Below are 288,358 nucleotides of genomic sequence, written 5' to 3'. Positions count from 1 at the left end.
GGTTCCAAGTTGTTTGAGTACCAAGGTGTTTGAGAACCAAGGTACCACTGTATCTCTGAATTTTTCACAATTATTTTTGCTACTTAGAGATCCCATGTTAAAATGTTGTCCGTACAGAGGCCTTAAGCCCTACATCATCATCATCATCATCATCATCATCATCATCATTACAATTTATATATCCTCATCCAATGATTCCAGGGTGGTGTACAACATTAAATTAATTTATTATTACATAGCATAATAGTAAAAAGAATAAAACAATCACAAAAAATCCTAATAACAGTCTCGCACTTTTAAAAGGCCATAGATTGTTTAATGGCCAAAGTCCTGGCTTTAATCATTGGTAGGTTTGATAGGCCCGCTAATTGCAAAAACGAATCTGTCGACCTCTGTTGTGAGACAGTGAAATTAACTTTTTGAAATAAAAACCTGTAAGGAATGACTAGCCCTTACAAACATTGGCAGGTGAGTTTTCTTTCAAATGGGAAAGAATCACCAGACAGTTCTTTTCTTTAGCTGATGATTAGGGAAACCTTTCAATTCTGAGGGCCGCATTCTCTTTTGGGCAATTTTCCAGGGGCCACTTGCCGCTGGTGGGGATAAAGGGAAGAGGGAGCAGAGTAATTAATGCAAATTATAGCTTTGTACAGTAGGGTAGTTTCTATGTAGACTTATGCCCCCTTCTCTTCCCTCCAGAGAAGGTATATTCAGAATTTGAGGGCAAATTCTAGCTAGGCAAAAACTACCAAGGAGGGTGCAAAGCAAAGCCCTGGGGTGTGTGGCCTGAGGAGCAACCCAAGGGCCAAACAGAGAAGCATGGAGGGCCACATTTGCCCCATAGACTTGAGCTTCCCCTCCCATGTTTTTATCCTGCAACACCAGGGTCTACCTACAGTTATTTTTTCTTTAATGGGAACAGAAACAGAAATAAAGCTAAGCAATATTTTAAAGCTGCTTTTTCATCGTAAATGAAAGCAGCGTTCTTGGTTTCATAGCTTCTTTGACAATTGACCACAGCCAAATAATTGCTAGACGGCTGGCCGCATTTGATCAGTGCACCAATCCTTATGTTTCAAACATGTCATTATTTTCACCGGTGAAAATGGTTGCGGTGTGTGTGTGTGTGTGTGTGTGTGTGGTGTTAAGAGGAGTCAAACCCAGCTCTTTCCATTCTGGAGACTCGACCGTGGCCTTCCAGATTGTTTTTGGCAAAGCAGGGGCTTTCATGGCAACTCTCGGTACGTTCCAAAATTTGGCATGCCAGCTTGGAGGGTTCCGCTGCTGCATGCTAAGCAGGCGTACGACGGCTGGGCAGATCGCATCTGCAGAATTTCCTCCCAAGTGGCTATTTAGAGAGCTTTCGTTTCCTCCACATGCCCCAGCTAGCAGGGAAGAGAGGCCCGGGTTCCACTTTCATTGATACCAAGGCTGTTGCACCTGACCATGCAACAGAACACGCCAATCATGTTTATTCATCGATACTGCCACTGTTGCTGGTGTGCCCTTCAGCGCAACATCATTCCCTCCAACATTTCTCCACTGGAAATTTTGTTGTTGTTTAGTCGTTTAGTCGTGTCTAAACTAAGATCATGGCCACTGGTCCCATCACCTCCTGGCAAATAGAAGGGGAAGAAATTGAGGCAGTGAGAGATTTTACTTTCTTGGGGTCCTTGATCACTGCAGATGGTGACGGCAGTCACGAAATTAAAAGACGCCTGCTTCTTGGGAGAAAAGCAAGGACAAACCTAGACAGCATTTTTAAAAAGCAGAGACACCACCTTGCCAAAGGCCTGTTTAGTTAAAGCTATGGTTTTCTCAGTAATGATGTATGGAAGTGAGAGCGGGACCATAAAGAAGGTTGATCGCCGAAAAACTGATGCTTTTGAATCCTGGTGCTGGAGGAGACTTTTGAGAGTCCCATGGACTGCAAGAAGATCAAACCTATCCATTCTGAAGGAAATCAGCCCTGACTGCTCACTGGAAGGACAGATCCTGAAGCTGAGGCTCCAATATTTTGGCCACCTCATGAGAAGAGAAGACTCCCTGGAAAAGACCCTGATGTTGGGAAAGATGGAGGGCACTAGGAGAAGGGGACGACAGAGGGCAAGATGGTTGGACAGTGTTCTCGAAGCTACCAAAATGAGTCTGACCAAACTGCGGGAGGCAGTGGAAGACAGGAGTGACTGGCGTGCTCTGGTCCATGGGGTCGCAAAGAGTCGGACACGATTAAATGACTAAATAAAGGAAAAGCAGGAAAATCCAGGATCAAATCAGAAACCGGGATGGCTACTGTAAATCTGGGATTGTCCCTGTTGAAGTTATTCTTCATTTTGAATATAACTCAGCAACCCTTGTTTCATGCCTGTAACTATTTTATTTGTTCTATCATTGTATATTCTGTTGCTGAAACCTGCCTAGGGAAGATAGCTAAGAAAATGAATGAATGAATGAATGAATTCACAGCTGCGTAACTCTACAATTTTGTGGAGCAAACAGCTTTGTGTGGAGCAAACAGCTCCATAATCACTGCTTTATGAAAGGTCAGAGGTTAATGTTAGTTGCAGCCTCAAGAGGGAAACTGTGCCACGAAGAAGCCAGCACAACCACAACAAATATGCCAGTGGTTCCAGTTTTGCATGCTTTGTGGAAGTGGGGACACCTGCCCTGGGGGCCACTTCTGAAAACAGACTGCTGGGCAAGACAAGCCCCACATCACAATCTGTCCCTGAATGGCTCATTTTTCATTCTTAAGCCACGTGGGAAAAGTCTGAAGCCATTCGTCCTTGTGACATAACCATTTTTGCTGCTACCAACAAAAACATAATTAAGACCCTTACTGGCTAAATCGACGTTATCGTTTTATGTTCCTGTGTCCTCGTTGTTTATCTCTTCCTCCCAGAGGAATTTGGGCTTCCTCGGAACAAGATGTGCTGAAGGGCTTGTGATTCTAGGTAACTTTTCCAGAGAAACTTGTCCGAGAAGGGCTGCTTCTCTTTGCAGAAATGAATGATTACTTTACATCTCGCTTACTGCCGCCTACACACGAAAAAACACCCTGGTGTACTGACAATGACCTGAGTCACATGCAATGATTCCTCTCCCGACTTATCCAGCAGGCGTTCCCACCCAACCAACACCTTTCTCTTTTCCTTTGATGACGTGCCGCTGACGTGGAAATTCGCTACGGTCCAAAGTCAACACAAAACCTCGTTTTCAAGATTTCTTGCAAAACACTTTCTCCAGACAGCTTCCCAGCAGGGCCGAGATTGATCATACACAGAATCATAGAATTGTACAGTTAGAAGGGACCCCCAAGGGTCATCTAGGCCAACCCTCTGCAATACAGGAATTTCCCCTCCCAACGTGGGTCTTTTTTTCCTTTTTCCTTTTTATTGGCTTTTCACAATTTTATGCATTGTAACTTTAACCATTTCAGACATTAAAATAAAAGGTTCTTTTGAGCCTTTGGGCCTCCTTCCCTCCCTCTGTGGGTTCCATATTTAAGATTAAATTTACTGCATCTTTAACCATTGTCCACCTGTTATATATCCATAATTACCGTAGTAGTTTTAATGTTTTGTTGGAAGCTGCCCAGAGTGGCTGGGGGAACCTGGCCAGATGGGCAGGGTATAAATAATAAATAATAAATTGTTATTGTTATTGTTATTGTTATTGTTATTATTATTATTATTATTATTATTATTATTATTATATGTTATAGTTGATTCCACATTACAAGCGCCATTACATCCCCACCAGTGATTTTTAACTATTTACAGTGGTCTTTTAAATAAATAAAAATTTTACTCCAGTCTTTAAGAAATACTCGATCTTCCTGGTTTCAGATCTTCCCCGTCAGTTTTGCCATCTCTGCCTACTCCATCAGTTTCGTCTTTTGTTGGTGCTTGCCCTTCCTTCCATCTCTGGGCTAGTAGCATTCTTGCTGCCGTCGTTGCGTACATAAAAAGTCTTTTATCTCTCTTGATATCTCTTCACTGATTATACCTAACAAAAAGACTTCTGGTTTTTTTTTAAACAAATGTGTTTTTAAATATTTTCTTTAGTTCATTACATATCATTTCCCAGAAAGCTTTCACCAGTGTACATGTGGTAGAAAGTGCCCTCCTTCCCTTTACTTTTCCAACATAAATTTGAGCTCATTTTGTTGTTGTTGTTTAGCCGTTTAGCTTCAGGATCTGTCCTTCCAGTGAGCAGTCAGGACTTATTTCCTTCAGAATGGAGAGGTTTGATCTTCTTGCAGTCCATGCAAGAACCCACAACCCTGAGGTTAACAGTTACCTGTTCTACCAACTGGGTTATCTGAAATGAAGCTGCTTTACTTACTTATGCTTTACTGGGTCCAAGGAAGGAAGGCATCAGATGGGCGTTAATGCCCCCTGTGTCCTGTCTCTGCAGAGGGGACAGCTCTGTCATTGGAGAGGGCAGACAAAGAGTCCTGGGCTTTGGAGAAACAGAAGGCTGCAAGGTTGGATTGTGAAAGGAGGCAATGTAGGGATAGGTGAACCCACCAATTTCACTTTCTCTTTTTTCCGATCTTAAATCCACTTCTTTACATTTCCACATCAGCTCGTGATTTTTTTTCTTTTTATCCTCATGAAAATATGTCAACACTGTAGTGCAAATTCCTCCTAATACACACAATCTTGAATGCTTTTTTGCCTAACATATCCATTTTTCAAAAGCATTCCCTCCCCCCCCCAATATAATGCATTTTTGTGATTTTCACTAATATATCTCCTTTTTATATTTACATTTTCGATCATCTAACGTGTATGCATGCGGTTTTCCTAAAAGATGGGTATTGACATATTAAGAACGGGAGTGTTTGTTGTTCTGCTAGAAAGCTTTTACTGAAAGGAGCCGATCTTAGTCTCCCAAATTTGCTTTGAATGTGAGGAACAAACTGCTCTGCTCTTCCTACCTTGTAGCAATCTTTAAATATGTAATTGATTTTGAATTGATTTTCAATTTCCTTGAAGACGGACTAGGAGCGTTCAGAACATGTTGGATCAATAACACCTTTTTCATCTTCTCTAGTGCTTTTTGCTTTTGTTTTCCCACTTTTATAGGACTTTTCTCACTGCTGATGGGCAACTTGCAGTCTCCCTGCTCCCTATTCCTGGGCTTAGAATCATAGAATCATAGAGTTGGAAGAGACCACAAGGGCCATCCAGTCCAACCCCCTGCCAAGCAGGAAACACCATCAAAGCATTCTTGACATATGCCTGTCAAGCCTATGCTTAAAGACCTCCAAAGAAGGAGACTCCACCACACTCCTTGGTAGCAAATTCCACTGCCAAACAGCTCTTACTGTCAGGAAGTTCTTCCTAATGTTTAGGTGGAATCTTCTTTCTTGCAGTTTGAATCCATTGCTCCGTGTCCGCTTCTCTGGAGCAGCAGAAAACAACCTTTCTCCCTCCTCTATATGACCTCCTTTTATATATTTGAACATGGCTATCATATCACCCCTTAACCTTCTCTTCTCCAGGCTAAACATACCCAGCTCCCTAAGCCGTTCCTCATAAGGCATCGTTTCCATGCCTTTGACCATTTTGGTTGCCCTCTTCTGGACACGTTCCAGCTTGTCAGTATCCTTCTTGAACTGTGGTGCCCAGAACTGGACACAGTACTCCAGGTGAGGTCTGACCAGAGCAGAATACAGTGGTACTATTACTTCCCTTGATCCAGATGCTATACTTGATTTAGATGCTATATTTTCTGAATGTTTTCAAGATCTGTTTTCGTGGTTTTTTACTGATGTCATCGACTTATTATTTCCGTAAACCACACTGAGGTTTGTTAACAATCAAGCAGCATATACATTATCTGAAATATATAACAAAGACCTACATCGTCTCCTGGTACGTTTCCGAGACCATTTCAAAGTCTTGCCACCCTCCAGACTTCTCAAGGAGGTGGCACATGAAGGAGGGCCTCAGAAGATGATTTCTGGGTCCAGGTTGGTTCATATGGAAAGAGGCGGTCCTTGAGGTATTGCAGTCCTGAGCCGTTTAAGGGCTTATAGGTCAAAACCAGCACTTTGAATTGGGCCTGGAAATTAATTGGTAGCCAAGGCAGGTGGCGCTGTGGGTTAAATCACAGAGCCTAGGGTGGTTCGAATCCCCGAGACGGGGTGAGCTCCCGTTGCTCGGTCCCTGCTCCTGCCAACCTAGAACTTCGAAAGCACGACAAAGTGCAAGTAGATAAATAGGTACCGCTCCGGCGGGAAGGTAAACGGCGTTTCCGTGAGCTGCTCTGGTTTGCCAGAAGCAGCTTAGTCATGCTGGCCACATGACCCGGAAGCTGTACGCTAGCTCTCTTGGCCAATAAAGCGAGATGAGCGGCACAACCCCAGAGTCGTCCGCGATTGGACCTAACGGTCAGGGGTCCCTTTACCTTTTACAGTTGGACCAGGATTGGTGTAATCTGCTCAAAACCATCTTGCTCAACTTGACCTCTGAATTCTTCAGAGGCAGCCCTATGTAGAACGCATTGTAGTAATCTAACCTTGAAGTTAACAGAGAATAGACAACAGTAGCTAGGCCATCCTTGTCCAGATAGGGGCGTAGCTGGGCCACCAGCCGAAGCTGATGAAAGGCACTCCCTAAATAGCCTTGGCCCTTCTGAAATTGCCAAAGATGATTAGAAATGAAATTCAGATGGAGGGGACTGAGGGAAGTCACATAATGATGTTAATGGAAGTTATGATATTGTAAGAAATATTTTTGTGTTGTTTGTTGGTTTGTTTTGTTGGTTTGTATTTTCCTTTTCTATAAAATGAATAAAAATTATTATTAAAAAAATTAAATAAATAGCCTCGGCCCTGTATACTTGAAGGAGTGTCTCCACCTCCCTCCTTCAGCCCGGACCCTGAAGTCCAGCTCCGAGGGCCTTCTGGCGGTTCCCTCCCAGCGAGGAGGGAGCTTACATGGGAACCAGGCAGAGGGCCTTCCCGGCAGTGGAGTCCTTCCTGTTGAATGCCTTCCCTTCAGAAATCAAGGAAATAAACAACTCTCTGACTTTTAGAAGGCAGCCTTGTTTCGGGAAACTCTTCGTGTTTGATGTTTTGTTTTGTCCCTTTGTATTTTGTTGGAAGCTGCCCAGATTGGCCGGGGCGACAGAATCAGATGGATGGGGTATCAGAAATATTCTATTATTGTTATTACAGTGGTACCTCGGTTTATGAACACAATTGGTTCCGGAAGTCTGTTCATAAACTGAAGCGTTCATAAACGTTTCCGAGCACAATTCAAAGTGTTGGTGTTGACCTTTAAAGCCCTAAACGGCCTCGGTCCAGTATACCTGAAGGAGCGTCTCCACCCCCATCGTTCTGCCCGGACACTGAGGTCCAGCACCGAGGGCCTTCTGGCGGTTCCCTCGCTGCGAGAAGCCAAGTTACAGGGAACCAGGCAGAGGGCCTTCTCGGTAGTGGCACCCACCCTGTGAAATGCCCTCCCACCAGAGGTCAAAGAAAAAACAATTACCAGACCTTTAGAAGGCATCTCAAGGCAGCCCTGTTTAGGGAAGCTTTTAATGTTTGATTTCTGTATTTTAATGTTTTGTTGGAAGCCGCCCAGAGTGGCTGGGGGAACCCGGCCAGATGGGCGGGGTATAAATAATAAATTATTATTATTATTATTATTATTATTATTATTATTATTATTATTATTATTAACTGAAGCGAACTTTCCCATTGAAAGTAATGGAAAGTGGATTAATCTGTTCCAGACGGTCCGCGGAGTACTTAAACTGAAGCGTTCATAAACTGAAGCGAACTTTCCCATTGAAACAAAATAAAAAAAATCCTTCAGTAGCACCTTAAAGACCAACTAAGTTTTTATTTTGGTATGAGCTTTAATGTGCATGCACACTTCTTCAGATACACTTGAAACAGAAGAGTCAGACCCTTATGTATATACAGAGCGTGGGGGTGGGTGGGAATGGGTGATGGGCTGATGGGAGTGGTAAACCTGTAGATGGCTGTTAACGACTGCTGATGACTGCAATAGATCCTGCGGGGGGGGGGGAGCAAGGGCTGAGGCGCTGAAGAAAGCTTGATCATGCATAATGAGATAAGAATCCAATATCTTTATTCATCCCAGGTGGCTCCATGGTTTTAAGCTTGGTAATGAGTTCCAATTCAGCAACTTCTCTTTCCAGTCTGTTCCTGAAATTTTTCTGTAATAAAACAGCTGCTTTGAGATCTTGTATAGAATGTCCTGGGAGATTGAAGTGTTCTCCTACTGGGTTTTTCTGTCTTGTGGTTCCTGATGTCAGATTTATGTCCATTTATCCTTTGGCGTAAATGGAATTATTATTAATAATAATGGGATTCAGAAGCTTTTACTGCCTCTGACCTAGGGCTGGGCAGTTGGGGGAGATTATTTTTTCATCTTGTGCTGGGGTGTCTTCAGAGCAATCCAGCCTAACAGGGCGGCCCCTCATACAAGCACATGAACTTGTAAAACTGTCCATACTTGGCTACCCTAACTTGTCAGACAGACAGACAGACAGACAGACAGACAGACAGACAGACAGACAGACAGACAGACAGACAGAAGACTCAAACTGAAAACTGCATGCAAAACTATGCTTACTGGGATAAATTTGCACAATTCTCCCTCCCTCCCTCCCTCCCTCCCTCTCTCTCTCTCTCTCTCTCTCTCTCTCTCTCTCTCTCTCTCTCTCTCTCTCTCTCTCACACACACACACACACACACACAAATATTAGTTTATTTTTTAAAAAATATAGACATTTCTGCAAAATTTTAACAAACAAGACCTGGTGACAATATACATAGTCCACATACAATTATAGACCACTATCAAACAAATACAGATATAAAACAAGACCGAAATAAATAAACGAAAGGTACGTGAGTGCATGGAAGGTAGCAACTAGAACTATTTATAACATAATGGTTAAACAACACAAAGTTGCAAAACATCAACCCTATTATATTATACATATTCATTGGTAGGCTGAGGGGATCCTTAGACACGCCTCCCCCTGCACAAACGTATGAATGAATTTTCACGAGCAATTTCACCACTTCATAGCTGCCAAGTTTTCCCTTTTCTCGCGAGGAAGCCTATTCAGCATAAGGGAAAATCCCTTAAAAAAAGGGATAACTTGGCAGCCATGCACCACTTGCTGCAGAAACTGGAAGGACAAAACTGGATGGCATGATCATCCTTCTCTGGAAAAGTCTTTGCTAAAACTGAAATTGCCCTGAACAAGGTGGAGGCAAGAGTTGGCAGCCAGGGGTTTTTTCATCACCCCCTGCACAGCTGTCCATCAGTCAGGACAAATGCCCCATTTGTTCATTTTTGAAGCCGGCCTTGGCCAGAAAGAGGGTCCGCCGTGTTCTCTTTGGAAACAGGGCTTTCTGTTCCTTACAAATGCCCAGGGAATTCTGGAGTGGGGGGGGGAGAGAGAGAGAGAACAAAGTGCCTTTTGTGGCACTTAAAAAAAAACACCAAACGAGCGATTTTATTGTGGCAAGAGCTTTGCTAGGCTCCCTTCTTCGGCTGCGTGAAAGCTTGTGCCATAATAAATCCATTCCACAAGACTCTCTGTGTTTGTTTTCCTTGCTGCAAGAGACTAAAATGGCAACAGGATTCCAGAGGAAGGTCTTTTCCCGTGTGCGGGTCACACAAATCTACGGACAATGCTGGAGTCCTCTGCCTCTGACCGCTGCACATTTGTGTGAAGTGACTCTTGCCGTCCTTTCCCCTTGAACACTGGGAATATACGGTAGACACACACACACAAAATCTACCTGGAGAAAAGAAGACTGAGAGGTGATATGATTTGTTGTTGTTTAGTCGTTTAGTCGTGTCCGACTCTTCGTGACCCCCATGGACCAGAGCACGCCAGGCACTCCTTCCCGCACTTTGGTCAGACTCATTGTTATGTACTGAGCTGAATCATAGAACAATAGGATCCGCAGTAGCCACCCAATCCAACTCCAGGTGGAAGTGGAAGTGAATCCGCAACCTGATTGGCCTGCAGGAGCAGCCAATCAGGCGGCTGGCAGAAGTGAATCCGCAACCTGATTGGCCTGCAGGAGCAGCCAATCAGGCTGCTGGCAGAAGTCAATCCACAAACTGATTGGCCCACAGGTGTAGCCCTGAAGTAGCCAATCACGCAAAGCCCATTGTTACTGAAGGAATTTTTTTAAAGCCCATTGTGTAAATAATGTATATAAGCAGATGGTTTTGGGGAAAAGGGCATTCTTCTTCACTTCTTCTCCTTGATGACTACGAGCTGAATAAAGAGCATGAAATTCACTCTCGACTCCGAGTATATTTCACTCATGTTGGTAGCTTCGAGAACACTGTCCAACCATCTTGTCCTCTGTTGTCCCCTTCTCCTTGTGCCCTCCATCTTTCCCAACATCAGGGTCTTTTCCAGGGAGTCTTCTCTTCTCATGAGGTGGCCAAAGTATTGGAGCCTCAGCTTCATGGATCAATGCCTTCATGGATCAATGCCTTGTGGTGGCGAAGGGGCTTGAATAACTCAGAGAAGCTATGAGCTATGCCATGCAGGGCCACCCAAGATGGACAGGTCATAGTGGAGAGTTTTGACTAAACATGATCCCCCTGGAGAAGGAACGGGCAAGCCACTCCAGTATCCCTGCCAAGAAAACTCCATGGACAAAGACATTTATGGACCTAATAGGTATTTAAAGCCATTTGCACATGCAGAATGTAGGCACCCTATATGTAGAAATGAGCAACCCAGTGATATTTTAGGGAGCAGGCGAGCAGGCAGGGCCCGTTCCTTACATCATAGTAGCCTACACAACATAAAACACTGTTGCTGTATGATAGGTTTTATTTTATTTGTTTTTTATCTTATATTTTGGAAATGTACATCCAGGTGTTTTTTTCCTTTAATTTTCTGGGGGGGCCGCCAAGAGAGTGGGGTCCTAAGCTATAGCTTGTTTATCTTATATGCTAAATCCGCCACTGCACATCCCTATAGACATTTTTGTAACAATAGTATCCCTGATGTTGTGCACTTTTGTATGTTTTCTTCACAATAGATGCTGTTATTGTCATTAATATCCTGTCCATTTGCTCCAAGAAGCCCATTTCTAAGCACCCTCGTATGCATTTCTAGAAGCATTAATAAAGAATGTGGAAAATTTATAATTTGTCTTAAAAACTGTTGCAAACAGTTAAAATTGTTAGTAGGATTGGAATAGCACTTGTAGTTTAATGGTGAATTTTGGATATAAGGGCATAGCTGCCAAGTTTTCCCATTTCTCACGAGGAAGCCTATTCAGCATAAGGGAATTTCCTTTAAAAAAAGGGAGAACTTGGCAGCTATGTATAAGGGAGATGTGAAAAATCTGGATTATTATAAAAGATGCAGGAGGAAGTGACTAACAATAAGACCCACAAAGGGGAGAAGTCCAGGAGATTCTACAGAATCTTGTCTTTATGTTGTATATCGGATACGTGATTGTAAAACTGCAGTTTCACTTGAGGAGACCAAGATGATCAGCAAGCTCTGCTCTATAGGCTTGCCTCGGGGAGAGTCAAAGTTAAATTTCAGAGAGAGAGAGAGAGAGAGAGAGAGAGAGAGAGAGAGAGAGAGAGAGAGAGAGAGAGAGAGAGAGAGAGAGAGAATATTTTAAGAACATTTCTTGTGGTTCCTTTGGAATAACCACGTAATAACTAGATGCATCCAAAGTTCCTTCACTAGCTGTAATTGTCTCAAGGACGACAGATGTTAGGGCCATTCTATCTCAGAGCTCCCAGCATAGTTTTCTTTTTGCAAAAGCAGCCTAACTTGGATGTGCAGAGGAGATGTGATGCTCTGTTTTCCTCTGCTGCTGGTCCTGATCTCTTCCCCCTTGTCCAGTGTACTGGGTCCAGAATTGGCCTCCACAGTCACTTATGGGCTCATTGTTAAAACCGTGTTTATGGAAGACAATCTTACTTGGCTACGAGGGATCGCCAAAGAAGAAGAAGCAAGGTTGAGAAACCCGAAGCTTTGCCACAGCCCAGCCCCCGTTCCCTTTGCCTTTGGAGAGAGGCACCTGCCAGGGATGATGGGAGTTGTAGTCCAGCAACATTTGACGTGTCAGAGGTTCCCCATCGCTGATCTAAAGGTAGAATCATAATATCGTGGAAATGTAGAATTGGAAGGGGTTCCCGAGGGTCATCTAGCCCAACCCCTTTGCAAAGCAAGGACCACAGCTGAAGAATCCTTGACCACCCAAACTCTATTTAAAAACCTCCAATGAAGGAGAGCCCAACACCTTCCAAGGTAATCTATTCCACTGTGGAACAGCTATTCCAGGCATCCCCAAACTTCGGCCCTCCAGATGTTTTGGACTACAATTCCCATCTTCCCCGACCACTGGTCCTGTTAACTAGGGATCATGGGAGTTGTAGGCCAAAACATCTGGAGGGCCGCAGTTTGGGGATGCCTGAGCTATTCCCATCAGAAGGTTCTTCCAAATCAGGCACCCCCAAACTTCGGCCCTCCAGATGTTTTGGACTACAGTTCCCATCTTCCCCGACCACTGGTCCTGTTAGCTAGGGATCATGGGAGTTGTAGGCTAAAACATCTGGAGGGCCGCAGTTTGGGGGTGCCTGTTCCAAATGTTTAGCCGGAAGCTTCTTTTTTGCAATCTGAACCCATTGATTTGGGTCTTCCCTGCAGCAGAAAACAAGCTCACTCCATCTTCCATGGGACAGCCCTTCGGATATTTAAATACGGTTATCATATCACCTGTTGTCTTTGTCCATGGACTAAACGACTAAACAACAACAGGTCCATAAATTACCATATACAGTGGCGCCTCGACTTACAAAGGCGATCCATTCCGCGGCGCTCTTCGTAAGTTGAAGTCTACAGTTGTCGAAGCGCCCATTTTGCGCATGTGCCAAATGCAATTTTGCACTTCTGCGCATGCGCGGACTGCGCGACAAGAACGCGCCACACGGCGAAAAGACTTCCGGGGTTGTCGTAAATCGAAACCTTTGGAAGTCGAGGGATTCGGATGTTGAGGTACCATTGTATTCAGCACAAAAAACAGTGGCCATTTCTTGTTGACAAAGGACAGCTGGACATATAAAGGGCCCCATTAGCTTCAGTAGCTTAGGGCCTCATCAAACCTAAATCCGACCCTGCCCACCCCCTGCAAGCCAGGAATCTTCCTTCTACAGAGATTCAGAACTTCGGTTCACTTAGCGCAGCGTTCTCTGTCTGCATCAGTGGCGCTCACCCCCCCCCCCTCGGCCACCATTTCAGAATAAACAAATTGCATGTTTAATCAGAGAAAAGTCATTGTGAACATGTGTCAAAGACTTTTTGCGTTACAAAAGAAAATGAAACATTTGTATTTGAGGACTGTGTGAGTGTCTGGAGGCGGTTGGAGGATGGATGGCGGCTAACAGATTGAGGTTGAATCCTGAAAAGACAGAAGTACTGTTTGTGGGGGACAGGAGGCGGGCAGGTGTGGAGGACTCCCTGGTCCTGAATGGGGTCACTGTGTCAGGTGCGCAGCCTGGGAGTCATTTTGGACTCACAGCTGTCCATGGAGGCGCAGGTTAATTCTGTATCCAGGGCAGCTGTTTATCAGCTCCATCTGGTACACAGGCTGAGTCCCCACCTGCTTGCAGACTGTCTCGCCGGAGTGGTGCATGCTCTAGTTATCTCTCACTTGGACTACTGCAATGCGTTCTATGTGGGGCTACCTTTGAAGGTGACCCGGAAACTACAACTAATCCAGAATGCAGCAGCTAGACTGGTGATTGGGAGTGGCCACTGAGACCACATAACACTGGTCTTGAAAGATCTACATTGGCTCCCAGTACATTTCCGAGCACAATTCAAAGTGTTGGTGCTGACCTTTAAAGCCCTAAACGGCCTCGGCCCACTATACCTGAAGGAGCGTCTCCACTCCCATCGTTCTGCCTGGACACTGAGGTCCAGTGCCGAGGGCCTTCTGGCGGTTCCCTTGTTGCGAGAAGCCAAGTTACAGGGAACCAGGCAGAGGGCCTTCTCAGTAGTGGCACCTGCCCTGTGGAACGCCCTCCCACCAGATGTCAAAAAGAAAAATAACTACCAGACTGAAGGCAGCCCTGTTTAGGGAGGCTTTTAATGTTTAATTGATTGTTTTATTTTTCTGTTGGAAGCCGCCCAGAGTGGCTGGGGAAACCCAGCCAGATGGGCGGGGTATAAATAATAATAATAATAATAATAATAATAATAATAATAATATTAAGATCTTTTGTAAATTGTGTTTCTAAAGGAACTTTTGTTATTGCCAAATGCCAATGTGTTTGCATTTTTAAGATATGAATAAAAAATCATTTTAAGTTTGAGCTTAATAATTATTTCACCATTAATATGCTTCTTAATTGTATTTCACTATTAATATACTTCTTCTTAATTGTATTTCAGTTCAACAATTCCTTTGATAAAATACATATTTTGTTATGTGCAAATGGTATTAGATACCTAGTAGGTCCATAAATTACCATATAGCATATATCCAACACAAAAAACAGCGACCGTTTGTTGTTGACAAAGGACAGCTGGACATATAAAGGGCCCCATTACCTTCAGTAGCTGAGGGCCTCATCAGACCTAAATCCGGCCCTGGGGATGTATATATTAGGAGGCATGTTCTCTAAAATGCTGATGAATTTCCTGGTGGGTTTTCAAAAATAATTTACAGTCTGATGTGGTAATGCATCGAATGGAACTTAAGACTGAAAAAATGAGAAATCCAAGACTGAATCATTCGCCCAAAATAAAAAAAAATTCCTTCCAGTAGCACCTTAGAGACCAACTAAGTTTGTCATTGGTCTGAGCTTTCGCGTGCATGCACACTTCTTCAGATTCTTCAGATTCGCCCAGCGCTCACTCCCATGGAGTAATCTACCAGCCATTACAGTTAGAGGAAGCAATGCTTCTGAAAGCCAGTTGCTGGAGACCACGAGAGGTCTTGTGTTCGAATCCCGCTTGCAGGTTTTCCCACTGCAACATCTGCCTGGCCACTGTGGGAACAGCATGCTGGACTATATGAGTCGCCGGCCTGATCCAGCATCTTGGTGAAGCATCTTGCTGCTCTCTGCTGGCGACAGAATCCTGCAAGCCCCTCCCGTCTGATCCAGAGAGGTGATTCTTGCATCCTTATGATCTTCAGAACGGGATCAGATATCACAGAGCTGAGCCCAAACATGCCACCAAGTGACACATCGCTGCGGCAGGAGGTCAAATGCAGGGCGCGCCAAGGCTCTTCCCACCCCCCACCCCAGGGCCTTTCCCCGGGGGACAAGGCTTGTGGCGAACGGCAACAGGACCACACATCTTCTCCACTCTAATTTCTGAGCAGCGCAGTTGAGCCTGTCATTCTTCAGCCACCGCAAGGAGGGAGAGAGAGCTTTTGATACAGCCACGGCCATGCTGCCAAGGCTGTGGTTATCTGACAAGATGTGGCTGCACTCCTTGCTCAAGCAGAATCAGGCTCTGTTTCTGGAGAGGCTCAATTTTTTCTCTTTTTTCCCCCTGCCCAGAAAGGGATGGATTGAGAGGGCTAACTTCAAAGAATCAGGGTTTTTTCTTGGAGCTAGGAAGTTTGGGAACTGTTTCTGTTTCTGCAGAGACTAAGGGCTGGTTGACGCAATCTGGGTTTTCTTTCTTTCTTTCTTTCTTTCTTTCTTTCTTTCTTTCTTTCTTTCTTTCTTTCTTTCTTTCTTTCTTTCTTTCTTTCTTTCTTTCTTTCTTTCTTTCTTTCTTTTCTTTCTCCAGAAAAAAGCACAGCCTATTTTCCTAGGGCAAACGCTTGTGCAAACAAGCATTGTGCCTGGAAATGTGCAGTTGCGGGTATGTTATGTACTGAGCTGAATCCTAGAACAATAGGATCCAGAATCAGAAGTCTGATTGGTCCGCAGGAGCCACCCAATCCAGCTCCAGGTGGAAGTGAATCAGCAACCTGATTGGCCTGCAGGAGCAGCCAATCAGGCTGCTGGCAGAAGTCAATCCACAACCTGATTGGCCTGCAGGAGCAGCCAATCAGGCTGCTGGCAGAAGTCAATCCACAACCTGATTGGCACACAGGTGTAGCCCTGAAGTAGCCAATCATGCAAGGCCCATTGTGTAAATAATGTATATAAGCAGATGTTTTGGGGGAAAGAGCCATTCTTCTCTTCTTCTTCTCCTTTGACGACTACGAGCTGAATAAAGAGCATGAAATTCACTCTCGACTCCGAGTATATTTCAGGGTACAACCCACAGCACTTCCTGTGGCTGCCTGTACAGGCCAGGAAATATATTGGCACTTGGTTATATGCAGGCAAACAGAAGCAGTTCTTCAATAGCCAATTTGTGCGATTCATTATCACAAGATCTGGTGACGTCCCGAAGCTCATGTCCACCCTAGATGTTATGCGACAGCAAACATAGGAACAGAGAAAGCTGCCTTCTACTGACTCAGAACCTTAGTCCATCTACTTCAATAATGTCTACACGGACTGGCAGTAGATCTCCAGGATTTTTCGGGGCAGGGATCTCTCCCAGCCCTACCTGGGGTAGCTGGGGAATAAAGTTAGGACCTTCCGCATGCCGCTAGCGATGGGTGAGTCATTTGATTCAGTTCACTTCTCAAGGCGAACCTCCCTAACTCTCAGGTTTTTAAACAATAATACATGAATCGAACCATGGCCATTCTTCGAAATTCACACATCTCTGAATTTTGCAATGCAGTTCTCCAGCCCAGTGAAGTATACAAAATTGCATATAGCAGGTTAAGGAGGTGCAGGTAAACACCCCAAAGCACATTATATTAGGGGGAGGTGCTTTGCAAAAAAATAAAAATGTGTAGATTAGCCACAAGTTGCATACAAAAATATGTAAAATAGGATAAATCCGCATTAAAATGCTGATTCGCCACTGTGTCCGGTTAGCCACTGTGAGAACAAGATGATGGATTATATGTGGCAGGGGCCTGATCCTGCAGGGCTATTCTCATGGCTTTGTTTGTTCTGAGTTGGTGTAGCTGCCTTGATATATTATATACCATAAACCTACCTACAATGATCTCCTCCCCCCCCCATCACAATCTGCCATAAACCAGCCTGGTTCAAAGGCTGTGCTGGTACCATGCACTGAAAGGGTGACATCGTGACCCAGTGCCAGATTTACGTACAGTGGTACCTCTACTTACGAATTTAATGCATTCCGAACACACATTTGTAAGTCGAAAAAAATTGTAAGTCGAATCCCATAGGAATGCATTGGGAGAAAAAATTCGTAAGTCGAAGCAACCCTATCTAAAAATTCGTAAGTAGAAAAAATCCTATCTAAACCGCATCCAAGATGGCGGATGGAGCTCCATTCGTAAGTAGAAACATTTGTAAGTAGAGTTATTCGTAAGTAGAGGTACCACTGTATAAGATAAACAAGCTATTGCTTAGAGCCCCACTCTCTTGGCAGCCCCGAAAAAATTTAAAGGGAAAAAAAAATACCTGGATGTACATTTCCAAAATATAAAATAAAAAACAAATAAAATAAAACCTACAGACAGCAACAGTGTTTTGTGTTGTGTAGGCCCCTATGATGTAAGTCATGGGCCCCTCCTGCTAGCCTGCTCCCTAAAATCAGTGATATTTGCTCCTTTCTATATATAGGGGCCCTACATTCTGCATGTGCAAATGGCTTTAGATAGCTATTAGGTCCATAAATGACCATATAGCATATATTTCACACAAAAAACAGTGACCATTTGTTGTTGACAAAGGACAGCTGGAAATATAAAGGGCCCCAATACCTTCATGACAAACTCCAGAGAAGCGGACACGGAGCAATGGATTCAAACTACAGTGGTGCCTCGCTTAACAAACGCCCCGTAAGACAAAATTTTCGCTTAAAGAAAGGATTTTTCTAGCGGAGGTTGCCTCGCTAGACAAATTCGTTTTACGAAAAATTTGTCTAGCGAATCGTGGTTTCCCATAGGAATGCATTGAAATTCAATTAATGCGTTCCTATGGGCAATTTTTTTTAAAAAAAAAAATTCAATGCATTCCTATGGGATTCGCTAGACAAATTTTTCGTTATAAGAATAGACCCGTGGAACGAATTAAATTCGTCTAGTGAGGCACCACTGTACAAGAAAGAAGATTCCACCTAAACATTAGGAAGAACTTCCTGACAGTAAGAGCTGTTCGGCAGTGGAATTTGCTACCAAGGAGTGTGGTGGAGTCTCCTCCTTTGGAGGTCTTTAAGCAGAGGCTTGACAGGCATATGTCAAGAATGCTTTGGTGGTGTTTCCTGCTCGGCAGGGGGTTGGACTGGATGGCCCTTGTGGTCTCTTCCAACTCTATGATTCTAGATGGGCCGTTGGTCTGACCCTGCAGGCTGACTTAAGCTAAAGGGCTCGCATGTTTTCATGTGGCCTGCAGTTCCAGTGTCTCTACCACGAGGGCCGTAGTATCAGAGCGTTGGTTGCTGCAACCACAATTCAAGGACCACTCTAGCAGATACATACTCATCACTGTTGGGAAATAATAAGCTGGTTCAGACAAGCAGATCTTGACTCATATCAGCAAACCTCAAACAGCCTTCATAGCCAGGATCAGTAGATCACCAAACCATCCTCCCTTTCCTGTGTGGTCGGTTTGTTCCCTGAGTTTGCAGGCTGTTCTCTGAGCAACTTGACCTTCTGGGAAAGGCGGAAAGGGAAAAGGAGAAAGTTCTTCTTGCAGAACAAACCACTTCTCTTTTTGTCATCATCCAGGCCCAGGACTTCGAAATCTGCCGTGGGTTTTGCTGCCAACCAGCGCTGTCTTTAGCATATGCACCGCCGGGGTGCAAAGATCCGCCCAGCGCCCCCAAATTTAGTTTAGCCCCCAAATTAACTTTTATTACAGATGCCACACTTAATAATATCTTTATTACGGTCATAGACCAGCAAAAGAAAAGAAAAAACAAAAACCAATAATACATAAAATAGATAGTTCTTAAGTATCATCTTTGAGCCATACTGTTTCATAATCCTATTTTAAATTAAAATTAGGTTAAAATTTAATGAGGGATAGTTCCCTTTAACTGTTATCCGCTATGAATTAATAGGCGGCTTTATCGCTGTTATTGATTGATGTTACGGCGTCTCTTAGTCTTGACGCGTAGTAACAAAATTTAGCTACATTCTTAGTGCACTCTGCATTAAAATCCGCTAGTAGGTATCTGGACCCAGGTGGCGCTGTGGTTAAACCACTGAGCCTAGGGCTTGCTAATCAGAAGGTCGGCGGTTCGAATCCCTGTGACGGGGTGAGCTCCCGTTGCTTGGTCCCAGCTCCTGCCAACCTAGCAGTTCGAAAGCACGTCAAAATGCAAGTAGATAAATAGGAACCGCTACAGCGGGAAGGTAAACGGCATTTCCATGTGCTGCTCTGGTTTGCCAGAAGCGGCTTTGTCATGCTGGCCACATGACCTAGAAGCTATACGCCGGCTCCCTCGGCCAATAATGCGAGATGAGCGCGCAACCCCAGAGTCGGTCACGACTGGACCTAATGTTCAGGGGTCCCTTTACCTTTTTAGTAGGTATCTAGTAAGCGTTTCAGTTGAGCGGCCTGCTAAGTTTTTTAACAAGGGATCAATTAACTCCTTCCTCGTGTCTCGATACAATGTGCAATGGAGGAGGACATGACTTATAGATTCGATCTCCTTGTTATCACAAGGACATAGTCTCTGTTCTACCGGGATCTGGAGATATCTACCAGTTAACAACGCCGAGGGTAGAGCATTGAAACGAGCCCTGGTGAAGGCCCACCAATATATTGGATTTTCTAATGTTTTTAAATAATTAGCTAGATTATTTAATCGATGCTCGTACAGTTGTCTATGTATTAAGGAAAGTCGGGTTAAGTTGTTTTGTCGATCAATATCCGAGATTCTTTCCTTAATTAGCTTTTTCGCCCTTTCCCATCCCATGGACAGAGTGGGCCCCACCGGCAGTCCATACGAGACTAATTTCTTTTGGATGGTCTGCTCCCATGTAGATCGGAATCTAACAGTGAAGATTAGGGGGAGAAGGCCGTTTGGAGTCTTATTCACTTTTAGCCAGTACTGTAGAGCTGATTGCCATACTTTAGATTCTAATTCCTGTAGTCCAGCTTCCAATCGTAAGGCTGCATTAGGAACGCATTTGGGCATTAGGAATATAGATCTTAAAAAACCCGATGGGTTTTCTCATACGAGATGCCACGCTTACACCTTATCTCTTACCACTGTACTGTGCTCTGGTCAGACCTCACCTGGAGTACTGTGTCCAGTTCTGGGCACCACAGTTCAAGAAGGATACTGACAAGCTGGAACGTGTCCAGAAGAGGGCAACCAAAATGGTCAAAGGCCTGGAAACGATGCCTTATGAGGAATGGCTTAGGGAGCTGGGTATGTTTAGCCTGGAGAAGAGAAGGTTAAGGGGTGATATGATAGCCATGTTCAAATATATAAAAGGATGTCATATAGAGGAGGGAGAAAGGTTGTTTTCTGCTGCTCCAGAGAAGCGGACACGGAGCAATGGATTCAAGCTACAAGAAAGAAGATTCCACCTAAACATTAGGAAGAACTTCCTGACAGTAAGAGCTGTTCGGCAGTGGAATTTGCTACCAAGGAGTGTGGTGGAGTCTCCTCCTTTGGAGGTCTTTAAGCAGAGGCTTGACAGGCATATGTCAAGAATGCTTTGGTGGTGTTTCCTGCTCGGCAGGGGGTTGGACTGGATGGCCCTTGTGGTCTCTTCCAACTCTACGATTCTATGATTCTATGATTCTTGTTTATGAAAGAAGGGAGGGAAAAGACCCAAACTTTTTTATTTGCTCATTTATTCACAATACACTCCTCCTCCTCCATGAATTTTCCCTGGATCTTCCAAGATTCAGATTCATTGTCCATGGATATTATGAAAGAGGGAGGAAAAACTGCTGGCTGGAGCTGATGGCAGCTGTAGTCCAAAGCAGTTGGAGGGCACCGGGTTGGGGAAGCCTGCTTTAAGATTTTTAGGCAATGGCTGAGACCCCCTGAGGCTCTAGCTGGCGATGCCAAGGACCGAAGTTGGGACTTTGCTGGGCATCCATTCTGCCGCTAAGATACTCCCGCGCCTTCCAGTCGAAACTCCCCGCATGCTCCTTCAACATCTGGACTGCATGTGGGATCTCGGTTTCACACCCCAGGGACTCGCTGTGAGCTAACAAACGAGGCCATCCAAAACCAACATTAGGGAACAGCCGCAAGCGACTCAGAGAGACTTCATTCACAAAAGCACGCACCGCGTCTTGCTCAACTTCCTCTCGGCTTCCTTACAAAGCTTGGATTTTGGCATCATTGCAAACTCAGACCTTGATTAAGATCACGCTGGCTTGGAGGTGCCACTCGGCTCTGCCCCACTGCCAAGTTCCTCCTCCCCATACATTCTTCTGCTGTTGGAGGCCAATAATCCTGGACAAGCCCTGGAGATAAAATAGGACGTTAACTCCAAGGGCGCTGCTATTCTGCCAAGCTTTCGCCAAAACTCGGGGAAAAGGGGGGGGGCTTTCTGGCCATGGTGGAAGCAGGGTCCGTTATGGTTTCAAATTGTATAGGGGTTTGCGTGGTCAGATTCCTCCACTGGGGTTGGACTAGATGAACTTTGGGAGTCCCACCAGCTCTTTGATCCTATGGTTCTATGATAGAATTCTCCATAAAATCAGTTCTATGGAACCTTGTGCTGGCTGTGATTTGAGGCGATTTGGTGCACTCATAAAACAGTTTCTTGCAGAATAATAATAATAACAAATTGCTTTGTACGGAAGATGTGTCCATGTTCGTCTTTGAACATCGAAAAAGAAACTCAATACCATGAGACTCTTTCTGTTATTTACTTCTCATTTTCCGCCGGAATGGTTTTAGCACTTTTTGGTGCTGCCACCAAGTGGGGAGCCTGTGTTTCAACACCCTAAATTTAAGAATATACCGAAATATACACATTAGCATTCTGAGTTGGATGAATAGGTCTCTGCCCAAGCGCATAGCTGCCAAGTACCCCGTTTCCCCCGGGAAACCCCCGTATTTTCTTACCATTTCCCACAGTTGTCCCGAATGGCAAAATACCCCGTATTCTCCCGGATTACAGAGCTCCTGCTGGCGGCCATGTTCTTCTGGTGCTGCGCTGGCACCGGAAGTCGCTTCTACGCACTTCTGGACATGCATAGAAGCGACTTCCAATACCGCTGTGCCCATTTCCATAATGTCCGCAGTGCCAGAAGTCGCTTCTACGCACTTCCGGACATGCATAGAAGCGGCTTCTGGCGCTGCTGACATTTTGGAAATGGGCAGAGCGGCACCAGAAGTTGCTTCTATGCACTTCCGGAAGTGCGTAGAAGTGACTTCAAGTGCCGCGGCGCTGCTGATCCCGGATTTTTCAATCCGGAACTTGGCACCTATGGCCGAAGCAGCCCATTTTGTTTTGCTTCAAAACTCATTTTACTTTTGCAACTGTTTTAGCTTTTTAAAGTTCTATTTTGCACATCGCTTTGGGACCTAGGCGATGAATGAATAACAACAACAATGAACTGCGAACAATAGTATTTTAAACAAAATAAAAAAAATTCCTTCCAGTAGCACCTTAGAGACCAACTCAGTTTGTTATTGGTATGAGCTTGAAGGTATCTGAAGAAGTGTGCATGCACACGAAAGCTCATACCAATGACAGTTGGTCTCTAAGGTGCTTCTGGAAGGAATTTTTTTATTTTGTTTCGACTACAGCAGACCAACATGGCTACCTACCTGTAAATAGTATTTTACACCATTTTGAATTTGATTGCGTCTGCGGCAGGGTCTTTTTGACATTTCTAACAAACGTCAGCTTGCTGTGTGCTTGTGTGTGTGTGAATGGGAGGTTTGGAACATCGTCGAGGCAAACAGTACATGGGTGTGGATGGATGGATGAATGAATGAATGAATGGAGACTGGTGGATATTTGTGAATGGATGGAACTCGTGGAAGTTGCTAGGCTGAAGTTGGAGAATGAAATCACCAGGCTGAAACCAATGAAGGTGCTTGGGTGGTACTGCCAGATGGTAAACCCCCTTCTCACTGTCTCTGACCCCTGCCCCCCACCGCTGCCCCCATCCAAGGGTTTCTGAAGTTGGTGGGGTTAATCCATTCCGGAAGTCCGTTCTTAAACCGAAACTGTTCTTAAACTGAGGCATGCTTTCCCTAATGAGGCCTCCTGCCGCCGGGGCCCTTCCACCGTTCAGCTTCCGCTCTTAGACCAAGGTAAAGTTCGCAAACCGGGACACTATTTCCGGAGTTCGTAAACCGAATCGTTCATAAACAGGACTGTTCTTAAACCGAGGTACCACTGTACATCTAGCTATAGTGTCTAAACTATCTGTCACAGTGGCCTGGGTGGGCTACTTCAGAGTAACGACTCCACACTGCTCTGCATTTTATCTTTTTATTGGTGCTGCGTATTTACAGTGCTAAAGGCAATACTATTTACAGAGACACATCTTATCCGCTTGAGTCAGAACCTCCGAATGGCGTTTAGCGCGTTTTTCTCCAACATAACAACTTGGGGAGACCCAGCCTCTTCCCCCTACGTTTTCTGCGCAATTCCGGAGTTGGGGGGATAGGTCTGCCCCCCTTGCTTTCCCCTTCCTGTCTCACCTGGGGCGCTGGCTCCTCTACCCTGCCTGTGCCTCGGACACCACTTCCTGCTTCCCCACTTGCGTCGGAACTCTCCCTGCTTTCCCCTGCACTCGGGGATGGGCTGGAACTCAGGAGGGGAGGGACTTCGCGATATCCCCTGTCCCTCACATCCCCTCCCCTCCCAGGCCCTCCTTCTCCCCTCCCGAGGGGCTCCAAGGGTGTCGGTGACGACTGAAAGCCTAAAAACTCTGTGCTGTCCGAGCCGGTTGGTGTGAACACCTCCCCCCAATCCCGCGAGCTCCCTCCTTCCGCCTGAGAAGACTGAAATCCCAAAAAGTCCGTGGCATCGGAGCTGGTGGGGGTAAAAATACGCTGCCAGTCCGCCTCTTCCTCTGACAGGGTGGACCTCGGAGACGCCCATACCTCTTCCTCCCGGTCCTCAAACTCCGCTTCCCATCTCCACGGTGAACTGCTCTCTGCAACCTGTTGCCCCTCTCCCTCTCCCTCCCTTTCCATGTGCCAGGGCTTGGGCCTGTGTGGGAAGAGGGCGTGGAATTCTTCCACCAAGAATTCCTCCTGTATCTGAGTGGCTGGGACCCATTCATTCTGGGACGGCGGGGCATCCTCCCATGCCATGAGGTACTCCAGGCCCCCCACCCCTCTCCGTGAATCAAGGATGGCCGTGGCTTCATTGAGTTGCTCCCTGCCTCCCCTCTCCCCCCTCCCTCGGGGGTCTGTTCGCTGCCTCGGAGCCTGCTGCTTTCCCTGTACGGCGACAGCAGCGATCTATGAAAGACTGGGTGCACCCTCATGTCTTCTGGCAGTGCCAGCCTAAAGGCAACCGGGTTGACCTGTTGCGTGACCGTGAAGGGGCCCAACCTTCTGGGTGCCAGCTTTTTGCACCGCCCTCTTGTGGGAAGGCCCTCCGAGGACAACCAGACCTTGTCCCCCACCCTGATGACCTCCCCCGGTCACCTGTGGCGATCTGCCCCCTTCTTGTACGCTTCCTTGGCCCTCTCCAAGTGTTCTCTGAGCTGCTGGTGCACCGTCTCCAGTTCCTCTGCCCAATCCTCTGCCTGTGGGCCCTCCTCCTCCTCCCCCTCCCTCTCTGGGAAAGATCTGAGGTCGCGCCCGTAGTTGGCCTTAAAGGGCGACACCCCTGTGGAGACGTGCACCGCATTGTTGTAGGCAAATTCTGCCAGTGGCAGGCGATCCACCCAGTCCGTTTGCCTCTGGCTGACGTAGCATCTCAGGTACTGCTGCAAAATGGCGTTGACCCTCTCCGCCTGTCCATTGGTCTGCGGGTGCCGGGCCGTCGACAAGCTGACCTCCACCTGCAGGAGGTTCATGAGCCGCCGCCAGAACCTGGAAACAAATTGGCGGCCTCGATCCGAAATAACCCTTAAGGGTAATCCATGCAGTCTGAATATGTGGTCAACAAACAGTTTGGCTGTCTCTTCTGCCGAGACTGCCCTGGCACACGGTATAAAATGGCACATTTTGGACATAAGGTCCACCACCACCAACACTGCGGTCTTGCCCCTGGACGAAGGCAGGTCTGTGATGAAGTCCATGGACACTACTTCCCATGGCCTGTGCGGTGTGGCTAATGGCTCCAGCAAACCTGCTGGTGCTGCTCTGACCACCTTTGCTCGCTGGCAGGTGTCACAGCCCCTTACATAGTCCCGAACATCCTCCCGCACCCCTGGCCACCAGAAGTGTCTCATGACTAAGTGCGTGGTTTTGTCCCTTCCAAAATGACCTGCCGTTGGGTTGTCGTGCATCTGCTTGAGGACCTTACCTCTGAGCTGGTTGGTGGGCAGGTACAGCGCTCCCCTGTAAAAAAGCAGCCCCCTCCTTTCCTCAAAGTCTTTTGCCTGCTCCCTCCCCCCTTGCAGCTCCCTGAAGATGCGGGTGGCAAACTCATCTGCTGCCGTCAGTGCTGTGAGTTCTGCCTCGCTCACCACTGCTGCTCCGCAGGACCATGCCGACGGGGGAAACACGTGTCGGGGTGCTGGTGGCAACTCCTCCTCCATGTACTCTGGTTTGCGGGAGAGGGCATCCGCCCTGACATTCTGCTCCCCCGGTATGTAGTGGATGGAGAAGTTGAAGTGCGAGAAGAACTCTGCCCACCGTATCTGCCGCTGGTTGAGCACCCTAGCCGTCCTCCAGAACTCCAGGTTCTTGTGGTCCGTGCACACCTGAATGGGGTGCTTGGCGCCCACCAGGAAGTGTCTCCAGTGCCGGAACGCAGAATGGATCGCCAGAAGCTCCTTATCAAACACCGTGTAGTTGCGTTCTGGTTGGGTCAGCTTTCTGGAGAAAAAGGCACAGGGTCTCCACTCTCTGTTGGCATCCAGTTGCAGCAGGATCGCTCCCACATCTCTGTCTGAAGCGTCGGTCTCAACGCGTAGGGGCGCATCCTGCACCACGTGGAACAGGTTCTGGTCTGAGGCGAACACTCTCTTGAGTCCTTCGAACGCTGCTTGCGCCTCCGGTGTCCACCTGAACTTCTGCTTGCCTCTCAGGCAGTCAGTGATGGGAGCCGTAACACGCGAGAAGTTCTTGATGAACTTCCTGTAGAAGTTGGCGAAGCCTAGTAGGCGTTGGGCATCTTTGCGCGTCCTGGGGCTGTGCCAGTCCAGGATGGCCTGCACCTTGTCCTTGTCCATCGCTAGCCCCTTGTCTGACAGCTTGTAGCCCAGGAAGTCCACCTCCTTGGTGTGAAACTTGCACTTCTCCAGTTTCACATACAGGTGGTGCTCTTTCAGGCGCTGCAACACCTCCCTGACATCCTTCACATGCTGCACTGGGTCATTGGAGTAAATAAGGATGTCATCTAGGAAAACCAAGCAGTTCTTGAAGAGGAGGGACCCCAGGACGTGGTGCATGAAGGCCTGGAAGCATGCTGAGCCCCCTTGCAAACCGAAGGGCATCACCAGATATTCAAAAGAGCCCAGCGGTGTGAACATCGTGGTCTTCCACTCATCGCCTTCCCGGATCCTGATCAAGTTGTACGCCCCCCTCAGGTCGAGCTTGGTGAAGATCTTGCCCCTGCGTGCCGCTGTCAGCAGATCGTCCACTCTGGGCATTGGGAAAGCCACCGGTTCCGTCATGCTGTTGAGCCGTCTGAAATCCACCACCAGGCGGCGCTGTTGCGTGTCTTTCTTGTCCACCCAGAAGACCGGGCTCCCCCCTGCTGCCTTGCTTTCTCTGATGAACCCCCTCTTGAGGTTCTTGTCGATGAAGGCCCGCAGATCCTCCAGTTCCTGATCTGACATGGAGTACAGCTTGGCTGGGGGTAGAGTGGCCCCCGGCACCAGGTTGATCTGACAGTCAAAGGACCTGTGGGGAGGTAGGTGGTCGGATTCCGCTTCGCTGAAGACCTCCTGCAGGTCCCAGTACGGTTTGGGTATCGCCTCACCCCCCTTGACGTGCATGGTGGCCACCGTGGCTATCGGAGGCCCCTCCCCTGGTTGGTGCTGCATGCAATGTTCCAGACAAAAGTCCGATCCAAACGTGATGCATCTCTGGTGCCAACTGATGGAGGGGTCATGGCGCGCCAGCCAGCTCATGCCCAAGATGATGGGGGGGGTCTGAGATGGTGGTGACATTGAATGCCAGTGTCTCTGAGTGTCGTCCCACCGTCATTCTCATGGGGGGGGTCTGGTGGGTGATGGCCCCTCCCAGCAACTCCCTGCCGTCAATGGTGGAGACGTGCAGGGGAAAATCCAGCTGCAGAAGTTGGATCTGGTGCGCTTCTGCAAAGTTTCTCGAGAAGAAGTTTGCTGACGCCCCCGAGTCGATTAAAGCTAAGACCGTCAGGGGATACCCATTAGGGAGTGTTAGAGTCACTTCTAGAACCACCCCTGCTCTGGGGGGTGTGGGCTGGCGCTGCCCCTCCGTGGAAGGGAGGGTGGGAGGGGGCTGGATTCCGTCGATTGCACCTGGCTGCTGCCCCTTGTCTCCTGCAGCCAGGCTGTCTCGTTTCCCTGCTGTTGCGTTGAGTCTGTGGGGGCGGGCATAACAGTTCCCGCCCTCCCCTGCCATTCCCTGCAATGCGGGCAATTCTTGACGAGGTGACTGGGGGAGTGGCACAAAAAGCAGTTTCCTCCCCTCCCCTCCTTGCGTTTCTGTGGCGCCGGGGTTTGAAAAGCCCGCGCGCGCGCTCCTCCGATCTCCATCGGTTCCGGCTCTGGGCTTGGTCTGGGCGGGGCTTGGGGTGGGCCCTGGGGTGGGGTTTGGTGATGAGGTCTCTCCTGGGAGTGTGGGAACCAAGGTTTTACAGCGCGCGCCGTTTGTTTGTCGTTCCATCTGGATTCCTGTCTCACCCCCACCGCTAGCGCTGCTTTGCTCAACTCATCCATAGTCCGCGGTTTCGGACCTCTCGCAAGCTCATCCTTAACGTCTGGGTGCAAGCCCAGATAGAAAGCTGGGATCACTGTGCAGATCCCACCCCAGTTTGTGCACCAGCATGGTGAATCTCGCCCAGGATTCCCTGACTGTCAATTTCCCTTGTGTTAAGTTATGAAGTTCCTCTTTTGTGGCTTCCATTTCACTGTCACTAGCGTACATTATTTTTAAAGCTTCTAGAAATAGTTTTACATTCTTCATGCAATCATTTTTTTGCGCGATTAGCGGTCTGACCCATTCGCGGGCAGCCCCCGTCAAATGCTCTATAATAAAGGTGACTCTGTGCGCGTCATCTGAGAATTCCGCCTCATGCAATTCCAGTGCATAGTTTATCTCCGTCTCAAATCCCAGGTACTCTCTAGGATCGCCGCTAAACTTGGTGACTAGGGTCTGTCCCCTTCTCACTTGGACTAGCTGTTGTTGGGGCGCCCCCCCACCTTTTGTGGCTCTTTCCTCATCCAGCTTTTTCTGTAGCTCCAACACCATCACCCTTAGCTGCTTCTCAGTCTCATCTTTCGTCCTCACCTGCTCCACCAGCTTGTTCAGCTCCTCCCGCGTTCCGCGCGCTTCCTCCTGAGCGGCATGCAATTGCTGCTGGGCCTGCGCTGTCAGGTTCCGTAACTCCTGTTTCGCTGCTTCGGCCTCCAGCCTCCAATGCTCAGCCTCTTGCGCGGCAACTCCAAAGTAGCCAGAAAGATTCGGAGGTTGCTGTCACAGTGGCCTGGGTGGGCTACTTCAGAGTAACGACTCCACACTGCTCTGCATTTTATCTTTTTATTGGTGCTGCGTATTTACAGTGCTAAAGGCAATACTATTTACAGAGACACATCTTGTCCGCTTGAGTCAGAACCTCCGAATGGCGTTTGGCGCGTTTTTCTCCAACATAACAACTTGGGGAGACCCAGCCTCTTCCCCCTACGTTTTCTGCGCAATTCCGGAGTTGGGGGGATAGGTCTGCCCCCTTGCTTTCCCCTTCCTGTCCCACCTGCGATGATGGCTCCTCTACCCTGCCTGAGCCTCGGACACCACTTCCTGCTACCCCACTTGCGTCGGAACTCTCCCTGCTTTCCCCTGCGCTCGGGGATGGGCTGGAACTCAGGAGGGGAGGGACTTCGCGATATCCCCTGTCCCTCACACTATCTCTTTCTTCAAAGACAGATAATGGAAAATCTCTTTCCATATGAACCTACCCAGACCTTGGGATCATCTTCTGAGGCCCTCCTTTGTGTGCCTCCGCCTCAAGAGGTTCGGAGGGTGGCAACATGAGAACAGGGCCTTCCCTGCATTGGCTCCCTGTCTGTGGAATGCTCTCCCCAGGGAAGTTTGCCTGGCACCTTTATTATACACCTTTAGGTGCCCGGCAAAAATGTTCCTTTTCAATCAGGCCTTTGGTTGAAAAGATTTAAAAATCTGAGCCTTATGGTGATTTAAAAATCTGAGCCTTATGGTGTCCTCCCTGCCCCATATCAGGACACATGAAGGGTGGGGCTGGCTGAGAAATAATCAATTCATTAATCACTGCGGAGGTGTCCCACAATTGTCAGTCCTCGGAAGATGGTGCTGATGGCTCTCCAGCTGTTGCCATTCATAGCTGCCAAGTCTCCCATTTTTCGCGGGAAACCCCCGGATTTTAATCCATTTCCTGCTGTTCTCCCGAATGGAAAAAAAATCCTGCCAGAGGCTCCATTTTGGGTGCTGCTCTGCCCATGTATGGGCACCAGAAATCGGGCATCGCCAGCACCGGAGGTTGCTTCTACGCATGTCCAGACATGCGTAGAAGTGACTTCCGCTGCCGCGCTGCTGATGATCCTGCATTTTTCAGCGGGAGACTTGGCAGCTATGTTCCCATTGGCCATGGACCACCTTGTGATGTCACAAAATGACATGGCGGCTGAGGGCAAAGAAGCCCTACCCCTGTGACACCACTGCCTCAGGCTTGAGCCCTGAAATCTCCTGACCTGACAATGCTAACTATATTCCCAGGGCTGGACTTAGGTTTGATGAGGCCCTAAGCTACTGAAGGGAATGGGGACCTTTATATGTCCAGCTGTCCAGCTTTGACAACAACAAATGGTTGCTGGTTTTTTGTGTTGAATACATGCTTTATGGTAATTTATGGACCTCATAGGTATCTCAAGCCATTTGCACATGCAGAATGTAGGCACCCTATATATAGAAAGGAGCAAACCAGTGATATTTTAGGGAGCAGGCTAGCAGGCAGGGACAATGACTTACATCATAGGAGCCTACGCAACACAAAACACTGTTGCTGTATGTAGGTTTTATTTTATTTGTTTTTTATCTTATATTTTGGAAATGTACATCCAGGTTTTTTTTTCCTTTAATTTTTTTGGGGGCCCCCAAGAGAGTGGGGCCCTAAGCTATAGCTTGTTCAGCTTATACATAAATCTATCTGGTATAATACCAGCTGTCTGCCTGCTCAGATGCAGAATGGACAACTGGGTCCGAAGGCAGCGGAAGGTTAGAATGGGCTGACATTCAATGTAACCAGAGGTCCCCGGAGGCAGAGTTGCAATGGAACTAGGTCTCGTCCAGACATTGTGACATGGTGTCTGGCCCTTCCCTATGGGCAGAGATGAATCTGCGCCAGCTCCAGAGAGGTGCGCCTGGGAGCTTTGCCAAGTGAGGACAGCAGTAAGCAGAGAAACATCTGCACGTTCTAGATGAGTGACATTCTTAGAGGCGTATCGTCTTGACCGGACGGCAGAACAGGCCGGCCTCTTTCTCACATTGTTATGTGATATGGCCCGACACTAGGGAGGCGTGAATTTGTCTTTTTGGTCTCTCACTTTTCCTATCTTATCTTCCGTTCTCCACATATCCACATCAGTTTACGGCTTGCTTGTTTTTTTATATCCCTCGTGAAAATTCACCAGCATTTCAGTGTGAATTTCTCGTAACGGACTAATTTCTGTATGCGATTTCGCCTCGTGTACATTTTTGCAAAGCAATGTCCCCCAGCGAGGTGCGTTCTTTCCTACTATTAGATATTTTGCAAGTTATTTTCATTAACGCATGACTTTTTATGCACACTCTGTCCTAGTACACGCATTCTTGTGCACATTTCCTTGGCTGCAGAAGTGCATTGCGAAATTCAGGAATGTGTGAATTTCAAAGGTCAGCTGTGGTTTGCGTTGCGTTTAATGCGTATACTAGTGAGAATGACCTACAGGAATTTGTTATTGGGAGGGAAATCGCGTAGCAAAATTGTGTATATTAGGCAAACTTGCATTGAAACAAATGCCTGTTTGGAGAAATTTACATTAAAATGAGGTGTTTTCAAGGGGACTTTTAAAAGAAAAAAAGCTAACTGCTGTGGAAATAGGAAGAAATGAACTTAGAGGCTGGGGGGGGGGGAGTGAAACTGAAAATTTCCCATATTAGGTCAACAATCAATGCCTCTTCTTCACAGGGAACTCTGAAAACTGTAGCTCTCTGAGACGGATAGGAAGGTTTCCTAGGCACACCTCAGCACCCTTAACAAACTACAGTTCCCGGGATTCTTTGGGGGAAGCCATGACTGTTTAAAGTGGTATTCAGTGCTTTAAATTTCTGGCATGAATGTGGCCTTGCTTGCATAGCACCCTTTATATTGCCTCTATTAAAATACACTCTCCAAAGGCATATAAAATCCTGGACATTGAGGCGCCCAGTATATAGTTCATTTCTTCTTCTCCTCCTCTGAACAGCACAGCATCGTTGCCGAGCTGTCGAGACAGAGCAATGCAGGACAGCCAATCTTTTTAAAAGACAGGGGGAAGATTACCGAGGGAAATCTGCAAACTCCGGCTCAGCAAGTTGTATCCATCACGCCTCGGGTGACAGTTGCCTTGGAGAGAAACCCAACTGCACAAACAGCAACACAACCTCTGAAATATATACCGGCATCGACCCAATGAGGAGGCAGCAGGTTGGCAGGCTAGCCAATCAGCAGTGGAGGACGGGAGAAGCGGAAACTTGATGGACACAGGCCGGGGGGCTCCAGTTACGATCTGCTGTGGTTGCTATGGCGTATTTGAGGCCCTGTGCCATCGGTCTTAGTAACAAAAGGAGCATCTGTCGTTTTGCTTAAGAAGAGGCCTGTGTTCTCCTGTAAGAGAGGTCTTTAAGGTTCAAAACATCCTCGGGGGGGGGTCGTCTTTGAGGGACTTAGGTTCCTACGCAGAGATTCACAACTCGGCCGAGTTTTCTCCTCGCGATGGATCGGAATAGCCAGCCGCGCTTCCGGTTTGAAATGCACCCCCCCCAAAAAAAGATCGGGATTATTTTGGACTTTGAGTGACGATTTGGAGTTTAGAAAAAGACGGCAGTGGACAGTTGCGAGGAATCCCCAAATTTTTGAAGCATGGGAACTCCAGAAAATATCATATGATTTGGCATAATATTCGGTTTAATTGATATGTATTTGTATAATTTGAAATAATGAAATAATGGAAGTGATATAATTGTGGTTACAGGTAGGTAGCCGTGTTGGTCTGGATCGAAGTAAAATAAAAAAATTCCTTCAGTAGCACCTTAAAGACCAACTAAGTTTTTATTTTGGTATCCTATATAATAATGTCCATGTTGTCCCTGCGTCCAGATGTCCCGTGTGTCCCTGGGGTACTGCGCATGTCCCCCAGAGACACAGGGATTGGACGGAGGGACAACCAGGGACACAGGGATTGGACCCGTGCTCTCGGGACACAGGGAACAGCCAACTGCCGCTCCGCCAACCGCCGCTCCGAAGCCCAGTCTCATGCTGGAGGTGCGCGGTGAGGCGGCGGGGGAGAGAAGCGCTCCCCCCCCGGCAGCCTTGCTGCACACCTCCGGCATGGGACGGTGCTTCCTCGGGGAACCCGAGGAAGCCGAAGCGGCAGCGGGCGCGGAGGGAGGCCCGCTTTGGCTTGGCAGCGGCGGGAAGAAGGGGAGGAATTCCTCCCCTTTTTCCCGCCGCCGCCAAGCCAGTCCCGGAGCCGAATTGCGGCGCGGCGGGGTTTTTCGCCGTTTGCCTCCCCCTCGAGGGAAGGCAAACGGCGAAAACCCCCCGCTGCGGACTGGCTTGGCGGTGGCGGGAAGACCCGCCACCGCCAAGCCAGTCCCGGAGCCGATTTGCGGCGCGGCGGGGTTTTTCGCCGTTTGCCTCCCCCAGGGGAAGGCAAACGGCGAAAAAACCCCACTGCGGACTGGCTTGGCGGTGGCGGGAAGACCCGCCACCGCCAAGCCAGTCCCGGAGCCGAATTGCGGCGCGGCGGGGTTTTTCGCCGTTTGCCTCCCCCTCGAGGGAAGGCAAACGGCGAAAAGCCCCCGCTGCGGACTGGCTTGGCGGTGGCGGGAAGACCCGCCACCGCCAAGCCAGTCCCGGAGCCGAATTGCGGCGCGGCGGGGTTTTTCGCCGTTTGCCTCCCCCAGGGGAAGGCAAACGGCGAAAAGCCCCCGCTGCGGACTGGCTTGGCGGTGGCGGGAACATCCCGCCACCGCCAAGCCAGTCCCGGAGCCGAATTGCGGCGCGGCGGGGTTTTTCGCTGTTTGCCTCCCCCAGGGGAAGGCAAACGGCGAAAACCCCCCGCTGCGGACTGGCTTGGCGGTGGCGGGAAGACCCGCCACCGCCAAGCCAGTCCCGGAGCCGAATTGCGGCGCGGCGAGGTTTTTCGCCGTTTGCCTCCCCCAGGGGAAGGCAAACGGCGAAAAGCCCCCGCTGCGGACTGGCTTGGCGGTGGCGGGAAGACCCGCCACCGCCAAGCCAGTCCCGGAGCCGAATTGCGGCGCGGCGGGGTTTTTCGCCGTTTGCCTCCCCCTCAGGGGAAGGCAAACGGCGAAAAGCCCCCGCTGCGAACTGGCTTGGTGGTGGCGGGAAGACCCGCCACCGCCAAGCCAGTCCCGGCAGGCCGCTTCCTCTAGCGCCCGTTTTTAAACGGGCTAAAATCCACTAGTACCAAAATAAAATACCAAAAATAAAAACTTAGTTGGTCTTTAAGGTGCTACTGAAGGAATTTTGATATAATTGTGTTTTAATTGGAAAATTAATAAAAACAGATTATAAAAAAAGAAAGAAATGCACCCCCCCTAAAATTTATCTTTTAATCGATTGCACTGGTTTTGTTTCTGTGACGTTCTTTAAGCCCCCCCCCCGAAAGATGGCAGAGGCTGCAATCCTGACCCCAGTTACCTGGGAATAGATTTGATGCTCTGGAATGCCCCTCCCCCCCCAAAAAAAGGAAAGAAAGGTGACGGTGAAATGCAGTGGAGAAAAGTGTGGAATAAACATCACTTGGCACGATTTTGTACTACCTCCGTACAATAAACGGCATATAACGTCCACACAAAATTTGTGAAGACAAATCGGGATGGATGCTCTCAGTAAATGGGCTGTCTAGGATTCAGGATGTTGCCCAGTTATCGCATTGTGTTTCCTGTGATGTCCTGCCGTGTCTTTTCAGACCTGATCTGTGTGGTGGTTTCTCCTCCCTCCCCCCCCCCCCGTCAAAAAACACAACTGCAGCGAAAGCCTGTTGAGTGAGAAAAGGCACAGCGGTATTCCCCCCCCCCCTTTTCACATACACATTGCAGAGCTTTGGAGCAGTTAGAGGGCTACAGGAAGGAATCACAGAGCTGGAGAGTCAGGAGGTACACCAAGGGTCATCTAGTCCAACCCCCTGATCCTAATGGTTCCATTTAAAAGGGGGGGCTACACACGAGGCTTCCCAAACACTCACTGCAAGGGGTGCCGTTTTGCGAGGGCTCCAAGAAGCTTCAGCCTGAATCCTAGGGACCCTTCAGAGTACTGCAGTCCCATGGGGCTCTTGGGATGACAGCCAATACAGTTAAATTTGTGGGGTGTGATACATAGGTAGCAGTCAAATACAACATTCCTTGTTTTCCTAGAGTGGACATGCAAGGGGATGTTTGGTCCAGCCAATCGGAACTTCCTGTTTCGGACATACTTCCTCTTCCATGTGACCAGAGGTGGGTGTGACCTTACCTGTTCAGGTAACAAAAGTGCAAGGTACGCAACCCTCCTCTCTCTTTTTCCATCTTCCTTTCGTCATGTGAACTGCAGTGCCAGTCTGCAGTCACTGGGATTAACCCCCCCCTATGATCTATGGGGTAGATCAACATGTATATACTCTGTAACTAAGACTGCCTTCAGCGATCCAACTGTGAACTGACGATGTGACTAAACCTTCTTTTATATACTTTAAACAAGATTCTGGCATGTTTATTCTTAAAAAAGGATATAAGGGAACGTATCAGGAATCTAATATTGAGAGGCTTAAACAAGCCTGCAACCAGCTATCCGCAGTACATTTAAAAGGGGAATGTAAAACTCTGCTAATTAAAGGAACTGGCTTGCGCAAGTTAGGAAGGATATTAATAAACAATATATCTTCTCCTGCCTCCCTGAACATTCTCACAAAATTGGTTGAAATGTGTAGAAGACATTCCCCCCCAAAGACCCAGAGACTACACATCTCTAGCTATGAGGTACCCCCTGGGACGCCAACTCTTCTCCATGCAGGTGAATAGCTGAGATTATTTTATTTTTTTTGCAAAAAAAAGAAAGAAAAAAGCGTCAGTCACATTTTCAGTCAACTAAATTGTCCAGGGCTTTTAGGGCACAGTTCCATCCTTCTTGCCACCCTGCTGCTGCCAAAAGAAGATGGATTCCAAATAAATCTTCACAAGGTTTTATTGATGTGATGCGGAGTTTAAATGGGAATCAATCCCAATGTTGAAGGCAAATAAAGGTAAATTCCAGTAAAAATCAGGACAAGGCCCTGTTTCGACTATTCTTCATCAGCAAAGATGCACAGGTCAAAGTGTACCAAATATGTTTGCTATCTTTGCTGATGAAGAATGAGCCTGAGTTCTTGCTATTTATCGTTTATTTCTGGATTTTCCCAAGAACTCCAATTTCTACTACCCTGCTGCTGCCGCCAACTTTGTTTCTTGCCTATGCCATTTTAGCAGCTGCACATCCCACAGGAATTTAGAAGGCGATGTTTTTCTCCACCTGCATGCCAGGAGGAGAGTCCCTGCCAGTCGTGAAGGTGCGAAGGGCACAGGAGCAGGGCCAGTAGAAAAAAATATGGCAACCCAGAACCTCCCCGCCTGGCTTAGTCTAAAACTCAGTGCTGCAAAATGGCCAGCTATCCGTCTTCCTTGGGCGCTCTCCCCACCCCGCCTGTACAACCTTCCCCCACTATATAATATTTGTTAATGCTAATAATAATAAATTTATTTAACCTCGCTATAGCCACTTTTCCTTTCCAAGCAGCATACAATATTTTTTGGGGGGTGGGGACACAGTAGGATCATAAAATCACGAGACAAAAAGACCTCAACAACAGCAAAACAGACTGAAACTACTGATTCAATTAAATGCCTGATGAAATACAGTGGTGCCTCGCTAGACGAATTTAATTCGTTCTACGGGTCTTTTCTTATAACGAAAAATTTGTCTAGCGAATCCCATAGGAATGCACTGAATTTTTTTTTTAAAAAATTGCCCATAGGAACGCATTAATTGAATTTCAATGCATTCCTTTGGGAAACCACGATTCGTTAGATGAATTTTTCATAAAACGAATTCGTCTAGCGAGGCAACCTCCACTCGAAAAATCCTTTCGTTAAGCGGAAATTTCGTTAAGCAGGGCATTCGTTAAGCGAGGCACCACTGTAGGTCTTGCAGCCTTTGTGGAGTTTTAGGCGGATGCAGAGGGAGTGTGTTATGCAGAAAGACAGCCGGGGTGGACACTTTCTCGTGTCAACGAGTCAGGTCCAATATCTTGGAGCCACTGCAGTATGAAGGCACGGGAACTAGGGTTCGCACACTCGCCTGCTGCTGATTCGGCGAAGGGTGTTTCTTCAGGCCCACGAAGGGCTTTGTAGGTTAAAAAATAGCACCTTCGCTCGGGCCCGGGAGACGGAGCAATTTGCAAAGGAACAGCCAGCAGCAACCTGCACCAGCGGCGGATCCCAAATTACCTCCAAGAGCAGCCCCACGTAAAGTGCATCGCAGTAGTCAAGCCTGGAGGTTATGGGGAGGGGGGAAGCATGGGTGAGCATGGGAAGGTTTCAGCCAGAAAGGCAGGCAGCATCTAGACATTGGGTTTAAATGAGAGAAAGCACCACCAGCCAGGGCAGAAAGCACGGGGCTCATTTTATCCTCACGGCAACCCTGCGAGGTGGGACGGGAGGAGAGGCGAAAGCTCGCTCAAGGATACTGAGCGGGGCGTCTCACCAAATGGTTCCCTGTATTATGAGGGTTGCCACTGGCTGGGACTGGCCTGGAGTAAGTGGGGCTCATGGGACGCTGGTCTGAGGTTACTCTTGCCTCTATGATATTAATAACAACAATAATAATATAGCCATCATGAGCCACCTGCTGGGAGGTTAGTGTAGCAGCTCTGCCTCACCTGGTTCACCCTTTCTTGGAAACAAGGAAGTGGGCAGCTGTGGTCTCACCGAACGGTAGATGAAATGTTGAAACCATTTCTGGACTGTATGGCTTCGAGCTGCAGATGTGTGTGTGTGTGCATGTGTGTGCGTGTGTGTGTGAAATGCTGAATGTTCACCTAAATAAAAGATTTCCCCATGTATTGAAAACTAGATGCCAGAGGTTCTTTCTGGGACCATAGAACCCATGGTTTGCATGTGAAACGTTCCAATTTCAAGCCTTGGCATCTCCAAGTAGGCTTGGGGAAAGCTCTCTGCCTTAAAATCCCCGGGTGGATCTAAACACGTTGTTTATAACGTTAAAATACGTTATTAAAATTTGATCCCAGAGGGCGCTGCAGAGCAGATAGCCATCAGCAAAGGAAAACTGCTATCCAGCGTTATAGAACATTATTTTTAAAAAACGGTTAGCAGCTCAATGTAGATCCAGCCCCAGTAAAACTTGCTGATACTGGGTTAGATACTCCAGTGGTCTGACTCTGTATACGGCAGCTTGGTAGGTTCCATTGGTTGTGGAAAAGTAATGTTTTAGCATTCAGACTTGTGACCCCACTCCCCCGCCCCCCGCCAATGCAAACTGAAGTGGTGCAGTGTAGAAACAATTTTTCCACGAGATACGCTGCTTGTATTCAGTGGGTCTAAACAAAATCCTTCGTCCATTACGCTACATTGCCTCTCACTACACACCTTGTGTAGGATTCCCTATTCACACAACTCAGTGTCTATAGTGCCGTTGTCAGATTAGACGACGCACTTAATATAGTACCTAGCTTCCAAAACAACACCAAGTGTTGGGGAAAGAAAAAAGCGACGTGTCCATCACTTTTCAAACCATTTCTTGCAGATACAGGTTGAAAATACACTTCCGGTGTCTCACTGGTCGAGAACAAAACCCTTCTCCCTGCAACATGGAACTTTTCCCAACCAACACAGACAGGTAAGTAACACTTTGCAGATGGGCGAAGGCAGAAATGTCGAGTGCCTAAGACACAATGCTTTTCGCTTTCATCGCTAACTGGTCTCTGGCCCGCAGGCGGCAATTGACGGTGGTGTTCGAGGTCGTCTGGTTCTCACCCGGCGCCGGCGTTTTGGGGCAGGCAAATTTCACAAACTTCTGCCCTGCCAAAAAGTACAAGATAGGGTCCAGGCAGCTGTTGGTGCTAGCCAGGGGCCGGGTGAGCTTGTACGCCAAGTTGATGGCGTCCAGAGTGGCGCAGCTGAGGTCCCAGTCGCGGAAGTAATAGTACAAGGTCCGAGTGATGTGGAAGGGCAAGAAGCAGATGATGAAGACCGCCAGGACGACGGCAATCATCTTGAGCGACTTCTTCTTGGAGCTGGACATCCGGGTGGTACCGCGCGTTGGCTGGAGCAACCGGCGGGCCATCAGGGAGTAGCAGACGATGATAACGAGGAACGGGATGCAGAAGAGGAGGACCAGCATCACGGTGCTGTAGACGATGAAGTCCCCGAAGAGGTCCTTTGCCGACGTGTCGTGGCAGGTGATCTTGTCGCACCGGGGGCTGGTGGTGACGAAGTAGAGCACGGGCGACTGGCAGGCGATGACGACCGCCCAGACGGTGGCCGAGACCCAGCGGGCGTAGCGGACTTGTCCCCACTCCAGGGACCTCAGCGGGAGGCAGATGCCCATGAAGCGCTGGATGCTGATACAGAGCAGGAAGAGGATGCTGCAGTAGAGGTTGGTGTAGAAGAGGAAGCGCACGATCTTGCACAAGCCCACGCTGAAGGGCCAGTGGTTCCTCTTGGCGTAGTAGTAGACCAGGAGCGGCAGCGAGATCACGTACAAGGTGTCCGACACGGCCAGGTTGAACATGTAGGTGGTGGAGGCATTCCAGGTCTTGATGCGGAAGAGGAAGATGTAAAGGGCCAGCAGGTTGAGGAAGAGGCCCACCACGAACACGAGGCTGTAGGAGACGGGCAGGAGGATGTACTTGAACTCCTCGTTGAAGGTGCACTTGTAGGGGTCTTCTTCCTCGCAGTCGGCGTCGGAGGAGTTGGCGCTCGAGTTCAAGGAGCGCAGCAGGAGCAGGAGGGATGCATTCGCCATAGCCCTGGGGGGGGAACCAAAAGAGGGAAGGTCAGAAAGGGAGCAGCATTGGGAATTCTAATTGCCAAGAACTGGAAATCACATATACTACCAACGATTGACGACTGGCAGGTGAAGATGATGGAGTTTATGGAACTGGCTGAGATGACCGGAAGAATCCGCAACCGGGGAGAGGAAGCGATTGAAGAAGAATGGAAAGACTTTAAGTTATATTTTAAAAAATATGCAAAAGTGACATATCAAGATCAGAATTAGGTTGTAAACAAACTGTGGAAATTATGAATATGCTAAATGAAAGGAGTAAAATAAGATTATATAAGGTGATTAAAATGGGGTAGAATTTGCTAAAGTATAAACGTGCTAAAGAACCACAGGGGAAGGGAACCCAAGGGGGTCCCGATATACAATGTGAACAAATTTTTAATTGTGTGTTTTCTTTTGTATTTTTCTTTCTTATTTTATCCTTTTTGTATTGTGTTATTATTATAGTTTTTTCTTTTTGTGTTTATCTATTTTTGTAATTTGGAAAACTCTAATAAAATATTATAAAAAGAAAAAAGAAAGGAGCAGCATTGGCGGTTGAGGGTGGGCCAGTCATTGCTGGACTCCTATTATTATTCTGAACTTACTGCTTCTGGCTGTGAGAAGGGTCTTTGGATTTTTGGACGGACTTGGCAAGAGACCAGCGTGCAAAGAGACAGTGCTAATTTATAGAGGAATCATGGGCATAAATTCACTCCGAAACATATTGGTTTGGTTAAACTTGTTTGCCCGAAAAAACTCAGGGGCTTGAAAAGAAGATAGAAGGATTTTAACAGATTATTGGATAAGTTCTGGATTTTATTGATTAGAAAGCAGCAACTGTAAGAGGACTAGGCTTTCTGAGTCTGAAGCATGGGAAGGCAAATTTAAACTAGTATAATTTGGCAGAAGATATGGATTAATTGTTGAATGGATATGTGTATAATTCGAAAATGGATTAGATGTTTAAATGGGAAAAACTAATAAAAATGTTTCTTGGAAAAAAATATTATTCTGAACTTAAAACTGGAAAGCGTAATGCTGGTGGTCAACAAAACAGGTTCAAAGACTCTCTCAAGGCAAATCTTAAAAAATGTAGTACAAACACCGACAACTGAGAAACACTGGCCTGTGAGCGCTCCAGTTGGAGAACAGCCTTTACTAAAGGTGTCATGGGCTTTGAAGAAACTCGAACTCAGGACAAAAGGGAGAAACGTGCTAAGAGGAAGCACGTTTGGGATGGGGAGAAATGTGATTCTCTTTGCTTCTTGAACCAGAACACGAATGGAAGCGCAGCTCTCTTTCAAAACTCGCACATCTCTGGAACTTCTTCTGCCGTTCTCCAGCCGTACAATGTGTTCAAAAATGTATGTGTTAGGTAACAGCATCCATCGAAAAGCATATGTTAGTGAAAACAACATACAAAGATGCATTGCCTTAGGCGAAATTGTTTTGCCAAAAATGTGTCTTTGTTAGAAGGAAATTCGAAGCAAAATGCTAACAGGTTTTCACGAGGATTTTAAAAAGCAAATTGCATTGTGAAATGTTGTGGGAATGTGAAGATTGCCAATGCGATCTGTGTAGCTCCCGTATTGGGGTTTGCAAAGCATAAGGAATCTCTGGGTTTAGGGGACATCCGGAGATTTATGGGAAGGGGTAATTAACGGAGTTCACAATCATAGAATCATAGAGTTGGAAGAGACCACAAGGGCCATCCAGTCCAACCCCCTGCCAAGCAGGAAACACCATCAAAGCATTCTTGACAGATGGCTGTCAAGCCTCTGCTTAAAGACCTCCAAAGAAGGAGACTCCACCACACTTCTTGGCAGCAAATTCCACTGTCAAACAGCTCTTACTGCCAGGAAGTTCTTCCTAATGTTCTTCCTAATGTTTAATCCACATTAAGATGAGGTACGGATGCGCTCAGGTAACCAAGGCCAAAAGCAAAGGGGTGGGGAATTCCCCTGTCGTCACCCTTTTAACCCAGATTGCCAGTCCAATAAATGCTTGATGGCAGTTTATGGCCCCCGCACCCCTCATGACACTTCAAATAATAATAAAACAATCTCTTTCCGTTCTGGGAGTTGCACAAACAACATTCTTTCATTGTGCAAGAAAAAATTCTTTCATTGCTCCTCATCCTTCCTATTAAATGACTCTTTCCGGGTTCAGGAGGAAAGTTTGCACTTTAATTATTAACTCCCAGAAGGTGCCGACCAGCTGTCATTCTGAGTAGGAAGATGAAAAAGCAAACAGGCTGGTTTTGCTGCATAAGCGGAAAGCTGTGCTCTGATTTCCAGAAGCAGCCGGCTAACCAGTTAGGGAGCCTCTGACTAGGCCAAAATGGACCAGGGTGGCCATTCATGGACGACACTCCACGCCCGAGAACCCCCCCCAAAAAACCAGAGAGATAAAAAAGACGGGTTCTTTTTGTGCATAGATACTATCTATAATTTAGATAGAAATGTATTTAATCTCAGTAGAGAGGCAACAGCAGACCCTCCAAGTGTCCCTATTTTCCAGGGACAGTTGCGGATTTACAGAAGACGTCCCGGTTTTTTATTTGACCCCGCTTTTCCTTAGGACATCCCTATTTTCATCAGAGAAATGTTGGAGGGTATGGTAGGATGCCCCTATTTTCGTCGGCGACCCCCAAGCCAAGAAGATAAGTAACTATACAACCTTTAGAAGACATCTGAAGGTAGCCCTGGATAGGGAAGTTTTTAATGTTTAATTTTTTAAAAATGTATTTACCGATATATATATATTGGAAGCCTCCCACAGTGGCTGGGGCAACCCAGTCAGATGAGTGGGTAATAATAATAATAATAATAATAATAATAATAATAATAATAATAAATAGGGCACCCCTATTTTCATTGCAGAAATATTGGAGGTTATGCAACAATTAAACATTAAAAACTTCCCTAAACAGGGCTGCCTTCAGATGTCTTCTAAAAGTCAGACAGTTGTTTATTTCCTTGACATCTGATGGGCGGGAGTTCCACAGGGCGGGTGCCACCACCGAGAAGGCCCTCTGCTTAATTCCCTGTAATTTCTCTTCTTGCAGGGAGGGAACCGCCAGAAGGCCCTCGGAGGAGGCCCTCAGAGTCTGGGCTGAATGATGGGGGTGGAGACGCCCCTTCAGGTATACAGAGGCCATTTTGGAATTTAAAGATCAGCTGGAAACCGCAGGAGGGGAGGGTGGATTTGCACTCAGATCCCACTTGTGGGTTTCCTGCGGGCACCTATGAGAACAGGATGGCGCAGAAGATGGGCCAAGGGGTTCTTCTCATGTTGTTCTAACAGAGCGCACTTCCCCTTTGAGCCCTTCCACTGTGCATCATTTCCAGACATTCAGAGCGAGCTAAATATACAAGAATGGAGCCTCGAAGAGCATGCAAAGAAGTGAGGCCAGCCCACTCCCAATGAGTTGCTCAACCGCAGGCAGGCAACTGGCAAGCCGCGCTGCTCTTCTGCTGGCCCTCCAAGCATGGGCGTACCCAGGATCAAAGCTAGGGGGGGCACACCAGCCACACCCCCAGCCACCCGATTGGCTAGCTGGCAATGACATGGCCAGGATCCCCCCAGGAGGCATGGTCAACATGCACGCCCCCCAGAGAAAAGGGGGCCATTTGCAAGGCAGCACACGGAGCCACCCGCGCGTGCACTCCTGCCTCGCCTGCTCCTTTAATGGCAGCGGTGACTAAAAAGAGGCAGCAGCAGCAAAGCTGCCTCCGTTGAAGGAAACCTGGACCTGGACCTGGGCTAACTTCAGCCCACACTCTTTCAAGTCCCAGCAAGCACAGCACAGAAAGTGCTGCCCCACAATGCTCCACGGCACTTCATTTGCATGCATGCAAATGAGGTGCCGCAGAGCATTGTGGGGCAGCACTTTCTGTGCTGTGCTCGCTGTCACTTGAAGGAGTGTGGGCTGAAAACCCAGGTCCAGGTTTCCCTTGACAAAGGCAGCTTTGCTGCCACTCAGGCTGAGGCGGAGCACAGCAGGCAGCTGCCTGTCCTCTCCAGCTGCCCTGCTTCTAGGGGGGGCAGCTGCACCCCATGCTGGGTACGCCCATGTCCTAAAGATGCTGGGACTTTCTCTGGGAGTGGGAGGATTTCCGTTTCATACATTCTTTCGATATCCATCAAGAGAGTCTTCTGTCCGGATGTGTTTGATGCGCAAATCAACATCCCTGGACAAAATCCTCGAGAAAGGCTGTGTCCTCCTTCTCCTCCGCTTGCACTCCTGCCTCGCCCGCTCCTTTAATGGCAGCAGTGACTAAAAAGAGGCAGCAGCAGCAAAGCTGCCTCCGTTGAAGGAAACCTGGCCCTGGCCCTGGGCTAACTTCAGCCCACACTCTTTCAAGTCACAGCGAGCACAGCACAGAAAGTGCTGCCCCACAATGCTCCACGGCACTTCATTTGCACTTGAAGGAGTGTGGGCTGAAGTTAGCCCAAGTCCAGGTCCAGGTTTTTTTCAACGGAGGCAGCTTCACTGCTGCTGCTGTTTCGCTTCAGCCAAGCAGGCTGAGGTGGAGCACAGCAGGCAGCGCCCCTGCCTGTCCTCTCCAGCTGCCCTGCTTCTAGGGGAGGGCAGCTGCCCCCCCTACCCCATGCTGGGTACGCCCATGCCTGCAAGGTCCTCTTCCTCTGTGGTTAGAATTTGACGCTACGTCAGCAATTCCCTATTTGTAATCTCTGGGCACCCTGTCTCCTCTGCAAAGCGGCTTTGGAAGCGGAGGGAGGGCAGCAGGGCAGGGGTGGTGCCCTCAACCGTCTCCTCATGCCCCCTCTCTTCTCCCAGCCAGGGGTGACCCTTGGGAAGCCACAGAAACCCTTCCCGGCCTCGCCCCTTCACTGGTCCTGTTTCACCCTCTCCCTGATTGTTATTCCCTGGCATCTCATTGAGCTGAGATAATGTGTTCTGTTCGCCTGGATGCAAGAGAAAGAGAGAGGCGCTTGCAAATGTGTGCAGAAACAAGCCTATCGTACAAAGTTGTAATTTACATCCGCTGCTCTGCTCACTTTTGCCTCCGGTCTCCCTGGTATGTGCCCCCCAACACCATGCTTTTAAAGCACACACACCCAAGGCAAATAATTCTGGGAGCTGTAGTTTGTTAAGGGTGCTGGTTCCGCCAGGGGTAAACTACAGTTCCCAGAATTCTTTTTCTTTCCTTTTTATTTTTAGGTGCTTTAAATGTATGGTGTGCACACACAGCCCAAATGGTGGTTGGGCTTTGGACAAGGGAAAATGCCCAACTTGACCTTGCCGTGCGTAACGCCGACAGGAGCCACATTTAGCTCCCTTCTCCCCCTGCAGGATTTCGTGTCAATCAACTGCTTTGATGCAACCGCTTTCTCCTTGCTCTGAGAAAGACAGTCACTTTGCCGACTCCCAAGAAAACATTGCTGATTGCAGGGTGACGAGAAGACAGACGGATGTAAATATCAATAAAATAAGCAGGTACCGATTGAGTTTATTCTTCCGCTTTGCCATATTAGCTTTCATTCAGAACAGGAGATGTGTGCACTGTCTCCGCTACCCAGAAATATAGATATCTCAGCTTTGCAAATGGACACCAGGCAGATGAGACCTCTGGAGGCCTGCAGACCTTAAACACTTTAGTTTGGGTGGGCTTTTCGACGAGCCCCCTCACGTGACCGCTCGCCTCGGTCTCGATTACAATCAGGCTGAATTCATCCTATGACTAGCGGGAATTGTTATTTTTACGGATCAGATTTCCATGAGCCACTATGATGAGTTTTTGGCGTGAGGTTTGTCGGGAGATTATTTTGGTTGAAATTGACCTCATTAGACGTCCAGGCTGGAGGGGAAAGCATGCGGGGAAACGTTATTATTAAATAAACACAAACCCTTTTATTTATTCATAGTGATTTGGAGTGGCCTGGCCACATTATGCAAAGCAGGCATGTGCTTTGCATAATTTATTCTGAGCGGGAGAGGAGGCCCAAGGAGGGATGCCGAGTGTAGGAAACTCTGTCTCCCTTTCTAACATTCACTAGGATAGTGTATCTCAAACATTTTTAACCCACCACCTCCTGAACTTGCTCTGCCGAGTAACACTCCCAATCTATCACCAATAGTCTGTTGCACAGGTGAGCATGTAGCGATCTTCATGCACGAACCTGAAGGATATAGGTTGCATGCTTCGCCTGTAGGTTTATAAAGCATTTAATGTGTCAATACGAATGGAAGTCGTTAATACTGCAGTTGTTGTCTAAGGGATTGTTATTTTGACTGGAGTGTAATTGAGATGAATAAGATTTTGGAACACAGAAATAAAGTAAATCATTAAACCATCAATTCTAGCACACCGGGGGGGGGGGGGCACCGAAATGATATAATTTGGCATCTGAATGATTGGTATTAGCAATTGTATTATAATTTGGCAGTGTTATAATGAGGCTATTATTGGATTACTGTACAGTGGTACCTCGACATCCGAATGCCTCGACTTCCGAAGGTTCCGACTTACAAAGTCAGCAAACTCGGAAGTATTTTCGCCGCACACGCGTTCTGCGCCAGCGCAGAAGCGGCACGCATGGGCCGCGCATGTGCAGAAGCGCAAAATCGCGCTTCACGCATGCGCAAAATGGACACTTCGACGTCCGAAGGTTATGACGTATGAAGAGCGCCGTGGAACGGATCGCCTTTGTAAGTCGAGGTACCACTGTAATTGAAAACTAAGAAAAATTATATGGTGATAATAATAATAATAATAATAATAATAATAATAATAATAATAATAATTTATACCCTGCCCATCTGGCTGGGTTTCCCCAGCCACTCTGGGCAGCTCCCAACAATTATTAAAAACACAATAAAACATCAAAGATTAAAAACTTCCCTAATCAGGCCTGCCTTCAGATGTCTTCTAAAAGTCAGGTAGTTGTTTATTTCCTTGACATCTGATGGGAGGGCGTTCCAAAAGGAGGGTGCCACCACCGAGAAGGCCCTCTGCCTGGTTCCCTGTAACTTCGCTTCTCGCAGGGAGAGAACCGCCAGAAGGCCCTCGGAGCTGGACCTCAGAAGAGCCTGCTGAGAATATGCACCCTCTGCCACATGGGTGGGCCTTTGCAATGGGATGTGTTCACCCAGCTCTGGGTCTAGAGAAGGCCGATAACAAGTAGACAGCTCTGATTCCCAGCCCCTCTCCTGAAACCAACACACAGCATGTCGGCCCCTAGAACATAGCCTCGGCTCCAGTGCCGGATTTACATATAAGCTAAGCAAGCTATAGCTTAGGGTCCCACTCTCTTGAGGGCCCCCAACAAATTTAAAGGAAAAAAAAACACCCTGGATGTACATTTCCAAAATATAAGATAAAAAACAAATAAAATGAAACCTACAGACAGCAACAGTGTTTTGTGTTGTGTCCTATGATGTAAGTCATGGGCCCCACCTGCTAGCCTGCTCCCTAAAATATCACTGGTTTGCTCATTTCTATATATAGGGTGCCGACATTCTTCAGGGACTGGTTGTAACAATTACTTAGATAAAATACATATTTTGTTTAGTGGAAATGGCTTTAGATACTGTACCTATTAGGTCCATTAATATAACAGGCATGTCCAACAGGCAGATTGTGATCTACCAGTAGATCACTGGACGTCTGGGGTACATCACTGGTAGATCACTGGCTCCCCCCAAAGAAGCTCAACAACTTTGGCTCCCCTTAAAAAAAGCTCAATATTTTTGCCCTGCACCCCAAAAAACTAGGCTTTCCTCCTCCCTAAAAAAGCTCAACAACTTTGACCTGACCTGAACCCCCCAAAGGGGGTAGATCACTGCCAGTTTTTAACTCTGTAAGTAGATTGCAGTCTCTTGGGAGTTGGCCACCCCTGCCATATAGCATATATTCAACACAAAAAACAGTGACAAATTGTTGTTGACAAAGGGCAGCTGGACATAGAAAGGGTCCCATTACCTTCAGTAGCTTAGGGCCTCATCAAACTTAAACCGGCCCTGCTTGGCTCCTCCCAAGCTCTGCTTTTTCTGAGAAAGGTTGGGGTAATGACCAGGCACACCTAGAAGGCCACTGAACAGGTGTGTTGAGTTCTCTGCCAGGGAACATTCCACATCCCGTCGACTTGGCAGGTGGAAAGACAAAGGATCCACTGACCTGCCTCTTCCTGGAATGTCAAGAACAGAAGAGAAGCCCGCTGGATCAGGCCAATGCTCCTCCCCCCCCTTAGCCCAGCATCCTCTTCTCACAGATGCCGGTGGGAAACCCACAAACAGGATTTGAACACAAGAGCAGCATTCTCCCCTCCTGCGGTTTCCAGCAACTGGCATTTGGAAGCATCGTCGAGGCAGAACCCCACCATCATGACTACAACCTAGCAGCGCAGCAATAAAACAGCTGGCACATTTGCAAAGCTAAGCAGGGTCTGTTGCGGTTTCAAATTGGATGGGAGACCGTGTGTCGAGTTTCCTGCATTGCAGGGCGTTGGACTGGCTGACCCTTGGGGTCCCTTCCAACTCTATAATTCTATGATTCTATGGCTAGCAGCCCTCGCCGTATTGTATCGTGTGCTTCCTCCCATCCACCAACGCCAGTGAGAGAACCACTGGGACACAGCGAGCGAGTTGCCTTCTGCTAAATCAGACCACTAGCTCGGTATTGTCAACACTGACAGGCAGCAGCTCTCCAGAATTTCAACCCTGCCCTCTCTCGAGAGGGCAAGGATTGGACCTGGGAGCTTATGCCTTCCCCTTGTGCTGCAGACTGCCTGCATGTTTCCGAGGCCTTCTCTAGCACCAGGAAGGCTAGGGGCTTAAAAGAACGAAACAAAAACAGAGATGGAGAGACTCTTTGCCAGCCTCCGCATCCCTGTGTTCGTGCAGAAAGGAGGTGGCCTCGCTGCGGCATTAGCTGACAGCAACAAAGCCAGCATTGTTTCCGTGCCGCTTGAAATGCCACCCGATTGTTGACTCCCTTTGGCAGGGAGAAGCTCTCGGTTCCGAGAACTGGCCTCCCCTCTTGCCTTTCTTCTCTCCAAATGCCTCGGAGGACACCAGCTCCCTTCGTGCCCAGCCATGGGATTCTTGAAATCCTGCCAGTCTCAAATAGCCAGCGAGGTAGAGAGGAAGAAGCCCGTGTCAGGCCAGGCCAGGCCGGTGGCTGCCCGCTACCCCACCATGGGCACTAAGGCAACCTTCCCCAAACCTGGTGTCCTCAAGATGTTTTCAACTACAAGTCCCATCACTCCCAGCCATCGTAGACAATGCTTGGGGGATGATGGGAGTTGTAGTCCAATAAAGGGGCCTGTATGCCATTTCGTTCCCACAGTGGCCAGTCAGATGCTTCAGCGAATCCAATAATAATAATAATAATAATGATAATTATTATTATTATTATTATTATTATTATTATTATTATTATTATACTGGGTTTCGCCAGCCACTCTGGGCGGCTTCCAACAGAACATTAAAATGCAATAATCTATTAAACATTAAAAGCTTCCCTAAACAGGGCTGCCTTCAGATGTCTTCTAAAAATCTGGTAGCTGTTTTTCTCTTTGACATCTGTTGGGAGGGCGTTCCACAGGGCGGGCGCCACCACCGAGAAGGCCCTCTGCCTGGTTCCCTGCAACTTGGCTTCTCGCAACGAGGGAACTGCCAGAAGGCCCTCGGAGCTGGACCTCAGTGTCCGGGCAGAATGATGGGGGTGTAGACGCTCCTTCAGGTATACTGGACTGAGGCCATTTAGGGCTTTAAAGGTCAGCATCAACACTTTGAATTGTGCTTGGAAATGTACTGGGAGCCAATGTAGATCTTTCAAGACCAGTGTTATGTGGTCTTGGCGGCCACTTCCAGTCACCAGTCTAGCTGCCGCATTCTCGATTAATTGCTGTTTCCGGGTCACATTCAATGGTAGCCCCACATAGAGCGCATTGCAGTAGTCCAAGTGAGAGATAACTAGAGCATGCACTACTCTGGCGAGACAGTCTGCAGGCAGGTAGGGTCTCAGCCTGCGTACCAGATGGAGCTGATAGACAGCTGCCCTGGACACAGAATTGATCTGCGCCTCCATGGACAGCTATGAGTCCAGAATGACTCCCAGGCTGCGCACCTGGTCCTTCAGGGGCACAGTTACCCCATTCAGGACTAGGGAGTCCTCCATACCTGCCCGCCTCCTGTCCTCCACAAACAGTACTTCTGTCTTGTCAGGATTCAACCTCAATCAGTTGCCCTCGGGGCCTGCTTGCAGGCTTCCCTGTTCTCACAGCGGCCAACCAGATACCCTAGTAGGAACCCCAAAAGTAGGATTCGAACACAAGACCAACTCTCCCCTCCTGTGGTTTCCAGCAATTGGCATTCAGACGTATCACTGCTTCCTGGCTAGTAGCTGCTGAGAGCCCTTGCCCTCCATGAATTTGTCCAATCCTCTTTTAAAGCCATCTATGTTGGTGACCACCCCTGCCTCTTATGGCAGGGAGTTCCGCAGTTTAACTACGTGCTGCATGAACGAGGACTTACTTTTCTCTGCCCTGAAATTTCCAACATTCCTCTTCATTGGATTCTGAAGCATTATGAGAGAGGGAGGGAAACATTTTCTCTGCCGCCTTTATCCAGGCTGTTCCTAAATTTATTCTATCGTGTTACCAGTTACTCGCCTTTCCTCGAAATTAGAAAGCCCCAAAATGCTGCAATCTTTCCTCATAGGGGAATTGCTCCATCCCTTTGATCATTTCTTGCCAGTTTCCAAAACTTCCAACTCTGCAATATCCTTTTTCGAGGTGAGGCAACCAGAACTCTACAAAGCGCTCCAAATGTGGTCACACCATAGATTTGCATAACAGCATCATGATATTAGTTGCCCTAGCATGAATCATAGAATCATAGAGTTGGAAAAGACCACAAGGGCCATCCAGTCCAAACCCCTGCCAAGCAGGAAACACCATTAAAGCATTCCTGACATATGCCTGTCAAGCCTCTGCTTAAAGACCTCCAAAGAAGGAGACTCCACCACACTCCTTGGTAGCAAATTCCACTGCCGAACAGCTCTTACTGTCAGGAAGTTCTTCCTAATGTTTAGGTGGAATCTTCTTTCTTGTAGTTTGAATCCATTGCTCCGTGTCCGCTTCTCTGGAGCAGCAGAAAACAACCTTTCACCCTTCTCTATATGACATCCTTTTATATATTTGAACATGGCTATCATATCACCCCTTAAAGGAGAAAGGCATGGAATCTGCCTTTCTCATAGCTGCCTCACATCTTCATTCTATGACCCCTAAGTTTTCTTTCTAGTCTTTTGCAGCCAGTTCAAACCGTGTGAGCATATATACAAAATTATTATTATTTTGCCCTGCCGTAGCACCACATTACACTCAATTACATTCAACCTTCAACCTTTACAGACAAATAGAACCTAGGATAGATCAGTCGCTAGAGCTATCTTAACCTCAGGGCCGTGGGTCTGAGCCCCACATTGGGCAAAAGGTTCCTGCATGGCAGGGGGCTGGGCTACATGACCCTCGTGGTCCCTTCCAGCTCTACAATTCTATGATTCTGGGGTTGCAGAAGGCTATGTTTTGTTCCAAATGAATCGCCTGCTGATTTCTGCAAATCAAGCTGCTGTTAAATGAGGTTAGAGCAGGCATCCCCAAACTTTGGCCCTCCAGATGTTTTGGACTACACTTCCCACCTTCCCCGACCACTGGTCCTGTTAGCTAGGGATCATGGGAGTTGTAGGCCAAAACATACGGAGGGCTGCAGTTTGGGGATGCCTGGGTTAGAGTGTGTTTTCTGCCCAGCATGTAACGACAGACTCCGGTTGCCAGACTTCCAGCCTTAACCCGAAATCTCCAGGTTTGCCTGGCTCCCTTCCAGCTGGCAGGGGGAGGGCTGTGGGAATGTTCAGGGAGGCAGGAGAGGATATATTGTTTATTAATATCCTTCCTAACTTGCGTTAGCAAGTTCCTTTGCTTAGCAGAGTGCATCCCTTTTTTCACAGCACAGCAGACAGCTTGTTGCAGGCTGTGTAAGCCTTCCACTATCATACAGTTCAGTATTGAATTGTATGTTCCTGGTAAATCCCCTTTTAATCCCTCTTAAAAAGAATAAACACACCACAATCTTGTGTAAAGTATATAAAAGAAGTTTACTGGCACCATCAGTTCACAGTTGGATCCCTGAAGGCAGACCGTTACAAATACTGTATCTACATTTGGAACTACCCCAAAGGGGGGAATAATACCAGTGACTGCAGGCTAGCTGTCCTGCAGTTCACACAACGAAAGGAAGATGGAGAAGAGTCGAAAAGGAAAAAAAATGTGCTGCATGCCTTGCCCTTTTGTTACCTGAGCAGGTAAGGTCACGCCCACCTCTAGTCACATGTAAGAGGAAGGATGCTTCAGGCCAGGAGTGGCTGGACCAAACATTCCCCTGCATGTCTTTTCTAGGAAAACAAGGAATGTTGTACTTGACTGCTACTTATGTATCACATCCCACAAAGGCTTGACTCTCCAGATGGGTGAAATGACTCCAACAAGAACCATAAGAAAACTGTGCATGCAACTTGCAAGATTCAGCTGGCTGCATCTTTTAGCGTAGACATACCTTCCTCTGCTACCCTTTCCCAATTAACCTCCATCTCCAGGGCCTGCTCTGTGATATCACCAAGGGTTACTTCTAGGTTTCAAGCTTGGTTCCTGAAATCTTAAGGTCTGAGATGCTTCTGACCTGGTGTCCCACCTTGACACCAACCTTCCACTCCTAATGTTCAACATTTCACCTCGCCTCTCTAACTTGGCTAGTAAATCTTTATACATCCCATAAGACTAGTCAGACTGAAGACTGCCTTGATCCCTTCTTGAATTGTTGGAGATAGAAGGTAGTGTCTGCGCACTATTTTTAGACATTCTAAGTCAGGAACATCAAAAATCCATTAGGGGGGGCCTAATCCGGCCCCCTGGGCAGTTTTATCCGCCCCCGTGGCAGTTTTTTTATTGGGTCAAATCCTTTAAAAAAGCTCGGCATGCATGTTCACTTCAGCAAATCTGGCCCTCTTTGAAAAAAGTTTGGGCACCCCTGTTCCAAGTCTTGCTGTTATTACAATCAAATTTTGTAACCGAATCCTAAAACCATTACACAATTGCTTTAAGAACATGCGAGAAGATCACATTTCTTCCAAGTGATGAAGGGTGGCTAAGATGCATGGCCTGGTTTGCTAGTAACACTAAGCCATGGTTTGTTTAAGCCATGGTTTATTTAATACGCACAGGGTCAAGCAGAAGTTGTCTCACAGGTGATTGAACAAACTTCTCCAAAATCTTGGTTTATCTTCCAGCTGCTCTCGTCTTGTGCCTTTGTATCCTGATGAGCGTCAGGGGTAAGGTGGTCAAACCAACCATGGTTAAGGAAGGCTGCTGGGTTTGCATGTAAAACTAAGCTGCAGTTAACACAACCAAGATTTGAAAGCCAACGACAAACCATGGTTTCAGATTGTGGTTTGCTGACAGTAAATAAAACATAGTTAAGCCACTGGGCAGGGTTCAGGTTAGCAAGCAAACCATGGTTTGACAAACTAGGGCTAAGTGCTATGTGGGAACCAAGTGTGTCTGAATATGAGCTATTTGACCATCGCTGCACAATGGACATCTGGGGACTTGTTTTTTCCACAGAGTCTGGTTGGATTTCCCAGGATTCAGGGCAGCCTTCCCCCCATGCTGGTGCCTTCTAGCTGCTTTGGACTACAACTCCCATAAGCTCCAGCCAGCATGGCTGAAGTTAAGGGATGATGGGAGTTGTAGTCCAAAACATCTGGAAAGCACCGGGTTTTCTTTGTGCCAAATCTTTTCTAATTGATTTTCAGATTTTTACAAATGGGCTGCTAATTACAACAAATCTAACAAAGAGGGAGAAATCTAAGAAACCCCACTATCTAAATGTCAGCGCCAGGGAGTCCTGTCCGCATGGCAACAGCAAATGTTGTTTTCAGGCATATGCGGCAAACACTGCCAGACATCTTAAATCCACAGGCTGCCCTGCTGCTGTACTGTGAATTTATAGCGTCTCTTGGGCTAGTATTTGACCAGCTTTTAGATCTGCATTCCTGCGAATCCTGGGAAGCAAAGATGTTGGCAGAAGCCACTGCTTCCTTGGGGACCCTGGTGGAATATCCACAGGCGCCCAGAGCAAAGATGCTGGAACACAGTGACCTTCTTGCGGAGTCTGGTGTGGGCAGACAAAAAATGTGCCAGAGAAGCAGGAAGGTCGTGCGTGCGTGATGCACTAAGCGAATCTGCCTTGCGCTGGCAAGTTTGCAAACAGCAACAGGGTCACGCAGATGCCAGTGGTTACAAATGCCTCTCGGTTCGCAAGCAGGAAGCCCTAGACTCGTCTCTTGTGGGTTTGGTTTTTTTTTACTTTTTACTTTACTTTTTTTACTTTACTTTTTTTGTAAGGAACTAAGGCCCCGTCTTGCGCTATAAAGCACTATGACTTATTAATCAACCCCTCTTTCCTTCTTTGTGTGCCTCCTCCACGAGAGGTCCTCAGGATGGCAACACGAGAACAGGGCCTTTTCTGCAGCGGCTCCCCATTTGTGTGATGCTCTCCCCAGGAAGGCTTGCCTGGTGCCTTCATTATACAGTGGTGCCTCGACTTACGAATTCAATCCGTTCCGAAGGCACCTTCGTAGGTCGAAAAATTCGTAAGTCGAAAAGCGCCCTTGGAAACGTGATTTCCCATAGGAATGCATTGGAAATGGAAAAATTCGTAAGTCGAAGCAACCCCATCTAAAAATTCGTAAATCGAAAAAACCCTATCTAAAACCGCCGCGGTTTCCGTTTGGATGTCAAGAAATTCGTAAGCGTGCAGCCATTTGCCCCATTCGTAAGTTGAAAAATTCAGTTGTCAAGTTGTTTGTAAGTCGAGGTACCACTGTACAACTTTAGGCACTAGACGGAAGCATTCATTTTCTCCCAGGCCTTTGGTTGATTAACATCTGATGCCCTTTAAAATGTGTTGCGGGAGGAGGGATTATTGGCTTGCTTTTGTTCCTGTTTCTATTATGCATTTTTGTGGTTTTTACATTGCAATTTCATGTGAACTGCCCTGATATCTACGGATAAAGGGTGGCATGCAAATTTACAACAACAACAACAACAACAACAACAACAACAACAACAACAACAACTTCCCTAGGAACTCTCTGGGAATTGCGGCTCTGCAGAGAAAATACGAGTCTCCTAACGATTCTCAGCCCCCTTAACAAACTACCATTCCCAGGATCCTTTGGGGGGGGGAAGCCCTGACTGTTTCACAGTGGTGTCATAGTGTATTGTGCAAATGGGGACAGGTCCTATTTGTGGGCATCACTGGGGAATCTGGCTGGCAACTGTAGGAACGAGATGCTGGACCACGTGGGGTTTTGTCCTCATCCAGCTGCCGGGCTATTCTGACGTCCTTCTGTTATGTTCTAAGCATCGCTTCTGCTTCTCCCTTCCTTTGATTCTCTGTGCTCAAAAGGTCCACCGTACAATATGCAACATGACACCAAGGTCAGATTTAGCATCTTGAAAATGCTCGAGAACCAGCTCGAGCTTTGAATGGAATTACAATCACTTCTTGTTCCCTCGCCTTCCTTTCCCCCAAGCTTAACACTTTGCTTCCTGTTCAGCGTTTTGTTCCTTTCGGTTCAGAGCTTTGAAGACACCTATCCTTGTCACCCTTCACCCCCACTGATATCTTTCCTGATTTTGTAAACATTAGCTTCCTAACTTTTAAAGCCATGGCTGTTCTCCTCCCTTTGTGAATTTACAATTCCAGGATGCAGCTCAGATAGTGTGAGGGACAGGGGATATCGCGAAGTCCCTCCCCTCCTGAGTTCCAGCCCATCCCCGAGCGCAGGGGAAAGCAGGGAGAGTTCCGTCTCAAGTGGGGAAGCAGGAAGTGGGGTCCGAGGCTCAGACAGGGTAGCGGAGCCAGCATCCCAGGTGAGACAGGAAGGGGGAAGCAAGGGGGGCAGACCTGTCCCCCCAACTCCGGAATTGCGCAGAAAACGTAGGGGGAAGAGGATGGGTCTCCCCAAGTTGTTATGTTGGAGAAAAACGCGCCAAACGCCATTCGGAGGTTCTGATTCAAGCGGATAAGATGTGTCTCTGTAAATAGCACTGCCTTTAGCACTGTAAATACGCAGCACCAATAAAAAGATCAAATGCAGAGCTGTGTAGAGTCGTTACTCTGAAGTAGCCCACTCCGGCCACTGTGACAGATAGCTTGCCATCCTTCCTTCCTTTAAAAAAAGGGGGGGTAGACAAATTCATGGCAGATTGAACAATCACTAGAGAGGAGGGGGATATCCAAATCAGTTTGTGTTGAACAGTGAACATGCCAACTGCAGACTGTCTCGCCAGAGTGGTGCATGCCCTGGTTATCTCCCGCTTGGACTACTGCAATGCGCTCTACGTGGGGCTACCTTTGAAGGTGACCCGGAAACTACAACTAATCCAGAATGCGGCAGCTAGACAGGTGACAGGGAGTGGCCGCCGAGACCACATAACACCGGTCTTGAAAGATCTACATTGGCTCCCAGTGCGTTTCCGAGCACAGTTCAAAGTGTTGGCGCTGACCTTTGAAGCCGTAAATGGCCTCGGTCCAGTATACCTGAAGGAGCGTCTCCACCTCCATCGTTCTGCCTGGACACTGAGGTCCAGTGCCGAGGGCCTTCTGGTGGTTCCCTCGTTGCGAGAAGCCAAGTTGCAAGGAACCAGGCAGAGGGCCTTCTCGGTGGTGGCGCTTGCCCTGTGGAATGCCCTCCCAACAGATGTCAAAGAGAAAAACAGCTACCAGATTTTTAGAAGACATCTGAAGGCAGCCCTGTTTAGGGAGGCTTTTAATCTTTAATCGATTATTTTATTCTTCTGTTGGAAGCCGCCCAGAGTGGCTGGGGGAACCCAGCCAGATGGGCGGGGTATAAATAATAAATTATTGTTATTATTATTATTATTATTATTATTATTATTACTCTGAAACAATATGTGAACCAAGACACAGCTCTCTTCTGAAATTCGCACTGCTCTGAATTTTGCAACGCAGTTCTCCAGCCCAGTGTGGAGTACAAAATCACATCTACCATCCCAGGCTGAACAGCAACGTCATAGGGGCTAATAATTGAGATCTCCAGACACCGGCATGCAGCTACTTCACTCAGCTGCCAAGGCTCCAAGATGCTGGCAGGACCTGCTGCGGCCATTCCCAACAGAGACAGGGGAGACTTCAATTCAGGTCACACTTAGAGAGGATCCTAACTCACTCACACTTTCTGGAACAACAAACAAACCAAAACACAGCCATATCCGGACGGATATACTTCTCTGAATTTTGCAATACTGTTTTCCAGCCAAGTGATGTGTACTGGAATACATGCACTAAAGTAAAGCCCATATTACTGCATAGTTGGTGAAAATACCATACAAAAATGTGTTAGATCACGGGAATCCGCTTTGCAAAAATGTGCGTGTCAGGGGAAGTCGCCTATGAATTTTGTACAGTAGGTGAAACGCTGACAAATGCTGACAAATTTTCATGGGGATTTTTTAATAAACAAAACCAAACCACAAACTGATGTAGCAATGCGGAGAAGCGAATCATTATAGAGTCTGACGGGACCCCCAAGGATCATCCAGTCCAACCCTCTGCCTTGCAGGAATCTCAGCTAAAGCATCTGTCAGAGGTTATTACGGCTACTCCTGAGTAACGACTCTCCACAAACTTGTCTTTCAGAGTCTTTATTGGTGCACATTATTTACAGTGTGATGAGCTGTCGGTTTCATGTCCGCGCTATTCCGTGTCAGAATCCGGCACTGCCCCTTTCCACCCCTTGGACCAACATAAGAGCCTGGGGACAGCGAATCTCCTCCCTTTTCTCCTCCTCCTTAATTCCGCTGCCAGGGGGAAAGGGTCTACGCTCCGTCTTTCCCCTCTCCCCCCTTTCTGTCTCTCTCTCTTCCCGCCTGTGGAGCAGGGGCTCTTCCCTGCTGCCGGAGCCCTGGCTCTCCTTCTCTGCATCCTGACTCGCTCCTTCAGACCCTGCGCTTCCATGGCTGCTTGGGGAGGAGCTGCTCCTGATGATGGAGGGAGGTTCTCTATACTCTCTCCCCCTTACAGCATCCATGACAGATGGCCATCTAACCTCTGCTTAGAAACCTCCAAGGAACGAGAGGCCACCTCCTCCCAAGGGAGTCCGTTTCACCTTCGAACAGCTTTTATCGCCAAAAAGTCTTTCCTGGTGTTTAGTCGGAATCTCCATTAAGATCATCTCCTTTAATCTGAATCTAAGGTCAGAAAAAAACTAGAAACTGAGAAGAAACAGAGACAGGCATGTTGGCCCATCAATGATCACCACCAATGACAGCAATGATTTGTGCATTTGCCTCTCATTTATGAAACACTCTCTGTCGGACCTTCCTCTATCTTCCTTTCAGCATCAGGAAAAGATGCTCTGACTCTCCTGGGTTTTTTGGAGAGCACTAACAGTTGACCCTTTGGCAGCTGTCGGGGTTCAGTTTTGTTTTCTGTTGTGGGCAGATACTTTGCGTTTCTAAGTGATTCATTTATTTATTTTTGGACGAACGCTTTTGGTATGTCTATAGGTGCGTGAACTGCATGGCGTATCTCCATATTTTACTGTCCTGCAAATCACTTTGGGGTGTGTGATGCGATATATCAATATAATAAACTAAGTGGAACACCCATGAACACAGATTGCATGCCTCTGAGTGCCAGATGTGGAGAGCAAACAGCAGAGGCCCCGCCGGTGAACTTGCTCCGTTGGGGAGTTGGGAGCCAGTACTTTGGGAGTGTGGCTCTGAGGCTTTGCGCATGACATGTTGCTTCGTGGAAGAGGGGGGAAGAAATGTTATAGCTACCGTGTGGGGTGAGAGACCCCAATAATGGTGGGTGGGTGCAAGGCCCCTCTGAGCAGGGCCGGATTTCAGTTTGATGAGGCTCTAAGCCAGCGTTTCTCAACCGGTGTTCCGCGGCACACTACTGTGCCGCGAGACGCTGGCTGGTGTGCCGCGACGAGAAGGGCGATTTGCATTGTCACGTCGCTGACCCGCCGGAAAGGAAGCCGGCTGGGTCACGACGCGAGGCCCGCCTGGGGTCTGTGCGTGCCGTCTAATGTGTCCCCACTCGCTCCACAGGCTCTGCGCCTGGTGGGTCCGCCTGGCTACCGTGCAGCAGTACCGTGACAATGCAAATCGCCCTTCTCGTCGCCGCACGTCGCGGCAAAATTTAGAGTCGGCATCCAGCCGGAGGCCAGAGAGGGCGCCGCCGCCTGGGGAGGAGGAGGCAGGCGGGGAAGGCTGCGCAGGGCTTCCCTTCGCCGGGCCAGAGCGGCGGTGGCTGCCTGGGGTGGCTGGGAGGGAGGTGGCGGCAGCTGCGCGCCCGTGTCTGCCCGCCTGGGGTCTGTGCGTGCCGTCTAATGTGTCCCCACTCGCTCCACAGGCTCTGCGCCTGGTGGGTCCGCCTGGCTACCGTGCAGCAGTACTTCAGTGGCATGCTTTACGTCTCCCCTCCAAACTAAACTAAATATAGGGCGGCACAGAGTTGGTGTGCCGCGGGAATTTTTTTCATAGAACAAGTGTGCCGTGGCCCAAAAAAGGTTGAGAAACACTGCTCTAAGCTACTGAAGGTAATGGGGCCCGTTATATGTCCTTTGTCAGCAACAAATTGTCACTTTTTGTGTGCGTTGAATATATGCCAGGCATCCCCAAACTTTGGCCCTCCAGATGTTTTGGACTACAATTCCCATCTTCCCTGACCACTGGTCCTGTTACCTAGGGATCATGGGAGCTGTAGGCCAAAACATCTGGAGGGCCGCAGTTTGGGGATGCCTGGTATACGCTATATGGTAATTTATGGACCTAATAGGTATATGAAGCCACTTGCACATAACAAAATATGCATTTTATCAAAGGAATTATTGAACTGAAAGACAATTAAGAAGAAATATATTAATAGTGATTTTTTTTTTTTGGAGGGAGGAGTGGGAAATGGGGAGAAGGGAACATGATGGAATATCTTGGAAGAAGGCACATCTGGCTGGCTGAAACAGTGAACAGGGAATTTAAAGTCCTGACCAGAGACGAATGGCTGATGAAGATGATGGACTACGCTGAAATGGCAAAAATGACCGGGAAAATCAGAAACCAAGGAGATGGAAAACTTTAATAAGGAATGGGAAAATTTTACAATTTACTTAAGAGAACATTGCAAACAACTTAAAATGGATGTCATATAGAGGAGGGAGAAAGGTTGTTTTCTGCTGCTCCAGAGAAGCGGACACGGAGCAATGGATTCAAACTGCAAGAAAGAAGATTCCATCTAAACATTAGGAAGAACTTCCTGACAGTAAGAGCTGTTCGGCAGTGGAATTTGCTGCCAAGGAGTGTGGTGGAGTCTCCTTCTTTGGAGGTCTTTAAGCAGAGGCTTGACAGGCATATGTCAGGAATGCTTTAATGGTGTTTCCTGCTTGGCAGGGGGTTGGACTGGATGGCCCTTGTGGTCTTTTCCAACTCTATGATTCTATAATGCACATTTATGTCATTTTAAGAGCCATGGCTTCCTGCAATGAACCTCGGGAACTACAGTTCACCCATCACAGAACTAATTCCTAGCACCCTTAACGGACTACAGTCCCCAAGATTCTTTGGGTGAACTCACATGCTTGAAATTCGTGGTGTGGGTGTGACCTCAATCCCATAATGGCAAGTTCAGGTTGTGTAATTAGAGTGGATTGGGAGGTCATGTGCTCAGGCTTTTAGCAATAAGGAAAGTGGCAGAAAACACACTGGAAAGTGTGAGCCAATATTTGCTTTGACACAGGAGCATCTAACCTAAATCGGAATGAACGCTCATTGAATAGCCAAATAGTCTAATCTCCCACACAAATAAACTGGGATTACTCATTAAATAGGCAACCTTTTCTAACCTCCCTGCCAAAAAACCCCACATAGAACGAATTCTCGTCTAATCTCCCTGAAAACAAAGTCATTCAAGAGCCAACTTTGTCTCCCTGCAAAGGAATCAGGATGAATTCCTCAAGAAACAGGTAACCTGGAAGTGCCCCCTCCAAAACAAACAAACAAGCAAGCAAAATCCTTAAGTGCATCTTTTTCATTTGGTCTCCCTCCTTCCAACGTCCGGTCTAAATTGGCCACTTATCTTTGAAAAGTTCCTTCCCATCATTAAAGGCAAAACCCTTTGTCTTTCTCGGTGTCCCTCCCACACACCTGAGCGGCCTATAAAATCACCCCACGCTTCTTCGACAGCATGATGACTTTGACCTATTAAAGCAATGAGTCACTCAACTGGAGATACAGGAGGGCAGAGAGAGAGAGAGAGAGAGAGAGAGAGAGAGAGAGAGAGAGAGAGAGAGAGAGAGAGAGAGCGCACCTAGGAAGACATCTCTTCCAGCAGAGCCACAACACTTCTCAGATGACTGATAGTTGGGTTTAGGGTTAGGGTTGGGTTTAGAGTTGGGATTAGGGGTGGGGTTAGGGGTGGGGTTGGGATTAGGGTTAGGATTGGGGTTAGAGTTGGGGTTTGGGTTGGGGTTAAGTGGTACCTGCTAGATCAGGCATCCCCAAACTGCGGCCCTCCAGCTGTTTTTGGCCTACAACTCCCATGACCCCTAGCCATAGCTGCCAAGTCTCCCGTATTCCCCGGGAAATCCCCGTTTTTCCAGCTGTTCCTAGCTGAAAAATCGGGGTTTTTTTGTTTTCCCCCGGTTTATTTTGGCGCGACGGCCATTTTGGAACTGGGCGGAGCGTGCTCAGAAGCGACTTTTGATGCTGCTCTGCCCAGTTCCAAAATGGCTGCAGTGCGACTTCTGGCGCGGCGGCCATTTTGGAACTGGGCAAAGCAGCATCAAAAGTCACTTCTGAGCATGCTCTGCCCAGTTCCAAAATGGCGGCAGCGCTACTTGCGGTCTGCTACTTCCACCCGGTCCCTTATTTCTCCGACAGCAACTTGGCAGGTATGTCCCTAGCTAACAGGACCAGTGGTCAGGGATGATGGGAATTGTAGTCCAAAACATCTGGAGGGCCGAAGTTTGGGGGTGCCTGTGCTAGATGTTTCAGACTGTTTTTGTTTACCTGAAAGATTTCAAACTGTTCAAAGCAGTCAGTACGCATGGATGTCTTTGAGCAACAGGGGAAAAAAGAGGTGCTTTTCAGTTCACTGATATGCTTTCTTTTAATAAAGGCTTTCAGAAACATTTCGATTTAGCAGACATTTGTGGATTTTGTAAGTGATACGGCTGCTTAGAACAGCTGACCACATAAAGAAGTGGTTTCGGCTTTCGGGGAAATGTCAGGAAGGAAGCTTTCTATTTCTTTCATTTCCCTAATAAGATTGTTAATACTGTACGGGCTAAGAAGCAGAATATCTGGGTGAAGTGGTCGGCCGCTGCGAGTACAGGATGCTGGAAGCGATGGGCCGCTGGCCTGATCCAGCTGCAGCACTCTCCTTATGTACTTAAGGTCTCAGTTCATTCCTTGGCATCTCCAGGTGGGGCTGGAAGAGACCCTCTGCCGGAAACCCTGGAGAACTGCTGCCAGTCAGTGTAGACAATATTGAGTTAGATGGACCAATTGACTCAATATAAGGGCATCTTTCTATGATCCTTTGTTTTTCACGCAAAAGGCCCCAGGTTCAGTTTCCAACATATCCATTCGGGGATGGGACAGGTTCCTGTCCTAAACCCTGGACAGCCACTGCTCAGACAGCCGACCCTCCCAGTGTCCCTATTTTCCAGGGACAGTCCTGGATTTACAGAAGATGTCCCGGTTTCCTGGTTTAAGGCCTGGAAACGATGCCTTATGAGGAACGGCTTAGGGAGCTGGGTATGTTTAGCCTGGAGAAGAGAAGGTTAAGGGGTGATATGATAGCCATGTTCAAATATATAAAAGGATGTCATATAGAGGAGGGGAAAAGGTTGTTTTCTGCTGCTCCAGAGAAGCGGACATGGAGCAATGGATTTAAACTACAAGAAAGAAGATTCCACCTAAACATTAGGAAGAACTTCCTGACAGTAAGAGCTGTTCGGCAGTGGAATTTGCTACCAAGGAGTGTGGTGGAGTCTCCTTCTTTGGAGGTCTTTAAGCAGAGGCTTGACAGGCATATGTCAAAAATGCTTTGATGGTGTTTCCTGCTCGGCAGGGGGTTGGACTGGATGGCCCTTGTGGTCTCTTCCAACTCTACGATTCTATGATTCTGATTTGATCCCAGAATGTCCTGCTTTTCCTTAGGATGTCCCCTATTTTCATCGGAGAAAAGTTGGAGGGTATGAGACAATGGGGAGCTGACTGGACCAGGAGTCTGGCTCAGGACAAGTCAGTTTGCAATGAGAGAGAAGCTGGCAGTAGGGTCTGGGGTGGGGGGGTGGGAATGACACTTTTGTCGTAAGTTCTGAACATGCACAGTAAGCAAAGCCTCTCCAGGAGCAGCTGAGCACACCTGGATTTGGGCCAACAAAAGAGAGTCAGGACCAGGACACTTATTAACAGCCTGGGACAAAGAAAGCTCATTTCTACACAAACCAAATCTTGTTTATGAACTGTAGTCTGCCAAGGCAACTAGAGGCCCTACAATCATCAGGCAAGGCCTTGGTGGTGGTGACACCACTTTGGGCTGCCTGGTTGGCACTGAGCAATGACAGGGTCTTTTCGGTGGTGGCTCCTTGTTTCCCCGAATGCCCTCCCTTGTGAGGTGTGTCTGCCTCCTTCCTCGCTGTCTCACAGAAGGAATTAAAAAACATTCCTGAATGTTTTCAAACTGTGTTTGGAATGTTTTTAGGTTCTTTTGAGAATGCTTGTTGATTGGTATTGGGAATGAAGGCGGATATAAACTGAAATCATCATTATCCTCAGCTCTGAAAGAAAATCCTCAGTGTCCTATAGGAAAAGGGTATGGGTTTGAAGCTATATAAAGCTACCGCTTTGCAGGTCTGGGTCTGGTAAGTAGGAGGGGGCAACCCTACCTGAAATCCTGGAGAGCTGCTGCCAGTCAGTGTGGACAATATGGAGCTAGATAGACCAGTTTAAGGCAGCTTCCCTATGTAGCCTGCCAGGAAGGCCGAGTTCCCACTACCACTAACAGCTATATAATATATTCTGATTTTCGCCCTTTGTCCTCCCTGAGGTTTTAACAAGATTGTAAAAACTCCTTGAAAACTAGAAAAGTTTTGAGTCCTTGATGTTCGCCAGCTCCTCCTTCAATGCACACATGCGGAGACCTCTGCTCTGATTCCTACTAAACCATCTACAAAAACAGAGTCTTAAATAGCTGCCAAGCCGAGGAGAAGAGTTGAGATATGGAAGTGGGCCAGGCCTGTAGACACCACCAGCCGCTGCTGGAGAAAGCGGACACACATACAGACAGACACCCTAAGGGGTGAAGGACACAGTCATGGGCCAGGGGTCAGCTTCACCTGGTGAACACCAGCCTGAAGGGGGAGATGGCAGAGTGACTCAGGCTTCACCCTCCAGAGGCTGTGGACTCTCCTTCCTTGGAGGTTTTTAAGCAGAGGTTGGATGGCCATCTGTCATGGATAATTTTTAGCCAAGTTTCTTGCATTGCAGGGGGTTGGACTAGATGACCCTTGGGTCCCTTCCAACTCTACAATTCTATGAGAAGGCACTGATGGGAATCAGCTGGCTCCAGCCTTCTGAAACAGAGCCCTCAGCAGCAGTCAGCTGCTGAAAACGACGCCTGTGGTCTGCTAGACTGGTGACTGGGGACGGCCACCGAGCCCATATAACACTGGTCCTGAAAGACCTACATTGGCTCCCAATACGTTCCAAGGACAATTCAAAGTGTTGGTGCTGACCTTGAAAGCCCTAAACGGCCTCGGACCAGTAGACTTGAAGGAGCATCTCCGCCATAGCTGCCAAGTTTTCCCTTTTCTCGTGAGGAAGCCTATTCAGCATAAGGGAAAATCCCTTTTAAAAAAGGGATAACTTGGCAGCTATGATCTCCGCCCCAATCTTTCGGCCCAGGCACTGAGGTCCAGCTCCGAGAGCCTTCTGGCAGTTCCCTCACCGCAAGAAGCCAGGTTACAGGGAACCAGGCAGAGGGCCTTCTCGGTGGTGGCACCCGCCCTGTGGAACGCCCTCCCAGCAGATGTCAAGGAAATAAGCAACTATCTGATGTTTAGAAGACATCTGAAGGCAGCCCTGCTTAGGGAAGTTTTTTAATGACTGATGTTTTAATGTATTTTTAACCTTTTGTTGGAAGCCGCCCAGAGTGGCTGGGGAAACCCAGCCAGATGGGCAGGGTATAAATATTATTATTATTATTATTATTATTATTATTATTATTATTGCTCTCCTTCTGTACCCTTGGCCCTGTGATCTTCTGGATTCCCTGACCTCTGGACTGTCAGACGTCGTATGCGAATTCTGATCTCAGGCAAGTGTTCCTTGGGGATTCGTAGCCCCTGCTTGCTTGGCAACCAGACTCGAACGGGGCTACGACATACACCAGCTCCGAAACCAGTGAAGTCCAGTCCCTTTTTACAGAACATATGAACATGGGGAGAGACCAGTGCATAAGAAACTTTAGTAGGCAAATCTGTACTGAAGAAGAAAAAGAGCTCCGTAACTGGATCAGGCCAAAGGCCCATGTATGCCAGAATCCTCTTTCTCACAGTGGCCATCCCTCATTTGCAATGACGGGGATTCAGCTTGTGGGGAGGGGGGGTCCTGGAAGAATAGTGGTGTGCTGCCCCCCACTCTCATTACCGCCCTACAGGCAAGAGTCCCCCCCCCCAAACACCCCTGCCAGGCATTGCAGCCAAAAGCCCTGGCGTGCTTCTGCAAACAAACTCGCTCCGCGGGTGCACTATTTGTTTTGACGTCCGGCTAAACGGAACATTTTGTTCAGGTTGGTGTCCCCCCCCCCCAAGGGTCGTGCCCTGAGTCTCTGGGTATCGAAGGGATTTCTGCCAGCTCAGCTTACCAGATCATTCTCTAGGGGGGGTCAGTTCACACATGGCCCCCCACCGCTTGAGTTGCCACAGTTTGGTCGCTGGGCGCTTGAGCCTTTTTCAGATGATGTTAGGGAGAAACGCCTTTGGGCGGCAGGAACGGGCATTAGCACAGCAGGCTTCCTGCCTTGCCCCCCCAAAAAATGCACTGCAAATTGTGTGAAGGCTCCCCCCCGCCCCCGTGGTCTCCTCCAGAAAACCTGTTTTTTGAGCATCCATAGAATCTCAGTAGATACACTACACACAGCGTTCCCCTGATCCACCAAGCTTGTAACTCTATCAAAAACAAAAGAGTGGGTGACACCTGGCTTGAGAGCAGTACAGGTGAAAAGGATCTAGGAGTCTTGGTAGACCACAAACTTGACATGAGTCAGCAGTGTGATGCAGCAGCTAAAAAAGCCAATGCAATTCTGGGCTGCATCAATAGGAGTATAGCATCTAGACCAAGGGAAGTAATAGTACCACTGTATTCCGCTCTGGTCAGACCTCAACTGGAATACTGTGTCCAGTTCTGGGCACCACAGTTCAAGAAGGATATTGACAAGCTGGAACGTGTCCAGAAGAGGGCAACCTAAATGGTCAAAGGCCTGGAAACGATGCCTTATGAGGAACGGCTTAGGGAGCTGGGTAAGTTTAGCCTGGAGAAGAGAAGGTTAAGGGGTGATATGATAGCCATGTTCAAATATATGAAAGGATGTCATATGGAGGAGGGAGAAAGGTTGTTTTCTGCTGCTCCAGAGAAGCGGACACGGAGCAATGGATTCAAACTTCAAGAAAGAAGATTCCACCGAAACATTAGGAAAAACTTCCTGACAGTAAGAGCTGTTCGGCAGTGGAATTTGCTACCAAGGAGTGTGGTGGAGTCTCCTTCTTTGGAGGTCTTTAAGCAGAGGCTTGACAGGCATATGTCAAGAATGCTTTGATGGTGTTTCCTGCTTGGCAGGGGGTTGGACTGGATGACCCTTGTGGTCTCTTCCAACTCTATGATTCTATGAAAAGAGAGAGATGAGGTTTGTCTGGCATGACATGCTGGGTCTCAGATGATAACTAGAGCAAAGACACCTTTCTGATTCTGAGTTGGGCCCCGTGACTTAACTGGAGCCTATGCATTTGTGGATGGAGAGCAGGATTTAATCCCGTGCCATTGAGAAAGACCGCCTTGCCCATGGAAGAGGAACAATGAATGTCTTCTCTTTCCTGATCTCTCACTCTCTCTTCTCTTATAGTCTGGCCAGGCTGAAAGAGAGGCTGGTCAGCCTGGGAGAGGAACTATTAAACCTTCCTCATCCTGGCAGAGTAACCTCAAGGGGAAACAGTTAGGGAGGGAGACGGTATCAATGGAAATTAGCTTAGCATGGAATTAGCGGTGGGGTTGTATAATGGGAGCTGGAGTTGCAATTCCTTTGATTTCTAGTCTGTTCCAATTTGAAGACTAGGAGAGGCATCTCTATCTATCTATCTATCATCTATCTATCTATCTATCTATCTATCTATCTATCTATCTATCTATCCAGTGTGCTATTTTTCTATAAAAAATGTGCCAGAATGCACCATGAACCATACAATTGGAAGGGACCACGAGGGTCATGTAGTCCAACCGCCTCAAATGCAGGAACCTTTTGCCCAACACGGGGCTCGAACCCACGACCCTGAGATTCAGAGCCTCAGGCTATGAGCCATGTCTACCAACTACGTCTATCCCAGGTCTTCAATGTGTAATTCTCTGGATTTTGCAGAAGGCCCCAGCTCCAATTGTACAACCAAAAAAAAGGAGAGAAATGGACATTATATGAGTGGTTATAACATGCAGAAATGTACTGTGTTGTCGAGGAGCGCTTGCAAAAGATGTGTCTTGGGAGAAACGGAACGCTTTCCTTGTTCTTTTATAATAGCAATGGCGCCCACCTGAGAAGTACAAGAACTGAGTTCCAGCTGGGGGGAAAGCCATGTTTATCTATCTATGTACTGTATTTATGTACAGTCGTACCTCACGCCTTGGGAGTTGAACATTTTGGCTCCCGAACGCCACAAACCCGGAAGTGAGTGTTCGGGTTTGCGAATGTTCTTTGGGAGCCAAACATCCGAGGCGGCTTCCGATTGCATGCAGGAAGCTCCTGCAGCCAATCAGAAGCTGCGCCTTGGTTGTCAAACGTTTTCGGAAGGCGGACGGACTTTCGGAACAGATCCCGTTTGACAACCAAGGTACGTCTATCTATCTATCTATCTATCTATCTATCTATCTATCTATCTATCTATCCCTTTACCCTAAAGTCCCAGGGCAGGTCATGATAAAACAAGTACAACATTAAAAAAAAATTAAAACCACTTACAATCATTAAAATCAGGTGAGTCTTAAAAATGTAGACCGCAAGTGTCAAAAACCAGGTGTGTCTTCAGCGCACATCCTCCGAAAGCTGTACAATGAAGACGACACCAAATTGGGAGGGGTGGCTAATACCCCAGAGGACAGGATCACACTTCAAAATGACCTTAACAGTGGGTTTGTAACTGGCTGGCTGACCGAACCCAAAGGGTGCTCATCAATGGCTCCTCTTCATCCTAGAGAGTAGTGACTAGTGGGGTGCCACAGGGTTCTGTCTTGGGCCCAGTCTTATTCAACATCTTTATAAACAACTTGGATTATGGGCTTGAGGGCATCCTGATCAAGTTTGCAGATGACACCAAATTGGGAGGGGTGGCTAATACCCCAGAGGACAGGATCACACTTCAAAATGACCTTAACAGATTAGACAATTGGGCCAAAGCAAACAGGATGAATTTTAACAAGGAGAAATGTAAGGTACTACACTTGGGCAAAAAAAAATGAAAGGCGCAAATACAGGATGGGAGACACCTGGCTTGAGAGCAGTACATGTGAAAAGGATCTAGCAGTCTTGGTAGACCACAAACTTGACATGAGTCAACAGTATGATGCAGCAGCTAAAAAAGCCAATGCAATTCTGGGCTGCATCAATAGGAGTATAGCATCTAGATCAAGGGAAGTAATAGTACCACTGTATTCCGCTCTGGTCAGACCTCACCTGGAGTACTGTGTCAAGTTCTGGGCACCACAGTTCAAGAAGGATAGTGACAAGCTGGAACGTGTCCAGAAGAGGGCAACCAAAATGGTCAAAGGCCTGGAAACGATGCCTTATGAGGAACGGCTTATGGAGCTGGGTATGTTTAGCCTGGAGAAGAGAAGGTTAAGGGGTGATATGATAGCCATGTTCAAATATATGAAAGGATGTCATATGGAGGAGGGAGAAAGATTGTTTTCTGCTGCTCCAGAGAAGCGGACACGGGGCAATGGATTCAAACTTCAAGAAAGAAGATTCCACCTAAACATTTGGAAGAACTTCCTGACAGTAAGAGCTGTTCGGCAGTGGAATTTGCTACCAAGGAGTGTGGTGGAGTCTCCTTCTTTGGAGGTCTTTAAGCAGAGGCTTGACAGCCATCTGTCAGGAATGCTTTGATGGTGTTCCCTGCTCGGCAGGGGGTTGGACTGGATGGCCCTTGTGGTCTCTTCCAACTCCATGATTCTATGATTCTAAGGTGCCCAGTGCCCCTTCGTGGGGAGGGAGTTTCACTGCTTAGGGGCTACAGAGAAGACTCTCTCCTGGACTGCCACCACCGCTTTGAGCCTCTGAGGGTGGGGGCATTGCCCCACTAACCTGAGTCGGCCCTATCGGATCCTGTGCAGCTGAAGTGTGTCTTGCTTCAGGTTATGACACTGCTGATTGCCGGAGGGGCAAAGTCCCTTTCAAGCTGGGGCTGCCCAGAGCTGCTTAGAGAGCAAAGGGACCAGGGGTTGTCTTGGGGGCAAAGTTCTCCCCCACTTTGCAACATCTACACAACACTGTTATTACTGGTTCAGGACCAATGCAGGCGGGAGTTGTGGTCCAAAATATCACCATGTGGGTGAAGGCTATTGTAGGGCCTGTGGCTTTAATCCCATCAGTTTCAGGCAGTGGATTACCAAATAGGCAGGTAAAGGTAAAAGGTAAAGGACCCCTGGATGGTTAAGTCCTGTCAAAGGCGACTATGGGGTGTGGCACTCATCTCGCTTCCAGGCCGAGGGAGCCAGCGTTTGTCCGCAGACAGCTTTCCGGGTCATGTCCTTTACCAGCAGGACTAGACCACTTCTCGTGCAACGGGACACCGTGATGGAAGCCAGAGCACACAGAAACACCGTTTACCTTCCCGCCACAGCAGTACCTATTTATCTACTTGCACTGGTGTGCTTTCAAACTGCTAGGTTGGCAGGAGCTGGGACAGTGCAATGGGAGCTCACTCCGTGGCGGGGATTCGAACAGCCGACCTTCCGTTCGGCAAGCCCAAGAGGCAAGCCCAAGAGCGCCACCCGCATCCCTACCAAATAGGCAGAGTAGGCACTGACCTATGGGCCCCATGTCCTTTAGGGGTCCTGTGGCAACAGATCAAAGTAATATTGATTTGATCTTGAAAGATAAAAAAAAGTATTAGCGGATCATTTGCGAGGGCGCCCCGAGATTTCAACTGCCTAGGGGCCTCCAGAGGGGTTAATCCGGCACTGACTGCAGGGCCAGGAAAGAATTTAAGGGGGGGGGTTAGGACAGACATGGCCGTGTGCCCTGCCAGGGGGCACTGGAGGCCCCAACAGCTACCCCCAAATCACAGGTGTTGGTGCCATCTGAGCAACAGCCGGTGTGTTTTCGAACCGTGAAAGCGCATGGGCTTCACTTGCCGAAGCAATGCCCCACCTGGGGACTATATTTCGCAAATCCGGCCATACTAAGAGTTTGGCCACCAAGGAGGCACTCTGTTTCCCCGAGTGTGTTTACCTCCTGAAACATCCACCACTCTGGCAACTTTGGAGTTTGCAAGAAGTGATTTCAGTTCCTGCGGGGGATCCTCGTTTCTACGCAAATCCTCCGTTCGCCCGCGCCGCAAACAAATTAAGAGATGGACGGCACCGTGACAACTCCAAGCAAATTCACGTCTCGCAAGAACAAAACCAGGTTTTGCTTCAATGATAAACAAATGAAAAGACAAGGTTAGGGGGGAGGGGGCAAGCCAGGTTTTCCAAAGCAAGGGATGTTTTTGTGTTTGTGTGTTGACGTGTTCTACGGAGTCATCTGATCCTTCCTTTCATCCTTCTATTAAAGCAAGCAAAGTAACTATTTTCTGTGCGTATAACAAGGTGGGTGAGGTTTGTTCCCAGTCCTGTAGCTAACATGCAACCTGTGCCTATTTTGATTGCCCACTGGGTGTTAAGACTCGCTCGAAACTGGATCGGATCATTTTGCAAGCACAGAGCCAATTGTTTGTGACATTCCAAAACACCATTGTGCTTTAAATACATAGGAAGCTGCATTGAAAGGGAGCCAGGCTGCTGCTCCACCTAGCTCAGCATTGTCTACCCAGACTAGCAGAGGTTTTCCAGGGTTTCATGGGCAGGGGGCCTCACCCAGCCCTACCCAGAAATTTTAGAAGCTAGATGCTGCTGTATGCCATCGTTTCATTCACGATAGCAGCCTGCATTTCTCGTGGCTTTCTGGGAAGCAGGATGCTACAAGGGAAGCAGGATGCCAGCGCATGCTACAAGGGAATTAAAGGAGGCTTCCTCCCATTGAACACCTTGCACTACACTAAGGAATTAAGAGCTTAGCTCGAATTCCTTCTGTCTGGTGCAGGATGCAGAAACTATCGTAATTTGCGGAGACGTCTGAAGCTGGCGGGAGTCGTAGTCCAAAACTTCTGGAGGGCACTGAGTTGGCAAAGCCTGCCCTATTCTATAGGGGCTGTGTTATGTTGTGTGTTGGGTGGAATGCTGCAATATTATTTCTGCGTCTGAATCTTCATCCTTGGACCCATGGGTGTTCCCAGGAATTTTGGGAGGGTGGGGAAACCAAATACTGAAAGTGAGGAGGAAGCTAGTTTTTCACACGCGCAAATGATCGTTACGGTGTCAGTACATTTTGCTGCAAATCTCAGGCTCACAAATACTAGGGAGTTTGTTTAATGAAAGCTGGGAATCTGGGGAATTAGGGTTCATCCAGAAAGAGCAATTCCCCGACCCCTGCAAGCTATGGATGCCCATGCCACTTGAGCAGGTCAAGAAATACAGTATATTTTAAACTCTCAGCCTGGACAAAAATCCCAATACAGTAAAAAGAATAAACAACAGCTCCTCACAAACTGAAACACCCTGAGCTGAACAGGGAGGTAGCATAATAGAAATCACAATATAGTCTTCCTAAACGTGTTTTTCCAAGGTCCGCCTGTGTCCTCACAGTTGCCCCACAGAGATTAGTAAAGGATTTGATTTGACTCATCAAATAGCTAACAGTTGAATAACTTTTTGCTCAGATTTATTAATGGCCAGATTGTTCCAAGTAATGCCCACCCACAGCTCTGCTTCCTGGCCCACCCACACTTAACAACCAATACAACACTGGGCTCAGAAGCACTGGGTTCAAATCCGGGTCAGACATGCAAGCTATTGGGGAGGCCTTGGGCAAGTCAGTACCTCTCAACCTGTCAAGCCTACCTCGCAGGGTTGTGGTGAGTGGGGAATGCAATGGTGTAACAACCCCCCCCTTGCAAGAACCTAACGCCAGAGTTTATTCATGCTTGCTCAAAAGGAAGCAGCCAGCAACCTTTTTTATATAAAAAAAATTTAACCACACATTTGTACATCATAAATAAACCATGAATCATCATGAAATAAATCACGTTATCGTACAAAATGTGAGCTAAGTTGCAATGACTCAAAAGGCTTTCCTAAATTTGTACATATACCACTTTGAACCCCCAAGGGCTGATTGCATGACCTTATTTTTTAAAAGAATGTTTAAAAATCGCCCTTTGATTGTTGGCTTTTTAAGTCTCAAGGCTGCAAACTGATCTAGGTGTTGCGCCCCATCTCCCTGACAGGTCACAACCTATTTAAAACCGGCGGTTGACAAAACAGGAACCTAAAAATAGCGCAAGAGGGAGAGAGATCAACATCCCAGGGGGATTAAGTTATCACAAACCTGGGGGGGGGGGGAGAGAGAGAAGGAAAAGACCCAGATAGGATCAAGGGGAGCACTTCTGTGTGAGGAGGGTGGAAGTTTTCATGGAGTGCCTGATCTGTGGAACTCCTTGCTGCTGGAGTGTGTGTGTGTCAGAAATGCACCGAGAGACGTTTTCCGCGAGCTATTCCGCAACCTGCAAAGACACCCAGCCACAACTTACAGTTTCTGCTTTTTTCCGGGGAGAATCTCACGGTGCCGGGTCTCTTTCCTTTTCCATGCTCACTTCCTTGCCCTGGTAAAAGCAGCAGCAGCAGGAGGAATCGCCGGGAAATACAACATCCCACCCCCCTCTACCCGCCTCTCCTTGGCTGGCTTTTCTCTCTCTCTCGCGCGCGCGCGTTTGTTTCTTTCCAACACTTCGCTTGTTTCTGTCTCGGTTTGCAAAAGAGACGCAACAGCGACCGGAGTGGAGGCAGAGAGGCGTGCCTGGTACTGCGAACTGGCCTGCCCAGACTGGCCCCTGGGAGGGGAAAGAGTACAGGAGAGGCCTCTCTCTCTCTCCCTTTCTTTCTCTCTCTCTCTCTCTCTTTCTCTCTGGGCAAAGATGACTAGTTGCTGCGCTCTCAAGTCAGATTGCAAAAGCCCTAGCCTGGGACTCCTACTGCGTCCCTGCCGCGCGCTCCAAACGCGACACCCAGCTGCCGCCAGCTGTGTCAAAGCAGAGCCAAAACGCCTTCGTAGGAAACAAGCCGGATTTCCCAGTCCATATTTCACTTCCCCGCCACCCCCCACCCCCAGTGCCGGATTTAAGTACAGTATAAGCTAAACAAGCTACAGCTTAGGGCCCCAATCTCTTGGGGCCCCCAAAAAAATTTAAAGGGGAAAAAATGGATTGACATTTGCAAAATATAAGATAAGTTCAACAATTACTTTGATAAAATACGTAGTTTGTTCTGTGCAAATGGCTTTAGATACCTGTTAGGTGCATAAATTACCATATGTTTAGTCATTTAGTCATCTCCGACTCTTCGTGACCCCATGGACCAGAGCACGCCAGGCACTCCTGTCTTCCACTGCCTCCCGCAGTTTGGTCAGACTCATGTTGGTGGCTTCGAGAACACTGTCCAACCATCACGTCCTCTGTCATCCCCTTCTCCTTGTGCCCTCCAGTTTTCTCAACATCAGGGACTTTTCCAGGGAGTCTTCTCTTCTCATGAGGTGGCCAAAGTATTGGAGCCTCAGCTTCACGAAAAATTCCTTCCAGTAGCACCTTAAAGGTAAAGGTAAAGGGACCCCTGACCATTAGGTCCAGTCGCGGACGACTCTGGGGTTGCGGCGCTCATCTTGCTTTACTGGCCAAGGGAGCCCAGCATTCAGCTTCCGGGTCATGTGGCCAGCATGACTAAGCCACTTCTGGCAAACCAGAGCAGCACACGGAAACACCGTTTACCTTCCCACCAGAGCGGTACCTATTTATATACTTGCACTTTGACATGCTTTCGAACTGCTAGGTTGACAGAAGCAAGGACCGAACAACGGGAGCTCATCCCATCATGGGGATTCGAACCGCCGACTTTCTGATCGGCAAGCCCTAGGCTCTGTGGTTTAACCCACAGCGCCACCCGCGTCAGTATCTGAAGAAGTGTGCATGCACACGAAAGCTTATACCAATGACAAACTGAGTTGGTCTCTAAGGTGCTACTGGAAGGAATGTTTTTATTTTGTTTCGACTATGGCAGAGCAACACAGATGCCTACCTTTAACTAGACAGATAGCATATATAGCATATATTCCCCACCATTTCCGGGGGTGGGGGGTGGGATTGCATGTTTAATCAGAGAAAAGTCATTGTGAACCTGTGTCAAAGACTTTTCTTGCATAAAAAAAAGAAAATGAAATCTTGACATCTGGATTTGAGAACTAAAGATCATGTTTGTTTCTAGAAAGTGGCTCTGTGTGGGTTGTTATATTGGATTGGTCTGGACGAAGTGAATATTGTTTTTATTTGGCAGGCAGATGAAGAATCAGAAGTTTTTTCCTTTCTGAACCTTATTTCCCTCTCTTTCCTATCTTTTCACCTCTTTTCGCTCTCTTTTTATTTATTTCTTTTTCCTTCTCTATTTCTCTCCCTCCCCCTTTTTGTGTTTTTATTGTATGCATATAACAGTCTTGGCTTGGTTTTTAAAAGGGGGGGAGAAATATACAAAGTTTTGTATTCTTCTCTATAAACATTAATAAAAGTGATTAAAAATAAAAAATATTTTTTAAAATTGCTTGCGCCAAAGTGGATTAATTTTTTTAATGGGAATAATACTTTGGAAAACAGAAAGAAACAGTTCCTAGCAGTGCTTGATTTATAACCTAGATCTCCACTACTTTATAATATGATCATGGATATCCAGGAAGTTTAAAGCAAGAGCCTGAATCATTCCCAAAATTCTAGTTACAGGTAGGTAGCCATGTTGGTCTGAGTCGAAGCAAAATAAAAAAAAATCCTTCAGTAGCACCTTAAAGACCAACTAAGTTTTTATTTTGGTATGAGCTTTCGTGTGCATGCACACTTCTTCAGATACACTTGAATCAGAAGAGTCAGACCCTTATGTATATACAGAGGGTGGTGGTGGGGGGAATGGGTGATGGGCTGATGGGAGTGGTAAACCTGTAGATGGCTGTTAACGACTGCTGATGACTGCAATTGGTCCTGCGGGGGAAAAGCAAGGGCTGAGGCACTAAAGAAAGCTTGATCATGCATAATGAGATAAGAATCCGATGTCTCTATTCATCCCAGGTGGCTCCATGGTTTTAAGCTTGGTAATGATTTCCAATTCAGCAACTTCTCTTTCCAGTCTGTTCCTGAAATTTTTCTGTAATAAAACAGCTGCTTTGAGATCTTGTATAGAATGTGCTGGGAGATTGAAGTGTTCTCCTACTGGTTTCTCTGTCTTGTGGTTCCTGATGTCAGATTTATGTCCATTTATCCTTTGGCGTAAGGTTTGGCCTGTTTGTCCAATATAGAGAGCTGAAGGGCACTGTTGGCATTTGATGGCATACACAATGTTAGAAGATGAGCAATTAAATAGTCCTGAGATGGTATGTTGGATGTTGTTGGGGCCAAAATATAACGATAAATGAGCCTCTTCCATATGTTCCTTAAGTATGTATACAAACTCAATCACAGCAATGCAGGAATCTCAACCAAAGCATCCGTGACAGATGACCACGCAGCTTCTGCTTGAAAACCTACAAGGAAGGAGAGTTCACGACCTTTCAAGATAGTCCATTCCACTGTTGAATGGCTCTTACCACCAGAAAATTATTGCTGATATTTAGTATTCATCCCCTTTCTTGTAACCTGAAGCCATTGGTTTGGGTCCTAACCTCCAGAGCAGGAGGAAACAGGTTTGCTAAATCCTCCATGTGGCTGCCCTTGAGATATTTGTAGTTAATAATAATAATTAACATTTAGAGAGTTTCTTCTTTTCTTTTACAGAACTTATGATAATGTGACTATGATTTAGATTATGGGATAATGATTAAGTATAAGTGTTAACGTGATTATGGCGGGCAAACAGAGGACAATATGTAAAAATATCGAAGGGTAAATCCCTGTGTATAGTGTGGTGGAAGTGACAGAGGATGGAATGAATTTTGGTAAGAGATGACTGTTGAGTCAGTCAACAAGGCTTCATCTTTCTTTTTCTTCCCTGTCTTTCTTTTTTATTTTTATTTTCTTTCTTTTTTCCTTTTTACTTTCCCCTTGAATCTATCTCCTTTCCTTGTCCTTTTCTCTCTATACTTTCCTTTTCTTATCTTGAAGGTTAGATATGTTTCTTTGGATTTTAAACCCAGAAGAAAGAAATTGAATACATTAAAAATACTAGTTTTTTTAGGTATGTGTGTATTGTGTATGGGTATGGTATGTATGTGTATGTATTAATCTTTGTTCATTCTTTGTGTGATGTATGGTATGGTATGTTTGTATGTAGATGTTTCATTCTTTGTATTATTTTTTGTACAATAAAGATTTACTTAAAATAATAATAATAATTAACAACAACAACAACAACAACAACATATTATTATTATTATTATTATTATTATTATTATTATTATTATCATTACTACTACCCCATACATCTGGCTGGGTTTCCCCAACCACTCGGGCCAGCACGAAACAGCATTTTAAAAACACGAGAAAATTACAACTTAAAATGAAACATTAAAACTTCCCTAAACAGGGCTGCCTTCAGATGTCAGATAGTCGTTTATTTCCTTGACATCTGATGGGAGGGTGTTCCACAGCACGGGCGCCACTACCAAGAAGGCCCATTGCCTGGTTCCCTGTAACCTCCCTTCTCACAGGGAGGGAACCGTCAGAAGGCCCTCGGGCTGAACGGTGGGGGCTGAACAATGGGGGTGGAGACACTCCTTCAGGTCTACTGGGCCGAGGCCGTTTAGGGCTTTCAAGGTCAGCGCCAACACTTTGAAATGTGCTCGGAAACTTACTGGAAGATGGCTCTCATATCTCCTCTCAATCGCCTCTTTTCCAGGCTAAACATGCCCAGCTCCTTCAACCGCTCCTTGTAAGGCTTGGTTTCCAAGCCCTTGATCATCTCAGTCACCCTCCTCTGCACACCTTCCAGCTTGTCAACATCCTTCTTAAATGCTGGTGCATCTAAAAGCAATCCGTTCACACGTTGCAAGAGCTGCCATATCTTCTATCTATTGATCAAAGAGGGTGGGCATGGTATTGCCTTTCCAGGGAATCAATCTCAACCTTTTGCCAGAAGTAAGGGCTCAGAGCCTAGGGCTTCCCAATCGGAAGGTCGGCGGTTCAAATCCCTGCGACGGGGTGAGCTCCTGTTGCTCGGTCCCTGATCCTGCCCACCTAGCAGTTCAAAAACAGGTCAAAGTGCAAGTAGATAAATAGGGACCGCTCCGGCAGGAAGGTAAACGGCATTTCCGTGCGCTGCTCTGGTTCGCCAGAAGCGGCTTAGTCATGCTGGCCACATGACCCGGAAGCTCCCTCGGCCAGTAAAGCGAGAGGAGTGCCGCAACCCCAGAGTCATCCGCGACTGGACCTAATGGTGAGGGGTCCCTTTACCTTGACCTGTTAGGGCTTGAAGAGTCCATCTACATCTACCAGCTGCCGAACCCCTTATAATTGTCGTGTGGTTCAGGATGTGACCTTATTTCTACATGAATAATGTAACCCTTTTAATGTGCAACGGGCTTTCTATTCTTTGGACACCATCCAGGGATCGCTTATCACAGGAACAGGCAGTTTTAATTTCCCAGGAGCCTCTCCAGAAAGCTTCCCAGCATCTCCCACCACGCTGGCAGGGGTCTCTGCAGGAAGCAGAATCCTAAATGTACTGTTGTGGGTTGAGCGAGGGGGTCAATCTGGATGGTGTCCTGAGTCCAGGCCCGGCTCGCCCATTGACTCTAGTGGCGCAATGCACCACAGCGCCTGGGCGATCAGGGGGCGCTGAGGGGCGCCCCAGCAAGTGGGGGAGCTTCGCGGCGGCCTCCCTTTTCCCTCCACCATCCGCGCCGCGAGAGCAGGGAGGGAAGCGAGCGGAACAGGGGCACTAGGACCCTGTTCTGCTTTGCAGGGCCAGGGTCATCCCTCACCCCGGCGCTGCGTTTCATTGGTAGAGGCGACGCCACATGGCAGCACCTCTACCAATGAAACGCAGCGCTCTGTTGGCGGGAAGGAACCCGGTGTGGTGTTCTCCGCTGGGAGAAGGGAGGAAGGCCGCGCAGAGCAGCTGCGCCCCCTCCCCCACTCAATCCGGCGGTATCAGACAGGCAGGCGGCCTCTGGCACAGCGCGGCCCTGCTGTGAGGTGCAGGGGCCGCCGTGAGACTCCCGCCGCCCGGCACGCCAGGTAAGAGTTTTCCTTTTATTTAAGAGTGGGGGGGCGCCCACCCGAGGGATCCCTGCACCAGGGCGCCCGATGACATTAAGACGGCCCTGCCTGAGTCCCTTCCAATCCTTGGAATCCAGTCCCCAGCAAGGGTTAAAATCTAAGAGAGGAGGTTGCTGAACTGCTCAGGCAAGTTTCTGCGCAGGTCAATGACCTTAGCTGGCCGCTCGAGTGTCCTCCTCAGCATCCCAAAATAATGAGCTTGGAGACCCACAACCAAGTGATGGTGCTCATAATAAGTGAGTCCCCTCACCTGTCTGCTGGGTAGAAGAACAAGGGCCAGAGTTGGGTGAAAAGGCTGAGCTGGAAGCAGGCTGGAAGCTGGAGACACAGAGACCTGATGCTCTGTGACGGATCCAAAGTTATGTCTTAAATATTTTTTGTTGGGAGCTGTCCAGAGTGGTTGGGGCCACTCAGTAAGATGGGCAGCATATAAAGACAGCGGTACCTCGGTTTCCGAATGTCATCTGTTCCGGAAGACCATTCGAGTTCCGAAACGTTCGAAAAAAACAAGGCGCCAAAGGGCCTGCAAATTTAATTGAGAAAATTGAGAAACACTCAGCGGAAGCCATTCGACTTCCGAGGCACGTTCAAAAACAGAAGCATTTACTTCTGGGTATTCGGCGTTCGAGTTCTGAAATGTTTGTCAAGGGAGACGTTCGAAAACGTCTGTATCATTATCATTATCATTATCATTATCATTATCATTATCATTATCATTATCATTATCATTGGCGAGGGGCCACCACAGAGAGAGCCCCTTCTGGGGGACAGAGATGGAAAGACAGACAGACAGACAGACAGACAGACAGACAGACAGACAGACAGACAGACAGACAGACAGACAGACAGACAGAAGGGTCAGCAAGGAGAGAAAGTGGGGTAGCTCCGCCTATCTTTGGTTTTGCCCCACCCACTTTTGACTCCGCCTCCGCTGGCAGTGCTGCCCTCTACAGGCCACCCTGATGGAATGCAGCCCCCGACAGAGAAATAGGTGCCCACTTCTGCTTCACACAAAGGTTACGGGGAGAGAAAACGTCTTCTCCCTTTTCTGGCAAGTGGTCCAAAAGTGGGGGGGGGAGAAATAAGAATTAGAAGCTAAAACGGGCTAGTTGTGGGTTTCCCCCCACCCATACTTCCTGGTCAACCAGCAATCCAAGGAGGATAGAGTTTGCTTTTTCTTTTCTTTTTTTTCTTTTAGGGACTTTTCTCAGGAAACTACCAATCAGGTAGCCATCCTGTTTTGCTGGTTTCAAGATTGTGGCAGTTCCTGTTTCTGTATCTATATGGGAGTCCTATGCTAGCGATGAATTTGAGGCTGTGTACTGTGGGTTGGGAAAGAAGGGCTGAGGTGTGCCCATGGATTCTGAGATTCTGCCTCTTGCTCATCTATTGCCACAGCGGCCTTGAAGGATGGTCAGGAGTACCACAGACAACCCTGGCCTTTGTCCCTCTTTCCTTCCCTCCCTCCTCTGATGGCCTCTCGCGTCTCTGCCTCCCAAAGGCTTGTACAGCTGTTTGTTGCAGCAGCCCTGGCTATAAGCCCTGCAGGTGAATGGTGCCTCTGGGGCTGGCCAGGGGGTGTTTCCCAGGCCCCTGTGGGGCAGTGTGACGAGGCATCTCTCTTTGGGACAAGGGTGGCAACTGCGGCTGCCCAGAGGACTCCCAAGGAGAGGGGAGAGGAGAGGAGGCTGAGGGAACCCTCTACAAGGGAGGGTGTTCGAAAAGGGGTGAGGGGCTGCCAGCTCTGCAGGCAAGGGGGGGCATAACTGGGTTCCTGAACCCCACAGAAGTGCCGCAGAAGGAATGTAGTTGGTCAAGGGAGCTGTGGTCAAGGGAGCTGTGGTCACCCTCTTCTATATGACATCCTTTTATATATTTGAACATGGCTATCATATCACCCCTTAACCTTCTCTTCTCCAGGCTAAACATACCCAGCTCCCTAAGCCGTTCCTCATAAGGCATCGTTTCCAGGCCTTTGACCATTTTGGTTGCCCTCTTCTGGACACGTTCCAGCTTGTCAGTATCCTTCTTGAACTGTGGTGCCCAGAACTGGACACAGTACTCCAGGTGAGGTCTGACCAGAGCAGAATACAGTGGTACTATTACTTCCCTTGATCTAGATGCTATACTCCTATTGATGCAGCCCAGAATTGCATTGGCTTTTTTAGCTGCTGCATCACACTGTTGACTCATGTCAAGTTTGTGGTCTACCAAGACTCCTAGATCCTTTTCACATGTACTGCTCTCAAGCCAGGTGTCTCCCATCCTGTATTTGTGCCTTTCATTTTTTTTGCCCAAGTGTAGTACCCTTGACTATCTACATTCCTTCTGTGGCACCCCTGTGGGGCTCAGGAGCCCAGTGCCTCAGAAGGAATGTAGTTGGTCAAGGGAGCATAGCTGCCAAGTTATCCCTTTTTTAAAGGGATTTTCCATTATGCTGAATAGGCTTCCTCGCGAGAAAAGGAAAAACTTGGCAGCTATGCAAGGGAGCCGTGTACCCAAAAAGGTTGAAAACCTCTGGCTCAAGGAGACAAATTGCTAGGTGGTTCCCCACTTCATTTTACAGCCCAAAAACAGATCTGCAGAGGTATGTCAGCGAGCAGAGGGCTCAATTTTGTGGCTCTGGGTGTGGTTTCTTTCAAACTTTTGTTTCCCTATTTTGGGTTTGATGCAGAAGAAAAAACCAGAGCATGAGGTTTTTAGAAGAAGCGTCTCCCAGCGGAAGCGCGGGAGGGCAAGTGGGTAGCGGAGAAAGGGGTCTCACTTCTTCTTTCCACCAGCTGCCAGGGAGAGAAGAGGAGCCGGAAAGGAGAAATTGGAGGGGGAATTTGAGAGGAACGTTCCTAAGTCACGTTATTAGCAGCCTTGTGCCAACCTCCAGAAAGCTAGGCCTTCTGCTGAGTTAAACCTTTTCTCCATCTAGCTCAGTGTCGTTTAGGGCTTTCAAGGTCAGCACCAAGACTTTGAATTGTGCTTGAAAACGTACTGGGAACCAGTGAAGATCCTTTAGGACTGGTGTTATATGATCCCGGCAGCCGCTCCCAGTCACCAGTCTAGCTGCCGCATTCTGGATTAGTTGCAGTTTCCGGGTCACCTTCAAAGGTAGCCCCACGGAGAGTGCATTGCAGTAGTCCAAGCAGGAGATAACTAGAGCATGCGGCACTCTGGTGAGACAGTCTGCAGGCAGGTAGGGTCTCAGCCTGCGTACCAGATGGAGTTGATAGACAGCTGCCCTGGACACAGACTTGACCTGTGCCTCCATGGACAGCTGTGAGTCCAAAATGACCCCCAGGCTGCGCACCTGGTCCTTCAGGGGCACAGTTACCCCATTCATTCAGCAGCTGGCATAGTGGTAGTAGCTGCCGACAGTCTTATTCTTTGTGAATTTGCCTTATCCTCTTAAAACCATACAGGTAGGCAGCCATCACTGCCTTAAATTACTTTGCACTTTGTGAATACGTTCCCTCTGTTGTCTGTCCTGAATTGTCAGTTTCACTGGATGTCCCCAAATTCTGAGAGATGGAGGAAAACTTCTTTCTGTCCACGTCCTTCTTGTCACTCCCCTTTACCCTACTCCTCTTTTATTCCCCTAAACCAAAGAAACCCCAAACCTCAAATGTCATAACCTTCCCCCCCCTTTAGTGGTCAAAGGCCTGAAAACGATGCCTTATGAGGAACGGCTTAGGGAGCTGGGTATGTTTAGCCTGGAGAAGAGAAGGTTAAGGGGTGATATGATAGCCATGTTCAAATACTGTATATAAAAGGATGTCATATAGAAGAGGGAGAAAGGTTGTTTTCTGCTGCTCCAGAGAAGCGGACACGGAGCAATGGATTCAAGCTACAAGAAAGAAGATTCCACCTAAACATTAGGAAGAGCTTCCTGACAGTAAGAGCTGTTCGGCAGTGGAATTTGCTGCCAAGGAGTGTGGTGGAGTCTCCTTCTTTGGAGGTCTTTAAGCGGAGGCTTGACAGCCATCAGTCAGGAATGCTTTGATGGTGTTTCCTGCTTGGCAGGGGGTTGGACTGGGTGGCCCTTGTGGTCTCTTCCAACTCTATGATTCTAGTGGGATTATTCCAGCCCCTTGGTTGTTTTTGTTGCCTTTTTCTGCCTGCCTGGGAGAGAGAAAAATGTGAGTGTACAATGGTACCTCTGGTTGCGAACGGGTTCCGTTCCAGAGGCCCATTCGCAACATGAAAAGGCCGCATCCTGAAGTGCTGCGTCTGCGCACACGCGTGATGCAATTTGGCGCTTCTGCGCATGTGGAAAGCATGATTTAGTGGTTCTGCGCATGCACACTTGTGCCAAACCTGGAAGTAACCCGTTCCGGGACTTCTGGGTTCGGCGCGTCCGTAACCTGAAAGGACGTAACCTGCAGCGGAAGTAACATGAGGTATGACTGTACTTACAAAACAGTAGAGGGGCCATTGGATTACAGCCTTAAAATAACCATAATTGGCCCCTGTGAAATGATGTGTTTGTTTGACAGGCATTCATTCCTGTTGGTAAGTTTGTTGGTCGGCCTGTTTGCTTGTAATATGCAACAACGCCTAGAATGTCGAGGTGCAGGATTAAAGTCAGATGAGCACGGCCACGACACATTTCTTTATGTCAGGACTGAATGGCAACACGTTCCCCACACCAGTGCCGGATTTACGTACAGTCATACCTCAGGTTACAGAGGCTTCGGGGTGCGCATTTTTGGGTTGCGCACTGCGCCGAACCCGGAAGTATTGGAACGGGTTCCTTCCGGGTTTCGGCGCTAAATCGCACTTTGCACATGTGCAGAAGCGTAGAAGCGGCGGATCACGTTCGCAACTTGAGCGTCCACTGTATAAGCCAAACAGGCTATATAGCTTAGGAACCCACTCTCTTGGGGCCCCCAGAAAATTATACTTCTTCTTAATTGTATTTCACTATTAATATACCAGGTGGCGCTGTGGGTTAAACCACTGAGCCTAGGGCTTGCTGATCAGAAGGTCGGTGGTTCGAATCCCTGTGACGGGGTGAGCTCCCGTTGCTTGGTCCCAGCTCCTGCCAACCTAGCAGTTCGAAAGCACGTCAAAATGCAAGTAGATAAACAGGAGCCGCTACAGCGGGAAGGTAAATGGCGTTTCCATGTGCTGCTCTGGTTTGCCAGAAGCGGCTTTGTCATGCTGGCCACATGACCTGGAAGCTACACGCCGGCTCCCTCGGCCAATAATGCGAGATGAGCGCGCAACCCCAGAGTCGGTCACGACTGGACCTAATGGTCAGGGGTCCCTTTACCTATACTTCTTCTTAATTGTATTTCAGTTCAACAATTACTTTGATAAAATACATATTTTGTTATGTGCAAATGGCTTGAGATACCTATTAGGTTCATAAATGACCATATAGCATATATTCAACACAAAAAAACAGCGACCATTTGCTGTTGACAAAGGACAGCTGGACATATAAAGGGACCCGTGACCTTCAGTAGCTTAGGGCCTCATCAAACCTAAATGCGGCCCTGCCCCACAACCCCATTTCCAAAGGAGCGGGGGAAATTCAGCCCCACAGTGTTTCACTTGCAGAAACTGATGCCCCCTTTCAGCCTGTACAAATCCCAGCTCAAGACACCCACTCTCAAATTCGAGGGGCGATTCTCTTGCATTGTTTTTGACCTATGTTAGTAGGGCGTCCCCTGACTTAGGTGGGAATAAGTACAGTAATTTAAAAGCCCTGCTTGTGACCTTGGAGAGCTGCTGCCTGTCAGTGTAGACAATGTTGGACTAGACGGACAAATAGTCTGGCCTGTGACAATAGATGTTGTCCCCACGTTGGGGAGGCAACCGCTTTGGACGCAGAAGGCTCCTGGCCAGATGCCTAACCTCCCCCCCCCCCAGTTAAAAGCATCAAGTTGCAGGCAGGGGTGGAGGAGAAATCTGATTCGTTTCACATTTAAAGGTGAATATAGCTAAGCACTTCCCGAAACAACAGGTGAGCCGAAACACAGGAATCCTTCAATTACCTCACTTCTCTGATTTTTGCAAGGCAGCTCTCCAGCCAAGTAATATGTGCAAAAATGCATGTGCGCCAGGGTAAGGCATGCAAGCTAATAATAGAATAATAGAATCATAGAAACTATCAGGTGTTGAATCTCGGGGTTGTGAGTTCGAGTCCCACACTGGGCAAAATGAGAGTCTGAGAGAAACCAAAACTGACAAATTTGTACATCCTTAGCTATGTGTCAGCTTACAGTATGACAATCAATCAATCAATCAATCATCCTCCTGTTTCCCCTCATTTTGAGCCTGGCAACCCCTCAGGACTCATGCATGGGGCTCTTAATCTTACGCTGTTTCTACACCTTTTCACATGCAATCTCGCCTGAAATGCACATTTCCCCCCACAAAGAAATACAACACATTTTAAAATGCGATTTTTTCGCAAATGCAGAACTGAATTTGAGGTCGAAAGAATGAAAAATGGAGAGAGAGGCTGCATTACCCTCCAACATTTCTCTGATGAAAATAGGGGCATCCTATCATCATCATCCTATCAACAATAAATGTATTACAGTATTTATACCCCGCCTATCTGACTGGGTTGCCCCAGCCATTCTAGACAGGCACTCCTGTCTTCCACTGCCTCCCGCAGTTTGGTCAAACTCATGTTCGTAGCTTCCGCATAACCATACCCTCCAATATTTTGCTGATAATAGTAGTAGTAGTAGTAGTAGTAGTAATAATAATAATAATAATAATAATAATAATAATAATAATAATAATTTATTATTTGTACCCTGCCCATCTGGCTGGGTTTCCCCAGCCACTCTGGGTGGCTACCAACAGAATATTAAAAACATGATAAAACATCAAACATTAAAAACTTCCCTAAGCAGGGCTGCCTTCAGATGTCTTCTAAAAGTCATTTTGTTGCTTATTTCCTTGACATCTGATGGGAGGGCGTTCTACAGGGCGGGTGCCACTACCGAGAAGGCCCTCTGCCCCCTGTAACCTTGCTTCTTGCAGGGAGGGAACCACCAGAAGACCCTTGGAGCTGGACCTCAGTGTCCAGGCTGAACGATGGGGGTGGAGACGCTCCTTCAGGTCTACTGGGCTGAGGCCGTTTAGGGCTTTAAAGGTCAACACCAACACTTTGAATGATGTTGAACGATGAAAATAGGGTCGTCCTACCATACCTTCCAACATTTCTTTGTTAAAAGTAAAGGTAAAGGTACCCCTGACCATTAGGTCCAGTCGCGGACGACTCTGTGGTTGCAGCGCTCATCTCGCTTTACTGGCCAAGGGAGTCTGCGTACAGCTACGCCACTTCTGGTGAACCAGAGCAGCGCACGGAAACGCCATTTACCTTCCCGCCGGAGCGGTCCCTATTTATCTACTTGCACTTTGACGTGCTTTTGAACTGCTAGGTTGGCAGGAGCTGGGACCGAGCAACGGAAGCTCACCCCGTCGCGGGGATTCGAACCGCCGACTTTCTGATCAGCAAGCCCTAGGCTCTGTGGTTTAGACTACAGCGCCACCCGCGCCCCTTGTTAAAAGTAGGGACATCCCAAGGAAAAGCGGGACATTCTGGGATCAAATCAGAAACTGGGACAGCTTCTGTAAATCTAGGACTGTCTCTGGAAATTAGGGGCGCTTGGGGAGTCTGAGATTGACCGATTTGGTCATTCCTGGTTGCAGGGAAAGGCCTTCCCTGCTTGAGAACCTAGAAAACGAATGTCGGGGAACAGAGTATCCAGTGGGATGGCCTGTCTGCAGCCTATTTTGCTCCTAATGCGATTGGCCTGCCCTGTGGTCCAAGCAAAAGCCATTCCCATGCTTTCTGCCTCTTGCCGCTGCCTTGTCAGCAACACAGGGGAAACAGGAACGTTTACTGCTTAGTAAGGGGTGCTGCTAGTGGCTTCTGCTGCTGCTGGCAGGCGCCGACCCTGCGATGAAATCTGAGCCTTCTGTACACAGATTAAATCCACCAGGAGGCTGCAGAATGCTGTCGCATCATTCCATTGACTGGCAGGGCCTGATGGTACCATGCCCTAGATTGGGGTCACTATTGTTGGTTTGCTGGAGCACCGAATTGCTTTGCATTTCCACATCCTCGTTCATTTTGTTCCCTCTGTCCAAAATGTCCGTCCCCCGTCCCCCCGCAAGCCACAATTAACTAAATGATGGACCCAAATGCTCAAGTGGTGCAAGTTGGTTCACTTTTAAACCCATACAAGGATTGTAAAACGGGCAAAATCACACTGGGAAAAACTCTGGGAGAGGGACTTGAAGTTTACAGCATGTAATTCTTTGAAGTAGAACTACATTCTACTTCAAATGTAGTTACGAGATGTAATGCGAGAGCCAGTGTGGTGTGGTGGTTAAGAGTGGTAGACTCATAATCTGGGGAACCGGGTTCGCGTCTCCGCTCCTCCACATGCAGCTGCTGGGTGACCGTGGGCTAGTCACACTTCTCTGAAGTCTCTCAACCCCACCCACCTCACAGAGTGTTTGTTGTGGGGGAGGAAGGGAAAGGAGAATGTCAGCCGCTTTGAGACTCCTTCGGGTAGTGATAAAGCGGGATATCAAATCCAAACTCCTCCTCCTCCTCTTCTTCTTCTTCTTCTTCTTCTTCTTCTTCTTCTTCTTCTTCTTCTTCTTCTTCTTCTTCTTCTTCTTCTTCTTCTTCTTCTTCTTCATGAACAGGATTCACGGGTGGTATTTAACTCTGAGGCAGGCATCCCCAAACTTCGGCCCTCCAGATGTTTTGGGCTACAATTCAAATCATCCCTGACCACTGGTCCTGTTAGCTAGGGATCATGGGAGTTGTAGGCCAAAACATCTGGAGGGCCGCAGTTTGGGGGTGCCTGCTCTGAGGAGGCTTGCTAAGATGTATAAGACTGGGGGGGGGGGGAAGTGTTTCATGTTAACGGAGAAATCTGAGGGCTCCCTTGGACAAAGCAACAAGGACACCAGCCAGGAATATCAGAGCAAAACAGCAGCCATTAGGGTTGGTCTTTATTGAAGACTGTCAAGACAGGACTCCCACCTGCCACCAGGTGGAACAAGATGGAAGCCCCGAACAAAGAGGATCCCCAACTTTTATTAGCTTCCCACCACCAAAATACACCCCTAAAAAGACATCACTAACATGTCACTACATGCCATCAATACATCACAAAAAGGAGGGGTTTCGAGAGAGAAATATGGGCACCTTGACGCCTATCCCGGTCCTCCTCTCACCCCTCCCAGGTGTAAATTCCTGAGCACAAAGAGAAGTTCATAGTTTCCTGAGGGTCATCGAATCATAGAGTTGGAAGAGACCACAAGGGCCATCCAGTCCAACTTCTTGCCAAGCAGGAAACACCATCAAAGCATTCTTGACATATGCCTGTCAAGCCTCTGCTTAAAGACCTCCAAAGAAGGAGACTCCACCACACTCCTTGGCAGCAAATTCCACTGCCGAACAGCTCTTACTGTCAGGAAGTTCTTCCTAATGTTTAGGTGGAATTTTCTTTCTTGTAGTTTGAATCCGTTGCTCCGTGTCCGCTTCTCTGGAGCAGCAGAAAACAACCTTTCTCCCTCCTCTATATGACATCCTTTTATATATTTGAACATGGCTATCATATCACCCCTTGACCTTCTCTTCTCCAGGCTAAACATACCCAGCTCCCTAAGCCGTTCCTCATAAGGCATCGTTTCCAGGCCTTTGACCATTTTGGTTGCCCTCTTCTGGACACGTTCCAGCTTGTCAGTATCTTTCTTGAACTGTGGTGCCCAGAACTGGACACAGTACTCCAGGTGAGGTCTGACCAGAGCAGAATAAAGTGGAAAGAGAAATATGGGCACCTTGACACCTATCCCGGTCCTCCTCTCACCCCTCCCAAGTGTGAATTCCTGAGCACAAAGAGAAGTTCATAGTTTCCTGAGGGTCAATTGGATTATGGCTCCCAAGTCCCCCTTTTGATAGTCATGTGGAAATGTGTGTGTGTGTGTGTGTGTGATTAAGTGGGGTGGGGGAAATTCCTACAACATCCTACAGAACTACGAGGGCGAAAGTTGAACAGACCAGTGGTTGTAAAAATAAATGAAAATTAAATGAAGAATTAACATCGGAATGGTTTATTGACTAATTAAAAAATGCAATGTGATATTAGATGATCAGCACTTCCCAAAATTCAGAGCATGGGAAGTTACCCAAAGATATATAATTTGGCATTTATATTTGGCTTTTTTGGTTGTATTGTAATGTGGAATGTTTTAATGTGGTTTTTATTGGATTATTAAAATGGAAATCTTAATAAATATTATTTCCAAAAAAATGTGTAAGCCTGAATCAGATAAGTGCTGGGGATGCAAAGAGGTGGAGGGTACATTCTTTCATATGTGGAAGGCTTGTAAGAGGGTAAAAGAGCATTGGGAAATGATCCATAATGAATTGAAAAAAATGTTTTAAAGTACTTTCCCCCCCCAAAAAAAACCCAAAGTGCTTTCTGTTGGGGATAATTCAGTCTGTAATTCCCAGGTGTCAAAAAAGGTTATTTATGTATGCTACTACTGCGGCCCGTGTTTTGTTAGCCCAAAAATGGAAAACGAGCGAGGTCCCAACCAAAGAAGAATGGCAAGTAAAGTTGACAGAATATGTGCAACTCGCAGACCTAACATAGAGAATAAGAGAAGAAGAAGGACACACATTTAAAGAAGATTGGAAAAAGTATATTGAGTATATGGGAAATAATTGTGTACAGCTGGAAACCCTGGCAGCGTTAAGACAAATTCCAACAGAGTAAATAAGTTTTGATGGATGCAATAACGGAATACTGAATATGGACAACACCATTACTGGCCCCAACAACATCCAACATACCATCTCAGGACTATTTAATTGCTCATCTTCTAACATTGTGTATGCCATCAAATGCCAACAGTGCCCTTCAGCTCTCTATATTGGACAAACAGGCCAAACCCTACGCCAAAGGATAAATGGACACAAATCTGACATCAGGAACCACAAGACAGAGAAACCAGTAGAAGAACACTTCAGTCTCCCAGGACATTCTATACAAGATCTCAAAGCAGCTGTTTTATTACAGAGAAATTTCAGAAACAGACTGGAAAGAGAAGTTGCTGAATTGCAACTCATTAGCAAACTTAAAACCATGGAGAGACCTGGAATGAACAGAGAAAAAAAGATTCTTATCTCATTATACATGATCAAGCTTTCCTTAGCACCTCAGCCCTTGCTCCCCCCCCCCCCCCGCAAGACCAATTGCAGTCATTAACAGTCGTTAACAGTCATCAACAGGTTTACCACTCCTATCAGCCCATCACCCATTCCCATCACCCCCACCCCCCACCCTCTGAATATACATAAGGGTCTGGTTGCTTCTGTTTCAGTGCATCTGAAGAAGTGTGCATGCACACGAAAGCTCATACCAAAATACTGAATGGTGTAGTTTTTGCAAACTATTCAGGGGTTTATGATATGCAAAATGAACCATGGAAAGAGAAGAAGGGCTGCTTGAAAGTTGGCACACGACTGTGATGTTTTCCGGTTGGCCCAAATAAAGATCTTGTTTTGCTATTAGCAGAAGGAAGAATGATTTAGCCACCTCCAGAGGATGTGCTCAAGCAATTTCCTGATGTGCAACTTGGGAATTTTCTGGGACTTGGCAAGGATTGCGATAATGGTGATGATTTCAGCAACACTTGTGGGAGGGAGTTCCATAGTTTAATTATGTGACCTTTCTTTTCTCTGTCCTGAATCTTCCAACCTTCATGGCATGTCCAGGAATTCTACCATTATGAGAGAGGGAGAAAAAAATGCTTTCTCTGGCCATTTTCTCCATACCATGTATAATTTTATCAACTTCTATCTTATCTGCTTTTACTCGCCTTTTAGTAAAAAAAAGTCCCAAAAGCTGCTCCAGAGAAGCGGACACGGAGCAATGGATTCAAACTACAAGAAAGAAGATTCCACCTAAACATTAGGAAGAACTTCCTGACAGTAAGAGCTGTTTGGCAGTGGAATTTGCTACCAAGGAGTGTGGTGGAGTCTCCTTCTTTGGAGATCTTTAAGCAGAGGCTTGACAGGCATGTGTCAAGAATGCTTTGATGGTGTTTCCTGCTCGGCAGGGGGTTGGACTGGATGGCCTTTGTGGTCTCTTCCAACTCTCTGATTCTATGAAAGCTGCCACTTTTCTTCAGAGAGGAGTTTTCTCATCCCCTCAGTCATTCAGGCTTCCCTTTTCTAAACCTTTTCGGACTCTACAACATCCTTTCTGAGGTGTGGCGACCAGAACGTCACACAGGATTGAAAATGCGGCAGCGGCACAGATTTTCATAATGGAAATGCGATATTGACAGTTTTATTTTGGCTGAGCCTGGATAGCTCAGTTGGTTAAGAGTGTGGAGTTGATCATGCCAAGGTTGCAAGTTTGATTCCCGTATGGGAAAGCTGCAGATTCCTGCATTGCAAGGGGGTTGGTCTAGATGATCCTCAGGGACCCTTCCAACTCTACAATTCTGTGATTCGATTCTGTTGTTGTTGTTTAGTCGCTTAGTCATGTCCGACTCTTTGTGACCCCAAGGAAGTCCGTTCCAAAACCAAAGCGTTCCAAAACCAAGGAACGCTTCCCCATAGAAAACGGATTAGTCTGTTCCAGACTTTTAAAAACAACCCCTAAAACATGAATTTTACTATCTAACGAGACCTTTGATCCATAAAATGAAAGCAATAAACAATGTACTGCGGTCACACAATCAATCAATCCCAGTAGCTGAACTGCTACTTTTGATGCTTTTGAATTCTGGTGCTGGAGGAGACTCTTGAGACTGCAAGAAGATGCAAGAAGATCAAACCTATCCATTCTGAAGGAAATCAGATCCTGAAGCTGAGGCTCCAATACTTTGGCCACCTCATGAGAAGAGAAGACTCCCTGGAAAAGACCCTGATGTTGGGAAAGATGGAGGGCACAAGGAGAAGGGGACGACAGAGGACGAGATGGTTGGACAGTGTTCTCAAAGCTACCAACATGAGTTTGACCAAGCTGCGGGAGGCAGTGGAAGACAGGAGTGCCTGGCGTGCTCTGGTCCATGGGGTCACGAAGAGTCGGACACGACTAAATGACTAAACAACAGCTGAACTGGGTTCCACGCAGTCACAAAAACAAAACAAAAAAGCCGCAAAAGCAAAAACGCAAAATAATAAATAGCAAAAACAGACAGACCTCAGCGAAGCATTCAGAGCGGAAGTGTGGCACTCAAATCGGATGCCTAACACTCAAAACGGAGCACGTTTGGCTTCCAAAAAAAGTTTGCAAACCGGAACACTTCCGGTTTTGCAGTGTTTGGGTTCTAAGTTGCATGAGTACCAAGGCGTTTGAGAACCAAGGTACCACTGTATTGCAATTAACTTCGTGGCTAAATATACAAACAACCATATGTCATTGATAATTGCAGACCTCTTTTTTCCCCCAATTCTGGGAGGGGGGGCAGGAATGCAAATCCTCCTTTTGTGACAATGCACCCCCTGCCTCCTTGGCCCCACCTCCAGTAAACATGACTTGATAGGTCCATGGGAGGCTTAGTGGGACAACTCCCAGGACTGGAATGTAGCAGCTGAAGGATAGAACCTCTTCGGAAAAAGAAAAGGGGGGGGAGCACTGCTTGTCAAAAATGCATATACACCTGCGCAGAAGTCCCAGAGGCCTGCAATGAGCATCTGGGTAAATATACATGGAGGAAGAAATAAAAGCATTGGTCATCATTTGTGCTGACCTGAGCTGATGGCGGTTGTGGTCCAAAGAATCTAGAGCAGGCCTCCCCAAACTTCGGCCCTCCAGATGTTTTGGACTACAATTCCCATCATGCCTGACCACTGGTCCTGTTAGCTAGGGATCATGGGAGTTGTAGGCCAAAACATCTGGAGGGCCGCGTTTTGGGGGTGCCTGATCTAGAGAGCCTCAGATTGGCAAAGGATCTCAGGGACGGCCAACTTCCAAGAGACTGCGATCTACTCACAGAGTTAAAAACTGGCAGTGATCAACCCCCTTTTGGGGGGTTCAGGTCAAAGTTGTTGAGCTTTTTTAGGAAGGAAAGCCCTGTTTTTTGGGGGGTTCACATAAAAGTTGTTGAGCTTCTTTAGGGAGGAGGAAAGGGACATTGAGCTCTTTTTAGGAAGGAAAGCCCTGTTTTTGGTGGTTCAGGTCATTTTAGGGGTGCAGGGCAAAGGGGTATTGAGTTTATTGGGGGGAGTCAAAGGTTTTTAGCTTCTCCAGTGATCTACCACAGACATCCAGTGATCTACTGGTAGATCACGATCTACCTGTTGGACATGCCTGGTGTAGATGACGCTTTCTTGAAACAAATTGCTGCTGTTTCTTGGGAGTTATGTATGAGCAGTAGAGGGGACTTCCAACTACCCCGAGATACGCTGGAAAAGAAACTCTGCTAAGCCTGGATCCTGTAACAAATTCCTGACGTGCCTTGCAAAACAACTCCCTCTTTCAACAGGTGGAGAAAGGAGAGATGAGGGTCGTCCCTCAATTTGACCCAAACCAAGTAAGGAAGATTTGGGGTTGACATGCCGGCAACAGCCAGGGTGCAAAAGGTTACAATCAGGAACGCAACACATCTAGGGCAGTTCTGGTGTGCAAACCTTCGCAATATGCTTCACGCACAATTAACTATGTGAAATATGCTTCCGGAGGCGGCAGCGGGGGGGAATTCTCCAGATGCTGCTCAGCTTTCATTGCACCAGCTGTTTGAATGCGGAAAAATGGATCCTCAGAGTGGAAGATCTCCGGGTCTTGGGCAATGTGTTTAGTATCAGCACAGGAAGTTTTGCATCGCCATAGTTACACAATAGGTTTGCACCCCCACCCACAATGTATTTATTCTGTTTGTTGTAAGGATGTCTGCTCCGTAGTAACGCAGAGCAGGATGAATCAGTCTTTTCCACGAGTGTCTATTTTTTATTTTGCTTTTAAGGATCAAATTGTTTTCACACACACACACACACACACACACACACACACACACATATACACACACACATACACACACACAAACATATACATATACCTATATATCCATATATATATGTGTGTGTGTGTGTGTGTGTGTGTGTGTGTGTTTTGCAAAAGTTTTACGTATCATTTAACATTCATATCTTATGCAATATTTTGGACTTCCATCAACCACGTCTAAGGATTTCCAATCTTCCTAATTTCTTCTTGTATTTCCTAATTCATTATTACTTTAAATAAATAATATCCAATTTTACTTATCCTAAAATTTTCTCTGTAATATTTCATATAGTTCTCCTTACAAAATTTCCTGCAAGCCTACTAGCATGATTTGCTGTTTACAATTGTCTTTCAAATATTCTCAAATTTAGTCCAGTCCTTCAAGAACTTCTGGTCCCGTCGGTTTCGAATTCTTCCTGTCATTTTATCCAATTCTGCGTAGTCCGTTAATTTCATCTGCCATTCTTCCATTGTTGGTAATTCTTCTTGTTTCCATTTTGGTGCCAATAATACTCTTGCTGCGGTTGTTGCATACGAAAACAGTTTTTTTATCTTGTCTACTAATATCTTCTCCTGTAATACCAAGTAGAAAAGCTTCTGGTTTTTTAAATAAATGTATATCTTAACATCCTTTTCATTTCATTATATATCGTTTCCCAGAAGCTTTTCACTTTCTTACATTCCCACCACATATGATAAAACGTTCCCTCTTTTTCCTTACACTTCCAACATTTGTTATATGTTTTATACATTTTAGCCAGTTTCACTGGTGTTATATACCATCTATATATCATTTTCATTATATTTTCCTTCAAAGCATTGCATGCAGTGAATTTTATTCCTTCCTTCCACAGCTTCCCCCAATCTTCTAACTGTATATTATATCCGAAGTCTTTAGCCCAATCATCGCATGAGAGTCTATTTTACATTGTTGGTGTTTTGACCATCATGGTCATATCAGCCACAGAAAAATAACATATACTGGTGCAATATTGAAAAACAGCATTGACCAAAATGTCTTTGCATTATTTATTTATTTATTTATTTATTTATTTATTTATTTATTTATTATTACCTGGACCTCACCTGGAGTACTGTGTCCAGTTCTGGGCACCACAGTTCAAGAAGGATACTGACAAGCTGGAACGTGTCCAGAAGAGGGCAACCAAATTGGTCAAAGGCCTCGAAACGATGCCTTATGAGGAACGGCGTAGGGAGCTGGGTATGTTTAGCCTGGAGAAGAGAAGGTTAAGGGGTGATATGATAGCCATGTTCAAATATATAAAAGGATGTCATATAGAGGAGGGAGAAAGGTTGTTTTCTGCTGCTCCAGAGAAGTGGACACGGAGCAATGGATTCAAACTACAAGAAAGAAGATTCCACCTAAACATTAGGAAGAACTTCCTGACAGTTAGAGCTGTTCGGCAGTGGAATTTGCTGCCAAGAAATGTGGTGGAGTCTCCTTCTTTGGAGGTCTTTAAGCAGAGGCTTGACAGGCATATGTCAATAATGCTTTGATGGTGTTTCCTGCTCGGCAGGGGGTTGGACTGGATGGCCCTTGTGGTCTCTTCCAACTCTATGATTCTATGATTATTATTACTATCATACAAAAAAGGTTAAAAAAGAATAAAACAAAACATACATTAAAATGCAAATGGTTAGGAGAACGGATACATTTCAAAGCATCCACATAAATTTTAAAATCAAACTATCCGTGTCAGAGGGCCTGGTGTGGCTACTCTAGAGTAACGACTCCAGCATGGTCTTTTAAGGTTTTTATTAAGTGCTGATTATTTACAGTGTTCAGAGCAGTAAAAATGCATCCTTAAGGTGAGGTGTCTGAACTCCCGAATGGCGATTGGCGCGTTTTCTTCCAGCACCACAGCTTTGGCAGACCCAACCTCTTCCCCCTACGTTTGCGTCGCAATTCGGGAGTTGGGGGAATTGGCCTCCCCCCTGTGCGTCCTACTTCCTGTCCCACCTGCGGCCTGGGCTCCACAACCTTGCCTGAGCCTCGGACACCACTTCCTGACTCTCCGCTGGAGGCAGAGCTCTCCTTACTCTCTCCCGCGCTTGGGGATGGGCTGGAACTTAAGATGGGAGGGACTTCCCTGTATCCCTCGTCCCTCACATCCATCCCCCTCCCAGGCTCCTCTCCCCCCCTTCCTAGTGGCTCTCCGCTTGCTGTGGACGAGTGAAACCCCAAGAAGTCTGTGGCATCCGAGCCTGTGGGTGTAAAAATTTTCCCCCAATCCTGCGATCTTTCTCCTTCCCCCTGAGAAGACGGGAATCCCAAGAAGTCAGTGGCGTCAGAGCTGGTGGGAGTAAAAATGTTCTGCCAGTCCTCTCCTGCCTCTGACGTCGTTGACCTCGGTGAAACCCACACCTCTTCTTCCGTGTCCTCAAATTCCGCTTCCCATCTCCATGGAGAGCTGCTGCCTGCTATCCCTTCCTCCTGCCCCTCCCCCTCTCCCTCCCTTTCCATGTGCCAGGGCTTGGGCCTGTGGGGGAACAGGGCGTGGAACTCTTCCACTAAAAATTCCTCAGGTACTTCTGTGGCCGGTATCCACTCATTGTGGGACGGCGGAGTGTCCTCCCATGCTATCAGGTACTCCAGTCCTCTCACCCCTCTCCTTGAGTCTAAAATCTCAGTTGCCTCATTGAGCTGTCGGGCGTCTCCCGTCTCCCCCCCTCCCTCTGGAGGCTGATCGCTGTCCCTGAACCTGGTACTTTCCCTGTACGGCGACAGCAGCGATCTATGAAACACTGGGTGCACTCTCATGTCCTCCGGCAGTGCTAGCCTGAAGGCTACCGGGTTGACCTGTTGCGTGACCGTGAAGGGGCCCAGCCTCCTGGGTGCTAACTTCTTGCATCGCCCCCTGGTGGGAAGACCTTCCGAGGATAACCAAACCTTGTCCCCCACCCTGATGACCTCTCCCGGTCGCCTGTGGCGATCTGCCCCCTTCTTGTACGCTTCCTTGGCCCTCTCCAAGTGTTCTCTGAGCTGCTGGTGCACCGTCTCCAGGTCCTCTGCCCAATCCTCTGCCTGTGGGCCCTCTTCCTCCTCCTCCCCCTCCCTCTCCGGGAAAGATCTGAGGTCGCGCCCGTAGTTGGCCTTAAAGGGCGACACCCCTGTGGAGACGTGCACCGCATTGTTGTAGGCAAATTCTGCCAGTGGCAGGCGATCCACCCAGTCCGTTTGCCTCTGGCTGACGTAACATCTCAGGTACTGCTGCAGAATGGCGTTGACCCGCTCCGCCTGTCCATTGGTTTGCGGGTGCCTAGCCGTCGACAAGCTGACCTCCACCTGCAGGAGGTTCATGAGCCGCCTCCAGAACCTGGAAACAAATTGGCGGCCACGATCCGAAATAACCCTTAAAGGCAAGCCATGCAGTCTGAATACGTGGTCAACAAACAGTTTGGCCGTCTCTTCTGCCGAGACCGCCCTGGCACACGGTATAAAATGGCACATTTTGGACATGAGGTCCACCACCACCAACACTGCGGTCTTGCCCCTGGACGACGGCAGGTCTGTGATGAAGTCCATGGACACTACTTCCCACGGCCTGTGCGGTGTGGCTAAGGGCTCCAGCAAACCAGCTGGTGGCGCTCTGACCACCTTTGCTCGCTGGCAGGTGTCACATCCCCTTACATAATCCCGAACATCCTCCCGCACCCCTGGCCACCAGAAGTGTCTCATGACTAGGTGAGTGGTTTTGTCCCTTCCAAAATGACCCGCCGTTGGGTTGTCGTGCATCTGCTTGAGGGCCTTACCTCTCAGCTGTTTGGTTGGCAGGTACAGGGCTCCCTTGTAAAAAAGCAAACCCCTCCTTTCCTCAAAGTCTTTGGCCTGCTCCCCCCCCCTCTCAGTTCTCTGAAGATGCGGGTGGCAAATTCATCAGCTGCTGTCAGTGCTGTGAGTTCTGCCTCGCTCACCACTGTTGCTCCGCAGGACCATGCTGATGGGGGGAAAATATGCCTGGGTGCCGGTGGCAACTCCTCCTCCATGTACTCTGGCTTGCGGGAGAGGGCATCCGCCCTGACATTCTGCTCTCCCGGGATGTAGTGGATGGAGAAGTTGAAGTTCGAGAAGAACTCTGCCCACCGTATCTGCCGCTGGTTGAGCACCCTGGCAGTTCTCCAGAACTCCAGGTTCTTGTGGTCTGTGCACACCTGGATGGGGTGCTTGGCGCCCACCAGGAAGTGTCGCCAGTGCTGGAACGCAGCGTGGATCGCGAGAAGTTCCCTGTCAAACACTGTGTAGTTGCGTTCCGGCTGGGTCAGCTTCCTGGAGAAGAAGGCACAGGGTCTCCACTCTCTGTTGGCGTCCAGTTGCAACAGAATCGCTCCCAGAGCCTTGTCCGAAGCATCTGTCTCCAGGCGTAGGGGCGCATCCTGCACCACGTGGAACAGGTGCTGGTCTGAAGCGAATACCCTCTTGAGGCTTTCGAAGGCTGCTTGCGCCTCTGGTGTCCACCGGAACTTCTGCTTGCCTCTCAGGCAGTCGGTGATAGGAGCCGTGACGCGAGAGAAGTTCTTGATGAACTTCCTGTAGAAGTTCGCGAAGCCTAGTAGGCGTTGGGCATCTTTGCGCGTCCTGGGGCTGTGCCAGTCCAGGATGGCCTGCACCTTGTCCTTGTCCATCGCCAGCCCCTTGTCTGACAGCTTGTAGCCTAGGAAGTCCACTTCTTTGGTGTGAAACTTGCACTTCTCCAGCTTCACATACAGGTGGTTGTCCTTCAGGCGCTGCAACACCTCCCTGACATCCTTCACATGCTGCACTGGGTCATTGGAGTAGATAAGGATGTCATCCAGAAAGACCAAGCAGTTCTTGAAGAGGAGGGACCCCAGGACGTGGTGCATGAAGGCCTGGAAGCATGCTGAGCCCCCTTGCAACCCGAAGGGCATCACCAGATATTCAAAAGAGCCCAGAGGCGTGAACATCGTGGTTTTCCATTCATCACCCTCCCGGATCCTAATCAAGTTGTACGCCCCTCTTAGGTCGAGCTTGGTGAAGATCTTGCCCCTGCGTGCCGCTGTCAGGAGATCATCCACTCTGGGCATGGGGAAAGCCATTGGCTCTGTCACCGAATTCAGCCGTCTAAAATCCACCACCAGACGGCGCTGTTGCGTGTCTTTCTTGTCCACCCAGAAGACCGGGCTGCCCCCTGCTGCCTTGCTTTCTCTGATGAACCCCCGCTTGAGGTTCTTGTCGATGAAAGCGCGCAGATCCTCCAGTTCCTGATCTGACATGGCGTACAGCTTGGCTGGGGGTATAGTTGCCCCTGGCACCAGGTTGATCTGGCAGTCAAAAGGCCTGTGTGGGGGTAGGTGGTCGGACTCCGCTTCGCTGAAGACCTCCTGCAGGTCCCAGTACGGCTTGGGTATTGCCTCACCCCCCTTGACGTGCATGGTGGCCACCGTGGCTATCGGAGGCCCCTCCCCTGGTTGGTGCTGCATGCAATGTTCCAGACAAAAGTCCGATCCAAAAGTGATGCATCTCTGGTGCCAACTTATGGAGGGGTCGTGGCGCGTCAGCCAGCTCATGCCCAAGACGATGGGGGGGTCTGAGATGGTTGTGACGTTGAAAGCCAGTGTCTCTGAGTGCCTTCCCACCGTCATTCTCATGGGGGGGGGTTTGATGCGTGATGGCCCCTCCCAGCAGCTCTCTGCCGTCAATGGTGGCCACGTGCAGGGGAAAATCCAGCTGCAGAAGTTGGATCTGGTGCTCTTCCGCAAAGTTTCTCGAGAAGAAGTTGGCTGAGGCACCACTGTCAATTAAGGCGAGGACTGTCAGGGGATAGCCATTTGGGAGCGTGAGCGTGACTTCTAGAACCACTCCTGCTCTGGGAGGGGTGGGCTGGCTGTGCTCCTCTCTGTGCGGGTGGGCGGGCGGGGGCTGTTGTCTGCTGACTGTGCCTGGCCGCTCCCCCTTGTCTCCTGCAGCCAGGCTGTCTCGTTTCCCTGCTGTGGTGCTGCGTCAGCTGGGGAAGGTACAACCGTTCCCGCCTTTCCTTGCCACTCTCTGCGATGAGGGCAGTCTCTGACGCGATGCCTGGGGGAGTTGCAGAGAAAGCAATTCCCGCCTCTTCCCTCCTTGCGTCTTGGCGCCGCCGGGGTTTGAAAAGCCCGCGCGCGCGCTCCTCCGATCTCCATCGGTTCCGGCTCTGGGCTTGGCCTGGGCGGGTGTGGGGGCGGGCCCTGGGGTGGGGTTTGGTGATGTGGTCTGTCCTGGGAGCGTGGGAACCAAGGTTTTGCTGCGCGCGTCGCTTGTTTGTCATTCCATCTGGATTCCTGTCTCACCCCCACCGCTAGCGCCGCTTTGCTTAACTCATCCATAGTTCGCGGTTTGGGACCTCTTGCCAGCTCATCCTTAACGTCTGCGTGCAAACCCATGTAGAAGGCTGATTTCACTGGCTCACTTTGCAGATCCCACCCCAGTTTGTGCACCAGCATGGTGAATCTCGCCCAGTAGTCCCTAACTGTCGATTTTCCTTGTGTTAAGTTATGAAGCTCCTCTTTAGTGGCCTCCATTTCACTGTCACTAGCGTACATTATTTTTAAAGCTTCTAGAAATAATTTTGCGTTCTTCATGCAAGGATTTTTTTGCGCGATGAGCGGTCTTACCCATTCTCGGGCGGCCCCCGTCAAATGCTCTATGATAAAGGAGACTCTGTGCGCGTCATCTGGGAATTCTGCTGCATGCAATTCCAGCGCATAATTTATTTCTGTCTCGAATCCTAGGTACTCCCTAGGGTCGCCGCTAAACTTGGTGACTAGGCTCTGTCCCCTTCTCACTTGGACTAGCTGCGGCTGGGGCACCCCCCCACCTCTAGCGGCTTTCTCCTCTTCCAACTTCTTCTGTAGGTCCAAAACCATCACCCTTAGCTGTTTCTCAGTCTCCTCTTTTGTCCTCACCTGGTCCACCAGCTTGTTCAGCTCCTCCTGCGCCCCTCGCGCTTCCTCCTGAGCGGCATGCAATTGCTGCTGTGCGTGCGCTGTGAGGTTCTGCAGCTCCTGCTTCGCTGCTTCGGCCTCCAGCCTCCAATGCTCAGCCTCTTGAGCGCTCATCGCTGCACTCCAAAGTAGCCAAAAAAAAGATTCGGGAGTTGCTGTCAGAGGGCCTGGTGTGGCTACTCTAGAGTAACGACTCCAGCATGGTCTTTTAAGGTTTTTATTAAGTGCTGATTATTTACAGTGTTCAGAGCAGTAAAAATGCATCCTTAAGGTGAGGTGTCTGAACTCCCGAATGGCGATTGGCGCGTTTTCTTCCAGCACCACAGCTTTGGCAGACCCAACCTCTTCCCCCTACGTTTGCGTCGCAATTCGGGAGTTGGGGGAATTGGCCTCCCCCCTGTGCGTCCTACTTCCTGTCCCACCTGCGGCCTGGGCTCCACAACCTTGCCTGAGCCTCGGACACCACTTCCTGACTCTCCGCTGGAGGCAGAGCTCTCCTTACTCTCTCCCGCGCTTGGGGATGGGCTGGAACTTAAGATGGGAGGGACTTCCCTGTATCCCTCGTCCCTCACAATCCGATTTAATCACGGCAATTTGCAACATTCGTCTCGGTTAGATTTATCCTTCGCTCTTGGGCTACCCCTGGAAATCTTGTAGTGCCGGCTTCCGGGTTGGTTGCGAGCGCCGGCGGCTGCGGGAGAGATTCCTCCCGGTCCTTTGAGGGGTTCTGGGGGGGCTTGCAGAGCGCGCAGCCCCCCGAAACTTCGGATAGAGAGTTCCGAAGACTTGGGGAACCAGGCAGTTGTCTTTTTTTTTGCCTCCTTTCCCCCCGAAGAGCTCTAATAAGAGCGCGAGAGCGGGAAGGTGGAAGGCACGGCACAGCGGGTACAGCGCTTTCCCCCAAAGGAGAAGCTCCGTTTACTGGCGGCGGAACAGCAACCAACTTCCTTCGAAATTTACAATATCAACTTGGAACCATCTGGCCACTGTGAGTAATGATTTTAAAAAGCTTCTAAAATCTTTTGATTCGGACGGATCTGGCCAAAGGGGAACCTATAATTACGGAGGTCGGGTTCTTCCCTCCCCCCTGTGGAAGATTGAAAGCAAAGATAGTCTCCGCAGCGCTTTAAACGTAAAGCTTTGTAACTTTATTTCTTGGACTTTATTTCTTGGACTTTGAACTATTTAAAAGAGAGCAGGGCTCTGGAAAAAACCCTGCAGTGGACAGTAATATTTATGTGAGAGACTGCTTGCTCAAACTGGAAGCGGGAGTTCGCTCTGCTCACTCTAGCCGATCGCCATTGTGACGGCATAGAAGAAATCTCCATATGAACTTCTGTTTACCTCTTGACAGACTTCGATTTGCCTGCAACCTTCCTTTGAGGATTTAAGGACTTTTTTTTTCTATTGAATATGCTACGTATCGACTTTCGAATTATAAAGTGACTGTGTGAAATATTGCTTCTTTGCCTTGAAACATTTTAATGAGCCAGTTTCAGTTTCAATATTTAGGCAAGCATACAGAGACTGTGTTATAAGTTAGCTGCCTGGAAGTCTCATGCCAGCGCTGACCTTGAAAAGGCTGCTTGCTTACATTTGTTTATACCTTCTCACTGATAAAAAGACATCTGGACTACTGGCGGTGACAGAGCTCTGACTGACTGATTTGAAGCTATTTATTAAGTGGAATTTTCCACTGAACGGCTTGCTCTGCCACTAGACTGAATGGTTTATATTTTATTCTTTTTGCTTTGATTAAAAGACATCTGGACTACTGGCTGAGACAGAGTGCTTATAAGTTGGGATTAGTATTTGAGTGAAATTTCTACTGAACTGTGTGCTCTGAGATTGGATTGACTGGAAGTATGGCAGGAACAGAGACTGGCAAAGAGACTGGCAAAGGAAAGAAAAAAACATCCATCTCTGCTACTTTGGAGGAGCAAACCCTAAGTGCTCTTGATCGAAATACGAAAGAACAACAACGCACTACGCAGGAACTTCGGCAGCTTCGGGAGGAAGTTGGAGCAATATCCAAGGATATTGCGCAGGTGAAAGCACAGGTGACTGGTGTGGAGAAGAGACTGGATCATCTTGAGGAGGAAAAAGTACCTGACTTGGAGAAGCAAGCCTATCAGACACAGGTGGCCTTAGCTTTTTTACAATTACGTCACAGAGAAGGAAATCCCAGGATAAGAGCATTCCCTAACATTGAGAAGGGTGACCTGAAAGAGGCAATAATAGAAGAATTTGTGAAGGCCTGGAATCTATCAAAGGAAGAGTTGGAAGGACAAATGATAAAAGCATTCAGATTTGGAGCAAAACCAAAAGGAGACAAGAGGTTGGTTAGTGACTGCTTGGTATCATTCCATACAAGAGAACAAAGAGATAGAATTCTGGGCCTACACTACGAGAAGACTCTAAAGGTTCAAGGAACGCCGATAATAATTTTTAAAGATTTACCAAAAAAATTTTTGGACCTGAGATCCCAATATTCTGATTTGGTAGCCATCCTGAAGAGACACGGAATTAATTACAAGTGGGAATTACCGGAGGGCTTGAATTTTCAATTTCAACAGAAGAAGATTAAGATCAGGTCAGCCCATCAGAAGAGAGAATTTCTTCAGAACCACGAGAGAGAGTTTTTAAGAGCTGGCCTAGCAACCTCCACTCCAGGCCAACCAGGACACCCGATTGAGCTAGATTCAGATTCCTTTTTGGGAGCAGGAGCTGCGGCAGCAATTTAAAGATGTCACTGAGGATTTTGTCATGGAATTCGAATGGATTGAATTCGAAACGGAAAAGGAACGAAGTTTATCATATTTTAGCAAAACAAAGATTAGACATAATATGTCTTCAGGAAACTCATATTACAAGAGCTCATCAAAGACTTTTACAGAACAAGAAGTTTGGTGAAGAATTCATTTCTTCGGATGATGTCAAAAAGAGAGGTGTGGTGATTTATGTGAAAGAAAAATTAAAGCCAAAGTTAATATTTAAAGATGAAGAAGGGAGATACGTCGCTGTGGAAATTTCATCGCAAGGCGAAAAATTTTTAATTCTGGGAGTTTATGCACCAAATGATGGAAAATCGGAGTTTTTTAAGAAGTTACATAATAAACTCTTGGACTATTTGGATTACAAATTATGCTTGATGGGAGACATGAATGGAGTGGTCTCTACATTAATGGACAGATCGCAAAGACAGTCCTGTACTAAAGAAGGAAGACTGCCGAAGTCTTTCTTCGACCTGATTGAAAATTTTGATCTGATTGATACTTGGAGATTGAAAAATCCATTGGAAAAAGACCAGACTTTTTTTTTCAAATTCTCAATAATCGTGGAGTCGTCTCGATTACATATGGATTACAAGAGATGTAGGACCAAGAATTAAGGATGTCGAGATTTGCCCAAGAACTTGCTCTGATCACAATGCTGTACTATTGGACTTAAAGATATCTCTTCAGGGAACTTTCAGATGGAGAATGAATGATGCGTTAGTAAGAAACGAGAAAATAGTGGAGAAAGCCCAAAAAACATTGAAAGATTATTTTGAGATAAATTTAAGGCCTACAATTGAGAAAAAAATTGTTTGGGATGCCAGTAAAGCAGTGATGAGAGGATTTCTAATTCAACAGAATGCAATAAAGAAAAAAGAATCGAATGCGAATAAAGAAAAGATTCTAAATCAGATGAAAGAAAAAGAAAGGAAATTGAGGGAAAATCCTAAGAATCAACAGGTACAGAAAGAAATTAAGGCATTGCAAGTTCAATTTTCTAAATTGATGAATCAAGAAATTGAATCCAAAATTAAATGGATGAAACAGAAATCATTTGAGTCAGCAAATAAATGTGGAAAGCTACTGGCATGGCAATTGAAGAAGAGGCAGAAATTGAATACTATTGTAAGTCTCGTGCAAGATGGAAAGCATCTGGAACACCCGACAGAGATACAAAAATGCTTTCAGAAGTACTTTAAACAACTGTACAAGCAAGAAAATCAAAATAAAGAGGAAGTGGAGCATTTCTTGGATAAATTTGGGCTGCATAAAATCCCAGAAGAGAAAAAATCCCTACTTTCCCAACAGATATCAATGCAAGAAGTGGAATATGCTATACAACAAATGCAGTCGGGCAAGACCCCAGGACCGGATGGTTTGACAGATGTTTATTACAAGACAATGAAAGACTGGTTAGTACAACCTTTGAAAGATTTATGTAATGAAATTTTGAATGGAGGAGAGGCCCCCGAATCTTGGAAAGAGGCCTACATCACTCTGATACCAAAACCGGATACGGATAGAATGCAAGTTAAGAATTATCGCCCAATCTCCCTACTCAATGTGGATTATAAAATATTTGCCAACATTTTGGCCTCCAGATTGAAAAGGGTCTTGAAAGATTTTATTCACCAAGATCAAGCTGGCTTCCTCCCGGGGAGGCATTTGAAGGACAACATTAGGAATGTAGTAGACATTTTGGAAATGCTGGAGCAGAAAATAAACAAAAAAGCCATTTTGATGTTTATAGATGCGGAAAAGGCGTTTGACAACATTTCTTGGCTGTTTTTAAAAAGAAATTTAGAAAAAATGGGGATGGGCAATGGTTTTTTGAATGGAGTAAAAGCAATCTATTCGGACCAAAAAGCTAAGATAATCGTGAATAATATGGTGTCAGATGAGATTAGAATTGAGAAAGGTACAAGACAAGGGTGTCCTCTCTCTCCTCTGCTTTTTATATCGGTCCTGGAAGTCCTACTCGACAGGATCAGAAAAGATGATGAAATAAGAGGTGTAACCGTAGGAAAGAGACAATATAAACTTAAAGCCTTTGCTGATGATTTGGTGTTAACTTTGCAGGATCCAGAGTCCAGTGCACAGAGGGCACTGGAAGTCATTCAAGAGTTTGGAAGGGTAGCAGGTTTTAAATTGAACAAATCAAAAACTAAAGTATTAGATAAAAATTTGAACAAGGAGGAGAGAGAGAAAGTGCAAGAAGCAACTGGTTTATCTTTTGTTAAAAAAGTGAAATACCTTGGTGTTTATATGACTGCAAAAAAATTAAATCTGTTTAAAGATAATTATGTGAAATTATGGAATGAAGTTAAGAAAGATTTAGAAATGTGGACCAACCTGAAATTGTCCTTGTTGGGCCGTATAGCAACGATTAAGATGAATGTATTGCCAAAGATGTTGTTTCTATTTCAATCATTGCCAATAATTGAAAAGTTGAGTTCTTTTAAGGAGTGGCAAAAGGTGCTATCGAAATTTATATGGCAAGGGAAGAAGCCAAGAATTAAATATAAGATATTGACTGATGATAAGCAAAGAGGAGGCTTCTCCCTACCTGATTTTAAAATTTACTATGAAGCAGCTGCCTTTTGTTGGTTGAAAGAGTGGTTTACATTGGAAAATGCTAACATTTTGGACTTAGAAGGTTACGACAATGTTTATGGTTGGCATGCATATGTGTGGTACGATAAGGTCAAGGCCCATGGAAGCTTTAAAAGGCATATAATTAGAAATTCATTGTTTAAGGTTTGGTCCAGATACAAAGATTTATTAGAAAGAAAAACACCTAATTGGATTTCGCCTTTGGAGGCCAAGGTCCGCAAAAGGTTAAATATGGAGACTGGTTGGCTGAAATATAGGGATTTATTGATTCAAGATGGAGACCAATTTAAGCTAAAAACATATGAGGAGTTGAAAGGTAAATTAGATGATTGGCTCCAAATATCATCAGATAAATGAAGCGTTTAAAACGGATAGAGTAATTGGTTTCCAAACTGAGAAGTCAAAGGTGGAAACAGAATTGTTAGAACCTAAGATGAAAATACTTTCTAGAATGTATAAATTGCTGCTAGAATGGCATACAAAAGATGAACAAACTAAAAATGCTATGATTTTGTGGGCAAAGGATGTGGGACATAATATTATGATGGAGGATTGGGAGAAGTTGTGGAAGGAGAATATTAAGTTTACTGCGTGTTGTCTACTAAAGGAGAATAAAATGAAAATGACGTACAGATGGTATCTTACACCAGAAAAGTTAGCAAAGATTTACCACAACAATGATAATAAATGTTGGAAATGTAAGAAAGAAATAGGTTCATTTTACCACATGTGGTGGACATGTCCACTGGTGAATGACTTCTGGAATAAGATTTATAATGAACTTAAAAAAGTGCTAAAAGGCACATTTGTGAAGAAACCAGAGGCATTCCTAGTGGGCATTGTAGGGAAGGAGATTCCCAAGAGAAAGGTATCTTTTTTCATGTATGCCACTACAGCAGCAAGACTTTTGATTGCTAAATATTGGAAGCAACAAACATTACCAACGATTGACGAATGGCAGATGAAGATGATGGAATTTATGGAACTGGCAGAGATGACCGGACGAATCCGCAACCAGGGAGAACAAGCAATTGATGAAGAATGGAAAGATTTAAAATTGTATTTAAAAAATTATGCTAAAGTAATATTTTAGAATAGAAATTAAGTGGCAAACAAAACTGTGGATTAGTTGAAGAGGTTATTTAGAATAAGAAAATAAGAAATGTAGTATCAAAGGTGAATAATAGAGGTAGAATTTGCTAATTAGAAAAGTGCTTAAGAAACACAGGGACGGGAACCCGAGGAGGTCCCAATTTACACTGTGATAAAGATAAGTTATATAGTTTTCTATTTTCTTATTATGTGGTTTTCTTTTCTTTTTTGATTCTTGTATTGTGTATTGTGTATTTTGTCTTTTGTATTTTTTGTTTTTCCCCTCTTTTATTTTTTTGTAAACCTCTTTTCTATTGTGGAAAACTAATAAATATTTATTATATAAAAAAAAGGAAATCTTGTAGTGCCGTCTGTCACCAGTTTGTCAGAATCAGACAACAAATATGGAATGTTTGCTTGATCATCAATATCAAGGTTTCTTATTTAACAACTGCAGAATAAACTTTGCCTGCGGTTCAGAATGCAAGGGACAGTATAGTAAATAGTGATAAAGATCTTCTATTGCACCGGCAGCACATAGGTGCTGTTCTACCAGATTCTTTCCATAAAGTCCTTCTAAATATCAGTTTTCCTTTAAACGTATCTGCTGTTTTTTGTGTTATTGGTTGCTGTTGTTTTTGTGCATCGCTTTGAGACAATGGTGTAGAAGGCGATTAATATGGTGATTATCACAATAAATTCTGATCCTAGTTTATTTCCCGCAGAGGTCTGGCAAAATGTAGCTTGCGTGATAAGCCGAGCAGCTTACAAGATGCTCTGGGGAGCCATACAAACCCAAGACTCTCCAGTATGAGGATGTTATACTGGAGGAGGATAACGAAAGCTTTGCTGGTAAATATTAGGCTGAGTGTGCTGAACTTCTCTGCAACTATTGGAATCATCATGTTAATTATTCTTTCCAGGCCATGTCTGAGATAGGAGTTTGTACCAGGGTCACAGACGAAGCGGTTTAGACATTCTGGCCACATGACGCAGAAAAGCTGTCTGCGGACAAATGCCGGCTCCCTCGGCCTGAAAGCGGAGATGAGCGTCACACCCCATAGTCGAATTCGACTGGACTTAAGTGTCCTTTACCTTTTTACCTTTACCTTGTGTTGGCTTAACAGCAGATCAGTTACTGTGTATGTTACTACTATGGAATTTCCAATTTTGGTGTTTTACAGCTCGTATTATGGAAATACGTCTGTTAAAATGTCAATAAAAATGGCTTTTTGAAGGAAAGCTAGTATAAAAAACAAAACCCAAGGGTGCTGCCCAGGGAGAACGACCCTTTTCCAGTCTGAGGGCCGCATTCTCTTCCGGACAACCACCCAGAGGGGGCACATGCCAGTGGTGGGCGGGGCCAGAGGCAAAAGTGGGCGGGGCAACACCTGCAAATTCCACTCGCTCTACAGCAGGCTACACGTCCTTACCTAGCGCCCTCTGGCACATACTTTGGGGCAGCAGGAGACGATGAGGTTATCTAGATGAGCAAGAGGCATGATCCAAGTTCAGGAACACATCGCAGCCAGCTGAAAATATCCAGGATGTCAAGTGGGGCCAAGGAGAGCTCTTGCCCAACTGCCTCTGGTTCATTTATCCCATGATCCCCAACATCTTGTTCGGAGTCAGAAACCCCTTGGCTCCTCAGGCAGTTGCTCAACCCTGCTTTCCATTCCCCTTCCTTTCCGCTTTGGCCTCTCTATTGCAGCATTTCTCAACCATTGTTCCGCGGCACACTAGTGTGCTGCGAGACGCTGGCTGGTGTGCCGCGATGTGCGGCGACGAGAAGGGCGATTTGCATTGTCACGTGCCTGGCGGCCACCAATAACCAACGCTGACCCGCCGGAAAACAATATTTCTCCTCCTCTTTCCCAAAGCTCAGTGCAAACGAGCCTGGCGGCCGCCAATACACAACACTGGACCCGCCGGAAAGCAATATTTGGAAAGTGTTTCTTACAGTCATAATTATAATATAGGGCGGCACAGAGTTAAATTTTTTAACCTTTTTAATGGTGGTGTGCCTCGTGATTTTTTTCACGGAACAAGTGTGCCGTGGCCCAAAAAAGGTTGAGAAACACTGCTCTATTGTCTGTTTTGTAGACTGCATGGCCCTCGGGGCTGAGCCTCATCTTCTAACTCAGTGGTTCCCAAACTGGGTAGTACCACCACCTAGTGGTTGGGGGTGGGATGAACAGTGCTAAGAGGCAAGTGAGCAGCACGGGGCGCTGGAGGCGTAAATGACCATGAGATTTGGAAAACCTGGTATCACTGCATCAAGTTCACCAGTTTTGTTGAATTGATTAAACCAGGGGTCGGCAAGGTTTTAGAATCATAGAATCATAGAGTTGGAAGAGACCACAAGAGCCATCCAGTCGAACCCCCTGCCAAGCAGGAAACACCATCAAAGCATTCTTGACATATGCCTATCAAGCCTCCGCTTAAAGACCTCCAAAGAAGGAGACTCCACCAAACTCCTTGGTAGCAAATTCCACTGCCGAACAGCTCTTACTGTCAGGAAGTTCTTCCTAATGTTTAGGTGGAATCTTCTTTCTTGAAGTTTGAATCCATTGCTCTGTGTCCGCTTCTCTGGAGCAGCAGAAAACAATCTTTCTCCCTCCTCCATATGACCTGCCTGGGCCAGTCAAGTCTCGCGGAGATCTCTCCGTGGGCCGGATCACGCACATGCGCACGCTTTCTGGCGTCTGCGCATACGCAGACACAATTTCCGGCACCGCGGAAGTGGGTCCCCACGCTGCGCCGGTTTAGCGCAGTGCGCAGGACTCACCGAGCAGGCAGATCGGTTCATGGACGGCTTGTGGGCCAGTTAAAATGCCCCCGTGGGCCACAGGCTGCCGAACCCTGGATTAAAAAGTGGTTTTAGCCTGATTTTGAATGAATGTGCAATTGATTGTTACTGTTCCAAATTTAATTAGGTTCTTGCTTTCCTGAGAGGGTTATGCTTTTCTGAATAATGCTTTTTATAGGGTAGGGCAGAGAGCACTGGGGACGAGTTTATGGAACCAAGAGGGCAGTGGCCTGAAAGGGTTTTGGAAACCACAGCTTTAACATTTATGTGATGTGCCACTAACATGGATGGAGCAATATACATAGTACACAAGGCAGGAGACCTTCTGTGCTTGTTAAGCATGGCAGGTCACTGGAGACGCAATGCCATTTGCAGACAGGATATGCCACCTCTGTTTCTCAGGGGATTAATAAGTAACGGGGAACTTGTTGGGGCAGTTTTCTCTGTTGTTAAGGAACGTTTTGGATGTCCAGGTTGTTGTTGCCCGGCCAGAGATGTTTATAATGCTAAACTTCATGCAGGGATGTACCTAGCTTCCTAGCAGTACATGTGAAAAGGATCTAGGGGTCTTGGTGGATCACAAGCTTAATATGCGTCAACAGTGTGATGCAGCAGCAAAAAAAGCTAATGCTATTCTAGGTAAAGGTAAAGGGGCCCCTGACCATCAGGTCCAGTCGTGTCCGACTCTGGGGTTGCAGCGCTCATCTCGCTCTATAGGCCGAGGGAGCCGGCGTTTGTCCACGGACAGCTTCCGGGTCATGTGGCCAGCATGACAAAGCTGCTTCTGGGGAACCAGAGCAGCGCACGGAAACGCCGTTTACCTTCCCGCCGGAGCGGTCCCTATTTATCTACTTGCACTTTGATGTGATTTCGAACTGCTAGGTGGGCAGGAGCTGGGACCGAGCAACGGGAGCTCACCCCGTTGCAGGGATCCGAACCACCGACCTTCTGATCAGCAAGCCCTAGACTCTGTGGTTTAACCCACAGTGCCACATGGGTCCCTTAATGCTATTCTAGGCTGCATCAAAACAAGTCTAGTGTCTAGATCAAGGGAAGTAATAGTCCTGCTCTGTTCTTCCTTGGTCAGACCACACCTGGAATACTGTGTCCAGTTTTGGACAACACACTTTAAGAAGGATATTGACAAGCTAGAACGCGTGCAGAGGAGGGCAACCCGGACGGTCAAGGGTCTGGAAACCAAGCCTGATGAGGAACAGTTGAAGGAGCTGGGCATGTTTAGCCTGAAGAGACTGAGAGGAGATAGGATAGCCATCTTCAAATATCTCAAGGGCTGCCCCGTGGAAGATGGAGCAAGCTTGTTTTCTCCTGTTCTGGAAGGTAGGACTCGAACCCATGGCCTCAAGTTGCAAGAAAGGAGATTCTGGCTAAACATCAGGGAAAGCTTCCTGAAAGTAATGGTCTCTCTCTGGAGGTTGTGGGGACTCCTTCCTTGGAGGTTTTAAAGCAGAGGTTGGATGGTCATCTGTCGTGGATGCTTTGGTTGATATTCCTGCATGGCAGGGGGTTGGACTAGATGACCTTTGGGGTCCCTTCCAACTCTGCAATTCTCTTATTCTAGAATTCTAGGGTTCCCCTGATGGGAGCAAAATGATGCATTTCAAGCTGGGTTGCTCCGCTCATATAGAAGGGCAGGGGCTGGGTTCCTGCAAGTGCTCTGCTAAAATATCTTTCTTGCGTTTCTTCCTACTGTTCTCCATCAATGGAAGACAAAAGAAATTGCATTTGAAAATGATCAGAGCTAATATAGGCTTAAAGTTCACAATCGTTGGAGATGCGGTCTCTTGTCTGCAGCTCCAAATCTTTTGGAAAACTGTGCAGAATGTTGGAATGTCATATACCTTTGGAGCCTAAAGCCTTCCTGCTTAGAAATTATTTTGGAAAACGATTTAGAAATAGTAATTAATCTTCTGAAAGCTTCAAGAATAACGACTGCTTAGACTTGGGGGAAGGCATGCAGAATATGAATGGATAGAAAAAAGGTCTGGTCCACTGTAACACTGATTAAGTTAAAATACTACCGTACCAAGAAATTCATGTAATAAGTTTAAAGAAAAATAGGTGCTCTTTGTAATGACAACATTCAGTCCTGTGTGATTTTAATCTATTCTAATGCGTTCTTATTTGACAAATAAGGTTTCTTTTTGATCTCACTCTTCGATGTACTAATGATAAAAGAAAACTATCAAAGGGAAGAGGAAAATGCTGATGGAATTCTCAAGCAAAGACACACAGCAATCGTAACCTGCATTAGGCTCAAAATGCCAATCTATGCAGCTCAGCACATTTTCAGTATGCTTGGCACTCTATCTATCAGAATGAGTGGAAGGGGATGTAAGCTGGCAGTAGGAGCGTCTCTGGCACAAAACTCCCTCCCCAACTGAAATGAGTGGGAGACATAGATGGTATTTAACACCGGTAAAACTTGCAAAAATGTATCGTACATCTGATAACAAATGTTGGAAATGTAAAGAAAAAGAAGGAACTTTTTACCACATGTGGTGGACATGCCCCAAATTAAAAGACTTCTGGGGAAAGATTTATAATGAGTTGAAAAAGGTGTTGAAAGACACTTTGATTAAGAAACCAGAAGCTTTTTTACTGGGAATAGTAGGGGAGGAAATCCCCCAAAAGGACACTACATTATTTCTGTATGCCACAACTGTGGCGAGGGTACTGCTTGCGAAGAATTGGAAGAGTCAGGACATACCAAATATAGATGACTGGCAAATGAAGATGATGGACTTTATGGAACTCACCGAACTGACTGGGAGACTCCGCGACCGGGAAGAAGAGGAGGTGGAGGAAGATTGGAAGAAATTTAAGTTATATATTGGAAAATATTGTAATATTGAATAATAATAATAATAATAATAATAATAACAGAAGACTAAAACACAATAATCTACTAAGCATTAAAAGCCTCCCTGAACAGGGCTGCCTTCAGATGTCTCCTAAAAGTCTGGCAGATGTTTTTCTCTTTGACATCTGATGGGAGGGCGTTCCACAGGGCGGGTGCCACTATCGAGAAGGCCCTCTGCCTGGTTCCTGCAACTTGGCTTCTTGCAATGAGGGAACCGCCAGAAGGCCCTCGGTGCTGGACCTCAGTGTCGGGGCAGAATGATGGAGGTGGAGACGCTCCTTCAGGTATACTGGACCAAGGCCATTTAGGGCTTTAAAGGTCAGCACCAACACTTTGAATTGTGTACGAATAACCTTTAGTGAAAGTGTTAGAGGCTGTCGGTGTAGATTTTGATGAGGTATTGAATTTTGGAACTGCCAAAGAGGATTTGATATGACATTCAGATGGGAGGGGATTGGGGGGAGTCACATACCACGGTTTAAGAAAAAAAATTGAATTTATAAGTAATATTTGTGTATCTTTGTTTTTGCTTGTAAAATGAATAAATATTATTTAAAAATATGAAATGAGTGGGAGACAAACCGTTGCAGCGCTGTGCTGTGTGATCTGAAAGAAGTCACAGTTGTTTCTACAAACAACGAGCCTGCAGTGCCGGCTGACTCAGACACGGGGAGAAACCCGGGCCTTTGTGCTGGGCGTTCAGAGAGCCCATTCATCCCACGCAGAAGCCATGCCAAAGCATTGTACATCGCATAGCAAGATGCCTCCTGGCAGAGGAAAGGATGCAATTCAATCCTATTGAAAACCATAGGGAGGAGGAAGAAAATGTGGCTTGCTTTGGGAGTAGTTATTGGAGATAAAATTAAAGCCTTCCTTTTTCTCTGGATGTTTCTTGGGGGTTTGAATCACTTCTTCTAGGACCGCATTGTTCTTTGTTGGACAGCCTGAAGAAATATCCCCCCACCCCCAAAAAACAACAACACAGCAACAACAACAACAAAAATTATTTATTATTTATACCTCGCCCATCTAGCTGGGTTTCCCCAGCCACTCTGGGCGGCTTCCAGCAAAATATTAAAAACACAATAATTCATCAAATATTAAAGCTTCCCTAAACAGGGCTGCCTTCAGATGTCTTCTAAAACTCCGATAGTCGTTTATTTCCTTGACATCTGATGGGAGGGCATTCCACAGGGCAGGTGCCACCACCGAGAAGGCCCTCTGCCTGCTTCCCTGTAACTACGCTTCTCGCAGTGAAGGAACTGCCAGGAGGCCCTCGGAGCTGGAACTCCGTGTCCAGGCTCAACGATGGAGGTGGAGGCGCTCCTTCAGGTATACCGGGCCGAGGCCGTTTTAGGGCTTTCAAGGTCAGCACCAACACTTTGAATTGTGCCCGGAAACGAGCCAATGTGGGTCTTTCAGGACAACACTGGTGTCCATTGTACCACATCGCTTTACAGATGCAGGGACAGTGATTGCAACCGACCCAAGTCTGCTGAACCCAACCTGATTCTACAAAGGAGGTTGCCTTGGAATACAGTCCACAGCCCTCCACCATCCTGAGAAAACCTCTGAATCCCAATTTTGTTTTATTTCACCCTTCAGTAGATTTACAAAAAGAAAAACACATGCCAATAAACAAACTTTAGAAAGGGCCAAGATTAGACGTGGGTGCACAAAGCTTTTTTATATATATTTAAAAATCAAGATTCCTTGAGCTCTGCTCTATTCCCCCATCCCGTCCAGGGCAGCCCTGTGCCCTCTGCCTGCTCCTCAGACCTGGTACGTCACGCAGGGCTGGGCCTTGGCTTTGGCAGTCTCTCCTCCTCCTTGCCTGGTCTCCAGCAGCTGCTAGGAGCTGCCCAAGGGAGGAGGCCGGCAGCAGTGGCCATGGAGAGGAAATGGGATTCTCCCTTGCAGCCAGTGGCGGAGCTTGGGGGGGCAGTGCCAGATTTATGTATAAGCTAAACAAGCTATAGCTTAGGGCCCCACTCTCTTGGGGGCACCCCAAAACATTAAAGGGAAAAACAAAACTATTGTACATTTCCAAAATATAAGATAAAAAACAAATAAAATAAAACCTACGTACAGCAACAGTGTTTTGTATTGTGTAGGTTCCTATGGTGTAAGTCAGGCATCCCCAAACTGCGGCCCTCCAGATGTTTTGGACTACAATTCCCATCTTCCCCAATCACTGGTCCTGTTAGCAAGGGATCATGGGAGTTGTAGGCCAAAACATCTGGAGGGCCGCAGTTTGGGGATGCCTGGTGTAAGTCATGGGCCCCGCCTGCTAGCCTGCTCCCTCAAATATCACTGGTTTGCTCCTTTCTATATATAGGGTGCCTACCTTCTGCACGGAGTAGTTCCATGGCAACATGTGCAAATGGCTTTAGGTACCTATTAGGTCCATAAATTACCATACGGCATTTATTCAACACAAAAAAACAGTGACAATTTGTTGTTGACAAAGGACAGCTGGACATATAAAGGGCCCCATTACCTTCAGTAGGTTCGGGCCTCATCAAACCTAAATCTGGCCCTGCTTGGGGGCTAGGGGCATAGGTGCCAAGTTCTGGATTGAAAAATCCGGGATCAGCAGCATCGCGGCACCGGGAGTCGCTTCTACGCACTTCCAGACATGCGTAGAAACAACTTCTGGTGCTGCAGACATTTTGGAAATGGGCACAGCGGCATCGGAAGTCGCTTCTACACATGTCCGGAAGTGCGTAGAAGCGACTTCCAGTGCCAGCGCGGCACAAGAAGAACATGGCTGCCAACAGGAGCTCCATAATCCAGGGGAATACGGGATATTTTGCCGTTTGGGACACCTGCGGGAAACGGTAAGAAAATACGGGTGTTTCCCGGGGAAAACGGGGTACTTGGCAGCTATGGCTGGGGGCCATAGCCCCAGGTGCATTTTTAGGGGTGCAACGAGGCACCCCACGGCAGGCTCATTCATCGGGGGAAGCCGGTCTGGCCTTTGGGCCAGCCAAGAGGAAGGGGGAGGGAGCAGCCTTCTGCTGGCCACAGCTCCACTTCTGGGTCTGGGTGAAGTACTGTAGGTGGTAAACTACAATTTCCAGAATTCTTTTTCTCGTGGGGAGGAGATGTGCTTTAAATGCATGCTTTGCGTGCCTTTCAAACTTTCTCTGGAAGTTCTGTATCTGAGTGAGGGATGGCGGCATCTCCCCGCCAGCACACAGCTGCCATAATTGCACGCCACAGCCTGCCACTTCACGCACCGCAGCCACCCATGACATATTGTGAACTGCGTGCTGAAAACATATTGCATGGCGATTACACCGTCTAGTGTATTTTTAACTGGAAGCAGCAACACCCTCTCGGCTCTTAAATCAAGGCAGGGTGTCTCACACCAAACAGATGCATCATTACGCAGCAAGAAAGAGCCTGTAGGAACGGGTAAGAAGAACGTGGTGACAGTTGGTGGTGACCCTCAGTCTCCGAGCTCACAGACAATAGGAGCATGCCAGTATATTTTCATCTGTGAGCTTTCAGAGAGCAAGAGTACGCCATCTCGCATGGGGAAAGGTAGATGCAAGACGAACAAGTTCCTTGCGATCTTTGGGCCCTCGGAACAAATTTCACAGTCCTCTGCATCCTGGCCAGGGTGCCTTATTATGCAAGCAATTTTATTGCTGGCGTAATCTGAAAACCGAGAGGGTCGTTGTGATGGAGCGGCTCAGAGATTCAGAGCGAGCAGAGACATGGGCGTACCTAGTGAGGGGCAGGGGGCAGCTGCCCCCCGAAGCAAATTTTTTTTACCGTATTTTACTGACCATTTTGTGATTTTACTGACTGGTTTTGTGGAAATCGGGCTGTTTCCGCCCCCTCCGCGGCTGCAGCCAGCGACAGGAACGTTTGGGGGGGGGGGAAGCAGTCCAAAATCCTTCCTTCCCTCTCTCTTCCCCTCTCTTGCCCCCCTCCCCCCAGTTTTGATCCTGGGTACGACCCTGAGCAGAGATCAGGGTGGAAGGTGGCTCAAATCTCACAGCTGCCAAAGAAGTATTTCAGCCTTCTTCTGCAGGTCTTTTAATAATGTCAGAATAGCCCACCTGGTCCATCGTCCTGTCGTCACAGTGGCCAGCCAGATGCCTTTGGGAAGCACACTCATTGCCCACTGGCAGTTCCTGTAAGAAGAGCCTGCAAGCAGGATCTGAGCCCCAGAGCCCTCTCCCCTCCTGCAGTTTCCAGCAACTGGTACAGTATTGAGAAGCATTGCTGCCTCGGACTGTGGAGCCAGAGCAGAGCCATCCTGGCTCAGAAGTGATTGACAGCCGTAACCTCCATGGATGGTGGGGCTGGTGTACACAACCATATTTAAACTATTAGGAACACACCAAACATTTAAAGCACACAAGTCCCCTAAAGAAGCCTGGGAGCTGTAGTTTGTTAAGGGTGCTGGGAACTGTAGTTCTGTGAGGTATTCTGGTCTGGAAGGACCAGAAGAGAGAGACAGAGAGGTTGTCAACAATCAATCTCTCACATTCTCACTGACAAATTTTCATGAAGATTTGTCAGCAACTTAGTGCAGATTTTCTTCAAGATAACGTATTTTTTCAATGCAATTTCCCCACATATATTGCATTTTTGCATGATATTTTCACTAAGGTATGCATTTCTGTAAGGGTGATTCCCTACAGGGAGCCAGCCCCCATCATCCTGACGTCCACCTCGTCAAGTACAGAGAGCACCAGTGGTTCTGAAGCAGCCAGAGGGGGGGGGGGAGAGAGAGCCTCGGAGGAGCAGAGAAATCAGAGGGAAGAACAATGGGAAAGCTCGAGGGCAGAGGGATGCAGGCAGATGCTCAGGGATGTTGCAGAGCCAGGGCACTGACCGCTTAGGGAGGAAGCTGAAAGGGCATCACTCCTTCCGGCGCAAGAATTAAGGAGCACGCCGCAATGCAGGTCAAGGGGGTGGCGTTTCGGGGTGCCCAGACTACTTTGCTGGCATAGGAACAGACGTACGCCATTGCCGGATTCTGATTCGGGATGAGAGGTCATGTTTTAAGCTGTCTCTACACTGTAAATAAATACAGAAGCACAATAAACATTTTTGAAGACAAACTGGACTCAGGCGGAGTTACTCTAGAGTAGCCACGACGACCCTCTGACAATTTCTATGCACACTTTTTTGGGGGGACGCGGGTGGCACTGTGGTCTAAACCACTGAGCATCTTGGGCTTGCCAGTCAGAAGATCGGCGGTTCAAATCCCCGCGACGGGGTGAGCTCCCATTGCTCGGTCCCAGCTCCTGCCCACCTAGCAGTTGGAAAGCACGCCCAAAAGTGCAAGTAAATAGGTATTGCCTTCCTTCCGGCGGGAAGGTAAACGGCGTTTCCATGCGCTGCTCTGGTTTCAGTGTTCCGTTGCGCCAGAAGCAGCTTAGTCATGCTGGCCATATGACCCGGAAAAACTGTCTGCGGACAAACGCCGGCTCCCTCGGCTTGTAAAGCAAGATGAGCGCCACAACCCCAGAGTCGTTTGTGACTGGACTTAACTGTCAGGGGTCCTTTACCTTTACCTTTTATGCACACTTTACTTTAGCATATGCATTGGGGAACTGAATTTCTGAAAAATGCAAATTTCACAAGAAAGCTACCTGCCTTGGGTGGGGAACTGAATTTCTGAAAAATGCAGATTTCGCAGGACAGCTACCTGCCTGTTCTCATTTTGTTTGAGAAAGTGTTGATTTGGTAGGTTCGCCTTTTAAATGCAAACTTTCTCTTTCAACCCTCAAGAGTGGCCATGCAAATGCCAGGGAGCCTTCAAAGGCAGGATGTCAAAGTCAGAGAGAAGAAGGGGAGTTTGGATTTGATATCCCGCTTTATCACTACTCGAAGGAGTCTCAAAGCGGCTAACATTCTCCTTTCCCTTCCTCCCCCACAACAAACACTCTGTGAGGTGAGTGGGGCTGAGAGACTTCAGAGAAGTGTGACTAGCCCAAGGTCACCCAGCAGCTGCATGTGGAGGAGCCGAGACGCGAACCCAGTTCCCCAGATTACGAGACTACCGCTCTTAACCACTACACCACACTGGCTCCCAGAGAACCAAGGAGGTGAACCAAGGAGATAAGTCTACTTGATCTAGGATTCCGTTTTCGTTTTCCGTCTGCGGGTCTATCTCTCCCAAGCCAAACATTTAAAAACCCATAAGAGATCTAGGCCTGGCACCTGCCAGATGTTTCCCATGGAGACTAATCCCACTACCAACACCCAAGGAACATAAATATTATGAGTCAGAGTTAACAGCCAAGCTAGCAGGACGCATGAACGGAATTGTTGCACCCAGGCAGGCTTGAAATAATAATAAAGAACAAAGAGGGGCTTTCCAGGCTGTTACAAATGCTTCAGGTTACAAACGCTTCAGGTTACAGACTCTGCTAACCCAGAAAAAGTACCTCGGGTTAAGAACTTTGCTTCAGGATGAGAACAGAAATCGTGCTCTGGCGGCACGGCAGCAGCAGGAGGCCCCATTAGCTAAAGTGGTACCTCAGGTTAAGAACAGTTTCAGGTTAAGAATGGACCTCCAGAACGAATTAAGTTCTTAACCAGAGGTACCACTGTACTATTTTCGGGGGAGATTCCATCGCATGCCGGCAAATGCGGTTTCTGCAATTATGGTCTATGGAGTGTTAGGGTTGGGGGTTCATCAGCCTGGGAAGGTTGCCCAGATTGTACCCAAGAACCCTGAAACATACCTTTTTCAGGAACCGCAGCCAGGTTTTTCTTCTTCTCAGCCTCAGTTTCCTCTATGTAAAATGGGAGCAACAACCCAAACCACAGCGCTGAGGAATGCGGCAGAATGGCTATGCGACCACTTCAGTCTTTCTGCGTCCAGCTGACATGATGGTCTCTCCCTTTACTTAAAAAACAACAACACCGGATAGGGATCGTGTGACGGGAAGCCATCCCAAAGGTGCAGATTGTCCTGCCATGGATATGAACGGGCAGCTATGATTTCACCTGATGGATGCTTGCCTGTTGAACAGCTGCCTAAGTTTGCAGCGGTGTTCAATCCGTAATGTTCGACACTTTACCAATCAGTGCTCCTTAAATACGATTTCATTTTAAACTTCTGAAATCTACCTTCCTGGCCTTTGGTTTGTGGGAGCAGTTCTCCCTCGTGTGGCGAGAACCAAAACAAGAAGGAAAGAGCTTGTGGGGGGGATGTGGAGTAGCTTGTACAAAACAGCAAACCATGGTTTCGGCAGAATACTCAAATCATCGTCATCATCGTCATCATCGCACCTTTGCTCCAAGGGGTTCAAAGGGGCATATTTTTGTGCTTCTTCTTCCTTCTTCTTTGGTGATCACTCGTAGCCAAGTAAGATTATCTTCCATAAACACGGTTTTAACAATGAGTCCGTAAGTGGAGGCCAATTCTGGATCCACACGTCCTTCCACAGTGGGGACATTGGTTTCCGGGTGGGAGTTGATCACGGTGTGGATTTGCCAAGCGTGCCTTCCTCTTAGCGCGTTTCTCCCTTGCGTCTTGAGTTTGAGCGTCTTCAAAGCCCATGACACCTTTGTTAAACGCCGTTCTCCAATTGCAGCGCTCGCAGCCAAGTGTTTCCCAATTGAAAATAATGAATGAAATAAGTGTTTCCCAAATGAAAATAACGAATAGAGTTGGGGCAATAGCACAACCCTGTTTAACACCCGATCCCACTGTGAATGGTTCACTTTGAGAGCCATTCTTATCTGTGATTGTTGCTGTCATATTATCATGGAGGAGCCGAATGATGTTCACAAATTTATCTGGGCAGCTAATTTCCAGGACAGTCCACAGGGCATTACGATTTACAGCGTCGAAGGCCTTAGTCAAGTCAGTAAATGCCATAGACGGGGGTTGGTTTTGCTCTCTGCATTTTTCTTGAAGCTGTCGAGGGCGCACCTCCCCCAATGCGAGTCCTCCTCTATTTGAGCCCATTCTAGGAGCACAGGAAGCTGCCTTAGATCAAGTCAGCAATTTGAAACAGTAAAATCTTTCAAAAATGATGATTTAAAGCAGGCACCCCCCAAACTTCGTCCCTCCAGATGTTTTGGACTACAATTCCCATCTTTCCCAACCACTGGTCCTGTTAGCTAGGGATCATGGGAGTTGTAGGCCAAAACATCTGGAGGGCTGCAGTTTGGGGGTGCCTGATTTAAAGAGACTCTGGGTCCCGCCAGATACCCCTTTTATTGTGCATTCATGAGGATTTACACTCCTGATGGTCCAGGAGCCGGTTATATGTGATCCCGCTTTCAACGCCACATCTGCAAACATCTCAGGGCGGACAGGCTCCTGACCATTGCACATCCTATAGCTTCCTGCTGAATCCTGCAACTTCTCAAAACACAACTGCCCTGGTTTAGAATCATAGAGTTGGAAGAGACCACAAAGGCCATCCAGTCCAACCCCCTGCCAAGCAGGAAACACCATCAAAGCATTCTTGACATATGTCTGTCAAGCCTCTGCTTAAAGACCTCCAAAGAAGGAGACTCTACCACACTTCTTGGCAGCAAATCCCACTGTCGAACAGCTCTTACTGTCAGGAAGTTCTTCCTAATTTTTAGGTGGAATCTTCTTTCTTGTAGTTTGAATCCATTGCTCCGTGTCCGCTTCTCTGGAGCAGCAGAAAACAACCTTTCACCCTCGTCTATATGACATTCTTTTATATATTTGAACATGGCTATCATATCACCCACTTAACCTTCTCTTCTCCAGGCTAAACATACCCAGTTCCCTACGCCGTTTACACACACACACACACACACACACACACGGTTTCTGTTTTGTTCTAGCGTAAGAGTGCCCCTCCAAATAGAAAAAAACACTGGGGGTGGATCGCAGAACTAATAAAGAGGAATGGTGCGTGGACTGACCAGTAGAAATCCACCATTCATGCAACGGGTGACATGTTGCAGACTCTCCCCCTGCAAAAAAAAAAATCCCCACTCATCTAGAGGGGCTCAGCTCCAGTGTCTTCTCAACTCCAGACGACATCCAACCAGTCTAGCTTCTGACCCGTTCTTCTGCTCCAGCCAGGTGAGGGGAGCAAAGTCTGCCCCTCCTTCTGGAAGCTTCACTAAGTACGGTAAGAGGTTCGCTTGTCACACTGGAAGTGACTGAAAATACGACCATTTTGCATACAAAACTGTGCCGACAGTGTTGCTGTGCCATGGCAGCCTGGTGGGTGCAGCTGGAGGCGAGGGTACAGCTGTGGTGATGGGGCTGGCGGCAAGGCGGGTGCAACGGCAGGCACAGGAATGAGTCAGGGGCCTCAGGAAGTTTTGCCTACAGTGCCAAAACGTTGCAGAGTGGCCCTGGTAGAAATCCCTGCCTTTGCAGAGCTGGAATGTAGCCTACTGCGCAGGGAGAATCACGGCAAAGAAAAATAACTACTAGTTTAGAAATATCAACAACCTCAGATATGCAGATGACACAACCTTGATGGCAGAAAGTGAGGAGGAATTAAAGAACCTTTTAATGAGGGTGAAAGAGGAGAGCGCAACATCAAAAAAACCTCAACATCAAAAATACCAAGATCATGGCCACTGGTCCCATCACCTCCTGGCAAATAGAAGGGGAAGAAATGGAGGCTGTGAGAGATTTTACTTTCTTGGGCTCCTTGATCACTGCAGATGGTGACAGCAGTCACGAAATTAAAAGACGCCTGCTTCTTGGGAGAAAAGCAATGACAAACCTAGACAGCATCTTAAAAAGCAGAGACATCACCTTGCCTACAAAGGTCCGTATAGTTAAAGCTATGGTTTTCCCAGTAGTGATGTATGGAAGTGAGAGCTGGACCATAAAGAAGGCTGATCGCCGAAGAATTGATGCTTTTGAATTGTGGTGCTGGAGGAGACTCTTGAGAGTCCCATGGACTGCAAGAAGATCAAACCTATCCATTCTTAAGGAAATCAGCCCTGAGTGCTCACTGGAAGGACAGATCGTGAAGCTGAGGCTCCAATACTTTGGCCACCTCATGAGAAGAGAAGACTCCCTGGAAAATACCCTGATGTTGGGAAAGATTGAGGGCACAAGGAGAAGGGGACGACAGAGGACGAGATGGTTGGACAGTGTTCTCGAAGCTACGAACATGAGTCTGACCAAACTGCAGGAGGCAGTGCAAGACAGGAGTGCCTGGCGTGCTCTGGTCCACGAAGAGTCGGACACGACTAAACAACAACAACAAAGTTTAGAGGAGGCCTCTAACTTTTTGTTCAAGGATTACTGTTCCAAAGTTGTTTTATGTGTGGTGTGTTAATTTAATCAGAGTTGTAATTCTACTTCTTCATCACATTCCCATTTTGCAGATAAAAGAGGAGGGCACTGGACCTCAAGCAGCAGAGATGAGACCTGAAACCAGGTCCATTTTCGCCTCCGCCATTTTCCACTGGACTGTAGCAGCTTTTTGGAGGAAACAGCATGTTCTTTATCCATCTTCCCACTCCTAAGGAACAAGTTGCCCTATCCAGCCAGGGTTTGCTTTAAGGGCTTGTGTACAAAACCATCAATTGATCTGTTGAGTCCATTATCTTATGGAGTTGCTCTTCACAGCTTTGCCAGCAGGCAACTGAGAACTCAATGCTTCTTATTGTATTTTATCATTAGCTGGTGATCAACAAAAGATTCTCTAAAAGGCTGCCAAACAGAAGTCTACAAGCCACTGTGGGCAATGACGGGCAGAAATACACAAATACACTTGTTTTTGTTTTGCTGTAAAGAGGGGGGGGAAGACACGGTGGGAAATTCTGACAGCTAGGAATTATGACTACGAAACCAAAGAAATAACCTTGGCAACATATGCCCCCTAGTGGGGAGGCTGGCAAAGAGACCAAGATGATAAAAGATCTGGTTTTGTTAGGCAAGGTTGGAATAAAATAGGGTTACCAGATGTCCCCGTTTCCCGGGGACAGTCCCAGGATTTGCAAATTTGTCCCCAGCAAATTCCATCCCCAGAATGTCCCCAGATTTCATATAATGTCCCCGGGAAATGTGGCAGCGGCAGCGGCAGCCTCAGCAGCCTGGAGCCAGCCTGGTAGCACAACTGGCTCTGGCTGGCTTCAGGAGCTGCCCACTGCCGTGGCGCTTGCCATTTTGCCTTGCTGGAAGTCCCCATATGATGTGTTGTGCACAAGACAGTGGCGGGGGACTCAGTGTAGGGGGTGGAGATGTGGTGCTGGGCGCCACCACTGGGCAAGAGCTGTGCTGGGTCGTTGAGCTCGGTGTGCCGCTGTGACTTGGTGCTCAGCTCGCCATCGACGCCACTGTCCAAGACCGGCAGCTCGGCCTCCGGGTGGTGCCTGGGCAGCTGTGGCTGCTGCTCGGCTTCACCATTGTGCTACTCAACTTGCAAGTGGCAGCTCAGCCTGTTGGCCAGCTCGTCTTTGGCCATTGCGGACAAGAGGTGAGGAGATGAGCTGATCCGGCCCAAGCACGCCTCCTCCCGCTTGCTCGTTGCTGGCTCTGGCCAGGACCCACTGACTGGGCATGCCACGCCGTGGATGGGCAGCCGCCAGACCATTCCTGAGCAGGAGATGCCCAGACAGGCAGGCAGGGCAGCAGCAGGGGGTTTCTGCTAACGCTTACTCCCGAGTAAGCCTGTAGGGAATCACAGTGCAAGGAGGGAGAGGGGAAGCATGGCTAGCACCCCAAGAAAGGTCGGCACCCAGAGGAACACCGCGCAACAGAGAAGACCACAGAAGAGAAGATATTACTTCTTTATTTTTTAAATAACCTTATTCCCCTCTCTCGCTCTTTTTAAAAATTTATTTATTGTCTCCCCGGATTCATTGAAAAAAATCTGACAACCTTAGAATAAAAGGTAAAGGACCCCTGACAGTTAAGTCCAGTCACGAACAACTTTGAGTGTGCAGCGCTCATCTTGCTTTACTGGCCGAGGGAGCCAACGTTTGTCCGCAGACAGTTTTTTTGGGTCATGTGTCCAGCACATTTTTAAACCGCTTCTGGCGAAACCAGAGCAGCACACAGAAACACCGTTTATCTTCCCGCCGGAGCAGTACCTATTTATCTACTTGCACTTTGACATGTTTTCGAACTGCTAGGTTGGCAGGAGTTGGGACCGAGCAATGGGAGCTCACCCCATGGCGGGGATTCAAACCGCCGACCTTCCGATCGGGAAGCCCAAGAGGCTCAGTGGTTTAGACCACAGTGCCACCTGGATACCATTAAGGTTGGAATAGCCACTTATGATTAGTACTTTGCAAGAACTGGATTACCTATCCATTCTTAAGGAAATCAGCCCTGGACAGATCCTGAAGCTGAGGCTCCAATACTTTGGCCACCTCATGAGAAGATTCCCTGGAAAAGACCCTGATGTTGGGAAAGAAGGAGAAGGGGACGACAGAGGACGAGATGGTTGAACAGTGTTCTGGAAGCTACCATCATGAGTCTGACCAAACTGCGGGAGGCAGTGGAAGACAGGAGTGCCTGACGTGCTCTGGTCCATGGGGTCAGGAACAACAAGAAGAAGTGGAATGGTTAAGTCCCCCGTATAGGAGCCAGCTCCTAGGGGCCAAGATCCTTGCGGACACCCCCCCTAAAATATTTGAGAGGGCTGCCCCCCAAAAGTTGGTGGACACTGCCATTCAAATAGGTGTCTGTGCACCGTGATGTGATCGATTGCTTGCCATGAATGCATCGAGGCTTACTACCCTGCAACCACGCACCCGATGACCGAATTCCCAGGCGATTGCACGCAAGCTCCAGCAGCGGGGACCCCAATCCGACCACACGTGACGTGACGTGTATACAGTAGATAGGATCTGCAAATGTATCTCGCTTGCGCCTCCACGACTCGCTGCATTCTCGGCGTCTTTCCGTTAGGGGGCAGCAGCAGCTAAGCCGGCTCTCCCTATTTAAGCACGCTCGCACGCGCCAGCCAATAGGGAGGCGGGGCAGCGCCGGCGCGCGCGTTCCAGCGCGAAGGCGGCTCCCTCCCCCGCCTGTCAGTCAAATCAGAGCGCGAGCGCCCTGCTTAAACCACTCCCCTCAAGACTCTCCCGTTTCTCCCGCCCCTCTCTCTCCCCGAGTTTAGGTGGTCGTCTGAATCGGCGGGATGCGGGGCTGGCTTAGAAAGACACCCCCTTTTGGGAACGAGAGAATGAAACGGAGACGGAAAGCAATCGCGTTCTTTTTATTTCCACGAGCCCGTTGTCACGGATGTGAAGCGCGGCGGGTCCCCCTTCACACGTGCGAGGCGCTTAAAAGCCGGCCCCGCCTCTGTCACACCGACACGCGCGAAGAAGCCACTCCCCCCCCCAAAAAATCCTTTTTTTCTTCCCCTCAGTGAGGCGGGCGGGCGGGCGGGCGGGCGCGCGCGCCTCAATGTCCGCCTGTCAGGTCGCCTCCTCCTCCTGCCGCTTTCCTCCCCTCACAGTACTCTCATCTCCTCACGACGCTGCAGGAATCCGTATCCCGCTCCTCGCCTTTTCTTCCCCAACAAATCTCTCTTTTCCTCCCCACCACACACCCAACCCGCAGCCACCCATTACTCGCTCCCCTCAGGCCCACACGGGAGGGAGGCGCGCGGGCGGGCGCACTCCGTTAGCTGGGCTGCAGTGCCAGTGAAAAAAACCCCGGCGCCGGCGCCGCCTTTTATAACCTCGCCTTCTCGTGCGTCTCCCGCGCGCGCCCCCGACGCGAGGTCTTTCTGCCTTTCTCTTTCGCGCGCCAAGCTCCTCCCCCCCCTCTCGCCCGAGAGGCACAGACGCTCGGCTCCTTCCCTTCGGCCCTGAAAGGCGGCGGCGACGGCGGCGCGGAAACCGGAGGGCCGAAAGCCGCGCCCCCTTTTCTTTCTCCCACCCACCCCGTGCCGTAGCCACGCCCACCGCTCTCTCCCTCTCTCCGCCCTGGCCACGCCCACCCCGCAGCTCCCTCTCTCCCTCTCTCGCTTTCTGCCTCTGCCGCAGAGAGAGCGAGACGCGCCGGGGACCGAGCTGGGCCGGCTTCGCCTCTTCTTCTTCTTCCTCCTCCTCCTCCTCCGTCGCCTCTCCTCCGCCTCCTCGGAGCCGACCGTTGCCTGCTCCCCTCCCCCTCCAGCTCCCCTCAGCAGAGCCGCCGCCGCCGCCGCCGTTTGGGGCGGGGAAGGGATTGATGTGGAGGCCGAGAGCGGCAGCGCCGCCGCCTCCGCCATGCAGCCCCCGCCGAGGAAGGTGAGGAAGAGGAAGGGGGGGTGGAGTTGGAGGGGCCGGCCGTGCGAAAACGGGGGGGGGGTAGGGCGGGGGAGGAAGGAGGAGAGGTGCTACCCCCTCACAGGCGTTGGGGGGGGGCAGGCTGAATTGAGGGAGGGGGGGCTCTGAATTGAGGTGGGGGATGCAGAGAGAAAGACAGCCTTGGTTGCAAAAAGAGTGGGGGTGCGTAATGATGTGTGGGGAGGGAAAGGGGAGCGAATGAGGGGGGTGGCCCGTGCTTTATAGAGGTTTAGCGTGGAAGGGGGTGGAGGAGAGGGTCGTTGAAGGCCCCGTGAGGGGGGGAGGGAGGGATTGTGATTTGGATTTTGGGAGGGTGTGTATGTGTCTGCATGTCTGTGTTATAAATGTGTTGCATTTGGGGGGTGGGGGGTGGCACACTCCCGCAGCAGGGGCTGCAGAGGTTGCCTCTGCAACTGGATTCAGGATGCGGGGCATGGTAGGGTTGGCTCTGTGGGGGTGTGGGTGTGGAGGGGGCAGCATGGAGAGAGGTGTGATTGGGGGGGGCGCAACTGGCTGTCAGGCAGGCTGCAAGAGCCTATGAATCGGGATGCAGGTGGAAGGGATGCTTGGTGTTGCAGGCCGGAGGGCAAAGCCACATAGGCTTTCTTTTTTTTGCGGGGTGGGTGGGTTGGTGGGATCTTGGGGGAACAGGAAAGGAGGGTTGCAAAGGTGCTTCTTGTGTGTCTGCTTGGGCTGCATAGTTGCTTGTGGCATAGGGCAGGGAGTTGCAGAAGGCAGGCATGTGGTTGGGTCTCTTTCCATGGATTGAGGCTTTTTTTTAGGGGGAGGGGCAGTGTACAGTGCAACTCGTGAACATGAGCAGTGGTTGCTAGATATATTACTGTGGACCAAAGGGGTACTGGTGGAAGGTAGGTAGCTGTGCCTGTGGGACAACATACACTAGGCGTTTTGGAGGTTGGATTCAGATTGCAGTAGCAGGTTGCCCTGGGGCATGGAGTTAGTGAGGCCTAAGGGTGCTTTTGACACACAGTACTGAGTTTTTGGGGTGTGTTGAGTGTCGGGTGGGTTAGTGCCATGCAGGCTACCTAAAAGTAAGGGGCCGTTGGCACAGTGAAGGGGGCACGGGGCTTTGCAGCAGTGCCATATGCTTTGCAGCAGAGTTGACGGAGGGCGGTGTGTAATTGGGATGGTTGTAACAGCGAGAGAACTCAGTACAGGCAACAAGCAGTTGTGAGGTGCTGAAGAGGTGGAGAAAATAGCTGCGTCGAGAACTGTAGTGGTAGTGGCAGAATATGATAGGGAGACATGTTAGCATCAAAAGTGTCAGAAGGCTGTGGTGGTGAGCTATGGCGATTTGGTCTGTTTGGTGAATGTCTTGGGGGGTCAGGTTGCTTGTAAGGGGGGCAGATGGCCTGCCTTGGTTAGATATGGGGCTAAGTGCAATTTCTGGTGGATGCTAGCTGTCGTAGGAAGTTGGAAACAGGCTGGGTTAAATAGGAATGATCTGCACTGCAGAGAGCAGGGAGAATGGAAGGTAGGATTCTGGTATAAGAGGACTAAGGTCCTGATCAAAATAGCTGTATGGATGCTTGATTTGCTGTGAGTGCTGTGAGATTGGAAAGCTGCTTCTGTTTTAGGGTAGGGTCACGTGGGATCACACAGACCGAGCCACAAAAATCTGTGCAGTGGATGCTAAACAGGGGTTGTAGCCCCATTGTAAAGCACCTTCATTGCATGTACAAGGCCTCAGAAGTTTCCTTGCAGGTAATTGGCCAGGAGGCATGCAAAAGACCTTGGACAGCTGCTGTTCATCTGAGTGCATATGTACAGTGCCAAATAGACTAGCAGGATACCGAGGCAAGCTCCTTAGGGATATGGGATGCAGTAGCAAAGTTTGGTGACTTTGTGGTGGCGGGGAAAAGAGGAACTGGGTGTGGATGACAGCATTAGAGAATAAAGAATCATTGTGGTGTCAGGTGTCCTAAAGTTGACTTTGACTACATTAGGAGGTTGGTCAGCTGTTTGCATTGCAGTCATATGATTCAAGAGTTCTGGTAGGTCAGGACAGCACCATGCTAAAGCCTCTAAAGAAATAAGAGAGGGTTGTAGATTGTGGGGCTGTTGCAGCATCTCTGGTCTTGACACCCAGTGGTGGGGATAATCACTTTGAGAACTTGGGCAGTGAGTTATGGAAGGACTATTAATAGCAATTCAGTCTACGGGACACGGATGAGGGTGGGTGGAGTTAACCATTTGTGATATAAAAGGGGGAATGAGTAAGTCTCAAGAACTTAGGAGCCTGGATGGATCAGACCCAAGACCCAATCTAGTCCAGCATTCTGTTTTCACAGAACTATGCACACTGTGAAGAAGTAGTCAAAACAAAATAAAAAAATCCTTCCAGTAGCACCTTAGAAACCAACTAAGTTTGTCATAGGTATGAGCTTTCGTGTGCATGCACACTTCTTCAGATGCACTGTGAAGAAGTACTTCATGTTGTATGTCCTGAATCTTGATAACCAGCTTAATTGGAAAGCCCTGGGTCCTAGTATTATCAGACAGCATGTTTCCATGTGATGCACATGGTTGGGGATAAAAAAAAGAATTCAAATAATGCTTTTGGTAGTGTTAGGAGTGGGGTATAGTTCTGTAGTGAGGGTATAGGGCACAAGGAGAAGGGGACGGCAGAGATGGTTGGACAGTGTTCTCGAAGCTACCAACACGAGTCTGACCAAACTGCGGGAGGCAGTGGAAGACAGGAGTGCCTGGCGCGCTGTAGTCCATGGGGTGCTCTGGTCCATGGGGTCACAAAGAGTCGGACACGACTAAACGTCTAAACAACAACAATAGTGCTGTAAGAGTTGAGGACATTACCCTTGAGATCTCAGGGCCTGTTTACTAGAACTTTGTAAAGAGCTGCATATATAGGTGTGTTTAAAATGGAACTTGGATGCAACTGAATAGATTGGAGTGTGTGTGTGTGTGTGTGTGTTTGAACTGTGTAAAACAAAAAGCCTGAACTCCTCAGGGCATCTAGATAGCTTGTTACATTTGGGGGATGGAAGAAGGATGCTTTGCTCTGCCCCTCTCTGTTGTTTTGAGGGTGGACTTGGCCAGGAAGCAGAGTTTATGTTAAAGGCCATTCTAGTTTCCACTCTGTTTATATTGCATGCAAGTTTATGCATTGTGCACTGTATTTCAATTTCACAAGGGGATTTTATCTCCATTCCATGGGTTAAGGCAGCTGTGCTTGATGGATTTATTTTTCGTGCTGTTTGGATAAAATTCGAACATGTTCAGCTTTTTGGTTTAAAAAAGAAGACTGGTTTCTTCGTTTGTTTAAAAGTACTAAGTCTTGGCTAACTGGGCATAAAAGCTTGCCTAGTCGTGTTTTTCTAGGATTGGGGCATTCTTGTTGCTGGGGGAATATTTTCAGGGTTGGGATTGTCAGAAGAGGGGGAGGTGAGATTTCTGTTGCCTAGCGGATAAGATTGGGAAGATTGCTTTTGCTTGAGGGAAGGTCTGTTTCCCTGTTTTTGTTCTTTTCTTTTCTTTCAGAAGAGTTGTGTTTTTTCTCTATATAATGATCTGGCTCAACATGATGCTAAAAGCAAAAAGGGTTAAAAGCTTTGAGCCTGTGTCTTTTAAAAAATGTTTGTGAATTTCTGTGGCGATGCCTGTAACGATTCAGTCCAACCCCTGTCATGCTGCTAAGCGGCAGCTTGAAAAAAAACATGACCTCAACATGATGTATTGTTAAGACACAAAGGTATATTTGACTGCTATATTCAGAAAACATCATCATTTAGTGTAGTGAAACTGTTAAGAATGCTGGACTCTCGACTGAGATAATTGCATTTAAAGGGTGATATTACATGGAGTCAACCAATGTGAACTTTAGTTGCATCAATTGCACTGTTCTACAAATCTAACTATTAATAATAGTAATAATGATAATATGTCTCTGAATACCAGTTGCTGGGAATCGCAGGTGGGAGAGATGCTAAACCCATATCCAGCTTGCAGGCTTCCCAGAGTCATCTTGTTAGCTAACCTGAGAACAAGATGCTGAAATGGATGGACCATTGGCCAGGTTCAGCAGACTCATCCTGTGTTCTGGTGTTCTTCTTAAACATCCTGAGTTTTGGAGTGCTTTACCTCTTTCTCCTCAGTATTTGCACTCTTGCTTCAAGCACTACAGAGCTGAATCTCTTGTTGCAAGTGGGTCCGTGCTTGGCTGTTTAGAGAGAAGTGAACATATTGCTCGCAGTAGCAGAAAGCAGTGAGAGTCTGTAGGTATGAAAGTTTAAATTCGATATAGTGTTTAGAACAGAGAGAAATAAGGACTCGCGTAATTCACATTATCTGCATTTTAAGAATAATTTTGAGAACATTTCAGTAAGCTTTTTTTGCACCTTGGAATTCTGAGTGCCCTCTCCCTCCTTGTTTGTTCTTTGCCAACTTCATATGTGACCTGACTGCAAGGTGACATCTCAGTAGCTCAAGGCTTGAGCCTCTCAGTTCTCTCGATTGTTTGACTGTTTAGTAATCTGAAAACTTTGCTTGCGATACCATTCAAAGGCAGAGTTTTTTGCATCATGCCAGCTTGAGATATTCAGAATAGGATATGCAAATGACTTTACTTCGGCAAATGGTATGGACTTAAAAACTTGCCCATGTTTGTTGCTACCGTTGTCAAATTATAAAATGAGAATATTGTGGATTAGGGATCCATAATTTTTAGGTTGGCTCACTAGTTGGCCGTTATTTGTCTTTGCTTCTAACTCCATAGTAGCTTGGCTGAGTGGGAGAAGAGATTTGGAAAAAGAAAGAGGGTTGTTTTCTGTAATACCGGATTTGGGTAAAGGTGTGAGAAACATGTGCCTTTCTGCCTTCTTCAGAACTCACTGCAATAGAGAAGTGGCTCCTACTCTTCCTTAGTGATGGTGAGGTGCTTTCTGTACTAACATTTGGTCTGCTTGCTTCAAATCTCGCAAGCTGCCTATTCTACAGAGTTCAGAACTGCAGTGTATAGAAGTAAACAAAAACATGTCACTGTTCATGGAGCTTGTAATATGAAATAATATGTTCTAAAATTTAGCATATTGAGAACCAACTTTACAAGAATAAAACAGATTTTAAATTACACCTTTCACTATATGTCTTTTTATCTTTTAAAGGTGAAAATCACTCAAGAGCTAAAACTTATCCAGGCTGAACAGATGACAAAAATTCAAGCCAAACATCAGGCAGAATGTGACTTACTTGAAGATATGAGGTAAGGCTACAACAAACACTCCCAGATTCCTTTCAGAGCTCCTTTTTGGAAGAACATTTGGGTTACAAAACTCCGGGAACTGACGATGGAATTTCCTCTTGGATTTCCTGCTTTTAGACTCTTAAAGCATTGACACAGCTGGAAATTATAACTGGAACTAACACAATGCATACTTCCTCAGTTTGAAAGAGGGGCGGTTATAAATATGTGTCATGAACATTCCAGGTCGTTTTGGCGATATTCTTCTTATAGAAAGCTCTCCAATGCTTGCTAGCTTTACCTTACAAATGTTTGGGAGTGGTAATTCACCTAAGTCTTAATTCAGCCTTTATGCAACTGTCCTTATGTTGATCAGTACAAAATTCGTTTATAACCTGATCTTAAAGAGGAATTTCTTGTTCTTAGTGTTTATGCATTTTATTGTCAAAGCAACTATGGGGAGTAATGTGTATCTGAGAAGCATCTGGAGAAATAATCAATGGCTCCATTTAGAGACCATTGATTTCTAGGATGGACATGTTGAATACTGTGTTTCACTAACTGCAAATTCAAAAAGATTACCTAGCCTTACATATCAGCACATAGAAAAGGTGGCAGTTCATGAGAGATTAGAAAGTGTCAGCTTGATAAAGTCCTGTAATCTGTCAGTACTTCTGTATCACAGAAATTCTTCTAAAAAGCTCCATAGCCTATGAAGATCATTTTCTTAACTAGTTAAACTTGCTTTTTATGGGAAAGATAGCAGCATATGGTATGTAAAAATAGTGAGTATGCGTTCTTGGTGAAATAAAACTTTAGTTAACCATGGTCAGGTTGATTTGAGTAGGTTGTTTATAGGGATTACATTTTATGACTGTGGCACTTGGTTGCAAGTCCAGGAACTCTTCTCTCAATACTTTCTATAACATGACACTGCAAAGTTGTAATATCTAGAATATGAAATCATAGGGTCACCTAGTCCAACCCCTGCAATGCAAGAATCTTTTCTTCAAGGTGGGGCTTGGGCCCGCAACCTGGGATTAAGAGTCTCATACTCTACTGACTGAGCCATCCCAAACAAATATGTCTGTTGTAATATAAATGATTGTTTACAGTCTTTATCAAACAAAAGACCTGTGCAGGTCAGTCTATAATTTCATGAGGGATGTAACTGCAGCCACCCCACCACCCGCAAACAAATTCTCAGGATTCCTTATTGGGGAGTGGGGGTCCCTCCACGTTTTACATGGAATGGCAGTGTAGAATTTCTCATATGTTAAATTGGGGTAACTCACATTCAAAATTTCAAATATGCCCCTAAAACCTGGGCATTTGTAAATATAACATAGGCTTACATTCTGAATGGTTCTTTTCTATGTTAGTTTCTGAAGCATTGCAGTGCGAGATTAAGGAGGAAGATAACAGGTGCAACTACATAGAGGACATCTGTAATAGAGAATTCTTTACCAGTGCTGATCTGCAAAGTGTTTCAGTTTAACAGTAGTTTATGAAAAGGATCTGCAGCTGGCCTGCCGTTGTTGTGGTTGGAGTTTGATCTCTTCACTATAGCAATCAAAGGTTCAAGGTTCTTTGGAAATAACAAGACCGTACAGCATAGGATCTGGCCCTTTTCCAGTTTTGCTTGCTTCAAGAGGCTTTGGCAGGTTGAAGAAATCCATCCATCCAGCATACAGTGGAACCTCGGTTTATGAACACCTCGGTTTACGAATTTTCGGTTTACGAACGCCGCGGACCCATCTGGAACGGATTAATTCACTTTCCATTACTTTCAATGGGAAAGTTTGCTTCAGTTTATGAACACTTCAGTTTATGAACAGACTTCTGGAACCAATTGTGTTCATAAACCGAGGCACCACTGTATGAGTGTTGGGGAACCTCTGACCTGCTGGATGCAGCAGCAGCTAATATTCTTCCAATACTTGTCAACCATCCTTGCCCTCTTCAGGTGTTATAACTAGCACACATCTCTGCCCCAAGACTGAGGGACAATCACAGTCAGTCAAACTGGCACAATCTCGTACAAATCCAGTTGCGAAACTTTCTGTAGGCAAAAAAGTATCCTGCCTAATAACTGCTAGATCTTACAACAATTCATGCATCAAAATAAGACAGGCAGACACTAACCAAATGGTTCATTTGTTTTAGACCAGGCATGTCCAACAGGTCGATCGTGTGCGCCCCCCACCCCCCAAAGCTGAACAACTTTGGTTAACCTCCCCACAAAAAGCTTGACAACTCTTGGCAATGACAATGGGTAGATCACTGCCAGTTTTTTAATACTGGGAGTAGATCACTCTCTTTGGAGTTGAACGTGCCTGCTTTAGACTGTAGCTACCTTTTTTTTAAAAAAAACACAACAACAGGGACCTGGGCAACAGCAAACCTTGTCTTTCTGGTGGGTAGAATCACATGCCCCCTGAAATCCAGATGGGGTGGTTTAGATCAGGCCTCCCCAAACTTTGGCCCTCCAGATGTTTTGGGCTACGGTTCCCATCCTCCCCGACCACTGGTCCTGTTAGCTAGGGATCATGGGAGTTCTAGGCCAAAACATCTGGAGGGCTGCAGTTTGCGGGTGCCTGGTTTAGATATACAGTGGTACCTCGTGTTGCATAACCTCCAGGTTACGGAATCTTTGGGTTACAGCCACGGCAAACCTGGAAGTGTATACTTCTGGGTTTTGCTGCACACGCATGCGTAGAAGCGCTCAATCATGCCATGTGCGTGCGCAGAAAGACGCCTCCGGTTATGGTGTTTTCGGGATACGGCCAGGCCTCCAGAACGAATCCCGTTCGTAGCCGGAGGTACCACTGTATTTCAAAGCTCTCTTAAGATTCCCTAAACTTTAGAGTGTACTGTTAATTAAGTGTCAGCATGCTGTCCTCTTTTTTTTCTCATCTAACTTGTTAAATATGAGCTGAAAAATCTGTTGTCTGCCGACAGTCAATTTTGAGATTCTGTTCTGTTCCTGTTGAAATGTATTTGTAAATGCCTGAAACATAAGTGATCTGATTTTTCCAACTGTGCTTCAGTTGTCGTGTGTTCCCTTTCTGGCTGTGTTAATGTCCATTCCTGATCACAAAGTTTTTGGACAGCTTTTTAAAAGGGTTTTGTAATTTTGGTGTCAAATATGCACTGCTAATTATTGCAGAATAATTGGCACTTCTACACTTAAATGTAACTAGCAATTCAGAGTCAGCACTGAAGATTCAAAGCAAGTAGAATTAAGGGGTTCTCTTAGCAGAACAGAGGTACATGGACAAAAGCGCATATCTGATTTAACATACAAAGGACTGTTCACTTCTGCACGTGGTGTAGTTCTGTTTCTATAGTAAGTCTATTGCTCTTATTATTGAGTTAATAATTGGGGGTCATCTTATACATGGATGGTGAATTCACAAGGGTTCAGGTTCATGCTTGGGCTCTGGTCTTTGCGGCCTGGTTTCGTGTCTGGGCTCTGGTGTGGGCAGCCTGGGCTCAGTTTCGGGCTCTGGCGTGGGCGGCCTGGGTTCAGGCTCTGGCTCTGCCCCAATTTCTTAATTTGGGGTTCTAAAAAATAAGGGTTGTCAGTCTTATTCACGGGGGCACCTTATACATGGAAAAATACGGTACTTAAAAATTCAAATAACTCCTAATAAATGGATTTCTGCACCTATTGAGCAATGGAGGGTGCTAATTTATGCTCTTCAGCAACTGAGCTAGTAACAGAGGTGACAAAATGTTGCTGTGTGGATAGTTTCTGTTCAGGGTCCCTGCCATTCCATCCCCCCTCCACCCAGTTTTCACACACACACACACACACACACACCCTTCGGTTATTCAACAGGCTTTGGCTGTTGAGCTGGGGTGGGGGCTTATGTTTGTTCTTTTGCAAATTTTGAGGTTCCTTTTGTGTGTGTGTGTGTGTTTGGTGCCATTTTTGACTACATAAGAAGTGGCACTTGGGAAAATTAGGAGCTCTGTTAGCATAGATGATGTGCAACTGAACTTGATGAGCTGTGTTCTTAAAACTGCTACAAAAGTTACAAATTTGTGCTTTAGCAAATGTGATTAGTAAGATTGAGAACATTCTACAAATGTGCACGCTTCTTTTTAACTCTTGCATTTTGTATGGGGAAATTGAGGTCCCTCCAGAGGTTACAGATCTTTTTCTGAGCTAGCTCCTTTTGCAGTTGCCTTCTGTAATGAAAATACACAAGGCAAATGTTTTGTTTTAAACATGAATCTTAATTTACTGTGCACTGTAGTTTGCAGGAATTTTTTAGTAACTAGCCGCATGGCATATTGGTGTAGAATAGATGACTTCTTTTGACTCTTATTGTGCTGTCCCAGATTTGACTAGGTGTTCAGAACTGTGTTTGTAAAAGAGTGATGTTTATTTTTAACCATCTTGCTTGTACAAAAAGTGAAAGTAATCTGATGCTGGAATTTGAAGCGATACAAGCATGGAGGTGTGGGTTTGGCATGGTGGCTCATCTTCACAGAGGGACAGAAGGTTGCTTGTCTCAGGAGTATGTGTCATGGCTTGTTTAAAGATGAGCCAACCCTCTTTATTATGCACCAAAGCTTGCATTTCATAATGTGCTCCAAAATGAATTCAGTTCTTTTTAGTATTTCTCAGTGGCCACTTTGCTGTAAACCACACCCAAATTAAAAGCATAAAAAGTCCACGGCTCACAGATTAAAATATTAAGTCCCCAGCAGCTTCGGATCACAGTTAAAATGTACAATTTAGAATGGGTTACCCGTGCCATCCACCGGAAGAAAATGTCTACTAAAACTGCCATGACTTCAATTGCCAGTGAAAGAGCCAGGCAGACCTTTCTCAAAATGCATCCTAAAAAATGGGGGCTGTTGGGGAGAAGACCTGGCCTGAGCTTACCTGCTTGAAGGAAAGGCTGGAAAGTGAGGCCTCCCAAATTTAAATAAGGAGGTGCCTTCAACAGGTGACATTCCTTTAGGATACACAAGCCCTGGAGCTTAGTCCTAGCATTGGCTCTCTTTGCAGGGCTTGGACCTTTAATAATTCACTACAGTACAGTTGCACCTTAAGCACTTTTAACTTGGGTGATTTCAACCATATGTGGTTGAAGGCCGGTGACTGAAATCCCACAAGTTAAATGCAAGCAAGGCAGAGAGCTTAAAAGTCTTCTGTGCTGGTAAAACCTGCTGCAGAAAGAGCTTTTAAGCTCTCTGCCTTGCTTGGAGGGGCAAGGAGGGCAAGGCCTTCTCGGCGCACTGCCTCCAATGGCCCCAGGATGCTCACTGGGGAGTGTTTTCCAAGGGTTTAGATATACTGTACGCTATATAATTTTATTTGTATGCTGCTTTTCCATGGTTGAAGCCATGCTCAAGGCGGCTTACAACATGAAGAAACACATAATTACAATATAAACAAACTATCCAAAAATACACAACCAAATTGAACAATTTCTACATAAATCATAATATCTAAAAATAAATAAAAAATCATTAACAGCAACAAACTCCCCTAAGCAATACCTGAGTGCAAGAGACTGTTTTTGGGCCTATGTTTTGTAGCTGGAGTCAGTTTTGTAGCTGGAGTCAGTCTGGGGGCTCTGCCCTCCCAGGCCTTCCAGGACTCACAGCCATATGCATTTTTGCATATAAGTGGAACCCTTGGAACCAAACACCTGCATAAGATACAATTGTACAGTATTGTATTCTGCCCTTGCATACTGAGATAAAACTAGTGGTGTAGGCTACAGCCACACAATTAAGAACTTGCCCAGCATTCTGTTTCCAGCAGAGGCAAGTCAGAGGATTCTGGAAGTTCATCAGATGGTATGAAACTGATTACTGTCTCCAGCATCTGGCAGTCATAAATTAAGCATGTTACCTTCAGAACATCAGGGTTCTTTTCAGCTATCATGGCCAGAGCTATTGATAAAAAGACACATTTTCCATTAATTTCTCTTATTTCTTTTCAAAACAAACTGGCTGACTTAATGCCAACCACTGAAATCCACCCACCACTTCCTGAAGCTCTCTTGGCTTTGCCATGTCTTCAGAGGAAGGGAGTTGGTAAACATGAAATAGCCACATGAAAGACAGAACACACCCACTGCAAATAAGACACACTTCTGTACTGATTCTTCATGAGGCATTGCCTGAACAGAGGTGTTATTATTGAAGCTTTCTCAGCGATAATGTGCTTTTTTGACCACTGACTTGCTTATCTTTTTCACTCTCTGAATTGAGCTAGTGGGGTTTTTCGGGTTGTGTGTATGTGTTTTGCCAGTGCTGGAATTGAATAATAGTAAAATTGAAAGGAACCAAGGCACAATTTGGCCATCCAGTTCAACTCTTGTAACTTGTGACCCATCACACCAAATAGGAGGTAGTGGGGCGCGGTGGGTCAGTAAGCATTTTTTTCTTGCTGCCTGTCTGGAACTATAATGCCAGGGGGATTGTCAGGCATCTGACACACACACCAATATATGGCTGACTTGCAGCTTGGTAGGTCACAAATTGTGTAAGACCCGCCTATGGTATCCTCTGCCCAAATGCAGGGCCATCCACCCACCAACCGAATAAAGCTCAGCTCCCTTAACCATCTTTCCATTAATTTTGTTGGCATCCGTCTGTCTCCAGAGAGAATGGAGTGTACTTTGGGGGGGGGATGAAGTCAAACCACTGCATTAGTAGCACTGACGTGACCTCTCCGAGGCACAAGCCTGGGCAGTGTGTCTGGAGGTCCTGAGAGGCCCAGACAACAAAATCTCCCACTCAGCCTCGCTGTGTGGTCCAAAGAAAAGCAGATCAATACATTTGGTACCAGCTTGGCTGCAGGATTTGCTGGAAGGAGGCGTACAAGGCACCATCCAACCATCTTAGGGGCTCCACTCTGAATTTGTGTAGGGTTAGCCTTAACCCACAAGGCAGCAGAGGTTTAGGATCAGTTTTCCTTTCCCAAGACGGGCTACCTTCCCAGGTTGATGAGCCCCATCTGCCCCTCACTTCCCTCTACAGCAGGCATGTCAAACCTGCGGCCCTCCAGATGTTTTGGACTACAATTCCCATCTTCCCCAACCACTGGTCCTGCTAGCTAGGGATAATGGGAGTTGTAGGCCAAAACATCTGGAGGGCCGCAGGTTTGACATGCCTGCTCTACAGCTTGCGCAGAAACCACCTTCTTGACCATTGGACCCGCTATTGGTCTTGTCTACGCAATCCGCCAGAGCCTGTCTTTGAATGCAGGGATAGTCCTTCACTCACTGAGTGTTCAAGTTTCATTGGCTACCCTCACCTGGTTTAGCCGGCCAGTCAAAGCTATAATTTACTATGTACTAAGGTAAAGGTAAAAGGTAAAGGACCCCTGGACAGTTCAGTCAAAGGCGACTATGGGGTGCAGCGCTCATCTTGCTTCAAGTTGAGGGAGCCAGCGTTTGTCGGCAGACAGCTTTCTGGCTCATGTGGCCAGCATGACTAAACCACTGCCAATCATTCTCAAAAGACATAAAAGCTTGGTGAGTTATCCTTCCATCTTTTATGTCACTGCAGCTAAAATAAGTGTAGATAAAGAATGCTTGGTTATGTGGTTTCTATCCAACAAGTATCTCAGTAGGAAGGAGGAACAGATTAAAGTATCTAAATTTGGGGAGAGCCTAGTCCTACAGAAGTTTGAAATTATGGGGTGAAATCAGAAGATGCTACTTACTGCTAACTCAGGTATCGTAAGATAGTTATTCTAGGGCAGCAAATCATGTTTTGATTGTTGGGTATATGTCTTAAATGGAATAACTGAGTATAGCCTGCCATTGATGATGTACCTAACAAAATAGGTAGCCTTACATAAAAGCATCAAAGCAGAAACATTATTTCATTACATTGTTGTAACAATGTGTTAGTTAACAAGTGACACAGATTCCAAGCACTAATTAGATAAATATGTTCAAGAAATAGACTTCAAAATCAAGATGCCTATTAGACATAGACTGTTGCATTGTAGAGACGCAACATGGGAATAAAAGCAGTTATAGAATTCCATTTTCTCTTAATGTATAGAAATTGAAGAACAGGGTGAGAAAAACTCCTACGAATAAAATGTACTTTGAATAACAGCAATTCACATCTTCTTTAACGCATATCTTGCAGCTACAACTTGTTTTACCATGTGAAAAGGATCAGAGGTGAACATATTAAGGTCTTCTGCTCTTTGAGTAAGGTAAAGGGACACCTGACCATTAGGTCCAGTCGTGACCGACTGGGTTTGCGGTGCTCATCTCACGTTATTAGCCGAGGGAGCCGGCGTACAGCTTCCAGGTCATGTGGCCAGCATGACAAAGCCGCTTCTGGTGAACCAGAGCAGCACACAGAAACGCTGTTTACCTTCCTGCCTGGAGCGGTACCTATTGATCTACTTGCACTTTGACATGCTTTCGAACTGCTAGGTTGGCAGGAGCTGAGACCGAGCAACGGGAGCTCACCCCGTCGCAGGGATTCGAACTGCCGACCTTCTGATCGGCAAGCCCTAGGCTCTGTGGTTTAACCCACAGCACCATATGATGTGAACATATTAAGGTCGTCTGCTCTTTGAGAAGATGTTAGTAAAAAAAGCCATTCTTTCCACTAATCAAAGTCATGGCTCTAGAAAGAATTATTAAGACAGATCAGATTTCTAGGCTCTCTTTGCATTGAAGGTTTTTCAAGTACTATTGATGTTTACCCTGTCCTGTTTCCAGACACCAGCAATCCAAATTTCCTTTCCTTTTAAACTTTCCAGTTACAAGAAAAGCTTCTGAGTCTGCCTTCCAGCTTTAGCATTTTTTGTTTACTGTAGAAAAGGCTGCCTTGTGTTCGGCGTAGAATGCACCTGAGCTTGTAGTGGAAACCTTAAAAGCAAATGCGTTCAGCTTGCAGGCACAACTTAATGTGTTGCGTGAGCCACAGAATACAACATGTACAGCAAATATGATAAACAGGGATCTGTGATCAGGAATCTGATTAGAGGAAAGAGGGAGGAAATTAAGAAAAAGCTTAGTGGCTGAGTTGTGAGACTATAGCTTGCTGTTTGATTTGCATCTCTTTCAAAGCAAACGCTTTAACAATAATTGAGCAGGGGAAATGTTATATTGAAAGGACATTGATACGTAGCATGGCCAAAGCTCTGAATTTTGCTTCTTTTTGAAGCAATTAAATCAAAACTGTTGGTGCCTTTCGGTTGTACTCTTATTACAACAGGCAGGTAATTTTTGAAAAACAGATAATATTTCCTAGGTTTCTTTCCTTGGGGGCACCTAATACAGTTTCTGCCACTCCTTCATTCTCCACCATAATTATTTTCTTACTAATGCCAGTTCTCCCCCCCCTTTTTAAAAAAAACTCTTGAAAGAAAATCAGCTACATCTAGCAATTATTCTTTATTATAGTTACCAGACTATTTTATATTGTAAACGACTCTGTGATCTTGGGATGAAGATCAGTATAGAAATGTAATAAACAAACAAAGAAAGAAACATTTTTACTTATTTGTTGGTAGCCTCTAGACTGTTCTTTGTGCCAGGGTTTGTGAGTCCAACTGCTTTCCCTATTAGCCTTAGGATATTTGGAACAGTAGTAGTTTCAGGGGTGAGATCATCCAGCATTTCTTTCTATCCTTACTAGAACTTTCTAGCTAAGGTCTTACAGACACATGCTAGTCAAAACCCTCCGTGTAACTTCAACACCATTGGCACTTCAAGTTCTCTGAAAGACATGCTGGCCGCTAGTTTGCTTTTCATGAAGCTGTTTTGTTTTGAGATGGAGCAATATTTAGATCACACATGTGGCCATTTATTTGTTTTATTTATTAATTAAATTTGTATATCACCCTTCATCCTCAGATTCTCAGGGCTGTTCACAGCATAGGTAAAGGTAAAGGGACCCCTGGCCGTTGGGTCTAGTCGTGGACAACTCTGGGGCTGCGGCGCTCACCTCGCTTTACTGGCCGGGGGAGCCGGCGTAAAGCTTCCGGGTCATGTGGCAGCATGACTTAAGTCACTTCTGGCGAACCAGAGCAGCGCACAGAAACACCGTTTACTTTCCCGCTGGAGCGGTACCTATTAATCTACTTGCACTTTGTGCTTTCGAACTGCTAGGTTGGCAGGAGCTGGGACCGAGGAACGGGAGCTCACCCCATCACGGAGATTCGAACCGCCGACCTTCTGATCGGCAAGCCCTAGGCTCAGTGCTTTAACCCACAGAGCACAAAATGCACAATAAAAACAGGAACAGAAAAACACAAACCAATAACCCCTCTCCCACCACCACCCATACATCATTGGTGGTCAAGAGGATACAGCTTGATCGATAAGTATACCATATGCATACTGGATCTGTTTCAGTCGGGACTTAGGCCTGGGTTTGGCACAGAAACTGCTTTGGTCATCCTGTATGATGACCTCTGCTGTTAATTCTCCTCAACATCTTTTCATACCATCAACCATGCTATCCTTCTGGAGCAGCTGTCCTACTTTGCAGGGTTGTGGGATGGCACTGTGTTGTGGTACCGGGTAGTTCCAGTGTACTTGGATGGCCACTTCCAGAGGGCGATGCTTGCCGAGTGCTACGTGGCCCCATGGAACCTTCAATGTGGGGTTGCTCAGGGTTCAGTTTTATCCCCCATGTTGTTTAACATCGACATGAAACCGCTAAGTGGGGTCACCCAGAGATTTTGAGCCTGTTGTCAGCAATATGCTGATGACACACAGCTCTACCTCTTATTTATATCTGCAGGCGGGGCTGTGGATGTGCTGGGACATTGTCTTGTCTCAGTAATGGCCTGGATGAGAGCCAGCAAACTGAAGCTCAATCCAGATAAGACTGAGGTACTGTTAGTGGGTAGTTCCCTAGACCAGATGAATGGGAGGTTGCCCACTCTTGATGGGGTTGCACTCTCTCTGAAGGAGCTGATATGTAGCTTGGGGTACTTTTGGAGACCCATCACTGTTGCTTGAGGCACAGGTGGCCTTGGTGACATGAAGAGCCTTCCATCAGCTTTGGCTGGTGGCCCAGCTGTGCCCCTATCTGGGCAGGGATAGCCTAACCTGTCATCCATGCTCTGCTGACCTCTAAGTTAGATTAGCGCAATACGTTATATGTGGGGCTGCCTCTAAATACAGTCCAGAAACTTAGGCTGGTGAAGATTTGCATTAATCTTGTCTCTGGAAAATTCTGTATCCCATAATATTGTCTTGGTAGATTTGGTAGATTAACTTTGATCGCAGTGACATTTTAGCCAATATTTGGAACTATGGGTTGGATCCCAAGAACCATGAGTGGAGTTCCATTTGTGACTGAGGCATTCCTGCCCCTTCCCTTCTGGCTGTACAAATATGGGGCAGTATTTTTTGCTAGTACAAGGGTTAATTTCTCTGGGGGGAACCACAGAATTGCTTTAAAGGGGTGTCGGGGGATGAAAGGGGGAGATAATTCCATTGTCGCACCAGCACAAGATTTTCCCTTCACAATCTGCTTAGCGCTATGTTGAATACAACCCAAGGTTTCAGCTAGTATGTTAGATTTTCTGAGTTGAGTCCATACAGTTGCCCTGGGGATTAGTGAATAAAATAGATGGCCTTGGCAGTTATAAACCCTCCAACCTGGCACACAACACCCTTTTAAAGAAAAGGTATACGTTTACTTCATTGTGTATAATCGTTAACAATGATGGGGTCCAGCCCCCCTTTCTGGCAAGTTTAAATGTTGGTTGCAAATTTCCACAGTGGATATTACAGTTTTCCTTGCTGTAATTCCTATAGATTTTATCTTGTTTTGACTACAGAATACCAAAGTGCCAGACTTTTGTTTATCTGAGACATAAATTGGCACCATGTGGTGTAGTATATCCATAAAATGGGTGATGTAGAGGTGACATGTTCAAAGATTATGATAGCACGATGGGAGAGATATCACGTGCTTCTCCTTTTTCATTGAAGTGTTTGTGAAGCTTGCAGCTGCTTCAGATAGAATTGTGTGTCAAGTTAAAACTGCACCATACCAGTATGCTTTTGGTATGTGCCATGGAATGCTTTGACTTCATGAAACAGTACCTTCTTTTATCATCTGCAAATCCAAACATCAGTGAGTACTGTGACCTTGACTGTGTGTCTTAGCTGTAACACCTTTACAAATATCAAAATTCAGTTCTATGTCTGTACAACTGTTCTTTCTTTTCTAATGTCATGTGACTCCACCAGAGTACGCAAACATTGGATCACGAGTGTAAGCTACTGCAGCTTAAAATTTCCATTCCTTCCAAGACCTGAACAGATACTGCTTGGTTATCACTTTGTGGGCTCATACTTCTGCTGTTTTATAGATCTGTGAGATATAATGACCAGGAGTTATGGGTCAGTAATGAGGTGGTCAAGTTGTGGAAGACTCCAGATTGTTAGTAGTGGCAAAGAACACAAAGGGATTTCAAAGAGCTCCAAAATGATCTCTTGAAACTGGGTGAGCAGGCAAGACGATGGCAAATGTCATTGAGTGAAAGCTTAATGCGATGCACACTGGGACAAAAATGCTTCTGTCAACTATACACAGATATAGACTGAGTTGATGGTGGCTAAGCAGGAAAGAGGTCTTGGAGTAGTGGGGGATTGTTCAGCAGCTGTGAAAGACAGATTCCACACTGAGCACCATTAGCAAGAAGATCAAAAATAAACCCACATTGTAATGCCTTTATATAAATGTATATCATGTTCACTCCTAGAATACTGTTTACAGTTCTGGTTGCTACACCTTTAAAAGCTTGAGGGGGCTATCATGCTCATGTCCTGGTTTTGGTTGGGTGCTGAGAAGAAGGATGCTAGACTGCACAAGACTTTGGACTGTATGGTTTTTCCAAGGTTCTTCCCACCTGTGCTTTCTGGGATGGCAGTGGATGTTTTGTGCATGCAGAATCCTCCAGGTTCACGGACTGCATCAGACCAACGCTCCATGCCATCCAGGTTCAGTACAAGAAGCTGGGTTTTGCTTTATGAGCTGTGAACAGTTTGAGTCCTTCCTATATTTGGAAGCTGCCCTCCTCTGCGTGTTCTGTTGTGATCCTTGACCTCTCAACTTTGCATCAAGCTTGTATTATGGGGTATCCTGCAGTTCTGGCACTCCTTCTGGAGATTTGCCAGTAAACTCAGGCACTTCCCAGAAGTGCTGCAATACATTTTTATTTGCACTGGCATTTATAATTGGAAGGTCATTCTAATTCTGATGCTATCTTAGTACATTAATAGGTGTATCTGATGTTTTCGCTGTGGACACAGGAGGTTCCTGAATCACTAGTGATGACATTTCTTCCTTGGAGGAAAGAGCTACTTTTACGCTCGACTCAGAAAGGGATACAGGATCCCATGTGCAGTTTGCATGGAACTCTATTCCAGGGTTGCAGGTCTTTGCCACCAGAGGAGGCACTTGATAGTTTGACCAAGTAATAATAATAATAATAATAATAATAATAATAATAATAATAATAATAATAATTTATTATTTATACCCCGCCCATCTGGCTGGGTTTCCCCAGCCATTCTGGGCGGCTTCCAACAGAAAAATAAAACACAGTAATCTATTAAACATTAAAAGCCTCCCTGAACAGGGCTGCCTTCAGATGTCTTCTAAAAGTCTGGTAGTTGTTTTCCTCTTTGACATCTGTTGGGAGGGCGTTCCACAGGGCAGGCGCCACCACCGAGGAGGCCCTCTGCCTAGTTCCCTGCAACTTGGCTTCTCGCAACGAGGGAACCGCCAGAAGGACCTCGGTGCTGGACCTCAGTGTCCGGGCAGAATGATGGAGATGGAGACGCTCCTTCAGGTCAGGCGGCTGTTGAATTCTCTGCTGGAACTGGTGAGATAGTAGTTGCAAAACTCACATGTTTGCTCAAATAAACTTTATATGTTCTTAAGGATGCTCAGACTTTTTGCTAACTCCCAGGATTGAGGGGAGCTTTAACAGAAAATACCTCTTCAATGGTTTTGCCAGTTAATACCGGATACCCAGAGGCTGTTTTCCACTGTTAAATACTGTATGTTGGTGGTACATGAGTCTCCTAGGCTTTTAGGGTACAGGTAACATACTTTGGAGTCCAGGCATTGAGCCAACCCTTGAGTTCATCTGGTATATATAAACAATATGTGAAGAGATAACCCATTGGATTGTTGTTAGAGGGACAGCACTAGCTATTGCCTGCTAATTCTTGGAATTAGCGGATTGATTTTGTAGAAATTACTTGTATTACTTTGGTTCTTTGTTCAATAAAAAAAATTAATTAAAGGGTAGCTTAAAACTGTCTAGATCAGTGATGGCCAAACTCGGCCCTCCAGATGTTTTGGGACTACAGTTCCCATCATCCCTGACCACTGGTCCTGTTAGCTAGGGATGATGGGAGTTGTAGTCCCAAAACAGCTGGAGGGCCAAGTTTGGCCATCACTGGTCTAGATGAAGTAATTACCAACAGCAAATGCCAGTCAGGGCTTTTATGATGTATCTCTAGCATATTTGTCGTTCCTTGTCTATCAAATGGAGCACATCTGATACTAGCAGCTTTCATTTTAATGCAAGCAATTCTATGGTTACCTTTTTCCATCGCTACCCCACCCTGCCCCTCCCCCCTGGGAAAAACCATCAGTCTTGGTACTCCATTGTGTCTAGGATGAAATGTTCTTCTAAGCATTTGATGTACCTCCAGTGTCTTTCTGATGAAAGCAGAATTGCTGCCTGGGATTTACTACTTCTATTGCTAAGGGAATTCTAGATGCCCCCATCTGATTTTTTTTAAAGCTTTGTTGCCAATAGCAACGCATTCTAATCCTTTACAGTATGTGGCTTATCCATTTTTAAAACAGTTACGCAGACTAGAATATTTTTCCTCTTGGTGTTTACATATATATACATGCTGCTGGGGTTAAAAGGTTTTATATAGAACTTACAAGTCCTAAATAGATATGGTGTCAGGACAATAGAATCTGACTTCTGCATGCAAAATCTTGAGTGACACAGTTTCTGTGCTAAAACGAGAAGTAATTTAATTGCTTCTAGTAAAGCTATAAAGCCAAGTTAGCAATTTCACAGTGTTGTAACTGACTACCACCTGTCCTGTATTGTAATAAATGACAGCCAGGTAGGAAGAATAGATGTTTCATACTGGTTGAACCTTTGTGTTAAACCACAGTGTAAAGACAATGGTTGAGTGAAGGAGCTGCCAGTCCCCATATTAATTGACCACCTTTAGTTTTATTTTCCAAGGAACTGAACGGGAAACCCTCCATGGCAGAAAGATTTACATAATAGCCTTTATAGGGGTAGTTGCTTTTTAGGATTTGGGGTAGTGAACACAGTGTGTCAAAGACAGAACTTCATTTCCCAACTTAAGATGTAACTGGCTGGACCTCTTGAAACTAGAAGGATTTTATTGTGTGTAATCGTCTAATATTAAACATCTACAGTATAGGTAATCAAAGGGAAGCAACATATCTTCCTCTTGGCAGCGGAGAAAGCAGCTGTGTGCACTTTTAAAGTGCTTTATTCTTTGGAACCTGAGGCAGTCTAGGTTATATAATAGTCCTTGCATAACAGAGCATGAACCAACAGGAAAGAAATATGATTTCTCAATGTAGACTTTTTGTTTGCATTTACAACCTGGTAAAACTTTACATATGAAAAATCAACATGACCTTTGAAACATAGGACCAGAAGGAAAATAATTTTCTGCATTACAGTATGCTTAAAACTTGTCCTGTACCTCTGAAGAATCTTGGAAGCATTTTCAAATGTTAATGGTGTAAAAGAATTAAACAAGCAAAATCTGCGCATTCAAAAGCACAGAGGGTGACATCCAGAAATGAAGCCACAGCCAAGTGGTAAAACAGCAGGCTAGAGGAATGGCTTCTTGTCAGCAGTGAGCTTCACTTGTTCCAGTTCCAGGCATCCGGAAATATTTTGCCAAAATGTTGCAAAACAACAAATAATCCCAAAGTTTGTTTGTTTGTTTTAAAACTGCCTTTTGGTTTTGGAGCCTTGAGGTTCATGTGTTCTCTGCACTGCTAACCTTTTAATAAGCATAAGACGAGGTTCCCAGGCATTTTGCTAAAGCTGAGAGCCAAGGGCTTAACATTGGAGAAGTTTATTGTCAAATACTGCAATATACATGATCAAATAATGCAAACTGACAAAAAACAACAAAACACACCACTGTTTAATGTGGGGGTGTAGCAAAGCGCAATACAGTAATACCTCGGGTTACGAACGCGATCCGTTCCGGATCGCAGTTCGTAACCCGAATAGTTCGTAAACCGAACGCGATGGGCGCCGTCATTTTGCGCATGCGCAGATTGCGCGATCGCGCACGCGCCGCTTCTGCGCACGCACGCGCGGGGCGAAAACACTTCCGGGTTTGCGCAGTTCGTAACCCGAACTGTTCGCAAACCGAGGTGGTCGTAACCCGAGGTACGACTGTAGTGTGCAAAGGCTTTCCTGCAGAAATGGTTTGTGGGTGCCCATTGAAACTTGCACAGTCAATTGCATATACATTCGTTGAGGGGTACAGGTGAGCTACACTTCATGCATGTATACCATTTCTTACAGTCAGAGCTTGAAGGCTTGCAAGCCAGCATGTAAACTCACTCCATCGAAATACCACGTGTGATGGTTCTGTCTCTGCTGTGTGTTTTGTAATGGCTCATAAGCAGTGCTTTTTAATGGGGGGACACTGGGGTACGCATACCCCTAAACATTTTGTGAATCTAAGTTTGGCCTCATTGAGGGGCAATATTTCAGTATGAGTAGGAAAATGAGAGTACCCCTAACGTTTTTTTAAGAAAAAAAGCACTGCTCATAAGCAAACTCAAGTCATCAAATGACGTGTAAAGTAACCTTAATAAAGCTGGAATAGCCCTTGGTGGTTGTATTCAGGGGTCCACAATTTGTGGTCACCTAGATTTTACTCCTCCCTAGCCCAGTTTGAACCCTTGTGCCTGCTCTACACAGTGTGTGGCATTATTTTCATCACATCAGTTTGGTATTGGAGAATGGCTTGGGATCCCAAGAATGTTTCAAAAAGTAGAGGCATCGTCAACTATAAGGGACAATGTGCCTCTTTATTAGGCCATTTATTTATGGATTGAGCATATATCTCTTCCATGCGGTTTCTTGAAAATCTGTCATGTGGGAGAGACTGCAGGGAGTGGGAGGCAGACTGAAAAAGACCGTGTCAGGGCCTGCCTCATTTGTACTGTCGTCATCACCCCCCAGCAAAACCACTTCCGCATTTCACGGAGGTGGTGTTGTGGGCGTGGCCCGACTCGACCCTCGCGAGGGGGCTGTAGCTCAGCCCTCTCGCGAGAGCGGTGTTCCCGCCTCCGTCACACCCCAGCCGACCAATAGGGCCGGCTGGGAGGCGGAGCCTTCTCCCTGTTTAAATCTGGAGGGAGGCGGGAACACTGCCTCTCTCGTCGCACAGCACCGCAAGCTTCGGATCACCCACCCACCCGCCCTCTTGGCTAGGCAGTTAGGCAGGTAGGCCGACGCTGCTATGGAATTAGTCGGTCGCCTCGGTTGGCCGTGGGGCCGGGTAGGATTTTTTCCACTTGGATTAGCCAATCTGGTTTTTTCGCCTACCTCATAGCATTTCGTCACAACTTGGTTTGGCGGTTAGGCATTGGAAATCTGCATAGAACAAGAATGGGGGGGCAGAGTACGTCATCCTCTGCCCAAATTTGGAGATTTAATCCCGTTAAAGGGGTTCCGGGGGCGGTAGCTTTGTCCTGGGCCTACGGAGGTCAGGGCCTGAGAGCACCCCCCAACGGTGGCCACAGAAGGTGTCCCTGTAGATACATATCACTGGGGGCTCCTTGCTGGTGGTTAATTTCTCCCAGACTGTAACACACGGGTTACAGTCGGATATAGTCGGTTAGGGTCCAATGCCTAAGCCAATACCGCTCAACATCCTTAACCAATAAAGTTGTGGCCTTTTCACCCACTTAACCTTATTTCACTGTGTCGTGTCCGTTATTTCCGGGGAGGGAGGGACATTGCCACACAACACAGGGTGATCCATCTACCATGCTGTATTGTTTTTAATATTCGGTTGGAAGCTGCCCAGAGTGGCTGGGGAAATCCAGCCAGATGGGCGGGGATAAATAATATATTATTATTATTATTATTATTATTATTATTATTATTATTATTATATTATACTGTCATGTGGGGCAGATCCTGATATGTCCCCCCCCCTTCAATGTGTTACTGTTGTGTATATAATTGAATGTTACTTGCAAGCTGCCTTGATTGGATTTAGATTCAGAAAGGCGGGAGATAATGGTAATAAATAAGGTTTTAAAAGAAAACTTGGATAAGTAACTTTTAAAGTACATCTTGAGAGTGATGGCAGAATGGCAACTAGTGTTGGAAAAATTAGATCTGGAGACTTTTGAGTCACTGGAAAAGCTTCATCCTTTTGATAACACGTGGCAGCACAGACATAGAGAAGCTTCCCTTTGGTAGCAAGTTATATATTTACCCCTGTTTTATTGCCTTACAATTGCAAATGAAACAAAGGTGTTTTTCCTTCAGTTTCTTTCATTGGATGTTATTGTAAAGCCTTGTGGAAAAGTCCACATGTCTTAAAAGAATAAATTCCTTTTTATATTTGCTGGACAGGTGTAGTACTACTTACTTTTCCTGAACTCCGACTCAGAGCATTATATACAGGTGAGAGAGACTTTAAAAAAGACTGCTTGCACTTAGCCTGGTATAAAAGTCTTGGGGGACCGTGGAGAAAAGCTAAAGGAGAAAAGATAGCATTGGACAACTCTGGTGAAAATTGCGAGCAGGTTCTGGCAGCCCCAGCAGGTATTTGACACTGGACTGTACAGATGGGTACCTGTATCTTTCATTCAACAGTTGAATACAAAACCAGAATCAGATACAACTAGAATCAGACTGTGTACCAGAGCACTTGAAAGATTATCCTTGCCAAATGAGGTTCTTCCATACTGTTAGTATACCTGAGAAGATCACCACAATCACAATCCTGTCTGGGTACTCTGCTTTTGTGAACATGCTCTTTTCTATTACCGTTCAATGCCTTTACAGTATTAGCTTTTGGCCCCTGCTCGACCGTAACTTTCTAAAACTTTACAATCCCAACCTGCTTCCTGCATTAAATTTCAGTTTCACTTGAATTTGAAAGCTACAAGGGTGATAGAAAGAGGATGTGCTGGCAGGTGTGCCAGATTTAGTTGAGTCTTCATGATCTTCTGAGAATCATTAGAAGAAGTCTGTTTCTCTGAGTTCAAATGCACCAGCTTCCTAAGATAATGAGAGGGCTTAATCTGACTCCATGCATTGACATAGGAAAAGGAAACAAAGAAAAGAATAAAAAAAATTCCTTCAGTAGCACCTTAAAGACCAACTAAGTTTTTATTTTGGTATGAGCTTTCGTGTGCATGCACACTTCTTCAGATGCATGCACACGAAAGCTCATACCAAAATAAAAACTTAGTTGGTCTTTAAGGTGCTACTGAAGGAATTTTTTTTATTTTACTTCGATCCAGACCAACACGGCTACCCACCTGTAAAGAAAAGAATGCAATTGGTAGGCACTTAAATACTTTTTAAACAAAAAAGGTAGTATTTACATAACACAATCTACTTTTCACAATGAGTGGCAGCGAGTTGTGTATGGAACTTGAGTGGTACAGTCTTAGGTAAAGGTAAAGGGATCCCTGACCATTAGGTCCCGTCGTGACCGACTCTGGGGTTGCGGCGCTCATCTTGCATTATTGGCCGAGGGAGCCGGCATACAGCTTCCAGGCCATGTGGCCAGCATGACTAAGCCGCTTCTGGCGAACCAGGCAGCGCATGGAAACGCCGTTTACCTTCCTGCCTGGAGCGGTACCTATTGATCTACTTGCACTTTGACGTGCTTTCGAACTGCTGGGTGGGCAGGAGCAGGGACCGAGCAACGGGAGCTCACCCCGCTGCGGGGATTCGAACCGCCGACCTTCTGATCGACAAGCCTTAGGCTCAGTGGTTTAACCCACAATGCCACCCGCGTCCCTTGGTACAGTCTTAGCTCGGGCGGTTTTCCTGTGCCACACATGCCAAAAAATAGTTGGCCAATTGTGTTATGCGGTAAATGGTAAATTATTTAAATAGTAATTACTAATTATTTTAAACAAAACAAAATCATACTGCCTTTCCACCCTGCAGCGTGAACTTACTTAAAGAGCCTTTATAACTGTAAATTATATAAATTATAACTTGTGACAGTTCTTGGTACAAGGCAGAAAGCTGGTTTATAAACATAGTATTAAAACAGACTCTAAGCCACAAAGCTCTCATTTAGCTCTAGCTCTCTGAAGCTAGTCTTTTCCATTCATTTAAGCAACACTTTGCTGCATTTTGAATTAAGATCTTGCAGTGGCATTGCTTTATAAAGGCATCCATTTCAAGATGGTGTGGGAGAATATGATATGTTAATCAGGGCTACAAACTAGCTCGCCAGTTGCAGCAAACAATATATATAAGGAGGCTACATTCTATCTGCAGTGGTACTTTTGTTGCAAATCTTCTGAAACTGGAGTTGTTCATGAAAGTGCCAGGTTCTGTCAAGTGTGTGTGTGTGTTACTTGTTTTGGTATAAGGAAGAAGAACTCTTTAAACAGCCAGACCACATAATACTAGTTTCCTCCACAGTTATGTATAGAGGAGGAACTAATGTACCCCCCTTACCAGTTCTAGGTGATTCCCATGGGTACTGTTGCTAGCCTTTCTGTTCCCCTGGAAAGTCCAAAATGTATCTTTGAATGTATAAACTACACTTATATGAAGCATAGTGCAGCTAGCTAGCAGTTCTTAAAAAGGGGGGGAAAGTATTGTTGGCTTCCATCATTCCATTCCCATTGGATTGAAAAAGCTTCCCCTAACTCTTGTGTATGCTTTTTCTCAATGCTTCTTTTGTCCTTCCCTAGTATTTTATTTGTAGAAAGAGGCAGGGGGATCTAGCAGAATGAATGGTGGGGACAGCAAGAAACTTTTGGTCAACCATCTTATGCAACAGATTTTTAACCAAACTTAGAAACTCAGATATATATTCTAGTGGCCAAATAGCTCCTTAAAACCAGTGTTACAGTTGTCAAAATGGAAGAAGGAAGAAGAGGAGGAGGAGGAGGAGGAGGAGGAGGAGGAGGAGGAGGAGGAGGAGGAGGAGTTTGGATTTGATATCCTGCTTTTTCACTACCCGAAGGAGTCTCAAAGCGGCTAACAATCTCCTTTCCCCTCCTCCCCCACAACAAACACTCTGTGAGGTGAGTGGGGCTGAGAGACTTCAGAGAAGTGTGACGAGCCCAAGGTCACCCAGCAGCTGCAGGTGGAGGAGCAGGGATGTGAACCCGGTTCACCAGATTACTAGTCCACTGCTCTTAAGCACTACACCACACTGGCTCTAGTTGCCGTTTTTGGGCCAGAAGGCCCGAAAATCACGTTTTTCAATACAACTTTTAGGTTCCTGAAATTCATTCTGATTGTGGAGAGAAAATATGATAGATGGAATTCTACAGGATGTGTTGCTAGTGTGTGAAAATAGTCAAAATCCAGGGATCCCCAGGCATGCATCTCCAGATGGTGGAGACTTCAGGTGACATTCTGACGCCTGGGCAAAATGCACCTGGTGAATTACAAACGCTGCTTTTAACTGCAAATTAGGAAGTCATCCAATGTAAACGGGTCTGTTGTTAATTGTCTGTCTGGACACATGCATGGATTATCTCCCCTTTCTCCCAATGTAATAGCAGGGACTGGTTAGAAGTGCATCAGAAATGTCCTGACTATTGTGCTCTCTAAACTTGGCTCATGCCTTCTTGCTCTTGCTACCCCCTATGTCCATTCTACACCACTCCCCTAACATGGCTAATACCTCTACTGTGTTTCTATCCCCACCCCTTCCCTTTTATTGATTCTAGGAGTTCCCCTGGTTTTGAAGTCTTTGCTGCTGTGAAAAGAGGCCCTCCATTCTCAGAGAGCATGGTGGAATCTCCCTTTTTGGGCAGAAGTGTCGAACTCATTGCTGCCTATTTTCTATTAGCAGCCAACAGAGCGCACAAGACAGAGACTCAAGCTCTTGTTTTGAAGTTTACCTGGGGCTACATAAATTATATTTATTGAGCTCCTTGCAGGTTGCAGTACAAGACCGGCATGTTACAGCTGAGGCCCTGTGGGGCTGCTGGCTTGGCAGGTCTGCCCCAGGAGCCATCCTTTGTCTAGCAAATCTGAATGGGGCAGTAACAAGAAGGCCAGAACCTGACAATCTCACTTAATTTCAAATGAATGAGTTGTATATAAAATGCCCACCTGAAGAATTTGCAGAGGAAACCAATTTTGTACCAAAAACTACATCTCCTCCCCCCCCCCTCCCGGTTGTCATAGGTTAACTGTTACACATATTCTGTTTCCAAAGAAAAGCCTTTTAAAGCTTTTATATGTTTGGGTTTTGCTTGTTTTCTATCTTGGTGAGCACTTGAAAGGCAGGTGGATTGTTGGGGGCAAGTAAAGATGCATTGTGGAGTCATGAGGACCTTTTGTAACTATAAGAGAATATATGGCTGCACATCACCCTACCCAAAGACCACTGCTAATTTCTGCCCAGCCCTGTGTGAGCAGTTTCTTCTTCTGATGCCTGCATATTGTCACATTTTACTCTGCATCCATGGAGCCTAGGAGGTTGCTTTTTAAAGGAGGCACAAGACGGCATGTACATGTTTTTATGCTTGGGCAAAGGTGCCTTCCTGGCCCTGAGTAGTTTATGAGGACAAATGTGAACTTAAATCAGCATATAAAAAATAGGCAAAGCATTTCCCCCGCCTTAGTCATGTAAAACAAAACCTTTTGCTTTTTCTATGTGCTCTTCTAGAACAAATGAAGGTAAACATTGGAAGCATACTGCATAAATACCTCTGATAGGACAAGGTTTCCTTACTTGACAGATTTCTTGAAAACACCAGCTTCTGCCTCAGAGACAAGGTCGGGGGGAATGCAGTTTACCATCTTTAGCCTTTTGTAGCAATTATTAATGTCGAAGTCATGCATATAAAACAGCAGTTATGAATACATGTGTGTAATGCATAACAGATGGGGGAGGGGGTTGTGCAAGCAAATAGGGTCTTTCCAGGATTTTAATGAGTGCTACAGAAGGCTTTTGTTAATATATAATGCCAAACATTCTCTACTAGAATGCTGGTGAACGAACAAGCCCCCTCCCCTCTCTTGAATTAAACTGTTAAATCTGAAATTCTTGACATTGTACAAATGTGGAATGTCAGATTATTCAAGATAAGACAGTAAATGTTTTAGATCAGTGACTTTTTCCCCTGCTGCTAGCAGAGGTTCTTTACTCTTGGGAAATCTGACTCTTTAAATCTTGTTTCTCTTGATGTCTTGTAATAAACGTCTAGATGTCATAAGAGGGTTCCTGTATAAACTGTCCTGAGGTTAAAAAAAAAAGCTTTGTATATGTCTGTTTAGGGATGTCAGTAACACAGCTGGAGAGAACACAAATCCTGAAAACATAAAAGGCTGGTACTGTCAATCTCCAGTATTGCTTCTTCCTAAGTCAATTCTTTGCAAAGAGAGAATAAAATGCAATAGCTAGTTCATGCTGCAATTAAATATTGGGGGTGAGAGAGGCTTTTTCTGTACATTAGAATAGCATTGCAACAAAGCAGGATTTCTAACATACTGCTTGATAACGATCACAGGGGACAAAAAGAAAGTTTTTAATCATTGTAGTGCCTTCTGTGCAATTTAGTATATCTGCTGTCGCAAGAGACAGGAGCATTTTATTTGAATTGGGTGCAAAGCAAACTAATTTGAGGTTGTTTGGGGGACAGGGAGCCTTTTGCTATAAAATTGATTAAGGCGACAAAAAAACCCTGTTTCTGCTTCAGCTGTTGAAATCCTTACTTTGGGTGTTAAATAATTTTCAAAGTGATTAATTTGGAATGCAGAAAACGTTCGGTCTATTTGTACAACATAACTTAGGTTGTTGTTGTTGTTTACTTTGTGCTGTATTTTTTGAAAGGTAAATCAAAATGCTGCCTTTATTGGCATTTCTAACAGATGTCGGCTATTCTGTATCTTAAAAGCTGCTCGACTCTTTCACAAAGGTAGCATGAGCACTGCTCATAGATGCTGTATTCGTTCCTGCAGTAGAGCTTCAAGTTATCTTGAAGGGAGACTCATACAAAGCAGACTTCTATGAGAGGAAGCAAGTATGAATTGAACTTATGTTTCAAGTCAGCTTCTTAAGGGGAAATCCTCAAGGCTGTTAGTTTATGCTGGGGTTGGGGGGGGACAAAGGTTTTAAGCTAAACTGTGAGCCATAGTTTAATGCAAATTACACAAATTTGCATAATTCTGCAACTCCTGCTCTTGCATAATTTATCATGTTTTTGCTAATCAGAGGAGGGGCAAGGACTTTGAAAAATTTCACAGATTTTAGCAGTCAGAAACGTGCTCTTTTTTTAAAAAAAAAAGCTGAGATTACGAATAATAATGCTAAACACTATATTCTGTACTCCTGCAGATTTGCAGGAAACACACAGCCCTGACTAAAGTTTGAATGCGTACACCTAAATCTTTTTTTTAAATGAATAAAGTGAAAAATTATTTAAAGATAATAAAAATATTGGAAAGAAATAATTGGTTTGAATATTTTGATTTGAAGTATATAAAAAGGTAGGTCAGTAACTAACTTGGTTTGAAAAATTATTAGTATAATTACAGGTGACTCAGAAGGATTTATCTAAATTTTATGTGGTTTAATGGAGAAGGAAAAGAATGAAAAGGCATTATTTGAACGTCGAATGATCAAATTATTGTCAAGTAGTGATTAATGAAAATATAGAGAGGGCATTTTCATAATAATATAAATATATTATTAATATTAATATTAATACCCCCCCATCTGGTTGGGTTTCCCCAGCCACTCTGAGCAGCTCCCAACAGAATATTAAAAACACGATGAAATATCATACATTAAATTTTCCCCCTAAACAGGGCTGCCTTCAGCTGCCTTCTAAAAGTCAGAAGTTTATCTCTTTGACATCTGGTGGGAGGGTGTTCCACAGGGTGGGTACCACCACCGAGAAGGCCCTCTGCCTGGTTCCCTGTAACCTCACTTCTCGCAGGGAGGGAACCGCCAGAAGGTCCTCGACGCTGGACCTCAGTGTCCGGGCTGAACGATGGGGGTGGAGACGCTCCTTCAGGTCTACTGGGCCAAGGCCGTTGAGAGCTTTCAAGGTCAGCACCAACATTTTGAATTGTGCTCAGAAATGTACTGGGAGCCAATGCAGGTCTTTCAGAACCAGTGCCATGTGGTCTCAATTAAAGATCTCAATCTCAACAGTGACTAAATAAAATAAATAAAGATGCACTTGTGTTAGAGATGTGCTGAACCAATACCATATGGCTTTCCAGGTGGGCATGTAGAAATATTCAACAGCTCTGAAAGAAATCTGTCAAAATTATTAAGAATTGGTATGTGTGAATTTATTAATACCATTATGACTGTTATATGGTTATATTGAGGACCTGGTACCTAAAAGATAACAAGAAATGATGTAAATTACTACAGCTAGAAGAAAGCTTGTGTTGAGCTGAAACTCATCTGTTAAAATTCGAATATATATTCATGGAAATATAGCTCTGTTGGTAGAGCATGAGGCTCTTAGGATTGTGGGTTCAAGCCCCATTGCACGGGGTTGGACTAGATGATCTTTGGTCCCTTTCAACTCTGCAATTCTATGGTTCTAAGTTTTTGGTATAATGTAATATTAATAGGTTATATTATTTAGAGCATATGATTTATAACCATTCTTGACTGACTAAAACAATAAGAAAATACTGGGGGGGGGGGGTTTAATCTCAGATTTCAGTTACATGGTCTTTATGTTATTTCTCCTGTTAATGAGAGTTTTCTTTTAATTATATATATTTCATTCTGGTGTTGTTTTTATGACTGAGAATTTTAAAATGTAATGTTAGGTTATTACTTGACTTTGCTGAAAAGTAGAAGACTGATAAAATAAACACCTATAAAGAGTGAATGTCTTTTCACCTCTCAACTAGGACTTGTTCATTTACAAGGAATAGAATTGTAAATTGACATGCAGATTTTCAGTCTGCATTTTAAAAAAGCCATCCTAGTGCCCTAGAGAGTGATTTAATTTATTTTAACTTAAAACCTTTGAAATTGCTATGCTTGCCTAATATTTATTTGTAGTTTGCATCCAGTCATTGCTACTAACGAACTTAGGAAATGGGAAAAAAATTCCTTGGAAAAATGAAGCACTGGGAAATTTCCCATTTCACTTCACTGACAGTAACGGGATCTATGCCAATGTGACTGAAGCAGGGCATTTCTTTGAGACGGGATGAGTGTCTTGCACTTGGAAAAGCTGGCCAAACACGCTAAGGATAGAACTGTAACAGTTCCTTTCAAAAAGCCTGGGTGTGGCTCAGCTGCGCTGGTTGAAATATTTTGTAGCATCCCCAAGAACTGTCCTCCACTTGTGGCGGAAGTGCTTCTGAACCCATAAGCTGCAGGTGCCAGATACAGTTTTAATCATTGGACAGTACATCATCTGTGTGTTTTCCTGCCAGGGCAAACCTACAAAGTGAACTGAGCTTACGCAGAACTTATTTTTAAAGTGCATCAGCTCTGCAATACTCTCTGTTTTGATGACATTTCCTTTATGTTTCTTGTAGGATATTCAGTCAGAAGAAGGCTGCAATTGAGAGAGAATATGCACAGGTAAGTCACAGAATAACTGTGCTGATTGTCTGAGGACTGGCAAAGTGTCTCTTTTCCTCTACTCCAAAGTCTCCTGCAGCCTCTCTCATCCAACCCAAAAAAAAGCCCCAATGATGACATGGCCACTGCCAACGAGGCAGACCAAGAAAAGGTAGCATTGGTGCCACAAAAATTAGGTACAGAGAAACTTACTAACCTCCACATCCCTGGCAGTAGGTATGTTTTTGTTGTATAGAGGGTCTTGCTGATGATCTGTTCCCCCGCCTCAGGTGTAAGACATTTGGAGTTCCTTCTTCCAGTGCACTTAAGACAGGGGTCGGCAACCTAGGGCCCATGGGTTGGTAGTGGCCCACGAGGCTTGTCTAACCGGCCCATGGCGCGGTGACCAACTTCTGGGTTGATAGTGCCTGTGCACACGACTGCTCCTCCGCCCCGGATGTGCACCGGAAATAGCACGCGGGCAGGATGGAGAGGTGCTCAGCGCCCGTGCACATGTGCACACGCTATTTCCGGTGCACTTCTGGGTCGGAGGAGCACCGGAAATAGCGTATGTGCACGGGCGCTCCTCTGACCTGGAAGAGCGTGCGTGCGCACATGCTCCGGCCCATCCTCTGATGGACAGAGCGTTGACCGGCCCATCCTCCAATTAAGGTTGCCGACCTCTGACTTGAGAGCTGGGAAAGAGACTTTGGGGGCTTTGTGCTACAAGGCTGGGGTTGCATAACGCGGTCCTGCCTTCAGTGTTCTGCACATTGTACTCTATTCTTAGTACACTTATTGCTTGATCCAGTGTGGTGCTGTCGAGTGGCTTTGGACCTCTGAAACCTAGGGATAAATCTCCTTCACTGTGAAATCCCTAAATAGCTTTGAGAAATATAGTGTTTGCCTCATTCAGACAGAAAGAGGGGCACTCTTCTCAGGCTCTCTTAAGAGGATGAATTTCGCGAGGAATTGGATATCCTTTGCACATCATATCCCACATGAACAATGAGTAATACCAACAGCACTACTAAAAATGCTGCACGTATGCACACATTTAACTATTCTGGTTTAATTTGGTGCAACTGAACTATTCATGTGCCTGCAAGTGTCTATGCTTTGCTGGCATGCTGACCATCAGCTCGTTAGGCGAATTCGGACACTAAATAAAAACATTTTCTATTCTGTCTGTCTGCAACATGTCTGAAACTCATTTTCGTTATTTCTGACAAGGAATACATGTCTAATGCCTGCTGGTCGCAGTTCTGTCCGACTTGTCACATTTCCCCCCCCCCCCCCCCGCCCTTGTGTCTCCCCTTCTGCTATCTTATTGCTGTCTGTCAATTACCAAACATTTATCTTCAGTTGTTTGAAGGCAGAGGAAGAGTTATTGAGGGGAAATGTAGCTTGCCAATAAATTTTGAGTGGCATGTTGAAGACCACAAGCAGTGAAGAATAGACCTCATCGTGAAACATTTGGCTTCAGCGAGTCCCTCTTATTGCCCCTTCTATCGGACAGAAATAGTAGCCTTTTTCTTGTTCAGAAAACGAAATGGTACAGATGAAATAAACTGCTTTGTGTGAGTTCTTTGGTGCTGTGCCAACTGCCAAACAAAGAAATGGCAGTGTTTTGTCATTTAAGTCCTATAATAAAACATACTGAATTGCAAAGGCTGTACTCTTTCATGGTCAAAAATGTGTCGATTGAAGGAACATGCATGCACCAGCATTTCTGAGCAGTAGGAGACCTTGAAGCAGATTGAAACATGAATTGGATGGAATAGGTCCGTCCTTCAGGCCTAGGTGCTTGTGCTTAGTTTAGTTTTTCTGTAGCAGTACCCAGGTGGCGCTGTGGTTAAACCACTGAGCCTAGGGCTTGCTGATCAGAAGGTCGGCGGTTCGAATCCCTGTGACGGGGTGAGCTCCCGTTGCTTGGTCCCAGCTCCTGCCAACCTAGCAGTTCAAAAGCACGTCAAAATGCAAGTAGATAAATAGGAACCGCTACAGCGGGAAGGTAAACGGCGTTTCCATGTGCTGCTCTGGTTTGCCAGAAGCGGCTTTGTCATGCTGGCCACATGACCTGGAAGCTATACGCCGGCTCCCTTGGCCAATAATGCGAGATGAGCGCGCAACCCCAGAGTCGGTCACGACTGGACCTAATGGTCAGGGGTCCCTTTACCTTTACCTTTAGCAGTAGTTTAACTATAAAGTTGGCCATGGTTACCATACATTTAGTACAAATTAAGCCAGACTTTTATTGACCATCCTAAGGACGCCCCTGATTTAGTGAGCAGGACTTTATAAGAGACCCCACCAGATGCATTGGATGGCTATAAGCACAGCTGAGCAAGATGGTTTGAACAGGTTTTTTTCTTAGTCTAGGTAATATAAGGGCCACAGTGAACTCCTTAAAGCTTGTTTTCCCTCTCTGCAGTGCTAGAAGCAGTGCTTTCAGTCACAGAGAAATCCAGAAAGTGTTGACAGCTAAAGAAAACAGAGAGAATGTTTAAGTTAAATCTGCTGTAAATGATTATTCAGTATATAAGGTCCTAAGTGTACAGTAGCTGACTTGTTTGGCTTCGAGCAGATGAAAAGCCTTCTATCAGCCCAGCTCTCCCAAGGAAAAAAAAAAGGGGGGGAGAGCGGAAATGTAAGGGTGGCCAAGTCGACTCAGGAAAGTGGCCTGTGCCAGCTGCCAAGTAATAAAAAGGCAGGCTCCTAATCTGACAAATATTTGCTACCTGCAGAGAGAAGTTCCTGTAGGGCCAAAGGTAGCGGGTTATATTTGGCTGACCATGGTGATAGCTGCAGTGCTGCATCTGCCATTGTCACAATTATCTTAAGCAATTCAAGATCAAATTCCCATACCTCACCTGAAGTGTAAACATTCCCTTGGATAGTCTTATTTCATTAACGAAGCTAGGAGCCCCCCCCCTTTTTTTGCAGGCAATGCTGGAGAGAGCATGCAATATCATTGAGATCTGAATCCACTAGTGTGACTTAAGGCTGCAAATTCTACGCAGGTCCTAGGAGTTTGTCTTATTGAACTCCGTGGGAATTTCCTCTCAGTCAGTGTGCGTCCATTGCCCAGTGATCTGAGGACACTCCGCCCTGGCTTTGTTTGAACATATTGCATAGAGTGGCATCAATTTCACATGGATACCCATTTGGACATCTAGAGAATCTAAATTAACTCATATATTTAACTTAAGATGCATGCCCTGGTGGTTGTTGTTGTTTAGTCGTTTAGTCGTGTCCGACTCTTCGTGACCCCATGGACCATAGCACGCCAGGCACTCCTGTCTTGCACCGCCTCCCGTAGTTTGGTCAAACTCATGTTCGTAGCCTCGAGAACACTGTCCAACCATCTCGTCCTCTGCCGTCCCCTTCTCCTTGTGCCCTCCATCCTTCCCAACATCAGGGTCTTTTCCAGGGATTCTTCTCTTCTCATGAGGTGGCCAAAGTATTGGAGCCTCAGCTTCACGATCTGTCCTTCCAGGGAGCACTCAGGGCTGACCTCCTTAAGAATGGATAGGTTTGATCTTCTAGCAGTCCATGGGACTCTCAAGAGTCTCCTCCAGCACCACAATTCAAAAGCATCAATTCTTCGGCGATCAGCCCCCTTCACGGTCCAGCTCTCACTTCCATACACCACCACTGGGAAAACCATAGCTTTAACTATACGGACCTTTGTCGGCAAGGTGATGTCTCTGCTTTTTAAGATGCTGTCTAGGTTTGTCATTGCTTTTCTCCCAAGAAGCAGGCGTCTTTTAATTTCGTGACTGCTGTCACCATCTGCAGTGATCAAGGAGCCCAAGAAAATAAAATCTCTCACTGCCTCCATTTCTTCCCCTTCTATTTGCCAGGAGGTGATGGGACCAGTGGCCATGATCTTGGTTTTTTTGATGTTGAGCTTCAGACCATATTTTGCGCTCTCCTCTTTCACCCTCATTAAAAGGTTCTTTAATTCCTCCTCACTTTCTGCCATCAAGGTTGTGTCATCTGCATATCTGAGGTTGTTGATATTTCTTCCGGCAATCTTAATTCCTGCTTGGGATTCATCTAGTCCAGCCTTTCGCATGATGAATTCTGCATATAAGTTAAATAAGCAGGGAGACAATATACAACCTTGTCGTACTCCTTTCCCAATTTTGAACCAATCAGTTGTTCCATATCCAGTTCTAACTGTAGCTTCTTGTCCCACATAGAGATTTCTCAGGAGACAGATGAGGTGATCAGGCACTCCCATTTCTTTAAGAACTTGCCATAGTTTGCTGTGGTCGACACAGTCAAAGGCTTTTGCATAGTCAATGAAGCAGAAGTAGACGTTTTTCTGGAACTCTCTAGCTTTCTCCATAATCCAGCGCATGTTTGCTATCTGGTCTCTGGTTCCTCTGCCCTTTCGAAATCCAGCTTGCACTTCTGGGAGTTCTCGGTCCACATACTGCCCTGGTGGTTACTGTATCTTTAATGTGAACTGATTATAGTGGTTGTTTTTTTTATTACTATTAGTTTTATTTATAGCTTATATATTTTTCTTTCTTAAATTTGCAAATAATAAAGGGGTGTATGTGCTTGGTGCTTAATATTTTAAAATTAAAAGTCCAGCTTCTGTGCAGTGGAGTGGTACATTTTTGCAACCTGAACTATTGCATCTTGCCTATCAGGCACAAGTTTGTCTTCTGCTAATGTCACAAGGAACAACACAGAGCATTGCAGATTTCCACTAGGACCTGTTTGGCGTGTTCTTCCCCATTGTGTTCTGAGATTTCACTAAGCACTTCAAATATTGTCATAACTTTCTCTGTAGCCCTAAGGTCCTTCTTTTTCCTTTAAAAAAAAGATTATACCCTAATTTGAAGGAGTGCTGCATTTAGTGATAAGGTTCAAATGGCCAGAAGACTGACTGCAGTGAGCAATGTGATCTTATCTAGCCACTACAATGACTGGTTGTGTTGAGGTGGGGTAAGGGAAATATGCTTAGATTTTTCCTCCTCTTTCATAATTTCTGTGCTATGAAGTCATCTGTTAAGGGTTTGAAATTGTTTATGAAAGATCATGGTTCAGATACCAGGGACTGGTGAACTTCCTGTGCAAATGTTATTTTGTTCAGTGTGAGAGAGATAACATAAAGCTTAATGTCTCCCGCACTAAACAAAGTATTTCATACACAATTTAAAACCCTTAACAGATGACTTCATTATAACTCTGCTGGTTAATTGCAAACCATAGAGTAAGAAATCATGCATATACTGACCTTAGGAATGACACATTCATTTCACATTCAGCGGGTTATTATTTGGATAAAAGCTGCCTGAAGTTGGACTCTAGTGACGTCCAGAGGGCCAAAGGTTCCTCATCCCTGATATAGATTGATCAGGTGGGGAATTATAAAAGTGCATTTCTGGCAATTATGCAGATGACCCAAATGAAAAGCCTTGAGTGCAAGGGCTGATCATCCTTTGGAATGAATGTGTGATCCTTCCCTTCAACCAGTCAGTCCTAAGCAGCAGGAAATGAGCATCTATTCACAAACCTACCTAATCTTCACAGGATACTGGGACGTGGGTGGCGCTGTGGGATAAACCACTGGGCCCTAGGGCTTGCTGATCAGAAGGTCGGTGGTTCGAATCCCCATGACGGGGTAAGCTCCCGTTGCTCTGTCCCAGCTCCTGCCAATCTAGCAGTTCGAAAACACCTCAAAGTGCAAGTAGATAAATAGGTAATGCTCCGGCGGGAAGGTAAATGACGTTTCCGTGCACCGCTCTGGTTCGCCAGAAGCGACTTAGTCATGCTGGCCACATGACCCGGAAGCTGTATGCTGGCTCCCTCGGCCAGTAAAGCGAGATGAGCGCTGCAACCCCAGAGTCGTCCGTGACTGGACCTAACGGTCAGGGGTCCCTTTACCTTTACCTCACAGGGTACTAATCAAGGGTCTTGGGGGATGTTAATTGTTTTCTTAAGTTACTTCATCATTCAGCCTTTGTCCCTGTCCTGACTTAAGAGGAAAAAACTAATTTTAGCTATTTCTTATGTCTTTGAACCCATATACATAGCGGTAGTTTTCTAGGAAAAGAGGCGCTGAACATCTCCCTTGTTCTCTTACAATGGCAATGGCCCCCACCTGAGAGGTGCTGGAACTAAGTTCTGGCTGAAAAATGTCTTGCATGTACAGTAAGCCCACAACTTATGTGCATTTAACTTCAGCTCATTCAACTTTACGCACTTAGCATTAAAAAAGAGAGAAAAAATTAAAGAAATTAAGAGAATGGAAATGGGGTGGGCATTTGGGGGGGGGGGAATCATTCCTGCCATTCCTCAGGCACAATCCCTGAGTCATATCCCCCATGTAAGTTGTGAGCTTAATGTATGTTTAATGACCAAAACAGTTCTTCGCTTTTAGCTTCAGCGTGTTTTTTGCTCACGAGGAATGAAACTTCACGTATTTTTAAGAGTCACTTTATATGTTTGCCTGTTGCAGAAGTCAGAATGGCGTATGTAAGACTTACTCTTCCCTTCAGTTAGTACCCAGCCTCTTCTCACATGTAGCAACATTTGTGGACTAATGCGAGATCTGAAAAATAGTGAGCAAACTACTCTTGCTTCAAGTAGTTTTGGTTTTGGCTCATTGCTTTGACAAAGCTGTAGGGAGTCTGAAATATTTTTAGTCTCTCGGTAACAATCCTTATCCGCAGTGGCCCCTTGTCGTGGTGAGTGGGCTTGCATGCTAGGAGGAAGGCACGCTTGGCAAATCCACACTGTGATGAACTCCCACCCGGAAACCAATGTCCCCACTGTGGAAGGACGTGTGGCTCCAGAATTGGCCTCCACAGTCACTTGTGGACTCATTGTTAAAACCGTGTTTATGGAAGACAATCTTACTCGGATACGAGGGATCGCCAAAGAAAGAAAGAAAGAAGAAGAATCCACAATGGCTAGGTGACGGTCTTCCTTGCCGATGAGATATGGAAGGTAGCCTCAGTTCCATGGTTTATCTTGTAAGGTCACACTCAGCTTTGTACAGGATGAAGAGTTCGATTTCCCTGTCTCTAAAATGTAAGGCCCTTAGTGCAATCACGGGAACACCCTTGCCTAACAGCATAAATCTGACAAATCTGGGGTGGAGAAGCAGGGAGTGCAGGCAAAGTCCCCTCCTGAAGATCTGTCTGTTATTGAAGCCTGTGTGTTGTCCTAGGCCGGGAGAGTACAATTGCAAATTCACACCATCCCTCAGTGGAGGAGACGGATAAGTGTGACATCTCACTGATTTTAAAAGTCTATCTGTGGCCTTCTGTTGGCATTCAAGCTGCCACTTCATTCGAAATCACACCATTGCAACATCTGCAAATTCAGCAGAAGCTCAGTTTGTGTAATGAGATTCCTTTAATGGCCGTTGAAGATGGTAACCAAGTTATTGAGAGAGAATCAAGAGTGAGTAGACTTTAATTAAATATCACATTGGCCACAAGCCCAGAAGCAGCGTGTGGATAAAAAGAGGTGTGTTTGTGAGATGCAGACTGAGTGAATACTCTCTCTTTTTGCTTTATTTATTGCCATTGGCTTCAAGATACTCATGCAATGCAGATGTGCAGTCTGTATACAGGTACAGGGGGAGTATTATTGCCAATTATTGTTATCAGTTCTTTCTTCTTCTTTTTAAAAGAAGTTTGCCCTGAAGTTACTTATTTTTTATATGGAGGATATAAAAATCTCCAAACCAGCATAGCTGTGTAGACAAAAAGCTGTCTATCCCCATGTGTGTATGTTGTGTGGACTCTATACAGGACAATTCCTGAAACCCCCTGACAATTCCTTAAGGGCATAAGAGGTAAGGAGAAAATCTAACAGTTCCCTCGGTTGCCACCTGCTCACTTCTTGAAAAAATGAAGTGATGCAACACTGGAGTCATATGGGATTGTAGATCCTTCTTTATGAAGTGGGAAATTGAGTTGTCTATTATTATTATTATTATTATTATTATTATTATTATTATTATTATTATCATCCATTAAATTTCTATAGTGCCCCTTCATCAGAGGATCACAGGGCCATTTGCAATATAAAAAAAACAAAAGTACATAACATTGTAACACACACACACACACACACACACACACACACACAAAAGTTTAAAAGGCCACAGATTGTTTAATTAGCCAAAGGCCTGGGAGAAGGGGAATGTTTTTGCCTGGCACCTAAAGATATGTAATGAAGGCGCCAGGAGGGTCTCCCTAGGGTGAGCATTCCACAAACGGGAGCCATTGCAGAAAAGGCCTGCTCTCGTGTTGCCGCCCTCCAGGCCTCTTGTGGTGGAGGCACATGAAGAAGAGCCTCCGATGATGACCACAGGATCTGGGCCAGTTTTCTAGCTCATGTAAAAAGAGCTGTGTGTGTGTGTTTTCCTGCATGTTTGAGGGTACTATGTTCCAATCATGGGATGAGCTTCCTCAGAGTGTGTCCCAGCAAACTGTTTGTAAGGAATTGGTCCTCAGATTAGCTTTCGTAGCTTCCTTTGCTTTCTCCATTCTATTGACAAATCTCTGCAGCACCCTCTTCTCCCTTTTGTGTCTTCCTATGTACAATTTCCTGTTATTGATGGGACTTCTATATCACACTGGAGTGCTGAGCTAGTGGCTCAGGGAAGGAAGTGGATAGTGTTGTGCTGAGATGATCAGTGTAAGCATATATTCAGGAAAAACCACTAAGTGTGATAATTGGCACCAGCAGTTTGAGAATCTCTGTTTTTATTTATTTTAAGGCAAATTTCTGAATCTTACATTGGTGGTCATCTATTTGGAAATCTTTGGGCAATATCAGATGAAATCTCTGAAGCCAGAAAAGAGATTCAAGGACATGCTGATTGAGCTGCAGTATGTTCCAATAAAGGAGGGTAGCTGAATGCAAAATTTCCTTATGGATTCACGTCCACATGACCTAGTGACAGCCAGTGGCTTAGACCTACCCTTCTCGAGTCACTTCTGTCAATCATGGAGGCTTACTTGATGCTTGTAATGATAGGTGCTAGTCGGAACATTTTACATGCTTTATTTCTATGGATCATGGCATGTGTGCACCCAGCATGAGTTTAATATAAAATATACGGTACAGCTCATGAACTATCTGTGACTTGACCTGGAAAGAATAATTAACATCCTGATCCACAATAGTTGCAAAAAAAGAAAAAGAAGAAAAGATCAGCATACTAATCCTTGTATGTTCCAGAAAGGTTTAATTATCACTCTCCTGCAAGCAGAAACCAGACTTCATACAGATAATGAAAACGTTTTAAGGTAACTTAATGATTCAGGAGCTGTAAAGGTGAAGTTGTGGTCTTCACATAATTAAGGTCATGTCCTCTTCACTTCAAACTCAACTTACTAAAACACAAAAGTGAGCTAGAATGAAAAAACAACAGTTCGAAAGACTTAGTGTTACGTTATTCTCTCACTAAGAAACCCCCTCCCCTCTCCATAGTGTCAAAGTAAACTTAATACCCCCCTCCCCCATTTTAAAATTGCTAGTCAGCACACAGAGACAGAAGCTCTCTTGGCCACCTCCACTCATACAGCAGAAGGCAGCGATAGCCTAGAAAGCTTTAAAAGAAGATTAGACAAATTCATTGAGGTGAGGGCTACTTGCCACGATGGCTACGCTCTGCCTCCACAGCTGGAGGTAGTAATGTTTCTGAATACCAGTTTCTGGAAACGGCAGGAGGGGAGCGGGCCCTTGTTCTCAGATCTAGCTTGCCAGTTTCCCACAGGCATCTGGCTGGCCACTGTGAGAACAGGATGCTGGACAAGATGGGCCATTGGCCTGATCCAGCAGTCTCTTCTTATGTGACGAAAGCTCTAAATGAGATCTGTAAGGACTCTGACAATTAATGTGGCTTTTTAAAATATATATATATCTGAATTTAGAGATAAACCTGCTTTGGGAGTCCCTCCCCCCCCCCCCAATTTCCTGCCAGCCATTCTAAGAAATGTGTTTTCAGTGTAATCCTGGAAATACTTTGTTTCCTCCTGCTTTGTAACTTTGAATAAAGGCGCATGAGGCTGTTAAACTGTGGACCAAAAAGAAAAGCCCGGTTTTCGTGAAATAGCCTTTGTGGAGAAAATAGATTTTCCTACTCTTGGCACATCTTTCAGGGAGACGAGACCCTGTCTGGCTTAGCAACTGCTGCTAGCTGTTTTTGTTAAGATGCGGAGCTAGTGTAGTAACTCATGAGTTGAAAAACAAAACCCAAGTGAAAGCTGTCCTTCAGTTGCTGTGTAGTAAGAGCTAGGTTGCGTGCCATTAAATTAAACTGGTAATTTGCTATTTCCCAAGTGCCGTTTGCGCATGAAGGGAATTGTCTGGGGAAATCTTTACTTTCAGTTCCTTTTTTGCGGCTTCTCTGCACGACTAGGCATTCCCCTGTTATCTTCCCATATTAGTTATGCAAGCCCCAATTCCAAGACTTAGCCATAAGAAGAGAGAGCAGCCCCGTCCAGAGCAGCCCATCTTCCCACCTCCCAGACTCATAAACTCATATTTTCAGGATTCAGCTACAGTTTATTGGTCCACATCCAGCCCATCACCACCTCCAAGAACTGGTCTAGCGCTTCAACCTCATCTCTTGATTCAGATGGAGTAGAGAGAGAAATCTGGTGTCATCTGCATGTTGGTGATACCAGATCTCCTAAATGACAGCTTCCAGTGGTTTCTGGTAGATGTAGAATAGCATAGGAGGCAATACCAAAGCCTGCAGGATGCAACAGACAAACTTCCATGGCACTGAATAGTCCCCGTCCCCCTTGGGTGACCAAGGCTTTTCCTGTGCAATGACTGGGCATGAAGTCAGACTGAAAACAGTTTCAGATAATCTGTTTCCTTCATACATGCCTGAAGCTGGGCTACCACCACCTGTGCCCTCCAAAGAGGATATTTGCCATTTCTGGGTTCAGAGAAATCATCTTAAGGAGGGGACGTGCCACCACCTCCTTCAAGACAGATGACACAGTACCTCTGTCTCCTCCAGCGAAGCATCACTCCCTCCCAGGACCAGCCAATCAGTCCCCTTTGGCTAGCTCTAAGAAGTCGAAGTTGCCATGGGTCAGGAAGGGAGGTGGTCAGCTGTACTTCCCAACATACCTCCACCATATCCAAATATCTTGGGGGAGTTGAGTTTTCAGAGAACACGGTTTTTTAATGAATCCTGCACTTCAGAAAGATTTTGAGTTGAAATTCCATTTGATGTCAGTGCTGTGGAATTCTGTTTGCATCGGAATTTTGAAAATGAACAGTTTTGCTATTCCCCAGTATGAACTATATGAACTGTGTTAAATCTTGTCTGCTAAGCTTGGTGTTTAGAATTTGTGGGTGATAGTCATTTATATCTACCCATGCGTGGAACAGGTTTCCCTTCGGTCTCTTGCGTGTGCCCCAAATCTATTCCAAAGAGTTATGGAACTCTCTGGAGCAGAGGCCAAAGAGTTATGGAACTCTCTGGAGCAGAGGCAGGAAACTTTGGATATAGGTATCAGAAAAAGATGTTTTCTTCTTTCTTCAGGGTAGGCTTTTTTGTTTAATTTGTTTAATAGTGGCTAGAATCTGAATAATTGAGCAACTAATTCTTCACTGGGGAGGGGCAGTTGGACCTGTGTGTGGAATGTTTGATCTGGTGTGTGGGGCTGTTGTGGTATTGAAATCTAAAAGTCCTTCATTTCTGCACCTGATGATGACTGGCATTGTAGTCTGTTCTTAGTGAGTGGGCTGCATATATATCAGCCAAAGGTCCTTACATTTTTACACTGTCCTTAAGTGAGATCCATCTGAATTGGCTCTCAGCCACTGATTATCATAGCTTCAGTTTTGTCACCATTTACTGGAAACTCAGGAAATTAAAGAGCACTTTGCTGCATGTTACTGCTGACCAGTAATTCATCATATTAAAAATCAACATGCCAGTAAGCAGCAAAAGATTTCATTCAACCTCCTTATTTTACTTTTATTGACCAATGTGTTCCCTCTCTCAGCACTTCAGTTCGTCATTTTGAACATGGGTTTGTTGGTTCCTTTTAATTTTTTGCCAAATTATTTTGTGCTTGTGTGCTCAAATAATACCCCTGGGTATCTGGTTTCCTGTACAGCATTATATACAGTACTACTTGTTGAGAACGCAAGCCCAGAGACTCCTCAAGAACACGGGAAGTTTTACATTTGAGTGTACACCTTTTATCGGTGTTGACTGAGTTGGGTTCCCCAAATTAATGCGGAATACATTACATTTGGAATTGGTAGGCTTGAGGATAGGTTGAATCTGAAAAACTCTTTTGTGTCTAGGTCAGGCACCCCCAAACTTCGGCCCTCCAGATGTTTTGGACTACAATTCCCATCTTTCCCGACCACTGGTCTTGTTAGCTAGGGATCATGGGAGTTGTAGGCCAAAACATCTGGAGGGCCGAAGTTTGGGGGTGCCTGACCTAGACACAAAAGAGTTTTTCAGATACCTGGTCTAGGTCCTGTGGGCAAGGTGGGGAGCCTTTTTCAGCCTAATGGTCATATTCCCTCCTAGGAAACTTTTCAGGGGGCTGAATGCCTTTGGTGAGTTGGGCCACTGGTAAAGCTGGAGAAAGCAATGGATGTGATTTCTGCCTTTGTACAGTAGGCAACACTCCTGCCACTCCAAAATGTCAGAGGGCTGTGTTATTCAGATATGCCATGTGCATGCACACATAAGCGAGAAGGAAACATAATTACTGTTCAATGACACATACCAGCCAGGAAAAAGTACCTCCTCCTCCTTCTCCTTCATACCCCCCACCTGACTGGGTTGCCCCAGCTACTCTGGGCAGCTTCCAATATAAAAAAAAACCCATAATAAAACATGCCCTTATACATTCAGATGTCTTCTAAAGGTCATATAGTTACTCACCTCCTTGACATCTGATGGGACGGTGTTCCACAGGGTGGGCGCGACTACCGAGAAGGCCCTCTGCCTGCTTCCCTGCAGCTTCACTTCTCACAGAGAGGGAGATCCTTGCTGCTAGGTCTCATTGTGCGGGCTGGACGATGGGGGTAGAGACGGTCCTTCAGGTTTACTGGGCCGAGGCCGTTTAGGGCTTTCAAAGTCAGCACCAACACATTGAATTGTGCTCTGAAACGTACTGGGAGCCAGTGTAGGTCTTTCAGGACCAGTGTTATATTGTCCCGGCGGCCGCTCCCAGTCACCGGTGACAGCGCAGAGCAGAGTGAGGCGCGTGCCCTGGGGAAACCCCCCCCCCAAAGAACTGGGTGGAGGGGCCTGGAGGGCCACATCTAGGTCTGAGGTTCCCCACGTCTGTTCTAGGATATATGCCTGTTGAAAATGTGAGCAATGATAGTGATATCTGCAGCCTGCCCATTCTTGTTGCTCCTCACATGTGGCCTGACAGACACTGAGTATACAATACTCATAGAGGCTTGGCAAAATTGTAGTTCTGAAAGGAAGGCAAGTAACGGCCCAGAGAGCGGAGTTGAAATGAACCAAAGGGAAATTGTCCAACCCCCCTGCCCAGCCTGCCTCCACAAATAAACCTCCACACTGCTGTAATTACCAGGCAGCAGGTACCGGTAACATTGCACACAATTTTATTTTTGCATCACTAAGCATATGCTATAAATATTTACATAGGGGTTCATAAATTATATAAAATCTTTGGAAAGGCTCCTGATAATCATGAAACAGAGCTTTCGAGATGTGTAGCAGAATTTGTTTCCTGCAGCTTCAGCACCACTTTTGACCTGCATTAACATGTCTTCTAAGAGGTAGCACATCTTCTGTTTTGATCTCCCTCCCTCTCCCTCTCTTGCGCACCTCTCTTTCTGATTGTGGCATGCTGCTGTAGAACAGCAGGAAAAGGGGGGGACTTGGGGAGTGAGTTGCGAGTAAGTTGATTTTGCCCTCTTACACTGCATGCTCTCTCTTCCCCTCTCTCGCTCCTTTCCTCCCCTTTGGCGAACAGGCAGAGAGGGAAATCCTGGTTTGTTTTTCCACATGACTGGGAAACAATTGCTCTTTCCACATGGACCCCTTCTCCCATTCCTGGGAAAATAGCAGGGAATAGTGGCTATTTGCATAATCGTCTTTAGTACTATTGTGGGCGGGCTCTGGGTGCCAGTGTGGAGGAGCAGACTGGCCACCTGTCCAGAACAAATGAACTTAGCCTTTGTGCAACATTTATCTCTGTTTCCACAGTGTTATTTCTGCGTAATGAATAACTTGATTAAAATATTGTAAAACTAATCACTCGGTAAATGCTTGCGTTGGGTTTTTAATCCCATCCCTTTCAAGGGAGCGAAGGAATTTCCTACTTCTAGGCTAGCACAATTATATTTTGAAGGTCCTCTCTGACATAGTTTTATAACTGCCTTTGTGAAATTATCCTCATGAATATTAATTAGGGGTCTGGGAATTGTGGGGGGGGGAGAGGAAGAAACCCCTCCAAACTTCAAAATGTTTTCTATAAATTAAGTGTTGTCCAGCATTCGCTAATGGTCCAGTTCACTTATGCAGAGCAATTAAATAATAATAATAATAATAATAATAATAATAATAATAATAATAATAATAATAATAGAAAATGGGAAAAGAGAAAGTTGCTGATAACCAATTATGGAAGATGATAAACTTCACTGATACTTCATTGCAGGAAGTTACATGAACCTCAGAAAATATAATTTCTATTTAGCAAATAGAAATAAAATAGAAATAAAAATACCTACTAAATGCATCCATTTATTTATTTTTTAACCTCCTGTGTAATGTTCCCCAGGTGCTTATTTGGCTAAGAAAGTGGGCTTACGAAGCTAGATCCGTTTGTACCTCTTTATAAAATGCAATATATTTTGATAAAGTAATATTTATAGTTGCTTTGTGCACAGTTTTTTTGTTTTTTGTTTTACTGTGGGGGGCACATTAAAATAGAAACTATACCATTTGGCTGCACGGATTTTCACCGCATCATTCTGACCTTTCAGTGTAGCCCCTGTTTGGTTTAGTCATTAACCCTCTTAAGAATGATAAAAAATGCTGCTGATCTTCAAAGCTGAATAACTGCATTACTTATTGCCAAACTATATTAAGACATCAAGTTGAAATCCAAACCACAAGTACTGTTTATATTTAAAGAGGTATACTATAATATTTCTAGCCTGCCCTTTCTCTCACATCAATATACTTTTATCTATGTTTACATGTACACCCAGTTATGTACGGGTCATGTCAGTAGATTACAATCGATAGCCAACTTCCTATGAACTGACTTCATGAGAAAGTATATTTGAGAAGTTCTTGAAAGGACACAAAAGTTCTGTCTAATCCATGATGTTTTTTGTCACCACTTCCTGATGTAATTGCGGAACGAATATGCATTGATGTGTCTCAGGTTAATACACTTTTATGATAAGGCAGCTTTTTAAGAGCTGCCTTTTGTACTTGGATAATGAAGGGTTTGCTGTATCATAAGCAATTGTTTGATGTGGTTCCTAGAAATGGTACAATGTCTCCCGCCTAATGCCACTTTTTCCGATAAGATTGCTTCATGAATGTTTAAATATAACATCTCTTTATGGGATATAGATTTTTGTCCTTTTTTCTGGCCTGGAATAATAGAGCATCCAAGCTGAGATGGTTAGAGATGCAGCTGATAAAAAATATAGGGGGTCTTTGTATAATACCAGGATTCAGGCCAAAGATTTTTATACTGGACCTGACAACGCTCAGGATGGCACACTTTTTGGCAGGCAGGGAAAATATTATTGAGAGAGAAGCTCTGTGGATCCTGGTTGGTGCCTTGCAGATGTTAGACTACAGCTCCCATTAGCCTTGACCTCTGGCTGTGGTGGCTGGTGCTGATGGGACAAACCTGGAGGGCACCATGTTGACTACCCCTGTTTTAGAATCAAGTGACTGTTTTAGAATCAATCCTAGGGCTGCATCAATAGGAGTATAGCGTCTAGATCGAGGGAAGTAATAGTACCACTGTATTCTGCTCTGGTCAGACCTCACCTAGAGTACTGTGTCCAGTTCTGGGCACCATAGTTCAAGAAGGATACTAACAAGCTGGAATGTGTCCAGAGGAGGGCAACCAAACTGGTCAAAGACCTGGAAACAATGCCTTATGTTTAGCCTGGAGAAGAGAAGGTTAAGTGGTGATATGATAGCCATGTTCAAATATATAAAAGGATGTCATATAGAGGAGGGTGAAAGGTTGTTTTCTGCTGCTCCAGAGAAGCGGACACGGAGCAATGGATTCAAACTACAAGAAAGAAGCTTCCACCTAAACATTAGGAAGAACTTCCTGACAGTAAGAGCTGTTCAGCAGTGGAATTTGCTGCCAAGAAGTGTGGTGGAGTCTCCTTCTTTGGAGGTCTTTAAGCAGAGGCTTGGCAGGCATATGTCAAGAATGCTTTGATGGTGTTTCCTGCTTGGCAGGGGGTTGGACTGGATGGCCCTTGTGGTCTCTTCCAATTCTATGATTCTATGATTCCATCCAGCTGCAGTGGTTAAAATTCTGGCAGCTAATTTGAAACTTCTGCGTCTTCTCCAATAGCTCCACATAAAACACATTACCGCAGGGGTAGCCAACATGGTGCTCTCCAGCCTCTGGAAGACTGGGAGCTCTCATCAATCCCAGTCCGTTGAGCATGAAGGCTGAGTAATTCAGTGGAAAGGTTACCAGATGATAGGTCACACTGGCTGAACGATCCTTCCCTAGGAATGGTTGGAGCTCATGAATCAACTGAAGCGGGTATCCAAAAGGTAACCAAGGCAGCAGAGACCTCCTGAGCCTCTAGTGACCATGCTTGGATCCAGGAATAATCCCAGTCTGCATACCTGTTCCTACATACAGTGGTACCTTGGTTCTCAGACTTAATCCGTTCCGGAAGTCTGTTCCAAAACCAAAGCGCACTTTCCCATAGAAAGTAATGCAAAATGGATTGATCCATTCCAGACTTTTAGAATACTAGTTACAGGTAGGTAGCCGTGTTGGTCTGATGCAGTCAAAACAAAATAAAATAAAATCCTTCCATTAGCACCTTAGAGACCAACTAAGTTTGTCATAGGTATGAGCTTTCGTGTTCATACCTATGACAAACTTAGTTGGTCTCTAAGGTGCTAATGGAAGGATTTTATTTTATTTTATTTTATTTAGACTTTTAGAAGCAACCCTTAAAACAGCAATTTTACATGGATTTTACTAATGAGACCATTGATCCATAAAATGAAAGCAATAATCAATGTATTGTACTATAAAATAAAATAAATAAGTAGTATTGTAGATTATAAAAATTAAAAATTATTATTATTTTCTTACCTGCACTGATGATAGTCATTGTTTGGATGGGGGGCTTTTATCCATTTCCGCAGTCACACGATCAATCAGTCAGTAGCTGAACTGGGTTCCACACAGTCACAAAAACAAATTAATTGAAAAAGCCTCAACAATAAATAGCAAAATAAATAGCAAAAACAAAAGCGCTAAATACAGTGGTACCTTGGTTCTCAAACTTAATCTGTTCCGGAAGTCCGTTTGATTTCTGAAACGTTTGAAAACCAAGGCACGGCTTCTGACTGGAGCAGACGCCCTGGAAACAATAGCCGACAGCCACATTGGACGTTCAGCTTCTGAAAAACGTTCAAAAACCGGAACACTTACTTGCAGGTTTTCGGTGTTTGGGAACCAAGATGTTTGAGAACCAAGGTACCACTGTACATTTTTTCACTCCACAGACTGCAGAAACTAACTCCTGGGCATAGGAACATCTAACTATAGTATTTCTGTCTTGTTGAGATTTAGTTTCTGCTTTTCGTCCCTCACCCAACCAGTCCATTACTGAATACAAGCATGTTATTTAGGAAGGTCTTCAGCAGAAGAACTTCTCTTCTCGTGGTGCATATGTTTTGGTTGTTTCCATTTTTTAAGATTTGAGAGTTGCTCTGTGTTGCTTTAGGAATACTTCCGCTTTTATGAAGGCAGTATTTTCTGGTGTGGTTTAATAATTTTTGTGAATTTAGTTTGTGTATCTTGAATTGTTGCAAGGCACTTTTGGGTTTTTTTTGGGGGGGAGGGAAGTAAGATGCAAGGTTTAAAAATAGATATAGTTGAGTAAACAAGTGACAACTGGGGACTGGCTGACGCATAAGTGAATACATAATATCTATGTTTGTCTTTAAGGTGGCACAAGACTCCTTGTTTATTTGCCACAGTGGAATAACCTCGATATCCTATTCTGGAAATGGTTACAAATTGTTAGATTACTTCCCCAAAAGCTAAAAACCCGTCTACCTTGTGTGTGCACATCCAGGGACTAGAAAAATCTGAAAGCAGTCATCTGAGTATGTCTCCCTTGAGTACACTGAAGACATAAGAGATTTTCATGATACCGTATCTAAAAATCTGACATTTCCTAATGTTTTTGCATGAGGAATGACTAATATTCTGAGCCTGGATGGCTGAATTTCTCCTACCTCTATCATGGTGATATTACCCTCTCTCCCCAGCAGCTTTTCCAGGAAGATCCTGTTCTCCCAGACTCAGTATGCTTACATTTCATATAATCATAAAACTGTAGAGTTGGAAGGGACTCCCAAGGGTCATCTAGTCCAACCCCCAGCAATGCAGGAATCTTTTGCCTAATGTGGGGTTTGAACCCATGACCCTGAGGTTAAGAGCCTCAGGGTCTACCAGTTGAGCTATCACAGTTTGTTTAGCCAAGGACCATCAAATTAAAAACCATGCCAGGATTCTAAAATTAAGAGCCATGTACATGTATGCATGCTGGTTTCAATCCAGGAGGCACTTTTTTCTTTGCAAAATGAAATTTATCCCAGAGCCTTGAGATAATCTCTCATTTTTGAATGGGAGAAGTGCCCTTTAGGGTAAGTGAGCACATTACTCTTCTTTGACTCTGCCACCCCAGATTAGACTTTAGCCCTCTTGGTTCTTGATGGGAGGGGGCCGTGTCAGGTAAGAAGCGGTGGAGCTTGCTCTCCTATTCTGGGCTACAGAGGGATGGTAGGGGCCAAGGTGACCCAGAAAGATGTGTAATGTGGCCCCTGGGCCTGAAGGTTACCCATCCTGGGACCTTAGGGTGAAGGATGGGTACAAAATATGAACATATTCATAACCCTTGGTTTAGGTGGCACTGTGGGTTAAACCACAGAGCCTAGGGCTTGCCGATCAGAAGGTCGGCAGTTCGAATCCCTGCGACGGGGTGAGCTCCTGTTGCTTGGTCCCAGCTCCTGCCAACCTAGCAGTTCGAAAGCACGTCAAAGTGCAAGTAGATAAATAGGTACCTCTACAGCGGGAAAGTAAACAACATTTCCATGTGCTGCTCTGGTTCGCCAGAAGCAGCTTTGTCATGCTGGCCACATGACCTGGAAGCTATACGCCGGCTCCCTCGGCCAATAACGCGAGATGAGCGCCGCAACCCCAGAGTCGGTCGCGACTGGACGTAATGGTCATGGGTCCCTTTACTTTTACCTTTACTGTTATTAAACCAAACGCCAAGCACAGAGCAAGCCAATATTCCCAATAGCAGCCACGAATGTGCCTGTTTTCAGAATGCAAGCTTAAGCTGTGCAAGTGTGTTCTGCTGTAAAAGTAGATTTTGTAAAAGGCGAAAGATTTATATGATCTGAAGAAAATGAAAATGATATACAGTATAGGTGGTATTTAACTCTGAGCAGATTAGCAAAGGAGTATAAATCTGAATCTGATGTGTGTTGGAAATGCAAAGAAGCAGAAGGAACATTTTGTCAAATGTGGTGGGCATGCAGAATAGTCAAAGAATATTGGGGAATGATATGCAACGAGATGAAAACAATGCTTTAAAGAGCACTCCACCCCAAACCAGAGGCACTCCTTTTAGGAATGGTGCAGACAGAGGTACCCAGGAGACAGAAAAGCTTATGCAACTATAGCAGCTCGGATTTTGTTAGCCAAAAAATGGAAGGTAAGAGAGGTCCCTAAGAAGGAGGAATGGCAACTTAAAATGATACAATATGCAGAGTTAGCAGGCCTAACCAGCAGATTAAGAGAGCAAGAAGATCACGTATATAAAGAGGTGTGGAAAACCTTTGTGGAATATTTGGAAAATAATTGTAAACAACTGAAAATGCTAGCAGGATTGAGGGAAATTAAATGGTTTCCCCCCCCAGAATATGCAGAAACTATGGGGAAATTAAAAGAACCATGAAAGGAGAAGAAGGGAAGCCAATGAATGTGGATTTTTAATGGTGGAAATGTATATTCGAAAACTTTAATAAAATAAATAAATTTTTAAAAACTAGAGTTTGGAAGCATTGTTTTCTAGACAGCTCAAACAAAAAGTACTTTAGTACTTTCAAAATAATGCAAACTTTGTTAGGCGATGAAATATATAGCCCAACACTGATGGGTTAAATTTGACACCCATATGGAAAAAATAAAGTAAGGAAATCCACAGTTAGAGCAGGGTGTTTTCACTTGTGGAAAGCTTGGTGGTATCACCCTTTCAGCTGTTGCTTTTTATGCCATTTAATTGTAAGGTCAGCTTTCTTAAAAAGCACCTTATGGTCAGTTCGGTATGTGAATAAATTGTAAGTTATTTTGATTTATCTTTGCACTCAGTGCAGAGTGCAGCTGACTTTGCAACTTGAATTGATAAATATTTTCAAACACATTTTTCCTCTGCCAGTATTTTGACACCTAACAATTCTATATCCTGGGGTGTTAAAGCTCGTTACCTTTGGAACTTGAATGCAAACACATCTGCAGTGATTACAAGTCTATCAGGTATTCAGTAATGTAGGAAAAAACAAAGGAGGCATTTTCTATTTTAAGAGAACCTCAGGGTTGCCTTGGCCACAGCTCTTTTAAAAGGAATCTTTTTAAAGTTGCTCAACTCTCGCTTTAGACTGACATAGCTCAAATACTTAAGCTGTTATAGTGTATTTTTTATAAGCATGTCCTCTAATCTATAAATATAAAAATGTAAAAATCGTAAAAGTGTGGGCTCCACTTTTCTCCATAACCGCTTGACCGCTTGTCCTGAAATTTTGACACAACGATCCAGCCCACTCCCCGAGTGTTCCTAGAAAAAAAGTCCCTCAGATCTCACACCTGTGCAGGTACAGACCTCTTTGTCAACAAAGTAAAACAGCGCCCTCAAGTGCATTTCCTCCCACAGTACACCCTCCCTTCCTGTGAAATTTACACCACACCCACAAACCCTGCCTCCACCACGAGATCCACCACTCACATCCATCCATCCAGCAGAGGTATTGAAGACCTCACCAGAACTGAATACAGGCCTTTTGCAGCAACAAGGCTCAACATTGCCAAGTGGAGGTAGGGGCCTGCCTGGGGGGGATGGGGCTCCCAAATAGAGGGCAGGGATAGGTAATGGGTCACAACAGGGTGGGGGGAGACACAGGGATGAAACCTGCCCTCTCCACAGTATCTCGCCTCGGCTCAGGGGGACTCTGAGGCTCAGGGGGATCTGAAGGGGGGCTATTACCCTCCATCTCACAGACTAACGCACAGCAACGCGTGCAGGGCCAGCTAGTCATATATGAAATGAAGGGAGCTTTTAAGGGAGCCTTTAAATATATTTTAAATTTGTTTCAGTGGAATTGGGGGGGAAACACTTGGGTTTCAGGGGGTGTATGAGATGCCTTCACACCATTGCTTAGACATATTTGTCTAGAAAGAACACAGATTACAAAAAGCACAAATAAAAAGGAGTCAGTATGTTAAATATCAGATCCAGGAAATACAGTGGTGCCTCGCTAGATGAATTTAATTCGTTCCACAGGTCTTTTCTTATAACAAAAAATTCATCTAGCGAATCCCATAGGAATGCATTGATTTTTTTTGGATTTTTTTCCCCCCATAGGAACGCATTAATTGAATTTCAATGCATTCCTATGGGAAACCATGATTCGCTAGATGAATTTTTCGTAAAACGCATTCGTCTAGCGAGGCAACCTCCGCTAGAAAAAAACATTTCGTTATATGGAAATTCCGTTAAGCAGGGCATTCGTTAAGCGAGGCACCACTGTAAGTGAAAAGCTTACACAAATGGTTAAGCACAAACTTCAGCTAATCCAGTGTAAAGCTCCAGTTGGGCATACCCAAAACAAGCATATAAACATCTGGCAAATGACAAGGTGTCAGCCTTTACTACCTGAATACCACCATTTTTTGGTAATATGTTGGCTTGGTTAAAACACATACACAAACACACACACACACACACACACACACACACACTGGAAATGAGCAGCTTTCCACTTAGTATTGATTCGTGATATGACCACTTAAAGATATGACATGAGAGGCTGGGTGTTGGGAATAGCAGTTCTCCCCCAGTATGACGAGGAACCATCCTTTCCCTGGCAATGGTTCTAGGATGATTTGATGGGCATCCACATCAAAGATGCTTCTGATGCTTTCTAATGTCCTGAATCCCCACACTGAGCAGCTGCCAACCTATAAGGCATAGTAGTACCAAAAGGAGGAACCTGCTTTTTGTAGCCTTAGGCTGACATTCTTCTTCAGTCTCCTATGAAGTTGCTCAACAATACCTGTATCTGCAGTTGCACTACAAATCAATAACTTCCCCCTTTTTTACTTGCTCCTTAAAAGGCGGGGGGGGGAGCAATGTATGTCACAGCAAATGATTCATCTAAAGGGGTTGTTTTTGGAGGATTTGAGAGACTTTCCATGATTTGCAAGAATGAATTGGAGGACATTGACATGATGATGCCTCCCTCTGGAACTGACAGGTATGGTCTTCAGAAACTTAGAATCGTAGAGTTGGAAGAGACCACAAGGGCCATCCAGTCCAACCCCCTGCCGAGCAGGAAACACCATCAAAGCATTCTTGACATATGCCTGTCAAGCCTCTGCTTAAAGACCTCCAAAGAAGGAGACTCCACCACACTCATTGGTAGCAAATTCCACTGCCAAACAGCTCTTACTGTCAGGAAGTTCTTCCTAATGTTTAGGTGGAATCTTCTTTCTTGTAGTTTGAATCCATTGCTCCAGAACTGGACACAGTACTCCAGATGAGGTCTGACCAGAGCAGAATACAGTGGTACTATTACTTCTCTTGATCTAGATGTTATACTCCTATTGATGCAGCCCAGAATTGCATTGGCTTTTTTAGCTGCTGCATCACACTGCTGAGGCATCTTCTTCTAAGGGAAGGAGATGTCCCACCTTCTAGATCTGAACTGCCTCTGTTTACAGTAGACTGAGTATTTTCTTGCTGTGGCTTAGTTGGCCACTGTGAGCAGGACTTAGGTTAGTGTGGATTCTGTTAGAATTTGGATATTCTGAAGCAAGAATATTACTGGTCTTTATTAAATTTACGTATTGTCTTTCATCCGAAGATCATGTCTGGTACTAGAAGCAAGTACAGAAGTACATTCAGAACATAAGAACACAGAGACTGGGGTGAAAGGATGACCAGCCAACATCAGCCAAGCAAGAGGGCAGGCAGAAAAGAAAGCTAGGAAAGTCAGTGTTAAAAAGAAATATAAAATACCATGCTGATGAAAAACAGAAGGTAAGGGTTCCTTTCACAGGCTAGCAGCAAGTCTTCTCTGAAGGCAGAAGTGGTTGAGCCATCTAAGGGGTGGGAGCTCAGCTGAATAGGATGGAAGAAGGAATGATTCAATATTCTCAACAAAGTCTCACTCACCACAGCTCAGTCCCCTGATCCTGACACATCCGTCTGGGAGACAGCACTTAATCTCCCCCCCCCCTTTTTGGTGGTAAAGTAGTTTTCATTTAATTTAAACTAGAATTTAATTTAAGACAGAATAGACCAGGGGTCCCCAAACTACGGCCCCCGGGCCGGATGCGGCCCAATTGATTGGCCTCCCAATCCGGCCCGCGACGCCCCCCGCCGCCTGCCGCCGCCGCCCGCTCTTACAGCGCGCGGCGCGGCGACGATCTTAAAAGTCAGCAAAAAATCGCCGAAAATCCTTTGTGCGCATGCGTATGGGCCTCTCCCGACCCAGAAGAGGTCATTTCCGATGCACTTCCGGGTCGGGGGAGGCCCATACGCATGCGCACAAGCGATTTTCGGCGATTTTTTCCCGACCATGTGCGTGTGCGCACGGGCGCGCACTCCCCCGCCCTCCGGCCCGCTGCGCGGTAAGTCTGGGGACCCCTGGAATAGACTTTCATTCTCATCTGGGTGGGGGTTCTGAGATGCCTGGAGGAAGGGTGAATCCTGAGGCAGTTGAAAAGTGTGGAAGAGTAAAGGGACTGATGACTTTATTAGGGATTAAAACTCAATGTGTGTCATGTTCTCTAGCCTCAATTTCCCATCTGGCATTGCCTGGAGACCTGTAGTCCTCTCCTGCAGGTTCCATCCAGGACAGAAGATGTGGCATTACTAGAGCCCTTAGATGTGGAGGGTGCCCCCTGATGTATTTCTTGCCCTTACACACTAAGAGCCAGTGACTGCAAAATTGGGCAATGGCCCTTAGCTGCAGTGGAATTAACTGCAGCTCCAGACTAGCCAGTTTTCAGAAGACAACCTTTGTATCTATTACCTTGCCTGTTGTGATCTGGCATAATCTATTTTCACTCTGCGCTATGTCACTCTATCAATGAACAGACACTAGACAATGCTGATTGGGTTGCCTCCGTTTGCATGCTTGCTGACACACTCAAAGAAACCTTAAAAGATTACAGAGGCCAGAATTACCCTTGCAGAAGCCATGCTGTTTCTGCCTTGGCAAGGCACATTCTTCCATTTGCTTGCTATGTCTATCCTTAATTGTGCTTTCCACCCATTTTTCCTAGAGCAGACATTAAGATAACCAGCTCATAATTTCTTGGATTCCCTCTGGGTCCCTTTTTCAGAAGGCTTTTACAATGCCCACTTTCTAGTCCTCTGGTCCAGAGGCTGATCTTAAAGACAAGTTACTTCTCCCCTGTTTCTTTATTTTTTTAAAAAAAGATCACCTTTTTTCACATTTTAGGACACATTTGAGAACTCTTCTATGGCTGCCACCCAGACTCAGGTTTGAATTTGCCAGCAAAGCCTAGAATTTCATCTCTTGTCACCACTCCTTGCCTCAGTTCCTCAATGTTTTCCTTCCTGAGAAAGTTCAAGCTCAGGAGTATTATTGTTGGTGAGAGGTTGGGACTGAGAAAGTGGCTCACCTAAAGTCACTGTATTCATGTTTGAGGAGCTATTTGAACCAGGGACTTAGTAACCTGTGTCTCAGTCGCTACACTAAACCTGTTCTGGGAGAATGTGGCCCCACATCAGAGATCCCCCTGGACCAGTCAAGAGTACTGTTAACCAAACCAATAAATAACCATTAATTTGGCTAGCTTGTATGTACTGTGTGGTACGGCAAAGTATTCAACATTTCATGATAGGTACTGTATTTATCATTGGACTTTGGAAAAGCACACACAATTGCAGCAATGCAAAAAAAAAATTCCACCCAGTTTTATATTTGTTTCGGGCTATTATAGAAGCAGTGTGTTGCAGAAAAGGATATCCGGAAAAGAAGTATGGGAAAAAATTCTTCTTTATTTTGCAGTGTAGATGTTATGTGAGAGATCTGGAGCACTTTATAATAAACTTTAAAAGGTTTCCCTGTGGAAGGCGCAAGGCCAAATGTATCAGATTTATAGTAGTTGACAGCATGGCTATTTTCCAAGTCTTGTTCAATGACCTTCCCGCTGCCCCCCTGGAGAGGGGCTTGTTTTCCTCACACTACCATCAAAGCTAACTCCCCCCCCCCATATGCTTTAATAAAAGAAATAATTGCATTTGGAACCACAGCGTGGTTCACCTGTTCCATTTTCATAACCCATATTTGGACTTGTTTGCATTTTTAAAAGAACAGATTAAGACAATCAGCATGGCTGGATTGGGTAGAGCAACAGTACAACACTCTCACCGATTCTGCCCCTGGCATTCACAAACTAAGAGTGGCTTCATGTGGTACCATCCTTTTTAGAATAGAATAGAATAGAATAGAATAGAATAGAATAGAATAGAATAGAATAGAATAGATCTTCATTGTCCCCTTGCGGGAACAACAAAATTTCTCAGTTGCTATATCAACTCAAATAGGACACTCCACATAAATTAAAATACTGATAAGCGCAATACAATACAGAACAATATAACAGATAAATAAGATGACTTCAGAGTCCAGGGTTTCCATTTAAGGCCAAAATTGCTCTAGGAAAGAAACTGTTCTTGAGACAGCTCGTTCTCGCCTTCATTACGCTATATCTCCGTCCCGATGGCAGGAGCTCAAAGAAACGATGACCAGGATGTCATGGGTCTCTTGATATATCCAATGCCTTTCTATGGCACCTGATGGTATAGATATGTTCTGAGGTATAGAATGAGCAACCAATGATACTCTCTGCTGTTTTAATAATTCTGCACAGCAGTATCCATTCCCAAGAAGTACAGGTGCAACTATGAATGGATTTCCTTGGAAGGTGGTGGACTCTCCTTCCCTGGAGGTCTTTAAACAGAGCTTGGGGTGGCCATTTGCCAGGGATTCTTTAGCTGTGGTTCTTGCATCTGCAAGGGGTTGGACTAAATGGCCCCTGGGCTTCCTTCCAGCTCCACCATTCTCTGTGTGCGCATAAAGCAAAAGGCCCAGCCCGTGAACTTCTCAAATGAGACTATTGGAGCTCCAGTCCGTTTCCATGCAGCTTCCACCACCGTTTTGTAACCCTTTCCTTTTATTACCTACCTTGGTCCTACTTGCAGAGAAGTGGCGGGGAGCCTGGGAGGATAATCTTGAAATCATAACAGGCTGTGTGACAGGAGTGCTTCCCTTTGCAACAGCAGGTGTGGCTGGATCCTCTGTAGGAGAACTCCAGGGTTCAGGCTTGAGAGGCTCTCTCACTTAAGAGTTTGGCTGTACAGTAAGCCTGTTCCTGGCAGTAGCAGTGCATTGAGTGGAGCACAGCCGCCAGTCTGGTGATCCTGCTCATTCAAGCACACTGCCCCGACCCCATCTCATTAAACAGCTGTGGTGCATGCTCACAGCCATGCAGCTACATGCAAAGGAATACGCAGCTAAGCACCGGTGCTTTGCTTTTTGTGTGTGTGTGTAAAGTTTGCTGTTATTATTTCATTTTGTAATGTATATAAGGGAAGGGAATGATTTAGTGTGGAAATTAGACAAAGCGGTCTATGGTCTTGAGCAAAGTGCTAAATGCTGGAACGATTGTATAAACACACAACTCTTAAATATTGGATTTAAAACAAGTATTGCTGATTCTTGCTTGTATACAAAAGGATCAGGCGATGATTATATATTGGTTCAAACTATTTTTATTACTCTGTTGCAATAGCATCTGCAGTTATTTGCGTGCTTTTAAAATATCCATTAGTAAGTCGTAATGGAGGAAACAGTACAGTCATACCTCATGTTGCGTCTGCTGTGGGTTGCGTTTTTCCATGTTACGAATGCAGCGGACCCAGAAGTGTTTACTTCTGGGTTTCTCCGTGCGCACATGCCAGAAGCGTTCTGCACGCTTCGCACATGCGCAAAAGCACTGCTTGGGTTGCAGACTTTTTGGGGTGCGAACAGCACCCCGGAACGGAACGGATAGGGTCCGCAACCCGAGGTACCACTGTATTGTAGTGTTTGGAGAGAGAGAAACCATTTCTTGAAGTTTTATCTTGGAATGTAGAAGAATATTGTTACTTCTGTAGAAAGAAGGCATTGAAAGAAGCATCTCTGCAGCTTTTTGCATAGCATTTGCAAAGGGGTGGTAGATTTGAAATTCACATTTCTCTAATGGACATCAGCCCATAATTTTGTGATAGGCAGCTTTATAAAATAGTCCCTTAAAAGAAAAATTTGTTGAGACTTCGATGAATAACTACAAAATTATGAAGTGGCTATACATATACATGTAAATTCACTCAACTAGAACTGGAACATTTTTACAAAATGCATTAAGCTGGATTTGGAAGAGGAACTGCTAACCAGAAATTTGGTTGTGCTTATTATATCAGAATTGCTAGCTGTAAATTGGATAATATTCAGTAAGCATCTCTTTCTCTTCATGATCTTTTTTGCAGTTCTCATTTTGGGATGGTGTGCACCCATTGGAGCTTTCTATGGAATCTTGACATTTAAAAGTTGTTTTATGGTTTGTAATCTGTAGAATAAATGAATTGTATGTTTTAATCGGTTAATCGGTTTCTTGGACGGATTTAGTCCTAGAAAGGAAAAGACAATAAATTAAAGATCTACTTTTTATTTTTAAAACTTGCCTAGAGAGTTGTGGGGAAAGATTAGGGCAGAATATTGCCAGTGCCCTGCATTTGCCCTTGAGAGTGTTCACTATAGCTCGGACCTGATGCTCACGTCTTTGAACAATTTGACCACCATATAATTCAAGATTGTCAGTTGACTGGAGCAGGCAGCCTGGTCTATTTCTGTGCCTTTTAACAGCAGCTTATTCTGTGAAAATCACCAGGTGAATCTTTTAATGGCATTATTATCAACTAATAACTTCAGCCAAAGGCACAAGAGCAGACGCTTGTCCAAAAGTTGGCAAACCTTGCTTTTACATATTCTCCCTCTCGAATTGCATCAGGTTTTCTATAAGTCTGGGAAATGGGAAATTTTCGTGGATAAGGTTTAACTCTTTGAAACATTAAATAGTTCAGAACTGTTCCCCATTTTGCCAGAGCATGCAAATGCAGGTAGGAAAACCAGAAAGAATATGGGTGTTGGTGATACAGGAGGGCAACAGTAAAAAACCTACATGGCAATGCTCTTTGGTATTCTGCAGTGGCGTTAAGTGATCCCTGAATATACTGCAAAGATGACCTTTTAATATCCTGGGTCTGGAGTCCTTAACTGATGCAGCAGTTACTTCTGTCTGTGATAAAATTGCTAAGTGCACTGAAGCAGCTCAACTAGGCTAGGGCAGAGCATTCTGCAATTTAAATTCCAGTCAGAGGGTGGCTTGGTTGCATCGAACAAAATGCATTATCTGGACCAGATAATTTTTCCTTAACAGTGGGGAAAGTTCATCACTTCTTTCTCATCTTTCCTCATATTACCCTTATTAGTCTGTAAAGGTGGAATATAAAAGCACAGGCTAGAAAGAGGAGAGCTCACTAATTGTATAGGAGGATATTTTCAGAGGAGCTGGCCTTTGGTACCCTTAACTTTCTACTTGACAGATGCATTGATCTTCAGCTCCCTCTCCCTCTTCCCCTTGTAATATGTGAAAGTTTAAGAATAATATCAGAGTACTATGGATGGAGAGGAACAAATGTATTTTTCCTATGACCAGTATAGAAGAGACCATGATTTCTTCTGCTATGAGTTTGTAAAACCTTTATCTGTCCATTGAAAAGAAAAAAAGTGGGGCAAGATAAGAAATAAAAAGCTGAGTTAAAACACATGCACATCATTTGTGCATGCACAGTCCATTTGCCTATGTGGGCATCACTCCCTTGCTTCCAAGCCCGGCACTGGAGTGGAGAGGGTGAGAGAGGGAAGGGATCTGGGGAGCATGTGAGTGCAGTGAAGGGGCAATGGTTATGCCCATCAACTGGAGGAGGGGCTGCTGGTACCCTAAAATATTTTATTGGGAGGCCAAAGAGCCCTAGGCCCCTAGGAGTTGGTGTCCTTGCCCACAATGGCTTCCAAAGAGCTGGGGAAGAGTCTTAGCTCAAGCAGAGAGGCTGCAACTGCAGAAATTATCCCTGGAGTCAGGTCTAAAGAGGAAGTATTTGGGGGAGGCGGGGGAGAGAGACCAAAGAGTTAAAGGATGAAAAAAAATTCCTCTTTATCCTTCCTGTCTTCTTTCCATTTTTCAAAGGCTTTTCACAGGTCTCCTCTTGTTAATTATATATTCATGTGAGTATCTAAATGCAAACGATGTGGCTGCTTGCTACTCTGCCAATACAATTTCTCCATTTGCTTTGTTCAACAATCTAAGAATTGCCTTGCAGGCAGGCAAGCAAGCAAGTAAGCCGTGGGCTGTTTCTCCAAAGCTTGTTTTGTTTTGCCAACATCTGCCGTGAGGTCGCCAAGCACACCATGGTTAAGCGAGGCTGCTAGGTTCACACTAATGCCAAACCATAGTTGGAACATGCCATGGTTCAAAAGCCAACAGTAAACTGGAGTGGCCTCACATCATGGTTTATTTATTTCCAGAAGAGAAACCAAGATTAATTTGTAGGGCTTGATTTGGTCATTCAAACAAACCACACCACATTTTGGCTAAATAAACCGGTGGCTTAGTGTTACGTTTGAACCATGCCTGTGTGAATTGCTGATCATAACTTAGGCTGGTGCAGCTGAAGAATATGATACAGTACATATGTGTCATGCTGTTCACAGCATTTGTGAGGATGGAGGGTATACCTGTCAGAACCATGAGGAGGAGGAAAGGGTTAAATCTACATGTAGCATTCGAAATGCAGGGCAGTGTCTGGCACAAAGTATTTAAGATTCTAAAAATGACCAATTAACATACTCAGGCATATATCATGGATCTCATGTATCTTTGAAAATTACCTTCCATTGAGTATTATGTGAGCAAACCCTCAGATTGAAATATTAGGGGGTCCAAAGGTTAGGCAACAGTACCTTTTAATTTCTAAATATGAATAAAATCCTCCCACCCCTGATTTTTTAGCCCGAATCTTTACAGTTGGACTAATTGGCATATGTACAATAATGGGATTTTGCCTTCATTTAAATATTACAGCCACGACTGTTTGAATTAAAAGGTTGCCAAGTGACCCACAAGCAAGTACTGAGCGCACTCCTGAGCCTCATGCTCTATGTAACTGTGCCAAAGGTTAAACTATTGGTAGATTTCCCAGTTGGAGCCAAACAGTGATGGTCTTTGTCTTGGGGACCTTTTGAGAGGAGAAGCAGCAAGTGTCCTTGAGAACAGAACAAGGAGGACCTTATAATATACTGCTTACTGCGAATACAAACCCACTGTACTAGTCTTCACTGGAAAAGAGATGCTTTTGCTGCCATTTATGGCTGCGCATGTGAAATCCCACCCACCACCCCAAGAAATGTGCAGGCCTTTTGACAATTTGGGTGAATGGCAGAATTTTTATCTAGGTTCAGTAGTGCAGAGTATTAGCTGGGTATATGTTCTTTTCAACCCTATTGCAAGAGATCGTGATTGGTCTTGCAATACTTCAGTTGCATTCGTGCCCACAGTAGTTGTGATAGTAATTTTCTGGGGTCTCCCACATCTAAGCCCCTTGGTCTTTCTACTGTACCGTATTGGCTTCATGTCATCTCCCCAATTCCTTGGCAACATGCCCACAAACCACTAAAAAAATTGGTCAAGCCACCATGGCACAAACAGAGTTGTGGAGGAAAATGTATTTTAAAAATCCAGAATTCTTTATTACAATAAAATAAACACTATACTTACAAACAACCCAGAAATAAATCCTTAATAGGCCAGTCCTGTACGGTATATTTTAATGTTAAGTCAAACACATTTCAACAGAAGGTCTTCAACAGTCGCCTAATATAACATCAGAAAAACTAAACAAATCTGTTTTTAAAGGAACTTAAGGTCAGAATAAGCAACCATGCATAAAAAACAGGATAGCAATATTCACCACTAAAGAGTCAAAAGAAGGGGGAAGTAAAGCATTTACTTCAAATTTCCATTATAAGCAGCCTTCCTGGATGAACTGAAAAATTTCAACCATCACTCATTAAATTAATTTTAAAATCTGCATTCACAAATCCAAAGCCACAAAAATTAATCTCCGTAAAACTTATTGAAGTGTTATTTATGGATACAATCTTTTGCAGGCCAATTATAACCTTCAACCAAATTTAACTCCATTCAAGCCTTTGGTATGTATACATGAAACCTTTTCCTGCTTCAGCCATAAATACAGTACTTTATATAAAGGCTGTGTTACCGAATAGCCATACACTACCTTAAAAGACATAAAGGATTTCACATATAATTATTTTATTGAAATAGTTGGATTTCTTTTACACAGATCACCAATAGTAATAAAATAGTGTTAAATACACAGCTAGAATTGCCACTGATGCTCTTCAGGAAAATCTCTCTGCAAGGTTACCAACTTCATTGAAATTGACAGCAAAAAGCAGTCTTGGGAGTGACAGGCATAAACACAATAGGCTTTCCATGAAACAAATGCAGCAACACAAGCTTTCATGCTACCAATATTTAACTCCTGTCGTGAATGTGCACCGTGAAGCATCTTAGTAGTCGTCAGTGCTGTGATCCACGAGGGGATGCTATGTCCTTCTTTGAGAGTGTAGATGGGTCTTGGGTTGCTGGTCCTGTTGGAAATTCAAATAGAGGGAATACAACACCTCCTGAAAAACCACATTTAATATTTTGGAGAAATGCCAAGAGTCCAAATTCATTTCTAAATAATTCTCTCTCTATCTCTCTTTTAAACAGGGCATTCAGAAATTGGCTAGTCAGTACTTAAAGAAAGAGTGGCCTGGAATAAAAGCTGATGATCGACATGACTTCAGGTAATTTCAGCAAGTTTACTTGCATGGCTGACGGCATTCCGTGCATAAGATCAAATGCTCTTTGTTTTCTTACAGATCTTCTATATGGACTTGGACCCCAACTTGGTTTCTGTGGGTAGGAGGCATCCCCAGGGCAGAATTCTAGAGCAAAGGATGCCCCTGCTGGTGGAATCAGGAGCAACTCTCCCTAATCCCCCCTTCCCCCTACAACGCTCGCATCCTCTGAAAACCTGCTCCAGATTTTGGTGCCCCTCCAGAATAGTGGGAGGAGCTGTGGCATGGGGCAGGAATTGAAGAACCTCTCTCCCTCCCACCCCCACCCCCACTCCGTCAGCAAAGTCTATGCTGGATCAAAACCTTTTGTGCATTGAATGAGCCCTTTGTCAGAGGCTAAATTTGAATCGAAGCTATTGAAATTATGAAGTTCCATGGCTCATAAAGTTCTGGGCCTAAATCAAAGTGCTGGTTTTGGCCCAGAAAGCCTTAAATGGCTCAGGGCTGCAATACCTCAAAGACTGCCTCCTCACATGAAGCGACCTGGACCCTGCAATCATCATCTGAGGCCCTTTTTGAGGGCTCTCAGAGAAGTCCAGGGGGCAGCAAAACAAGAATGGCCTTTTCTGTGTTGGCTCCCTGCTTGTGGAATGCTCCCCCCCCCCCCGGGGAGGCTCACTTGGCACCTTCGTTATATATCTTTAGGTGCCAGGCAAAAACATTTCTCTTCTCCTAGGCCTTTGGCTAATTTAACAGTCTGTGGCCTTTTAAATTAGGAGGGCATTGTTTTGTTGGTTACTATGTTATGTATTTTTGTGTTTTTATATTGTAAACTGTGCTGTGACCCTCAGATGAATGGCAGTATAAAAAATAAGGATGAGCAAATTTACATATGCTGTTGTGCTAAATGTGTCCAATTTCCAAATAAACAGTGCAACTTCAAGAAAGAAAATAAAAAAAAAAGATGTCAACCAGTAAAGCTTTTGTGATGGAGGATGTGAAAGAGCAGCTTGAATGAAACGCTCCATTATTCTTTTTCACCTTTCTATCCTTATCAATCAATTTCTCATGAACTTCCTCCATGGAAGCAACTTGCAGAAAAGTGGATGTTCTCCTAAGTGGATCAAGAGTTTTCCCCATAATGCTATATGGGAAACCCAGCCAGATGGGCGGGGTATAAATAATATATTATTATTATTATTATTATTATTATTATTATTATTATTATTATTATTATTATATTACCTGGCCCAGGTGGTGCAATGGTTACTTAAGGAACTAGGGCAGTCATATGATGGTTTGAATATTACTGTAAAACTTGGAACTCCCCAATATAATGTTCAAATATAATATCCTTCTAACTTGGTCATACTTAAATGAATCTGCTATGTTTGGTTCTGGTTGCCACATCTCAAAAAACTATATTGCAGAGCTGAGAGAGGTTCATAAAAGAGCAATCAGAATTATCGTTGGGTTGAAACAACTTCCCTGTAAGGAAAGGTTGCAGCTTTTTAGTACAGGAAAAAAGGCAAATAAGATGTAGATACAGAGGGTATATAAAAATAGACATATTTGCCTCTCTCATATTTGTCCAGGAAAGGGCACAATTGATGCTGCAACTGAAGCTGGTGATGGGCACTCTTTACCATGAAGGCTTCTGGATCTCATGGGCAGAGATGGTTCCAAGGGCACTGTCTCCTTCAAAGTGCTGCACATCACACCTTTATGCAAGAATATGCCAAATACACTCCGGATCCACCTGCTCATTCCTCCCCCACCCTTTCACAGATAAGCCAGGAAGGGCAAAGGGCAAGAGGGCAAGTAGTGGGATGGACAGGCAGAATCGCTTTATCCCCATAGTCAGGCCTCAATAACTGAAACTGATTCCACAGACTCGAATAAGACACCTCACCAAAGACAGGATTGCGGCAGCATGAAGACGAGTGATTTGCCCTCAAATTGCCTAGCAAGCTTATCACAGCAGGCCTTTGATGGTTCCAACAGCCCATTAACTGGAGCAAGTGATACCAACCTTCTCTCTCTCTCTCTCTCTCTCTCGCTCCCCTTTTTTCTTTTTGTATTTTAGGAGCATGTATCCAGTGTGGAAATCATTTCTCGAAGGCACAGTGCAAGTGGCTCAATCCAGACTCAATATCTGTGAAAATTACAAGAACCTAATTTCTGAGCCTGCCAGGGCAGTCAAGTGTTTTAAAGAACAGCAGCTGAAGAAGGTATTGTCCTAACAGTTCATCAGATGTTTCAAACGTTTGTGTTCCAGGGTGCAGAATTTGGAGAGAGAGGAGTGAGTGGGAGATGCACACACCCCCCACTAAGGTTATTTTGTTAAGTGTGTTTCATCTGAGGCTAAGCTAGCGATTGAGCCAGATGACCTTGAAGCTTATCTCAACTCTACCGCTTTTGAAACGATGTACACAGATGCTTTCTGTTGAAGTTAAAACTGAGTTTCTTTTTTTCTGAAGCAACAAAGTACCATCATGTGCCATGTATTTTAGCTGAAATAGCTGGGGGGAGAACAGGCGGCAGAGCTTGCTTTCTCAATGGAATCAAATACATCCCGTGCCACTGCAAAAAAAAAATCTATGAAAAATAAGCATCTTTGGAGGTAGCTTTGAACTTTTCCCAGTTAGACTGGGGTAGGCTTTGAATTTAAGGTGTGGTACCTTTTAAAAATGTTTGAGGAATTATTGAAGGATCTAAGGGTGTAGCGGAAATCGAGATGATTCAGCCACATCCTGTAAAGGCATCCCAGGCAGCTGGCCAGAAAAAAAAATCAGTACAGAGGCAACCTTGTGCCTTAATACACAAAGGGGGCTATTCTAATTAAATGAGGCAAATGTTACTTTACCTCCCCCCCCCTTTTTTTTTGAGAAATGATGCAATAGCTGAAGGGTCAATTTCCTAGCTTTGTAGCAATATATTTCATGTTATGGGTACCTGAAACATGTCCAGTGTGGAAGGTACCAATTCATCAATTTAGATGCTAATCTTCAGCTGGCTTTAAACTGACATAGTGGCAATTAATTTTGCATTGAGTAAACGGGTTGCAGGTCAGTGTTAGGATAGAACTTAGTTCAAACCGTGTGTCGCTAAGTCAGCTGCATCTCACAGGGCAAAACAGCTTTGGGGAAAGGCCAGTGGAGAGGTGACAGGAGAAAACTATTTAACTCTTCCCCCAATCCCTGCTTTTCTCCTTCAAATCGCACCTGAAGCTGCTTCTCTCCTCCGCTCGGTTCTAGGTGCATGTGTGGGAGAATAATCATGTCCTGAACTTGTGCACGTGTGTGTAAATGCAGTTGAAAAGCAGCAACTGGGAGAAGCTTATCTTCCCTCTTTGTTTCACTTCAAGTCACATCCTCCCAAATAAGCAGCTGCCTGGGTCTTGTCCAAAAGCATTCGTGTGTATTGTTTGCTTTAGTCGTAAACCTTGAGTGTACTTGTGCACCAGTGCAGCAGCCTCTTAAAGAATGCAGCACTTAATTTACATGTGTTGGACAGGTCAGTTTTAGGCACCGTGTGCATCAATATAGAAGTATGAGTTGCCAAAGGTTTTTGTATCCCTGCTCACCCTACCCACTCCTTTCTTTATGTTGGTTGGTTTAAAATATTAACATGCCGCCCTTAATTATCTAATTCCAGGCTGGTTTACGGAATATATTAAAACAGTGTATGTTAAAACAACAACAGGGAACATCATAGTAGAGAAAGGAGCGCAGTAGAGAAATCTAAAAACAGAAAGATAGGTCTGTAACAGATGTCAGAACACAGTTGAGATGGGCGCTTGTCATGCTTCAGGAGGGAAGGAATGCCAAAGACTGAGTGCCACAGCAAGGAGGCCGCAGGATGTTCACATGCAGGTGACAGAACAACCAGGAGGGTCTGATGTGTAGATCTCAAGGGTACAGGAGAAGATGCTCCCTCGGATAAGCAGGCCTCTAGCTAATTAGCACCTTTTGCTTCAATAGCAACATCTTGAACCTGGCCTGGAAATATACTGGCAGCCAGCGTGGTTGTATGAGGACAGGCTTCTGGTAGGCTGCACCATGTAGTAACCTATCTGCTGGGTTCTGCATTCCCTGCAGTTTCTGGACTACCCTGAAGCAAAACTCCCCAGAGAGCACATTGCAGTAGTCAATCTCAAGGTTAATATTGCCATCCTTGTCTGGCAAAGACTGTAACTGGCACATCAGCTGAAGCTGGTAGATAGCTCTCCTTGGCCATCCTCCTCTTCCGATTTATCAAAAGGCATTCTTATATAAATAGCAGATCCGAAATTAATTATTGTACTTGTTCCCTGTATCCGCAACGGTGAGGTCACAAGAAATGGCATCTATTTGTTGCTTCGCTTGCATTCTGCAAATTGATGTTGTAATTTTTCCAAGATATGCCAATGGAAATTTGGAGACCATTGTCGTAGATCTGGAGAGACTGCAAATGGTAGCTGAATGCCTCTCTTGGAGTTCCAAACGTGACTTAAGTGCACATTTCTTGTGTGTGTTGTGCAGGGAGAGCTGCTGTCTGTAACACACACATCGCATGCCACGTAGGACCTGTAACGCTCAAAAATCAGCACGTCACAAAAATAACTCTTATATGAGAACTTGCCTTGGGAAGATTTATGTTCTGGAGTAAGAGCCATTCTTTGAAGTGAACTTACTGAGAGGCAAGGTAACCTAGTCACACGTAAGCAGGAATCCAAGATAAGCCAATGGTCCATCTCCACAGATGGTGCCCTACCTGGGATGCTTCAGGGATGATCTCAAATAATGCTTGATGGAGAAACTCATCCCCCAGCATGTGCGGTCCCTGATAATGGAGTCGTATTTCTGACTATTATAGTTTGTGGTGATTAGTAGACCACCTTCTCTTCAGTGCTCTTTAAAAAACCCATTTATCCCAGTGGCCATTACAGCACCCTATGGCCACGCTCACATGGAGTAATACTTTTGCAGCACAATTACTTGTTCTGTGCTGAGCACCTGTTAAACCCTTTTGCCTGTGTTATCTTCCCAAGTATAACAGTTTGCACTGGCTGCGGTTACAGTCTGCAATGTTCCCATAGTAGACAATGTCAGCTTGCACCAGCATGTACAGAATACGAATACTCTGTATCAACATGATTAGAATGAAAAGTTGTTGTTGTTTTTAATTAGCGATGCAGTAGTAACTACTGTTCTACTTTGATGATGATAACAATAATAGTTTTTCCTCTTTTGTGTGTTTTTTGTTCAGTGTGTGGACCAGCTGACCAGAATCCAGGCCGAATTGCAAGAGACGGTCAAAGATTTAGCCAAGGGCAAGAAGAAGTACTTCGAAACAGAGCAGATGGCTCATGCTGTCCGTGAAAAGGCCGATATTGAGGCCAAGTATGTAACAACGTGTCTACAGTTCCTGCGTCTAAATGTGTTTAAAATAGCTTTATGTAATGCATCCTGCTTGAATATTAGTGATGTAATTCAAGCTTGTAAACAGGCACTCTGCTGGTCACCCTTAGAATCGAATCCAGTTGCTAGGAAAGAGTTGTCTCCATTTTCTCCAGTGCTTTGTCTATGTTACATCCATCTTGGGGAAGATAAGCATCTCCAAATGAGCTGCTTTCTAAATGTAATGCCTGTTCTAGACATCTGCTGATCAATTGTGTTACTTTCTGTCACAGGTCTAAACTTAGTCTTTTTCAGTCAAGGATAAGCTTACAGAAAGCAAGTGTAAAGGTGAGTGTTGCACAATATAATTCATGGGATATATTGGGTCTAGAGCAGGCATCCCCAAACTTCGGCCCTCCAGGTGTTTTGGGCTACAATTCCCATCTTCCCCGACCACTGGTCCTGTTAGCTAGGGATCATGGGAGTTGTAGGCCAAAACATCTGGAGGGCCGCAGTTTGGGGATGCCTGGTCTAGAGGGTGTGTTAGAAACTTCCATAAAGCAAGCCAAACCGTCATTAAACTGGCCAAACCGTGAATAGGGCGGGCTTGTTTTCTAGTTGCAGTTGTAACAGTACATTAGAATCCATTCAGAACAACCCAGGAATTTCTCATCAGCATCAAGATATAGCTGTCTATAATCTGTGAGAACTTTTTCCATCTCTGCCACAAGTGCAACTCTGACCTCTTTTCCCAGAGGAGGAAATACCGTGTAGTGCCAAACTCTTCCTACCTGCTGGGTTTAGCAAGCAGGATTTTAGCAGAGCTCTTGACTTTGGCCTCTTAGCCTGTTTGCCTGATCATATTTAATATGGTCTTGCTTTGCTTACTTCATTGTCCACAGCAAAGTGTCTCCTGTAGCTACTTTACCAGCCCAGTTAGTCTGCTTATGGCAGGACAGTGTTTTGTTTTTTTTGCAATGAGAACATTCCATAATGCACAATTTGCAGAAGGCGAAGGGGCAAAGAATCAGATTCCATCCCAGATTATAGGAGTGGCAGGCAATTCTTGTTGCTGTTATACAGTACTTACGCAACCTTCATAAAATATATTATTTATGTTCCTTACTAGAGCCATTTAGCAGTAGTGTTGTCCCCAATGAAGTCCTCAATTAAAATATCCACCAGTGACATTAAATAACCCACTATGTCACAAGCTTAGCCTTTCTTGTATATTGTGGGGATAATGATCTGCTCTGTGGGGTTGTTGGTAAGAGAACATACACGAAGTGTTTCGAGCCCTCAATACTTAGTGCATAAATGACAAGTTGTATTATATATTTGTACCCTGCTTATTTTATTTCAAAATCATATATCTAATTAGATACCTATTCTAGTCCATAAAGAAATGCAGCAGGTATTATTGGAAAGATATACTGGGCTGTTAAACTTCATCCTCTTGTTGCCTCACAATGTTAAACTTTCATGTCTTAATTATTGCTCATCATTCGTTTACTAACTAATTTTCTTTTATTGATATAGTTAAAAGCACGACGGTCTGAGTGTAATTCCAAAGCTACTCATGCAAGGAATGACTACCTTCTCACTTTAGCAGCCGCGAATGCACACCAAGATCGCTACTATCAGACAGACTTAGTAAATATTATGAAGGTAATGGCAGATAAAATTTAGTCAAATAATTTAGATTTCCTCCTCTGTATTATAGAGTCTGTTATATGATACAGTGTTGGAATAATATAAGAGCATTATTGCTTTGTGTCTTAAGATTTTGGAGGATTCAAAAATATTTTTATGCTTCATTACTGTGTAATACCAGCCAAATAAAGCTGTAACTATGGCTAAACACTGTCAAGTTACAAACCACCTAGATTATGAGTAGAGACAATGGGTCAGTTCATAAATCAGACCGTGCCTGTATGTGTTACTGAAGTCAGAGTATGATGTTTAAACTTGATAGTTTGGTTTATGGTCAGCTGTAAACCAGCCCTGGAAATCATAGTTGGATTTTACAGGCCATTGTTGGTGCTGAGAAGATAGTCGGTGAAAGCAGATAACCCCCTCCAAGTCACTTTTGGATAGTGTGCATTTGAAAGCTCAAACCATGATTTGGGTCCTAAACCTATGGTTAGCGCATGTGTATTTGGTGTTAACATCTGAATTGAGCCAGTGTGGAACGTCATGCCTCACTGAATGTTGAATTGGTGCACATTGAGTATTCTGCAGCCTGGATCTGAAGAACTAGGGAATTAGTTCTGCTTGCTCAGAGAGCCTTTGGGCTTGTGGTTGCCCCTTTACCATGCTTTTGAAATTTGAGTGGTGTCCCAAAGGCGCTGTGGTCTGAATGGCACGAATGCTCCACCAAGAGAGAGCACTCCAATCGGCATGCACAAACTCCTGAGCACACATGAACGGCATTTTTCAAAATCTCAGTGTGATTTTTAATGTATGTCTGTAAAATGGTGTTAAATGACTGAGCTTTTTCTACCCTGTCCCCAGTCATCAGCTGTCTGGTGGTAGATTTGAATTGATCTTTTGTAAAACAGTCTGGAGATTCTCCACAGTCTGCAGCATCTATTACCATCCCCACCCCTGGCCAAAAAACAAAAACCCTGTGCAGTAGAAATAGTGGGCTTTGAAGCAATGTATGGCTTATTTATGGAACACGGATAGTTCAGAATGAGAAAGGTTTTGCAGGATCTTCATAATGTATTTGGCTGGTAGGGGTTTAGTTTGGAGAACAAAGTTTGTCCTTGACATGTCAGCTGTTAACTAAATAGCAGTTCATCTAGTGATAGAGAAGCAACAACATTGCAAGAAAAATCTGCAGAGCCAAGGTGTGCAGGGCTAAATGAATGTACAGTATTCTGCTTTTGGTTTCTCTACTGCTAGTAGAGAACGATAGCCGCCTTCTGGAGCTGAAGGCTAGATGGACCATCGGACTGCAAAACCTGACACTGAAAAGGTTCAATGAATAGCTGGACTTGGTCACTTAGGTCCAGACTACATTTGAATGGAGCCAGGGAGGGGTCGATTTAAAGTGGCACAGGGCCTTCCCTGCTTCCACAATCCTTCCTTCTGCAGTTTTCCCCCAGCAGCACATAAACTGGGATAGCACAGTTGGTAGAGCATGAGACTCTTAATCTCAGGGTCGTGTGCTCGAGCCCCATGTTGGGCAAAAAGCTTCCTGCATTGCCAGGGGCTGGTGGGCTAGATGACTCTTGGGGTCACTTCCAACTCTATGATTTTTACCAGCTGGGCTAGTCTAGAAGATTTCAGAGACTTTTGCCTCCTCATCACTATTGAGCTCCTGTATTTGCGAATCAGGCGTTATACCGAGTTTAGGACAAAGCCTGCTGTCTGCCTTCCCCGCTTCCCCAGAAGCTCAAATCTCAACGGTGTCACTAATGACTACCCTTCTGCGCACAGACCTTATTGCGAGCCCCTGTATGCATTTTGATGGTGCCTGTGCAGGAGCCATTACTTGGACTTTGTCTTGAGGGTGAAATACGAGAACTGAGATGGGCACTCTTAAATCCCCAGGCAGACAACTGTGCATGGTGCTTTTCAAAATGCTGTTTTAATTATTAATACAGTCTGGGAAGATGATCCAAAAATCAATTTAATGTCACTTTTCCTGGAGACCCTCCATGCCTCTTAATTTCTTAAATTATTTACGTGTTCTCTCTCTCTCTCTCTCTCTCTCTCTCTCTCTCTCTCTCTCTCTCTCTCTCTCTCACACACACACACACACACACACACACCACTTTGGCACAGCAGAGCATGATGCAATTTTAGTTCTGTCATACATATTTGGAATACAAATGCGCTGGACCAAAAAAAGAAGAAGAAAATCCAATGATCTTGTTGGATTTGTAATTTGAAGCCCAGGATGAGCTTTCAAGGCACTTTGATTTGCAATATCCTTAAATCAGAACTAAGCTGACGTTGTTGTTTTTATTCTAGCCTGTGCTTGTCTTCTTAAGTTTCATACAAATAATTTTATAACCTCAGCCCCAAATACTTGAGCATATCTGATTTCCAATGAGCAGTTTGTCTAGCATCATATGATCAGGGGCAATATTTGTGTCTTCAGAGAATTTCTTTGGGAGTAGACATTTACCGTATATTCCGGCGTATAAGATGACTTTTTAACCCCGGGAAATCGTCTCAAAATTCGGGGGTTGTCTTACACGCCGGGTACTGCCCGCTCGGCAAGTCCCCCGTGCGCTGCGCTAAACCGGGGACTCGCCAAGCAGCGAGGGGACTCACCGAGAAGCACCAGAAATTGCTTCTGAGCATGTCCTCATGTCTGCACGTGCTCAGAAGCGATTACTGGCGCTGCGGACATTTTGGATATGGGCAGCACTGCCCATATCCAAAATGTCCGCAGCACCAGAAATCGCTTCTGCGGCTGCAAAGACGCAATTCCTGCGCCTCTCAGTGAGTCCCTGCTGCGCCAGAAATCGCAAGTACATAAAATATAGAGAATATCTATATTTTAACTTGAAAATTAGTGGGTCGTCTTATACGCCCAGTCGCCTTATACGCCGGCATATACCGTATTTATTAATTAAATTTCTATGCTACCTTTCCTTCAAGGATAACAGGGCAGTTTACAGTATAAAAACAAAAAAAAACACAACAACAAAAATTATAACCCCCCCCCTTTTTTTAAGGCCATAGATTGTTTAATTAGCCGAAGGCCTGAGTGAAGAGGAATGTTTTCGTCTAGTACCTAAAGATTTATAATGAAGGTGCCGGGCGATCTTTCTTGGGGAAAGCATTCCACAAACAAGGAGCCACAGCAGAAATGGCCTGTTCTTGTGTTGCCACCCTCCAGACCTCTCGTGTAGGGGGCACATGAAGAAAGGCCTCATGTGACGATTGCCAGGTCTAGGTCAGTTCATATGGGGAGAGGTGATCTTTGAGGCGGTGTGGTCCTGAACCTTGACTGTAATGTTGCTTGTACGTTATGCAGAAATGTCCCACCCTTACACCCAGAATGCAGAAATTCAGCTAAATTTCCAAAATGCAACTTTTCCCAATACAGTGGTACCTTGATTTACGAACTTAATCCATTCCGGAAATCCGTTCTTATTAAACCAAAGCATTCTTAAACCAAGGCGTGCTTTTCCATAGCAGCGGGGGACTCAGTTTACAAACGGAACACACTCAACAGGAAACCAAAACACCTGCTTCCGGGTTTGCAGCGTTCTTAATCCAAGTTGTTCATAAACTAAGCTGTTCTCAAACCAAGGTACCACCGTAAATCTAATTGATGCTGGGAGATCAATGGCAGAGTGGATGCTTTGTATGCAGAAGAACCCAGGTGCAGTTTGTGGCATCTCTTGATTAAAAGAATATGGGCGAAGGCTCCCACCTGACGGAGCTATAGCCAGCAAGAGTAGGTGGTCTGCACTGGTCTACGGGAAGCATCATTTGTTCATATGAGCCAGGAAGGCAAAGAAGGAAGCAACGGGCATGGAAGCTGTTTGATGAAGATGTACAAAAGTAGCCACCGGAGAAGGGGAGGGAAATGTTTGAGGCCCACATTACGTCAAAACAACGTGGTGTCTGTGGTAGCAGGCGGGGGCTGCTGCAGAAAATCTTAGTGATCAGTAAGAGATACCTCTAGGAACACTTAACCTTGTACCCTGCTTTACCTGGTCACTTCAGTTCTTGGGAGATAAGCTCTTTGCCATATTTTCCCAGGGTTGCGCTTGCGTCCACTCAGACCTTGAAGACAACGGGGTCCGGACTCTCCCCTCTTTCAGGACGCTGCTGCCATTTCAGATCTGTCCAGTGTGCAATCAAGAACACCTTGTACTGTCTTTAACTTTGGAAACTTGGGAACAAAACAGATGTGGCACAGCATGTTTTTCCTTTGTTACAAAAGGATCCATGGGAGGGCTGCTAATTTTGACTGAAGGGCCAGCATTGGGGGAGGAGAAGGGAGAAGAAGCAGAATGCTCAGCCCTCCGCGGCCCCTGCCACTTAATGCCTCCATGTGCAGCCCCAAAGTGCTGTCAGCGGCGTTTTTGCTAAATGAAAATTCTGACATTATTCCAAGATTGTTTTGCATTTTGCACCATTTAATTACAATTATTTGATTCTAACCTCGTGTGTTTCTCTTTGTACCCCAACTGTGATTTTGCACGTTCTATCTCTTGTCAGATTCCTCCCCCCCCCCAAAGTGCAGGAATTTGTGCTGTGGTTCTTTCCTATCAGAGGGGCAGCTGCCCACTGATCTGTTTGACAGTGTGCTTGTTTGATGCCTGACTTGTTTTGCTGGAACTGATCCAGTTCAGAGATTGTACACATTAATTGCTGATGACTTGAGGTTTTCTGAGGAGATGCTTCTGTTTATGCATCTGCCATTGCTGTGACCTTGCCATTGTACAGATGGGTTGTGATTTTCCTTGAAAGCTTGCTATTCCATTCTTTATCATTTTCCGAAACTGTTGGGGGAGGTTAAACGCAGTACAGGCTTCATTCCTGGGGTGGGGTGGTATAAGAATCTGCATTGTTGCAATCAGGCCTAGGCTGCGGGATCTGTAGTCTCGTGCAATGTCCTGAACATCTCCGTTTTCACAGTTGTGCTGGAAATCTTGGAAATGTGTCCTTGATTGCTGCTAAAGGTTAAAACAGAATCTGAGGGGGCGTTGCAGCTGTGCCAAGACAATGACGGCTGCCTCTAGTAGGGGCCAACTTCCTAACCCCTACAGAATTATTCTCCCTTGGATGTCAACTGGGCATTATTTCACCATTTGATATACAGTACTTCTTTGTCCAGGACTCAGGTGGCGCTGTGGTCTAAACCACAGAGCCTAGGGCTTGCCGATCGGGAGGTCGGCGATTCGAATCCCCGCGACGGAGTGAGCTCCGGTTGCTCTGTCCAAACTCCTGCCAACCTAGCAGTTCGAAAGCACGTCAAATTGCAAGTAGATAAATAGGTACCTCTGCGGCAAGAAGGTAAACGGCATTTCCGTGTGCTGCTCTGGTTCGCCGGAAGCGGCTTAGTCATGCTGGCCACATGACCCGGAAAAACTGTCTGCGGAAAAACGCCGGCTCCCTCGGCCAATAAAGTGAGGTGAGCGCCGCAACCCCAGAGTCGCCCGTGACTGGACCTAACGGTCAGGGGTCCCTTTACCTTTACTTCTTGGTCCAGAATATAAGGACCTCGTCTCTTGTGCTTCCATATTCTGGGAAGGTGAAGATTTTGGGTGTGCAAAATCTGCTGCTCACATCTTGGAAGGAAAATGGATCCTGTGACATTATTGTGTGTGTGTGGAATGCCTCTTTTCTCATTACAGTGAGCTACAAATGAGATTCTAGAATACACAATCACAATATCCTTCAGAGGCATGTCTCTCCTGAATCCAGGGTAGTCTCTTGTTTCCGCAACTGTTCCAGGCAGAGGACTTCGCAGCTCCGATAGTGGTCAGAGAACTGCCTAGAGAGCTCTGGTTACGGGGCTGCATATAACTGTGATTAATAAATACATTAAAAGTGATAGTGCGATGTGACTAGAGTGTTGGACTTCAGCCAGGGAGACCAGGACTCAGATCTTGGCTTATCCGTAAAAGTCCCTGTGCCAACTTAGATCAGTCCCTATATATCTCAGCATAACCTTCTGCACAGGGTTGTTGTGAATCGGAGGACTGTATGCATTGCCCTGGAATCCTTGAAAGAGGAGCAAGGTTCCAATAAACAATAAATAAACAATAAAAGTCAAGTGATGCTATAACAGCTGCCCTAACACTCCTGCAGTTTTCACCGGTAAAGAAAGCAGTGTGTATAATCGGTGTGGAATGGGGCTCAGCTAGTATTTTTAGCTCTGTTTTACTTGGATAACCCAATTCGGGTTGCAGTGGGGAGAGAACTGCCTTCTATCTAAACCTTAAAAAAAATAAAAAAACAGTAAATTTTGTTTAGCAAAGGCATAAAATACCAGCAGTACTTCTGAAATCCCAGCATAAAGTGTGGAGAATATACTGTGTTATGTGTGTTGCAGTGTATCGACTTGACAGATATCGTAGAAAAGGCTTTGTATATGGCAGGTGTCCAAAGCAAATATGCTTATTAATTATATTTTCCTGGAAAATGTTTGCTTAAGTATTTCTCCCCACACCCACCCAAGAATATGTTAAAGCAGGCCCTGTACAGAAGAACTCCACAAGGTTTTGAAACATGCTAGAAATAGTATCTCACGTGAGTCTTTTTTCATAATTTTTTTTTCTTTATTGAAAGTTAGAAAAATACATAATTATATGTACACTAAATGTGAGTCTTTATACTTAGCTGTGCATAAAATCCCAGATTTGCAGTTGTTTTGGTGAATTATACTGTTGGTCTCATAAATCACATTTCAGACAATGGGTTGTATCCAATGCTGCTGTGGCGCCAATGGAACCGACTTCTGCTTGTGCAGCAGGGCTTACCCCTCCTCTCCTCTCCTCCCCCCTTGCAAACCTGCCTTGCACCTTTACAATCTGCTCCAGAGGATGGGGGAGAACCTCTGGAGCAGATTTGGGGTGACTTGTGGGAGGCAGCAGGGGAGAGGAGGGGGGAGTCCTGTTGTCTTAGCAGGGCTTGGCTCATGCAGAACTGGTTACAACCCAGTGCTTGTGTTGAAGAAAGTGACCAAAAAAAACTGCGGACTTTTATTGACGAAATTACCCTCAAATCTGGGAGGTGGGGAACCATTATTGTGAACTTAACAGGTAGTGTCACAAGTCAGATTTTCTCCATAGTCTTGTAGCCCCCCCCCTACCCAAAGTATGTACTATTAATCTTGTTTTGATTTTTAAAAAAACGAGAAGGATTGCCCAGACCTTTTGAGATATCTTAGAAAGATGGCCCAGTTACTCCTCTCCCTTTCTGTTTGGCAGGTTGCAAAATCCCCTGTCTTCCTTCCGTTCCCTATTGATTTGTCTCTCTGCTTTTGTTTGTGGCATTTTAGGGGTGATGCGCAATGCTGGCCCCCCATGGGGAGCGGGAACCTTAAGATGCAGGTTCTCTGTGCATTCTAGACAGAGGGCAGCTTACAGACAGACTGTGAGGTAGTCTCAGTTTGGTCCTTTGGGGTGTTTGCTCCACAATAGTTTCTAGATACTGGAATTCAGGGCTCCTTGAATATACCGTACTGTATGTGCCCAGATGTTGCAACAAGTATAGGAAGAGGCCGTCTTGGTACCCCAGCTGGCAAGTTCTTTCCCCACAGAGGCTTGTTAGAGCTGCTTTTGGAGCACATGTGCCTTCTAATCTGGAATGACTTTGAGTGGCTTCATCGAGTGATGGAAAAATGCAGGTTTAAATGTTTCCTGGTTATAGTGGTTTCTTTTTGTGTGCTTTGGGTGTTTTGTTTCTTCAGACTACTTTCACAAGGGTGGAATTGAATTCATATGTTTAGGGAACCAGCCTTGAGGGGGAGTAAGAAGGGAGATGTATTTAGGTGTGAACGCATTTGCAAAACAGGGGAGAAAGGAAGGGCATCTTCATGTGTACATTTTGGTGCGGCCAAGATGTGCTGAAAGTTCAGTGTCCTCCTCCTTGTTCTGGAACCCTGCCTCCCTCCCTCCCTTAAAATACAGTGTCACAAAAGACCTTTTTGCCGTTTTCAAGCCCTGCACTCAAGAAAATGAGAGCTGACATCAGCCAATCCCATCGGTGTGTGCTTCCAGAATCATGCCTTAACCTTTAGTAAGACGAGCAGTACTTCGGAGAGCTGGGTTCTGTTTGGTACTAGATGAAAGGTGAACAAGTTCTGACTGCAGAATGTTGTACTAGCTTCTTTGAGATGTGCTAAGGTTGAAGGAGGCTGCAGGCCAGCCTCTGCAAAGTTAAAGCACTGTAGAGTTGAAGCTTCATAACATCTAAAAGGAAAAATGGTGGTGTGTTGGCTTCTGGTGGCTAAAGAATAAGAGGGAAGCTGTCTCAAGGAATTCTTTGCATTTTTACATACTGTGAACTCTGCAAGTTGTGGCGGTGTTTCCCCAGTCAGTTGCTTCCTCTTTCCTCTCTGTACTGTTCAAATCTTCTTCTGTCTCTAAATCAAAAGGCGATGAACAAGTTCATGGTACTTCATTCCCTTGGGACATCCATGCAATCCAAAAGAAAGCATTAACCAAATAGTCTTATTTTTGTTGTGGGCTTATAGTCTGTGTGTGGTTTTAGTGCTGGCTGTGTGTGAGATAAGCCCGAGTTCCTCACTCCCCTCCTGTTAAAGGCCTCATCCAGCAATCTCTCTGCTTCTCATCTTTTCTGGGTTAGCAAGCTTGTCCTGAAGGGAATGAACTTGTTCCTAGAGAGCCAGCAGCTCATTGGATTTTTGTCCAACAGGGAGATAGCTGTATATGTGACATACAGTTAAATAATAATAATAATAATAATAACCTGGAAAGCCCCCACATGCCTTGCTTGCATTTCACTAACATACAGTAATTAATTTTCTAATTTTAATTGCTTTATTTAGAGGGAGGGTTAAATCACGGAAAGGAGGGGCAGAGGGGTGTGCCCTGAACTCACTTGTCTGTCAGCTCAGGTTAGACACCTACTTATTTTTAAACTGTGTAATACATACTGCAATCCTTTCCACAAGCCCTTGGGATTTGGTGGTACATAAAACAAACTATTTAAAAATAAATAAAATAGATTCACTATGAATCTTCAATGGATGATATATTTCCTCTTTCCCAAAGGGGTGTTTAAAACACACACACACACACACACACACACACACACACTTGTCGTCTTCTCCATTTCATTTCTTCTCTTTAGCCTCTGCTGTGACAGCTCCTGTTCCCTTACTCAGTCACAGCTTGGTGGCATAGCCTATTCTTTCATTTCTCCCCGATGTGCAGATTTCAGAATTTATTAACTACTTCTGCAGTGCCCTGCATCTATCTATCTGTCTATCTTATCTGTTTAAAATTCAGCCCAGCCAGTAGGAGCTCATGATTATTTCTCGCAACAGTTTTGGCATTGATTTCACAAAGGCAGTTTTGTCGTTCTTTGTGTTACTGAATGTTGAAGGAAGCCCATGTGAAACACCCTGCCCTGGATATGAGAGCAGATTGCTGATAACCGGGTGATTGCCTCAGTCTTGTGGCATGCCTTTCAAAAAGACCCCTGTGATTTGTCAAACAGGTCATTTCTAGACTTTGGGGATCCGAATGAAATCTTAGCCTTTTATAATGTGTCCTCACTACTATTGCTACCACACCCCTACCCATCTTTTGTATATCTCTTTTCTCCTAAGAGGCAAAATATTGTATTTGGTCTCCAGGATCTGTGTGAAACAGTTAGGGGAGAGGCTGTCCTTGGCTTGCCTAGAAGCCTGGAGCAAACACCCCATTTGCCCCTAATGTTAGTTTGTAAGTTAAAAGATTCCAAATCAGAATGATATTCCAGAACTGTTCTCCAGTGAAAGACAGAGCAGCTATCAGGATTAAAGATAGGGCTAGATCATGGGAGTTGTAGGCCAAAACATCTGGAGGGCCGCAGTTTGGGGATGCCAGGTCTAATATATGTAACAAATACACTTTTGCTAAGAGACCGAATTGCTGTGGAATGCAGCTACTAGCAATGAGCTTTCCCTGTTCACCCTTACTAAAAAAGAAAATGTTGGCCACCCCTCCTATTTTCTGCTAGTCAGCGTGTTGCTGCTGATCTCAGCAGAGTTAAGGTATGTTAAGTTCATTATTAATGTCCAGAAACTGTTAAACTGGAAATTCCATTAAATACAAAAAAATTGTCCTAAGCAGTAACAGTTCCGTTGACATGGTAATAAGATCAAGACTGTGCTTTTCAGGTTTATAAATCTTTTCCTTCTCATTATTTGAGCATTTTGCTCACTGTGTAGTAATTGCCAGGCAGTCGTAGGCTGGTGTCACACCACGACAGCAACACATGGTGTTGTAGCCATCCCATGTTGTGCCCCTGCCCAAGTATAATTTGGACAAAAAGCGGGTTGTAGAGACAGAATGAGAGAAGTGGGCAGAACCAGGGGCTATCTCTTATGCATTTCTAAAACACTAGTACAAAACTGTGCATATTGAATGCTGAGGCTCATCACCAAGCAGAGTCAGCACAATAAAGGCTTGTGTGGTGCCATTTCTTGTAGGATGTTGAATTGGTTCACACCAGTGCAGGTATGAAAATGCATATATGAAGCAATAGATCCTAGAGAGTAAAAGATACAAGACATATGCCTTTTTAGTGAGCATTCTTCTGGTGTGAGTTTGCCAGTTAACAATTAGAGAACATTATTTTACTCTTAATCCGGGGTGTTTCTGTAACTCAAAAGCTTGCATGGTCTTAAAAGGAATAGGTTTGATATATAGATAGAACATTTGACCATGTGATGCCACTTTGTATGTTGGGAGAAAAAAGGTAGGTCTTCCATTGGAGTTGGAAGCAGAATCATGCACAGGGCAGTATGAATTCTAGGGTTGTCCCTGTGATTCTAAGACTTTATAACAGAACTGTTATCCTGTGCATAGTTGCTCTTATGCAACTGTTGAAGATTTGAGCAGGAACTTTGCCTATGTCGAGGAGGAAAAGCTAGGAAGCACATTAAAACAGCATTTGAAGTCATAATAAAACAGTACAATTCCCTCTGGAATTTAAGCCCGCCGTTAAAAAAAGAAACACCTGCCATTTCTCTTGAAGCTGTTGGTTTCACTTCCTGAAAGTCCTATGGGTTTTTGAAACCCAAAACCACTGATGATTAGTTCTGTCTCAGATTTAGGAAGCAGGTAGTTGATGCGGTTAATATTATACCACTTGATGAAACTCTTATCTTCCTTAAACTCTTAGTCTTCCTCTAAATGAGTCTGTAGAGCAGCAGTTGTTTTAAAAGCAAGTAATGTTCAAGTACTGGGGTGGGAGGTGGGGGGTCCAACTAAGTTAGCAAATACATTTGCTTTGCTAATGTTTACTTCTTCAGTCACTTGTACAAGAAATTGTTCCTGACATAAGCTAAACTAGATACTTTTAAGTGACTTAGTCAATGGGCTATGCCTTGCATCATCTCTTCCACTACGCTAGAAACTTCTGTCTATTGCAGGTCTCTGATTCTGTGACGTCTCTAAGCATGCACCTTTTCCCCCTATATAAATAATAGAATCGTAGAGTTGGAAGGGACCGTGAGAGTCATCTAGTCCAACCCCTTGCAATGCAGGAATCTCAACTGAAGCTTCTGTGGCAGATGGCCATCCAACCTTTGCTGCCACTGTCTGCCACTCATTCCTAAGGGGAAAGTGTGTTTGAGATGCCATCGTGGTGAGGTGAACTCCCTTTCCGCATAGCTCAATACATCCTGGCATGTATGCAGAGAAGCCTCTTTGCGGGGGTGCCCTGCTACTTAGATGCACAGAGGTGCAGCATCCCCAGAGGTCCATGCAGTGCACATACAATGCGCCTCCAACCACTCTCTGTTGCAGCCCTCATAATGACCATCTTCAGCCCTCTGCCTTTTGTTATATAATATGAATGGTTTTGTGGCCAGTCAAAATCAACCATTAGGGATGAGCCGAGGGGGTGGAGGGAGGAGGGACGGGATACGTCATGGATCAGGACAGGGTGGGGGGAATCACAGAGATGACCCACAGCAACGTGTGGCCGGGCCAGCTAGTTTGTTATATAATATGAATGGTTTTGTGGCCAGTCAAAATCAACCATTACAACCCTGATGAAAGTGTGATATATTGCATTATGCCTATTCACACATTGTTAGTTTTTTTTCCTTTCTGAGCAGCTCTAGGATTTGTACTTGGCAAGTTAGTTTATTTTGCCCCTAAGGCGCTCCCTACCATGGCTGTTACACTTGCTTCGAATCTCTTGCTTGCCGTGAATTAAAAAATCTTTTGAGTCCCTGCTTTATCTCAGCTGGTTACAATTAAAGCAGTAGTTCAGTTCATATATGCTGAATGTCAGCGTGAATGTTCTCCTGTTTAATTAATTTCTCGCATGATCCAGGGATGTGTTGACAACCACTTTGCACTGAACTTGAGAGATACCAACATCTTTAAATGCAGTAGGTGAAATGAGAAAGCTGCAAACATGCTAGCTGCGGATAATTCTCTTGCATATCTAGAAATAGCACTGCATACATTTTCACTTTGACAAACCTCTGGCAATTCTCTGCAAAGTGGCAGAAGCTATGGCAATGGGCATAGGACTTAAGTGAGTCAATTTTATTGTATATAGCCAAAGGCCTTTACAATGGACGGCAGATAATAAAAGGGGAAACTTTCCTCTAAAATCATACAATGTAACCTGTAGCAGTTTACAACATAAAAAGGAAATTTACAACATTAGATTTTAAAACTGGAGTGCATTCACATAGCTGGAACAGAGCTTCTTGGCTGCCGGCGCAAATTTGGCTACCTGGTGTGTAATATATACAGTGGTACCTCTACTTATGAATTTAATGCGTTCCGAACACACATTTGTAAGTCGAAAAAATTGTAAGTCGAATCCCATATGAATGCATTGGGAGAAAAAATTCGTAAGTAGAAGCAACCCTATCTAAAAATTCGTAAGTCGAAAAAATCCTATCTAAACCACATCCAAGATGGCGGACGGAGCTCCATTCGTAAGTAGAAACATTCGTAAGTAGAGTTATTCGTAAGTAGAGGTACCACTGTAGATGTTTCTCTGCTAGGAGTTCAACTGTCACTTCCTGTGTGGATCGACCTGGAAGCTAGTTAACAATTGGTGATATAAATTTTTCTCTTTTTTGAGGGGTGGGGGGATAAGCAGATAGCGTGTGATGACCTCTACCTGATTGTATCCATATATACATTTGCGATCCATATGGGGAATTCCCTGATATCTCCCCTCTGAATATGCCAAGGAATCTTAGTTCTACAAAGGCCCTGCGTAGTTATGGGAAGGTCAGAGTCCCAGCGTAATGGGGCCTTGAGTGATTGGCCTTAATTTGGGGGTACCGAGTTAGAGGAACAGGTGGCAATGATGGATGCTGTCTTGGTTGGCATCCTGATCAAAAATCCAATTTCTAAGGCCACGTGCTTAAGGGGTTTTCTCAAGACCATGAAGGCTGTGTGTACTGTAGGAAATGCTGTGTGGTAGAGGGGGGGGGTTGTCCCCAAGGAGGGTCAGTTGGTGGAATGAGAACTTCCCTATTTTCATCTGAGGAATATTGCTGTTGTACTGTCTCAAACTGGTCCTTGAGTTCGCAATCCCTGAATAGTGATGCTTTTCCATAAGGTTATTTGGGTAAATGAAAATAAAGAAATGTTGGTGCTTCGGGTGTTCTGTAAAGTTAGAATAATTAAAAATAAATGTTTTGCTGCATTTGCATTTCACTTTTACTCCATGGAGCTCAGTGTGGTATATATGCTTTCTCCCCCCCCCCCCATCTTATTTTCACAACAACTATGTAGCTTGAGCTGAGAGGCTGTGCCTGGCCCAAGCCCACCCAGGGACCTTCCTGGCTGAGTGGGGATTTGTTCTCCTATATTCTAGTCCAGTATTCTAACCACTGTACCACAATAGCTCACTCTCGTTAACTCTTGTGGATATTACTAGCCATTCATGAATATTGACTATTCAGTCATGCTTAGGCCAATCGAGAAGTGATGTTTGAGAGGTACAGATGCCTTCTGTGTCCATTCTGCTCCTCCTACAGAGCTAATAGCAGCTGGAGGAAGGTAGGGTTTCATTCAACTGAAGAAAGGGCATGGGAGGGAAGAGTTAAACACCATATCCCAGACCTCCGTCTCCCCTATCTTAATAAAAAAGCCCCATGAGGCTGCCAATTTGTAAAACCAAAACTGTGGGAGATTGCATATAGCTTAACCTTTTTTAGTAAGGCATTTGATAGCTTACCTTTAATGGTGTTACTTGGTTAATATTGTCATTGCTGATTGGGGTAGGTGGGGGGTGGACTAGTCGTGGTGGGGGCAGTGGTGGTGTGAATTTTGATTAATGTGCCTAAAGCACTTGAAAACCAAGAGCTGATGACACGGTAGTCGAAACCACTGAGCCTCTTGGGCTTGCCAGTCGGAAGGTCGGTGCTTCGAATCCCCACGATGGGGTGAGCTTCCGTTGCTTTGCCCCAGCTTCTGCCAACCTAGCAGTTCGAGACCACACCAGTGTAAGTAGATAAATAGGTACCGCTCCGGCGGGTAGGTAAACAGCGTTTCCATGCACTCTGGTTTCCGTCATGGTGTCCCGTTGTGCCAGAAGCGGTTTAGTCATGCTGGCCACATGACCCAGAAAGCTGTCTGCAGACAAACGCCAGCTCCCTCGGCCTGGAAAGCGAGATGAGCGCTGCAGCCTCATAGTGGCCTTTGACTGGACTTAACCGTCCAGGGGTCTTTTACCTTTTACTTTCTGTGCCTAGTCAACTACAATTTATTAGCAATCAGAGTAAATATTATTACTTTTTTAAGTAAAAGCATTTGTTAAGAAAAACAACATGGTTAATCAAATAGGAATTGTGTGTTTCTAGCAGGGACAATCACTTCTGGAATGCAACCTTTCTAAGCTAAATATATTATTCAGGCCTGATATCTCCAATATATGTTATAGGTACACCTCCTTTGTTAAAATGCAAAAAAGTGTTTTTATTAGCCCCTATTGGCTTTTGGAATACTCTTTAGTGCCAGCTAGTGGGAATAGATAGCAATTTCATTTCTGTTGCGGGAGCCTAAGATGACCAAGCATGAAGGTGAATAAATGCATTTTATTTAGATAGTGGATATTCACTGCACCAGATGAGCATGAATGAGATTTTTTTTTTTTGCTTCTATTTTAATGCAGGCTCTTGATGGGAATGTATGTGATCACCTTAAGGATTATTTAATGGCATTCAGCAGGACTGAATTAGAAGTATGCCAAGCTGTACAAAGCACATTCCAGTTTCTTTTGGAAACTTCCAGTCGGGTAAGTTTTTCAGTAAACTAGTTTTTGTGTGTGTGCCAAAATAGTTGTGAGAGGGTGGGCCCTGTGACTTTTTTTCGAAAACAGGAGGAGCCTGAAGAGGTCATAACCAGGGAAGTAGAATACTGCACCACCACAATGTTAATACTAGCCACCATGAAAAGGGTGGTGGGGACGGAGAGACCAGCATTATGGAGATGGCCAGCACTTGGTAAGGTAGTGATTTAATGCTTGATAGTGAGCTTTAAATGCAGGAAGTCTGAGGTTCTGTCCGTGGTGTCTTGAAAGATCTACATTGGCTCCCAGTACGTTGTTGGTGCTGACTTTTAAAGCCCTAAATGGCCTCGGTCCAGTATACCTGAAGGAGCGTCTCCAGCCCCATCATTCTGCCCAGACACTGAGGTCCAGTACCGAGGGCCTTCTGGCGGTTCCCTCGTTGCAAGAAGCCAAATTGCAGGGAACCAGGCAGAGGGCCTTCTCGGTGGTGGCGCCCGCCCTGTGGAATGCCCTCCCATCAGATGTCAAAGAGAAAAACAGCTACCAGATTTTTAGAAGACATCTGAAGGCAGCCCTGTTTAGGGAGGCTTTTAATGTTTAATAGATTATTTTATTTCATTTTTCTGTTGGAAGCTGCCCAGAGTGGCTGGGGAAACCCAGCCAGAAGGGCAGGTATAAATATTATTATTATTATTATTATTATTATTATTATTATTATTATTATTATTATTAAAGATCTATGGTGGCAGGGCTGAGAGACACATCTTCCTGCAACACAGGATAACTGCTGCCAACCAGAGTAAGCGTAGTGGCCTGAATCTGTATAAGGCAGTTTCATATACCTGGGAATAATTAGGAGCAAAAACTTGACACTGCCACCTGCTACTCCATTTCTTACAATAGGGATGTCCCAACAGGTCGATTGCGACCTGGTCGGTAGCTCCCCGTGAGGTTTTGGTAGATTGCGGTCGATTGCTGGCTCCCTTTCCTTAGCGGTGGTAAAATCCGGCCTCGTCCCGCCCTCCATTGTTGCACAATCTCCCTAGAAAAAGCTCAACAACTTTGACCCGAAACCCTCCCCCCCAAGGGGTAGATCACTGCCAGTTTTTTTCCCCTGTGAGTAGATCACAGTTTCTTAGGAGTTGGCCATCCTTGTCTTACAACAATAGCATTATCCATTTGATTTGGAGCTCTGCACTGTTATCAAAGTTGGCCTGGGATCCTCCCAAGTATAGTTTAAAAGCAGTTACAAGTTCTGTACCTGTTTGCAATGCTGCTTGAGTAATATTTTGCAGCATTGGTTTTTCCTAGGGTATGTTTATATAGTCTCCCTTAGCTGGCAGTTTCAATCCATCACATGGACTTATCCATTATGCATCACTTCTGCTCTGTCCAGTCACCTCTGCACAGGACTGTAGTTGTAGAGGCCACCCAGGCCAACTGGAGGAACCCACATAAAACTTTTATCTGCATTGCATTTGATACTGATGTGGTTAATCCACCCTTGCTGTCTGTGAAATGTTTGGATATCCCAAGCTCATGATGGTTTAATCCGGCTTCTCTAGTCTCTCCATAAGCCTTTTGACTTTCCGATACTACATTTCACTCTGGAGCTTAATGTTCTGCGGTTTCTAAAAATATATAGATATAAAAAAACCAGACACTTACAACTCCAACCCAATTTGTGGAGTTTTGAAAACTAAAATACACCTGATAAAGATGGCATACACTATTGAGCAGGTGGCTGCATTGGATTCTGGGATTGTATATGCATTCTTAAATAGCGTTCCTGTTTAAGATTAATATACATTCCATTCGTCAGCTATCTACAAGCCCTGTATACATTGCAATTGCAAATTGCCAGTTTGCTGCTGGGCCAGGTTTGAGGCATTTACGTTAATTCAAAAAGCCCTAAACAACTTGGACCCAGAGTACCTTAAGGATGGCCTGGTTCTAAAAGCTCCAACTTGAAAGGCTGAGATCCTCTGATTGAGCACCTCTGGTGGTTTCCCCTGTAGCCCCCAAGGTTCAGCTAGTCTTCACTCGGGGCCAAGTTTCATTGTGGCAGCCCTGCTCTTTTGAACCCCCTACCACTAGAGGTTTGGCAGGAACCATGTCTCCCTTTCTGCATATGTCCTGTGGAAACCTTTTTTTGTTTAGACAGGCCTTTACAAAATGGTTTTTTTTTCAACCCAGTAAGTATTCATTGATGTTTTATTGGTATTTAAAATGATGCTCCTATGGTATCTTTGTTGATTTCGTTTTAAATGTTGTACTGCACCTTGCAGAACTTCTGGTGTTGGCTTAACTATTGCCATGTTACAGTTTCTTCAGTTTTTCTGTCTCACACATTCTCTCTTTAATATCAGGGGTAAATGCCTGTAAACATATTCATTGTCTCTTTCAGGTAGTGCGAGATTACAATTTTCAGCTGTTCTTGCAAGAGAACTCCGTATTTCATAAACCACAGTCCTTCCAGTTCCAGCCTTGTGACAGTGACACCGTAAGGGCATTTTTTAAAAAATACATTAATTCCACTCCTTTGTTCAATGCTTTGAATGAGCCACAATCCAGGGAAGCTGTTTTTGTAAGGGGAACAAGGTCTACGTGCAAATAAATTGCCGTGTGCAGTTGTCTGCGTGGGCACGACCCAAGAAATTCTAAAATCCATACTTCTGCAGGGAGGAACACACTGATGTGCTGCCCAAGAGTTTTGCAACCTTGCATAGCCTATTAAGCCTTTCTTCGGCAGACAGGGAACACTGGATTGTGACCCAGGTGTGCTAAGGTGCACTGAGTCAGGTGTGCTAAGCCTGTTAAAAGGAGTGGGCTCAGGTGAACGTAGTTGCTTTGGACAACAGCAAAGTTTATTGAGTGCTACCCCTTTTCACACATTTAGATCCCATGAATGGTGGGAGAGTGGGATTATACCAACTTACCCATTCAGGAGGGACACAGGTGGCGCTGTGATCTAAACCACAGAGCCTAGGCTTGCCGATCGGAAGGTCGGCAGTTCAAAGTGCAAGTAGATAAATAGGTACCTCCCCGGCAGGAAGGTAAGCAGCGTTTCTGTGCGCTGCTCTGGTTTCGCCAGAAGCGGCTTAGTCATGCTGGCCACATGACCCGGGAAAACTGTCTGCGGACAAACGCCGGCTCCCTCGGCTTATAAAGCGAGATGAGCGCTGCAACCCCAGGGTCGTTCGTGACTGGACTTAACTGTCTTTTTACCCCTTTTCAAACATTCAGATCCCATGAGTGGTGGGAGATTGGGATTATACCAACCTACCCCTCTCAGGGTGTATCTTCCTCACCCAATACTGCACATAAAACTTAAAACAGTGTTGCCTCGCAAGACGAATTTAATTCATCCCGCGAGTCGCTTCGTATAGCAAAAATTTCGTCTTGCAAAGCGGCTCCCATAGGAACGCATTGAAGTGTGGTTTCCCATAGGGTGCCTCGCAAGACCGGGGGGGGGGGTCGTCTTGTGAGGCACCCTATGGGATGAAAAAAAATGCGTCTTGCGAAGCGCGCCATAGGAAACTTCGTCTTGCGAGTCTCCATTGAAATCGCAAAACACTTTCGTTTTGCGAGTTTTTCGTCTAGCGAGGTACCACTGTATATCCATAGGGACCTTGGCGTCTAGAGCCCAGCACGAGTTCTCCCTGTTGGCCCCACACAAAACTGAGCTGTACATTAGATTGGATTCTATTCGTGCCGTTCCCTATGTAAATATGAAGTCCAACATGCAAATGTTTTATGGGGTGAGTGCATCATGATAGGTGGGGCAGGGTGGCAGAGTCTCACCCCCTGCTCCATGTAGAATATGAGCACTTGCACTGGTGGGGTGGAATACGAAGCTTATTAAAACATCTGTTCATTTAGACACATTTTTTAGGGTATGGTAGCGGAGGGTCTAATTCAACTTTGCAAGTGTACAGCAAAGCTCTGTAACCGATCCCAGTGTTTGCCTTGTGTGTTTGTCTTGTATGTGGTCAGCCCTTGCTTATTGCCTTACTTATTTATTTTTTAAGGTTTTATGTCCTCAAAAAAGCTTCCCAAATGATTTATTTTATGTTGAGAATAATTCGTAAATACAGGGGAGGCTGGGAGGGGTTTGCTAAAAAAAATTATCATGTTTTAAGAAATGGTTGATAACAACAACAAAAATTTTTTACAAATCATACTCTCTCCCCAAATATTTGCAGTATTAAGCAAATAGCTCACCAGGTGGCTAAAGAGCAATTTTCTGTGCTTCTTACACCAAGGTCATAGAAAGTATACCAATTTAAGCAAAGTGTAAGTTTTTTTAGAAGTCCTTTCTTTTTGCAGATTTTTGATAAACCGTAGTTAGCAAGGGAGAAGGGACCTGGGTTTGTGCTGCATTAGGGGAAAGGCAGATAAAAATTGGGTGAGCCTTGTTAAAAACAACAAACCTGCCCTTGAAATTCAGATGTTTTCTAACTCCATCCTCAACAAAAGATAAGTTAATTTTATACCTCTGACTTCTCCAGCACATTGTTTACATCAAGTCCAAGGGTATATAAAAGGCAGTGGGCTGAGTTTTCCCTGACTAACCATATTTGCCTAATTGTGTTTGCCTTGCAGTTCTAACTGGTGTGTGTGTGTTTGTGTGTGTGTGTGTGTGTGTGTGTGTTTTGTCCTTGTGCAACCTTTGACATTCAGAGTTTTAATGCCGTTCAGCTGGTGGATATTGAGCCTTCACCTGTCAGTGCTCTGAGAATGACCTTAGTAGAGGTATATGGCAGCATCTGCTTTCACCATTTACTGTCTCGTGGTATTGCTGATATGCATGATGACAAGGGCTGTTATGGTGCAATCTGCTTCCATGCATAAAGTGGCAAATGAATGCATAACGTGTTAAAAAAAACCAGATTCCTACTGTCAAGATCTCAGAACTGAGCTAAATTCTCAGAGGCCTCCTGCTTAACTTTACTGGACCAAACAGCGCACAATTTATAATAATTCAGAATTTTGAAGTGAGATGTCAAAGTACCATCTAGTTACAGGTAGTTAGCCGTGTTGGTCTGGCGTAGTCGAAACAAAATTTAAAAAATTCCTTCCAGTAGCACCTTAGAGACCAACTAAGTTTGTCATTGGTATGAGCTTTTGTGTGCATGCACACTTCTTCAGATACACCATCTGATATCTAGAGTAGCTTTACATAATCCTGTGACCAGAAGTGCCCCCTTGAGCTCCATGTACCCTTCCGGGAAAGCAGAATAAAACTGTGGGTATCTTACCATACTCTTGATTTCGATTAAATTAATTAAGATATTTATATGTCATTTTTTTCTGCCTTAATTGCTAAAGCACCTGAGGTAGTATACGTCGTCAGCAGCAGCAGCGGCAGCAAACAAATACTATTAAGATAGCAGAGTGCAGCAGACAAAAATTAAGCATCTGCTAGGACATCCTTCCCCAACCTGTTGCCCTCCAGATGAACTGCAACTTCTGTCATCCCTGACCGTTGCCCATGCTGGCCAGGGTCACTGCGAGTTGTAGTGCAAAACATCTGGAGGGCACCAGATTGAGGAAGGCTGCCTAAGGGATTAAAATTCCTTCAGCTGTGTGTGGCCAAAAGCCATCTTGAACAATAGTCATCCAGTGGTCCCTGAATGCCGTTAAAGAGGGAGCTGAGCAGAGCCCCTGGGGCAAGGTATTGCACGGAAAATGCCCTCTTAAGCACCCCAGTTCACTTCATCTTTGAAGGTACAGTGAGATACAGAAGGCCCCGTAATTAACGAGGCCTAGTCATCAGGTGGCGCTGTGGGTTAAACCACTGAGCCTAGGGCTTGCTGATCAGAAGGTCAGCGGTTCGAATCCCTGTGACGGGGTGAGCTCCCGTTGCTCGGTCCCAGCTCCTGCCAACCTAGCAGTTCGAAAGCACATCAAAATGCAAGTAGATAAATAGGAACCACTACAGTGGGAAGGTAAACGGCGTTTCCGTGTGCTGCTCTGGTTCGCCAGAAGCGGCTTTGTCATGCTGGCCACATGACCTGGAAGCTATACACCGGCTCCCTCTGCCAATAATGCGAGATGAGCGCGCAACCCCAGAGTCGGTCACAACTGGACCTAATGGTCAGGGGTCCCTTTACCTAGTCATCAGGGGCCAGGTAAAGGATTGGGTACGGTGCCCAGTTAGACCCCACCCACCCACCCACCCCCACAAGATGCAGGAGCTTCAAGCTATAGTGTAGAATCCATTATTGGGCCAGTACAAATGTATCCAGATACTTGAATTTTTTCTTCGGTTTTCATTATCCTGAGGTTGACATAAAAGCAAGTCAGGCCTAGTTTTGCTTGTCCAAAAACGCATGTCGTAAAATTGGATCCAGGAAACTGACAGCTGGGTCCTTATTTCTGTCAGTCCACGTAGCCGATGTTTCATTTTTGGCCATTTTACTCTCCTACTAAATTTCATCCTGCAAGTCATTCTTTGGATAATACTCAAAACAAGGAATTCTATATACACTCTATTTTTCTACTCGTTAACCATCCTTGAAGTAGGGGGGGAAATATGCAACTGTTATGCATTTTAGTCACTTCATTTCCATTTCGTGTTGGAGCTGTTCGGAGTAAGTAGCTTTTTCATGGGATATGCATGATTATTTTCAATGGGCAAGCTGTGCGGTGAACATTACGGAGTAATCTGTTGACCTGAACTAAAATCAGTACTCTTCCCCCCCCCCAAGACTAATTTTTCAATCAAATAAACAGTTTTACAGAACTTGGGTGCCTCTTCCTAGAGAGGTTTCAGTTGTTTAACTACAGAGCGGAGAGAGATAGGGGCATATGCAATCTAACATTTATAGCTATTAAACTGCTGTGCCATTTTTCTGCTTGGAATAATTCAGCATGTTTTCAGGGTGCAAGTGAGAAGCCGGCTATCTCTTGGGAGGATTAGTAAAGTCACCTACACAGTAGAGCACCTTCAGGCACCGAATACATGTAAAAGGGGGTTAGTAATAGAGGCAGGTGACTCTCCTGCCGCCAACAGAGGGTTGCTGCTTGTTTTACCATACAGCTTCTGATCCAGCTCACTGTGCAACAGCAAGCAGAAGGTGAAATTTCAATACACAGCCATTCTCAACTTTCTGGATTATCCCATTCACTTTGTACAGAGCAGGTGTATCCCTAGTTTACACTCCTACAAGATTATCTGCCAACATTTATATAGTACTGGGACTCGGTAAAGAATTGAGAACATGCCCTGGTCACAGAAATTACTGGCTATGGAACATTGTGTTCCCACCCGAGCGTCGTGCTACCCTTTGCAGGAGGACAGTAGATCACGTCTGAATGTTGTAAATCGGGGGTCGGCAACCTAAGGCCCATGGGCCGGAATCGGCCCACGGAGGTCGTTTAACCAGCCCGTGAGCCACCCCCAAACCGAGCCACCTGCTTGGCGAGTCCCCGCACGCTGCACTAAACCGGCACAGCGCGACGCGGAGACCAAAAGTCGCTTCTGCGCATGCCCAATTTTGAGCATCTGGGCATGCGCAGAAGTGATTTCCGGTGCCATGGACATGTGCAGATGTGATTTTCGGCGTCATGCTGTGCTGGCCCGGCCCGGCCCACGGAGGATCTCCACGGGAGTGATCCGACCCATGCCTGGTAAGCCTTGCCGACCCCTGTTGTAAATGGTACAAAGCAGGTGGCTCACACAATCCAGGACGTGCTAAAGGAGAATCTGAGTGTTGTGATTAGAAAGGAGAAGACTTTGTCTTGAGGCCGAGGTAGGGGAATGGGGTGGGGGGGGCAGAGAGGCATAGCAAATAACAGAAGACAGTGGGAGGAGCAAAGGGGGAGGAACAAAAATGGGCAAGATCAGAGGGTTAGAGGAGGTGGCTTTAACATAGCAATGGGGTAAGTGGGGTTTTTACAAATTTTGTTAAAAGCAAATTGACTAAAATCAAATCCGAAACACAAAGCTGTTAGGAGGCAAGGTAAACTTCTTAATCAGAATTCCCCCCCAAACTGCAGTGCACAGAGAACTTATTATCAAGCTCACTAATGCATAGATAAGCATATTTGCAACAGCATGGCTAAATGTAGGAGGAAATTTGCTAGCTCTTTATGTTTCCTGATTGGAAATGGAGGCCCCTTCCTCAAACAGCATGTGATCCTGTGAGAAATTGCAATAAACAACTAAATCTATTGCCAAGATAATGGCCCCAAAGAGCTGAAACAAAACAAAAAAAATTACGCAGTTCTTTCCTGTTTTTGCCAAGATGCTGCCTGTGATACTATATTCTGTACATTGGAGGGTTGACTGTGTTAACCTTGGGGTATTGCAAAATTCACTCATGCCTGATCCACTCCAACCAATATGCAGAATGATGGTCAATGCTGAAGTGTAGAATTCTAGCTGATACTAAATACTACAGGTTTTATTGACTTATTTGTTCAATTTATATCTCGCCCTTCCTCTGAAAGGAACCCAGAACAGTGAAAACCAAGTGACAAAGCAATAAGCACATACTTAAGGCACCTTAAAAGGAATCCCGATACAGATTGGAAAAGATATTAGCTTAAAGCTTCCTCAACCTCGGCCCTCCAGTTGTTTTGAGACTAAAATTCCCAGCATCCCTGACCACTGGTCCTGCTAGCTAGGGATCATGGGAGTTGTAGGCCAAAAACATCTGGAGGGCCAAGGTTGAGGAAGCCTGGCTTAAAGGCTTTCTGAAAGAGGAAGGTATTCAGTTGGCTGCAAGTCTCCTTGGAGTGGTGGATCAGAATCCACAAGTTATTTCACATTCTCACCTAAAGGTGGGTCACACCAATGGCACCCCACAATTTTTTTGATGTTTTGATTTTTTTTAAGCAAGGGGGGTGAAAGAGCTAAGGAAATAAAACATGCAGAAAGAAACACGAGTACAAAGAAACAAACAGTGAATGTGTAGGTTAATTTCTTCTTGCAGATACTGTGGGATCCCAGGTCTGAAATGGTAGAAAAGTATCACTCTAACCCTTTGAGAAAACCTGCAGCAAATGAAAAACAGGACTGTGAAGTGAGAGCCACTCTTCTCTACGAACTTCCTTTAGGGTTTTCCGAAACTCCTGGGAAGGCGGTAAATAGATAAGGCAGAACAAAAATAGTATTATTAACAAAGTTGGGTATTTGTGCGAGGGCATGAGTCGCTTCATTCTGTGGGACCCAACAGGCTTGTGAACACCCCCCATTTAGAAAGCGAACTTTTTTCTTCTCCTCTTTGCAGTCATCCTTAGACAATCAAGGAGTCTGTAGTTATGTGCCAAGAGCCTTTCAAAGATGCTCCTCTCCCCCCTCCCGCACCCCGCCTCGGCCCTGGGGATGCTTCTATTTAAACATCTGCGCATTGCATGTGAGAAGTGCTAGATTCTAACACAGCTGCTGTGGTAGTTGGCTTGTCTACACAGAACGAGGAATTGTTGGGAGCCTTTGTGCAGGTTTTCACACTGTGTGCGTATGCGCGTGAGCGCTATTGACAGAAGAATACATTATCCCGCAGTGCCTTTAGAGACTCCTCTAAAGTAAAAACGGGTACAGCGAGTGTCCCACAACTAAAATAAAAATAAAATCAGCCACAATAAATTCAGACTGAAAATGAGAAAGAGGTGCAGTAAATTCAACGGTGCCTTTTTAAAAGGCAGGAGTCTGTGAACCCTAAATCGTGCATATTCTCCTGCTGTCAATGGTTGTAGAAACCTCGCCCCATGTCTGTCCCAAGCAATGACTGGATTGTTTTGTTGTACTTTGTGTATGGTAGCTGGCATGCAAGAAATGCTCATTTCTATTGGGAGTTTTCTGATTTTTACAATGATCAGCTAGTCGTTCCCTTTGCAGCTCTAATGAGAGCCTAGCATGTTGCTGGGTTTTTTTTTAAGACTTTGAGCTGTTCCTCTCTCAAACTCCTCACCATTTTTGAGAAAATAGGTGAGAAATCAGGCTTTCTCCTGAATAAGTAGTCAAGCTTGCAACCCAGTCCATCAATACATACTTGACCCAGTCTTTCTGCCTCTCTGTAAGGCATGTGCTGTACTTCTAATGGGGAACAGAGTCACTCTAGAGATTCTGAAATACAGGCTGTGACCTGGTTCTCAAAAGCAGAAGTTGAACAGCTTCAGACTGTAGGTGGGATGCTCTTCTGCATGCACACAAAAATAAATAAAATCTATGCAAATAACAAAGTTGCTTGGCTAACATAAGAACATAGGGAGAGCCTGCTGGATCAGGCCAATGGCCCAATGTAGTCCAGCATCCTGTTCTCACATTGGCCAACTAAATGCCTGTGGGAAACAAGGGAGAAGACCACCATCATTTTGGTAGCCCTTTTCTGAGCTTTTTACAATATCCTTTTTGAGATGAGATGACCAGAGCTGTACCCAAATGCAGTCTCACCATAGATTATAAATTGTGATATTGGCAGTATTGTTGTTATTGAGGAACGTTACATTATGCAACCCTGATAAAGGCCCAGTTACAATTTGTAACTTCTACACAATTGCCTGTGGTTCTTTGAACTAATCTGGTTACAGGTAGGTAGCCGTGTTGGTCTGGATCGAAGTAAAATAAAAAAATTCCTTCAGTAGCACCTTAAAGACCAACTAAGTTTTTATTTAGGTATGAGCTTTCGTGTGCATGCACACTTCTTCAGATACAGTGAAATGGAAGTTTCCAGGCACTTATGTAGAGAAGGGGTGGGGAGGGGTGGGGATGGGGAGGGGGGATCACTCAGAAGTGATCACCCACCCCTTCTCCCCACCCCTTCTCTACATAAGTGCCTGGAAACTTCCATTTCACTGTATCTGAAGAAGTGTGCATGCACACGAAAGCTCATACCTAAATAAAAACTTAGTTGGTCTTTAAGGTGCTACTGAAGGAATTTTTTTATTTTACTTTGAACTAATCTGTTTGAGAATCAGTGTGTTAGTTACTAACCTGGCTGGTAGTTTTGTCAAGCAGCCAAGCTGGTCTTTGGCTGAAGATGCTGTTAATGTTCACATCTGGGATCCCTAAACAGCATCTCACATTACTTTATAATGTCGTGGTCCCCAGTTTAGAGTTCTACTTAAGTGCCCCAGGCACAATTTCTGGCTTCCCTTGTTGCTGAATCATCTCGCTATATATTTTGAGCAAACCATGCCATTTTTGGCATCACTTCCTGTCTCAATGACGCCTGTCCATTCTCCTCCTGCCTCCTTTTTTGATAGGCAGTTATTCCACCGCTCCTTAGGAGTAACACCCTTTTCAGGTAGGGTTCACCTGGCTAGATGGTTGTGCCACAGGGGACAGCTGACATTGCTCCGTTTTGTGTAGGTGAGTGCTCTCTTTTGCTTTCAAAAGCTGAAGGGTTTTTCAGAGCACATCAGAGCGCTTTCACTGCAAGTCTCAAGGCAGAAAGTGAATCTATAATTAGCTCCGCTTTTTGGACTGTTGTTTGTCCTTTCAGGCCAAAATGGGGGAGGGTTTGTTTTCTCCCCCCTGGATGGAGTTGGAACTAAGATCCCGTAATAAACATTGGCACCATCTCAGCAAATACACATCCCTACTGGAATTCAGTTAGCATGGCTGGAGCCTCTATGAGCTTGTAGCCCACGCAAAAAAAGAGGGACATTTCAAGAACTGTTGGAATTCTTATGTCAAGCAGGCCACAGCTGAATAACAATGGAATAGACCATTATGTGTCCTGTGTTTCGAGGCAGAAACATGTTGTTCCTGGCAAGTGAGCTGGCACAGTATACCAGATTAGACCATACCCACCAAAGTTTCCCCTGGAGCTGGAGAAATTTTCCTTGTGGTGCACAAGATGTGTGATTGGTTGGTTGAAATAAATGGTCCAGCAAAATCTGTAATCTTACAGAATAATAGGATTGATGAGCAAATCACACAATTTTCTGTGGTGGGAAACTTCAAGTAACCCAAGAATCTTATGGCGCTGTTCAAGACGAACCAATGCGTTGGCATTGTGGCACCTCAAGGCAGCTAGTCTGTTCCAGCAGAAACAACCAGCGCAGCTACCCTTCAGGAAATGTATTGGCACGATTTATATTTTATTTCAAAGACAAGGCGTATTTTCTTTTGCAGCTGACACTCAGAAGTGGCACACATCCTTGTTGGCATCCGTCTGTCTTAAGAGATTGCCTCCAGGGGTGAAGCCAAACTGTTCTGGGCTGCCCAGACAATACGCCTCCCCTTCTTGGCCTTGCTGATGTTTATGGAGTGTTAGGGGAGGGGTAATACCTCTGGTGGGGGACACGTTGTGCTTCTTCTGGAGTAGTTTGTCCACCTCTGGTCCCTGCTGCCGTCAGGTGTGTGATTTTTGTTCTCATCCTGGGGCAAAGTTCTCGAGGTACTACTTCCGGGTTAGCGGAGTCTATAACCTGAAGTGTTTGTAACCCGAGGTCCCACTGTACATTTAAAAGCACATAAAACCACTAAGATCACTTGGCACACTTAAAATTTTAAAGCGTTGATTACTCATTGTTTATCAGGAATTGGGAGGTGCCCCATCTCTTAATTGCCAGGTCTAGGTGGCGGAAAAGAAACCTGTCAGTTGCACAGATTTCCCCCCCCCCAAACGAGGGTGTTTGTTGCACAGCAAAGCAGGAGCAAATAATCAAGATGGTCATTGAGTCTGTTTTATTCATGGCTTCATCTACCAGATTTCATCATAAGATAAAAGGACAGTTTCTATAATTAAATGTACACAACAGAGGCAGAACCTTTTTCAACCCAGGGACCACCTTCCCTCCTGGGGGTCATCTGTTGGTAGTAGTTAGGGCCAGAGGCATAATCAGAATTTAAGGACCTATTGTAGCCTAGCAAACAAATTCATGAAGGGTGTGAAGCAGGGCAAGTGCAGGCTGGAGCCCCTGGGGAGAGTCCTGGAGGGCTGCATTTGACTGCAGGCCTGAGGTTTCCCCGGCGCTGGTTGTTGTTGTTTAGTTGTTTAGTCATGTCCGACTCTTCGTGACCCCATGGACCATAGCACGCCAGGCACTCCTGTCTTGCACTGCCTCCCACAGCTTGGTCAAACTCATGTTCGTAGCTTCGAGAACACTGTCCAACCATCTCGTCCTCTGTCGTCCCCTTCTCCTTGTGCCCCTTGTGTCCCCTTCATCTTTCCCAGGGAGTCTTCTCTTCTCATGAGGTGGCCAAAGTATTGGAGCCTCAGCTTCAGGATCTGTCCTTCCAGTGAGCACTCAGGGCTGGTTTCCTTCAGAATGGATAGGTTTGATCTTCTTGCAGTCCATGGGACTCTCAAGAGTCTCCTCCAGCACCATAATTCAAAAGCATCAATTCTTCGGCGATCAGCCTTCTTGATGGTCCAGCTCTCACTTCCATACATCACTACTGGGAAAACCATAGCTTTAACACGGACCTTTGTAGGCAAGGTGATGTCTCTGCTACCCGGCGCTGGTATAAAACATTAAGAAAAATTAGTTAGTGGAACAACACCAATTGAAAGCCACCAGAAATATCCAAACTACCCCAGTGATGCATTGGGTCAGTGGGTCTGGCTGTTAACCAGAAGGGTGGTGGTTCAAGCCCACCCAATGATGGCTCTGGGCAGGATTCATTCATTGCAGGGGGTTGTACTAGATGACCCCCTCCAACTCTGCAATTCTATGATTCTATCAATTGAGTTCTGAGACTTTATAAAAAAATGGAATAAAAATATCTGCCTGGTACTGAAAATATAAAAAGGTATATGCCAAGCAAGCTTCTCAAGCCGGGGGGGGGGGGGAGAGAGATCCACTGGTGGCGTGGATAAGGGTGGGAAATGCCTGCTCCCCAGCTGCTAGAGTTAGGGGATTGCTTATAGAACCTTTAAAGAGGAGACTAGAGCCATTCATAAGTGTAGTTTGAAGGACTAAAGTGGATAGCTCTTGGATTTTCCCCCAATAGACATAAAAGACCCTACTCATGGGGAAGGAGGTAATGGGTGCAATATGCCTGCTTTAGAAGAACACTCTTTTTTTGCATCTCTGCAAGATGATCTGATGAAAGAGAGGGGAGGAAGCCAGCAACTGTTACAGTGGAAAGGATTTCCTCCCCTCACCCTCAACTTCTGGACCGCTTCTACTTTATATGGTTCTTTGGATGATTGAGACCTTTTACGTTTTGGGACGTGCAGGAGCTCAAGGTTGAATCCCTTTATCATACAGCCCGCCCCAAACACCCCTGCTGTCAGCTTTTGCAAAACGTGGTTGTCCCATCATAGGGCCATTGCCTGTGATGCGAGAACCATCCTGTAATGGTGCAAGTAAAGCATTGCATGCGCTTGTCAACTGCTGGTAATTACTGGGGTGGGAATGCGGATCAATACCTTGCTTTTGCCTTGATTTAATGCATGGGCTAGTTTGATAAGTATTCAGGGTCTTTGTGAAATCATTTTTTGTTCATGTGTTCACCAATCTCGTGAAAGCTTATGAAACATTGGGAAACGCAATGCAGAATAAAGTTTAGATCTCAGCCCCCAAATTCCCTCTTTGCCTGAGGCACTTTATCTGCTCTTTGTTTGGTTCCTCTGCTTCAGAAATTTCTCGTATTAAAGATAATTCATTTTCACTTTACAGCAACCTCTTTTTTAAAAAAGAAAGAAAGAAAACAACCTGATCTTGCTTTGAAAAGCATTAAAGAGCAAATTACACTGGCTTCAGTTTTTCATTTCCCCCATGACAAAACTCATGGACAGACAAGCAGGGCTTTTTCTGTGTTTGAAATTTGCTTGTTATGTTCAGCTTCATATAACAAGAATCTGGGAAAAGCCCTTTTGCGAAGTCTTGCAAGTGAGTTAAATAACATTTTTCAGATGGCTACATAGACAAGGATGTCACAGGTGGGAAGGCCGGGCCTAGGAAATCCCCTCACTCACTTTCCTTTCTCGTATGTTTGTGTTTCAGAGTAGACAACTGGAATCTGAGACCGGAACGACGGAAGAGCACAGTCTGAACAAGGAAGCCCGAAAATGGGCGACGCGTGTGGCAAGAGAGCACAAAAACATTATTCACAGTCAACGGGTAGGTTGAAAATAAATAAGATTATTGGCGGCTTCTTACCTGTCCTGTTCATCCAGCCACCTTGGTAAGGGATTACACCACTCATATTCCACATATTCCATGAGGAAAGGAAACAGCTTCGTTGGGATATATATTCCAGCTTGTGGCATCCCACATAATTCTGGCTTTGGCCTTGTTTCCATTGAGAGGGTTCTCTGTTCCACATGGTCCCAACAGATCACCTTATTCTTCAAAGTGCTTTAACTGGGATGTGTAAAAATTAACACATGCTAATTACTCTCAGTCATGTTGGCCATGATTTAAAGGGGCTTGCCTTTGCCAGAGTTGTCTTGTTTGTTTGTTAGTTGTGTGCTGCCACACTACACTGCAACGTTACCTTGCCAAGATGTTTCATTTTTAAATGCAGTCCAAATTAGAGGTCTCTGGATCATTTACAAATCTATGTCCTTGTCAGTTCACACCAGGAAGGCCTATATGACATTTAGGATTGTGAGAGGTGGTTCTCCTCTTGATTTTTCAAGCCCCTAATTTGTGTAGGTTCCAAGTAGCTTCAGGAAACATTACGTGGCACTACCTGTATGAACCGCTGAGAAAAAAGGTCATTCTCTAAATTTGCAAAGCAGTAGCTTTATACTGGTATAAATCTCAATTCTATTCGGACTCAATTGTACTTGTATGTGTTGTTACACACACATTTGTTTTAAAAACAAGCCTACAAGGTTTACCACTGTATTCTGCTCTGGTCAGACCTCACCTGACCTCAGAGCCCATCCGCAACCTTACAAGTTGTGACGTTTTGCTATGCGCCAGGCGAAACCCAAACGGCACCAGCCAATCAGCCAAGTGGGAAAAATTCCTGTCGTGCCCTTGTCCCAACGACAGACGACACACGACGGCATAGCAAGGTCAAGCGCAAGGATGAATTTTAACAGGGAGAAATGTAAAGTACTACACTTGGGCAAAATAAAAAATGAAAGGCACAAATACAGGATGGGTGACACCTGGCTTGAGAGCAGTACATGTGAAAAGGATCTAGGAGTCTTGGTAGACCACAAACTTGACATGAGTCAACAGTGTGATGCAGCAGCTAAAAAAGCCAATGCAATTCTGGGCTGCATCAATAGGAGTATAGCATCTAGATCAAGGGAAGTAATAGTACCACTGTATTGCGCTCTGGTCAGACCTCACCTGGAGTACTGTGTCCAGTTCTGGGCACCACAGTTCAAGAAGGATACTGACAAGCTGGAACGTGTCCAGAGGAGGGCGACCAAAATGGTCAAAGGCCTGGAAACGATGCCTTATGAGGAACGGCTTAGGGAGCTGGGTATGTTTAGCCTGGAGAAGAGAAGGTTAAGGGGTGATATGATAGCCGTGATCAAATATATAAAAGGATGTCATAGAGAGGAGGGAGAAAGATTGTTTTCTGCTGTTCCAGAGAAGCGGACACGGAGCAAGGGATTCAAACTACAATAAAGAAGATTCCACCTAAACATTAGGAAGAACTTCCTGACAGTAAGAGCTGTTCGACAGTGGAATTTGCTGCCAAGGAGTGTGGTGGAGTCTCCTTCTTTGGAGGTCTTTAAGCAGAGGCTTGACAGGCATATGTCAAGAATGCTTTGATGGTGTTTCCTGCTTGGCAGGGGGTTGGACTGGGTGGCCCTTGTGGTCTCTTCCAACTCTATGATTCTATGAAGGTTTGGTTTTTATGAAAGCCGGACAACATGGGTAAAAATTTGTACCTGAGAACTGGAAACAAATAAATACTTCCCTCAATGGGAAGTTGTCCCTTACCTTACAAGTCTGTCATTTAAAATAATCCTTATTTATTTCATAAAATTTATTTTAACGGTTTGCATACTGCTTAATTAAAGACCTCGTAAGCCACTAACAAGAAAAGAGCAATTCACATCGCAAATAATTCACCCAGGTACTCTCATGCACTCTTTCCATAAATCCTTTACATTTGCAGACATCTATTTTTATATCTTCATGGTACTGGAACGACACCTGTTTTCCTGCATAACATTTAAGGCTGCGCTTTTATTAATTTTTGTTTGCATTTTGCTTGAGAAGCAAGCTGAGACACTGCACATATCTAAGCAATTGTATTTTAGTGGAAATGTCCAGATCAAAGCGTTATACCCTTAATTCTCCTTTCCTCCTCCTTCTCCCCAAGGGGAGGGGGCAGGGAAAATCTTGGTACTCTGTAGCATGGCTGTGACATTGCTGTTTAAATTTATAAACAAAGCCAGCTGAGTGAGACAGTTTCCAAGTTTCTTCCTTTCCTTTACTCTTGGAAACACACCAGCCAGAGAGTAGGGAAAGTGCACAGCCACTTGCAACGTCCACCCTTACAGCATTAGAAATCAGAGCAAGCTCCGGCTCTTTTAGTTGTTTGTGCTGTGAGTTAGGATTTGCATAAAATACAGGCTCTCTTCGGTTCAACACGGGCAAGGGCACCGCTGTCTTAAGCAACCATGAGATGTGTGGACCTAGATCTGGTCTCAAATGCGGATGTGTAAAGTGAGCACCATTAAGGGATACATGTCTGGTGAATAATAATAAAAATAAAAATAATAAATAATATTGTTGTATCCCGCCCTCCCCAGCCGAGGCCGGGCTCAGAGGAGCTAAGTCATAAAAACAACACAATATGCATAAAAACAGACACCAATTAATTAAAATACCTCTTAAAATTAATTCAGACAAGTTAAAATCTGGGCAGGTGGCAGTTACCAGGTTGGAATTGAGAGTGGTTGATACTTGCCAGGGCCAACTGTTTCCACTGATCATACAAGAACCTGTGAGCGGGTTGGGGGGGGCCTCCTTCGGGCTTGTTTTATCCAAAGGAAAGTAAATCAAACTGCATAAGGGAGAGCAGCGAAGAAATTCTCTTCTTCCCATTTGGGGCTGTTTGTAAATCAGGACGGAGGCCCGCCTGTTAAAGCCTTGCAAAGGAAGAGCTTCTGCGCGAGGTTTGACGTGACGCTTCGTATCCCTTCCAGAAACAACAGTTCGATTAAAAACACGCCAAATGTTCTCCCCCCCTCCCCTTCCTGTTTTTGGCAGACTCTGGAAGAATTGGAATGCCATGGGTCTGTGGTGTCTGAGCAAAGCCGAGCAGAACTGGAACAGAAGATAGATGAAGCCAGAGAGAACATCCGCAAAGCCGAGGTGAGAGGAACGTTTGCTCCAGCCTTATCTCTGGTGCTTTAGGGCAGTGGCTCAGATTGCAGCAGCAGCTACCGGGTAGTCTTGCACCAGTGGCACATTTTTTGAGCAGTTTTCTCGTTGTGTGTGCGAAACAGCTTAAAACATGCAAAGGGGTTCGTAAAAATCTGTTTTAGATTGATAAGATGCAGAGTAAACATGAGGCTGTGAGACGAGGAAATAGCTCTCTTCCCCCAACCCAACCCACCCACCCCCAAACCGGGCAGTGTTGTGTTAATGGTACGGTCACTGATTCAAGACACCTGTTGGCAAAAACAAGAAAGGATGCTGCCAGGTTTCTTGGCTGAATGGGCTGCAGTAATTAAAGCAGTAGAGGGGAGGACTCTAATTACGTTAGTGATGTTAACTCCCAGGGAGTTTTGACAACTCAACTCATTGGGTACAAATTGCCACTGGAAAGGAAAGTTTTTTATTATTATTATTTTTTAAAAAACTTCCCCATGCTTTACCAACTAACATTTATCTGAGTCGAGTCTGTGTCTTGCCAGTAACAGTTCTCTTTTAACTGATCCTCAATCATGCTTCACATGTGCTGTCCTCTCTGAAATCCTGCACCCTTTGTCTCTCTCTCTCTCTCTCTCTCTCTCTCTCTCTGTGTGTGTGTGTGTTGCACCTCAGTGCCTGGGCCTATCTTTCAGCCTCCTGGCGTTGGCATATTTTCTGCTGCTAACTTTTCACCTCAGTGCCGACTTGCGCGTGGTTTTCAGCACATTATTAATAGAGTCTAAAATTAACCTAGTCTGTTTTGGGGAGAAAAATGAGGAAATCAATGAGAAAATGCTTTCACACCTTCAGTAAAGCAAAGCAGTTGTTGCCGTCATGTGCCTTAGTGCAGAAAACCTTTGTGAGGGAGGAGGAGAGTTCGAAAGTATCAAACGTCGACTTTTCCCCTCAAAAAAGAACGCAAGGGCCCTGCTTGGAACAGGCCAAAGAATCTGGTTCCACATGCTGCCAAGAAGCCCATAAGCAGGTCAGAAAACAAGGTGTTTTTTTTACTGTTTTTGCAAATTGGTTGCGAACGTCCACCGTGCCTCTGTTTCTTTTTTTGTTGGCATCCATCTGTCTCGAGAGACAATGGAGTGCACCTCCAGGGGTGAAGTCAAACTGCTGGAGAATCGCAGCGACTGCTGTGGCTGCAGAGACTGGTAGCTTGTAACTGCTGCCTCCTGCATTGCTTTTGCTGCTTTAACAGCACGAAAGTGACCTCTCTGGGATTCAAGCCTGCGCAGTGTGTATGGAGGTCTCCTGGGCTGCCCAGACAACAAGGCCCACCTCTCGGCCGCACTGATGGAGGTCCAAAGGAGAGCAAGACATTTGGCACCAGCTTGGCTGCAGGAGTTGCCGGAATTATTTATATGATGTTAGCTGCTATGAGCCTGGCTCCAGCCGGGGAGGGCGGGAGTACAAATAGATGATGATGATGATGATGATGATGATGATGATGATGATGATGATGGATTTGTGTAGGGTTTACTCCCTAGCCTTTTCTTCTCCCGAAGATGTCCCATAAGGCAGTTGGTACGGGTTTTTCCTCCGGGTTTACTCCCATAGCCTTTCTCAGGAATGGGTATAGCTGCAAGGCATTAGGTTCAGAGTTTTCCTTCTCCTAGGTGGGCTCACTTCCCAGGTTGACGAGCCCCATCTGCCCCCGCATTTCCCTCTATATCATGTGCAGAAACTGCCTTCTTGACTGTGGGACCCTCTTTTGGTCTCATCCACTCTGCCGGAGCCTGTCTTCCCATGCAAAAGCTCCTAAGCTCACTGAGGGTTTGAGACCCTCACCTGGTTTAGCTGGTCAGTCGAAGCCGGGCTGGGGTTTTATCCCCCTTTCAGTACATTACTGCTTTTTATCTTCCAGTGTAGATCATGGTTTCTATGGCAGCCCTTTTTCGTTGCACGAGTTTTGGGAGTGTTTGCCTCCCATGTGCAGTCATAAAAATGCAGCATGCTGAGTAAACCTTATTTGTGTTGTAATAAATGGGTTTCCACCAAAGCTGTCATGAGTTACCTGCTAACTTGTGGAACAAGTAAATATTTGTAAGGGGAAATGGCTGGAAAAGTCCACTGCAGCACTTGCAAAACAGCTGCTAGTAGCTGTTTATGGTTGTACTTTATTTTGTTTCTGCATAGTGCTGTTTTTCTGCATGAATCTGCTCAGACAAAATAATGAACCGTCTTGCTTTTTGTGAAGTACTCTGCTTCCCATAGTTTACTATTTAGGCAAATCCAGGCTTAACAGAATTTCAGGTGTTATTTTTCTGCTAGTAAATCATCTCCTAGGAATGTTGAACTGAGTCGTGTTACTGGTCAATTATGTTCAGAGACGCACATGCCTAAAATTAGATGTCCCATCTCACCAAAGCCAAAATACTGCTTTTATGAAATCTGCTTTTAAAACATTCCAAAGAGCCTTGCTGCATTAAGTAGCTAAAAACCATGTGCTCACCTGTACATTGATGGGGGAGTGTTGCTTTGCAAAGCTTCTTTGATCAGAAGCTAAGGAGTAGCATCCGGTTAATTGACTTGGCTATGTTGATTTTTCACTAAATTCCAGAGCATAATGACAGTTAACATTTCCTGTGAATGGTGACCTTCACCAAACTTGGATACAAATTATAGCATCGATGCAAAAGTAACTAAACTAACATCACACACCAGATGATAGAAGGCCTGGCAAAATCTTGCCTGGAGACTGCTTTTTAGAAAACAAACACCCCCTGTTACTGCTTACGCACAAGTTTATATTGTGCAACATTCACTTAGCAATCTTGTGTGTATCCGTATATTTTAATAAATCACTAAGTGCAGGAAGCCAGTTCATGTTTCTTTCAGATAATCCCTTCAGAAAAGCTGAAGAGCTCTGCCGTGCCGTTCTATCCCTGCTCCGGCTTCTGGAAGTTATCCATGTGGCTTTTGCACACGTCAGCATCCCTTTCCAGCTCTGGGAAACAATTTCCCCTCTCCTGAACATTTGCCATCGCATATCTGCCCCACAGCACTGCTGGAACAGGCCTTCAGCACCTATTTTGCTGTTTTGTGCTGATGTGCTGGAATAGACAATGGAATATTGTGTCCTAAGGACTTAAATCAGCTGGTGCAGTAGTTTTTAGCATTCACTTGCAATGCAGGGTTGGGCAACCTGCAGTCCTCAGCCTAATTCCAAACGCAGTCTGCAAGCGATCGGTTCAGGCTCGTGGCAGCAGCAGCAGCCTGTCCATCGCCCCACAGCTTGCTGGGCAGGAAGGTAGGGATGTGGAAAGAAAAGGGTGTGGGGACACACTGGCCACTGTGATCTATGGCAGGTTACCCTCCAAGAAAGACCCTCTGCAGAAGAAAGGTTGCTGCTGTTGTCCTATGATCCTTAGTCTTTTGCACTGAAACCTCTGGGGAGACCCAAAACTGCAAGGGGCTTAGTTGTATCGGGGGTTATGCAGTAGCAAGGTGAATAATAGATTTTATGAAAGCCCATTTGTGTAGGAAAAAATTATTGCAAATCAGGTTGGTCCATCTAGCCCAGTGCTGTCTGCACTGACATGCAGTGACTCCCAAGGGTTTCAGGTGAGGGTCTTTTCCCGTGGATGCCTGGGAATAAACCTGGGACCTGCAGAGCAGGTGGTCGGTCACTGAGCTGCAACCTCCGCACCGTGACCGATCTTTTCCCGCAAGGCACAGCTTGATTATGCAGATTATTTGGGACAAATTCTGGCATTTGTGCAGAGCAAAGGCAAGCGCTGCCAGTGCTCCAGGTGGACTGGGAGCAGCCGCCGAGACCACATAACACCGGTCTTGAAAGACCTACATTGGCTCCCAGTATGTTTCCGAGCACAATTCAAAGTGTTGGTGCTGACCTTTAAAGCCCTAAACGGCCTCGGTCCTGTATACCTGAAGGAGCGTCTCCACCCCCATCGTTCTGCCCGGACACTGAGGTCCAGCTCCGAGGGCCTTCTGGCAGTTCCCTCCCTGCAAGAAGTGAGGTTACAGGGAACCAGGCAGAGGGCCTTCTCGGTAGTGGCACCTGCTCTGTCGAATGCCCTCCCACCAGATGTCAAAGAGAACAACAAGTACCAGAATTTTAGAAGACATTTGAAGGCAGCCCTGTTTAGGGAAGCTTTTGATATTTGATGGATTACTGTACTTTAATATTTTGTTGGAAGCCGCCCAGAGTGGCTGGGGAAACCCGACCAGATGGGCAGGGTATAAATAATAATATGTTGTTGTTGTTGTTCTTGTTGTTAAATAATATGTTGTTGTTGTTGTTGTTGTTGTTGTTGTTGTTGTTGTTTGCCTGAGAAGAAGCAGTGGAATCTTCTGCAAAGTGCAGGGGGGGGGGCGTCCATAGAAGGTGCATTAGGATTATTGGAGAGGACTGTAGCTCACTGGCACAGGATATGCTTTACTTCAAAAAGTCCTCAGGTTCATTTTCCAGGTAGTTCTGGGGAATTCTCATGCCTGAAGCTCCGGAGAACAGCTGCCAACTAGTTCAGTTGACAGTACTGAACTAGATGAACCCAAAGGTCTGACTTGTGGCTTCCTATGTAGATGGTGAGAGAAATGAAGTCTTCTACAGTCTGGCCCTAAGGGAGGTAACAGAACTGACGGTAGCTCACTGTGAATTGTTTGCAAAGCATATTGAGGATAAAGTTGCTTGCATCCACTTGGGACCTTGGCTCCATCGTTACAGCAGATGAACCTCAAGAGGTGTCCATAGCACTGTCTAGTCGTATTACATTGGATGAGTTTCTGTTAGTAATGCTCAAAGGCATGGACAAGGTGCTTTGATCGGTCAGGATGACCGCATTGCCCTTGCTTCAGCTGGTAGCCCAGCTGCGCCCCTCTCTGGACAGGGATAGGCTAACATCCTCTGAAGACAGTTCAGAAACTTCAGCTGGTGCAGAATTCAGTGGCCAGGTTGCTCACCAGGTTAAGACTGTTTAGAGTACTGTATATAATGCCAATCCTGGCCTGACTACACTGGCTGCCAATTAGTTTCCGGGGGCCCAATTAAAAGTCCTGGTTTTGACCTATAAAGGCTTAAATGGCACTGGACCACAATACGTCAAGGACCCATTTGAACCTACCCAGACCCTGAGATCATCCTCTCAAGCCCTTCTTCATTTGCCTCCTCCACGAGAGGTCTGGAGGGTGACCTTTTCTGTGGTGGCTCCCTGTTTGTGGAATGCTCTCCCCAGGGAAAATTTGCAGCGCTTTGGCTAATTAAATGATTTATGGCCTTTTAAAGTAGGGAAGGAGGTATTGGTTTTGATTGTAACTATGGTGTGTATTTTTCAGCTTTTAAAAATGTAAACAACCCTGTGATCCTCGGATGAAGGGCAATATAATTTTTATAACAACAACAACAACAACAACAACAACAACAACAACAATATTCCTTGGCACATGGGTCAGTGTAGAAAAGATTACCTCAGGATAGAAAGTTGTGAGAAATAATGCATTAAACTAAGACTTTAGAAAATCAGACTGGGGAGGTCTAATTTCTTGTAGACAATGAAATGCATTTTTTAATTTTTATTTTGATTGAAAATGGAACAGGGTAGACTAGAATTGCTGGTGGAGAATCTCTCCACCTCCTTGCGAGCTCATTCTCCTCTTACTTCATGAAAGCTTCAAAGTACAAACAAAACAAAAAAAATTCCTTCCAGTAGCGCCTTAGAGACCAACTAAGTTTGTCATTGGTATGAGCTTTCGTGTGCATGCACACTTCTTCAGATACCTGTTTGTGTTCAGAGTACAGTGGTTCCTCGACTTACGAATTTAATCCGTTCCAAATGCACATTCGTAGGTCGAAAAGTTTGAAAGTCGAAAAAAAGCGGTTTCCCATAGGAATGCATTGGAAACGGAAAAATTCGTAAGTCGAGTAAACCGCATCTAAAATTCGTAAGTCGAAAAAACCCCATCTAAACCGCAACAGTTTTCCTTTTGGATGTTGAAACAAACGTAAGCGGCAGCCATTTTTTCCCATTAGTAACTCGGAATTTCGTAAGTCGAGTACTTCGTAAGTCAAGGGACCACTGTGCAGTAATTGTTAATGTTACATGTTCTGTCCAGAAATGTTTCATCTTAACAGGTCAGGATGCAATGTAACTATTGTTACTGTTTTCCTTTCCTTCTGGAACAGATTTTTCTGCTTCTGTTGCAAACTCATGATTCTGAGAATTATGCTGACAGGGAAGGGCAGTTTAGACTGTTTCCTTGTAACGTGCTTCATTATTTTAACTCATTACCCTGAGGTACCCTTAATAACAGGAAAGAGTGACAGGCCCCATAATAGACCAATGTGGGCTCACCTTGAACTGACTGGGCAACCTCTCGTCTTCTGGCCCGAATTCAGGGTGCTGATACTTTCCTTTAAAGCAAGTTTGGGAAAAGTGCGACCCACCAGAGCCATTGGGTCACAGCTCCCACCTCACTCATTGTTGGCCAAGCTTAGCAGGGGCTGATGGGAGTTGGAGTCATAGCAACATTTGGATGGGCACAGATACGCCCCCTCCTTGCTTTAAAGCTTGGATTGGCCTTGTCCTGATATATTTGAAGGGTGTGCCTTCACCAGTGTGATCCTTCCCACTATTTGAGATTTGAGGTTCAGGCATGCTCTGCTGGAGCATGCGGCAGGCAGCGCTTTCTCTGCGGTTGTTCCCACGCCCTGGGTTGCCATCTTCAGTGAGAGATGTGGGTGACCTCCCTGCTAGCTTTTTAGCTTTAAGTGGAGGTTGTTTCCACTGTTTCCACAACAACCCTGCTGCCAACATGACGGCTTCCGCTGATGGAGCTTGCATTTTTATACTTGGGTTTTATACTGATTGTGCCATTTTGTAAGGGGTGTTGAAAACTGTGTTTCTGTGGTGGAAGTGCGTTGGTTCTTCCCCACCTGAGGTACCACTTCTCCTAGTAGATTATCAATCTTGCGCATGCACGGAAGAGACCAGCCACGTTCTCACCCTGCGGCAATGCAGCTCCCCATAACTTGGTCCGTGGGTCAGGATGCACATGCAGTGGTCTCTTACCGCTTCCTTGTTTCCTCTTCCTGTCTTCGATTGGATCCTCGGCTTCTTAATACGAGTAGTTACAGGTAGGTAGCTGTGTTGGTCTGACATAGTCAAAACAAAATTAAAAAATTCAGTAGCACCTTAGAGACCAACTAGGTAAGTTTGTCATTGGTATGAGCTTTCGTGTGCATGCACACTTCTTCAGATACAGTGAAACAGAAGTCACCAGACCCTTATATATAGTGAGAGGGTGGGGAGGGGTATTACTCAGAAGGGTGGTGGGAATGGGTGATTGGCTAATAGGAGTGGTAAACCTGTGGACGACTGTTAACGACTGCAATGGGAAAAAGCAAGGGGTGAGATGGCTAAAAATAGCTTTATCATGTATAATAAGATGAGAATCCAATGTCTCTATTCAGACCAGGTCTCTCCATGGTTTTAAGTTTGATAATAAGTTGCAATTCAGCAACTTCTCTTTCCAGTACCTGAAGAAGTGTGCAGGCACACGAAAGCTCATACCAATGACAAACTTAGTTGGTCTCTAAGGTGCTACTGGAAGGATTTTTTTAAAAATATTTTAATACGAGTTGAAGGCAAACAGTGTGTGGGAACGCGTTCGCTGCCGCATGAGAGAATTTTGATGCCCGTGAGAATCGGCATCTGTGGCATTAAATCATTAATCTGATGGTTCAACGATAAGCAACGTTGCCTGAGTGGCTGTGACACAGAAACCTTTTCCTGGTTCAGTAGCCTTGCTCTTTCCCACAGAATCCCTGCCCTCAACTCTTGCTCCCATCATCCCCTCCCCTCTTCCCTCCGTCCAGTCCTTAATAGGAGTATAACCTTTTTTCTTTTTTTTCTTTACATGGTGTATTCCAGTGTTTTAGGTTGCTGTTCTTGTTGAAAAATACATGCTTATCACTGTCAGGCCTTGCAAATTGGGGTCAATGAAATGGGAAGCTCTCCCCCCCCCCCCCCGATTCAAGGGCAATCTACTATGAAGTCTGCTTCCCACGGAATGTTCAAGCGATGCTGGATCGGTCTCTTGAGTCACTTCCTTGTCTAAATCATCACATGGAAAGAGTTGCTGTTGCTGTTTCTTACTATTTCTGGAAGGGGTGGTGGGCACTGGCAAGCTGCTCCCAAACCAGCAGTATACCTTTAACCCTTGTGCAGACATCGTGCCGCCACATGTCGGATTTGATGGGGATCGTTCCCCGCCTCACCTGACATCTGTGAATGGTGCTCTTCTCTCCTGTAGTGAAGATCACACAAATAGGATCCTCTTTTGATAATCTCTAGGCTTCTGCTTGGGGCTTGGGCTTTTGCTAAAGGTAGTGGTATGTTATAGGGTTCACAGTTTGCTCTCTGTGGGAACCCTTCGTTTTTGTTTCGTGGGTAAATCAAGGTGGTATATAGGGAGCGACAACAACACTTATGCAACTTTCATCAGGGAAAGAACCCTGAGGTTTTCTGGAATAGCATTTCTGTTGAAATACAATGGGTGCCTCACTTTCTGGAAGCAGATTTGAGAGAAGAGAAACTTCAGGTCCTTCCAGACTGCTTTGCTGTATCTAAAGTTTCGAAAGAGATGTGGTTGTAGGACTGGCAGTGAGCAATGAGATGGGTACAGTAATGTGTGAAAATTCTTCCTTAGTCTTTGAGTTTGAAAAGCAAGGGATGTTTGCTCTCTTCTGCTTTCCGTATAGTTTCCGAAGCTTTTAACACTTTGCTCTAAGGTTTTGACAGCATTTGAAACTTCCTTACATTGAGATCAGGCTATTTGTCCATCTAGGCAAGTAATGGCAGCTTCTCTCCACAGTCTTAGGCACACACAGAGAGGTCTTCCCCAGCCGTACTATAGAGTTCCTTTTAGCTGGGACGTACCAGAGAGTCAACACAGACCCTCTGTATGCAAATCATATTCTTAACCACTGAACTGAAGCCCTCAAACAACCAGCAGATCTCAGAATTCTGAGCTTGTATTATTCAGCTTTTATTTTTCTATATGCAGGGGAGTTTCACAGAGCTATTTTTTACGAGCTACCTTCAAACCAAACAACAACTGATAGTAAATGTGTAAGTCCAAAAGGGTGAATGTGCAGAGTTGTGATCTGTACATCTCCCCCTGCACACACTGCTTTATTTGTATTGTAACATACTTTTGAATCATATGATGAAGGGCAATGTAGAAATCATTTTCTGAATAAATACAGTATTTTGACAAATGCTTCCATAACTCTGTACAGATGCTGCAGAATGAAATTTATTTATTCGATTTCTATCGCTCCCCATCTCCCTTTAGTTGCAATTCCTGCATTGCCGGGGGTTAACTTGATGACCCTCGGGGCCCCTTGTAACTCTGCAACTCTGTGATTGCCAAAGGAGCCCAGAGTGGCAAGCAACCAAGCAGGAGAACAAAACAATAAATAAAAGACTTATTTAAATCAGCCCTTTAAAAGCAGTCACACACCCTCTCAGCTAATCATTTCAAGATTACCAGGGACAGTCTCTTTCAGCCATCAAATGCCTGAATGAACAGGAGTGTTTTTAAATTCCTCCTGAATGCTAATAATGAGGGAGGCAGGTGCAGCTCACCAAGGAGGGTGTTCCACAAAAGGTGGAACTGCCACCATTAAGGCTCTGTTACGGGTCAGCGCCACTCCGCACTGGCACCGCGGACAGGACCTTTGCTGCTGGTAAAGGGACCCCTGACCATTAGGTCCAGTCATGACCGACTCTGGGGTTGCGCGCTCATCTCGCATTATTGGCCAAGGGAGCCGGCGTATACCTTCCAGGTCATGTGGCCAGCATGACAAAGCCACTTCTGGCAAACCAGAGCAGCACATGGAAACGCCGTTTACCTTCCCGCTGTAGCGGTTCCTATTTATCTACTTGCATTTTGATGTGCTTTCGAACTGCTAGGTTGGCAGGAGCTGGGACCAAGCAACGGGAGCTCACCCCATCACAGGGATTCGAACCACCGACCTTCTGATCAGCAAGCCCTAGGCTCAGTGGTTTAGCCCACAGCGCCACCTGGGTCCCTTGCTGCTGATAGAAGGGCCCGAAATAGTGAGTGGGAGGAGGAACAACTCTTTTAGGTGCTTCGTTCAAAACCAGATCATCTTGCTGACGTCCGTCTTCCTCAAGCAAGTGCCTCAGGAAGTGCAAGGAGCCTAATTGCTTTCTCTCTTCCCTTCCGCCAACAGATAATAAAGCTGAAAGCAGAAGCTCGACTCGACCTTCTGAAGCAGATTGGGGTTTCAGTGGATACCTGGCTAAAAAGTGCAATGAATCAAGTCATGGAGGAACTGGAGAATGAGAGATGGGCCAGCCTCCCCACGGTGGCCAATAACGGCTCTTCGCACTTGGTACATTCCTCTTTGTGACGTTTGCCTTTCCCCCCTCTTTCCTTTTGAACCCTTAGTTATAGTCACGCATCCCTACAGTGCCCCTGCATCTCATCTGGTACTGCTTAAGTGGAACAGATAATTGTGGATTGTCAGTGGGTGTTAGAAACCATCAGAGGTGGCTGTTTCTAACTTCAGCCCAGCATATCCGTGAGTGGATATTCCAAATCAAAATGGAATAGAGGGCCACGCCAGTAACAGGAAAGATGGAAGAGGGATGCGCCGAAAGGCGTGGTTATGATTTAATAAGTATTTTGGCTATCTCTATACCAGGGGAATTTATGCGGCCAGTAGCTGGTGGCCAACTACACCTCCTTTTAATATATCATATGTGCACAGAGTGAGATCCAACATAGTGTGAGCAGGCTATTCATGCAGTGGGGCTTCTCTCTCTCCTTCCCCTTCAGCCCGCTGCCCACCCAAAATCTTCTCCAGGGGATTGGAAGGCTCTCCAGAGCAGATCTGAAGGCACACACAGGAGGCTGGAACGGGGAGAAGACAAACAGGGAGTCCTGCTGCTTAAGCAGATCTCTGCATATTATTAGGAGATGCACTTTTAATTCTAGCTCATTGCTGCACACATCGCCCCTTGAAGATAGCCAAAACATGTAAGGTACAATCTAGCAAAGACTTGTGAACCAGGCTTTTCCCTTGGCATATTATGAATTGCCTAGCAGACTTAGAGCCAGACGAGGTATGGCATTACTTGTGTTTTTTACTTGAGTTTATGTGGCTGTTTTGGCTTTTTTTCTTTAAAAGCCAGCACATGAGGGCCCATCATATTAGGAGGGTTTTAATTTTTATTTTATTTTTTTGCCCCCACCACATTTTCAGTCAGAAGTCTCATCCATTTTAATGGGGGAAGGAGTTCCCATCCATACCAACCGGAGCTTTCCTTCCATTGCAGATAGCAGACATTTAATTATATATAAATTTATCTATAGTTTTCATCTCTTTCAGGGTAAGTATTCCTTCAGTAGCACCTTAAAGACCAACTAAGTTTTTATTTTGGTATGAGCTTTCGTGTGCATGCACACTTCTTCAGATACACTTGAAACAGAAGCAACCAGACCCTTATATATATTCAGAGGGTGTGTGGGGGGGGGGTGATGGGAATGGGTGATGGGCTGTAAGAGTGGTAAACCTGTTGATGGCTGTTAACGACTGCTGATTACTGCAATAGGTCCTGCGGGGATAAAACAAGGGCTGAGGCTAAAGAAAGCTTGATCATGCATAATGAGATAACAGCCATCAACAGGTTTACCACTCTTACAACCCATCACCCATTCCCATCACCCCCCACCCCACCCTCTGAATATATATAAGGGTCTGGTTGCTTCTGTTTCAAGTGTATCTGAAGAAGTGTGCATGCACACGAAAGCTCATACCAAAATAAAAACTTAGTTGGTCTTTAAGGTGCTACTGAAGGATTTTTTATTATTTTGCTTCGACTCAGACCAACACGGCTACCTACCTGTAACTAGGGTAAGTATTGGTTTAAGTGTTTGCAAATTGCATTTCCATAACCGGTGCCGTAAACTCTGATATGTCCCCCCCCCCTTCCATCGAATTAGAAAGCTTGCTTCGGATTGCTTAGCACATCTGCTCCAACGCAGCCGAGCATTTCGTAGTCCAGACAAAGGTTTCACCATAAACTGCAAGCCGCAGGCACCTTGCTAAGCAATCCCCGTGAGGGGCATTTTTGTGGGAGAGATGGGTGCAGGAGAGAATAAGCACTCCTGCCCACGGACCAAGTCCTCCCATGGATGTGCTTCTTTCCTTGCCTCCCTTCCTGCCACATTCCTGTTATCACTGCTGTGGATCACTCTGGAAACCCCGCAAGGGTCCAGTGGGTTCTCTCAGCACCGTCCCTGACAGCTTTATTTCTGCAGGTGGTTATAATCAGAATTGCAAACCGAGGTCTAGATTCAAGTGGCGGTTGCAGCTGGTATCAAGGTGCACCTTTTCCCCCTTACATTTATATCACACCGTTCCTCAAAAGAGCTCAAGGTGACGCACTGGTCACTCTCATGCCTTTCCTCACAGCAACCCTACAAGAGCAGGTTGGGCTGAGAGAGGGACTGGCGCAAGGTGACTCACATGGCCGAATGGGGGTTTTGAACCCTGGTCTCCCAGCTCCTAGTCAGATACACAGCCTCCTACACCACACTGGATTGACAGGGCAATATTGGGGGGGAGGAAGAAAGCCACTTTCTTCCAAGGAGCTTACAGTATACATTTTGATGGTGGGTGGGTTGGGGGTTGGAAAGGATGCAGAGGCTAGGCTAAAGAGGAATATGAATGCGCACAAATGGATTTAAGTGAATTTGGGCTTTGTTTCTGTTGGGAAGAGGCCTGGGGGAGATTAAGCCTTAGATCTCTTTTCACCGCAACACAGAAAAAGAAACATCTCATTCCTCCAAGCAAGCTGCTTCCCCCCCCTCCTTTCATTTGGCTCCCCACTTCCCTTCCTGCTGCAAATCCTGGATTCTCCCCAACTCTCTTCGTCTGCCCAGTGCAGCATGCCAGCAGTTGGAACGGCATCTATAGCCGCTGCCAGTCTCTGACAAACTGGCAGATGCTGGAGTGTGGGAGGATAAAATCTAATTTCCATTTCCCCCCTTTGACACACAGTCCCTCCAGCCAGCTTCCTGGCTTGCCCTTGGCGAGCATGCTGAATTTAGCTAGAAGCTGGCGTTTTTTTTACAGCAGTTAAAGATGCGAGTTTCCAAAATAAAATTACCTAACTGTCTCATTCTTGCTCTCTGTTGTACATTCCCCCAGGGGCACGTGTGATTAAAAAAAACGACAACAGCAAAGCTATTTCTGCCATTCTTTACCAAACGTAGCTTAGCAAAGTGTTCTTTGCATTTGCATTTGTAGACCATTTATTTTAAGCAGTTCTTGACAGCTGTGTGCCGAACAAATCCTAAATAAGAGAATAGCGTCCCATCAGCTTGAAAGTTCAATATTTATCCTGTCAAAATGCTTACTAAAGAATCCGTTTCCAGAGGGGTAGTGTTGCAACAGCAGCAAAAGAGATGGTGGCGTTTTAAAAGCCAGCAAACTTACTATGGCATAAGCGTTCATGGACTATAGTCCAAGATTGTATGCTATTATAGAATCCATTTCCCAGCAGATACTCCTTTGGCCTGCCTTTGTAATTAAATGCGTAGAGAGGGATAATCTGACTGCACAAACAGCCCAAGTAGTCACTTGTGGCAGCAAAAACGTTTCCGTGTGCCAGTGAAGCAACACAAGACCTGGTGGATTTGAAGATCCCTTGCAGAAAGCACCGGAGCTCTCCAGTGGATCACGTGACACAGTTGTCTCAGGGCAGGGAAACCTCGTGTGTCATTGATCAGGTTGTGCAGACAGCAGCTTTTGTAATTTCATGTTACCTTTGCTAATACCGCCGAGGCCCCTTAGTTCTTCATCTACAGTAAGTCATTTTACTGTAGGCTCACTTTGAGGAAGCAGTGAAGGCTAGTGAGTTAGGCCCTGCCACCCCTTTCCAAGCTGGGCTGCTGCCAAGTTCTGCGGCTACAGCCAGGGCTCATTGGCACCTCACTACTCTAGCGGAATGACACCTAGAGAGGATGTAGTGGGAGAGGCGTGGAATTGTCCCAGGTGCTGATGCTTGCTTACTGTGTGTGGCAGATTGCTGCGGACGGCCAGCTTTCCCATATACTTGCACAGAAATGTGGGGAGGGGGAGGGTTGCCCTTTATGAACACATATATTCTTGCAGATTCATTTTAGAAAGATCAAGAGATCCAATTAAGAGCACCAAGCATACTTGGATTTGTTATTTACAGTTTTGAGTGTGGTTTCGGGAATTTTTCCACAATAGCAACTTCCTCCTCCCACCCTCAAAAATTGCAACTTATTCCAATTCTAGTTTTCCTATATCCTGAATACTGCTTGTTCCGCTTTGTGCATTGCACATTTAAGCTCCTCTCCTCCACCCTCCTCAAAATGTTTGTCGTTCACAAATGAGCATATTTTTAAATGAATGATATCCAAAGTTACTCCTGCTCTGAAAAGGCAATTGAAATAAATGAACTTAAGTCTATTCATTTTGGCGGGTCTCTAGGCTGTGCATGACTTCGGGTAGCTATCGCCCTGTGTTTTTAATTATAACAAAGGTGTCTGTAGGCACAATTTGGTTATGCTCCACGTTTTATATGACTACAGGCTGCTGAACTGGCAATAGCAATTGCAGCAGAGTGGAGCCAGCTTCTGGCTTGTGATATTTACAGGCTGGCAGCAGTTATATTGCACATTATATAAAATAAAATAAAATGCAGGCTTCCAATTTGTTGTTGCTGTTGTTTTTTTTAAAATATATATATTTGGTTTAGAATGTCCAGTACGCTTCCTATTCAATTACATCCTGCTAGCATTCTTTGATTTATGGATTTATTTCTTAAAATGTTTATTCTGCTTCAAAGTGATGTTTTTCGAAGCATGAGGAGGCAACTGGGGACTTGTTTACGCCCTGCTGGTTGGCATTTCTTTGCCATTCTGCTTGGGATTCCAGCCTCCCTGTGCAGAAGCAGTGGCTTCCAGGCTGTTTTGGAGCTGTGCATATGCTGTGCTGACACCCCACTGCTCAGCCTCACTCAGTCAAATACAGTCGCACCTTGGTTTTTGGAACAGCTTAGTTCCCGAACATTTTGGCTCCCAAAAGCCGCAAACCCGGAAGGGACTGTTCCGGGTTTGCGAACTGTTTTTGGAAGCCGAACGTCTGACGGGGCTTCCTGCTGCTGATCACGGTTTCCGAACGTTTTGGAAGTCGAACGGACTTCCGGAATGGATTCCATTCGACTTCCAAGGTACTCGTGTGCACACAGAGCCACTTCATAATGTCTGGGTGTGACTCTTAAAAATAATAATCATCATTTTGATTTGATTTTACAATACAAAATTATTTTTAAAAATTCAAACACATAAGCATAATTCCTCCGAATTCTCAGGACTTTCCCCCTCCCTGGAGTCCCGTTTTAAACTTTTAAAACTGCATCTTCTTCCACACTCTTAACTATTATATCAATGCATATTTTCCATGATAATTGTTACACTACAAGTGAGATCAAAATCCTGCCTGGCTCTTGTCACACCTCTTTCTTGACTTACCTGGGGACTGTTTCTCTATGGAATTGGGAGATAATGCCCACCAGAGTTAACCCTGCTGTTTGGTTTGCACGTTTACTTTTCCCTTGCATGAAATACAGAGGATTCAAGAGGCAGCAAATGTTGTCACCCTAGTTTCTGAATTAACCACTTTACATGCAACACCTTGGAGGCCGGTTAAATCTTTTTTGAACGACTGCATTGCATGCAAGCTGCTCAGCGTAGGTGATTGTGTAAAAGGGCCCTAAGTTGCTGCAGAATCCAGGCTCTTAGCACTGTTTTACAACAACAACAACAACAACAACAACAACAACAACAACAACAACAATTTATTATTTATACCCCGCCCATCTGGTTTCCCCAGCCACTCTGGGTGGCTTCCAACAGAAGAATAAAATAATCGATTAAACATCAAAAGCCTCCCTAAACAGGGCTGCCTTCAGATGTCTTCTAAAAGTCTGGTAGTTGTTTTTCTCTTTGACATCTGATGGGAGGGCGTTCCACAGGGCGGGTGCCACTACCAAGAAGGCCCTCTGTCTGGTTCCCTGCAACTTGACTTCTCGCAACGAGGGAACCGCCAGAAGGCCCTCGGCGCTGGACCTTACAAATTCATGTAAACCCAAAAGAGTCTCTTGGTTTAAAAAGGAGATCTCCAAATTCAGGACTTCCTGACCTAAAACTTCTCAGCCATTCAGGCATTTGGGGTCCATAAATTCATTGGATAAACTGTCAATTGCTTCTTCATGTGGAAAGGGGGGGGGTAATTAACATACAGTTGTCTTGAGGCCATATGGGATACAAAACTTGAAAGTGCTAGAGGTTTTGGCCCTAAGGGCTTAGAATGTGAAAGAATGAAGCATGCCTCCAGTTTTCAATTCAAGTCATGTTATAAGTCCTCCCAGATATCAGAGGTTCGGGAAAAGCTGGCATAAGGAAATGCAAAATAGAGCCATTTCTGTTTGCTGGCAGCACTCTGCACTGAAGTTGTCAGCAGTCACATTCCGTTCCTTTGAGGATGCCGAGCCAGGCTTGTCTGGAGAGAGTGGTTTCCAGGATTTTTCAATTGATGGGAGAAAAAGAGGAGATTTCTGTCTCTCTTTGTGCTACAGCCTCTCCCTACGTACAAAAAACCCAATGCTTTTCTCCATGGATGGTCAAACTGAGACATGGCAGGTCCTGCAAGTGACTTGGGGCTTCCGAACAGGAGGTGGGTGATTCACATGTGTGGCCATCAGAGAGGTTTGCCATCCACAAAGTAGTTCAGCTGCTTCTGTATGTAGAAGAGGGAAGGAGAAAGACACACGGAATTTCCATAGAAGGGAAGGAACACACAGGCCAACTTGTCGGTCGCTTTCTAACTCATTCATGGAAAAAGCGTACAAGTCAATTCACACCTTTTTCATTTGGTGCCTTTTTCATAACTGGCTGCACAGCTGGGATAATATCCAAGGGGGAATGAAATTATTTGGGCAGCAGTGGTGCCTAAACAGCTTCTTGGCAAATAATGTTGTTATCTCAACAGCTTGGTCCCCTTGCTACCTTTGCTTTTGGATCTTCACTTGGCAAGTGTCCTGCTGGTGTTCCCTTTAGGTTGTAGGTATAATTGTGACGGGTTTTTCCTCTTCCAATTTCTCTCCTATTAGCTAAATGTTGACATGGAAAAGGAAGAAGGGGAAGAGCTGGAAGATGGCATGGATGCTTTTGATGACAGCAGCTCCAGTCCTTCTGGTACGCTCAGAAACTACCCGTTGACCTGCAAAGTTGTTTACTCGTACAAGGTATGTAAAAGGGCGGGATCTCGTTGGTAAGCAAACGATCATACCGACTTTAACATCAATGACAGTGTGAAGCACTAGGTTTTGGTTAGAATGAATCCACTGGATTTGGAGGAAGGGACTGTTTTGCTCTGGCTCCTGAATGTGATGCTCAGGGACTACCTTTCAAGACAGTTCCCAAAGAGATTTCCAAAAGTGGGGAAAGCCATACTGGTTTTTTGGTTCTCCGCTATAGAGAATGAGGAACACAGAACTTCATTTTATAGAGCGGCTTCAAATCCAGAGAGCAGCATATAAACAGATCAGATTTTTTTAAAAATCTTTTTTATTTGATTTTACAAATATAAAATTATAACAGTCCAAATGCATATCCGTATATAGAGATTACTCAGAATCTCGCGACTTCCCCCCAACCCCGTCCATGGGTCCTGTTATCAAGATTTACAACTGCATATTTTTCCATACTCTATATTTTATGTCAATCCAAATTATGCATGGTATCCGTTACATTACAAGTGAAATTAAAATCCTGCTAATGTTTCCACCTGCTTGCAGTGGTTTCCTAGATAATGTTATAAATTTTCCCCATTCTTCTTTAAAAGTTTTTGTCCTCTTGGTTCCAGAGTTTTCCAGTCAGCTTTGCCATTTCAGCATAGACCATTCGCTTAGCTTGCCATTCCTCTCTGGTGGGGACTTGGTCTTCCTTCCATCTCTGGCAGATTTTTTTAATTTTTTTAATGACCAGGTTACAGATACAAGGTGAATTTGGGGGGGGGCATGCACATCCCGAGGAAATAGGTCTCTAGGAAGCATGATAATTAAGTGCACCTGGGAGAAGGTACTCTTTCAGTTGTGAATAGTTTTCAAGAAATCGCTTCAGGTGTAGCATAATCCATCCAGGGCGTGGCATCATTGATCCTTCTGCTGCTAAGATTAATAATAATAATGATGATAATAATAATAATAATAATAATAATAATAATAATAATAATAATAATTTATTATTTATACCCCGCCCATCTGGCTGGGTTTCCCCAGCCACTCTGGGCGGCTTCCAACAGAAATATTAAAATACACTAATTTCTTAAAGATTAAAAGCTTCCCTAAACAGGGCTGCCTTCAGATGTCCTCTAAAAGTCTGGTAGTTGTTTTTCTTTTTGACATCTGGTGGGAGGGCGTTCCACAGGTCGGGTGCCACTACCGAGAAGGCCCTCTGCCTGGTTCCCTGTAGCTTTGCTTCTCGCAGTGAGGGAACTGCCAGAAGGCCCTCGGCACTGGACCTCAGTGTCTGGGCAGAGCGATGGAGGTGGAGGCGCTCCTTCAGGTATACTGGACCGAGGCCGTTTAGGGCTTTAAAGGTCAGCACCAACACTTTGAATTGTGTTTGTAAACATACTGGGAGCCAATGCAGGTCTTTCAAGACCGGTGTTATGTGGTCTCGGTGGCTGCTTCCAGTCATCACTCTAGCTGCCGCATTCTGGATTAATTGCAGTTTCTGGGTCACCTTCAAAGGTAGCCCCACATAGAGCGCATTGCAGTAGTCCAAGCAAGAGATAACTAGAGCATGCACCACTCTGGCGAGACAGTCTGCAGGCAGGTAGGGTCTCAGTCTGTGTACCAGATGGAGCTGATAAACAGCTGCCCTGGACACAGAATTGACCTGCGCCTCCATGGACAGCTGTGAGTCCAAAATGACTCCTAGGCTGCGCACCTGGTCCTTCAGGGGCACAGTTACCCCATTCAGGACCAGGGAGTCCCCCACACCTGCCCGCCTCCCTTCCCCCACAAACAGTACTTCTGTCTTGTCAGGATTCAACCTCAATCTGTTAGCCGCCATCCAACCTCCAACCGCCTCCAGGCACTCACACACATTGACCCATTACAAGTTGTGTTTTCCTGAGCCTTAGTATCTATATGCCAATATATTTATCGCTCTCCTTCACCACAGGCTTCCCAGCCAGACGAGTTAACCATTGAGGAACATGAAGTTTTGGAAGTTATTGAAGATGGAGATATGGAAGATTGGGTAAAGGTATAATTTTGCTTTTCCTGTCGTTGTGGCATGTTGAATGGGCCGTGGAGGGTGGTAGGTTGCCCCTCCATCCATTTGCCCCCTTCTCTTAAGCCTTTCATTTTCTCAACTCCCGCAGGCACGGAATAAGTCTGGCCACGTGGGCTACGTCCCAGAGAAGTACCTGCAGTTCCCCACTTCCAACAGTCTCCTGAGCATGTTGCAATCACTGGCGGCGTTGGACAGTCGGTCTCACACTTCTAGTAATTCAACGGAAGCCGAGCTGGTCTCAGGGAGCCTCAACGGAGACTCCAGCGGTGAGTGCCAGCAAATTCTGGTGTTCTGCGATGAGCTCCAGTCCTTCAGGGGGCGAACGTTTATTCCATAAGTTTTGAGTCGCGCTCTTTTACTACTCAAAGGCAGCTTGCAGGTTGATTAAAAAACGCCATGGATAAATGGAAGCGATGTTTAAGAACAAATTCGATTGCCGAACAATAAATGGTACATAACACTATCAAACCTATAGTTACGTAAATTCAACTAACAAATATACCCACAACGTAACTGGCTGTGTTTAACATTGTGAATTCTTTATACAGTAAATAAACATACCCCTTCAATTAAGTAGGAGCAATTAAAGACCAACATTTGAACAGGAAATACAAATAGATCAGTTCTTATATACGTAATGTCCCAATAGAAGCTTTTTTTTGCGTTCCACATATGTCTTTACGAATGCAAGTGTCAGACGCGACAACTTTAAGAAGCCGTACTTGCAGAAAATGAACTTTTTCTTTGTAATGTTCAACATATGCCTTTGCAAAGTATAGTTGCATACAGACGTGCATACTATGCTGGCGAAGCCTGGCAGGGCAAAACAAGGTATTATTCCGGGAATCCTTGTCTTAAGCTCTTTCGTCTGATACTTGCATACAGCAACTATATTTTGTAAAGTCATATGTTAAGATCTTTCCTATCTTTTGTCTGATACCTGCATACAGCAACTGCATATAACAACTATACTTTGCAAAGGCACATTGTGGGTGTTATTGAAAGATAAACAGTAGCCCATTGTGGGTGTTATTGAAAGATAAACAGCAGCCCAAATGATCCGTAAACCTCTCCCCACAAGCACCGCCATTGTCCAGCTTTTGTCACAGGCGGAAAACTTGCCTAGTTACAGGTAGGTAGCCGTGTTTGGTCTGATGGTATCTGAAGAAGTGTGCATGCACATGAATACCAATGACAAACTTAGTTGGTCTGTAAGGTGCTGCTGGAAGGATTTTTTTTTGAAAACTTGCCTGTTTAATATATGACTCCAAAGTGATCATTTTAGCCTGCTGCTTGAATATTTTTGTTGCATTCTGTAACCCGTTTTGGGATCATAAACTAATGAAGGGCAGGATAGAAATTGAAGTAATAAGTAAATAACAAAACCAGCACACTCAGCCACTTGCAAAACTGCTTTTTACATATGACCCCTCAAAGTCATCTAGCTGTGCTGGGAAGAGCTCCAGGAGCTACCCTTAGGATTCCAGCAGAAACTGATCTAGGAAGAACATTTAGCCAAAATACATTTCAAACCTTGTCAAATTTTTGTATCATGATATTTGCCATTTCTTTCCCAGTATGTTTTGTAAAAGCACTTTATGATTACGAGGGGCAGACAGACGACGAACTGTCCTTCCCAGAGGGAGCGATAATCCGGATCTTGAACAAAGAAAACCAGGATGATGATGGCTTCTGGGAAGGGGAGTTCAACGGATGTGTCGGGGTCTTCCCATCCGTACTAGTAGAAGAGCTAACAGCCTCGGAAAACGGAGAGATTCAGTGCGTTGTGGATGCTCAGGTATGGGAAGAATTTTGCCCGTGTCCTGAATGGGCATGCATGGGACTGGACAAAGGCTTGGTCAGCCACAATGTAATCAGCAATTGCCACATTTCCCCTGTTCCACTAGACAGTTGTGCTTTTCAGAGAGTGCCCTTAACGCTGTAACAAAGGCAGGCAAGTATCTTGGAGCTAATCTCTTCCTTCCCTCGTTCAGGAGCCAGGTGGCATACTGCTTTAACACTGGCAAACTTTGATTGCTGCAGTTTTTTCGAAAAGGTCTGCTTGCAGCAATCCACACAGTGACACGTCCAGCAGAGGTGTAATATTTGAAAGAAGCTCCACCTCTCCTAAAACAAAAGTTGCTCCCCGCCCCCACTCATTTTAGCAGGGGACCCCATGAAAACCCATTTCTGAACCCCTGCTAAAAAAGAAGGGGGGGGAATTCTGGGCTGCATCAATAGGAGTATAGCATCTAGATCAAGGGAAGTAATAGTACCACTGTATTCTGCTCTGGTCAGACCTCACCTGGAGTACTGTGTCCAGTTCTGGGCACCACAGTTCAAGGAGGATACTGACAAGCTGGAAGGTGTCCAGAAGAGGGCAACCAAAATGGTCAAAGGCCTGGAAACGATGCCTTATGAGGAACGGCTTAGGGAGCTGGGTATGTTTAGCCTGGAGAAGAGAAGGTTAAGGGGTGATATGATAGCCATGTTCAAATATATAAAAGGATGTCATATAGAGGAGGGAGAAAGGTTGTTTTCTGCTGCTCCAGAGAAGCGGGCACAGAGCAATGGATTCAAACTACAAGAAAGAAGATTCCACCTAAACATTAGGAAGAATTTCCTGACAGTAAGAGCTGTTTGGCAGTGGAATTTGCTACCAAGGAGTATGGTGGAGTCTCCTTCTTTGGAGGTCTTTAAGCAGAGGCTTGACAGGCATATGTCAGGAATGCTTTGATGGTGTTTCCTGCTTGGCAGGGGGTTGGACTGGATGGCCCTTGTGGTCTCTTCCAACTCTATGATTCTATGATCTTTTAACAGGTGATGCCAATGCAAATGTTCTGTAAGCCGCCCAGAGTGGCTGCGGAAACCCAGCCAGATGGGTGGGGCATAAATAATAAAATTATTGTTGTTAATAACAACAACAACAACAACAACACCTTCCTGATCCAGGAAGTGGTTTGCATCAGAATCATCTGCTAAAAATGGGGGAGGGACTTTGTTTTAGCAGTGGGTTGCAAGGTGCTTTGAAATCCTGAATGTCATTGTGACATCAAGTGATGGGCAGTTGGGCAGCTCCCTCCACCAATCAAATTTGACCTGTGATGCCAACCTCGATGAGAATCTGGCCTGTGGAGCCAAAAAGGTTTCCCATGCCTGCTCTATGAGGACGAGACCACATTATGGGCCGACCGAACTAATAAGGATCACTTATTTCAGTACTTTTGTGCTACCTAGTCTTGGTAAGTGCTCATCAAAACCCTGGGATCCCTTCGTGGAAGTTGTAACAGCCACCTGATCCTAACTTTCCCCCTGTGATTCAGGGCAGTAACTGCTTGTGAGATCTTTAAATGCCAGCGTAAATGGGAAGTTTTTGGAGAATTGCAAATGAAGGCCCCAGCCCTTAGCTTTCTTTGCCCGACTCCATTTAATATTAATCGTGCTTCAAACATTGGCAAAGGTTAACAGCAGATGTGCACAAAGAATGAAAGGAGTGGTGAGGGGCAAAAAGGAAATAAGAGGCAGAAGGAGGAAGTTCCCCATCTCCTTCCTGTAATTAATCTTTGTGTGGTACATTGAGAGATCAAACAGAGCTTGGCAACAGCAGAACTACCAGTTCTTGCCGTTGCAGCCTAGTGTGTTCATTTCTGAAAAATGTGCCTTCATTTTGGGGCGGTGAGTCAACTTTTTATTGTTGAACGTGCTTCCTTGCTTTCTGTTACATTAAAAAAAGTCTTTCCTTTGTTTGTTTGTTTGTTGCCTCCTCTTTCTCCAAGGAGTGAAGGGGTGATGCATGCAGGGCTATTTCTGTGAGCCAGTTAGGCTGAAAACACACCCAGTGAACTCCGTGGCCTTTATCTTTTAGACCGCTTTGACTCCTTTGCACTGTGAAGCAGCCTATGCATTTGTTTAAAAATTAAGAATAGTCAAGAGGGGATTCGAACTCGGGTCTCCGCTGTAGCACACTGATTCTGTAAACGGTGCACGTGGCAAATGCGTGCTTTTGGCCACTTGCATCTTTCAGCTGCATGCCACGGAACTGGACTTGGCTGCAACTCACACATGAAGGCCACACACTCCTTTGACACTGCTTAATTGGTGGAGAGGCCTGTAGTCTAGAGCTCTGTGGGTTCTCTGGTACACAGGGAGAGCAAGGAGCTTTGGGGGAAGCTCTGCAAATGCCATGCAGGTGTGTCCATTAAACCATCTCCAGCTGTTAACTCACTCAGGAGGTCTGCATGAAACCTTCCTGGCTTCCTACAAGAGAACCTTAAAATTGTTTTATTCCATTCTGCTTTTTAGTGTAGATTTTTCTAGCTTGATATTTTATATCTCTGCTGTTTTTAAGTACAGTAATCTCAATTTCATGGGACGCGGGTGGCGCTGTGGTCTAAACCACTGAGCCTAGTGCTTGTCGATCAGAAGGTGGGTGGTTCGAATCCCCGCGACGGGGTAAGCTCCCATTGCTCAGTCCCTGTTCCTGCCAACCTAGCAGTTCGAAAGCACGTCAAAGTGCAAGTAGATAAATAGGTACTGGTCCGGCGGGAAGGTAAACGGCGTTTCCGTGCGCTGCTCTGGTTTCGCCAGAAGTGGCTTAGTCATGCTGGCCACATGACCCAGAAGCTGTCTGCGGACAAACGCCAGCTCCCTCGGCGTATAAAGCGAGATGAGTGCCGCAACCCCAGAGTCGTCCGTGACTAGACCTAACAGTCAGGGGTGCCTTTACCTTTACCTTTAATTTCAATATCAGTGTCTTGCTTTTAAATTTGTTTTCAGTGCATTGGGTTTTAAAAAAATATTTGTTATGCTTTTGTTTACATAATGCATGTCTGCCTTTCTTCCCTTTTTCCCCCCGTGAAGCCAAAAGCAGCTTACAAAATAATCCTTTTAACTTGTTGTTTGCTCACCTTGAATCACTGACAAATCAGTCTTGGATAGTATTCATGAATACAAAACAATTTTTGCTAATCGCAGAATTATGGTGAATGAATGAATGCTTCTATTCCTGTAGTTTGAAATGGTTTGTGAAGATAACCCTGAAAAGAGCCTACTATGCAGCCGCGACTCTTTGTAGGCAGAAACTACCCGGTTTACTTTGTAGCAGCTCTTCCTACTGTTTATTCCTTGTATTGCAGGTATCTCCATCTCCAGCACCCCAGAATTCTCTGGCGCCACTGCCGCTCTATGACCAGCCTCCAACCAGCCCTTTTCACAGCCCTGATAAGAGAAGCTCCCAGTATTTCCCAAGGTCTCCAACGACGAATGGTAAGAGATTATTATTATTATTATTATTATTATTATTATTATTATTATTTATACCCCCGCACATCTGGCTGGGTTTCCCCAGCCACTCTGGGCGGCTTCCAACCGAATATTAAAAACAGTACAGCATCAAACGTTAAAAACTTCCCTAAACAGGGCCACCTTCAGGGCCACCCACTTTCATGCCAAACTTGCATTTGTGGACCCATTTCTCAATCTTTCACCTCATATTTGTATGGTAGAAGTGCTCCTGTTGTGACCCACCTTGGATCAGGCAATGGCACATTTGTGTGTCCTGACCAACCAGTTGAAGACCAGTGGCTTAAGAGAAAATGAAGGAATGATATACACCAACCTTACTATAGGGGATTTATTTATATTTCTGATCAATGTACACACTGGAATTGTTGAAATTAGGAATCTTTTCCAAAATAACCACAATGATATGAGCAGGAATGTAATAATTTTAAACTGTGTTGGCTTCAACAGGAGAGATCAAAGCACATGCTTATCTTTTCTACTGAAATCAATGGGAACTTCACTTTGGCTGGATCACATGCCTACATACTGTGAATCAAAAATTGGGGGGGGGGGTGTCAAATCAGCTCCAAGAAAATCATAATTTTCTAATCTAAATGTAATAAAAATGGTTCTGTAAATAATAATAATAATTTATTTATACCCCGCCCATCTGGCTGGGTTTCCCCAGCCACTCTGGGCGGCTTCCAACCGAATATTAAAAACAGTACAGCATCAAACATTAAAAACTTTCCTAAACAGGGCAACCTTCAGTTGTCTTCTAAAAGTAAAATATTTGCTTATTACCTTGACATCTGCTGGGAGGGCGTTCCACAGGGCGGGTGCCGCCTGGTTCCCTGTAACCTCACTTCTTGCAATGAGGGAACCGCCAGAAGGCCCTCGGTGCTGGATCTCAGTGTCCGGGCAGAACGATGGGGGTGGAGACGCTCCTTCAGGTATACAGGTTATAGAGATGAAAGCTCAGCTAAGATGAAAGCGTGGGTGTCTCTGTGTACCCTGCACAGGAGAATAGCCAAATTTTGTAAGGTGATGGAGCAGGTTTCACATGAGGTTGTAGCAGGGAGCAATGCAAACCACTTGGGTTTGCCCTTCTGACTTTTCAAAGTCCTGCAATAAGTCACTTACACTGTATATTGCCACGCACCAGGAGCTGGGGCGGCAGCAGCAGTGGATATCCAGAAAATAAAGACTCTCAGAATGTTAAATTTTGAGTGAGATGTTGTTCTCTTATGCGGCCACACAGAAAACGCACAGCCATGAAATTCGTGAATCTCCATTGCAAAAGAAAAGGAAAAAGTCTCCCCAAAATTAATGTTCTTACACAAGGCTTAAAATCCTAAAGTTCTCCACTCAGCATATGTCAGTGGTACAGCCTATGTGACCCGATTTTATCTAGAAGCAAATATTGTCAGGGACTGGTTGGCGAGGAGGAATGTTGGGAGGCTCCCTGGGGAAGCTTGGGAAGAGGAAGGCTCAGAGCTCAGGGAGTGGTGGTGGTGGGGACACTGAAGACAGGTCAGAGTTTGAAGGGAGGGAGGCAGAATGGTTGGATGCTGAACAAGGAACAGGCTGGAGTGAGAGAGAGGAAGAAGAGGCAGAAAGCACTGCAGACGCAGGACAGGCAGCTGAGGAGGAGGTGGGGGCTGAGGCTGCAACAGATTATCAGGAGCCGGCCAATCCTACTGAATTCAGCTCCCCTCCTCCATTGTCTACAAGGGCATGGAGTGCTTTGTATGGAACAGAGCAAAGACAACTGAGAGCATAGGGAGTCCCTCCCCAGGGAAGTTTAAGACTGCTGGGAAAACAGCTGGATGGGGAGGTGACTTGCCCGTAGGTTTATCTGTTTGTATTCTGTTTCCTTGAATAAAGGATCAACTTTACTGCTCGTCTCTGTGCTGACCTGCAGCTGCACCAGTCCTGACATATGTTTGTTTTTGTTTTGTTTCTTTCCCCCCCCCCTCCACCCACCCCCCACCAATTTCAGAAAACAGCTACACTGCAAACTCTCCTGGATTCTCTCAGCCACCACGACCTCTTCCCGAAAGCACTTCGTATGGCAAACTGAGACCAGTAAGTTTTCCAAATGCACCACAGAGCTACAGAAATTGAGTGTTGCTGCTTTGACTCTAGCGGGGTAAGGTGTCAACAGCTTAACTGCACTGGGCCCAAACACAAACTGGGTTAGAAACAGTCTGCTGCACGCTGCACCTTTGGGCAGAACTTTGTCATTACATTTCATTGGTGGCCAGCCTGAGATACGGCTGCCATGGGTAGCTGAGTCTTCTTGGATAAGAGGCTTGTAAGCTTGGTTGTGGCACCTCTTCTCCTCTGTTCCTCTACTTCCTGCTCCCCAGTACAGTAGACCAGAGAAAAAGGTTGCCCTGAGCAATGCCAGCGGCCGGGGGGGGGGGGGGGAGAGAGGCAGCAAAAGCGATGGCTAGCATTGGCACACAGTCCTGGCAACAAGGATGCTATCCTAGAGACAGAAGGTGCAGCAAGTGACTGCAGGCTAATTGTCGTGATGCCAGTGGCGCAGCCCTGTGACTCCCGTGAGGTTCAGGAACCTTGCAAGATTTTTGAGTGCTGGCAGGGAGCGTGTGCAGTGACAGGAAGTGGCATATAATGGCAGGACCATGTTCTTCCTCCCCCCCCCCCCCGGTCAAGGCTGTGCTGGAGCAGTCAAGCAGATCCCAGGGGTGAGAGTAGCGGATCACCCTCCTTCCACAATGCAATGCCAGGAGCTGTCCAATCTTTCACACTCCAAATGTGGAAGGCATTAGATCAGGCGTCCCCAAACTGCGGCCCTCCAGATGTTTTGGCCTACAACTCCCATGATTCCTAGCTAGCAGGACCAGTGCTCAGGGGGAAGATGGGAATTGTAGTCCAAAGCATCTGGAGGGCCCAAGTTTGGGGATGCCTGGATTAGATGCATGAAGAACCTAAACAGAGCCACGCTAAGTCAGGCCACAGATCCAGCTAGCCCAGCACGCTGGGTCGGCTACCTGCTTGCATAAAAGCCCCCCCCCCCCCAAGTAAGGCATAGCAGCAGCAGCAGTCCTGTTGCTATGGCCACAGCATCTCATGTTCAGAAGCAGACTGAATAGATGGAGGCTCCATTTAGCTCTCCTGGCACGATAGGCAAGCCATCCCGTAACTTTACCCTTCGCCACCGCTGCTGTAAATAAGGAAGTGCACCTCCAGTAAAATAGCCACCAAGATCTTTGCTGAGCACCCCAACCACCGGCAGCTCGTGGTGGAGGGAGCTATTGATGGCTACGAGCCGTGATGGCAGCGATGCTTCTGAATACAAGTTGCTGGAAACTGCAGGAGGGGAGAAGAGAGCTCTTGTGCTTGCCTTCTTGCAGGTTTTCCGCAGGCACCCGGTCGGCCACTGTGAGAGCAGGATGCTGGTCTAGGTGGGCCATTGGCCTGATCCAGCAGGCTCCTCTTATGTTCTTAAACTGCATGCATATAAGGACCGTGGTTGGTTTCTCATGCTCAGTTTTGACTGTTTCAGGTGCGAGCTGCCCCTCCTCCTCCCACCCAGCACCGTAGGCCGACAGAGAAGATTGAGGATGTTGAAATCACCTTGGTGTGACCAGCGGGGACGAATTGCGCAGTAGTGCTACAATCAGGGCCAAATGTTGGCGGTGTTTGGTCAGCTCTCATTCTTGGGCACCTTTGCATGATGATGATGATGATGATGATGGAAGAGACTTTTTTTAAAGACTTGAGGAGAAGCGGGAGGATTCTCCGGAGACATTGACGTGGTGGTGGTGGCCCCTTCTTCCCACGGTCATTAATATTTTGTGCCTTTTAATTTGTCGCTGTTTGGTTCCACTTTATATACCAGTATCTGCCATCCTTACTCCTTTAGCACAAAAAGCAAGCAGGGGAACGCCTTTGCAGCTGAAAAAGCTGTCCGTCTCAGTTTCCAGTGGAGGCTTCTGAGAGCTTACAGCCGGTCTACAGATCGCAGCTTCCCTTGCGGCAACGGTTCTGCAGGTTGACCCTTCCCCATAACCGCTGCAGTATGTAGCACCACGATTTAAAGTCGCCTTCCTCATCGCATCCCTCTTGAAGAGGGAAATGGGGGGGTAGCGGTGCTTGCAGGCTGCGGCAGGAACGGAAAGTCACACCGCAGGAATACATTTCTGCAAGGCAGAGGTAGGACGTGTAGGCCAGCCCATAGTCTTGCATACATAAACCATGTGCATTAGTACAGTATATTACTGTTGCCATAGGAATGTGTCAAAAAAAATTCTTTTTCCTATTCAAGTACAGTAGCGTTACTTATCTGATTAGGTTTATTAATCAGAATGTATGGGATAGAGGAGGGGATGCACACAAGTGTAAGTTAAAGGAGAGGCTGGCTCCTCTCTCTCTCCCTCTCTTCCTCTCTCTTTCTCTCCCCTTCCCTGAACAAAAGATGAAACAAACAAACAAAACCAACCCTACAACTAAAGAAAAGCACTGCAGATCCTATTGGGGTTAATTACTTCCGCGCGCACCTCTTTTCGTAATTAACCGCAAAACCCGAGTGCTAAACGTTCCTTTTGTATTGATATTTATGCAGTGCATTTAGTAATAGAGTATCTACTACAGAAATGCTGACTTAGTAGCAACAACATGTTTTTCTTAGGATAAAACTGAATAAGCAGGATTCTCATCGTAGAGCTGGAAGTAGCTGTTCATTTCCTCTCTGAGAGGGTTTCCCCCCACCCAAACCCCCCACCCACCCTCCCTTCCTTTTGTACTTGTGTCTCTTCTTGCCCCAGTTATTGCTGTGTAGTTTGCTCTCTTGACATTAGCAGTATATTTTGGACACTGGAACATCCGGCTAGAGTTAAGAAGTTTAAATGTTTAGAATATTGACGTGTGGTGTCTAGCTTTAGCGTTGGGTAGTGCTAGCTCAGAACTCCGCGCGAAGCCCAACAGCCAGCCTCAGACCCGGGGGGGCGGCGTCTGGAGGCGGACAGTCCTTTGATTTCTCCTCCTCACCCCCCAACGGCGTTGAAAGAGGCACAAGGGCACCGTTGCCGCCTCCCGCGTGTAGCACTTGTTTTGCTTGTCCAGCTATCGCCTCTGTTCCAAAAGGCTTTCGACTAATTCCCGCCCCCCCGCCCCCCCAGCTCTGCAAAAATTTGAAAAGCCTGCTTGGCAGAGGAAATGGCACCGGTCAAAAGAAATTGACAAGGCCTCTGTCTTGCCTCTTTCTCTCTCCCCGTACTTGGGACTAGGGGCAGGGGAATGGCAACCATGCCCCCCCTCCCCGAATTGAGCTCAGAAAGCCAGCCCTGGGGTCTTGCCAGTCCCTCTCCCCACTTTTGAGGGTGGAGAGCGGAAAGTAGCAGATGCTCTCGAGGGGGGCAGCGGGGAGGCCCCCTTTCAAACCCCGTTTTCTCTGAGCGAAAAGCCGCTTGCAACTTTCAAGAGAGGCAGTCGTTTTGTAGTTGAACATGAATGACAGTCAAATGGGGGGGGGGAAATGTATTTCGGGTGAAATTAGTCTCCATGAGGCAATACTCAAGAGGGAAAAGGAAGAAGCGGCAACCATTTAAATCAAATTCCGTCCCAAGTAGTTTCCAACCAAAGGGCTGGAATATATATTTTAAAAAACCACCTACAGAAATGTTATTGGAGCTGAAACGTCAGTCCTATCGAAAGAGCTCTTGTATGTTCATTCTCCAAACAACCCCCCCCCCCGGCCCCCTGCAAAGCGAGTAAAACCTAGAATCCGTTTCCGCACTTTGTTGCCTAATGGAGTACATCTTCCTTTTTTCACCTTTTTCTTTTTTAAGAAAATTCCGTGGCTGCATTTCGTGATATCATTTGACAGGATTTTCATCTTTAAAACTTTGCACAAATAATATTGGCTGGGTCTCTGGACATATGACTGTTTTTGCCAATTCCCCCCCCCCCCATTCGTTTGGTTGTCCTGAGCAAGGGAAGAGCTGTTTGAAGTATAATAGCGCCTTCTGCAGCAATTGCCAAATATCTGGCAGATTTCCTGTGAAGATTTTTGGGGGGGGAGGGGGAGGGGTTGCAGGGGGGTGCTAATTCTGTCCTGTTGATCTGTTTGAGGTCTTTTTAAAAATGTTTATCAAACTTATTCTTAAGTTTTTTTAAAACAACAACAACCCAAATCCAATTTTTTAAAGAGCTGTACTGCAAACATTTTAAAATGCTTCATGGAAAAACGTTGCCAATAATATCAACATGTTCCATTTGGTTGGCCAGTTTCCCGCATATTTTTTGTGTGTGTGTGTTACCCAGACTCTCAAAATTCAGAAAGTGTTATTTAAAAAAAAATCTTCTTAGTTATATTTTAAAAATATTTTCTGTAAGAGCTGCTAATTTTTATTTAAAAAATAAAAGTTGTAAAAATACACCTCCTTTTTAAACTTCATACAGGGCATGCAATAGAACATATCACTGTGTACACTGACAGTACACTTGAAAGCAGAACTTTGAATGCTTTCTTTATATTGGCTGTAAAACTTTGTATTTATTATGTATAAAATGTTGAATAATAAAAAGTGGCTTTAAATCATGGGCCGTGACTTAGTGCATATTGAATGCTGAGGCATTGCTTTTCATCAAGCTTCTTGGACAAGTGGAGCACTTTTTTTATAAAGGGATTTAACTTTTATAAAGTTCCAGCAGACTGGAGGAGGGCAAATGTTGTCCCTATTTTCAAAAAGGGGGAAAGAGAGGACCCAAACAATTACCGCCCAGTCAGCCTGACATCAATACCAGGAAAGATTCTAGAGCAGATCATTAAGCACACAGTCTGTGAGCACCTAGAAAGAAACTCTGTGATCACTAAAAGTCAGCATGGGTTTCTGAAAAATAAGTCATATCAGACTAATCTGATCTCATTTTTTTGACAGAATTACAAGCCTGGTAGATGAAGGGAATGCTGTGGATGTAGCCTATCTTGATTTCAGCAAGGCCTTTGACAAGGTGCCCCATGATATTCTTGTAAAGAAGCTGGTGAAATGCGGGCTAGACAATGCTACCATTCAGTGGATTTGTAACTGGCTGACTGACCGAACCCAAAGGGTGCTCATAAATGGCTCCTCCTCATCCTGGAGAGTAGTGATTAGTGGGGTGCCACAGGGTTCTGTCTTGGGCCCAGTCTTATTCAACATCTTTATCAATGACTTGGATGATGGGCTTGAGGGCATCCTGAGCAAGTTTGCAGATGACACCAAATTGGGAGGGGTGGCTAATACCCCAGAGGACAGGATCACACTTCAAAATGACCTTAACAGATTAGACAACTGGGCCAAAGCAAACAAGATGAATTTTAACAAGGAGAAATGTAAAGTACTACACTTGGGCAAAAAAAAATGAAAGGCACAAATACAGGATGGGTGACACCTGGCTTGAGAGCAGTACATGTGAAAAGGATCTAGGAGTCTCGGTAGACCACAAACTTGACATGAGTCAGCAGTGTGATGCAGCAGCTAAAAAAGCCAATGCAATTCTGGGCTGCATCAATAGGAGTATAGCATCTAGATCTAGGGAAGTAATAGTACCACTGTATTCTGCTCTGGTTAGACCTCACCTGGAGTACTGTGTCCAGTTCTGGGCACCACAGTTCAATAAGGATACTGACAAGCTGGAACGTGTCCAGAAGAGGGCAACCAAAATGGTCAAAGGCCTGGAAACGATGCCTTATGAGGAACGGCTTAGGGAGCTGGGTATGTTTAGCCTGGAGAAGAGAAGGTTAAGGGGTGATATGATAGCCATGTTCAAATATATGAAAGGATGTCATATGGAGTAGGGAGAAAGATTGTTTTCTGCTGCTCCAGAGAAGCGGACACGGAGCAATGGATTCAAACTTCAAGAAAGAAGATTCCACCTAAACATTAGGAAGAACTTCCTGACAGTAAGAGCTGTTCGGCAGTGGAATTTGCTGCCAAGGAGTGTGGTGCAGTCTCCTTCTTTGGAGGTCTTTAAGCAGAGGCTTGACAGGCATATGTCAAGAATGCTTTGATGGTGTTTCCTGCTTGGCAGGGGGTTGGACTGGATGGCCCTTGTGGTCTCTTCCAACTCTATGATTCTATGAACTATACAGTATAAACCTGAATGTCTGCAGGTGTCTTATCCTGAATCGGACCTTTGGCCCATCTCAGTTCAGTATTGCCTTGACTGTGCTGCATTGGCTCTCGGGGTGACTTACCGATCAATACAATCAAGAGTCGTAGAGGTGGAAAGCATCTTGAGGGTCATCTGGGGGGGGGGAACCTCAACCAAAGCATATGTCCAGTTCTTCCACTTCATCACAAACCTTGTTTGATATACAGGTGAAACTCGGAAAGTTAGAATATTGCCCAAAAGTGCATTTATTTCAGCAATGCAACTTAAAAGGTGAAACCAATATATGAGATAGATGCATGACATGCAAAGTAGGATATGTCAAGCCTTTATTTGTTGTTAATGTAATTATTTGTCGTTAGGCAGGTCATTTATAAATGGAATGTAATTAATGAAATGTAATAGCGATGTTTATTTTTGTATTATTGTAACTATTTGTTTTATTACTGTGGAATTTCCAAAAGAAAGCAGTTGCATTACGAAAATAAATGCACTTTTCAACGATATTCTAAATTTCCAAGTTTCACCTGTACATCCTAAATATTACAATGCTTCACTCATAGAATTTGAGAGTTGGAAAGAAACCTCAACAACTTCAATTCTAAAAAAAGCTTGACAACTTTGGGGTAAAATTGTTGAAAAACCTCAACAACATCAATCCTAAGAAAAGGTCAATAACTTTGGTCGGCCCTCACGGCCCTCCACTTCATCAAATCTGGCCCTCTGAAAAAAGTTTTGGACACCACTGATATTAGTCCAACCCCCCCTGCAAGGCAGGAATCTCAGCTAGAGCATCTCCCTACCTCCTCTCCATCTGTCACGGATGCTTTAGCTGAGATTCCTGCCTTGCAGGGGGTTAGATCTATGCGTACGTCCTTTCCTTGTACACAGGTGTCCAGTGACCCACACCCAGTGGAGCTGTGGGCACACTATTAGCAGTAGCAGAGTACCAGCAAAGAAGTGAGGCGGTATGTATTTGGCATTGCGAAAGCTTCTTTATTTACAGCAGATCAAAACAACCAACAGAGTGTGAGCAGCAGCTTCACACGTCCTCTCCGAAAGCGGAGAACAAAAAGAGAGTACAAAGCACATCGAACGGAAGTACAGTGTCTTGAGTTCCGTTCCCACACTCCTATCACTATGGAATGTAAACAGTGGATCACGAGATCCAACAGCAATGAGAGAATGAAATTACTCACAAGATCACCCTTGGGGGGTCCCTTCCAACACTAAAATTCTATGATTCCATGAAACGGTTGTGGAGACTGAATGTCCCCGCCTCCCGACAGCTGCCTACATCCCCTCCACTCCAGGGCTTTCCCCAGGCAATCAGAGACTATCCACTCAACCTCTCCTCCACCCTCTTCATGCCCCTTCTGGTTCTGGGCAACAAGTGGGGAAGGGAGCTGGTTGCAGCAAGAAGGGGAGATCACCCATGACTCTTCACCAGCCTGAAGTATCTCTGTCTCTCGGCCTTCCTCCTCTCCTGCTTCGGCTTCTGCCTCTGCCGCAGGCTTGCCCAGCTCACTGAGACCTGTTCCCTCTCTATCTTCTGACGCCTCCTCTTCCCTCTGACCACTCATCATTGTCCCACCACCAATCTCCGGGCTCTGAGCCTTCTTCCTTTGGGGGTTTCCCAGCTGGTTCCCCCCACCCTTCCTCTGTGTCCAACCAGCCCATGACATCTATCTAGTCTTATCTATCTATCTAGAGACCTCCCCAGGCCACACCTATTCACCACCCACACTTCCACTTTCCAGGTTACCCCTTATTAATTATTATTATTATTATTATTATTATTATTATTATTATTATTATTATTAATTGAGTTTATATACCACCCTATACCCGGAGGTCTCAGGGCGGTTCACAGAAAAAAATAACATATATAATCAGAATAAAAACAACAACCCAATAACACACACACACACCCCGAAAAGAGCCACATTTTAAAAGGGTACATAGTACAGTGGTACCTCGGTTTAAGTACACAATTGGTTCCGGAAGTCTGTACTTAACCTGAAGCAAACTTTCCCACTGAAAATAATGGAAAGTGGATTAATCCGTTCCAGACTGGTCCGTGGAGTACTCAACCTGAAGCATACTTAACTCGAAGTATGAGTGTAATTGGTTCTGGAAGTCCGTACTTAACCTGAAGCGTACTTAACCTGAAGCGAACTTTCCCATTGAAAGTAATGGAAAGTGGATTAATCCGTTCCAGACTGGTCCTTGGAGTACTTAAACTGAAAGTACTCAAACCGAAGCGTACTTAAACTGAGGTATGACTGACTCAAACAAATCAACCAAAGGCCTGGTTTAAAAGGAACATTTTTGCCTGTCGCCTAAAGCTTTGGCCACCTCATGAGAAGAGAAGAATCCTTGGAAAAGACCCTGATGTTGGGAAAGATGGAGGGCACTAGGAGAAGGGGACGACAGAGGACGAGGTGGTTGGACAGTGTTCTCGAAGCTACGAACATGAGTTTGACCAAACTGCGGGAGGCAGTGGAAGACAGGAGTGCCTGGCGTGCTCTGGTCCATGGGGTCACGAAGAGTCGGACACAACTAAACGACTAAACAACATCCTCATTGAAATAGCACAGATACAAACCAGGCGTTGTTACACGTGGAAAAGCTGGACTGATGAGCTGAGTAAAGAGACCAAAATGGCTGTGGAGGGGGGTGCAGCACAGAGTGTGGGGCAGACCCCCCATAAGCACTGGGAGAGGTGTTCCTGCATGGTCATAATTGTGCAGTGTGGGAACTGGCAAAGTTGGGTGTTAATCTTTCAGGCCGTTGCAAGCTCACCGTGTGAGTGAAAGAGAGAAATCTCTGCCTGTTATCTACACAGCAGCATCCGTGAGATGCTAAAGATGTGCTTGCAAAGGTGAGCTGCTCCTACCTATCCTGAGGCGTTAAACCCAGAGGAATTGGGGGGATTACAAAACTGATTGAAAGCTCTGAACAGAATGTGAACGAGCCTCTGCATTGCAGGAGAGGAGGGAGGGAGAAGAGGAACCATTTTGACGGATGGATGGAAAGGCAAACTAAGCCCCGCGGGCCGGATCCAGCCCAATCGCCTTCTCAATCCTGCCCGCGTATGGTCCGGGAATCAGCGTGTTTTTACATGAGTAGGATGTGTCCTTTTATTTAAAATGCATCTCTGGGTTATTTGTGGGGCATAGGAATTTGTTCCTTTTTTTCCCTTCAAAATATAGTCTGGCCCCCCACAAGGTATGAGCGACAGTGGACCGGCCCCCTGCTGAAAAAGTTTGCTGACCCCTGCTCTAGTTGGTACAACCCTTTGCAAGGCAGGGATCTCAACATTCAGCCCGCCAGCCAAACTGAAACCATCCCGGACGCTGCTTAGCTTTGCAAATGTGCTAGCAGTTTTATTCCTGCACCACCCACCAGCAGTTTGAACTTTGTTAAACTTCAGTAGGAACAGAGCAGCGCAGTGCAGATACACATTTTTGGCTGATTAGGGAGAATTTGCGCTAATTAATCAAGGGGGGAGGAATGGAGGAGGAAGAGGAGGAGGCATCCAGGACTAAATGCAAGCCTTAACAAGTATTAATTGCTTCTTCTAAAATCTTCTGAACTAGCCAGGTAAAAATCAATGGCAAGGATCCAATTAAAAAATTGTTCTGAGCCCGAGGATTAATTTCATTCTCGGGCATCAAGTGTATTGATTTTTCAGAAAAGCAAAAGCGGGAAAATGTTTTATTTGGTTAACAGAAGCAAAGGTGCCATTTTAGGCGGCGTTCTTTCCCCTGGCTGAAGTTTACTTTCACAAGGGTCTGCTTTAATAATAAAAGTGGGGTTCCTTCCTTTACAGACACTTGCTATAATCCCCTAAAATTCTGTTCATATGCTCTTCCCTAAGAAAATAGGAGGCTGTCGTTTGTTTGATTGCACAGCCATTGCAAAGCAAGATACATAAAACAAAACACGTCGCACAGTTAAAATAATTATTAAAACTTTTATTTATGTATGTATTCATTCATTCATTCATTCAATTTATATGCTGCTCTTTAAGCAAAAGATCCCAGGGCAGTGTACAACATTAGAAACACATTACAAAACATCAATGATAAAAATATAATAAAAACATAGTAAAAAGTATACAGATTGACAGACAGCCTAACAATAAAATAGTCATCATAATAGCAGCCCATTCCCCCACCCTTTAAAGGCCACATATTATTTAATAATAGGCCTGGGCAAAGAGGAATGTTTTCACCTGGCGCCTAAATACATTTAATGATGGTGCAGGGAAGAGCATTCCACCATCGGGAGCCACCACAGAAAAGGCCTGTTCTCTCGTACGAATTAGGCATTCTGTCCAATTAAAAATTTGCTCCACTGAAGGATTTTTTTTCTTACAATTTATTTAATCATTTTTTCGATACAAACATCAACCACAAAAGACACATACAACAAAAACCATAATATCAGTAATAACACAATTTGACAATTCATCAAAACAAGTTTTTTGCTTCTAATATAGCACTGTAGATCCATTTTTTTTGACCCCTTGAAATCTCCCACATTTCCAGAATATAATTTAGAATTAAATTCAGTTCCCCTAAATAACCATTTCTTTTTGCTATAAATATCCTCACCTCGCACCAAAATGATCTTATCATTGGGCAGTTAATCAGCATATGTACTGAGTTCACATTTTTACTCCCACATCTCCAGCAATTGTCTGCACTTGTTATTTTCTTCTGGTATAGTTTTGCTGGAGTCCAGTGGGCTCTGAATATTATTTTCTGTTGAATAAATCTTAGTCTTAGATCCATAGAGGCTATTTCTGTTGATTTTATACTTGACTCTCATATATCCTTTGCTATCTGTACCCCTAACTCTTCACTCCATTTTTATCTATCATATTCTAAATCACATTTCTTCCTGTTGAGTAGGGTTTTATATAGTGCAAGTGTAGTAGAGTTTTTTGTTTTTGTTGAAGATATCAAATCCTGTAGGAGCATGGGTGTTTCCAATGCTACCGGTACAGCATCAGGGCCAAACTGCCTTTCCAACATATGTTTCAATTGGATGTATTGCCATTGTGTTGACAATGTCCCATGGAGGGGATGGTGGGAAGTCTGGAATCATAGAATCATAGAATCATAGGGTTGGAAGAGACCACAAGGGCCATCCAGTCCAACCCCCTGCCAAGCAGGAAACACCATCAAAGCATTCTTGACATATGCCTGTCAAGCCTCTGCTTAAAGACCTCCAAAGAAGGAGACTCCACCACACTCCTTGGCAGCAAATTCCACTGCCGAACAGCTCTTACTGTCAGGAAGTTCTTCCTAATGTTTAGGTGGAATCTTCTTTCTTGTGGTTTGAATCCATTGCTCCGTGTCCGCTTCTCTGGAGCAGCAGAAAACAATCTTTCTCCTTCCTCCATATGACATCCTTTCATATATTTGAACATGGCTATCATATCACCCCTTAACCTTCTCTTCTCCAGGCTAAACATACCCAGCGCTCCCTAAGCCGTTCCTCATAAAGCATCGTTTCCAGGCCTTTGACCTTTTTGGTTGCCCTCTTCTGGACACGTTCCAGCTTGTCTGTATCCTTCTTGAACTGTGGTGCCCAGACCTGGACACAGTACTCCAGGTGAGATTCGGAGAAATCTCTTAATGTGGATATTTACCTGGTATTGTTATACCGGTAACTCTACGCTTGTAAAATCAAATAAAAAAAATTTTTAATTAAAAAAAACACCAAAAAAATCAGCAGAGAGGGCCCTTTTAGTACAGTGGTACCTCGGTTTATGAACGCAACTGGTTCTGGACGTCTGTTCATAAACTGAAGCGTTCATAAACTGAAGCGAACTTTCCCATTGAAAGCAATGGAAAGTGGATTAATCCCTTCCAGGCGGGTCCACGGCGTTCGTAAACCCGAAAATTCGTAAACCAAGGTGTTCATAAACCGAGGTTCCACTGTAGTTAGTTCCATTAGATTCAGAAGCTGCAGCCTGCTTGGGGCAGGAGAGGGCCTTGTCTGTGGCAGCCCCTATGTCACGGTCCGGTCAGCGGGCGAGTGAAGCCCTGACTGAGGACGTCAGGACTAGAGGCAAGATGGTGAGGTAGAAGCAGGAACAGGTGCAGGGCTGAGGGTCCAGCAGCAGGCAGTCGCAGGGTCAAGGAGCAAGGCGGAGGCGAAGGTCTGGGAGTCAAGGAGCAAGGCGTCGGCAAGGCAAAGGTCCAAGGGTCGAGGATCAAGGTGTCAGCAAGGCGAGGGTCCAAGGAGCAAGAGGCCAGAGACAACCAGGCAGGGATAGCGTTGCTGTGGCAAAGAGCTGAAGGGAAATGCTGAGCTTTTATCCCTCCCAGCTCCTGCCACCAGGTGCAGTGATGTATCAAGTGGCCTCACCTGAGTGACCACTCCTTGCCTCTCCAGCACAAGCTGAGGTCTTCACCTGTGTGGCCACTCCTTGCTTCTCCAGCACAAGCTGAGGCAGGACCCAGTCCTGCAAAGCACTACAAGCCCCAGAGCCTGTCTCCTGCCCATACTCCTGACACCCTAAGAAGTGCTTAGGTGCTGCAATGCTGAATAATCTGCCTGTGGCATCACGCTAGTTCTGCATTCACAAAGCTATTTCCAAACACCTCTATGAAAAAATGGAAAAATCCACCCAAAGAACAGCCAGCAAAACCCAAATTATTTGACTGCTGCTATTTTGCTGAAGAGGAACTTCTTCTCTTTTTTTAATGCTCAAAGTCTGGAGGACAAAAGACCTCGAAAGGGCAAGAACTCACCTTGTTCCCACAAGCTGCGGAAGGCTTCAGAGTCCGTCCTCAGAGCTATTTCTGGAGCTTTTACAAACCCCAGAAGGGCTGGAACAACGAAGAGCGTTATAAACCAAAAGAAAACAGGCGTGCTAACAGCGCGTGATTAATGCCTGTGGTCCGAAATGCTAAATTGCTGCCTCCCAAGAATTACTTTTGCATTACCAAATGCAAAGTTGGCTATTTATTTACCGTAAAATGATTTGCTTTACTCAAATGCCCTCCATTACAGGAGACCAAAAAGTAGTGAGCACTCGCAGGATCAATAGAAAGCACTTTATAAATTTGAGGTTGGGGTCAATTTGATCCCCAATTAAATCATGGTTTTTCTTTTAAAAAAACACCAACTACTGCTGCAATGTTTAATCAATTAACCGGTTGATTTTAAAATTAAAACTGATCTATTTCAAAAAATAAATATTTTGAAAGGTACCTCCAATTAATTGGGCAGCAAATAACTCTCTGTGTGTGTGTCTGTGTCTGCATTTCTGAGCCACTTACTATTGAAAAATATCTAAGTAGTATACAAAAATCATGATTTTTTGGAATATTTATTTTTAGATATTATGATTTATGTGGAAATTGTTCGATTTTGTGTACTTTTGGATGTGTTTTACCAATTTTTTTATGACTACTTTTGTAATTGTGTAGTTTATTTTCATTTAAAAGATTATGCTGTTAAGGTGCTACACCCAATATGCCAGCAAGTTTGGAAAACTCAGCAATGGCCAGAGGATTGGAGAATATCAGTCTACATCCCAATCCCAAAGAAGGGCAGTGCCAAAGAATGCTCCAACTACCGCACAATTGCGCTCATTTCACACGCTAGCAAGGTTATGCTTAAAATTCTACAAGGCAGGCTTAGGCAGTATGTGGACCGAGAACTCCCAGAAGTGCAAGCTGGATTTCGAAAGGGCAGAGGAACCAGAGACCAAATAGCAAACATGCGCTGGATTATGGAGAAAGCTAGAGAGTTCCAGAAAAAGTCTACTTCTGCTTCATTGACTATGCAAAAGCCTTTGACTGTGTCGACCACAGCAAACTATGGCAAGTTCTTAAAGAAATGGGAGTGCCTGATCACCTCATCTGTCTCCTGAGAAATCTCTATGTGGGACAAGAAGCTACAGTTAGAACTGGATATGGAACAACTGAGTGGTTCAAAATTGGGAAAGGAGTACGACAAGGTTGTATATTGTCTCCCTGCTTATTTAACTTATATGCAGAATTCATCATGAGAAAGGCTGGACTAGATGAATCCCAAGCCGGAATTTAGATTGCCGGAAGAAATATCAACAACCTCAGCTATGCAGATGACACAACCTTGATGGCACAAAGTGAGGAGGAATTAAAGAACCTTTTAATGAGGGTGAAAGAGGAGAGCGCAAAATATGGTCTGAAGCTCAACATCAAAAAAACCAAGATCATGGCCACTGGTCCCATCACCTCCTTGCAAATAGAAGGGGAAGAAATGGAGGCAGTGAAAGATTTTACTTTCTTGGGCTCCTTGATCACTGCAGATGGTGACAGCAGTCACGAAATCAAAAGACACCTGCTTCTTGGGGAAAAAGCAATGACAAACCTAGACAGCATCTTAAAAAGCAGAGACATCACCTTGCCTACAAAGGTCCGTATAGTTAAAGCTATGGTTTTCTCAGTAGTGATGTATGGAAGTGAGAGCTGGACCATAACGAAGGCTGATCACCGAAGAATTGATGCTTTTGAATTATGGTGCTGGAGGAGACTTTTGAGAGTCCCATGGACTGCAAGAAGATCAAACCTATCCATTCTGAAGGAAATCAGCCCTGAGTGCTCACTGGAAGGACAGATCATGAAGCTGAGGCTCCAATACTTTGGCCACCTCATGAGAAGAGAAGAATCCTTGGAAAAGACCCTGATGTTGGGAAAGATTGAGGGCACTAGGAGAAGGGGACGACAGAGGACGAGATGGTTGGACAGTGTTCTCGAAGCTACGAACATGAGTTTGACCAAACTGCGGGAGGCAGTGCAAGACAGGAGTGCCTGGCGTGCTCTGGTCCATGGGGTCACGAAGAGTCGGACACGACTAAACGACTAAACAACAACAACAACAATTTATTTTCATGTTGTAAGCTGCTTTGACATGGTTTTGTGGTATAACCAGCCTCATCTAACCAACATGCTTACATCTAATTAATGCATGAAGGGGTTAATGCCACAGAGTAAGCTGTCCTACCAGGCTTGGCTAGGTCACTTCCCCTCACCTTGGGAGGAAGATAAAAAATATATATCTATGGTTATACTTTCAGTCTGCCAGAGAAGTTCAGAATGTGAGGAGGCTTTGAGCAGGTGGTTGCAGCTCAGACTGCATGGCTTTCACAAGCCACTCTTGAGTTTCTATACCAATAAACTAAGCCAAGTTTTACGGCCTGTGTTTTCTGACTGATGTATGGAAAAGCACATGAACCTGACCTTTGAAGTGTTTGTAAGTAAATCAATTTTTAACTTAGCAAAGGTGCGGGCTTTTTCTGTGGGAGGGGAATAAGTGAACTTTGGAAGGTACTTGGGCATATTTTAAAGGTCTAACAGCCTGTATTTCCATGCTTCATTTTGTTGCATATTTTGTGATTTTACATCTCTGCTGGGTTCTCTCACCCAAAACTTGGATCCTAGCATATTGGCACGTGTTGCGGTGAGACCTGGCAACCAAACCATTGTGTTGTGGGTGGGTACGATTGGATAGCCACAACACCCGATTGGTAGATCCCTTGATGCTGGGTTTAATCTGACCAATGGGACGCTAGCCAAATGGATCAAGGGACCTATATATGCCAATGCACGTGACCCTGAGCTTTCTCTCTTGGTCAGTGCATTGGAACACCTGCCTACCTCTCCCTATATTTAGTGCTTAGAATCATAGAATCATAGAGTTGGAAGAGACCACAAGGGACATCCAGTCCAACCCCCTGCCAAGCAGGAAACACCACCAAAGCATTCCTGACAGATCGCTCTCAAGCCTCCGCTTAAAGACCTCCAAAGAAGGAGACTCCACCACACTCCTTGGCAGCAAATTCCACTGCCGGACAGCTCTTACTGTCAGGAAGTTCTTCCTAATGTTTAGGTGGAATCTTCTTTCTTGTAGTTTGAATCCATTGCTCCGTGTCCGCTTCTCTGGAGCAGCAGAAAACAACCTTTCTACCTCCTCTATATGACATCCTTTTATATATTTGAACATGACTATCATATCACCCCTTAACCTTCTCTTCTCCAGGCTAAACATACCCAGCTCCCTAAGCCATTCCTCATAAGGCATCGTTTCCAGACCTTTGACCATTTTGGTTGCCCTCTTCTGGACACGTTCCAGCTTGTCAGTATCCTTCTTGAACTGTGGTGCCCAGAACTGGACACAGTATTCCAGGTGAGGTCTGACCAGAGCAGAATACAGTGGTACTATTACTTCCCTTGATCTAGATGCTATACTCCTATTGATGCAGCCCAGAATTGCATTGGCTTTTTTAGCTGCTGCATCACACTGTTGACTCATGTCAAGTTTGCGGTCTACCAAGACTGCTAGATCCTTTTCACATGTACTGCTCTCAAGCCAGGTGTCACCCATCCTGTATTTGTGCCTTTTATTTTTGCCCAAGTGTAGTACTTTACATTTCTCCCTGTTAAAATTTATCCTTGCGCTTGACCTTGCTATGCCGCCGTGTGTCGTCTGTCGTTGGGACAGGGGCATGGCAGGAATTTTTCCTACTTGGCTGATTGGCTGGTGCCATTTGGGTTTCGCCTGGCGCATAGCAAATCGTCACAACTTGTAAGGTTGCGGATGGGCTCTGGTTCAGGTGATAGGGATGGGGGAACACTCTCGCCATCCCTATGTGAAGGGGTATTCCATTAAAGGAATCCAGGGACTCAATGGTTTGGTCAACCCTGTGAGGGGTTGTGCCTGTGCCTGAGTCCAAGGGGACATCTGGGTGGGGGACATAGCATGTCCCCAGCTTTCTGCCATTCCAGATGTTCACCCGAGGCTGACCTATGGTAGAGCCCTGGGTCAACGCTACCTGCAACGGTGCAGGGAGCTAGTCGAACCAGAGCCTATGCAACCACTCACTTCCTGCAATCAATAAAGTTGTGGCCTAAATTCTGCCAAAAACCAAACCAAAAAAATTGAGTATTGTGTGCATTTATTTAAGGGGGAGGTTTAAAGGTCTGAACATGCAACCAGGACATCTCCTTTTTTGCCTATCAACCCCACCCCACCCCACCCTCCGCCTTGCCACCAATAGTTTTAACATTGGAAAGGCAGCATGCAAATAGAATGACAGTGTTGTTGATCTCCACAATGCTGGGGGAAGGATCCAGGTACAAACAGGGGAGATGTTGCTGTCTTTTTGTAAACAAGAGATTTGCTTTCCCAGCGGCATGTCACTCTAAAGAGGTTGTTTTTTCTTTTTCTTTTTAATTTTAATGCACCACCAAATTATTGAAGTGACGGGTGTGTAAACACAGGAAAGGAAGAAGACAGAAAGAACAAGGAGCGATTTAGTCTGCATTTGTTTCGCTCTTTACACTTTAATGAAGCGGCTGCATTTAGCCTTCGCCTGGGTTAACCCAAGGCCTGGAAAACAGGGAGCGCTATTGCCTTCAAGGACAGCTGAGTGGCGGTTAACAGGGCCGTGTCAGGCGCCCTGGCGCCGTGGTGTGGAGATCGCTCTGGCGCCCCCGCGCTGCCCCGTTTCTTGCCACGGCTGGTGGGTGGGCGCAGGGCGCAGCACGGCTTCCACGCAGCTCTGCCGTGCGACGCCCCCCTGCTGGGCCGGCACCCTGGCGCCCTGCGCCACCCAGCCTACCCCTAGAGCCGGCCCTGGCAGTTAAGAAGTACAGCAAACAGATTTCTGCGGTCCTTTCCATCTGTGGATACAGCGGTGGCTGCTGGACTGGTGAGGAGGCAAACGGTTGGTGGATTCCATTTCAAGAATCATGGATTTGTTATAAGAATTTTGAGGTCACACATATATAATAAATGTTCATAAATGTACCAAGCAAACAGTACAGGAAGACAGGCCTGAAAACCATTTTGACTCTCCCAAACTGACCAGAATTAAAGTGATATCCATCTTGTTGTAGGAATTTTCTCCACCCCACTGAATCACACACACACATTTCTACATGACTATCAATTTGGGAGCCATAATCCTGTCAGCCGGAGGCTCTGCCAACTGGACATTTCCCCATCAAAGGTGCCATACTGCTAGCCATCTCATTCACAATGGAAGACTCCTCCGAACAAAAGACAGTGATCAACTCTTACGAAAATGTCAATTTCTCTTTGCGTTTAGGAATTCACACCTGGGAGGGGTGAGAGGAGGACTAGGAGAGATGTCAAAAGTGCTCAGATTTCTATCTTGAACCCTCCCTTTTTGTGAGGTATTGATTACATAGCTGTGATGTAGGAATGATGTCTTGGGGGTGTTTCTTGGTGATGGGGAAAACTGATAAAAGGGGAGGTTCTCTTTTGTTCTGGGTGCCTTCCTTGTTCTCCTGCGTGAGGGGAAGGACCCTGTTGCAACAGCAAAAATAAAGGCTTTGCTTCTCAAAATTCTCTGGTTGGCCTCTGTTACATTCTCCGACCGATGGAGAACCCAATAAGGGCTCTTGTGTACCCCATAAGGGAATAAGGGCAGATTTTTGCTTATTTCATATTCCCCCAAAGAACTCTGGGAGTTGGAGTTTGCTGAGGGTGCTGAGAGTTGTCCAGGGGCCCCTATTCCCCTCCCAGTGCTACAACTTTACATACAAGAGGTTGCAGGTTCAATACCCAGCATCTCCAGGTAGGGCGGGGGGGGGGGATGACGACGACTCCACTCTTATTCTTTTTAAATATATTTTAATAAAAGATTTCTTACTTTACAAAAATACATGCATTGTCTCTTTTTTTCAAGTTGCGTTTTATTACAGATCAGTTTCATTTGTTGTGAGACATTAGTGTTGTATAAAATGTTAGGTTCAGGGACGCGGGTGGCGCTGTGGGTTAAACCACTGAGCCTAGGCCTAGGGCTTGCCGATCAGAAGGTCGGCGGTTCGAATCCCCGCTACAGGGTGAGCTCCCATTGCTTGGTCCCAGCTCCTGCCAACCTAGCAGTTTGAAAGCACATCAAAGTGCAAGTAGATAAATAGGGACCGCTCTGGCGGGAAGGTAAACGGCGTTTCCGTGCGCTGCTCTGGTTCGCCAGAAGCAGCTTTGTCGTGCTGGCCACATGACCCGGAAGCTGTCTGCAGACAAATGCCAGCTCCCTCGACCTATAGAGCGAGATAAGCGCCGCAACCCCAGAGTTGGACATGACTGGACCTGATGGTCAGGGGCCCCTTTACCTTTACCACCCTATACCTGGAGGTCAGAAGCGGCTTTGTCATGCTGGCCACATGACTCGGAAGCTATACACCAGCTCCCTCGGCCAATAACGTGAGATGAGCGCCACAACCCCAGAGTCGGTCAGGGGTCCCTTTACCTTCAGTAGCTTAGGTCCTCATCAAACCTAAATCCGGCGCATGGAAACGCTGTTTACCTTCCCGCCAGAGCGGTACCTATTGATCTACTTGCACTTTTAGGCGTGCTTTCGAACTGCTAGGTTGGCAGGAGCTGGGACCGAGCAACGGGAGCTCACCCCGTCACAGGGACAACCTTCTGATCAGCAAGCAAGCCCTAGGCTCTGTGGTTTAACCCACAGCGCCACCTGCATCCCCAGCCCCCCTTGTAGGTAATGGGGCCCTTTATATGTCCAGCTGTCCTTTGCCAAAAACAAATGTTCTCTGTTTTTTTGCGTTGAATGTATGCTACATGGTAATTTACGGACCTCATAGGTATCTCAAGCCATTTGCACATAACAAAATATGTATTTTATCACATATTGTAAGGGGGAGAGATTATAGAGAACCTCCCCCTCTCATCAGGAGCAGTTTGTCCCTAAGCAGCCATGAAAGCGTGGGGTCTGAAGGGGCTAGTCAGGAAACGGGGAGAGAGAGTGCCAGGTCTCTGGCAGCATGGGAGAGCCCCTGCTCCACAGGCGGGAAGAGAGAGAGGCGGAAAAGGGGGACAGGGGGAAAACGGATCGTAGACCCTTTCCCCCGGCACCGGAATTAAGGAGGAGGAGAAAGGGGAGGAGATTCACTGTCCCGAGGCTTTTAAGTTGGTCAAAGTCGCGTAAAGGGGCAGTGCCGGATTCTGAAACGGAATGAGAAGCCATGAACCGACAGCTCACTACACTGAGTCCAATAAAGACTTTTGAAAGACAAGTATGGGGAAGGTCGTTACTCAGGAGTAGCCGTAACAACCCCTGACACATATGTATTGAATTGCAATACATGCAACCAGTCCATGCAGAATGTAGGCACCCTATATATAGAAATGAGCAAACCAGTGATATTTTAGGGAGCATGCTAGCAGGCGGGGGCCATGACTTTCATCCTAGGAGCCTACACAACACAAAACACTGTTGCTGTATGTTATTCTATTTCGTTTTTTTTATCTTATATTTTGGAAATGTACATCCAGGTTTAATTTGGGGGGGGGGGCTCCAAGAGAGTTGGGCCCTAAGCTATAGCTTGTTTAGCTTATACGTAAATCCGGAACGGAGTTAGCTGCATGCAGACATAGTCTCTGATTGCTTGGGGGAAGCCATGGAAAGGAGGGGGGACTTGGGCAGCTGTGGGGTGGTGTAAACATTCATGCTTCATGGGGGCAAGACCTGCCGGAGATGAGTTGCTGTGCTCATTAGGTCTGGCATTTCTGCTCAGACCATTTTGACTAATAAAGAGTTAACTCCCATTGCTCGTTGTGATTTATTGCTGGCTTGCTCCTGACCCTAAGCACAGCTCCCTGTGTTCCTATGTACTGGGAGATTCAGGGAAGAAACTGGAGGTTAGAGGGGTGGCAAGGCCAAATCGTCTATCCCTTATTCCTCCTAAAATCCAAGTCTAGTCAAGTATACACTGGTACAAGTACAAGTTTTCCCCCCCCCAGTGGAGCCAAGAGGCAGGCTGGCAACAGCAAGAATTATGACCCCTCGTCTTTCTGCGGAAGGGACCTTTTCTGCTGCAGATGGTCTGGACAGATAGGGATTGTTTCCAAGAAGGAATAGTAATAATAAAAGACATGCCACATATATATAGTCAAGAGTCAGCATCCGCTGAATGTTCGCATGATTTAAGAGGAAGCGGAAAAGCAGGTTGCTTAAAAAGCAGAACAAGTTATAAACTGAAATGCTAGCAAAAACTAAAAAGGCGCTGATGGGATGTCCGGCCTGGAAGACAGATGTTGCTGTATTAATTTCCAGAAGGGCAGCTGTGTCATCGCCTTGTGAATAAAACAGCTAAGAAGAGTCTTGTGCCATCTCAAAGATGAGCACATTGGTGGCAGCATAATAAGCTTTTAAGCACTCAAGGCCACTTTGGTCAGATGCAGGAGGAAGTTAAATCTTGGCTGGCCTTTATCCCGAGGGAGGGGCGGGGAAGAATCACATGGTGGGAATTGAATGGCAATGAGATGCAAAAGTTACAGTCAGTGATCATTAGAGCTAAAGTGAATCAGAATCAGAAGAATCTTTAGGCATAGCAATAAAATAAAACACAATGTACTGAAGGTAGAGGTCAAAACTATACAAAATACATTCTGGAGGTTTGCATCAATAATCAATAACCTTATTCTAATTTCCCCTGCTAATTTTTTTTATCTGCTAGGAGAAGAGACACAGTAGCAATGGTTGAGCGATCTGGCATGGATAGTAGTAGAGGGGTAGTAACCTCACTCCTCAGATCTTTATAAAGAGTGCAAGCTGGAAGCACAAGCCACTGACTCAAGACTGCCATCTCCACAGGGACATAACTGTTTTATCCAGCGGAATTTTTTGAAACCAAAATATATTTACGCAGCATATTTAACCTTGCGTAAGCGAAAGCGTGCCGGTATTTTGGAGCTGTTAAATTTTGGAAATAGGGTGGCAACCTATCAAAATGACTAGGTGGGAAATAATCATGCCGTGGACAAAATTTCCTTATCGTGGCCAAATTATTCTGTCGCTTGATATCATATAGGCGCTGTCTAATTAAATTATTTAGAGCTAAAGCGTATGATGAGTTCCTGATTAGGTTCAAATTGTGGGATGGAATACTGGGGCAGACAAGTCACAACAGTTCCTAGAGTGTCCACTAAGAGGAACTCACCTGGGGGAACACCTGACTAAGTTCAGTTTCCTGTTCCTCCAGACATGCAGATGAGATGGATTAGCTGGCAGATAAAAGCCCCTAGCCAGCAGCCATTCTCTCTCTTAGCCATCTCTTCTTCAATGGGAACACATCTCCAGAGAATCTCCAGTTAAGATAGTTCTCCCTCTCGGCCTGCAGCCAAGAGAGAGACCAGATGGAGCCTTACTCTACTAAGTAGACTCCAGATGTATATATTTGTAACTTTCCTACGTAAGCCTGCCTTTCTGAGATTATGCTGTTAACTCAGGATGAACTTGTAAGTAAACTCTATCTTATTTTATGAACACTGTGTTGTGTATTTCTTTTAGGAGGGACAAAGGGGATTTGCCAGGAAGTATAATATTGTTGTAGAGGTTCTAACAAACCTAACGCTCACGTTTTGCTGCGCACAAAAGGGGAATGTCACTCTGCTGATATTGGAAGCTTGATAACACAAGCTTGGATAGGATCTATCTAATAATACATCCTAATCCACATCCCTAACATTCCCACACAAATCAGGAGAAATGTGAATGGCATGTTTTCCCATTTTCTGTGCTTATACTGCATTTTTTAAGATTTGCCTCGAGAGTGTCTTGAAATAGAAGAGTTGCTTTGGAAGACGATAATCAGGCATCCGAACCACACGACCAGTCCAACGAAGTTGATGTTTAGGAATTGTGTTGAAGATGGTGCCGTTGGGGATTGCACCCCCGGGACCTTCTGCATGCAAAGCAGGTGTCCTGCCAACTGAGCTTGGGCCGCTTCCTCCGAAAGCAAAAACCCTGCCCTCCCTCCTTCGCATCTGCTCACCCAAACTGCCTTCCCGGATGTGCTCAAACTGCTAAAATCCACTACACGTCTCGCGGCTTTCTGCAAAGACCTCTTTCTCACCAAACAAAGATGGTTCTGTGTTGCAGCCGTCTTTGCTTTGGCAGCCGAGAAATCAAGGCAGCCTCGCATGAATATTCGCGTGGTCCAGATAAGAAGGTCTGAAGGGGGGACTGTGCTCTGCTTGTTTGCCCTTGCCGGGGACAGGATAGGAGCCTGTAATTATCTGCACTTTGTGTTTTTGCCTCCTTGACCTTCTTCTCTTGCTTCGGCTGCGACCGGCAACCAGGGAAAGCAGCCGTTTATTTACTATATACTGTATTCATTGTTTTTAAGAACACGAGAAGAGCCCGGTGGACTCTTGCTATCATTATTAACTCTCTACCCTCCAAACGGGGGTTATAAATGGAAATCTTCCTTTTTTTAGGAAGGCACTGTCCATCTCTCTGTGTGTGTGTGTGTGTGTGTGTGTGCGCGCGCGCGCGCAATGTCCAGTATACCTGAAGGAACGTCTCCACCCCCACCGTTCTGCCCGGACACTGAGGTCCAGCTCTGAGGGCCTTCTGGCAGTTCCCTCCCTGTGAGAAGTGAAGTTACAGGGAGCCAGGCAGAGGGCCTTCTCAGTGGTGGCACCCGCCCTGTGGAATGCCCTCCCATTGGATGTCAAGGAGATAAACAACTACAGTCGTACCTCTGCTTACGTATCCCTTTCGTAACTGGAGGTATCAATGTATCTGACTTTTAGAAGACATCTGAAGGCAACCCTGTTTAGGGAAGTTTTTAATATTTGATGTTTTATTCTGCTTTTAATATTCTGTTGGGAGTTGCCCAGAGTGGCTGGGGAAACCCAGCCGGATGGGTGGGCTATAAATAATAACATTATTATTATTATGATTATTATTATTATTATTATTATTTATTTCTCTCCAACAGGAAGCCCCACTTTACAGGAAATAACCTCTGTCTGGAGCAGAGAGGCCAAGTTCTTCCCAAAATGAGGGGGGACTTGTTGTGTGCATGTGACATCACATGTATGACATCATGTGTATCGGGAGGAGGTTGTGAAGCCCACCATTGTTGTGGGGAGGCCCAGCAGGGCCCGGCTCCTCAAGATTGGGGGTCTCCGCCCCATCCCCACATATTTTGGGGGGTGAGGTGTCCTCAGCTCCATAGAGTTGGCACATGTGGCCTGGAGGCTCATATGCACTGTGCATTTAAAGCAGTATCATAACACTTTAACAGTCATGGCTCTCCCACCCACCAAAAAAGTATCCTGGGAACTGTAGTTTGCTAAGGTTTAGGAACCCCCTTATTCCCCTCAGAGAGTTCCCTAGGAAGAGCAATTGACTAAGAATTGTAGCTCTGTGAGGGAAACAGGAATCTCTTAACAGCTTCGGCATCCTCATAGCTGCCAAGTCTCCCGTATTCCCCGGGAAACCCACGTTTTTCCAGCTGTTCCCAGCCGAAAAAACGGATTTTTTGGTTTTCCCCAGGTTTATTCTGGCGCAGCGGCCATTTTGGAACTGGGCGGAGCATGCTCAGAAGCGACTTTTGATGCTGCTCTGCCCAGTTCCAAAATGGCTGCAGCACACGCGGTGGCCATTTTGGAACAGGGCAGAGCAGCATCAAAAGTCGCTTCTGAGCATGCTTCGCCCAGTTCCAAAATGGTGGCAGCGCTACTTCCGGTCTGCTACTTCCGGTCCAGTCCCTTATTTCTCAGGCAGGGACTTGGCAAGTATACATTCTTGACTGACTGACTGATTGATTGATTGATTGATAGGTTGGTTGGTTGGAATTGCATCCCAAGCTAGCAAAAATGTATAAAACAAGTACAAATGCCTGCTAGAAATGTAAAGAAAAAGAAGGTTCCTTTTATCATATGTGGTGGTCATGTAAAGTAATAAAAGCATTCTGGGAAATGATATACAATGATCTGGAAATAACATTTGTAAAAAGACCAGAAGCCTCCTTATTAGGAATTGTAGTTACCGACATCCCAAAGGAACAGAAAAGACTTTTCATATATGCAACAGCAGCAGCCTGGATGCTATTAGCCCAGAGATAGAAAGAAGAGTCCCTATCAGAGAGGAATGGCAAATCAAGCCGTTAGACTATGCTGAAATGGCAAAACTGACCGGAAAGCTCAGGGACCAAGAAGACAAAAACTTCAAGAAAGAATGGGAAAATTTTATACTGCAATTTACTAGCTGTACCCGGCCACGCGTTGCTGTGGCTCTCGTGGTTTCGGCGTGGGAGGTGAGGAGCGGCTCCCCCCCCCCCTAGAATGTTCTATAGCAGGGGTGTCAAACTCAAATTCATCGGGGGCCGCATCAGCAGTTTGGTCACCCTCAAAGGGCCGGTTGTATCTGTAGGACTATGTATCCACTCTTTATTATCATAAATTATTGTCACTGCATTCAATTATTACTGTTTTTTGTAATAATGTAAGTAATAACTAGCTCTGAAAGCAGAAACATTGTCAGAATAATGGCAAGTAGATATTCAAATGTACAATTATTGTACAATTTATTGAAAAATGATTTTTGGTAACTGCACTGGGTGGTGGAGGCTCGCTAGGGTTTCATGCAGGACCTTTGCAGAGCTACTAGTACCTGGAGATGCTGGGGTCCTTCTGCATGCAGGACAGATGTTCTGCCAGTGAGCCACCACCCTTCACCAAAGGGACTGGCTGAGGTTGACTCACTGGAGCTGCTCTCCTGGTTCCAGGGTTTAAGGGCCAGAAGTATAAAGCAGCATCCTATGTTTCTGAGGAGAGGGAGAGGGAGGGGAGGGGAGGGAGGGAGGAAGGAAGGAAGGAAGAAAAGAGAGATTGGGAGGGAGAGAGGAAGGAAGGAAAGAGGGGAGAGAAAGAAGAGTAGGAAATAAGGAAGGGAATAAAGAAGGAAAGAAAAAGAAAGAGGGAGAGAAGAGGGAAAGGGAGAAAGAAGGAAGGAAGTAGAGGGAAAGAAAGAATAAGAATGAGGGAGAGGAAGAAAGATGGGAAGGACGGAAGGAAGAAAGGAAGGAAGGAAGGAAGGAAGGAAGGAAGGAAGGAAGGAAGGAAGAAAAGAGGGAGCAGGAGGGAGAGAGGGAGGAAAGAGGTGAGAGAAAGAAGAGTAGGAAAGAAGGAATAAAGGAAAGAAAAAGAAAGAGGGAGAGAAGACAGAGATAAAGAAGGAAGGAAGGAGAGGGAAAGAAAGAATAAGAACGAGAGAGAGGAAGAAAGAAAGGGAAGGGGGGGGGTCGCCGCCTTGATTCAGCGCCAGAAAAGAGTGTGAAGGGACCCAGGGGCAAAAAGCATTTCCCGTGCAGTGTGAGGCAGCGAGTGTCCGTTTTAGGAGAAGTGCGTAAAGCCTCAGAGTTGCAGGTTCGTGGGGCTGAGCCACTGCTGAGCTCACGTTCATGAGGCTGAGCCGCTGCAGGAGGAGGAGGAGGAGGCGGCTTGCCGGGTCGGTGCCCGGCAGCGCCGTGCGGAGAGTCCTGAGCCTCTGGGACGCAGCAGTGCTCTGTAGCACTTTGAATCCTCCTCCTCCTCCACGCAGCGCTGCTGGGTGCTTTGTCTGTGCTTCAGCAGCAGCCGTTTCCAGGCACCGAGCCGTGGCAGCAGGAGGAGGATTCAAAGTGCTACAGAGCACTGCTGTGTCGCAGAGGCTCGGGACTCTCCGTGCGGCGCTGCCGGGCGCTGACCCGGCAAGCTGCCTCCTCCTTCTCCTGCTGTGGCTCGGGGCACTCCACGCAGCACTGCTCCGGCCGCCTTTCTACCCCCCCCCCCGGCCCCAGCTGTTTGTCGGCACTTTGTCGGCGCGGCGCTTCAGCAGCAAGGTCTCACTGCTGGGTCCCGCTGGCTGGGCCGCTGGGCGGGCCACATGACGAGGTCTGGCGGGCCGGATTTGGCCCCTGGGCCTTGTGTTTGACACCCGTGTTCTATAGGAACTTTTGCTTAGACGTCCAACAGATGGCGCTATTGCTACACAAAAGGATATGGCGGCTGTTTCTTTGACGACCACTGGAGGGCGCTATTTTTTAAAGACAAAATCCTGTTTTTACCTGTGACAGGTGTGACATCTGTATAAGGAAATGTAAACACTCGCATATTGGAATGGAATGTTGTGTCAAAATTTGAACGCAATCGGTCAAGCGGTTTCAGAGAAAAGTCATTGTACACAAACATAGACATTTTACATGTATATATATATAGATTTAGGAGACCACTGTAAGTAGATGAAAACATTAGCAGGGTTTTAATCTCACCTGTAACAAATACTATGGACAATATGGATTGCTATAAAATAGAGATTATGAAATCATATGCAGTTGAAAACGTTGCCAATAGGACCCACAGAGGGGATGGGTTTTTTGGTTTGGGTTTTTTTTTTTGCGAGATTCAGAGAAATTTCTTTCTAAGGATATGTATTTGGTTTTGTTATAAATTTATATGGTAAAATCAAATAAAAATGATTTTTTAAAAGCCCAAAACTTCCCACCTTTTCCGCCCAGGACCTCAAGGCAGTGCACAAGGCTCTCTCCTCATTTAATCGCCACAACAACCCTGTGAGGTAGGTTGGGCTGAGAACAAGTGACTGACCCCCCAGGCCACCCAGTGAGCTTCAACCTGGCTCAGTGGAGGATTTGAACCCTGGTCCAAGTCCGACACTCTAACCACTACACCACACTGGCTCTCAAACTTCAGTTCCTGGGATTCTTTGAGGGAAGCCATGGCTGTTTCAGGTGCCATGATGATGCTTTATTTGCAGAAGAGGCCTGAAGTTGCATCTTCTCACAGCTTCATCTATTGGGCTTTGGTCACAGTGTGGCAGTGCCCCAAAGGGCCACAATAAATGTGATAATGTGTACCCCTGTTGAGAGTGCTTCTAATAGAGAAGTTATGGTATTATTATTATTTATTATTTATACCCCGCCCATCTGGCTGGATTTCCCCTGCCACTCTGGGCGGCTTCCAACCAATACCAAAATACATTAAAATATCACAGATTAAAAACTTCCCTAAACAGGACTGCCTTTAGGTGTTTTTTGAATGTCAGGTAGTTCTTTATCTCCTTGACTTCCAATGGAAGGGCGTTCTACAGGGCGGGCGCCACTACCGAGAAGGCCCTCTGGCTGGTTCCCTGTAACTTGGCTTCTCGCAGCGAGAGAACCGCCAGAAGGCCCTCGGCGCTGGATCTCAGAGTCCGGGCTGAACAATGGGGGTGGAGACGCTCCTTCAGGTATATAGGACCGAAGCCGTTTAGGGCTTTGAAGGTGAGCACCAACACTTTGAATTGTGCTTGGAAACGTACTGGGAGCCGTACTGGTGTTATGTGGTCTCGGCGGCCACTCCCAGTCTAGCTGCCGCATTCTGGATTAATTGCAGTTTCCGGGTCACCTTCAAGGGTAGCCCCACATAGAGCGCATTGCAGTAGTCCAAGCAGAAGATAACTAGAGCATGCACCACTCTGGTGAGACAGTCCGCGGACAGGTAGGGTCTCAGCCTGCGTACCAGATGGAGCTGACAGACAGCCGCCCTGGACACAGAATTAACCTGCGCCTCCATGAACAGCTGTGAGTCCAAAATGACTCCCAGGCTGCGCACCTGGTCATTCAGCCCGTTACTTTATGAAACATGATTTTGCAAGTTGCCCCCCCCGCCCCAAATTGGGGCAAAAATACAGCTAATATGTGAATAACAAAGATAAAGCTCAAAGCTAGAACATAAGTTGCTACAAGGTTCAAATGGCTACACGTAACACAGGTTCCCAACATGCACACTCACACAATGGGAATCAGAACTTAATCAGCAGAAATTGCCAGTGCTTATTGCTCATGTGTATTAAACATGAATTCCTGAAGAATATCTGAAGAATATCTGAAGTGTGCATGCACACGAAAGCTCACACCAAAATAAAAACTTAGTTGGTCTTTAAGGTGCTGCTGGAAGGAATTTTTTTATTTTGTTTCGACTACGTCAGACCAACATGGCTACCTACCTGTAACTAAAACATGAAATGAGGTAATGATGTGTATGATTGGTGGAAATTGAAATGCTTTGTTTGAAATTTTATAAATACCACTGCCTGGACCACCGGGCGGGGTTGCAGTTTTGCAGGACGATCCGACTGCCACCTATTGCTTTGCAATAATCAGCGTTGGGCTACAAACTCCTCACGTTTCTGAGTTTTATTGGTGTAAACTCAGGAGATAAGCTATTTTCTGCTTATCTATTAAGTGTTGATTTCCGCTGAAAAGGAGGGGGAAGCAATTAGGCCACGGAACCAGTGGCTATCGTGGAGGATGGTGAGCTGTCGGTGGCTCAGAGTGAGTCTGATGCTCAAGTTCAGGCATCCCCAAACTTCGGCCCTCCAAATGTTTTGGACTTCAATTCCCATCTTCCCCGACCACTGGTCCTGTTAGCTAGGGATCATGGGAGTTGTAGGCCAAAACATCTGGAGGGCCGCAGTTTGGGGATGCCTGCTCAAGATCAACCCTTGGTTGTACGTCACTAGAGGTTTGTGGGCCTCTAGGAAATCTTCTCTCTCGATTGTCCTCTCATTGAGGAAGCCCCTGATCACCTTCTAAGGAAGCACAGAGTCCACCGGCCCCCATGGAAAATGTGCCTAGTTTAGGCTAAGCCCAGGGTAGGCAACCTAAG

The 288,358-nt window shown here is 45.7% G+C and overlaps 2 protein-coding genes and 1 long non-coding RNA gene across 4 annotated transcripts; 1 reads left to right on the top strand and 2 right to left on the bottom strand.

Moving 5' to 3' along the window:
* Positions 1–35,607: 35,607 nt before the first annotated feature.
* P2RY2 (purinergic receptor P2Y2) lies at positions 35,608–73,347 on the bottom strand. Its single transcript, XM_035115851.3, has 2 exons — positions 72,884–73,347; positions 35,608–39,621 (listed from the first exon to the last, which is right to left on the bottom strand). The coding sequence occupies exon 2, from the start codon at positions 39,615–39,617 to the stop codon at positions 38,535–38,537; it is 1,083 nt and encodes a 360-aa protein (XP_034971742.1). The 5' UTR covers positions 39,618–39,621; positions 72,884–73,347; the 3' UTR covers positions 35,608–38,534.
* Positions 73,348–126,599: 53,252 nt separating this feature from the next.
* On the top strand, positions 126,600–263,306 carry FCHSD2 (FCH and double SH3 domains 2). Of its 2 annotated transcripts, XM_035116186.3 has the most exons (21): positions 126,650–126,904; positions 132,085–132,182; positions 158,935–158,980; positions 191,431–191,507; positions 193,588–193,732; positions 196,752–196,885; positions 197,176–197,230; positions 198,422–198,550; positions 213,692–213,814; positions 216,216–216,311; positions 218,492–218,563; positions 228,719–228,835; positions 231,905–232,009; positions 242,280–242,441; positions 249,259–249,393; positions 251,339–251,422; positions 251,541–251,718; positions 253,030–253,250; positions 256,588–256,717; positions 258,738–258,823; positions 260,271–263,306. In XM_035116186.3, exons 1-21 carry the CDS (start codon positions 126,884–126,886, stop codon positions 260,349–260,351), a joined length of 2,295 nt encoding a protein of 764 aa, XP_034972077.1. In that variant the 5' UTR covers positions 126,650–126,883; the 3' UTR covers positions 260,352–263,306. The 2 variants fall into 2 exon arrangements, with proteins under 2 accessions (XP_034972078.1, XP_034972077.1); XM_035116187.3 differs by lacking the exon at positions 218,492–218,563 and having other exon boundaries at positions 126,600–126,904.
* On the bottom strand, positions 226,437–229,368 carry LOC148686057 (uncharacterized). The gene is made up of 2 exons (XR_015949740.1): positions 228,875–229,368; positions 226,437–227,228 (listed from the first exon to the last, which is right to left on the bottom strand). It is a non-coding gene; the product is annotated as an uncharacterized LOC148686057 (long non-coding RNA).
* Positions 263,307–288,358: the final 25,052 nt, after the last annotated feature.

This window comes from Zootoca vivipara, chromosome 4 (assembly GCF_965207765.1).
Source record: "Zootoca vivipara chromosome 4, rZooViv2.hap1.1, whole genome shotgun sequence".
Taxonomy (NCBI): Eukaryota; Metazoa; Chordata; class Lepidosauria; order Squamata; family Lacertidae; genus Zootoca; species Zootoca vivipara.
The sequence above is the reverse complement of the archived record's forward strand: the minus strand, read 5'-3'. Positions and strand labels throughout refer to the sequence as shown.

Bases quoted from the DNA above. Each gene is read 5' to 3' on its own strand.
- FCHSD2 (XM_035116186.3), top strand. From the start codon at position 126,884: ATGCAGCCCCCGCCGAGGAAG. The intron at 216,312-218,491 runs GTAAGGGCATTT...TTTGACATTCAG, and splicing joins AGCCTTGTGACAGTGACACC to AGTTTTAATGCCGTTCAGCT. The intron at 218,564-228,718 runs GTATATGGCAGC...TTTGTGTTTCAG, and splicing joins TGAGAATGACCTTAGTAGAG to AGTAGACAACTGGAATCTGA.
- P2RY2 (XM_035115851.3), bottom strand. From the start codon at position 39,617: ATGGCGAATGCATCCCTCCTGCTCCTGCTGCGCTCCTTGAACTCGAGC.